The sequence below is a fragment of the Anastrepha ludens genome, chromosome 5 (assembly GCF_028408465.1).
Source record: "Anastrepha ludens isolate Willacy chromosome 5, idAnaLude1.1, whole genome shotgun sequence".
In the NCBI taxonomy this organism is placed as follows: domain Eukaryota; kingdom Metazoa; phylum Arthropoda; class Insecta; order Diptera; family Tephritidae; genus Anastrepha; species Anastrepha ludens.
In genome coordinates, this window is record NC_071501.1 from 77212666 (window position 1) to 77501023 (window position 288358).

The following is a 288358-nucleotide window of genomic DNA, read 5'->3' on the forward strand; positions in this document are numbered from 1 at the left end:
CTTTTCGATGTCAAAGCACGAATTTTATGAACTTTTAAGCTCATTTATTTAATTTGTTTTATTTATTTATTTTACTTTGGCACTCTGCAAATAATTTATGAAAATTTATAAAATCCATCATTTACTTGTTTCAGATGTTAGTTTCCTACGTCCACCGTGAAAGAGTGGCACCTATTAATTTTTACTTGAGTTTTATTTTATTTTTATTTCTTTGCCCTGAAAATAGCGTGGGGAAATGTTCTAGGTCTAGTAATTTTGCAAAACAAAGAAAAATATATTTTTCATGCCACCCGGTTAGTTTTAATCCTTAATTTCTACATTCATTAAATAAGAAAATAACAAACGAAATCGCTTACCACACTAACACCTCCTCCCTATCATTTGCTTTGTATGCTCTTAGTTGCTCTATCTAAATAGGCCTTTTCCGCTGCTAACGGTGTAAAAGGTTGTTTGCATTGAAAGTGGTGAACTTGAAAAACAATCGCCTTTACTGCCTTTTACTAAACTCATCTTCTATTGCTTAGGCTGCTAAACGGGCCACACAGAAAAATGAATCCATTTATTTACTGCAAAAGTACGCAGCTCTAAAGGAGTTTTTATACCTATAAGCAGAATTACCTATATCCCTTTTGTCTGGCACTAATTAAAGCAGCTTTATTGTAAACATCCACGGTGCGTGTAATTTGAAAGAATATTTTTTCGTGTGAAGTAACTGTGAATAATCTAAAATTGGTTTGAAAATATTATTATTGCTTTTTATGTGCTTTAAAGGCTTTTAAAAACGTTTGCTCTTGTGCCAAAAAAATTTCTATAAAAAAGTTGCCTAAACTCAACTGAGCTATAGGATTTATTTTTAATACAAAAATGTTAATGCAATTTTGGTAATAATAACTAAAACAAGAAATTGAAGCTTTTTTAAGTTGTCATGAAATTCATTTAACTAACAGTTTCAGCTATGTTGAGTAAATGTTGACTAAATTTCTAAATCGTGTAAAATAAAGTCCCAAAACATGTGTGAATATAAGCTACTAACTAAGCGTAGAATGTTTTGTGTTGCACAGCGCTTTATGTGTTTTGAACTTACTACTTTTATTTAAAAACTTTTTTTTATTTAAGTCAATGGAAACACCCTTACTGACTAGATTTACAGGATTACCTAACAAACAATTTCAGAACTAAAATTAAATAGATACTTTCTTTGACAAATAATAAGACTCAATATATGACTTAAATAGAGACTTTTGAATAGCAAAATCAACATCAAAACTTACAGAAAGCCGATTAAGCTCTTGAAGTCTTCCTGTAAGCGGAGCGAAAGTAACGTAATTGGATAAAATAAACGACTGGTGCACGAGACAAGGTCTTTCCGCCAATCCGTACAAAACTACCTTAGTCTTGTTCACGAGAAAATGGGAATTAGGTGAACTTAGTTTTCCAGTTCTGAAAGGTGTGACAATCTCTTTGAGCAATCTTGGATAATAAACTGACACATGTTTCGCTGAAGGTGGATCGCGCATTAAGAATTTTCCAACAATGGCGTAGAGCCTTGGCAAAACCTGGATATACACAGCACTCATCAGAGCAATCATCACTTATGCCCCTGTTCTCTGTCTACCTCTGATTGCTGGCGACGGACTATGATTAAGTTCACACTTCGGGAACTATACAGGCTGCAGGAGTAAAACCTCCAGCGGCTGCCATGAGTAAGACCTCCAGCGATGCCCTAATGATATGCTTGACTTCCTTCCCTTGGATCTCCATATGGCTCCATAAATATGGTTTCTAGCATACGGAACTTCGAGACGCAGAAAAACTTTTAAGATGAGCAGTTTCCACTGTTTTTGACACCTAAGGACGACTTTATACCCATAGTTTCATTTGGGAGGAAATTTGATGTCAAATGGAGTAATGCAGAGTGCATTCAAAGAGATTTGACGGATATTTTTTTTACCGATGAAAGAGCCGGATGATACTTAAACGATAGTAATGAGTATTATTACGCTACTGGAGGAATGGGAGCTTTTTTCCAAACGGAAATGTTTCCCATTCTGAAAAAAGCAGGATCGGTAACCGATTGTAGTCTTTAGTGACAGCCAGGCTGTGGAGAACGCAAAGCAGACCTCAAAGATTGTTCAAGAATGGTAGAAGAAAAAACGAGTTACGCTAAAATCATGAGTAAGGTCCAAATAACAGCTCTTTTATGCATCTCTCGTGCTTTAGGGACTACTATTTTTCACTACCTGAATAGTCACAGACAAGAAATAGACTACTCTATTCCTAGATTCACCTTCGACAGGCTCTTCAAGACGAGTATACCATCAAGAAGGAAGTGGCAGACACCAAGAGTATGGAGAAGGGGGGAATTAAATTTTTATACAGATGGTTCCAAGCTAGACGATAAAGATGGTTGTGGAGTATTTTCGAAAGAATTAGGACTGGAACTATCCGTTCGACTATCAGACTACTGCAGCGTATATCAGGCAGAGGTTCTAACTACAGGGTGGGCCATATAGCGTTTACTTTTTGACCCACCTATTTTTTTGAGAATGGTAACACAAATGACATGTCAAATGTGTTTATAATTTTCTTAAAGGTTTGACTTTAACGAAATGGGACGCTTTACGCTAGAGCAAAATTGGGAAATATTGAAAACCTATTTCCAAAGTGGTGAGTCTTCTACTCAAACTGTGAGAAATTTGAAAAAATAATTCCAAAAAAAAAGATATGCCAACAAGACAGTTTGTGGATCAATTTGGTAATCGTGTTCGTGAAAGTGGATCGTTAATGAATAAAACAACAAGTGAACGTGCTCGTACAGTGCGTACACCCGAAAACATTGCTGCTGTTGCCAAAAATGTGTAAATGGTAAATGGCGAGCGTTACCGTGACATGCTCAACGAGTTGTTTCCAAAAATTGAAGAGGATGACATGGACGACATTTGGTTTCAACAGGACGGTGCAACTTGTCACACTGCCAAAGTTACACTCGAACTTTTGGCTACCGTTTTTGAAAACCGAATAATCAGCCGAAATTCCAATATCAATTAGCCGCTTCGGAGCTGTGATTTAAGCCCGTTGGACTATTTTTTGTGGGGAGCCGTTAAGGACAAATGCTATGCGAACCATCCAGATACGATTGATGCTTTAATATTTATTCATGAATTTGGAGCCCAAACAATCGAAAATATGCTTAAAAATTGGATTGATCGAATGGCCTACTGTAAAGCCAGTCGTGGCAGTGATTTTAACGATATTATTTTTCATTCATAAATGACAATGTTGAATCATCAAAATAAAAAAAAAGTTTGAAATGATATTGATTAGCTTTTTTTATAGCCGATTCAGAAAGCAAATTTTACATGGCCCACCCGTTAGTACCTATTATTAAAAAGTTCATAAATATTCACAAATTTTCCGGAAAGTCTCTAGGGATTTAAGAACCAATGGGGGATCTATGGAAACTAATTTACTTTGAATTTTAAGCTGATTTTTAGCATCTTTTTCATTTCCAAAAATTAAATTTTTATTTTATTTTTCATAGGAACAATTTTTTTTAAATGCTTATGCAGCAAATATGTATGTGGCGTTCACCATCTTTCTAAGTGTGTTTGACTTTCAGCTGCGGCCACTTAGAGTTTAATGTGCAAACTGTATTAAGTGAAGTTCAGTTATATTTTCAATTGACCAAAAGCCACAAAAATCAAGCACATCCATGGCACTTCAAATTAATTGAATTACGCAACAAATTAAAAAAAGGCAGAGTTCAACAGCGAATCGGCGCACCTACACATAAATACATGCACACATACATAAATGGTTTTGAATTAGTTCACAAGTTGACCGCATCGACCCTTTGCGGGCTTGAGTTTAATCTAAAGTAATAAAAAATGAACGAAAGTAATAAAAAAACTTTAAATAATGAGCGAAAGCGGTTGATAAAATACTTTTTTAAAAAGTAGTTTTTTTTATTTCCTTCAATTGCTTAAGTATTTATGCATGTGTGTGTGGCGGTTTGTATATATGTGAGTGTGTGAGTAGGTAGACGTGTGTGTATACAATTATAATCCCAAATTTACAAACAAGCAACAGCGCTGAGCCAGGGTGATTAGAAAAGCATGTTGTTAGCAATTAAATTAATAATATACCAAATTGGTTATCAGTCGGTCCGTAACATTTGGATGCTCTAATCTAAATTAAGGTACAGAATCCCATAGCGGTGGTGGTGGTCTTTTGTTGATCACTGTAAGAAATTTTTATAATATGTCTGAAGCAATACCACTAAAATCTTATCAATCTGCTAATGTTAATGAAACTTTTCAGTCAACTCAGTGAGCGTTCTAAATCAAACATTCGATTTTCTTTTACAACACTGGGGTGTTTCAGTTCAGTTCGACGGCTAATAAAGCATAGTTTTTCTAGTAATATTGTACAATATAATAAAAGTAGAAAAACATTATAATAAATGAAATATCTTATTCAAATTTATTGTGTCCTTATACCTATTAAAGCTAAACATTTGAAAAATACTTTGTGAATGAATCTGCGTTTAAAATTTTTGATAATTCAGCCAATGCCATCTCATATCTTCCGACCCCATTTTGGGCTAATATGCAGAATGATTTTCAATGAAAATATTCATATGAATAATTGTCATTTGAAGTTGGTTTGAATTTACTAGGTGATAGACTGCCTTAGGATAGGTTGGATTAGCCAGGTTGCTTGTCTAAGGCAAGACACTCGGTGGCTATACCGCCATTTGATTTCCATCGACCAACTAAGTTGCTTAAATCACTTAGATCTTTTTAAAAATGTAAGCAGTTCCTCCATTGAGACATTTTGCAAATTTCCAAATCTTTAAAGAAATAATTGTAAAGGTATTTGGCACCGCTTCTTTGAAGTGCAAGACATTCACAGAGAAGGTCTTGTATCGACTCAATTTTTTCTTCATCTACACTACACCTGTCTTAGGTATGGTAAGAAATGTAAAGTGAAGGGTTTTCCAATAACAGGCGTTATTTTTAATAGTCCGCTATTTCAGTAGATGTTACTTTTGAAACTGTAATTTTTTGATATTTGACAAGTAGAAACCATTAATAAAAATGGAACGATACACGCATAAACAAGGCATTGAAATTATGAAAATTCACTATAAAAATGGTGAAAATTTGGCAGAGACGGTTCGTAAAACTCGAGCATTTTTGGGTCATCGTGAAGCACCTTGTCGGACCGAAATACAGAAATTGGTGAAAAATTTCGAGCTGTTGGAACGAGTTAGTGATGTGAAGAATATAGCCCGTGCACGTCGCTCAAGAACAGCCGAAAATATTGCCTTTGTAGCCGAAAGTGTTGAAGAAAACCTAGGTTTGTGCATTCCTTGTCGTTCTTTGGAATTAGGCGCTTGTGGAATGTCGTTACACCGTATTTTGCATAAAGATTTTGGTCCTAAGGCTTATAAAGTCCAGTTAACACAAGAACTCAAGCCGGCCAATCATCTGCAACTTCGTGTCTTTGCTGATTGGGTCGTTGAAATGCATGAAAATGATCCGGGATTCCATCGAAAAATCATCTTGATTATCACTCCATTTCCACCTCAGAGGCTTCGTCAACAAGCAAAATTGTCGGATCTGGGGCTCAGGAAATCCAAGAATTATTGTTGAAAAGCCTCTCTATTCTCAGCGTGTGACTGTTTGGTGCGGTTTATGGTCCGGCGGAGTAATTGGACCTTACCTTTTCGAAAATGAAGCTGGAGCAACACTTACGGTGAGTGGATTACGCTATCGAGAGATGATTAACGATTTTTTATGGCCGGAATTGGATGGTATTGATCTGGATAACCTTTATTTTCAACAAGTCGACGCTACGTGCCATTGAAGCAATGAAACCGTAGATCTTTTACGGGAATAACACCTCTTATTGGAAAACCCTTTAGTAGATTAAGGGGACAAATAAGTCCGAGTTAGTCTGAAGTAATTTTGATGAACTAATTATGTTTGGTTTCGAATACAGATTAATCCAGATTTTGAGTTGAATGACTTTGAGCGATGGGATTACGAACGAAAATAGAAAACAGCCGAACTGAGCAAATCTGCCGAATGATGAATGTTTTTGCATAATAGAAACCTTAAAAAGTTAAAAAATCAACGAAAAAAGTAATCAAATCAAAGAAAAGTCGAATAAAGTAGTAAAATCCAAAGGATGCAGTTATTATTACTGAGGATATTTAGTATTCCTAAAACCTAAAAAACCTTTGTGTCCACTTCAAACATTCAGAGCATTTCTCACTTTCTTCCTCAAAAAAAGTGTGTCCGTCCCTGGTGAAATATCTACCCCCAGGTGCTTGTCCGCTTAAGCATCAGTGTTGGGCACGATGTCAGCACATATTTGCAGAACCTTCTACTTCCATTGGGGTGGATTCCCAGATTATTAAGATAATAAATCAATATCCTCTTAGAATTTCTGTGAAGATTCTAAATTCTTTATTATTTAATTCCTTATAATCTTGAAATTGGGTTTGACTAAATAAACCTATCACTGATTTTATAGCAATAAACTCGGTAGATTGACCCAGTACACAGAATAAATGCAAATCAATGCGGATAATTCGTTATAAAGTGGTCCGAGCAATGCCCAACTGCTGAGAACGGCGATTTCGGGATGTCCTTGGCGACGTCTCAACACTGGCCCGTACAAGAGCAATATTCTCATCCGATCGCCTTGGTCGCATCACCAGTCGAAAACCTTTCATACAAACGTTTAATGGTGTTCTTAGAAGGCGCACTTTTCACATTATTTAATGTTTTATGCGCACGTTGAGGTTTCACAATTGATTTCTTTTGTCGAATGTAAATTTCAACAATTTGGGAGCGCTTGCGTGGCGTGTATTGTTCCTTGGTAAAAATCTGCTTGGACTGACGCTTCCAACGCGGTATGCCATTAAGCGATTTGAGGGCTCTGTCAAAAGATACACGGTTGCCAGATGGATCCGTCGAATAGTAACAACCCTTTACTCATCTTTGTCTTTTCTCTACTTTCTGAGTAAGATAATATAAGACTCCCTTTACTAGGGCATAAATTAGCTTTGAGCCTAATTTATCTGCCACTTCCTTCTCAGTAATTTCAATGCTCCCTGGACCCCTAGAATCTGTACCTGATTGTTCTGGCCAGTTTATTAAGATATTCCAGCACCAGATTTTATGTAACCTGGAAAGAGTTCACAGCCTTGATTGCTGCCTAGCTATCATCAAGGATATCTATGCTTTTGTTGTTATAGTTATGTCCAAGGTTAAAGTCGACGCACCTTTCCAGTCTTCCACTTCTATCTTTGCACCGATCCGCAGACACTTGGCCGTGCACTTTCCTCGATGTGGTATCCGTCCATGTACATTCTTATCATGTTCTGGTCATAGTCTTTGTATTGCTCAGTTCAGTCTTGGAGCGTTTGACTAAACTGACCATCAATAGCATCATGTCACCTTGCTTTGAGATTTCGTAGGGTTAGTTCAGCAAGAATATCAAACTCTTTGTGATTTCAATGAGCGTCTGAAGCATTGCTGGCATCGGTTGTTCTTACTATAGTCTTCCTCGCTTGGGATTGAATATGAATGTGAAGAGATGTGAGTGCTTGAAGAACTTCCATTGATGCCCGAAACAACATTGAGCTTCTAACAATATTAAATATAAAAGGCAATGAGGGCATAGATCTCCTGTCTTCTTAAGAAAATGGGCTCTCTGCCATTCCGCAGATTGTTAACACTCCCATTGCATACGAGTATATCGGGTGTTGTTTTAGCTATCATACATGAGAACTATCGGTATCGATAACTATGGTTTGACAGCTGAGAATGGCGCACTCTGTTGCCATTTTTGTTCAGTAATGTTTGGTAAGTTATTATAAATCGCTTAACGCCAGAATACCGCTTCCAAATTCTAAAATTGGGATGAACTGAACCAGATTTGTGGTATTTAGATCCGCTATATCCGCAGACGTAACGAAAAAATCAGAGCCCAGATATCTAAATATTTGCCAGACGAGAGCAGGGCAGCTGCGAAGAAGGTGTTGAGATGATTCCACCTCGTCCTCAAGACAGCTTCTGCAGAACGGACTTGAGGCAATCCCAAGTCTCACCACATGAACTCGGGCAATGTACGGTAAGGATACCCGCCAAATTCGAGAGCCGGGGCTTTGGTAGCCTTAGGAGTTCCCTCGAGCTCCCCCGATCTACTCGTGGCCAGAAGGATCTCGTGACCTTGCTCGTTTGCGCACTAGCCCGGCGCTCGTTGAGTTAACTCGAAGCCCATCTTTCCAGGAATAGGCCACAGGTTCTTGCGAATCGGCTCTGCACGAGTGCGTTAGCATAATCGAAAAAGGGCTGGAAACAAGAGAGCACACTCTTAGTGTGTTTGTGGACATTGAAGGAGATTTCGACAATGCTACCTTTGACTCTATGGGCTCATCTATCAGAAGCTATGGAGTAGAAGAAATCATTGTCAGATGGATCCACTCTATGCTATCCAAAAGACTTCTGGATAGAAAAAGCGATGAAGGAGTCAACGTTGAGGTTAAGAAGGGTTGCCCTCAAGGCGGTGTACTCTCTCCCCTACTTTGGTGCTTCATAGTGGACTCTCTTCTTAATGACCTGCAGGAAATTAGGCACATCCAAGCCTACGCAGGCGATGTGTAATCTCAGGACGATCACTTGAAGTTATATGCAATAAAATGCAGGTAGTTCTAAATAAGATTGAGTATTGGTGCGAATTGCATGGTCTTTCGGTGAATCCAACAAAAAGTGCCTTAGTGCTTTTCACTGGGAAACGCAATATGGACGGCCTGTTACTACTCACATTGAAAGGGGTAACACTGCAACTGTTTTCTGAGGTTAAATATCTAGGAGTAATTCTAGATAGTAAGCTTACCTGGAAGAAGCACGTCGAGCAGAAGGTCTCTCGAACACTAAAAGTCTTCTGGCAGTGTAAGAGAACCTTTGGCTGTACATCACCCTGATTAGACCCACTATTACATACGCCTCTGTAGTATGGTGCAAAGCCACAATGGTTAATTCCAGAGTAAAAGCCCTAAACAGGCTACAGAGAAGTGTGTGCATGTGGTGATGCCCTTAATGCCATTCTGAACTTACAACCTCTAGATCTTCAAATTCGAAAGGAAGCAATGAAGGCGGCGTATAGGCTCAAGTTGAACGGAGTCTGGGGAAATGGAGTAAGCAGTGGCCACTGTCAGATATACCACCAGTTGTCGGAGCGGTGCACAATGTTCTCGATTCCGGTGGACAATCGGGTGCTTGTCGTTAGCTTCGGTAGGATGTATGATGTTTTGATCTCAGATAGAGATCATTGGTTAAGTCTAGAGAACCTATTAACGGGCTATCAGCACATTTTCTACACCGACGGGTCCAAAACCAGTGATGGTAGCGGATCTGGATGGTACTTAGACGAAGGCACTAAGTGCTCCTATGCCGCAGGACAGATGGCCACGGTATTCCTTACGGAAGTCTATGCCATCTTGAATGTGGCGTACTGGCAAATTGAGAAAAAGTGCCGGGGCAGTCAAACTGCACTGAAAGCCCTTGCTAACCCACGCTGCTCTTCGAAGTTAGTCTGTGAATGTAAGAAAAAACTGAACAGTGTTGCAAAACACAACAGAGTTTGTCTTATTTGGGCGCCTGGACATTGTGGTATTACGAGTTAGCAGAAAAACTAGCTAATGAAGGCTCTGCAAGTATGCCACTAGCCCCTGAACCCTTTCTAGGTGAGAACGTTGGTCTGGGCTGAACTCGTCCAGAGTAGTCAAGCGCTTTGTAAAATAACTAAACAGGAGGATAGCGACCTTTCTCCTAAAACTCAACAGAAAGGACCTGCGAGTACTGGTGAGTGTAATAAAAGCGTACAACGTCTGTGGTCAGCATATGGTTGCCATGGAGGTCATCGACAACCCGATATGCTTCCTGTCTTGAGGATGACGACACTGCATAGCATTTTCTCTGTAGCTGTCCTGCATTTTCCAGAACCAAACTTAGGATATTGGGTTGCGATATACTGAGTATGGATAAAGTTCATACTCTTCCTTTTCCGGATGTCTTAAGATTCATCAATGAATCTAAGAGATTTGTGGAAGAGTGACCTCAAACTAAGTTATCCGTCTTACCACCCACTTTTTATCTTTCCTCTATTTTTTCTACTGAAATCTATCCGGGAGTAGTACAATGGTGTCCTGACGGAGTGCTTGGACTTGTCCAACCCCCCATAAATCTAATCTAATCTAATCTAAAGTTCCCTGTCTAGCCAGCTCATCAGCCCAGCAGTTTCCCTCTATGCCGCTGTGACCGGGAACCCAAAAGAGCCTGTTGTCGAAGTATTGGGATGCAATCGAGAGAGAAGCCGGACATTCCCCGACAAATCTCGAACGCACAAACATCGAGACCAAGGCCCTAATTTCCGTTGGCTATCAGAGTAAATATTTACTTCCTTAACGGTAATTACCGAAGTATGCAACCGATATACTGCTTTCTTAATTGCGGATACCTCCGCTTGGAAAACACTACAGTGGTCCGGAACAATGAATTTGAGTTTGATGGCGAGCTTCTTACAGAATACTTCCCCACCAACCCTTCCGTCCAACTTCGAGCCATCCGTGAACAAGTTTGCCATGCTTTGCCGCCAAATGTTACACCCCGCCCACTCATCCCTTGAGGGAATATGAGTGGGAAAAGGTCCGCTCGGACCTGGCGTGAGTGGACAATGATCCAGCACCATGGGGATGAACTCAAAATTTTTAAGAATGCTAAAGGGTCCGTAACTTCAATTTTACGTAAGGATCTTGGCTTGAGTGTCTATAAAATACAGCTCGTGTAAGAATTCAAGCCAAATTTAGATTTATTATTCAGATATTTGGAAAAAGTGGTCAACAATTGGTCTGGCGGAATGAACTGCCACGACTACAAGTTACAATGTTCATTCCAATAAAATAAAAAAAAAATCATCCATTAAAATAAAAAAAAAATCATTCCAACAATATTTTTGTTTTGTATTATCGTTTCAAGTTCTTAAGCTCTGAAAAAACAGACTTTACTATATAATATAATTGTCACATACTTTTTTTGCTGAGAATCCATCGCAACTTCTCCTTCAAATTCTCACGTGCGCCTTGATGTTGTCCTACTTCACACAAATACTATTTATTACAACCTTTTTCGTTTATTTGTAGCAGTTGCTTTACTGATGTGGATCAACAAAATCAGAAAAAAAGCGATTCATTTTTAATGCTACCACAAAAATTTAAAGTTTAACTTTTGCTCTATTTTAAAGCTCAAGGCCAGTAATTAATTTGTAAGTACATAAAAACATATCACATTTATTTTCTCCAGTTCACGTTTGGCTAACTCAAATTCAGTTCAACTGAAAACTTTCAAATATTCAGTGGCTTTCGAACACTTTAAATACGGAAGTTGGGTTTTTCTAGCGCTTAATCGACCTTCTGCTCCTGCCTACAGAAACTTTTCTTTTTTCCCGCTTTTCTCGTCTAACCTTTACTGTTTTGTATTACATACTATATTTTATTTTAGACATTTTTGTTTTTTTTGTTTTCTTTATTTATCTCGTTTCCTGTTCTCTGTTACTTTTTCTATGGTTGTCTAGTTTGTTAGTTGTTTGTGGCCATCTCACTTGTAACTAATTATTTTGTTCTGGACATAAGCATCATTAGCCGCAACTGCGACGTCCACAAAGTAAAAGTTGTATCCCTATTCAGGAATAACAACAACAACAACAACAACAACAGCAATAGCAACAGCATATTATCAGCAGCCATCAGCTATGCTTGTAGCGCGGCACATCTATCTCATCAGGCCTCATCTTGTGCTAAATTCTCGATTTTTTTGTTGTGTACTGGTTTTTGTTGTTGTTGCTTTTATTGCAGTAGTGGTATTGTGGGTATCTTAATTGTCTGGCAATGGTGACTTTAGTGTTTCCTTTTGCGGTTATTTATTTACACACTTGTTGTTGGTGTTGGTGTTGCTTTTGTTTCCTGTTGTGCTTTTTGTAGGCAGTAATTATGTTAAGTGCCTTGAAGCATGATATAATCAAAATGTTTAGAACCCTAATAATTTTTGCCAGCGTAATGAATATGAACAGTCAGTCAAAAAGGTTTTGGTACAGTGATTTGTTTTTTTTACAATATTCGCAGTGTTTATTATGGTAAACTTTTTTCGTTAATTTTATATGAAAATATAGTTTTTATTACAGAAAAAAGCCATGCAGAGTTTTTTCCAAAATTCGAAAAAAAAAATGCAGTCGATTCTGTTTTTAAGCGGTATATACGTTCCACAAGAAACAGCATAAAAAAGAAACAGCATAAAAAAAGCTACCAGTTCTATAGTTAAACTATAGATACGTTTCAAAAGTGCTAAGAACCGCATAAATCTGAAATAATGTAAGAAAATCGCATAAAAAAAGGGTACTAGTCCCATATTATAACTATAGATACGTTCCATAGACCGCATGAATCTGAAATAATTAAATAAAATCGCATAGACAAAAAATTGTATTTTTGAAAATTATTTCTTTATTAAAGAAACGTCAGAATCGAAAAATAAATTTAAATCGTCAGAAATAGAATCAGACAATACCCGCATGTTGCGCATTCGTTTAGGATTTGGCGTAAAATCACTTCCGTCACTTGAGGAAATGTACACGCCTGATCTGGATGGTGGTGCAGGCGGTTCCATATTTGTCGGGTTAGCATTTTTCATATAATCTGTGATGAGTTTTTGCTTAGCTGGTTTAGAATCTTGTTTATATGTACAATTCCCGATAGGTCGACATGCTTTTTTTAATTTAAAAAAAACCGCACTATTTCAAAACCGCGTAAAGAAAGCCGCATAAAAACAGAATCTATTGTATATTAAATTTTTATGAGTACTTCAAAATTTTTACTTGCAATATCAAGTTTCAGACTTTGAACAGTGTTAAAAAAATCCATATAAATCGAACATCCAGAGTTTTTTTTCCAAAATAATAAAAAAAAATATATTAAAAAACATTAAATTTCCATGAGAACTTTAAACTTCCAACTCGGAATTTCCAGTTTCGGACTTTAAACAGCGTTAAAAAAATCATAAAATTTTCAACAGCATTTCAAACTTTTTAACTACTAACTAAACTAAAAAAAAAAAAAAATATGCAGTTTTATAGTCCATTTGATTCTGGTGCAAAAAAGTGCAAGTTTAAAGTAGCTGGTAATTTCGCCGGCCACTGCATTCGAGCGTTGTATGGCAGAATATGTACGAGACCGTTACAAAAAAAAAAGAGTCTTAAAATTCAACAGAAATTTTGAGCCACTCTAAATTTGCACTTGGTTGGACTAGAATTAAACAGGCTAGAAAACTGCGTACCAGAAGAAAGAAGTTGAGTTCCTGGTAAAAAGTTTTAAATTGTGTTGATTTTGGTTTTATTTTTTTGCATAGTGACTGGTTAACTGACTAGATAAACTAACGAACAATTTTCTTTGGTTTTTGTATAATACAAATAATATGATGATGCTTTGCCCAAGACTTGCAAGTAAGTTGATAACTGCTTCAGGTAGTGCAGCATTTTGCGTTTTCCTATTTGTGTTGGTTGGTGAGGGCTGAGGTTTCGCTGTGATGAGATGGCCCATTCATATGAGATCGAGCATTTTTTCTAATCACGACGGCATCTGGTGCTATGCCGAGATCGCGTTCAAGGTCACTGATGTGTACATACCAGGGCGCATTAATAGTGCATCGCAAGCCTTTATTTTGGATTCTTTTGATTTGAAGCACTTTGCTGATGCTTGAGTGGCCCCATACGTCAAAATTAGTTTTAGCATATGGTTGTAGAGAAGTATTTTGTTGTAAGTGGATAAAGTGGATCGAATACTCATAAGCCAATATATGTTTCTGAATTTAATATCAAGTTCTTCGCCTTATTTGAGCACTCTATCTGAGTTTGGTGCCAACAGTCATACGCAGGTACTTAGCCGTGATATGATATAGGATTTGCACTCCATTTGTATAAGGTGAAAGATATCTCATGCGTACGTGAAGTCAATATTACCGATTTCTTTTTTCATTTAAATTTATGCGACAAGTAACTGCCTACTTATAGATTTTGTTTAAATGTGTTTAGAGATTTGCAATTGACTCAATTTGCGTATTTCCAATTGACTAGATCGGCAAACGTTGCTGTGACGCAGTACTGATAGGTAGGCAAATCACATGTGAAAGCTTTAATTTCCTTCAGGTTAGAATAGGTATCGAAAGAAGCGATCGAATAAATAGAATTATAAAATATCGCAATATTGAGTTGGTATTAACTCTTTTATTTTGTTAAGAAGGCCACGGTGACATACCTTATCGAATGCCTTGGATATATCTAGGAAGACACCAGAGCCTTCTTTTAGAATACATTTTCTGTAAATTGTGTTAGTCTGTGGGCTTGATCGATTGTTGAATGTTTTGGGTTAAAGCCAAATTGATGCGCTGGTATCAGGTTCCTCTGCTCAGTTATTTTGGTAAGGCGTTTGGCAAGCAATTTTTCTAATAGTTTTGATAAAATGGGTAGGATATAGGCAGATATGATGATACATCGTGTATTGGCTTTCCTGGCTTGTTGAACATGATCACTTCGGCACCTTTCAGTATTTAGGAGTGTGCATCAGTTTGAATATAGCATTCGTCATTTTGGTTAATTTAGTTAGAGTAGTTGGTGGGAATTTCGGTGGATCCCCAGTGTTATTGAAATTATATTGTAGTATTTATCATGTTTTTATAAAAAATTTACGAAAAAAAATCGGCATGAAAAATAAGCCGAATACCGTAAAATCCTTACAATTTTTTTGGCTTACGGTATGTACTCGTATTTGTATAGATATAGTATGCATAAGAACATGTTTATATATTAGGGTGATTAAATTTCTTTTTAAATCGTTTTTACTAAATTCTGAATCTATATAAAATTTTGGGAAAAAAAGTCTACCAAAGCATAGCTCTAAAGTCCATTTCGAGCCTCCCAAATTGACTCCGTACGGAAATGGTTTTAATGAGGAGCTTTTTCATGGCAGAAATACACCAGAGGTTTTCTATTTCCTGTCGAGGGGCGACCGTTATTAGAAACAACTTTCTTCTCTTCATTTTGCTGTTTCATGCAGAGAGATTCGAACCTACGCACTCCCGAATGGTAGTCATGCACGAAACCGTTCGGCTATGGGGACCGAACTGACTAATACAATTAGTTAAATTTTACAAAAAGATTAATTTTCAATTTCTTAATGTTAATCGTAATAGTTAGTTATTAATGTTACGCAATCAGGCAGATCGCATAGTAGGCGCATTCATTGATAACTGGTTTTGTTGGTTGAATGCACAAAAAAGCGATTATTTCTAAGACGATGAGGCGGGATATGAGCTGGGAAAGGACTGTCGAAATCACAGTTAAGAGAAGAAAACTAATGAGAGGTAGATTTTTCTACCAGACAATGACTGTAGGCCTAACAATTTCCGATCGCCGACATAATGAGGAGGACCATTTGGAAAATCGATCTTATTCAAAACGAAATTGGTAAATATTTTTTGTACTCTTCCGAGTTTTTTTAATGGACTTCGTAGTATGGATTCCAAATGACGAGAAATCTTCGGGACAACTTCTTACTAAGACAAATGAAGCGAGGCTCTTTGGAGTTACTAGTGTTTCTTTTAATGAATGTTTTGGAGACAATAAAAACAATTTGATTGGTGAATGATAACTTGGCACCAAAAATAGCACTTTGATCTTTCATTTCGTAATGGAGATTTAGTATACTGTGATTTAATTTGTAATTAAATTAATAAGCGTTAGATTTCCTGGTAAATGTAAATACAAAACATTTTACTCAAGATGGCATAACTTTTACAAATATCAAACAATGGCTACAAAATTTGGTAGGAATGCCAAACACGGATGTGGCAACCCTATGAAAAGAAAAACAGAAGTCAAATCTCTTGACGTAGAACGTCACATGGAGGTTGTTCCTCGAACTGTATGTGGAATTCCCTAAAAACGGCGAGACTATAAACTGTCCATGCTGGCTGCACGAAATTAGGTTTTTAGTGGCAAAGGTCATCGACAATGGTTTCAAAAGGTTTAGCGAGGTCGAGAGCTTAGAAATTAGAATAGCATCAAGACGCACACGGCAAATTGGATGAGTAGCTCGTTCAAATAATTGACAGAGATTTACGTATAGTATAATAGGCGGCCGCCGTAGCCGAATGGGTTGGTGCGTGACTACCATTCGGAATTCACAGAGAGAACGTAGGTTCGAATCTCGGTGAAACACCAAACTGAATAAAAAGTGTTTTTCTAATCGCGGTCGCCCCTCAGCAGGCAATGGCAAACCTCCGAGAGTATTTCTGCCATGAAAAAGCTCCTCATAAAAAATATCTGCCTTTCGGAATCGGCTTAAAAACTGTAGGTCCCTCCATTAAACTGTCAAGTTTTAAGGAACAACATCAAGACGCACACCACAAATAGGAGGAGGAGCTCGGCCAAACACCCAAAAAGGGTGTAAGGGCAAATTTTATATATATATATATATTATATATAATAGGAAAGGTGAGGGCAGGTAATTTTTTTATATGTAAATTAAACTAAAACTTTCAAAAAAGCCAAAAACAATCAAATTTTACAAAATTTTGAAAATTTATTTTTAATTTTTTTTTTAATCATTTATGATTAAGTTTTTTGCGTATATTAATTTTGGTTTTCCTCTTTTTTATGTGCCTGAGGAGATGTATTTTTTTCTAGTATCTATCTTTACTGCCATAACTTCCTCCCTCTTTTCGTATTAATGAATGATGGCTGCCTTTAAAATTTGACGGGCTCTTTTAATTGATTTACTTTAGAGCTATGCCTGAAAGCACTTTTTTTTTAAATTTTATGTAGAATCGGAATCTGCGGGGAACGATAGGAAAGAAAAATCACTCTATAAAAATTCACCCACCCTAATATATAGATATATATATTTATATAAATACTTTAGACACACAAATATAATAGTTTCCAGCCTGGAGAGTGTTCAAATTCACTTTGTGCGAAATCTCTACGCGCCTACACATGACATGCGATTTGCTTAAATGAGTTGTGTATTTAAGTTTTCCAATGGTCACGTTTCGTGAGTAAATTTTCAGCTTAGATCTATGGAAAACTTTTTCAGATGCTACCAAAGTTTGTGCATAGTTCTAATGTAATTTAAGATACACTTAAAGTTGACGCGATTTAAGTTCCGTACTTTTTGCCAGTCATCCTTTGAGTCATTAATTTCACTTTCCAACGACATAGCGCATTACATTACATGGCAACATCATACTTGAGATTGAAAATAATTATTTTGTATGCACGTATAATGAGTTCACCTCAGGAAGATGATGTTTATGTACTCATGTATGTATGTAAATGTATGTGTGCAAGTGTACACCGGCATGCATGAAGATATCAGAATATTTCAGCATTTCTCCACTCTGCTATGCACGAATGTCGATACGCTTCTTTTACCCTGGCAACCAACTTCAAGCCATCCTGTTGGCGGCTGGCGTAAAAAGAGTGTTATTTCAATTACGATGTGACAGTCATGTCACCTCAGCCTCAGCCTCAGTCGCAGTCTCAGTCTCGCAGCTGCTGTATCCTCTGGGCGTATAAACATGCATATGTAAGTATATGAGCAAACATAAGCATACACACATATTCGCATGTATTTGTTCTAACTCCTCTGCTGCATGCACTCTGGTTCGTTTGTGTCGGCGTGCGAGCGTGTGACATTTTAAATTTGCGAACGCCATACAGTTCAACTCCACTAACTACTAAGTGCCAACTCTGCGGATTTTTTTACACCATCACATTAATTTAATTTTTTTTCCTCCCACTGTTCGTAGCAAAAACTTCACTTTGTCGACTTTGATTTTTTGTTTTTTCATATCTTTAATTGTGTGTGCAAGGAAGTGTTAAGCCCATTAAGGGTGATAATTTAATTTTTTCCAAAGACAAAAAAAAAACATAAGTATATTCAGTGGAAGTGTGGGCGGAGATAGTCGGTATTTGTATTTTTGTGTGAAATTTCGAACAAACCTATTTAGGAAATAAAAACACTCATGAATGTTAAGAATAAATATAAAAATATTTCAACTTTAAATTTAAAAAAAATTTAAGGCCGTTGCCTCATTTGATGGTGGTTTTTGGGTGTTTCTTTAAAAGCGTGTAAAACGGAAATGGTAAAAGATTTTTTATTTTTGTTTTCAGTATTTTATTTTTTGATTCGTTGTAAAAATAATTGTTTTTTGGTCACACGAGGTTCGTTCAAAAAGTTGTCAGCATAATTTTCGAACCAGAAAAGTGACCAAATAATACTGAAAGTACATCATGAGTAGGCCATTTATTTAACAAAGTTATAGTTCCGCACGTTTCAGTTTGTTTTTGTCTTTCGAATGGGCTAAAAAGTTCGCATATTTTCATTATAGAAATCTACATACAGGGTGAAAACGGTAGTTAAAGACATACCTACATATGATACGTGGCTATAAATTCCCGAAATTATTAATTCCTTTTTTGCTCTTTTTCAGATAAGACGTACAACTGAGCCCAAGAAGTGAAGAGACATGCAGTTCTAGTCGTTAGATGTGCAAATCACAAAGGCTTAGAAATGACTAATTTTCTTAAGGACACTCGTTCATTTATGCATAAGGTTCGCCGTGAATTTGAAGCATCAGACGGCAATGCCGAATGTGTTGTAAATGCAAAAAACAAAAAAAAAAAAATACACGAGGAACGTTCTAAGACTGTTCGATTTGCAGAATTTATTCCATAAGCGATAATTGACGAAATCAAAATCAATGAGGGACCTTGCGAGCGAGCATAATGTTTCTGAGGGTCTTATCCATCGAGTTATCTATGAAGATCTCCATATAAATCCTACATCATACGCAGAAGATAGTTTATGTCGAAGCAAACCAGAAAACAGAGAGTTATTCCATCAAACCGCCTTCTAAACAAAATTAAACACTCTGAAGCCCTCGGGATGTTATGGTTTTCTTCTGACGAAACAAAATTTTATCAAGATCAAAAAAAGAATAACAGAAATTACCATAATGACAGATGACTATGTTCCAATCCTTCAGAGATTCGTGCCCACGAAGTTTCTAGCTTATGTGATGGTTTTACCTAAGGATTTCCAGTGAATTCTGCTGCGTATATCGAGCTTCCAGAGACAGTGCTGAAACCCTGGATTGATAGCGTCCGCTCTGACAGCCCAGACATCTTTCAGACAGGCTCTGCTCCTTCATCCGAAGCGATGGCGATACAAAAGTGGATGGCTGAAAATTTCCATGGCCATATATCACCGAACTTATGGCCGCGTAACTTCTGAAACCATAAATCCATGTACTACTACGTGTGGGGCGTAGTTGAGTGTGAGCGTAATTGGCGACCTCTTTTTATTTGTGCGATGAGTCTTGATGTTGTTTCACAAATGGAAGGACCTACTATTTTAAGTCGACTTCGAACGGCAAATGGTTTTCTATAAAGACTTTTTTTTCATGACAGAAATTTCGGAGGCTTGTCACTGTCTGCCGAGGTGCGACCGCTTTTAAAATAAGCTTTTTCTATCACTTGGTGTTTCATGCCTTGGTGACTAGCGAATGTCGCGCATTGACTCATTTGGCTACGGCGGCCGCCTGAAATCTTTACAGTACATGTAAAAAGTTTTATAATCCAATTTGGAATATAAATATTCTTGTGAATGTAGTTAGACAGAATTTCCGGAAGTGAATTTTTGTGGTACTTTCTAATTGCCTTACTTCCTTGTTTAGAAATTAATTTGATCCTTTTCTTAAGAAAGGTTCAAAAAAACCCTTTAAAGTTAGACATTTGATGACTAAAATTTTTAACAAAAGTATAAGCGTTTACTAATACATTCACAATTTATAGCGCGCATGAACAAAATATCATTTAATAATCGTGAATTTTAGAGCTTCGGGTATTTTTTTTTTTTAGTTTCAACTATGTATTTAATTTGAACTTAAATATAAACTCGAACTTGGTAAGATGAGTTGTAGTTCTTAACATTTGTTATCGAAAACAGTCCGCGCCAGAGTAGACACTCCGTTCCATGCGCTGGGTGAAATTAATTGTTTTGGTGGCCGTTTGAGGCTCATTCGTGCTTGAAAGGTTCCACAAACAAGCAAAAATACCGGAATTACTGCGACAATAATCCACAAGAGGTTTGTCAGGTGCGTATTTACTCTGAAAAAGGCACTGTTTCATGTGGGTTTTGGTCAGTCGATATCATGGGCCCTTATTTCATTGCAGACGAGCAAGGAGTCGCGGTGTCACCCAAAAGTGGTGTAGGAAAGTGCGTCATCTCCAAGACCATCGAAGCCTGCGCGATAAACACAAAAATTAACTTTTTCATTGTCCCATAAAAATTTCATTTGCATGAGAAATTATAGATTTAATATAGTAATGCGGCATACTCAGTTTTTCATTTTCATATCAAGTTAATTTTTCAAAGGACTTTAAGGTTTCAAAAGACTAAATTTTCAAAAAATGGCTTAAATGCTTATACTTACGTCATAATATTAGTGTGGATATAAATGAAAGAAGATATATCCAGCCATTCAAAAGCAAAATTTGGTTCAATATTCGTCAGAAAAAAAAATTGGTATAGTATTCATTCTATTGGAAGAAAGTCCAACCATTTTTCAAATTTTTTTTTATTCCTTTCAATCTTTAAATTAGTTTCGTAGGTTAAATGGAAAAACGGGGTATGCTATTTCACACCGCTAGATTTTCATAAATTTTAATTATTTATTTCTTGTTTTATTATTTAAAGTACTTACTTTTTTTTTTAAATAAACATTCTGAAAAAAACTCGCGAAGTGTTCATTTAAAAATTTTGTTTACACATACATATGTCTAAATTTTTTTTTCCTGGAATGTTGGTACAACTGTCCTCTATAGTGTCGCAGAGTTTCAGCGTAATCTGTCAATTAGCTTGTTTTTGGCATTTAATTGTATTAGTCAACCGCAGGTGTGCTCTGCGAATTTCACTATGGAAAAAAATATCGAACGAAGAATTTGTCTTAAATTTTGAGATTTGAACGGGATTTCGTGCGCTGAATCGTTGAGTGTTCTTTATCAAAAATTTGTCTTCAACGGATGAAAATGTCGACCAAGTCAAAGAATTTAAGATTGTGGGAGGTAGCTCGTGACGTTTGCGTGTCTCACAAATCAATTCGCAACATTTTAAACCATCAACTGGGGATGAGACGCGAGGCTGCTCGACTCGTTCCAAAAGAGCTGAGTTTCTTTCAAAGAATCTTCAGAAGAAGGACCCAACGTTTATCCAGCGCATCATAATAGGTGATGAAAGGTATATGAGTTTGACATGCAAACCAGTCAACAGCCGGCTGAATGGCGCTATCCACATGATCCGAAACCCAAAAAGCCACGTGAAAAGTGAAAGGCATGCTACTCGTTTTCGTTGATTATCATCGAGTTGTGCACTTGGAATTCGTTCCAAATGGTTCTACGGTAAATAAAGAATATTATTTGGAAGTTATGCGACGTTTGAGAGAGAATGTGCGTAGGAAACGGACCGATTTGTGGAAAGAAACTTATAATTCTTGCACCATGATAACGCCCCGTCTCACAAGGCTCATATTGTGAACACTTTTTTGACCGAAAACTCTAAAAATAGCGGAAATAGAAAACTCGAACCACCACCATCTTCACCGAAATTAGCCCCCTGTTACTTTATCCCTTTCTCAAAACTTAAATTGCCACTCCGCGGACGTCGCTTTGAGCCGATAGTGGCCATCAAGGAGAATTCGCTGAGGGATCTAAAGAAGATCTTTTCAAATACGTTTAAAAGGTGCTTTGGTGACTGGACTAATCGTAGGCATACGTGTATTGCTTCGAATGGAGACTATTTTGAAAGAAGACAAGGCACTAGCCCCCCCTAGAACTTGATGAAAATTTTCACTTCATTTGACTAATGCTCGTGAATAGGCATAATGGATTAATAATGAATTTTTTACAATATTCAAAATTGTCTTTTTCACGTCGATTCAATCGCATGTTAGCGAGATTGTAAATTTTGCGTAAACATATTCGAATATTTACAATTCATTTCGGTCCACCATTCGGATCTGTATACGAACTGAAAATTTTGCCCACCCCTGATCGACCCAAAATAAAATCCTGGCTACGCCCTAGAGCTAGTTGCATGCCACGCGGGAATTTAACAGAGAAGATGTCTGCAGGCTCTTCCTCCTTCTCATTCTTGCCACATCTGCTGTAGTCGAAATGAGGTACTTTGAATCTTTGAGCTTGTTGATCTCCGATACAGTGGCCAGTGATCAAATCAACTTCGAAATGTCTTTCCTTGACCGATTAAGTAGCGCCTTTGAGCAACTAGCGTCTCATTTTGGTTAAATTCTTTTCATAGCATTACATGTCAGACTCTCAACCCATCTCGTGGTGGCTAAAGTGACAATGCTACTGCACCACGCAGTTTGTAGGTTGAGAGGGGATTACCTTCAATTTCTATACCAAAAGGGAGGCAAGTGGTTGTACCGTCCCTCACTAATTTGTCTGCCTTACAATTTCCTGGTGTGTCACTATGAACTGGAACCCATATCAAATGGATGCGGAAATATTTCGCCATCTCCTTACCAGACGCCCGAAATTTGATCGCCCAAGAGATTTAATCGCCGGTTGGCTATTGGAGTAAATATAGATTTCGCTAAAGGAAGTCACATTTTTGCCCAGTCGGATAGGTACCTCATTTTTGGCTATAATTTCAGCCTGAAATACGGTGCAGTGATTAGGAAGACGAGCTGAAACGCTTACTTTTGGCTCCTTACTGTAGACACCAAAGTCAACTTTATCGTCAAGTTTTGAGCGAATAGTAAAGAACCGTAGGCAGTTCTTCCGAACAGGTTTATTGTCAACCCACTCACATCTAGTTGAAATTCTACAACTTAATAATCTCTTAAAGCATAGTTCATTTAAAGAATTATCACTAGGGTTGTTTGGACCCAGATCGTTTGGACCCAGACCGAGTGTTATGGCCGAATATCCAACCCCTAAGTTGCGCAATCGATTAGTTGTGGAAAGCCGAGCAGTTACCTGCATTCTGTTTATCAAATAAATCTAGGGGAGGTAAGAAGAAAACAGTATTCAAAGCATCAGAGGGTGTAGTTTTAAGGGCGCCGCTACTACATAGAAGCGCCATACGTTGAACCCTCTGAAATCAAACTGCGTTGCAATTTTGAAATTTTTATGAAAATTTTACGATTTTTTAGAAGTCTTGTACAAAGCTTTCATCCAAAGTGTGGAATTTATTATAGCAGGAACTGATATTTTATAAAAAAATAATTTACATAATTTAAAGAATAAATTGTCAAACTGGTCTAAATGTTGAAATGATACATTTTTCTTTTCCTATTTAAAGGGCTAACCTATGAAATTAGGCATGAAATATGATATCATTCAAATATTCTCCCCATTTTCGCACAGGGGCGTGGATCCGAGAAGTCCAATTTTCAATTACTCTATTGCACAGATACGGCTGATTTGAGCAACAGTTGCTTCATACCATCAGTTGGTGTTTACCTTAGAGATGCTATCGTTTCGTACTTAGTACTCAATAAACTCATGTAGCCTGAGGATAGCTATGAATTCCCAAATATATTTATATGTACCTATATTTGCGTATTGCATTATGTACAATGTATTGTCCCTATGTATTTACACTGTAATACAATTGCAGATTGATGCAAATATCAATTAGATCATACGCTCTTAGTCAATTTAATTACTTCTCGTTGATTTCTAAATGAGATACCACAAAACTGTGTAATTAAAACGCTGCTCAATGTACGACGCCAGCTAAGGCAAATAGCAAAGCTTCATGCTAGTGGAAATTAACTTGGATGAGTAGAATAAAACTTTTCATTTAACCACTGTATACTGTGAGTGCACTATTCATTTGTGTGTGCAATAATTTTACTTAATAGCTTATTACAGATGTGTACTTACTTATAATTAAATTCGCCTGATCATCTGATAATTTGGCTAACTTCAAAGAGTTTCAATATTTATGTTATTACTCATGCATTGTTCATGTCATATTACATTAATATAGAATAAAGACCTAGCAAGGACTCCTTTTCTTATAGTTCCAATATTACATGGTTGACGGAAGCGTATGTGACGTGATTCTGTACTTGTATATACATACGAGTACTTCCTAGGCCCTCGCCACATTTGAAATGGTGTATTTGGGTGTTTTTTTAAAAGCATGTAAAACTGAAACGATAAAAAGGTTTTTTTATTTTTGTTTTCTGTGTTTTATTTTATTATCCATTGTTAAAAAATGTAAATTTTTTTTTGGCCATACGAGGTTCGTTCAAAAAGTTGTCAGCCTTCAAAAAATACTCTTCCAAAAACAAAGTTTGTCGCTGGCGACACGGATTCCGGGATTCACAGGTGTCTGAATGCAAAACGACAAAAGGGTTCTTGTTCAGTATGAATGTCGTTATCGTGTGAATTATATATATATATATTTATATATATCTACATAATCAATATAATAAACTCTTGACCCGTTTATTGATTTTGAAGGCCCGAAAAAAATACAAAAATTTTGTTTCCAAATAGTCGTAATTCACACAATAATGAAATCAATTCTACGTCATTTAAATTTTATTTCATCAAAATCGGTTCGGTAGAACGCTGTACCTGTGTGGTCAACTCGAAAAATTTGGTTTCGAGAAAAACGCGTTTAAAATTTTTGGTTCATATTATGCATAAGTACAATACATACACTCAAATGTAAAAATGTCCATAGAATACTTATATATCGCTACTCAGATAATATTCGGAATTTCGAAAAGTCGGTTTGCGACGATATGTTTGAAAATTTAATTTTTTTTTTCAAATTAGGGCCTCATACATACAAAAAGCAGTGATGAACGGGTATTACTAATGAGCCTAACTAGCTATGGTCTCTATAACAAAAGTGTGACCGTCATAATTTAGAAACTATTAGACCAATTTGATTCAAATAAACTGCATTGAATTGGCTTATAATAGCTACTATATGGGGCGTTGGTGTGGAGGAAGATAACCTTTCAAATTACAGCTATGGCAAAATTGTGTAGACTTCCTAAGCATAACAGGGGCTATGAGAACTACCCCAACTTCCACGCCAGCAGTAGCGCAGGAAGCGCTTTTAAATCTACTACCGCGACACATAGCAACACAAAAGGAAGCTGCTATGCCAGCACTCTCCTTTCGTATGAAAGACAGGTTTAAACCAGGAGGTCTTACTGGACACCTCAATTTTCTAAACAGAGGGGAATAAGCAGTATGTATGACCCAGTGAATAACCACACGGAACCTGTACTGAATTTTACTAAGAGAAACAGGGTTATTTTCCCCATGGCTACATGATGACTCGCAAAAATGGTATACAGATGGATCTTAAGCGCTCCAAAGGATAGGAGCAGGAATAGTGGGACCTCGAGCACACAAATCTTTAACACTGAGTACAAATACCACAATTTTCCATGCGGAGTTTGTCGCTGTAATGGAAACAGTGGAAATCGCAACCAAAAGAAGGTTCGAAAAAGTAAATATTAAAATACTTGCGGACAGTCCTTAAATAGCTTTATGTTTAATTCACAAGTCCTTATAGAGTGTAACAATGAACTCAACTAACTGGCGACTCTTAATAAGGTTTTCGAGGATATGGGGGACACGAAGAAAACGAGAGGATGGACTTTTATGCCAAACTAAAGGGGTGGAAGGGCCATTTATTGGAAAACCCAATTTTTAGGCTTTAGCAAAAATAACCTCATACAGAAACCCAAAAAATTGATCCAAATGAATTCCAGGGGATACTGTAGCGGGACAAACGGCTTTAATCACTCCAAAAAGTTCCTGAAATTTAATATCAACCGCGCAAAACGGAACGTCAGATTACTATGTGGAGAACTTACCGGCCACTTTGTCTTCAATAAACATTTCGAAATAAGTGGACTATCTACCATTAGTTTATGCAGGCCCTGCTGGTACAAAGAGGATTCCATGGAACACTTAATCACCAATTCTGGAGCATTAGATCATAGACAGGAGAAACCTGTGCTCGTACCTAATAGAGGTTAAAAACTTACAAATACTCTCTGCTAAGGAGCTGATTCGATTCCTTACACTACCAAATAATTAATATTAAGCACTGAATCTAGACAATGAATCAATCTGGTCGAAATGCATGACGGCCTCAGCCTAACCTGTACAACTATTACCATTACCATGGGCTTATAATATAATATTAATAATACGCAATATACGAGGTGTGCTCAAAAGGCGGGTTACGTACATTGAACTTTCGATCTTTTTTTATGTTGCTACGCTCGTCTCGAAGATATGTTCACGATTTTAGCAATATGACATCTTTAGTTTGTTTGTGATAGACATAAATAAGACAAGTGTTTTGCGTGTTCGACGATTCTCTGCTATCGACTCTTGGTTCTCCTGAACTCTTCCATTGGGACAATTGGGCTTTGGTTTCGATGTCATTACCATGTGACCATGATTCGTCACCAATAATGACACTTTTAGGCAAATCTGGATCATCGTTAACGTCATTCAACAATTCCTGGGCGCTGCCCATGCGACGTCAAAATTCAGCCATTTTGGAACGAACTTCATGCTTAAAATTTCCAAAAATATTGCATGGCATGAGCCAACCGATATGCCGACATCCTCAGCAACTTCTCTAGTTTTGAGTCGACGATGCTCCATAATAATTTTCTTCACTTTGTGAATATTTTAATCGGTTGTTGATGTGCTGGGGCGCCCAGAGCGCGAATCGTCCTTCACATCCTCTCGACCTTCTTTGAAAAGCTTCTACAATTTGTAAACCTAAACCTCAGAGTACTCTCACCACTGTCAACATGTGAAGTGTTTTTGGCCACTTAATTCTATTTTTGATGGATCTTTTTTTCCAATTTTTTTCGAAAGAACCCAACCCAATCTCACCACAAAAAAAAAACACAACAGAAAAAGTGGCTAATACTGCTATAACTACTTCCACTACTACTACGAAAGCCAACTAAAAATCATTCAAATTTTTGCTACCAATAAATTGCGTTAAGCAACTACAATTAACTACGACTACGCAAAATATAACTATGAGTATAGCCCCAGGATTTATAGACAAGATTTACCATTTTATTTGCTTCTTACTTACTTTAATTTTTAGAATTTGATCCCAAACTCGATAATATTATACATTTATCATCAAAAAATGTCCTACTACGTTCTCGTAAGGATTTTACTTTACAGAATTACCGACAAAGTCATCCTAGATACTTAACGACATTATTATATAGGCTAAAGAATAGAGAAAGGATAGAACAACTTTCCTGGTCACCCTGTATATACCATATACAATTGCCGCGTACATCCTTCGTTATATGTTTCGCTGAGCTTCTCTACAAATTTCTGGTTTGCGTTTCAATTTCATGCCTCCTCGGAACGGCAGATTTTTTATGAGACAGAAATACACTCGGGTGTTTGCCTTTGCCTGCTGAGGAGCGACCGTTATTTAAAAAGAAAAATCTTTTCTATCATTTGTTGTTTCATGTCCACAGTGTGTTTCGAGCCCGAGTTTTCCCAAATGGTAATCACGCACTAAGCGTTTGGCTATGGCAGCCGCCTGCAAAGATCAATAATAAAATCAGTTAAAAATCACTTTGATCGGGTAAAATTTAGTATATTTCTAGTAGGTTCGTACCAAAAACAGAAAAAATAAAATTACCGGAAAAAGCAACTCCTTCGCCAATCGTAATTTACCACTTTTCATGGAATGCTCCATCGCAATCTTACTCTGCTTTAAAATTGTCACTAAATAAACTTGTTTTGAAGTGAGGAAGCACTTAATTAACCCACTCGGTGTTGGTAAAATGCCTGGGTGTAGAAATTCAACTGGGCGCTACTTGTCACTTCTCCACTTTAATGTAATGAAGTGAATGTGCCTGAAGTGGCTAAGTGCAATGAAGCGTATAAAAAAGGTGGGGTGCTAACAAAGTTCATAGGAAAAAGGTGTCTCATTTGAATAAATTGAAAGTGAAAGCTTTTTTATTTACACCCTGAATTAAAGCAAAGTTTTGAGTAAAAGTGTGTAGTAGCTGCTGAAGTGTGACACGTTGAAGTGTAATACTAAGAAATTACATTTTTTTTTTCTAGTGGATAATTTCTCCAAGCTAATAGAAGTTTGTTATGTGTTATTGATTAAGCTATTTAATTGTAAGCTATAGCCTGCCGTTTTTTCGGTAGTTTGTAGCTACAACTTCTGGCTTACTTTGGAATCTAATTGCATGTAGTTTTATTAGTAGCTGATAGATTGGTCTTATTGGTTTAGGGAGTAATACCATTACCCAATTTAAAAAATAGTAGTTTTTATATATTTATGTAAATATGCCTGTAAGAGTGCAGCAAATCGTGCTTTGTATTTATCACACCTCTTTACCTGCTGATTTAAAAGTTCGGGGCACTGGTTTGTTATTTTTGTGATCAGTTGCTTTAGAAGCTGGTAATTTACCATTTTCGCGGATTTTACTTGAGATTCTGTAAAAAGAGAAAATTTCATATCATTACCATCTGAGTCGTGGACGCCATGGATATATGTAGACCTCTTCATTACCAATGAAAAATCAGTTCACCTCATTTGCCATTATAGAAATTTCGTCGCCTAAAAACTTTATATGTTAGCTAATTATGAGTGTTTGAACACATTTTCTTTGCAAGTGGAATGCTTTAGTATTATTGTATTGGAGGTTGAATTAGTTTTAAAGGTTTTTTTCGAAGATTTGGGGCTTTATTGTGAAAAAACGGTACAAAATATTTTATTCGAAGTATTGGCCATCGCTAGCTACAACTTTCGCCCATCTTTCGGGCAATTTCCGGATGCCGTTTCTCCAAAATTCTGGCCGCTGCTTGGCTATCCATGACTCAATCCATATTTTGGTAGCCTCGTACGAGGAGAACCGCTGGTCCGCCAAATCGAGACTCATATGCCGGAACAAATGATAATCGGAGGGAGCTATGTGTGGACTATACGGCGGGTGGGGTAACACTTCCCAGCCAAGCGTTCCAAGGTATTTTTTGACAGGTTGAGCAACATGCGGCCGAGCGTTGTCATGTTGCAAAATAACCTTGTCGTGCCTTTTTACCGTTTCCGGCCGTTTTTCTTTCAATGCCCGGCTTAAACGCATCAATTGCAGTCGGTAACGATCCCCCGTGATTGTTTCGCCCGGTTGGAGCAGCTCAAAATATACGACGCCGACCTGATCCCACCAAATGCAGAGCATGATTTTCTTGCCGTGATTATTCTGCTTGACCGTCGACGTTGATGCGTGGCCGGGCAAACCCCATGATTTTTTGCGTTTTGGGTTATCGTAGTGGATCCATTTTTCGTCGCCAGTCACCACCCGATGCAAAAAACCCTTCCGATTTTGTCGCTCGATCAGCAATTCGCACGTAAAAAATCGCCGTTCGAAGTCGCGCAGCTTCAACTCGTACGGGACCCAATGTCCTTGCTTTTGGATCATTCCCATCGCTTTTAGACGCTTGCAAACGGTTGATTTATCAACGCCCAATGATTCAGCAAGCTCTTCTTGGGTTTGGCACAAGTCCTCGTTTACCAATTCCCCCAATTCCGCGTCCTCGAACTTTTTGGGCTTGCCAAGACGCTCCTTGTCTTCGGTGTGAAAATCACCACTTTTGAATCGTCGAAACCAGTACTCACATGTTGAAATCGACGGAGTATGGTCTGGGTAGGCCTCCTGCAGCAATTCACGGGCTTGGGCTGTATTTTTTTTCAAATTGAAGCAGAAAAGCAAAGCTTCCCGCAAATTGCGTTTCGACGGCACGAAAGTTGACAACTCGGTGCACGAAAACACTGCGTTGTTTATACTTCAGCGAAATGACAGATACTGATAAACAAAGCCTAGGGATGAGGCTTTGTCATGAATATATATTCAGTATTGCCAACGCGATAAAGTGATAAATAGCGCCATCTGTGTGCCACCTTTAAAACTAATTCAACCTCCCTAGTATTCTATCCCGACACACACTTGTGACTTAGCATCTAATTTCTGACATTTTTGTTTAGGTTTGTGTACCATTCATTGCCTTGCAGCCGATTATATGTAAGCGCATGAGATTTGGCTAAACATTTTTTCATTGCATGGCCTTATTGCTTGCTTCTCGCTTTTGAGTATTTTCCTATTATTTGTGATGTGGGAAGTGGTCCAAGAGTCAATTTACCAGACATTACTTCTTCATTTTAAAATCCTACTTAACGCGCAGATACTTTAGAATAAAGCAAGCAAATGTCTATTCAGAACTGAAAGATATTAATGCAGGTGTCCCGCAAGGCAGTGTACTCGGGCCAGCTTTGTATCTCTTGTATACTAATGATATACCCACATGCAGCAATACAACAACTGCAACATTTGCCGATGATACTGCAACTATTAGCAACTGATGAAAAACACTTAGAAGCAATTCAGAAGTTACAAGCATCAGTAAATGCAATTCAAAATTGAACCAAAAAATGGCGTGTCAAATTAAACGAAACCAAGTCTGTGCATGTTGACTTCACTAATAGAAATATAAATTATAAACCAATATTTATCAATAATACGGCAATACCGCATGCAAATACGGCAAAATATCTAGGAATGACCTTAGATGCTAAGCTGAGATGGAAAGCACATGTCAAGAAAAAACACGAGGAGTTAATTCTTAAATACAAGAAAATGTATTGGCTGTTAGGCCGACATTCTAAACTCTCTATTTATAACAAAATACTTTTATACAACCAAATACTGAAACTAGTGTGGTCATATGGCATACAGCTCTGGGACTGCACCAGTGAAAGCAACAAAAACATCATTCAACGATTCCAAAATGAAGTATTACGCGACATCGTTAGAGCGCCGTGGTACATTCGTAAGGATCTTAATATAGACACCATTACGGATATCATAAAAAATTTGCAAATAAACATAAGCAGCACATCAATGATGAAGCAGTCAAACTACCTGCAACTGATGACCTCACGAGAAGATTAAAAAGGACGAAACCGCATGATCTCTTTTCATAAAATTTTGTCTTTACTTGAGATTTTTCAATTTAATTAAATATATGTAAAATGAATTGCTTATTAGTTTGTTAACTAGATTGCAATAGTAATAAAATTAAAAAAAAAAAAAAAACAACTTCTGTGCTTGTTGTTCATCTTAGTAAGTAAGTAGTTTTAAGCAATAGTGCTCCTTCTGTAAAACTGAAATGTTTTGTCATTTAAATTAAAAATTACTTATATACTTCTGATGCTAGCTCGATTTCGCTCTCCGTATTTGCTTTCCTTTAGCTAAATAAAGTGCGTTTTTAGTCCCGTTGCTGTAGTTCAACTTTACATCCAGCAGCAACTTTTTTGTGTATTGTCTATTCTAAGCTTTGAGTTAGCGTTTATGCGGATATTATATTAGATTAGGTTAGGTTGAACTGGTTGATTTTCTATGTCTATAGCGATATCAGATGAAATTACCTTTCCAACTGGAACACATTTCAGTAATTTGCAAGCTTATGAAACTTAATTCGGTCTAACTCTGGTCAGTATATCCCAGCACTTACTCTACGCGCCATTTTAGAATCATCCGCATAAAAGTTGAGTGCATTGCGTTTGGAGCTAAAGTTCTTACGCCTTTCGGTGTGGTAGTGATCTTCAACCTTTTCCTTCCTTAAAATCCAGAACCATATAGTCCATATTGACTTTATTGTTGTGGCTTATTCAGCTTTGTCAAAAGGTCCTATGAGGATTTCGCTGATATTTTTAAAGGCTGATATTCGCTAGGCGAACCAGCAAACATTAACCCCGCAGTAATTTCATCGTCGGTGTTCAACCCAGCTGCTCTATCTCTTGTCGATATCATAACCAACTGCCGGGATAGAATTTACAGGCATGGCACATCATATGATAGAAAAAGGTTTTTCAAATAGGGGTCGCCCTTCAGAAGACAGTGGAAAACGTTCGAGAGTATTTATGTGATAAAAAAGCTCCTTATAGAAAACCATCTGCTGTTGTGGAGTCGGCTCAAAACTGCACGTTCCTCCACAGCACAAATTGGAGGAGAAGCTCAGCCAAACACCGAATAAAGGGTGAGAGCGCCATTTATATATTAGAATATATGAATGTGTAACCACCTCATTATCATATTCCTGAACTGATGTAAGCTGCTTCAGATTGAGTTGCAACAAATTCTTTAATACTATTGTATAATTCCATTTTACTGGTTGGTTTAGGGTCATCAGATGCAGTTAACAGCGCCTTCTATGCTTCTTTTGCTGTCTTGGCTATTGTAATATGCGCGCAGTCATGAAGCTCGATCATGAGTGTAAGCTCTATTATGGAATGCTGGTACATGTAAGTCGAACAGAAGTATCTTGTGTTTTATTGACCAATCTCGAGTACTTTTTTGACAGAGAGTATATTAAAGAAATTTCTTCCGTGACTCATGCCAAATTTTTAGAATTGAGGGACGAATACACTTTATACTTATATGTTGTTCTTTTTCCTTTTGTTCATGTGCATTGTCTACTCATAAATTATACTCATCTTCGTGGCAAATTTCACTGTGATTGCATTACAAGACTGTGGTAAAACTGCTAGTGAGATTTACGAATTGGTGAAAAAATTTAGTATTTCGAGAATGTTTGTTTACCGCACGCACGATCAATCGTTTCTCCCAAACGTCTGAAGTGACAGACAGAAAAAGATATGGTCGTCCGTGCTTGGTTCGTACCAGTGCAGCAATAAAAGCCGTTCGAGAAAGAATTCGCAGAAATCCCTTAGAAAGAAGAAGAACATGACCCGATTCAAGTCAATACTAATTAGAGATGATCTCCACATGAAAGCCTTCCGTCGCTCAACTGGCCATCTTATGAGAATTGCTTGAAGAAAATTAGATTCGACAGATGTAAGGAGCTTCTTCGGTTACACGCGGTCAATGGACATGCAAATATATTTTTCACAGACGAGAAAATTTTAACTGTTGAAGAAGGTTTTAATATGCCAAACGCCAAAATTTGTGCTAAAATTTCTAAAGATGCAAAAAATGTTGTTCCAATGGTTCAGCGTGGCCACCATCCAGCCTCCGTAATGGTTTGATGGGGAGTGTCTTGTAAAGGCGTTACATCTTTACATTTCTGCAAAAAAGAGGTTAAGATCGGTGCAAAAGCGTACCAGGAGGATATTTTAGAAGGCTTGGTGAAGCAGTTGAGGAGTATTCTCTTCAATGGAGAGCGTTTCAAGATTCTGCTCTAGCCACTCAGCAGCGGCTAAAAAACCATATTCCTGGATTCATAGCCAGAGAAGATTGACCGACTGAAAGTTTGGATCTGAACCCGTTGGACTCCAGTTTGTGAGGATAATTGAAGAGTTGGGCCTGTCGAAGCCCTAACAGAAACTTGTAGAGTCTCAAATAATCTTTGTTTCGTGCAGCGACGCCAATATGCATGGAGATCGTGCGTGCTGCAATAACTGAATGGCCTGACCGTTTGAGGGCTTGTGTAAAAGCGTTTTTTTAAGATTTCCATTAATAAATAAAACTAACTTCATTAAAAAAAGTATTATAATTTCATATCTATAACGGAGTTAATTTGAAGCAGAACTTAAGGACTAAGTAGACATATAATTGGCGCTTAAACTCTTTATTGGGTAGTTGGGCGAGCTCTTACTTCAATTTGTGGTGTGAATCTTGATGCTGTTGCGCAAATAGAGGGGCCTACAGTGTTTTACCGCTTTCGAGCTTCAAATGGTTTTTTATGAGGAGATCTTCGATGACTGAAATACACTCGGAGGTTTATCACTGTGTGCTGAGGGGTGACCGCTATTCGAAAACAATTTTTCTATCGTTTCCTGTTTCTTGCCCGAGGTTTCGAAGGTTGTCATAGTATTGGCTAAAATAAATATATCTATTTACATGCCGAGACCTATTTACACTTCGATGCAGCTCGTCGTTCTCACCGACTTGGTTTACTTATTGATAGGTTTATCTTATTTCATTCTTAACATTTTGATTAACTAAAGTTTTGATTTGAAATATCTGCGACCGCATATGCACATGTCTATCTTTCATGCGTAGAACACCATAATGCTATCTCTTAAATGACTTTGTTATTACGATATCAAAATTTTAAGCCAATATTATCACTACCTTTGCAAATATTTGCTTTCCATGATGTCAAACTACATAGGTACATACACATATGCATTCGTGTGTGTTTTAGAGGAAAGCAAATTGTTACTATGTATGTGTTATGCACTTTTTTCTCTTTATGAACATCACACATCCTTATTCATATAGAAACTTGTGGACTTTTGCATGATACAAGTATGCACAAGTGGAAATGTTTGCGACAATATTTACATTTATGTATACCTGGGCGTATACGTAACATTTCATGTCGCCTTCAGAACAATGTTAGACATGTAATTGTAGCAGTTTAATGCACCTACTTAAGTGCGTCCTTGTCGAAATGACTACCACAAGTGCAATACCTACAACTACTACATGTCTGCACAATGATGAATGCGCCAAAGACTTTACTATGCTCACTTTGCTCACTTCACGCTGCCGTTCAGTGTGTCTTAATCGCACTTTTGAAGTGGTCCAACCACTTGTCACTGCCATTGCCATGGCAACTTCCAACCTTGTGCATGCATACATACACACACACACATACATATATATGTACACACTTATGTCAACATAGCAAATCAGCACAGCAATGACTTAGCACAGCAATGACTTGGTAAGCATTCTGTCGCTGACACAAACTGGTTACAACAATAACAAAGTTTCTTGGAATATGTACATATGCCTGTATACGTCACTATACAATTGAGTTTGTAGGCTGGCTTGAGTTCACACCTACACGTACATGTTACGAAATATTACCGAACGCGAAAGTGTAAATGAAATCTTTCTGAATGTTTTGAGTTTGTGCCAAAGTACGGTTGGCGCCTAAGTAGGACCGTCATACTGCTTGTTAACTCATTATCTGCTTAAATATCGAAACAATAGCTTGCATTTATTATATTTACTTACACGTATACGCGTATGCATTTCAAAACATTTGCACAGTTGCTACAACTTTGTTGCTTTGAATAAATATTAGTTCGAACTACTCGAAACACAACGTGGGAATGTTCGAAAAGTTGTCATACACCACGGCGTCCATACTCGTAAGTATACATTTCTTGATATCTAAAATTAGTTTGCATCTTGAAGAAGCTAAATTAAATCAGTAAATATTAAGCCTTTATAGAACCACCGAAGTGAATCTGGAAACGATTTAAGAAGGCTTGAAGCAGTCGCATTATACACAGCCGTCGGTGCATTGAATTCCTGATTGACAGTAGAGTGCGTTGGTACGCAACGTACAATGATACTTTGCCTTGCGAGGTAGAAGAGCTTCTATACTGCGATCGGCTTACACCGGAAAACCCCTAAAGAAGTCAATTGATTGGTTTGGCTACATAAACACAGAAGTTTATTATACTGACAAACCTCTCAGGCAACCCTTCTCAAGTAGGATATACCCACTAATCAGTAAACTCACAGCAAAGTGATCATGAGCAGGGTTTCATGGTTGATACACAGTAATGTGGCTACCATAAACCATATAGTATATATTGTATTGAAGACGATGTAAAAAAAGCAGCCAACAGACATGACTTCGTCGATTTTAAAGCCATCCTTTGAATGCATAGTGAGAATTTAATTCTATTCCGCTATGTCTGAGTTTGGTATCTCCGCACAACTAATACGGCTGTGGAAGATAACTACCACAAACTCTTTTAGAAGTGGAAGGAACCTTTCCGAACCGATCGATACCCACCTAGGCTTCAGACAAGTTGAATCTTTATCTTGTTACTTTTCCAAAAAGTCTTTCGTATTGCCGAGGTTAACTGAACTGGTACTACCTTACACAAGAGTATCTTGGATGACAATATTCGATGAAGCGTCGCTTGGAGTGTTTGAGAGACAGATTCTGCGGAAGACTTTTGGACTTTTGCACGTTGGCGACGACGTATATTATATTCCAGGCGATGGAACGATAAGCTGTATGAGCTTTACGACGCCATAGATATAGCGCAGCGAAAAAAGATCCAGCGGTTAAGTTGGTTGGGTTATGTCGTTCGAATGGATACAAACGCTACGGCTCTGAAAGTGTTCCATACGGTACCAGTTGGTGGTAGCAGAGGAAGAGGAATGCCTCCTCTGCTTCAGAAAGATCAGGTGGAGAAGGGCGTGGTTTCACTTGTTGTGTCCAACTGGCGCCGGTTAAGACGAGAAAGAAACGACTGGCACGCTTTGTTAAACTCGGCCAAAATCGCATAAGCGGTTATCGCGCCAATTAAGAAGAAGATTCTGGTAGTAGCATATGTCCCTGACGTCAAAATAATCGGCGAAACCAACTTCGCCATATGCTCGGTATACTCCAATTTAAATTATGCGTCTTCGCACAAGTATGTTCGCGTCTTGGTTGACAACCAGCATTTTGAAGTTGCGAAGGACATTGACTACCTTGGGACCAACATGAACTAAAAAAGTGACGTCACCCTGGAGATCACACGGAGAGTAACTCTTACCAACACGTGTTACTTTGGGCTCAGCTGGTAAGTAGAGTTCTCTCGAGAAGGATCAAACTGGCACTCTACAAAATGCTCACAATCCCCGTCCTGCTCTATAGCGCAGAAGCATGGGCGATGCGAAAATTTTGAGAGCCTTCGAGAGAAATATTCTGCGTAAGATCTTTGGTTCACTCCGCCTTGGCGAGGAGTATCGTGTACGGCGGAACATCAAGCTGAATGAGCTATATAGGGGCATGGACATAGTTAAGCGGCTACGCTGGCTTGGACATATCACCCGTATGAGCGAAGCAGCTCCAGCAAAATGAATATAGAACACGGTTCCCAAAAAGGAAGACGAGCAAGAAGAAAACTACCATTTCCATTGGAAGGGCCAAGTGTTATAGGACCTGTAAGCTATAGAGATTTCTAACTGTCAGTATGAAGCGTAGGTCAGAAATAGCTGGCGTGCTATTTTGGATTCGGCCAAGACCAACACACGGTTGTAGTGCCACATAAGTAAGTAAATAAGAGCAGTGATATGGAAGGTTATTTCCTCAAAAATGAATGATTTCGTTTCCAAAAGTCATTTAATAGGAACAAGAGTTAACGTGTCTCAAAAATAAAAACTAAGGCATAAAATTAAGACGCACACTTTTTTGGAGTCTGAGAGTTTTTTTCATTAAATTTTCCCTTTTCTGTTTTGGTTGTAGATAGGTTATTACTTCTGTTGATATGGAATTAGTGATTTCTGCGAATTAATTTTAGTTTACGATAAGAAAGTGTTTCATATACCGCAAGTATATTTCTTCGCCTGTTCATCGTCAGTTTTTGATACATGTTCCAGAGGGCTAGCTAGTTCTTATTTGTCCATTGTGGTCATCATTTCCATATTGGTGCTGCTTAGAATGCCCTTAGAGTTGTGAGGCTTTACAAAAAGCTTTGCTTCAACTACTTCCCTCACATAATAATCACAGTGTTACAGCCGCGGTATGAAGGTGAGCGTCAATGTAGCTATCAGTCATAGGAATGTTATGAGCCTTTATTTCGTTTTGACCCATCCTACAATCAGATGGTATAATGTCAAAAAAAAAAAAAATCCTAATTCACACGCTAGTTCAAACTATTATCGCACGTATCTGTGCACACCAAGCTAATAATTTTCTTTGCGCAATGGAGCGGCAGTCTTCAAACTCTGCACTAAGAATACAAAATAGGAGTTTGCTATATTCCGCTAGAAAAAATTTTCGGTTGCTAGAAAAAAATTCAGATTTAGTGCGCATATGCTGAAAAGGGGCTAAGACCGTTTTCCTCGTAAAGTTGATGCCGGCCGTTAATCGATTGTCCCACGGATCGTCACATATTATATAATGGCCAGATATTAAAATTTAAATTATTTAGTTGTTATTGAATTTCATTAAAATTAGTTATTTATTGTAAATAGAATTCAAAATCAACAGAAACATCTAACTATGCATACGAAAATTTGAATATCTTGTCAAGGCCTTCCATGGAAAGGGCTGATTGCTATTCATTGACCTGATGCTAATTTATTATAATGAGTATTTTCTAATTGTATTGCCTTTTAGTTAAAACTGAATTTAGAAATAATGCATATCCTTAATATTAGGTGAATTAAAATGTTCTGAATGTCTCTAGTCAGCCATGTTTTACGCTGTTATATAATTCAGTAGTTCTAGGACGAAATTATGAACTAAAATTTCTTTTGCTATTTTATATTTGCTGATTTTAGATTTATTTCTATTTAGACAGATTTGTGTCAAAGCATTCCAAAATAAAGGTAAAATATGAATAAAATTATACTAATTTATCAGTTCCAATAAAATCATGGTGGAAAGTCTGAGCAGGCAGGCAACAAATCAAAAATGTTAACTATTAAGGAATCCTTAGATATTCAATGCAATAATAAATCAGTGGTTCCAAAGATTGCCCTCTGTCAATACGGGTGTTGAAGTCGATCCGGCTCTGGTGGGTCAATCGTCGAAAATATTCACAAAATTGTGGAAATCGTCGCGCAGTACGTCTTTTTCGAGTCTCGTCCTCCAAGGAAGAAAGTGTAGTTTGGAGTCTTCAGTACTACTTATAAATGATCTCAAGATAGAGTACGTTAGTTTAGTCTACTATTTGGAATTGATTGAATATTACTACAGACTTAAGTTGATAATTTTTGCTGCATCGCGCCGTGTTTCGACAATAATGAGGATGATGGAAAAAGGTCATCGTGACAGTTGACAGGCAAGATTCTCTAGCTTGAAGGCGGAAAGCAAAAGTCAAATATACTGGTATACAGTTTTACATAATTTAGTTGTCCGCTCTCTCAAAGAGTGGTACATTTCCCAGCCAGCAATAAAATCGACAGAGATCAACAGCTTAGTGTCGGGTAGTTGTTTTGTTTTTTGTGTTTTAAACTCTAACCAATTCCATAAGTATGATTTTTCTTCTTCTTCTTAGTTTTTTATTATTGGTGGTCCCATGGCCTTGCATGCATCTTTCTTGAACCTCTTTAATAATATCGCCATCACTCGGTTTATCTACTCTCAGATATTTAAATTTCATAACTTGCCCATTGCCCTCTCTATTTCAAGTTTACATCTGATCAGGTCCTTGCAAAATAGCAAACGTTTTGTTTGTTTTCACGAGACCTTCATATTGAATTGCTTTTTGAATTAGAGTATTCGTTTTTGGTGACTGTCTTCAGATTCCGCTCTCAAAATGACATCGTCTGTGTAACATAAAACTGGTATGCTCACGTTATCAATCCTTTATCCATCTAATTTTTTGACAGCCTTTATTACTTGGTCCATTACTGTATTAAAAAGCATTATACTGAGCGAATCTCTTAGTCGTATTTCGCTTACGCAAGAAGCTTCTTCAATATAATTTTCTACTCTTATTTATGTTTTACATCCGTCGTTAAGATTTTTAATGATGCGCTTGGCTATAAAAAACATCCTGCAGCTTGACTTGGTCAAATGCTTTTGTTAAGTTAACAAAACACATAAATTCAATCAACTTTTCAACAATTTGTTGAACGACATGTATTTCGGCCACAGTAGATCTATTCGCTCGGTAGCCCTGTTGCTCCTCTTGTATGTTCAAATATAGTTGCAGTTTGCCCAATGTAGATTTAAGGCACCTTTCTGGTTTAGAGGCGTGAAAATGGAAGGCGTTGAAAATTGAAGAAAAACAATCGGTAGCAACCGAAAATCGTGTTTATTGATTAAATCAATTCTTTATTTACAAAAAAAAATTTTTTTTTTTCATTGACAATAATAAAAAAATTGCTTCCCCTTACGTAACTCATGCCACTGGCGTAACTGATTGGGCTGCTCAGGTACGTCTGAAAAAACAAAAATTCGTTCGATTATCCATGAGGAGATATGTCGCCATGATAGGTAGCAGATTTAGAAGAAAAAAATTTTGTTTCTAAATATTTTATCTGTTTATTGGAAAAACCAAAAAAAAAATTTTTCACGTTTTAGCTCTTAAAAAGATAAAAAAATTAATTACAAAATTATAATTCTGCTACCCGCGAGAGCGGATCTAGTCTACTCAATAATATATTAAAAATTCAAATCAATCGGTTCAGTAATTTTTGAGAAATTACCAACGCCAACTCGGAAGAAATAGCTTCGACAAAAACACTGTTAACGCGCTTATACCTGGGCGTCGTACTCCAACCGGTCTCGTTTTAAAGGACTGTAACGTCTAAACTACAAAGAATTTCAAAATAAAAATTTGCAAGTCTACTTTTGAAAGTATAAACTATCATAACATGAAAAAAATCGATACCTGCTTTAGAATTATTAATAAAACAAAATGTGAGTACCAGTTCGTCAGATCCTGAGATTAAATGCTTGTTTTAGAGAATTCCATGCAGCTTCCGAATATACAGGGCCCGCCATCTATCGTTACGGATTTGAACTAGGTATTATTTGAAGAATGGTACCACTTAGCTGTTTGATTGATTTGACAGAAAATTAGTTTTATTCTTCCGCTGAACGAAAATGGTTGTGTACACGCTCAAAGAACGCTGGGAAATATTGCGACATTACTTTGAAAATCATGGTAATGTTGCAGAACGTGTACGAAAATTACGTACGGTAATGGGAAGAAGAAAAGCACCGAATGTGCGTTACTATGCGAAAAAAGTAAGAGAAACTGGGATGCTTATTGACAAACCAACGCGTGACCGACCAAAAACCGTGCGTACACCCGAAAATATTGCTGCTGTGGCCGAGAGTGTTCGTGAATCACCAGTAACATCAGTTCACCGTCGTTCTCAACAATTGGACATTTCGGAGACATCATTGAGACGAATTTTGCGCAAATACCTTGGTATGGTAGCCGAGGCAGCCATATAAATGAAGTTCTGTTCCATCATTAACCGGAAGGATTGTACTTCAAAATAAAAAAAACAGTTTGGAAAAATATTGAGTAGTTTCTTTTTTATAGCATTTTTCAATTCCCTAAAGTTATATGGCGGACCCTATATAATTGATTTTTTCGAGCGACTTTGCAAATATTTATAATTTTAGAATTTCCAATTTTCGGCTCCTTTTGCGTAATTTCGAAAGAAACTAATTTTTTTAACAAAAAAAAAGTCTTACACATTTCGAGATCAATACAACACAATATATTAGAAAGGAAGGAAAAGGCTATCAACGCACTATATGCATTTAAATGGATGCTGGGTGTTACAGACCCCATGTAACTACGGTGCTTTAGTGTGGTGGACCGCGCTAAGTAAAACGACATACAAAATACCTACGGACAGTATTCAGTGCCTTGGTGGGCTTTTCACTAAAGGGGCGATGAGAACTACTCCAACGGCAGCGCATGAAAGAATACTCAACCTGTCACCGGTTGGCATTGCGGCAGAATGTCTAGCAGCTAAATCTGCCGAAAGACTTACACAACGGGTGAATTTACCTGTAAAATATTCGGGCATAGCTAAATGATATGAATTATAGGGCCAGTACAGATTATATGACTCCGAAATGCAATTAGGTGAGGAAATTCCGAACAATAATAGGGAAAGAGGCGTGAAAAAGAGGAATGAATCCTAGCCACAATGCGTTCACTATGTTTACTGACGAAAGTATTAGACGGAGTAGGTAGAGCTAGGCATCAGGCAGCCATTTAAGCTGCAGCCGTTCAAGCAAGCAGAAGTATTTGCTATAGGAAAGGCTGCAGAATTAGCTATCGCATAAATATCGAGCCATTTCAAAATATATATGTATGTATATACGTTGACAGTGAAGCAGCGATAAAGGCATTAAACTCATATAAAATTTCAACTAAAAATATTCTTAAACGCAGAGAAGAAAATGACATGAACGGACGTGAAATTCATATGTAAAGAGAATGCAGATAAATCCACCAGATTCATAATAGCTTTATCTAGAAATGAAAAGAGAACTATCGTAGGCACACTGACAGGTCACAATTTGTAAGCGGCACTCGCTTACAAGCAATTACAAGCAATGATAACTCCAGATTTTGTAATGAACTGGAAGAGAGGGAAACACTAGAACACCTCCTATATTCGTGCCCTGCATTAGTTAGAACACGAATTAAATGCTTAAGAGCTCTACAATATGAGAAGTTGGAGTGCATCTCGGGGTTAGAGCTTCAGAGCTTACTTAGATTCGCAAAAGACGCAGACTTATTGCAAAATCTCTACCACAAAGAAACGTAAGGGTCTAGTTTCATTTTAGTCTACCACTAAAGACGAATAGATATACATGATGGCTTTCAGCCAGTGAGGTCAACCTTATCTGGCCCTGAGAAATGATAATATTTAAACCTATGTATTTTTTGATTATAACCTTCATATATTATATTTTATAGTGGAAAGCAGAAGCGGAAAAATAATATTAAATTTTTATATCCAACCATAACCAATACTCTACTCTATAGCGATCTCTATACTCTTAAGCTCGAATGGTTCGAAACCTTTTTCTTACTTGACACGTTCGCGAACGTGAATGCTATAGCATTCATTTTCATAGTGATGCAAAATGACGTGAATCCTATAGCATTCAAATTTTACAGCTAATTTTTATTCATTTAATTTTATACAAGCTTAAGTTTTTGTAATTTATGCCGACTCCGAACGGCAGATATTTTTATGAGGAGCTTTTTCATGGCAGAAATACACTCGGAGGTTTGCCATTGCCGGCCGAGGGGCGACCGCTATTAGAAAAATATTTTTCTTAATTTTGGTGTTTCACCGAGATTCGTCTCTACGTTGTCTTTGTGAATTCCGAATGGTAATCACGCACCAATCCATTCGGCTACGGCGGCCGCCTACATTAGTATACATTTCAAAATAATAACCAATTGATTCATTTTTATATTACAGTAGGTTCTGTTTTTATGCGGCTTTTTTTTATGCGGTTTTGAAATAGTGCGGTTTTTTTTAAATTACAAAATGCATGTCGACCTATTGCGTATTGTACATATAAACAAGATTCTAAACCAGCTAAGCAAAAACTCATCACAGATTACATCAAAAATGATAACCCTACAAGTATGGAACCGCCTGCATCACCATCCAGATCAGACGTGTACATTTCCTCAAGTGACGGAAGTGATTTTACGCCAAATCCTAAACGAATGCGCAACATGTGGGTATTGTCTGATTCTATTTCTGACGATGTAAATTTATTTTTCGATTCTGACGTTTCTTAAATAAAGATATAATTCTCAAAAATACAAGCTTACTCTATGATTGCACATTTTTCTCTAAAAATTTCAGTTACTTTCAGCAATGTACTTTATAACTGCTTAGACATTTCAGTTGTGCCTTAGTTATCCATTGAGTTTAAATCTAAAACATCAGTTTATTTAATTATTGTAAAACTTTCTTGAAGAAAATGAATTCACATAAGCGTACGCGAATTTAGAAATTATTTGAATCTATGATTTTGGAGAAGACAGGGCAACGTCTATTTTAGTAAATTGAAAGACAAGCGGAATGTGCTTTGTATCACAACGGAAAACCATCCGAAAATAATTGACGTGCAGAATAAATTACCATATTCCTCAAGGAAAAAGCCAATAGAGATTGTTAATTATAACGCAAATACATACGTCTGGCATAGACAGGTGTGATTAAAACTTATCCGTTGGTACAAGAAGGGTCTATTCTATCTATTAGATATTTCTGAATGGAATTCTTATTACATTTATAAGAAGATAAATTATCCAAATATTAGTTTCCTTGGTTTTAGAGACAATCTGATAAATACGCTTTTAAAAATACCACAGAATTCAAATTGTCGAGACTTTATGCTTATAATGGCAACACATTTGCAAGATGTACACTATCAGAAAAAAATGCCTACACCTTTGTTACAGGCAAAAATAAAGGAAATTCACATCGGACCGATGTCAGAACAGTATAAATAAACCCTCACTATGTCCTGGAGAACGCTTCGCACAATGGCACTTACCCCCTGAAGATCACAATACCTCAAATTCGGATATGGAATCCTAAAAATATTCAACCATAATGGTGGACATAAATATTTAGTTTTGTTTTCACATATACATGCTATGAAATTATGGATTTATTTATTAATTCATTTACATGTAGATAAATAAAGGTCTATTGTTAAATTAGAAATGAAATGAAACCAATATAAGCTAGTTTTTCTCATGTATTCTATGAAGGAATGCTATAGCATTCACGTCATTCTAGTTGAAACATATTATTTATATCGTCGTGGATGCTATAACATTCATTGTATATAACGGTTAAAATACGATATTCTCACTACCCTTTTAATACATGTCTAATCAGATTTCGGATATTACAACTAGTTTCAGAAATGATTGCCTGTATAATTTTGCAGCTGCCTGAAATTTTTAGCGTCCGCGAACGTGTTAATTATAACGAATATTCGCTATTAGAAGAAAATCAATATGTTTTCCGTTCGCTTTTATCTTTTTCCCCACATAACTTCATATAGTCGAAACACTGTGCCCAATAAGTGTTGGATTAGTCGAAACTGTTTGCAACTACGTGCTTAAGCATAACTATCACTCTTTTAATTTTATCTTAAAAAAAAAAAAAGTGAACAAACGTTGAGAACATTTCACTTCGCCTAATATATTACATAAAACCCATTTATGCATATTTGCTATTTTAACAGATCATCTCAGTATGGCAATTGAACTTCTATTGAGCGATTAAATTTAATTATTGTGCAAACTGAGAGCTCATTAAAATGAATTAATTGTATCATAAGTTCAATGCGCCTAAATGCAGAAATCAATGCTTAATAGGCATAAAGTGAACATACATGAATACTTTCGGCCATGTCAGCACATTAGGGATGTACTTTTTTTTGATTTTTATGATCCCAAAAAAAAAGGTATTTTTTCTCAATTTTTTTCGAGGCGAAAAAAGCGACACACAGGAATAATCTTTTGTATTTATTTGATGGCCTGATTTAAGAGTAATAAAAAATTGTTTAACATAAATAAAAAAACAAAATGGCGGACATATGAGGGATCTCGCACAGCTTCTCGTTGCGCGCTAGTAAAACGGCGTGTAAGATTGCGGTCGTAGTTTTCACAACTAATTATTGAAAAAATAGCTTTTTTTCGCTATTTTTTTTTTAACTGTTAAATAACATTAAAAACTTATTGTAATTTTTTTGTATTTTGTTAGTTGCGCATTTTATTATCTTTATTAGGATTACCGTTTTTAAACGATAACTTTCGTTTTTTTTTTTAATATTACACGCCATTTTCAAAAACAGGGTTTTGAGAAAACTTGTTTCAATGTTTTCAGAAGGTAGACAGTATACTCACACGAGGGACGGTGCACAGGCCTGTAACTCCGAAATCACTTTGAATTCCGCTATACAATTTTGAGGGCATATTCTCTTATGATATATCTATCGATTGCAGTAAAAAAAAATCGATTTTTTTAAGCCGACTGATAAGAGGCCCCCCTGAATTCAACATTATTTGATACAGCACTAATCTTAACCCTCTAGTACCCAAGACCGCCTGTAGACGGCCTAAGTTTATTTCACGCTTATTTGCTTTTAAAATACCATTTCGTTACTTTTTAAACTCTTTCTAATTCGGGGAAGTCCCAAAATTATTGCTGGAGCATTTGCAGCAATGTCTTGTTTTTTAATCAGCCGTCATAGTCATTTGAAGTCGGAAAATAGTGAAGTGCGGTCAAATTAATTATTCTGCAAAAGTGGTGTATTTTAAAAATTAAATAAATATATTAGAAGTGTATTTAGCTTATAATAAAAAATATCATAGTGTTGCTGGTTGTGTTCAAAATACGAAAGTTAAAAATAATAACAAAAAAAGAGTGTTTCCTGTATTTTGTAAACCTTTGAAGACAGTCCGTCTAGAGGCGGTCCTGGGATAACTCGGAATAAATAACACTATGCGGTTAGTTTGAAATTTTGATATTTTTAGAGGGGGGCTAAGCTTAAAGTTTTGGTTTTTTAGAAATGGATCAACGACAAAAGTGTAAATTATCATCCCTCAATGATGAAGATATTGCAACATTTTTGGATTTACTAGAAATCGACGATGATACAGACGTGGAAGAAGATTTCGAAGATCTTTTAGACGAAGATGTGGACGATGCAGAATTACCTATCGACACTGGAATTGACGAGGTGATTAACAGGGCGGTAAATTTGTCAGATTCTATGCTGAAATCAGAAGTGTGTGTCAATTTAAATGGAGGTCCCGCGTCGTTTGCACATGTATTATCCCCATCTACTTCGACTTCCTCAAATATTCCGCAATCACAGAATCGCAAACGCAAAGCTCCTGGTGAGCAGGGTGTCGGTCAACGTATTGAAACTATCATAACCGATCCAGGTGAGTTTGTTGGGTCAGTTAATGATATCCATCCTAAATCGCAGACCTTTAAGAAAATGTTGTGGCGAAAGAAGAACTTAGTGCTAGATAAATCAGCAATAGGTTTTTCTGAACCCGATTTGAGAGATGATATAAAAAGTCTTGACACTCCCTTTAAGTGCTTCGAGTACTTTTTGGGCGACAGTGTCATCGACCATATCGTGGAACAAGCCAATCTCTATAGCGTTCAAAAGAATATTAGCACTACCTTTTCAACAACCAACTCGGAAATACGAAAATATATTGGTATTTTATTTTATATGTCCGTGTTTCGCTACCCAAACGTCCGTTCATACTGGGGTGAATATGCGTTCCAAATAATTCAGGACATTTCACGAAATCGATTTGATCTAATGAGAAGCAACTCGCGTTTCAATGATAACGATAAGTTACCTGATAAAAATGCTCCAGATTACGACCGTTTGTATAAAATAGGTAAGACCTATCGTGGATCATTTCAATAACAGGTTTCAGTCCATTTCGATGACTCAACGTTTATGTGTCGATGAACAAATGTGCGCAAAGAAGATGAGGACTTTTCTTCGACAATATCTGCAAGATAAACCACATAAATGGGGTATAAAACTCTTCGTTTTGTGTGACTCCTTCGGATTTTGTTATAACTTCGAAATATATTGCGGCGCAGGAGACAATGCTGTTCTGACTGATACATCAGTTCTTGGGGCATCAGCGAATATGGTGGTCCGATTGTCCCGTAATATTCCAGATTTTAAAAACCATATAACATATTTCGACAACTATTACACGTCACTGCCACTTCTGGTTTATCTAAAATCACGCGGAATACATTCGCTGGGAACTATTCGTTCAAATCGAATTCCGAATTGCAAACTTTCGACAGATCTTGATCTCAGGAAACAACCCCGTGGGTATTCAACTGAATTTTGTGGATCTGCTTTAGGAGTTCACATTTATCCCTATATAATCGGATCAAGGAACAAAATTTCACTTTCTTGATAAAGAACCTATAATTTTACCATAATCCCCACCCAAAGCAATTCTTTTCATTCAAAAATAAAATTTGGGCGCTAGAGGGTTAATATTAGTTTGAGGAAAAATAAATACATTACTTTTGAGTACAATTTTTACGTAAATGGGTTAAAACTGTATTATGGTTGAACTATAGTACCTGGGCGATATTGCGACTGCAGACATGCTTGTCAATTTGGATTACTTCTGTGAGTTGATCCACATTTTTTTAAGCCGAAATTGCACGAAATTAGCTGCTGCAGTATCGCCACCATAAGCACCATTCACAATTCACTTGGCTTACATGTTCGCCTTTATCAAAGAAAAACGGTAAAATGTACCGAATTTCCTCTAACGCCCTGTAACTCACAACTGAATGGAACAAACAAAAAACAGCAAACGAATTTTTTTAGTGTAAAATGTCAACTTGACAACGAGCATACAGTTAAATTTTTTGATCGACACTTTAATATTAATAATTACAAAATAATACTTTTTTCCCCTGAAATTAATATTCCAGTAATTTGAAGAGTTAAACATTGAACACAAGAAACAACACAACCACCAAAGTGTTATAAACGCAAACTACTCCTAAATTTTGAAATGAAATTGAAATTAATTAAATAAAGTTAATTAAAAATGATTTTTCTATCTTCATTACATATTTTTCGTAGAAAACAACAAATCCCGAAAATTTCGCATTTACTTCCAAATAATCTCGGCATTTTCGAGGTTAAAAAAAATACGGAAATTGAGATCCCTAGTGCACACACATGCCCATATACCTACATTTGTATATGCATGCAAAGCTATTTATATGTAATTAAAGTCATATTAAGCCATAAAATAAATTGCAAATTGAAGCAATAATAAAATCGAACGGAAATATTACTATTTCATAAATTTTACACAAACTACTATTTAAGTTTTATGAACAACCAAACGAACTATTGTATAATTAATTTAGTGATTTTTTCATTTAATATTAATTTCCAAGAAAAAATATCACATTTTTAAATATTCATTACTTTGTCTGTCTATATTAATTGCAAATTGAATATTGATTGCCTTTTCATTTTATTATTTTCTCAAGCGAATTTGTTGGTCAAAAAATATTAAATCACAGTAATGCAAATAATCAATACGGAAATGCTTGCGGCAAGTTGGCAATATCAATTTGGGAATTCATAAATGAATTCACCTTTCAACATTTGCAATTGTTTACAAATGTTTCACAGATAATTTGTACAACCTCTGAACGCAGATACAAATCTCTGCAATTAGAGCAATCGCAACAATTACAAGAGAACTTGACTTGAAATTTGTTTTTGCTGGCTAGAAATCGTATTAGAAGTATACCTTTGGGCGTGCTGCCTGAACTTCGTTTATATTCAAATACCCACTGGGCGAGGTGCCAATAAGCGCAAATACAACTTTGCAGTAGTTACAATAAGAAGGGTGAATGTGAAAACTGTATGTAAGTTTTGGCCATGGCCAGAGGGAAATGCTGGAAATTAGCAGTTGCATTGACATGAATTATAGTAGTTTATAAGTACAAGTACACACTTTATAATGAATACTATGATTTCAGGTTTACGTGTATGGTTATTAGAACAGGTATTCGCACGAGTATTCGTTTACTGAGAACATAAAAACTCGTTCAAAACGACTCACATTTTTAATACATACTACATTTTCTACTTTTTTGTTGAGGTTTTAATGCTTGAAATGCTTGAAATTTTACCACAAAACGTTCGATATCAGTGTTTTTCTTATGGCAACACCATAAACACACTTTACTAATGAAACCTCCTCCTCCTTCATCTCTGTCAAAGATCGAAAAACAACACAAATTGCAAAGTTGTTTCAAATTTCAATATCTCTGTCGCACAGCTTTTGCTGGTTTAAACCCAATTTGCGTACTTTCGTATGCACATAAATATGTCTCTGTAATTATGAACTGTGCAGCATACCCACAGTGTTCGCCTACCCTGTAGTCAACGACGAGCTCTGAACGACATAACTCACTACCGGTTTGCTTTGCATTTTCTATTTTATTTTTTATCATGAGGGGATTTAGCATAGCGGCCTGAAAGATCTATTGTGCCCCCTTTATGGATTAAGTATTTCTCTGAGCCCAACTTCCCCAATAAATTTTAGTATTTGTTCATCTTCTATCTTAAATTTTCCAATGCTAGCAGCGGGTATGTAAATTAGCAGCGTTACCCCATTCAACAGCACTGGCCATTGCCAGATATACCACCAGTTGTCGACGCGGTGCACACTGTTCTCGATGACAGTGGACAATCGGGTGCCTGTCCTTAGCTTCGGTAGGAAATATGATGTTTTGATCCCACATAGAGATCAATGGTTAAGTCCAGAGAACCTATTAACGGGATATCAGCACTTTTTCTACACCGACGGGACTAAAACCAGTGATGGTAACGGATCTGGATGGTACTTAGACGAAGACGCTAAGTACTCCTATGTCACAGAATAGATGGCCCCGGTATTCCTTACGGAAGTCTATGCCATCTTGAATGTGGCGTACTGGCTAATTGAGAAAAAGCGGCGCGGCAACAGTATTGGAATTTGTAGTGACAGTCAAGCTGCTCTGAAAGCCCTTGCTAACCCACGCTGTTCTTCGAAGTTAGTCGGTGAATGTAAGAAAAAACTGAACAGTGTTGCAAAACACAACAAAGTTAGTCTTATTTAGGTGCCTGGGCATTGTGGTATTACAGGGAACGAGTTAGCAGATAAATTGGCTAATGAAGGCACTGCAAGTATGCCACTAGGCCCTGAAACCTTTCTAGGTGTCAATTTTGCATTGATTCAACCATGGATTGACGACTTCATGAGTTCTACCCATAGAGCACGTTGGTCTGGGAGCAGAGTAGCCAAGTGCTTTGTGAAAGAACCAAACAGAAAAATAGCGATCTTTCTCCCAAAACTCAACAGAAACGACCTGAGAGTACTGGTGGGTGTAATCACAGGGCACAACGCCTGTGGTCAGCATATGGCTGCCATGGGGTTCGTCAACAGCAATGACTATCCCGTCTTGAGGATGACGATACTAGAGAGCATTTTCACTGTAGCTGTCCGGCATTCTCCCGAATCAGTGTTATGATATTGGGTTGCGATATACTGAGTATAGATAAAGTTCATACTCTTCCCCTACCGGATCTCTTAAGACTATTCTTTCTACTGAAGCCACAAATCTAATCTAATGTAATGTACCCCATTCAAGCCGGTTGCAACATCTGCATCAGTGTTAAACCAGTCAACGAATTAGCCATGCAAATAACCGATGAAGCAATTGATTGACTCCCACAATAGTTATATTCATTCAGTTCTCATTGCGTGCATTTTCAACGTGTTAATTATTCTTATTCAATTCAATTATAATATAAGAGCATTTATTTTGCATACATCTCTAATGGGTAATCTTGCAACTGGTTAAATTCTAGTCCCCCTCGAACTAGTATGACTTCTACCACCAAACAACAGTTTATGTAGAGGAATGTTTGACCTTTCTCTGCTGAATACTTACGGTGTACATACCTATGCACACATTTTCCTGCTATTATTGATATGCTTACGCTTGAACATGTGGAAATCTGTTGTGTTCGTGTGAAGACGATGCCTTCGATCTGTATTAGGTCATGAAGTTTTGCAGTTTTTCATACAAAGCGTTGAAAATCGGTAAACAATTATGGATGTTGGCTGCAGGAGTGTGCAGTATTCGTACATGTGTATGAAAATTTGCATTGAAGTTGGTCCATTTTTTCACTGCTGCCCTTAAACAATTTCCAGCTGAAGCCATATCTCATGCATAGGATATTTCAAACTTGAATTTCTCTTTAACAGTGCATTGTTTGATGTTACGCACAGATGGCAGATTTTAAATAAAAAAAACCTATACTCAACTTAAATTAGTTCCATTTCACTTCGGACTCATATAAAAGTAATAAAAATCCACTACGAAAATTTTGAATGCATCTAATTTTGCAAAATAGTGAAAATTTTCCGTTCTTAATCACTTTTTTATATTGTATTTAAAACGTTTACATTGTTAAAAAATAAAAATAAAAAATGAGAAGTAGCAATTCGTTCATGTGTCGCTTGTAATGAAAGGTGGTTAAATTCCAAGGGCCGGTATTGATTTTGAATAAAATATTAATTTTTTAGGAAATTATTATCATTTCTCTTTATTATGATAATATTGGTATGGCTCAATTACGTACGGAATAAAATATCGGCCAAATGACCGCCGCGGCCTCGACGGCACACCTCCATCCGATGGCCCAAATATTCGATGACGCTGAGGCATAATTGAGGTTCTCATCCTTTAGCTCCTGAATTGTTGCTGGCTTATCGACGTACACCGTTTCTTTCAAATAACACAAAAGACACTATCGCGAACAGCAGCAAAATTTTCTGCTGTACGAGCTGTACGAGCTGTACGACTGGTGTTTTCATATCTCCTACAGACCCGGTTTGCTCAAATTTTTGCACAATTTTTCCGATTGTACGCACATTTGGACGATTAAATTGACCGAAAAAATCACGAAGTGAGCGATATGCATTTTGTTTTGAATGCGCGTTTTCATAATAAGCCTGAATAACTTTAACGCATTGCTCGATTGTGTATCTTTCCATGGTTCAAATTGAGTTAGTCTGAGATTAAAAAATGTTAAATGAAATGCAGAAAAACATCTGACGTTTAGGTGTGGTTTACATTCAACATCGGCCCGTAAAATTTAACACACACCTTCGAAGATATTCTATGAAGCCATAGCAAAGTTGGAGCTCAGATGAATAAGCCAGGAACATCGTTCAAATTTAACAATCAACGCGAAATTGCTACAATTTAGAGGCAATTACGCCTCAATGTCATTGAACATCTCTCCAAAGATTTTCCTGAAATATCCCTTTCTTTCCTAAATTTCTACACGCCCATACCTCCGTACAATTCCCGCCTCCTTTTGATTAACTTTGATTCTCTCGAAAGCAGCAGGACTTTTCTTTCCTTGTCTAATTTGCATGGCTTGGTAAGTGGTGTAATCGATTGCACTGCCTTACTGCTAGCTAACAAATTTCTTATTCATGCGAGAACACATCGTTTTAACACATTGCTGCCCGGTAATGTTTTGCTGAAGTTTACTAGATGACCGGTTATTTTAGACCTGCGAATTACTTTAGGAGACGTGTATTAAAACTTTGAAAACTTTTTGAAATAAACTATATATATATTAGTATTTGAAGAAATATTTTCTTATTTAGTCAGAGTAAGTCTAATAGTTTTTTACTGTACGATATTTTGTAAACAGTTACCTTTGTGTAACGGTACTTTACAAAAATTACAGATATATCGTGTTTCGCTTCTTTTATTGTGAGATTTGCAAACATGGCATACTCTTGTGGGAAATTGTTTCTTTGCTGTTGCTTTTATTTCTTGAAGGGTGTGCTGTTTCATGTTACCGGACAATCTACCGGGCTGGTCTATGGTTGCAACAGTTGCTCTTGAAGTGGTTAGTTGTCCTTCATCAATTTCTGCAGTTATCCATACCTTGCTACAGACAATAAATAGTCCTTGTAGTTTTTCTTTTTAGTTTGATTTACAGCATAATAAAAGGTTTTCCAATAACAGGTATTACAAGTGAATGGATTGCGGCATCGAGAGGTGATTAACAATTTTTTATGGCCGGAATTGGATGGTCTTTATCTGAACAACGTTTATTTTCAACAAAACGGCGCTAAGTGCCACACAAGCAACGAAACCATTAATCTTTTACGGGAAAAGTTTTCGGACCGTGTTATCTCTCGAAGATCTTGTGATTTGTGACTTTTTTCTTTGGGACCACATGAAAGAGAAGGTCTACGCCAACAGCCCAGGGTCGATTCAAGACCTCAAAGATAGAATTCGTGAGGCTATCGAGGACATAGGCAGCCACTTTGCAATTCGGTTATGAAAAATTTCATGAAAAGGATAGTGTCCTGTAAGCGTGGTCGGGATCGTCATTTGCCTGATGTTATTTTCTACTATTAACGGCATACCTTCCTCTTTATAACGAAATAAACATCCGATCATATAAATTTAAAAATAGCATTTTTCTTTGAATATCAAAATAGCGCCTCTTATTGGAAAACTCTTTACATAATAAAGTTGTTAAATAATCCAGTGTTTATGATAAACATTGCCGTTTTCTTTGTACATTTTATAGTAGTAGTAAGTAAAATGAACCCTACAAGACAGTGCTGAGCACTTTTGACAAAAATTCCAACACATTTACAAGTATTTTATTAGTCTCTAATACATGCTCATTATCAGAATAGCATATACAACATTTTTTAATGGGGAAATCAAATATTGCATTTGATATTCTTTTCCCCTGTTCGGTGTGACTTCTATCTCTCTTTTACCAATAGGAATTTTGTATAAGTGATAAATATATCTACTGTACTTTAAACGCCAAGGCAACTCATTTGTATGCTTATAATGTGGCTGCTCTGAAAACAGTTCTAACATAGTGTGAAATTTAGCTGTCTTTGTTTTATACTTGTTGTAGCCGAGCGAGTAGATGTTTGGCTAAGACTTGAAAATTTTTGAGTTCGAATCTCTGTGGATAAAACACCGAATTGGTGTGTACAAGTTTTTTAATGCAAACAAAAAAATATTGAAAATTCGTGTGTTCGAATCTCAATGAAAAATATAAATTTTATAATTTCTAAATAAAACAATTTATCGAAACTCCTCAGCCTGATTACTTTTTATTGAGGAGTTATTGAGGAGTTTGTGCTGATTACTTTTTGATGACAAAAATAAGTAGTTTAGAGCATAGTAGACGTATTTCTCAGTTGTAGGAAATTGCTATTGGTAAAAGAGAGATAGAATATCACACCGACAAGGGGAAACTATCAGAACTTTCCTATGGCTAGAACAAAAATGTGTAGTTGGATGAGGATAGTGATGATGATAATATGAGTGCTTATATGATAGTCAGCTGTCTTGTAGGGAAGTATTAGTAATATGAAAGGTATTGCTCTGTCCGATCAACACCTTTCATATGTTTGTTGTACTCTTTTATGCACAAATGTTTTTGATATATTCCTTAGTTTTTCTGTCTAGTTTAATAGTTGTTATAATATCTGCGCTTTGGATTGTACTTACCATTTTAACTTGCCGGATATGTTGATATATCAGTAGGAGGACGTCATCTTTTCGACGAAAACATATTTCATTTTTTTTCATTTTTCCTATACAATTTTTTAGCTCTGTAGGTAAACCTCTATTTAATGTTCCTGTTCCACTCTTATTTCCCTTCTTAACAACAATTCAGCAGTTTTAACACTATTGTAATAATTGTCTTGAGATAGATGGTGCCACTTATCAAAAACTGGACGTAAAACAGAAAGCATAGAGCCCTCTAATTTTTTGCCAATTCCAGAGTATATTTCAATTTTTATAACATAACCGGATTTGCTTTCGCAGACTGCTCGTACTAGTAATCCATATTCTATAATTTTTGCCGGGTTATACGGCCTGGAACATTGCCGTCCTTCTTGGTAAAACTCGCGAAACTTTGAGATAAAATGATTTAAAAGTGGTTGTATTTTTATTAGCCCATCTGCATCTAGTGTTATTTGAGTGTTGTCTTGAAAGTGCCAAAATGTAAAAATCTGGTCAAATTTTTATCAATTTTTTGTCATTCGTTTGTGTAACCGCTTACAGCTTTGTCCAATGTGTCTACACCACCTTTACATTTATTGTAGTCCAGTATTTTTCTGGCTTTTTATCCCGACGATTACTAATTTTTGTATCATGGTGTAGAGTGCTAAGTAGAATCACAGCTCTGTTCTTCTTAGGTATGTACGAAACGAGAGTTGTTTGTTCGGTAAAAGCGAAGATTGATGAATTTAGTGGTCTTCTTTTTATGTTCACTAAGTCTGGTGGTAGTTCGGGCTTGCTTTTGCGTATTGTTCCTACTATCGTAAGACGTTTCTCTAATAATTTTTGTGCCAATTGATAAGACGTGAAAAAATTGTCGGTTGTGAGGTTATGTCCTTTTAGCCCTTCAATCAAATCAAGAACAAAACGCATGCCTTGATTTTTTTTGGGGGTTCTTCCGATTGCCTTGTCAGTGTAAGGTTGGATGTTCCAAACATAGCTCGTTGTTGAATCACAAAGTACCCAAAATTTGATTCCATACTTTGCAAGCTTTGCTGGCATGTACTGGCGGAATGGACATCTTCCTCTGAAAGCTACTAATTGTTCATCGATGGTCACGTTTTCCGTTAGATTGTAAAGCTTAGGTAATATCTCAACCCATTGATTCCAGAAATCACGTATTCTTCACCGTATATTCGTTTTCCCTCAATGTTTGTGTAGGTCAATATCGTACGTATCAAAGGAAGTGGAAAAAATAGTTCAAAGCTAGAAATTTCTTTTTCGGTAATTTGTGAGCACGTGTAACGCGTTAGTCCAGGAATCAAGCTGATAATATTTTCTCTTGAAGCTCTTCCGGCACTTGTTACAAGAGGGGTTTTTGAAAAGTTTATTTGACCATTTTTTGACGACATCATTTCAGAAGGCACTAGAGAATTTTCGTCATCACTAAAATCACTGTAGGAAGAATCTGCAACCTCAACATGATCTTCGAATTCAGAACATGATTCCTCATCATCCGAAAACGCGGCCAAAGAGAATTCACTTTCACTATCACTCATCGTTACGAAATAAATAGTCGAATAACCAAACAAAGCACGGGCTTTTAAATTTATGTTTACTGTGAACTCAATAAAAACAGATTAAATAATTCAATGCAACCGCTAGCCGAAAATTTGCAATTAGCAAATAAATTTAATTCAAATAACGTCTGATTTATACGTTGGGTCAAATTTGACCTGAGGGTCGTAGATGTATTAAAATTTCTACGCGACAGAGCCTAATTAGTCACGAAACATCAAGTCCTGAAAAAATTTGGTTCTTGAAAAAACTTAATATTATCCTGAAATGGGTCAAAAATGACCCGAAGACCGTAGGAAGGTTAATCCACTTCAGTGTGTTTTTCTCAATTTAAACTTATGTTTTTGTTGATAATAGTACCTATTTGTTTCACGGCACAAATATGCAAACAAATTTTCATAAAAAGAACAAGTTAGTCAGTTCAGCAATGCTTTGCAAATTTCCAAGACTTTTAACCATTCCTTGTGTGCCCTTAATTGATTCTAGTTGCGGGGGTGCATCAACTTCATGCCACATAAAATTACTCACATTTTCACTTGTGTTACTAACGTTGTGCTTTATATCAGAATCGCTGTCTTCATAAGATGGAATACGAGTACATATTTTTCTAAAAGAAAACATATGACTATCTGAATTTTCTTCTATATTACTATCCGAATTACTGTTCTCACTTTCCCAATTACTCCGTACATCGGACAAATATTCATAAAAGTCCTCTGAAAAAACGTCTTCCTCATCCATAACGAAGGTATACAACTTCACCACAAAATTAATAATTACTATGATTATTTAAACATTTTACCGATCCCTCCAAAATAAAAACTGAACTGAAAACTTACTTAGAAACACAATGGATAACCTTCAACGGAAACAATCAATGAATTGTTATTGTTATTGAATTATGCGTATTACCAAAACGAGAAATCTCCTTCCCGGTCACCAATAAGAGAAATCACGTCCCCGAGCGTCAATGTGTTAAGATCCCTTTTTACCTCAAAACCCTTTTACGAATTAGACGAGAAGCGCCACATCAGTGCGTTGATTTCGACAATTCAACGAGATATCAAATTTTATTTTGCATGGTTTTTTCTCCAAGAATGTGTTTTCTAAATTATTGAATTCAATTTTATTTTAGTGCGTTCTGCACTTCAGTTCTCAGTTATCGTTTTACTCAGTGTCGTTTTGAAATAAATAAAAGCAATCAATCGATTTTAGGAAAAGAATATTTCTCATCATAAAATGACAACAATGCACTACATTTACTGTACTGAATTTCGTATATTTGAGTTTAACTTGAAGTTAAAAGAAAAATTCAAACTAAAAGTGCGCCTCCATAGATTCACTGTACAGAATTATCCTTTTCACTAAAACGAAAGTCTTTTGCACCTAATTAACTTTACCTCCTTCAAATGATTGCAGTACCGAGTTCGCCAGGCATTTGAAACAAACATCAACTAAGCTTAGCGTAAACTCTTTGAATTTTTAAATTTAAAACTAGGCTCAAATTTGACTTCCTTAAAATACCATCTCGACCAAAAAGTTCCTAGAACAACCTCCAGATGACGCCCCAAGTCAACCGATTTCAATTGTAATAAATATTGGTTTAAAAAAAATCAGTAGCGAGAAAATTTTACAAATATTGGAGAAACTGTTTCGGTAACGATACTCTAAAGGATACAGTCGCTTTCGAGGGGCATGAACGCCAAGAGAGCATGAATCTATCGAGAATGATGAACACAGTGGTAGGCCATCGACATCGACAACTGATGAAAGCATCAATAAAGTGAAAGAAAAGTTGACCAATAACCGCAAATTAGCCATCAGAGAGCTGGCAGAGAATTTAAGCACTGCTTATGGATCCGTTAAGGTTTTTTTTGGTAGTTAATGATTTGGGTTTGCGTCGTATAGCTGCCCCAAATAACCTGAATTTCATGCGCCTCGCCAACATTCATTAAACGTATCATTATTGAAGACGAGTCGTAGGTTTATGATTACGATACGCTATCGAGATACCAGACGAGTAAGTGGAGAGCTCAAAAATGAACCAAGACCAAAAGAACCACGTCGTTTTCAGTCTAAAAAGAAAGCGGAGCTCACGGTTTAAATGGGTATTGTTCATCTCGAATTTTTGTTAGAACGTCAGACAGTTAATATAGACTACTACGGCGGCCGCGGTGGCCGAATGGGTTGGTGCGAGACTACCATTCGTTATTCACAGAGAGAACGTCGATTCGAATATCGGTGAAATACCGAATTAAGAAAAACATTTTTCTAATAGCGGTCGCCCCTCGGCAGGCAATGGCAAACCTCCGAGTGTATTTCTGCCATGAAAAAGCGCCTCATAAAAATATCTGCCGTTCGGAGTCGGCTTAAAACTGTAGGTCCCTCCATTTGTAGAACAACATCAAGACGCACACCACAAATAGGAGGAGGAGCTCGTCCAAACACCCAAAAAGGGTGTACGCACCAATTATATGTACGAGACGGTTATGTGAAACAATTCGCCAAAGAAGAAAGGATTTTTAACAGTCGAAAAGAAGTTATGGAAAATTCGAATACGGCTGTCATAGTTATATAAAAAATAGAGGTGAATTAAATGCTGGTTAGTTGAGAAATGTCTTACAATTTTGTTAATTTATTGAGAACTCCCTAGGAGTGTGGGGAGTAATACTGATAGCGAATTTTTGGTTTTTAATGACTCCAGGAAAGTGAATGACTGACTTTAGATTACTCGTCTTGTGATTTAATTTTTGGCGAAAACCCATCAGAATTTTCCACGCAAAATGAAATCTGAATATTTCAGTACGACTCCAAGTGCGATGAGCAAAACCAGCAGTAAATCTAAATGGGTCGGGGGCGACCAACGATAGTGTCCATGAAAGAATGTTGTGATTGAAGACATTTTTTATACCCACTGAATATACATATAATCCGCTGTTCCTTCCGAATAGACAATGACTGGATTGGGGTTCTATGTTGACGTCCTGAGATCGTCTGGTGCTTGCAACGAGGTAGCTCTCCAGTCCAATTTTTATTCAATTTGAAATAGTTTTTGCCAAAAAAGGAATATCAACCTTGTTGCACAAATCCTTTGTATCTCCTCCGATATCTCTTCTTAGAAACTTTTATCTTACCTTAAGATGAAGTCGCAATTCATGGGATCTCATCAAATACTCATCAGCGCCATGAATTGGAAATCACAATGGTGTAACTGTGGTGCTGAATGAGCTACACTCGCTTGCGAAGGGTGCTTCCCATGTGAGACGGAAGCAACGCTGGGATCATAGTATAGAGTTATTGGCCGATAGAAAAATGTTTGCACATAACATCGTTTGTTAACTTTTTATTGCTAAACTCCCGACACTTAATTGGAGCACCTCGTATCCCATAAATGTAAAGATGACCAATCGATATCATATTTCATTTCACTCTATTTCCTTCAGTTCATGTTAAAGTTAAATTGAATAACTTTTTGACAAGGAAATAGTAAAGTATGTAAATCAATGCATGTAGTTGTCCCGTTATACCAAATAAATATTTACATATTTGCGCACATATTTGTATTTGTTTAGGGAAATTTGAAACAACATTCAATTGCAGTTTAATGGATTTACCGCTTAATAGACTTGCAGATAAAACTGTTGTACAAAACAATTCATATAACCAATCGAATTTTTTTACAATAATATAAAAAAAAATCAATTTATTCCTTACATCTAGCCATAATTTGCTTTATATTAAAAAACTGAGGGTATTTTGCCCAAAAATGCGTACATGGAATATAAGTACCAGACACGAATACACTATTATGCATAAAATCTGAAAAATCGCGAAGTATCATTTATCTATTTACTTATTTATTAACAATCTAGAAAACATTGCATCTCTTGAGGACTACAAATATATTTTAGTAACTACAGGCTGTGTCAGAAAAAAGTAACCGCGATTATTCGTGAAGTATAGAAGATACATATTTAAAATTCTTTTTACATGAAAGTTTCCGTGTAGTCTCCATCATTGTCAAGTATAGCCGGCCTCCTTCTCGGCATGCTTTGAACCAGCTTTTCTGCGTAGCTCGTCGACAAAGAGGACCAGACTTGGCGAACTTGACGCACGAGTTGCTTTTAATCGTGGAATGACTTTCTCGCAACTTGCGTTTTCATAACTCCCCAGACATTTTGATTAGGGTTGACGTCTGGGGACTGGGAAGGCCAGTCCATTATAGTGACCCCATTTTCTTGTCTTGTTTGTTTTCAATGTGTTTTTCTGAGAGCAGTGGTTTTGATGATGTGGCACGGTAGAATATGTTCGCCTCCTTCAGTCGACGTTCGATGGTGTTGATACTCACATCTATTCACTTTTTTGCAAAAACTTATCGTGCTTGGCTTAGTCACAAAGAAGGTTCTCGCTTAAAAAGTTGGACGATCACTTTATCCTTCTTGTTTGTCGTCACTCGCTTCAAGCCGCGCTGATTCTACATCACAACAAATCGCGTACTTCTCACTCATTTTTGTTTGGTTGTGTTTACGGGAAAGTTTCGAACGACACTAACCTTAGTTAGAGCTGGCGTCGTAGCCCTTGAGTGGGACTATTATGCAGCAAAAAGCAGAACGAAATATACCTTGAAGTTACAAGAAAAAACCGGTTATTTTCTTTTGAGGCAGACTGTATTAATTTTTGTAAAACCAAACTGAAGTTGTATTTAGTAAATGGTGTTACAAAAGTCAGATGTCAAGTGAAGAATTCCTAGACGATACCATTTTTTGTGATGCGCAACTCCAATCCTTTCCTTCTCAAATACCAACATCCCACAAACTGACACTTTCAAAATTGTAGGTGTAATTTTCAATGAAAAGCCTACATTTAAACAGCACTGCTCTTATGTTAGAATTAGCTTAGGAGATTACAAAATTAAATATTATTAAGTACTTATCGTCTAAATATTCATACAAATACTCTTACTAATGTAATCAAATCCAAATGAAATCAGGGAAAAACTACTTTGGACTCGCCATTTACGGATATTCCTCAAAAACGCATCTCAAATTTCTGCAATAACCTTATCACACTGCCGCCAAAAGAAGCATTCGTGCATTTCTCACCTATTAACCCATTAAATCCCAACCTTATATAAAACAATTTTTTTAAAATGCGTTTTTAAAACGTTTATTGAAATAGTGTAATTAAGCTCCTTAAAAAAGAAAAACATGAAAAAAAATTAAAGAAATGCATTTTTTGGGCTGTACCCAATCGAGTACAATGGGATAATATGTATATACATTGCCTGTATATGAAAATATGGAGTATTAAATAAAAAGACACTTTCAAAGACTTCCTTGGTTATTAGTTCGGTTAACAATATGGAAGTTTTTGGAACATTCTCTCTCCACGCAAAGGGCTACATTGCATAACTCGCAAATCTATCGAATTCTTTGGTGACTCTCCCTGCACCTCAGCTGATTCGATATCCTTTTGGAAAAATGGTTATATGAGGAACCAGCTATTAATGCCGTTGTCGATCGTTTTGAAGATATGTCCCGGATATTATAATTGCGTAAATAAAATCGCACAATTTCACGTTGGTTTTGCAACGAGTCGTATTGACTCTTACTTGCCATTTTATAAAGCTTCCTTGCGTTTACTACACACGAGCTTATCATTGTGGTGAAAAGAGGCCACCACCATTTCTTTCCTCTAAACTTTATATAGTAAGTATTTAAAGCTTGGTCGTGGAGGTCAACTCCTCCAATTCCTGAATTGTATTCCGCTATCAACTCTCACAACGCTATTGTCATTCCACTTCACAAAAAGTATTCCTGAGTCAGAATACCTACAAAATTTGATACAAAACAACTATTCAAATAAATCATTATGATAAATTTACATAAAATCAAACTCTCCCCGTTGCTTCTTTTGTAGTTCTTTGTTCGTTTTCAGAGGACATTTTTTGGACCGCCGTTCACGAACAGTCCCAGTAGCCTTAAATCCTTGTTCTTTCAAAATTCTAAGAAGGTCATATGACGTAAGGAACTTGTCGAAAAATACGATGTGATCGGTCGGATGTGGAATGTTTGCCAAAAGATCAAGGACGACCCTTGAACCTAATGGGAGACTTTCTTTCCGATCTTCTTAAGATCCTTCTCATTGAAACAAAAATCATGCTTGTTATGCTGCAAGGCATATATTTTCATTTGATCGATTATTAATTTTACCACCTCATCGTCAAAAATAGTTTCAAAAATTTTAACTGGGTTCTTAGTTACCAATAAAGAACACGCTTCAAGTTGGGATTGTTCGTAAAAATACGTTTCTGGAATTTCCGCACTTGTTACTCTCTTTCTCCATTTTGGATTTAGATCTTTTGACACCTTTTGCCTTTTTTGTAAGCTTGCAAGTGGAATATCATCATCACTGCTCAAAAATAAGTCAACTTCGCCCGGAACATTCCTTGGAATATTATCACGCAATATATTATCCTCTTCAATGTCCTCCTCTTCTGTGTCCCAGTAGGTATTTGGCGGTATAATAGCGAAGTCGAAGTGACTACGGTCGCTTGATTCAATATAGTCGGTGGCCGCAGAAAGGTTGTGAAACCTCTTTCCGTAAAATTTTTTTACATCCATTACCAAATCTACATGAAATATGCACACAAAATATATATTAATGTTCCCACTGTACCCATGCGAGTACACTAGAATTTAAACCTACCGAAATGCTCTTTTCCACAACTTTTTTCGTTTTTTTGGTATAAAGTATACAAATTATATGTATTATGAATATTTCAACACTGAACTTTTTCCGTGATAACTTAGATTTTGTCAAACAGAGAGCTTATTGCAAACTAAACCACGAAAAGAAGAAAAATAGCAAAGGTGCACGCAAAGGCAAGTGAATAACGGATAACGGGACTCAAAAAAAAGAAGGAGAAACATGTGTATTCCTTTTCGACATTGCTCTGTATTATAAAGTGGCGAGTACATTTAAAAATTTGTAAGCGTTGGCTTTTGACGTCGTTTCGAAAAAGATGCTTTTTCTGTACTCAAGCGAGTACAATGGGATCAAATGGGTTAAAGTCGTTCTTGTGCTGCCATGCTGCCATATACGACATCAACCATCACACGCATCTTGAACTATCTACATTACACATTTTATATATGATGTTTATATCTAAACCGATTTTCACTAAAAATCTATCCTAACCACAATGGTCTGTACCCTCTTGCTTATGCGTATGTGATCTATGATGCTTGAGCATCCGAAACTGTCCACCAGCTCAATCGAATAAAGACAATACTAATGACAAAGCAATCGAGCTGCTGAGCAATGACTTCGAATTAATTTTTACTGACGGTTCCAAACACGATGACACCACTTCTATCGCTATATCAAAAGATACCGGTGCAATTACTACCGTCGCAGCTCTGCCCAACTACTGTTCAGTTTTTATGGACGAACCAACTGCACTACTAAAAACAGTATTATTTGCCTCCAAAGAGCGTAGAATCTTCGTTATATGCAGTGATATCAAATCGACGATCGAAGCACGTTTTAACAGCTCAAACACGTCTTAAGTAATTTCGAAAACTCGTGACATTCTCTATCTACACAGGAAATCCATAAAAAGTATGTGGGTACCTGGATATGTTGGAATCTCAGGCAACGAATATGCAGATTAGACGGCTAAGCCTGGTGTTAAAGTGCCATTAAAGTTTTTAGTAATTTTAACGATCAAGATGTCAAGATACTTAGCCCAAGATTTTGGGATAATACTTCGTTATAAAAGCAGTGTATCTTGAAAGTGTTATTGGAAGTGAAAGCAAAGACCACGAAAACGAAAAGCTAGCCGTCGTTGGACCATGGTGAAAAAATTCAGAAGGGGTAGGGCCAATATCAGACCGATAACCGAATCTCAGCGAATTTGAAAGAATCAGCTGATTGGCTGCCGTGACCGGGGGCATTACAGTTTACGAGAAACTTAAGATTGAGTTGGTGATACACGAAAAAAACCCAGTCCTCAGTCATATTACCTCTTTGCCGTTTGAACAACGACTAATTGATCGAGTGTGTGAATACGTGAGAAATGAGCGGGCAGAACTCCAATAATGATAGAAACAAGATCGCGCTCATCAGAGAGTGCATAACGGCACATTGGTGCAGTTGTGCAGTGCTGTCAACCCTCTGCTCTTCGCAATAAATTCAGTGGTCCCAAAACGCGAAAATTGTTAAGTTTGGTGTTAGTTTCTTTTTTTAATTTTAGGCTACCAAAACTATAAGTTAAAAAAATGTTGCATAATTAAAGCAAAGGCTAAAAACTCACTATTATATTGTATTTTAAGCTCATACTGAGCAGATTTTGGTGTTTTTGCAAATTTATTGATTCTTAAATAGTTTGATGTTTTGAAAGTCCAAATCTTAATTTTTGCTCCTTTTGAGGCTTTGAAACTCAACTGTCCACAACATTACAACCTAATTGCTCAACCGATTTTGGTAATGTTTAACAAGACACCAGTAGTTTCTTTCTTTTGTTAATCGGCGCTAGTTGGACACACCAAGTGAAGCTACGTACCTTTCCGACGCAGAGGAGGCCTTCCTCGTCCACCAATTGGTACCTCATCGAATACTGTCAGAGCCGAAGCGTTTTTATCCATTCGGACGAAATGACCCAGCCAACGGAGCCGCTGGATCTTTATCGCTGCGCTATGTTTTTGTCGTCGTGAAGCTCAAACAGCTCATTGTTTCATCTTCTACGAAATTTGCTGTCGCTAGCGTGCAAAGCTCTAAAAATCTTCCACATAATCTTTCTCTCACACACTCAAAGGGACGGCTCATCGAATGTTCTCACCGTCCAATTTGCAATACTAACAAAATATAGTTTGAGTTGAATAAAAAATACAGGAAACAATGAGAGTCACACAAGGACTTGAAGCAGTGGATGTGTCCAAGCGAAGGGGATACAAGAAAAGCCAAATAAAGATAATCAGATTTGTTGAGTTATGCCGCAAGAAATAAGCATTTCAATCTCATAAGTCCGTTTATCGAAAAGCGACGAGGTCAATCAAAATTAAATTTTGCAGCTTTGCTAAATTTCGTGGGTGAGAAGCCAGGATCGCAGTGGAATAGACTATGAAGTTTATTTGCGATTTAAAGTGTAGCACTTCAACGTTTTGCCAAATTGTGACAATTTATTTACTTATTTCTAACTAAAATATTTTTGTTTATAAAAATATAGTTTATTCTATAATAAAGTTCATATTAATTAGTTAAGGTTTCAAACTTTGCACACGAATTGTAAACATTCGAGCAATTTTTAAATTAATTAATTTTTCACCAGATTTTTAAAAACTCTGATGAAAATTTGAACATTTTTAAATGAACTTTTAGCAAAATTTCATTTATGCAGTTTTATGACTCATTAAATTCTAGTTTAATAAAGGGCAAGTTAGAAGAGGCTCAAAATTCTCGCTGATTTTTGTTAATTTTTTACCTGTTGGTGTTACGTATTTTCGACATATAAAAAAATGTCGTGCACTTGAATCGGCTTTTGCTAATATTTGCTCGAATATAAAATTTCTCCTTTTTGTCCTGTTAAACCTATGAGCGCGCAACATCGCCAGGCTAGGCTTCTCACACAATCTATTGCGTAGGAAGAGCCTAGAAAAATCTTAGCAAAATGTATAAAAGGGTTTATTTTGAATATACATACACTTGCATATATTTAATATTTTCAAACAGAAAAACGCCAATATGCCAGTATTAAAATTAGTTTATCTTAAATTTGAAATTGTTTTATTTCATGGTGTGCACGCCGCTCCTTACTAATTAATCGTCGCCGCTCGTGTACTTCCAATTTGGCATCGCAATTATCGAATTCGCATTCACGCTCTCTCATCATTGCAGTGGTTGTCGTCGTCGCTAACGTTGCTATTGTCTTCGTTGGAGCTCCCGTTTACTTATCGCCACTATCTTCGCACTTTCCCTTATGCATTGTAAGCTGCCCAATAACAAACTAACATAAGCATAGTTGTTTTAGTCTCTTCTCGCTCATTGCATTTTTAGTTGCTATTTCAGAAAATCACACGATAGGCGACTTTAACATTGTAAAAGGTGAAATAGCAGGACATTTCCACTAAATCATAAGCGTCTTAGCTCAAATATTTTATTCGTTTTAGTGTTAAGTTTATTCTATTGCCAGACGTCAAATAAAGAAGAGCTTAAATTTATGTACAAGCGAGTACTTTAATATTTTAAAAATGTTACTCAAAATCATGGAAAAAGTTGCACGATTCACGACCACAGGGAAATGTATAAATGCTATCAGCTTTTGAATACCAAGCTGAATCCCGGGACGAGCCTCAAGATCCCGAAATTAATTCTAAGCTATACCGCAGTTCCGTGATAAAAATGTTTCTCACATTTTTGCATCCCTAGTACATATCGCATATAAATATGTACATATGTGTGTATGTATGTACTTATGTTATTCCGCACACACATTTATACATAACCAACGCACGCATGAATGCAGATAATTAATTTATAATGTTAATTAGCATTTGACTGCATTCTAACGAATGCATTTTTTTGTTATTTTATTCTATGCATTTTACGTGTGTATGTGTGTATGCGTGCCTTTTGCATAATTTTAATTTACCACTAACATGTTTATGTTTATATAGGAATTTTATGCGAAATACATATGTATATAACAAAGCAAGGCTAAAAAATCACAGCAATAAAAACAAATTCACTTACGCACGCACACACACTCCCACACCTATACATACAAACATATGCACATTATTTCACATATTAATTTGGATTGTATTTAATTTTTGACTATTTTAATTCAATATAATTTAATTTACCAACATCAAAAAGTAATTGAGTTTTATTTTTCATGTTTTTTTTACGTTATTATTTGAAATCGTGCCTTTGCAAAATTTTATATTTGTATTAAAGTTGATTTTGCATATTTACCGATTTTCTTCCGGACCAAATTACAGTCATTCAAACGTTAAAATAAACTATTTAGCTAAGTTTACGAATGGCTGTAAACATGTTTTGAAAGTCTTTACATATTTCCAAAGATATTTCGCAATCTTGTTAAAATATCTTATTTTTTACTTTGCAACCAAAATACCATTATTTGCTGCAAAAGTTTCACTTGAAAACTATGGGTATTTTATTCTTAGTGTGAGTGTCTCTTTGCATAAAAATAAAAACATAAATAAATTTCCAGCTTTAACCACTTACAGTTCATACGTACATATGAACCCTGCTGGGAAAAAGACTAGTTGTGCTCTAGGATACCCTAGTGGTTTTTCGCTTTCGGCTTTCTTTCTTTTTTCCGTGTTATCCAAGTTGGCTTTTTAACATAGGGCAGCCCTGACCAAATGACGGAATGCCAATTGTTCGGTCATGCATCTGCAAAATACCAGTTAATACTACCAGCTAATACTAGCCCAATATGTTTCCAAAGCAACCAGTTAGAGAGCAGTTAAAATATAAAAATAAACCTTGTATTCATTCCATAGCTCTAAAATATTCTATTCTATTCTATTCTATTCTATTCTATTCTATTCTATTCTATTCTATTCTATTCTATTCTATTCTATTCTATTCTATTCTATTCTATTCTATTCTATTCTATTCTATTCTATTCTATTCTATTCTATTCTATTCTATTCTATTCTATTCTATTCTATTCTATTCTATTCTATTCTATTCTATTCTATTCTATTCTATTCTATTCTATTCTATTCTATTCTATTCTATTCTATTCTATTCTATTCTATTCTATTCTATTCTATTCTATTCTATTCTATTCTATTCTATTCTATTCTATTCTATTCTATTCTATTCTATTCTATTCTATTCTATTCTATTCTATTCTATTCTATTCTATTCTATTCTATTCTATTCTATTCTATTCTATTCTATTCTATTCTATTCTATTCTATTCTATTCTATTCTATTCTATTCTATTCTATTCTATTCTATTCTATTCTATTCTATTCTATTCTATTCTATTCTATTCTATTCTATTCTATTCTATTCTATTCTATTCTATTCTATTCTATTCTATTCTATTCTATTCTATTCTATTCTATTCTATTCTATTCTATTCTATTCTATTCTATTCTATTCTATTCTATTCTATTCTATTCTATTCTATTCTATTCTATTCTATTCTATTCTATTCTATTCTATTCTATTCTATTCTATTCTATTCTATTCTATTCTATTCTATTCTATTCTATTCTCTTCTATTCTATTCTATTCTATTTCGCATTGAAAGTGTGTACAGAATTTGTTTTTTCATAAAATTATTTTGAAACTTTTTCCAGGTACAGTATTTATTTATCGTATTTATCCAATTATTTGTTTATTTATTTCATTCATTTATTTATTTATTTATTAATTTTATTTATTTTTATTTTTTTATTTATTAAATTATTTATTTAATTTATTTATTTTATTTATTTATTTTATTTACTTATTTTATTTAGTTATTTATTTTGTTTATATATTTATTTATTTAATTTATCTGTTTATTTTATTTATTTATTTCCTTATGTAGTAAAAAGTAAGACTATGGTATTTTTGAAGTACTTCCTTCTTCTTCTTCTTATTCTTTTATTATAGGTTTTCACCTGTTTCTCTTCACACAATTGCATAGTTATAAATTACAAATTATTATTAAAATTCGAAAAGACGAAATGTTATTGTCCTTCCGCTGATGTCGAAATCCAGCTTTCGCGCCATCTCTTTGGAGGTCTTCCAGGTCCGCGCTTTCCATATGGTGTATATTCCCTCGCTATTTGGATAATTCTTTCGTCACTAGCTCTAGAAACGTGATCATTCCAAGCTCGTCTTCTTCCATTTAAATAAATTTTAGGTAGTGAAGGTTAAAATGAGAATGAGTACGATAAGAAAGAAAGTGCAATTAATGCCTTGATATACTCTATACAAACTGTTTTGAAACATTTGTATATTTGTGTCTTGTAGTGGAATCTGTCTAGTTCAGTCTTTTTTGAGTCACGGATTGCATTCCATACTCAGACGGCGTTAGTGAAAAATTGCCCAGAGAAAGCGAAGTAATGGTATTTCGGCACAACAAGACTGTGGTGTCTCCGTGATCTTACAGATATCAGCCCCTCAAAAAAATAAGTAGATGTCTTCCACATTAGGAGTTTGTACCTGAAAATGCAATTACGGGCAGACAAATAATTTTCAAGTCAACTCCCAAGTATTTTAGCTCGCTATTACGCGACATGGTACAAAATGTGAAGAAGTGACTTGAGCGAAATCCCTGACGAAGTGCCAATCAAAGAGCGAAAGAACTGAATATATTTCACCGTAGCATGCACCGCATATTGAAAAAAGATCTCAAAGTGAAGACTTACAAGATCCAAAAGTCGCATGATCTCACACCAAAGTAGCAACAAGTCAGAATTGAGAGAGCGAAGGAGTTGCTCCCCTTGGCCGAAAACGGTCAATTCCCGAACATTGTGTTTTCTGACAAGAAAATTTTTGAATTTGAACAATTCGTAAACTCCCACCGTTCATACGAGAATTTGACTCATCGAATCACCACCAGCAGGCAGCACACGCCACAAGTAATGGTTTGGGCCGTTGTAACCGCAGATGGGCGCTCTGCAATCGTTTTCATCGAGCCTGTCGTCAAGGTAAATCCGAAATATTATCTGGAAAGTATTCTGGAGGTTGCTTTGAAGCCGTTGATAGACAAACATTTCGGTGGCAGACCATGGACGGCTCAACAGGACTCGGCACCGTCTCACAAAGCTCGAGTGAACCAAGAATGGCTAAGAAACAACGTACCGAACTTCATAACGTCCACACAATGGCTCTCAAATTCAACAGACGCGAATCCGATGGATTATTCCCTTTGGGCCATTCTGGGTAGCAAAAGTCTGAACTAAAAGATTCACCAGTCTTGAGGCGCTGAAAATACCGTTGTCCGCGAGTGGGCCAAAATAACTGCAAGTCACATTCGGGCAGCCTGCGATTCGTTTCTGAACCGTCTCAAGGCCATAGTCAAGGCAAAAGGTGGTCATATCGAGCAAAAGTAAATTGCATTAATTTTGTAATATATTATTTTCACAGATTTTTCACTTTGAGTTGAATAAAAGTAATTTGCCAAACTAATTTTATGGCCTTTTTAATTGGTTACACTTCGAGTGCCGTACCCTATAAATAAATCCTGAAAAACATGAAAACAATTTCTTTAAAAATCGAATCAAAAAACAAAATTTAAAACTTTCCCTTCAATTGCTTTTTGGATTTAACTGAGCTCTTCCCCCTATTGACGTTATGCGTTTTTGCGACAGTTTTTTGCCGCCTTCGAACGTTAAATGGTTTTTTTAAGGGGACTTTTTTCATGACAGAAATATAATACTATTGCTTGCCGAGGGGCGACAGCTATTAGAAAAAACTCTTTCCATCCTGGTTTTTCGAGCCTGGGCACTACCGAATGATAGTAATGCACCAACCCAGGCAACTACGGCGGCCGCCTGTATTTACTTTAGGAAGACAAAGGAAATTAATGCTAATTAAGTTTCAAAGTAGTATTTTATGTGTCCAGTTACTGCGAGTAGTTTCTGCGAACAAGTAAACGATAAAATTACTTCAAGTGCTTGCCAAACAATTCTTAGGTAAATAGTGTGAAATACTCGTAGTTATTTTCTTTTACATTTTAAAGGGTAAACTGAGGTACTGTAAGAATTTAAATCCAACACTCTAATCTTACTGAATCCCTCAAATCTTGCTAATCCAAGTAGAAAGCGAATCAATTTCACTAATTAAATACTATAATTAATTGTTGTCTTAGTGCTGTTTTTACTAAATGTATTCATCAGTACCTACTTACACTTAACCCCTTACTCATCGCGATGCATTGATGCGCCCATCGACGAATCTTGAGCTTTTTATCTAAAGAAAAATCTACTTATTCATAATTTTATAAATCGTATTGTTTTAGTCAATGCCGAGGGACTATTATTTTTTCTAAAGGGTGGTTAAGTTTCAAGTGCCGATGTTGAATGTGAACCACACCTAAGCGTCAAGTTTTTTCTGCATTTTATTTGACATTTTTCAACTTCAGACTAATTCAATTTGAACCATGGAAAGATACACAATCGAGCACCGCGTTAAAGTTATTCAGGCTTATTACGAAAATCATCAATCATCAATCAAAATCATCTTCAGTGATGAGGCACATTTTCACCTCAGCGGATTCGACAATAAGCAGAATTACCACATTTGGGCGAATGATAATCCAAGAGTGATTACCGAAAAACCAATGCACCTGCAAAGAGTGACTGTTTGGGGCGGTTTATGGGCCGGCGGCATCATTGCGCCGTATTTTTTCCAAAATGAGGCCGGTCAGGCAGTTACTGTGAATAGTGTTCGCTATCGTGAGATGATAACGAACTTTTTATGGCACGAATTGGAAGATATGGGTGTGGACGATATGTGGTTTCAACAGGATTGTGCCACTTGTCACACAGCTAACGAAACAATAGCTCTTTTGCGCGAAAAATTTGATGGCCGAATAATCTCACGTCGCGGCGATGTCAATTGGCCGCCAAGATCATATGATTTGACACCGTTGGCCTTCTTTCTTTGGGGTTATTTGAAAGAAAAAGTATACGTCGATAAGCCAGCAACAATTCAAGAGCTAAAGGATGAGATAATTCGGCACATTAACGGCATAGAACCTCAATTATGCCTCAGCGTCATCGAAAATTTGGACCATCGGATGGAGGTGTGCCGCTGAGGCCGCGGCGGTCATTTGGCCAATATTTTGTTCCATACGTAATTGAATTATATCAGTATTATCATAATAAAGAGAAATGACAATAATTTCTTAAAAAAATTGTATTTTATTCAAAATCAACACCGGCCTTTGAAACTTAACCACACTTTACTAAAGGCCACTAACTGAACAAAAATGTTTCTACGCTAGTTGGGCTTTTCCCTGCAGGGTACGCATAAACGTATATATATATGCATGTATTCATGTGTGTTCAACAGCAGTAAAATACATGTAAGTAGCCTATTTGTGGTCTCGTTATTGTGTTGGAATTGCAAAATAAACACTAAGCTTTATATGAGAATACAAATACAGTGTTCCATAAAAGTGAATGCATAGTAGTATAATTCAAATGTGAAAGATTATACTCTAAGAATTTCGGTGTTTTGAGTGAGTATATAAATGGATGTGTGCTGCTGTTATAGAAGAAGAAGAAGACGAAGAAGAAGAAGAAGAAAAAGAAGTAAGAAGAAAGAAGACAGAAGAAAGAAGAATACAAAGAAGCATAATTTTCGTTCACCCAAAACTCTCTTTCTTTACAGGTAGTCAAACTGCGTTCAAGGCTTTTAAGCCAGCAATGATTAACTCGATAAATGTTCAAGAATTACGAGCATCCTTACGAAAATTTCTTCGGTAATAAAGGGCTTTCCAATGAGAGGTGTTATTTACGTAAAAGATCAATGGTTTCGCTGCTTGTATGGCACGTAGCGCCGTCTTGTTGAAAATAAACGTTGTCCAGATCAATACCATCCAATTCCGGCCATAAAAATCATTAATCATCTCCCGATAGCGCAATCCACTCACCGTAACTGTTGCTCCAGCTTCATTTTCGCAAAAGCAAAGTCCAATGATTCCACCAGACCATAAACCGCACCAAACAGTCACACGTTGAGGATAGGGAGGCTTTTCAACAATAACTCTTGAATTTTCTGAGCCCCTGATTCGCCAATTTTGCTTGTTGACGAAGCCACTGAGGTGAAAATGGGCCTCATCACTCAAGATGATTTTTCGATGGAATTTCGGATAATTTTCATGCATTTCAACGACCCAATCAGCAAAGACACGACGTTGCAGATGATTGGCCGGCTTAAGTTCTTGTGTTAACTGGACTTTATAAGCCTTAAGACCAAACTCTTTATGCAAAATACGGTGTAACGACATTCCACAAGCGCCTAATTCCAAAGAACGACAAGGAATGGACAAACCTGGGTTTTCTTCAACACTTTCGGCTACAAAGGTAATATTTTCGGCTGTTCTTCGGCGACGTGCACGGGTTTTATTCTTCACATCACTAACTTGTCCCAACAGCTCGAATTTGTTCATCAATTTCTGTATTGCGGTCCGAAAAGGTGCTTCACGATGACCCAAAAATGTTCGAGTTTTACGAACCGTCTCTGCCATATTTTCACCATTTTTATAGTGAATTTTAATACGTTGTTTAGGCGTGTATCGTTCCATTTTTATTAATGGCGTAGTTTTTACATGTCAAATATCAAAAAATTACAGCTTCAAGGGTGACATCTGCCGAGATAGCGGGCTATTGCGAAAGCAGAAAAATGAGTGAAAAAGTAAAACTAAGTACTTGGGGAATTCAAGTCTACGCATAAAAATCTCTCTAAGACTACAGACCTCGCATATTTCAAAGCATAGCAGTGCAGTTACCAGCAGTAGGTGGACTAGTGTGAGTACTTATTTGCAGAGTATTGCTTTGATTTTGATCATCAGGTGAGGCACTTGCAGACGAATATAAGACATCTAAGGGAAATATTAAAGGGTTATCAATGGACTAATGTCCAAAAACATACGTGTTAGGTTCGAAGCGCAGCGTAATGATTTCTGTAGATATTGAAGGAATTAAGAAGGGGTGAAATCAGTTGAGCACTTCCTGTGCGAGTACCATGAATTTGAGGAATAGGCTTTGAAATTTCCGTGAGACTATTTCTTCAAGTACTTGGATAATTTACACACTGTTTTGCGGATTGAGCGGGCTGATTGGATTCGCCTAAGTGATCGGAATATCGGGATGGTTTACGAGCATGTAATGATAGTGCAGGGAGATCTTTCTATAGCCCAAAAGAATCTATGAAGAATCCGTCTCTAAGACTACCCAGTGAACTCTTGATGAGAGCGGCACGTCTAACTTAATTTTGGTCCGAGGTGAAAAAATATATTCTGAATCAAGCCTTATATACAGGACTACTGTGAAAGGCATCCTAGATAATTAATACTAGAAAGGCTGAAACTTACTAACTATATAACTTTATTGCACAAAAGCGGTCCAAATTTCAACATTGTGAAAAAATAGGTATACCACATGTATACCGCGAGGATAAAGTAAGGAGGGAGGGAGCGTACGTACAATTATTATTAAACTCATTTATACCATATGCTGTACAAAATGTTACAATATTCTAAGAAACTGTGTCATCATTCCATCCTTGCCTTCTAATTGAAATTAAAAAGCAGCAAAATGACTTTCTTGGGCAATCTAGTGTTAAAGAAAAGTTGGTTATTTATAATTGGCGTTTACACCCTTTTTGGGTGTTAACCGAGCTCTTCCTCTTCTTTGTGGTGTGCTTCTTGATGTTGTTCCACAAATGGAGAGGCCTACGATATTAAGCCGACTCCGAAGAGCAAATATTTTTTGTAAGGAGATTTTTCATTGCAGAAATACACTCAGAGTTCTTCCGTTGCCTGCCGCTATTAGAAAACACTTTTAGTCTCATTTTGTTATTTTATGTACGGATATTCGAACCCACGCACTTCTGAATGATAGTCATGAAGCAACCCATATGGCTACAATGGCCAGAAATAAGTTATTTTTGATTAATTTGGTTATTTGATGTGATGTCCAAAACTTAACCGTTTTCGAGATATTCGATTTTAAAGATAAAAACATTTTGTTTACCTGTTCCTTAAAAAAGTTTCCTAGTCCTCCGAAAAAAACGTTATGCTTAGAATATGATATAGCTAAAAGACGTAATAGTTTTTAAAATAATTTTCCGAATAGTTCAAATACAATTTTTATTAATGACGTGAAGTAGGAAACCCTTAGTGAAAAATCGTAAATTGAAATCTTTGTCAAGCAGCCAATTTTGACTTTTTAGAGATTGGTTCAAATTGTATTGACGATTTCTGTTGATTGATATACCCTTCATCGAAAAATAGACAGAAAATCATGCCCTTGAACTAACATTAAAAAAGTGGACGTGCGCAAAAAACAAAATATTTTTAAAATCGAATATCTCGAAAGCGGTTAATTTTGAGTATCCTTTCATGTAACTAAATTAATCAGGCATGACCTAAATTATAAAGTCCAGCACGTGTCTAGCACGATTTTCTTGGTAAACCTGTATACATACCCATGTATGAGCATTTGAAAACTTACCTACTTCCATACATTCCACTGCCTTACAAAATTGACAGACGAAGATATTGCGTTAAATGTAGAATGGCAGGCAAGCTGAAATAACCTGTGAATATATTATATTATTTTCTAAGTTTTACAGCATTTTGATTGTTTACATTCATTTCACTTTAAGGCTTATTTGTTTTGTTTTGTGTTACAGAGTTTTGCTTTTACTTTTTTGTTAAACAAGTTGTTGACAAGAAATGTTATTTCACACAGGCATGCGAATACGACAACAAATGAGATTGGTTAGCAACTCAAAATATTGTAATTGCTTATTTTGTTCTAAAAACGGCTCTGAACACATACATAAATTTACATGTGCGTACGTCTGTGTAGATGTATTTGTATTTACTTGTAGCAAGCAGGAAGAAGTTGAGAAGTCTTCTTAAGAACTAGTTACAGGCCATACACTTCGTGAACGTGAATGTATTAGTGTGCATAAGATGAAGACTGGGATAGTGGGAGCCTTCTACTACCTCGTATGAGGACTGCATAATAATAATTTGTCCTAAGTCGGCGATGGTGTTGCTAATGAGGGGCCTTTCAAAAGTGACGCCTAGATGTCAGTGGGGAATAATTCCTAGATGGTATCTTTTTTATATCATCTTTGACATTTGTCAGCGATCGAACAACGCGTTAAAATTATTCAAGCTTATTACGAAAACTATCGATCTTTAAGAACAACATATCGCGAAATTCGTGATTTGTTCGCTGGAAATAATCGTACGAATGGGTCGATAATTCAAAGATTGGTAAAAAATTTCAAGAAACCGGTTCTGTCGAGGATAGAAAGAGCACTGCCAGGCCAAAAATTTAACGCTCTGTAGGGAACGTTGCCGCTGTAGCGCAAAGTGTTGCTGAACAACTCAACAACCTTCAATCTTCAAAATCGATATCTCGACGTCAGCAAAAAGTAGATATTCATGAATCGACTGTTTGCAGAATTTTACGTGTAAAGAGGCTCAGGGTGAACAATTAATTATTTAATTATTTTAATACTTCCATCTCATTTTTTATATAACTGTTAAAAGCTGTTTCTAAAGAATATACGCGTCTTTTAAATGCCTTTTACAAAAAAAAGTTATTTTGTATTACGCTTTACAAAAAATGCTCGTAAAAGGCTGTATTTTTTCAACAAGTGAAGTGAACTTTTTGCTAGATTTAGTAGAATCGAATGAATTTATACCGGAGTGCAAAAAACCGTTCAAATTTCTTGCAAACACAGCTAACGATACGGCCTCAGCTGATAATTGAACACAGTTTAACTCAGCTCGACTGGTTAGATTTAAATTTTATCGGTAAATTGCATGCTGAGTTTGAACGACAAAAAAGTTTAACGCGTACTAAAAAACCAGCTCTAGGGGTGAGTTGATGTTAATGCTGGCATAAGACTGAAGAGTGCAGTACTATTTTAGTTTGATGGTGAAGTAAATCGAAGAAGAAGTGACAAGAAAGAGGAAATGCTGTTGCTGTCTTCAAGTACAATTTAGCATTTAATTAACAATTCTCAGGGACCCCCCCCAATTCTTTGCATACCCCGTTAATGAGAAAATACAGAAATTCGGCGAGTTTTATAATCTGCATGAAACTTTAAACTGCATCCAGCCAAATTCTCAGAATGGATACAAATGAATGTGACAAATTTTGATCAAAATTTACCAAAAATTTAGGCGAAACTGAAAAAATGGCAAGTTATTTGTTGGAAAGTACTTAATAAGCAGAAATTTGGGATTTTAAAAGTTACAAAAAATCAAAACTACAATAATGAAAAAGAAAGTGTGAACTTCTCATCTACATCCACGCTTGGTAAGTGAAATCGCTGAAGTACCAGACTGGCACTCTCCAAGTAGCACCACAGCGGCATTTTGATAACAATTTGAGACCTCCAACGTTCTCAACCAGAGCTGTTGATGTAATGGAGAAGCTTGATGAGATTAAGGTTGGAGTACTGCCCCAGACTATGGAAAAAAGAAGCGCCTAGTACTTTAATCTTCTGGCTGACAAAACCGAATATTTTCAGGGAAAATGCTTAATAGTCTCCTTCTCTGAAGGGTCCCAGCTTCTGCAATGAGTATTAAATAGAAGACCCAATTTTTTTCGTGAGTGTCGATCGTCTAAGTACAGCTACAAGCTTGGAAATTGTAGGGCATGTCGTCCACAGGCGGCCGCCGTAGTCGAATGGGTTGGTGCGTGACTACCATTCGGAATTCACAGAGAGATCGTTGGTTCGAATCTTGGTGAAAGCAAAATTAATAAAAACATTTTTCTAATAGCGGTCGCCCCTCGGCAGGCAATGGCAAACCTCCGAGTGTATTTCTGCCATGAAAAAGCTCTTCAAAAAAAATATTTGCAGTTCGGAGTCGTCTTGAAACTGTAGGTCCCTCCATTTGTGGAACAACATCAAGACGCACACCCCAAATAGGAGGAGGAGTTCGGCCAAACACCTAACAGAAGTGTACGCGCCAATTATTTATTTATTTATTAGTCCACAGGACTATCTGTGTCCTACGTCTCTTGTACTAAGGCTCCATCTGATCTGTGCTTTCGTGAGAAATAAGTTGGGCAAACCCCCTTTAACAACAGTCAGGGGGATGCCAATGACCGGGTTCAAGACCTCTGAAACCAATGCAGTCCCCTTCCTCGCAAGCTCATCAGCAATTTTATTTCCTTTTATGGTCCTATGTCCTGGAACCGTGATCAAATAAATGTTATCAGCACACCCAAGAGATTTTATCTCCTCCCTATAGGACCTTATCAATTTGGATCTGTACCGTGGCGTCGACAGAGTCTTGATCGCAACTTGACTATCGGAAAAAATGGTGATATCTCCCTCGCTTTCCTAAACATTCTGCATGCCTACAGGTCCCCAAAGACTTCTGCTTGAAAAACATTAGCTGCATTCGGCAGTTTTGAGGAAATAGATAAATTGGCTGATTTAGAGAGATTCCTTTTTTGGAGCCATCAGTGAAAGTTTTTTTTTAAGTTTTTTAAATTTTCTACATCAATGCTTAACAGTGATTTTTATCAGTATTCTCAATGTTTTTATGATATATTTTGCACAGATTTTAATGTGAATATATTTCTGAATAGGCCTTGAACAAAATTGAAAAAAAATTTACGCTACTTCTTGGCCACTTTAAACTTGTTATTCCGTATGCAAAAATTAAATGGGCAATGAAACTGCATTTATAATTTTCTGAAAATTCGGATTAGAGAATTTAAATATTAGTTAAAATGTGCGTTTGGGATTTTAGAAAAATATTGCACTTGTAGAGGCATCAGTATTTATGCTGACGAGAGCTGTGAACAAAAACTAATGATAAGAAAGAATAATACAGGATTTTCCTCACTCTTGTCATTAGGCTTAGTTCACAGCTCTGCTCCTATCTACACACAATTACTTCTGCAATTAACACAGCTTCAACATAAGTCTACCCTAAGGACTTGACGAAGTACTAGAGAAAATAGTCGAGAGGTGTTAAGTGGCCTGATCGTGGCGACCAGTGAATGAGTGTTTGTCGTGTAATCCCAGCCGTCAAATTTCTTCGTCGCTTCTGGGGGGCGCTGCGCCCCTTGTATGGCATCTAGCGCAATCGTGTGGAAACCATAGCTAGAAAATTGGGATGTTGTGTTTTAGATTTATGAAACCCATCGCACAGATTACTTCATGTACTGTAGATATTCGCGTTACTACCATGTTTCCAAAGAAACAAATGTAAACGGGCGGGCGTTCAGGATAAATTCTACTTCATTCAATGCACTTCGCAAGCTTTCATCGCTGAAACTTGTTGAAGGTAGTATTTCATAAAGCACAGTCTTCACTGATCTCACAAGCCTTTCCCATGCACCACCCATATGGGGGGCGCTTGGTGGATTAAATCTCCATTTTACTCGGTCGAAAGATGAGGCGATACCATTCAAATCGATATTTTTCAGACTCTCGCTAATTATTTTTTCAGATGCCTTGAAATTGGCGCCGTTGTCCGAGAATATCTCCCTGGGATAGCCGCGTCGTGATATAAAGTTGCGTATCGCCATGATACAGGAACTGGTATTTAAGCTGTGGGCAACTTCGATGTGTATAGCGCGAAGCGTTAGACATGTAAATAGAACGCCCCATCTCTTTTCTCGCCTTCTTCCCACGATGACAAGCAATGGGCCAAAATAGTCGATACCTACATACGTGAAGGGCCTCTCGAAAGCGGCAATCCTTGCAGCCGGCAGCGCTGCCATTTGTGGGGTCAATATTTTTGTTCATCGTTCGCAGATTTTGACTGTCTTTCTCGAGACTCCTTTTCCAAAGAAGAATGGCCAGTTCATATTCGTTCTTACTATTCGCAAGTGCTCTTCAGGAGTGATACGTTCGTTTTATATGCAGTTGGGAATTCGTTGAAAATTTCCATAGGCTTAACTCTTTCGGCCCTATTTCTTTTTTTTTTTACTTTGAATTGATTTTTTTACTTCCAATCCTGATACATTTAGGTATTCAAGAAGTATCTAGCACAAAATTTTAAGCTGGAACACCCCTTGCTTAGGTGGTCTAGAAAGCTATTTGTGCGAAAATTTCGACAATGATGGTATACAATTTTATCGATCCAGTATTTCCTTGAACAAGTATTTAATTCAGTATTTGCTGATAACTATTTCGCCTTATTTATCACTTTTTTATTATTAAAAAATATAAAAAAATCTGAACAAGTTGTAGAATTTGAAACAAAGCGTGGCATCCGACGTTGGCGCTTTCTTCGCAGAATAATTCGTCGGTGGTGTTGGCGTATAGGGAATTTCGGCACACATTTCCTGATCGTCTAACACCAAACGCGATGGCGCTTAGCCGCTCGCTTTGAATAGTATGAAGCAACCAAAGATGCTGCCAGCTCTGTTCGACCTCAGTTCTGCTGATAACTTCGAAACAGTAGCTGAGAGCACCGGAGTGCCGTACTGGCGACGTGCCACGTAACTAGGCATCAATTGGCGGTCGTAACAGAAACTTCAAAATGTTGGCTTGAAAAATACAGATAGTAGTGATCAGCAGGTAGCTGTTGGTCGCTAAATTACTACAATTTACGTTCAACCTATTTTAAAACTCCACTCCATGCGAGCAAGACAATTTTCTCATCGAAAATCATTATGAACGAAAATACCCCTCTCCATTTTTGTGGATAGGTAAATAAGCAAAATTATCGCTTCTGGGGCACCAAAAACCCACATATTATCTATCAACGAAAAGCTATGTACCTGCTTAAAATTACTACATGGCGTGCTGCAAACGCTGGAGGCTCTATCAGGCCTTATTTTTTCAAAAACGCCGCTGACCAAACGTCTGGTGGCTGGTGAGCACTACAGAACTATGCTCACCGACTTTTTCTTTCATCAATAGGATGAATAGGGGCTGGAGAGAGTGTGGTTGGCGTATGAAAGTCCTAAATTGAGATCCTAAAGGTTGTATATCTGGTTCGCCTAAAATTTCGTTATGGCGATTTGCATTGCTTGACAAGTTCGCCTAATTGAACTGTTCCAGACTACTTTTAATACGCTATTTGGGGTCACAACGCTAAGACAGCAAGGTCTTTATGATCTTGAATAAAATAACATCGAAGAATATCAGATGCTACTGTCGGAACTTCTGATAATAGTTCTGGAAAATGCCATAAATCGCGCTCGTATAGTCATCAATTCTGGCGGCGGCTTTTTCATGTCTTTATGAAAAAAAAAAATGCAGGCATCTAGTTAATATAAACCTACAACAGAACCAAAGTTTTTGATTTACAAGAAAAATTATATTCAAAGAACGTCGAGTAGCAAGTTTTGCGTCGAATGATGATAAATGCATATGGTTTGCTCTTGGACTATGGTGAAAAAGAAATTTTGAGGGGGACTTTAACTGACTCCTCACTTGGGGATTTGGCAGCCGATTTCTGCACGATCATTTTACGTATATTCACACACTCGTCCAATCAGCTGTTGTTCAGTCGGCAACGAAGTGTTATTGGTTGAATTTTTTCGTATGTCGCCAATACAATCTCAGTTTTTTTGCAAGCATGCCCCAAGGGACGTGAGTTCATCAGCTGATTCTGTCAAATTCTCTGAGAGCCGAATAACGGTCTGCTAAATAGCACACCTCCAAAAATCATTTCACCATGTGCTCTAGCCGCTATCAAATCGTACCCCTACAATTTCTATTGCTGAAAAATTATCAACGCACCACTATTTTTAATAAAAATAAAGCCCATACTACAGGGTGAACTTAGTTTTTATTGATTTCAAAGACAAAATTGTTCAAAAATGATTACAATTTTAACATATATTCACTTAAGCTTGATATGATCACCTTTTGCCTTGACTATAGCCTTCAAACGTTAAAAAAATGAGTTGCATGCTGCACAAATGTGATCTTGAGGTATTTTGCCCCATTCTCGTTTAATCGCTTTTTTGAGCGCATCCATACTGGTATATTTTTTAGTCCTCACCTTGCTCTCCACAATGGACCAGATGAAATAATCCATCGGATTTGCGTCTGGCGAATTCAAAAGCCTTTGTGTGAACGAAATGAAGTGTGGAACATGATTTTTTAACCATTCTTGGTTCACACGGGCTTTATGAGACGGTGCCGAGTCCTGTTGGAACGTTCATGGTCTATGACCGAAATGTTTGCGTGTCCATGGCTCTAAAGCAGCTTCTAAAACATTTACCCGATAATAAGTCGCACTCACTTTGACACCAGGCTCGATAAAAACGATTGGAGAGCGTCCATCAGCGGTCATTGCAGCCCAAACCATTACTTGCGAGGGGAAATTGCTTCGAGTGGCCATACGTAGGCTCAAATTCTCATATGAGCGTTCAGTCAAGTAAACACGATCATTTTGAGTGTTCATGAAGTGTTCAATTGGGAAATGTTTTTCTTCAGAATACACAATGTTAGGAAATTCGCCACGTTCGTGCAAGCGCAACAACTCCTTTGCTCTTTCGCATCGAACTTTTTTTTGCAGAGGTGAAAGATCGTGTGCTTTTTGGAACCTGTAAGCCTCGATCTTGAGCTCATTTTTCAATATGGGTCGAATGCTGTCTTCCGATATTTCCAGTTCTTTGGCCATTTTTCTTCCACTTCGACGTGGATTTCGTTCAAGGCGAGCCTACACTTTCCGAACCATTTCTGGCGTTGTTGCGGTTTTTTTTGGTCCACCTCCATAGCGTTTTGCAATGCTACCAGTATCATTGTAACGTTTTATGTTGCGATACACAAACATTTTATTCTTTTTGAGGAGACTGAGCTCACGAACAATGGCCGGTTGTGGTTTTCCAGCCAAATATAACGCAATCACACTATTACGTTTGAATTCCATCACAGAAAAAAAAATTAACAAAACTCAGACTCAAATGCTTTTGATGGCTTATAAACAATGTCATTAGAAACAACTGTCATTAGAACAATTTTGACGTTGATGTCATGAGCTGTTTTACAGATACAAGCAGTGTAAAGTTGGTAACCCTTCATATCGTTCACCCTGTAGAACAAAATCCATATAAGGCAAAGTTTCTGAATTTGTACAAAATCTTAAACAATTATTAATAATTCAGTAAGAGTTTTTAATTGGAGTTTTAGATTTTTTCTTGGTATGCAGTTTGATAAATTTGATAAAATTTGTTATTTGGATGAATTTCAATACAACAAAGTGCAAGTTGCCTGCAAAATATCGTTGATTTTTGTTAATTTTTTGCCGTGCTCAGCTTTTTCTTCTATGTGAAAAAAGTTCCCGCATGCACCCTGTGCGGTAGAAAAGGCATGACGCCTCAGCGTCTAATGTAATAAGCTGTTTAAGAGGGTACCTGCGCTGCACAGTGTGGGTGGAAAATGCACACTCCGCTGAACATCATCAGCGAACTTCAACTTAGCATCGTCACCCACAGAGTTGGTCCTGAGTTAGTGCTAAGCCACTACGATTGGCTGTAGGGTATTTAAACATGTCACAATGTTAATGTGACAGCAGTGTGAAAATGTTTTCCGCATCTTTTCTCTCCAATTTGCTGTGAACGTGAAATGCGAGTGTAATTCTCAACAAAAGAAGTGGAGCAAAAAAGTTGTAATACGTTGGATGTGAGCTTGTAAAGTGTACGTATGTACGTATGTACACACATACACATGCATAGCGGTAAAAATGAAATCTCTTTTTCCAAATCAGTAGGAATGTAAGCCAACTGTTGTGTGTGTGTTTGTGCGTTTGCTTATTTCGGCGTGTTGACTTGTCGCTGTTGTCGACATTATATTTGCCACTGTTTTCCGCGTGTATGGCTGTCAACAAAATGCCACTCTGAACTTTTTGCTTGACGATATAATAAAAACTACCTTGCCGAAATATACTATTTGAGAGACTTTTAAACATTCTTGTTAATTTTTTAAATGGATTACTATTAGCCTGATGATAAGTCACACCTATTAGCAGCATATTTTCACATTGTGGTAGTAAATATACAGAAATTGTATTTAAAAATTTTTATTCATAATAAAATTCACTGCCGACTATTGGGTTTTTTCTTTGCGTACACCTTACTTGCTGTTTTTTCTCAATTCTACGTGAGTTAAATACCAGCTTTTCACATTATTTATAAGCTATAATTAAGTGCGTGTGTATGTGAGCCTGAATTGAGCCCTTCACTGTTATTGTTTGTTTGTGAGTTGAGGCCACTCATCTCACAGCTAAACTTTGTGCAGTGCGCGTATTTTTATCATCTCTCTTTTGTTGACCTGAAAACGACTATAATCTCACGAGCAGTTTTTCATTTGTAATAGTCATGAATTTATTTGTAAAAGAGTCACAAAAAGCAAACCCACACGAACATATACACACACACACACACACACACGCGAATACACGTCTTTACGCTAATATAAACTCTGGCAAAAATCAGACACATGCATATGTATGCAAAAACATGTGCGCTCGCAATTTTTCATAAATTTTTAACTTTTCACTTCCATTTATTTAACCGGAAAAGTAAAACAAAATTGTAAAAACAGCGCTTTTAACACATACACACACATATTAGCATAAAAATAAATATTCGTATTCATGGTCGCATAGATTTGGTGCACAAAAAAGTTTGTGTAAATGTTTGCCTTTCAAGTCAACTAAGAAAAATGGAAAAACGTGCAAGAGCCATTTCATGGGAATAAATACAAAAATGATAAAGTGTACACATTTTGAATTATAGATTTGCGAATAACACTTTAAAATATATCGGTAGCCAGGCCAAGGCTAAAGTTTCGGTGAGAGTTGAGTCTGTTTGAAACAAATTTTTTAATATACAGCCCGCAAAAAACTGTAGTACCACAACATTTTGACCACTTTTGAGTACTTTTCATTCGATTTTTTAATTTTCATTAATTTCTCATAAAAGTATGGTTAATTCTACAACATAACATCAAATAAATCAGAGTTTAGAAATTTATAGAAATTACAACAAATTACAAACTTTTTCAGCAGAATCTAAAAAAAAAACACAAAAAAATAAGATACGCAGTTCTATAGCCCATTCAATCTTAATATAATTACTAACTGGCTGAGGGTTTTTGTTGATTTGCCATAAAAGCAGAGTTAAGTAGGTAGGTATGTAAGTAGGGTAAGTAGGGTGTCGCAAAGACATATTGCGAATTTTGAATTTTCGCAAGTTGCGTATATTTAAATTTCGATTTTTTGTGGCGATATGTTGGACTCATGTCTCTCACTCAAGCCGACGTTCAGTTCAGTTAATCGTTAACAGCTGTTTTGCTTCCACGTGTTTCGGCTAGTCTTCGATTTTTATCTATTCAAAAAGATGGATCAAAGAACCTGTGTCAAATTTTGTGTGAAAAACGAAATTGAGTGCGCGGATGCATTCCAAATGTTGACTGTGTTATACGGAGAAGCTACTTTGGATCAAAGCAACGTTTATCGGTGGTACAAAATGTTCTCAGATGGCCGAGAACATGTGAACGACGAAAAGCATGCCGGACGCCTGAGCACTTCAACAACAGACGAAAAAATTGATGAAGTGAAGAAAATGCTATTGACCAATCGTCGAATCACCGTTAGAGAAGTTGCTGAGGACATAGACATATCGGTTGGCTCGGGCCACTCAATTTTTTTCAATAATTTGGGCATGAGACGGGTCGCCGCAAAGTTCGTACCAAAACTGCTCACTTCGACCAGCGTATGAACATTGCTAATGGGATGTTGGACGCGGCGACCCAAATTTGCTCCAGAGGCTTATAACTGGTAACGAATCGGAGGTTTATGGTTATGACATTGAAACCAGAGCTCAATCATCGCAATGGAAGCTGCCGCACGAACCAAGACCGAAAAAAGCGCGACAAGTTCGGTCGAATGTAAAAGTTTTGCCTACTATTTCTTCGATTACAAGGGCGTTGCGCATCATGAGTTCTTCCGCAGGGTAAAACGGTCAATAAGGAATATTACCTGCAAGTTATGCCCAATTTGCGCGAAGCAATCCGCCAGAAACGCCCGGATTAGTCGGCTTTTCGAGCAACCGCTGTTCCATTTCGGCCATGTCTGTTTCCTTAGTTCGCTTGTAGTGAGGTTTTCCCAAATTGTATTTACCTGGTTGATGGCTTCCCTACCTCTTACAAGTGGCTATAGGCATAGGTACCATCCTCTTATTTAATCGGATATCAAGAGTTGTACCAATCCGAGCATGTTTATTTGCTTTGCAGTTTCCTGCTACATTCCTGTGACCTGGCACGCAAATAAGGTGTACTTTGTAGTATTCAGATGCGCCATTTAGAAGTTTATAGTATTCTCGGACTGTTTTTGACGGGTGCATTGTAGATTCTAGCGCTTTTATACCTGCTTGACTGACTGAGTAAATGAAGACTTCTTCAGAGTTGATTCTAAAGCAAATACAGATGTTGATGGTCTTTCGGCATATTACTCAAGAATTGTCCAGCGTTGGCAAATACTCTTGCGATTATTTTTAACAAATCTTTATCTACGGCGTCTTTCTTAAATGAATTGAAATTTGCTATTATTACTCCTTTTCTTAAAAGCTGAAAAAGATGAAGCTCGTAATTATAGTCGGATTATTCCTGGGCATCAAGCATCTCTAAGCTGTTTGAATGCATTGTAAAGGACAATATTTATTTTCCGGGCTAAGTCTTTAACTTAACCAAACCAACATGGTTTTGTAACCAACCGCCGCTCAACAGCTACTAATCTTGCTGTTTTTAGTGAATTCTGTCCAAAAGATCCCAAGTTGATTGCATTTACACCGACTTCTCTAAAATATTTGACGGATTCACATCACACCCACACATTCTGGGGTTTCACACCACTTTTCTGCAAAGACTTAAGTTATATTTGACGGACAGACGGTGCGTGGTAAAAATTGATACAGTCTTCTCGCACAACTTTGTTGCTACTTCAGGTATCCCCGAAGGGAGCATCTGAGGGCCACTTCTTTTTTCATTTTTATCAGTGACAAATTTCGTGCTCTTCGCGGATGATTTACAAATTTTCTCATCTGTTACGAACTCAGTGGATGCTCAGAAGCTTCAATTCGATATGAACAATCTTCATGTATGGTGCATGAGGTGGCGTCTGGCTTTGAATATTAAAAAATGTTATCGTTTAACATTTTCGTAGCGCCAGCACATTTTTCATACATCCCACACAATTTCTTATAATTTACTAAAAAGTATAACAGAGTATAGGATTATTCGATACGAAATTTTCATTCAGTGGTCACATTCATTTTATTCTTTCAAGATCCTGCTCGGTTCTAGGCTTCTTTCGTCTCACTGCGTCTGAGTTTTCTGATCTGTATACATGTAAAACGCTGTTTACGGCTCTTGTTCGTTCTCTCTCAGAGTATTATTTCTCATCATTTGGAGAGCTTACGACCAACTTTTGACAAATTGAATAGAGCGCGTTCAAAAAATATTTCTTAAGCAGACATTACTTTTTCTACGATTTGGATCCTCTGTTCGATCCTATAGTTCCCGGCTAAAGCTAATTAATTAAGAACCACTGACTTATTCACATATAATTTCACTTTCGTTTACTACATTCAATAGTGTTAATGGCATCGTCGATTTTCCAGATGTTGTTGTTGTTGTAGCAGCTACCTTTGCCCTGTCAGTGTATTGTAAATCACCGGCCGTCTTCGTCTAGCTCATCTAACAGCAGGCCCAGGAAACTTGCTTTTTCGACAGGTTGGGTCTAGAGAGAAGCGGATGTTAGATGGTTCGTTTGATGGGGCATGTGAAAAGGTGGTTAGTGTCGTGCAGGGTGCCTTCACATGCCGGACATATGTTTAGTATGTCGGGGACAATTCTGGATAGGTAGGAGTTTCACCTGCAATAGCAGCCATAACGTAATTGTGCCAAGGTTACGCGGGACTCTCGGAGAAGTTGGAGCTCTTCGTCTGCAATGGGGGGTGGTTGGACCCCGATAACGGCATTCGGGGGTCAGGAGCTTAAGAAGGTGGTAAGAATCTCCCGACGAATGTAGTTAATTGTGTGTCTGTACACTGTTTGATCCAGTGTTTGTCGGTCTGTTTTGTCCTGGATTTCGTCCGCGTAATTGAGGAGGCGCTTCCTGACGTACCTGGGAAGCGGCTCAGACTAAAGCAGGTGTTTGTATGGGTGGGACCTGCGGTAACACCCTAACAGGAACTGCTTGCTGAGCGAAATATTATGCTCCTTTACAGGGATCATATGGGCCTCGTCGTTTGATGTTGAAGTGGAGACATCAAAGGACATGCTGTCCCAGTCATAATGGCAGTGTTTTGACAAGTCTGTAGCTTTGTCCACTGCGAGTCACTGGCTACAGGCGACCAGACAGGCGCAGCTTAGTTTATTGTATTAAATGTCGATAGCAACATTTCTTTGTCTTTGCCCCAAGTGTGAGAAGAAGAGCAAACAAACTCCCAAGATTTTGGGGTTGCTAACAGTCGGTATTGGTGTGTCGTCGACTTTTACCTTGAGTTGCAGTTTGACCTCCTTTGTCCTGGTGGTGAAGAGGGTCGCCGTGGACTTCATCGAAGAAATTTGTAGGTCCCTCGCAGTGAATAAGCGAGAAAGACAGGCGAGGTAGTCGTTTACTTTGGCGCACAGGTCAGATCTACTTTAGGGGATAAGCATTTAATGTACAAATTTGTGTGCCTAATGGCCGACCTAAAAGATCTTTTGTGCCCCACTACATGTTTTAGAAGTCCTAGTGGCTGGCACTACGACCCTTAAATACACTACATAAGGTTCTATTTAACCAAGAAGTTCCCTGCCGCAGGTTAGGAATTGGTTGAGAGCCAAATTCTTTCAGTAAACCTGCGAACAAATTTCAGAATATCTTCAACAGGAGCATTCTTGATTTCTTTCGGATCCTTTTTTCTCCATGAAAGATGTGCAGTATTGTCTTTGCCAAGGCGGCACAGTTGCCCAAGATATAATATGTTCTGTGGTTTCATCATCCTCCAGACAGAATCTACACAAGTCTCATTCTCAATGTGAATTTTTGAGTGATGGTAATATAAATAATATAATAGTGACCTGTCAGAAAGGTTTTCGGTTTTTCATTTTGCCGAGCTCTATTTTACGTATGTTGTGCGTAACCTATTGTAGGTATGTTAAAAGGCCTTTTAAGCCTTGAAGTTCTTCTGTGTCTTCCCAATGAAAGAGTGACATTTCAAACATTTCAAAGTTGAAGTGATTTGTTTAATTGTGAAAGCTATTCGCTATTTTGAGTGGCATGGCTAGAAGAAGATATTCATATCCGCCATTGCAAGGATAGTAATGTAACAGTTGCCAACAAAAACATTTGTGACGTTTACCCAAGTGCCTGAGATGTTCGTAAATGCCAACGGTGGTTTTCTAAGTTCAGAAAATTCGGCAATTTCGATCTTTCAGATTCATATCGATCAGGAAGAAAAAAAAAAACTTTAGACAGTGACTTATTGAGGGCGGAAGTGTAAGCAAATGCGTATCAGATAACAAAGGAACTGTCGAATACTCTGAATCAAACTTGGAACCAAACCAAATATTTGCAGCAAATTGGTAAAACCAGCAGCGCAGGTGCTTAGGTTCCGCATAATCCGCTTGAAGAAAACAAAGCTACCGATCCACGACATGCAAATTATTGCTTTAACGCTACAATAAAGAACGTTTTTTGATTGCTCGATAACAGCGGAAGAAAAATGAGTCCTGTATGATAATCTGATATGCAAAAGGCATAGGTTTTTTCCGAATGAATTGCCACGAAGGACTACTAAGCCATTTTTTTCGAGTTCAACCGAAAAAGGCGTTTCTGTGTGTTTGGTGGGGTATTCCTTGAATCGTCTATTTCAAAATGCTTAAACCTGGAGAAATTGTTAATGCAGACGTTTACTGTGAACAATTAGATCAAGTAAATCAATCATTAATTGAAAAGTATTCAGCGAATATAAAAAGCTTGTGCACTGCTCAAGAAAAGCGCTGGAAAAGTTAATGGATTGGGGTGGCAGGTACTACATCACCCATCTCACTTGGCCAATATTGCGCCATCGAATTTCCATTTATTCCGTTCACTGTAATACTTCTTAAGAAATAAAAAAAATTTAAATTTGGTTGATATGAAAAATGCCATCCTCAGGTATTTTATTGAAAAACCATTTAATTTGTATCGATCTGGTATTGGAAATTTGCACACAACTTCAATAGTAAAAGGTTGTTGCCAACGGTGGTGACTGGATCACTGACTAAAAAGAACAACTTATAAGAAATTTATTTATTTGAATTTACCAAAAATACGACACTTTTTCCGGTCCTCCTAATACATTGATCAGAACAGCTGATGTAATGGAATAACTGCATTACTATCAGATATCACCTTCGCCAAGGAGACATCGGATATTAGCCCTTTATGCTCAATTGCTTGTCTTATATACCTGATGAGAAGTTTAGTGATCAGCACAGGCTTATGAAACGGTACCTACCAGTTATTCAATCAATCATTTGAGCTCCGTACCGCAGCTGTTCTTTCTCTGAAGCTATTGCACTGACGGAGCAAAATCTTCATTGAGAATTTCTGTACGGTATTGGTAAGAGTCTGCGCCTCAATAAGAACGTGCATTTTCAAGTAGTTATCCCCTAAGCCGGTTGTGAATCGCGGGCATGCGTGCAAGACGAATGAATTAATAAGCAGATGACGTAACTAGCATGAATCTTATTAGTAACAAAAAAAATCGTAAAATGTTTGTTGACAGCATTGCGACGTTATTGTGCTCGGTGAACTTTTTGGCTTATCGTTTCCATTTCATGCGTTTTTCAAGAGCTTTCCCTGCCGCGCCTCAACAAAAGCGTTGCGTCCCTGCTTGTTAACTTTAGTATAGAGATTTCATGCATACATACAATACATAAATTGTCTTACTTTCACAATCAAATTAATATTATTTCATAAATAACCTTCAAGACTATGAAATGCAGTTACATTTCGTTCAAACGAACCCAAACTATATTAGTGAACCACCGCTATGTTGCAGGCATTTCTGTTTTGAATGTGACAAAGGGTAGGTACACTTACGCAGGATGTCTCTATGCGCCAGTAAATCTAATGAATATGCCAACTCGATATTTCTTTTGAGTGCCATAAACAAAGACAACAGTACAATAGAACGCAGCTTAAAAGCATAGAAACAGCATAGAAACGACGCAGTTGGCGCATTTGTTATTGGTTCTTTCATATTCAAAGTTGAACTAAACGCGTAATGAAAGAAGCTATAAAATGTTGAAGGCGAGGCGAAGCAACGTAGAAGGATGGATGCATGGTATGCGAGTAAGGTGGCATAATTGAACAGTAGTGCAAAACTCTTGAATACACAAGCCTTCCCCAAACGCCGGCAGTCTGTTTTTTTTGCGTACCAACTATTGTTTGTGCAGACCGTTGAGATTCTCGCAAACAAAACGAAAAACAAAAAAAGTTATGAATTTCATGCAGTGTAGTCGAATCGCAGAAAAAGAATCTCACATTACTAACTTTGAGATACCGACAACAATGGCATATGCAGTGCATTGAAAACTTTTTGGCATTATGTGGGGCGAGAAAATGTGCCTCGGTTGGGCGAGTTGGGTGCTTTCTCATTTGCAGATGTGCATAATGAAATTCCCCTATGCTTATAATAGAAAATTTGGTGTTGACAGTTTTTGCTTTTAATAATCTAAAGCGAAACACGAAAACTCTGTGACGACCTTTAACTTGTTTGGTGCCGCATTTGCTATTTATGCACAAATTCAAAGCTGTCAGATAAACTGTTTTTATTTCGAAAGAAACATACGCGTAAATATTCGGAAAAGTTTGCAACGCCTTGGTCGCGTTTGAAATTTTATGAATTCTCATAAACCAATTGGGAGACGAAATGTCAAATCCATGCTAGCAATAAAGTGGAGGCCCATATAGGAGCCAGATGAAAGCTCGCCAGCACAGCATCACAACTGATAACATGCGGCACTTGCTACCCTGTAGGACCAAGAGGAAGCTGGCTTACGGCAATAATGGTCTGAGCCTAGCGTTGTAAAGATATGCAGAGAAAAAATTGATATTTACCAGGCAATAAAAAATTATGTCTAGTACTACAACATGCTGCACAAAAAAAAGTTCATAGATTTCCCAAAGCCTCGTTTACGTCTTGAGTAAGCCTTTCTCGAAAAATAAGCGATTGGCAAGTAATATTTCGTTTTTTTTTCGAAACTTTGTAAGGAAAGGTCTTATAATTATTTATTTATTTATTTGTTAACAATTTAGAAACACAAAGATTGGTATAGATTATTTTAATACAATTAAAATAACTACAAAGTGGCGCAAAATTAATCATCCGTTTTTGGTTTTGAATAACTTTTTTACTAAATAAATAAAAAGGAGATTTTGAGTGATAAAAATCTTTTTCAAATTGTTATATATGCAGGGTGCGCCATCTTTTATGGCGATATGAAAACATTGAATAACTTTGAAAAAAAAAAAACAACTGATATGTATAAGTGAGGTATTTTTATTTAGTTTGGTTATTTACAATTTATTAAATCTAATTTTTTAATACAATATCAATCAAGTGGCCACCTTTATAAGCAATCACAAACTGCGATCTTTTTTGCTACACTTGTCATCCCCTTGTGAAAGCATTTCGGCTTTTATAGCGTCGATTTCGGCACGAATGTTTGCCTTAAGCTGGTCAGTAGCCTGCGACTTGTGGGCGTAAATCTTACTTTTCAGATAACCCCACAAAAAGAAGTCTGGGGGGATTAAGTCAGTTTATTTGGGGGCCAGTTGATGTCGCCTCTTTTTGCCACTAGACGTTCCGGGCATTTTCGTGGCAGAAACTCAATTGTTGCATTCGCAGTGTGGCATGGCGCACCGTCTAGTTGAAACCAGTAACCGTCTAAACCTTTCTCTCGCGGGCAGACATAATTAGCCAACATCCATCGATATCGGTTTACATCGACCGTTTCGTGTTCTTGGTAAAAATATAGCCCAATGATGGTTTTGGGGCAAATGCTGGCCCAAACAGTTACTTTCCGGTCATGCATTTACGTTTCATAGATCTCATGTGGATTGTCAGTTCGCCAAATGCGGCAATTTTGTTTATTCACGCTGCCAGAGAGGTTAAAATGTGCCTCGTCAGCCATTAAAATTTGCTTCCAAAAATTGGGTTCAGTGTCAAACGTTCGAGCGATTGTTTGGCCGTATTCCAAGCGACGTGAATGGTTTGTCCGCAATATTATTTGTGTCAATTGCACCATATACGGAAACAAATTTAAATCGTCCTTTAAAACTTGCCGTATTGTGGTTTCACTGACGTCAAAATGCTGAGCGCGATGACGATACGACACTGTTGGCTTCTGGGTAACGCTCTCCCTCACTGCTTGGTCGTTGATGAACGGCATGTTGACGATCTTCTTCTGTCTCGTGCTAAAAAAAAATCGACGCCAAACGACAAATAGTGTTGTTAGACGGTGCCTGTTTGCCGCGATACTTTTTGCGATATGCGCGTTAAGTTAGAACAACAGAACGACTATTTTCGATGTATAGCGTCACTATTTCAGCGCGTTGTTTCGGTGTAAAGCGATCCATTGTTGAAATTGTACTGAATTGCCGTATCGAAAAAATGTATGTTGAAGTCGATCGGTTGATAAATGACAAAATTATTCAGCGTTTACATACCGACATGAAAGATGGCGCACCCTGTATGTATAAATATATACAAGGAGGAGCAGAATTAGTCACCCAATTTAGTTATTAAATAACATTTTTACAAAAAAAAAAAATGATTTTGAGTAATGGAAATCCTTTTCAAGTAGTTGCATATATTTATAAAAAGTGGCGCAAAATTAATCATCCATTTTTGTTATTACAAAAAAAATTTTTACAAAATAAAAAAAAAAATTGAGGGATGGAAGTCCTTTTCAAGTGGTTGTATCATCTAATTGGGTTTTTGAGTAACTTCCTTACTAAATAAAAAAATGTTTTTTAAGTAATGAAAATCTTTTTCGAACATATGCATGTACTAGGGGTGCCATTTATATGTCGGGATTAGAGAACAAAAACAAATTTTAATGATCGAAAATCACTTTATTGTTTTTCAAAATATTCTCCATGAAGACCTATACACTTTTGCATGCGTTTGAACCAATTGTCGAAGCACTTTTGCCACTCTGAATGAGGTACCTCCAAAACATGCATTCTGAATGCCGCAACCGCTTCCTCAGGTGTCGAAAAACGTTGACCTCTCAGTTTGTTTTTTACGTACGGGAATAAAAAGAAGTCATTCGGTGCTAAGTCAGGACTATACGGCGGATGACTCATTAATTCGATGTTTTGGGTACTTAAAAATGGAGTTGCTTGAACCGATGTGTGAGAGCTCGCATTGTCCTGGTGAAGAGTGATCCGTCTTTGACGATTGGTTTTCCTAATTTCTTGGAACACAACTGGCAAACAAATGGTTGTGTACCACTCAGAATTTACTGTTCTGCGTTGTTCTAGTGGTACGGTTGCGACATGTCCAGTTTTTCCGAAAAAACTGGCGTCCATTTGCTTGGAAGTGCTTCGTGCGCGAACAACTTTTGTTGGATTTGGCTCATCTTGAAAGACCCATACAGTCGACTGCTGTTTACTTTCGAGCTCATACGCGTAAATCCATGATTCATCACCTGTCACGATGTCATAGACGTGTTTCGAAGCCCCGCGATCGTATTTTTTGAGCATTTCCTTCGACCAATCGACACGAGCCTGTTTTTGAGCGATTGACAAATTGTGTGGGATCCAACGCGAACAAATTTTTTTGACAGTCAAATGTTTATGCAATATTGAATGTATGCTGGTCCCACTAATGCTTAGATTGTCTCAATCACATGACGATCTTGCAATATCAGTTCGCGCATAGCATCAATGGTTTTCGGAACAACAACTGATTTTGGACGGCCTTCACGAAATTCGTCTTGGAGTGAACTACGAGCACGATTGAATTCACCATACCATCGATAAACACTGGTCCTTGATGGAGCTTCATCGCCAAAAAACGAATTAAGTTCATCAATGCAATGTTGCTGAGTTAATTCACGTCGAAAGTTGTAAAAAATAATCGCACGAAAATATTCACGATTTAATTCTTTTGAGTTACTATAAACAACACAAATAGCGCTGGTATTTCAAAACGTTCTGAGTACGTAAAAGCCAAAAAAAATCAAACTTGCAATCAGATTGCAACACCAGGGTTGCCAAATCCCGAAATATAAAAGGCACCCCTCGTATCCCCCATTGCCTGTGGGATACGGTACGCTAGACAGGGCTAGTTTACTAGGCGGCAGCCCTTGGTTGGGGAAAACCCGAGTCATTCCGGTAACGTAGAACCGGCTGCCATGGGAATGCCCCATTGCCTGTCTGTTTGTTTACTCCAGCTGCCTAGTTCACAAGTGTCAAATATGATTGACGTACGACGCCATTTGAAAAAATTAAAAATTTCATAAACATTTCATTTAATGACAACTTAAAATTATATTTTGTTAAAAAAGTCAATCACATAAGAATTTGACAGGAAATTAAATTCTTTCATAGCTCTTAGAATTTGGAACTCCTACCTTCTTACTCCAATATCGTAACATTAAAGGCTCTTAATAAGGATGTTCTTATGATGTCAAACATAAATGTGAACCTGATAATAGTCAACCAGTGTTACTCGAACGAAACCGTGATCTCATACCCTTCCTTAGTTGCTGTCCGTATTATAATCAGCATTAATCACCTCCTGGTATTCTGCTCGAATCTTGAAGTCCAACGACAGCATTACTTTAACGATAAAAATCCTTTCGAATTGTTAAGGAACCCGACGGATTACAACATCAGCAGAATATATGTATCATTTCCTCTAAGAATCTGATCTTCTGCGACGAATTCGATCCCGCCTAATCAACATATCCGCTATAGGTAGCCATAAGTTCAGTGTTAGGTGGTCATGGAAATTTTCAGCCATCCAATCTTGTGTCCCCATCGGTTTGTGTAAATGAGCAGATTCTTGCTGAAAGATGTAGGTTCGGGCTATCATCGCCTACACTCAGAATCCATGTAGGACCTAAGAAAATTAAAGATTTCTAAAGCGGCGTGTTTTGCACATCTACAGACTATAACTGCATGCCTCTTCATTTCTTGCGTTAAGTTGTAGTTGTCTGAAAAAGAGCAAAAAGAAGAATTATGGTTTCGGGATGTTATAGCCACATATCGTCCCCTTAGTATAACAATAGCCTATGTGCTCATAGGCTATTATTTTTTTATTGAATTTTTGGATTCTCCATCGTCGATTTTATATGTGGTCATCATTTTGTCAAATTCTAGTTCCACAAAGTGGGTCAAAACGTCAGTAAAAAAATAGTAAATATTTACAGACATAACGAGATTTGAGTGAGAGCTATTTTCGACAAAAAGTTTGAAATTAATTTTCTCAAAACATCAAAAAATTTATAGGCTATTTTAATACTAAGGGGACGATATATGTACATATATGCAGGTCCTCAACTACCGTAAGTACCATGTATAACAGCTCTCCCCATTTACAGAACCCTAATGTGACAATTAACTTCAGACTTTTTCATGTTCCTACAGGGTAGAAACCACGTCGGTAAATCCCAAATAAACAAGCAAGAAATTTCAATTGGAAGCTATGCACAAGCCAACGCTAACTAGACTTGCTCGCCCTGTGGCATCCTTTGTGCATCGCGTTGCATGAATGCCGTAGCTCCAAACTGAGTAACGCAACAAATCACAATCATTCTTTCGCATAGCACAGGCACGTAAAATGCGAGCGGGTAAATAAACGTAAACTCAAAGACTAAAAAATTTTAAAACAAGAAACGGCATGAGTATTCATTTTTGTTTTGTATGTTTTTTTTTTCAGCGAAAAAAGTAATCCTCCCGTGCGCAACGAGTGGGAATGTGAGTGTCATGTGTCCAAAACTTAAAAAGTGGTCAATTCGAGCGCGGCCATAAACAAGTCTGTGTGCGAGTATGCGAATAAGCGCATGTTTTGGTATTTTGCGAATGCCTCGAAATATACAAGCACATGTACGTACCTGGCATTACACCCATTTACCAATTCACAAATACTTTTTTTCAGCGTTTTTCCAAATATAGTATACCAGCGTGGCTAGTGTGGAATGTTTTACGCTTTAAGTATTTGTGAAAACTTGCATGTGACCTGATATTGTTGGCATACATTTCCGCGTAGCACACTTTTAACTTTCTCTTAAAGAAAACTTAAGTAATATAAATAATTAAGAATACTCATGAAAAGTGTTCACGTGAAGCAGTCAATTCAAGTCTTATTCTTCTTCTTAATTGGCACTATTACCGCTTACGCGATTTTGGCCGAGTTTAACAAAGCGCGCCAGTCGTTTCTTTCTCGCGCTAACCGGCGCCAATGGGACACACCAAGCGAAGCCAAGTCCTTCTCCACCTGATCTTTCCAACGCAGAGGAGGCCTTCCTCTTCCTCTGCTACCACCAGCTGATACCGCATCGAATACTTTCAATGCCGTACGACATGACCCAGCCAACGTAGCCGCTGGATCTTTATTCGCTGCGCTATGTCTATGTCGTCGTAAAGCTCATACAGCTCATCGTTCCATCGTCTGCGATATTCGCCGTTGCCAACGTGCAAAGGTCCAAAAGATTACGCAGAATCTTTCTCTCAAACACTCCAAGCGTCGCTTCATCGGATGTTGTCATTGTCCACGCTTCTGCGCCATACGTTAGGACGGGCCTTGTAGAGTGTTAGTTTTGTTCGTCGAGTTGCCTACTTAGTCCAAAGTAGCACTTGTTGGCAAGAGAGATTCTGCGTTGGATTTCACGGCTGATATTTTTATCGGTGTTAATGCTGGTTCCTAAATACACGAAGTCTTTTACAACCTCGAAATTATAACTGTCTACAGTGACGTGGGTGCCGATACGCGAGTGCGCCGACTGTTTGTTTGAAGACAAGAGGTACTTCGTTTGGCCTCGTCACCACCAGACCCATTCGCTTTGCCTCTTTATCTAGTTTGGTGAAGGCAGAACTAACGGCGCGGTTGTTAAGGCCGATGATGCCAATATCATCGGCATAGGCCATCAATTATACGTTCTTATAAAATATTGTGCCTGAGCAATTAAGATCTGCGGCTCGTACAATGCTCTCCAGCATCAGGTAAAAGAAATCACACGACAGCGAGTCACCCTGTCTGAAACCTCGTTTGGTATCAAACGGCTCGGAGAGATCCTTCCTAATCCTGGTATTGAGCAACGTCATCTTGCACACCCGTATTAGTTTTGAGGATATACTAAATTCAGATATCGCGGCATACAAGTAACTCCTTCCCGTACTGTCGAATGCAGCTTTGAAATTGACGAAAAGATGGTGTATGTTGATTTTCCTTTCATGGGTTTTTTCGAAGATTTGGCTAATTGTGAATATTTGGACGATTCAAGTAGAATTTTTAAAAGCCAGTTGTAGCTGATTAACAAGTATCTAAGTTCATGTGGGATCAGAGCTAATAATTGCATAATATCCGATGGTTATTACAAGTGAAAGCATAGGAAAGGGTGCACGGAGGACTGGGTTAAACTTTGGCACATGTTTGTTGCTTTAGATGGGCCATATTTTGAAAGAGATAAAATAAATTTGCCTGAAATTTAACTCTGTTTTGTTTTATTTAAACATTCCCGAAACCTTCTAATGAATAGGGTATATATAATATTTGGAGCTTAGACCCTTTGTTGGAGGTTTAGTCGAGCTTCTCCTCATATTTGTATGTACAAGTTTAAGTATAAATACGCTGGGAGGTTCACCGAGGAGCTACAGCTATTAGAAAGAACTGTTTCCAATTGCATAAGATTTAAAATGGTTATTAGGTCACTAGAGTTTTCCAAAAACCAATTTGATGTTTTAAGTGACAAGTTTTTATAACTTTTGACAAACAAATTTTCAAAGAAGCGACGAATGCAACGCAATTCTATGAATAAGCGTGACACATAATTTTAGTTTTTTTTTTCTTTTTGAGTTCACGTACTTGAAAACATTTTTTCTGACTAATCCACTGCATGGACCATATATTGGGTTGGGGATAAGTTCATAGCGTATTCATATTTTCTTTTATTTTACAACGATTTGTTTGCTGTTTGGCAAAGCGTCAGCATTCATTCGATAGAACTCTTTCCACTCTACGAAACTATTATTTTATTTTACTTTACTTTATTTTTCAGTTATTTAATTTTGTATTAGTTTTGAGGCTTAGAAATGGAATACCCAGAAGGCAAAAATCAGCATTTTCGATACCATTTTCACCGAGGCCAAAAAGCTGCCGAAGCGACCCGGATATATGCCACTTGTATGGAGAAGGTGTAGGAAGAAATGGTTTTCAAAGTTCAAATAAGACGACTTTAACGTCGATGACACGTCTTGCAGCGGAAGGCCTTCTGAATTCGATGAAGAACGTTTCAAATCACTTTTAAAGGAAAACGGTCGCCAAAGCAGTAGTGAATTTTCGGAAAAAATGAACTGTGATCATAAAACGATTCTCAACCACATTCAATCAATGGGATTTACTGAAAAATTGGGAGCCTGGTGCCTCACGAGCTCAACGAAAAAACAAAGAAAGTCACCTTCAAATTGCTTCTCAGCACCTCGCCCGCCATCGAGCAACACGCAGTCATAAGCAACGTTTTTTGTACCGAATAGTCAAGGGAGATGGGAAATGCTGACTATACTCGTACATCAATATGAAGTAAGGAAAGGAGCAGGCGGTTGCAGGAGATACGCCAAAGCCTAGAGTTATGCCGGATATTCTTCCAAAAATATCATGAAATGTGTTTGGACTAGGATACCAAGGTGCTTTGCGAAATGCTCGAAAAGAATGCCACGCTCAATAAAGACCCAGCTGCACCGCGCGAATGAGGCAATTCGATCAAAAAGACCTAATCGACATGGTCAAACCATATTTCTTCCCGAAAGCACCAGGCCGCATGTTGCTCAAGTCGACTAAACCGCACTTCAAGAGCTCGAATGGGAGATTTGAATGCTCCACTTTGGGTAACGCTAATGCCGGTGATAATTCTTTTTCTTGCAGTTATTCATCGCCCTAAGTGAATTTCTGAATGAAAAGAATATTGTCAGTAAGCTGTTTTATCCTACAATGTTTCAGTACTGTATTTATGCCATTAATGTAAACAATAATGGAAGCCTAATTGTGATAACCGGGACTTGTCATACACCAATATCGACATTTGCCTTTTTTGATGTAGTTGAGTCCATCAAAGTCGGTTGGTTCTGATCTGAGAGAAAATTGCGAAACCAATCCAGTCCTTTAAACCATAAATACCAACATTTTATTTCCATGTTAATCGTTAATTTGAACACCGCTTGCAATAAAAATGCGGAAAATGTTGAGAAAGCCAGAGCAGAGAAGGCGGTCCTTTAATGTTTCAAAAAAATTCGATGAAATGAGAGATCTATTCGTAGGGCGAATGTGTAATATTTCATCTCTCTTACAAAGCGCAAAAGAAATAATTATAATTAAGTAAGAAAAGTAGAAAGTTTTAGCATTATCCGGTAAAAAAAGAACCGCGATTTAAAAGTAAAGAAAAGCGATTAACGCATAAAAAGCTCTTTGATTGTTTTGAGTTTGGTGTAGCCGGTTGCGAAGGTTTGATACATTCTCCTATGTGGTATCACTATGATTATATGGTCTAAAAATTAAAAAATAAAGCTGTGTTTCCAACGAATCTGTTCCAGCTAAATGCATGTCACAGACGAGGTACTTTCGCGTAAGCTGATCGCGAAAACTGTTGATAAAATCTCGGAAAAAGTGGAGTCGAACTAAAAAGCGTGCATTTGTTCCATTTTACGAGCGTCTGACCATGAGTCAGAAAACTTTTTAGAATGATTTCGATAGAGTGTATTAGCACAACGAAGCTTGGTACATTACTTCCACGGGAATTGGCGCGGAATAAGAATAAATATTTGTACCAAACTTTCACCTAAGTTTGTTTGCTGAAACGTAACGTAATCGATTAACTTTTATGGCGGATGCGAACTGGCTGGATGAAAACTGCCGTCTTAATGATTGTCAAACCCGGGTTAATGGCCCAGAAAGATTTATCACGCGTTCGGTTGTATTGGAATCTTAATATGTGCTGCTTGTATCAACAACTGACCATATTGAGGTGGGCGATAGAAAAAAGGTAAGCACATTACTGCGGCGATTTAGAAAAAAGTGCTGTGCAAGTATAATTAAGGTCATTTACCGTATGAGCCGATACCAGCAGATATTATCTACACTTCCACTGTCAGCCAGGCGGCGATAATATCTTGCAAAAAGCGGGTAACAACCTCTAAAATAGCAATGAATTACCGCACATCTCTTAACGAGATGGTTGAGTTATTTAGGAAAAATGCACCAATGGTTATTGCCCATTGCGACATCTGCGACATCGAGCGGAGTTGTAGCGAGACTCGGCACCAAACTTCCTACCGAGCATATAGGTAGGAAATGATACGGGCATGCTCTTAAAAGCATGCAAGGAATTATTTATTATTGAGAAATTTGTTAGAATAGCGAACGAAAGATGGCGTAAAGCTCCCACCTGCAGAATCGCTCAACAATTGTGGCCGCCTCTCAATGCTAAATACACATTTCCCCTGCAGACCTAAGATATAGTAGTCTAAGTACGCTAATTTCTGTTGTAACGGGACACTGTCTAATAGCTAGGCACACGCTGAGGCTAGGCGTATATTCACATGGAGAAGTGGAAGGACAATTTTAGACCTTATGTGCCACGATGATGCTGTATCTAAGATCTCCATACGCCATCATAATGTGCTATGAGTCTGCGTGTGTTCCTTAGTGGACAATCGCTGCAGCCTGCCCAGACTTTGTGCACTTGACTGTCCGCTTGAGTTTTTTTTGCTTGTTCTTATTCTTCGGCGACCACCGAATGGGTTGGTGCGTGTCCGTCATTCGAAAGTGCATAGGCCTGAAACCTCATGCACGAAACACCAGTTGGTAGAAAAAATTTATTCTAATAGCCCGCGCTCCTTGTCAGGTAATGGAAAACATATGAGTGTATTTCTGCCATGAAAAAGATTCTCATAAGAAATTATCTGTCCTTCGAAGGCGGCATAAAACTGCCCCTCCATTTGTGGAAAAACAGCAAGACGTACACCTAGGAGGAGGCGCTCGGCCTAACAATTACAAACGGTGTTTACGTTTCTTATAAGAAGTACCTCCTATCTTCAAACAAACAGTCGGCGCACTCGCGTATCGGCACCCAAATCACTGTTGACAGTTATAATTTCAAGGTTGTAAAATACTTCGTTTATTTAGGAACCAGCATTAGCACCGATAACAATGTCAGCCTTGAAATCCAACGTAGAATCTCTCTTGCCAACAAGTGCTACTTTGGACTAAGTAGGCAACTGAGCAGTAAATTCCTCTCTCGACGAACAAAACTAACACTCTACAAAACTCTCATCATGTCGTCCGAACGTATGGCGCAGAAGCTTGGACGATGACAACATCCGATGAAGCGACGCTTGGAATGTTCGAGAGAAAGATTCTGCGTAAGATTTTTGGACCTTTGCACGTTGGCAACGGCGAATATCGCAGACGATGGAACGATGAGCTGTATGAGCTTTACGACGACATAGACATAGCGCAGCGAATAAAGATCCAGCGGCTACGTTGGCTGGGTCATGTCGTCCGAATGGATACAAACGCTCCGGCTCTGAAAGTATTTGTTGCGGTACCAGTTGGTGGTAGTAGAGGAAGAGGAAGGTCTCCTCTGCCTTGGAAAGATCAGGTGGAGAAGGACTTGGCTTCACTTGGTGTGTCCAATTGGCGCCGGTTAGCACGAGAAAGAAACGACTGGCGCGCTTTGTTAAACTCAGCCAAAATCGCGTAAGCGCTTATCGCGCCAATTATGAAGAAGAAAAAGAAGTTTACGTTTCTTATTTTTACTTCGGTTAGAATGCACTCTCTTACAGAGCTTGAAATCGATTGGTGAGCTGAACATATTGCTAAAATATCATATATTCAAAAGTTTCAAAATTTTCTGTAGTACAAAATCAGTTTGTGTACCTTCAAAAATTAATATTATTTATAACTCAAACTTGAACTATACTACAAACTTCACAACCCCTAGACCATATTTTGAAATATTTACGTAGAAGTAAATAGTTAGTGAATAGGGTGGCATACTTGAATTGCACTTAAATTAAAATCAAAGCTGCCTTAGTCAACCACATACATACAAATGTAGCTTTAAGTCGCATCCAATACAAGACAGTCGACAAAATTCGTAACTCACTTCTAACTGAATTACCTTAAGTAGTAGAGTGCGAAGAAAAAAGTTGGGAAAATAAAAGTTCAAATGAAGAAAGGAAATGAGTGCTGCCAGTCAAAAGTGCACATTCGATGCTTTTAATCAAACTTACGACCGCATTTAATTGAGTTTACTTCGAATAGAATGGGCGCTGAGTGTGTTGAGTTGATTCTGTGGCAGCCCGGAAATCCTTTAATGCGCCATACTAATGCAACGAAAATGAGAAAGGACGAGCAGAACTTTTGCAAAAGAGCACGAAAGTAATAGCAATATGCCTGCGCTTGTGTTTGTGTGTGCGTAAGCGTGTAGGCGTGTGTGTGTGTGTGTGAATGCTATCCAACCAACAGCAGGCACGTTTGCAGCCGTAAAAGCAAAAGCCCTTGTTCAATGCAGCATAAACCGAAGTGAAGTAGAAGTTGCATTATCGAAGGATATGAGCAATTTCTATCTTGTTTGGTTTGTTTTTTTTTTTTTTTGGTTTCGTTTTTTTGGTGTTTTGCCTGTTTGTTGCTACATATTTTCCAATTTTTTCTTAACGCATTTGCTACAATCGAATTGAAGTTTTGGCGTTTATACTCGTGTAAGTGTGTGTCCTCTTTGTGGCGCTACCCCAATACATATTGGCTTATTCAGTCATTATGCGCGTAATATTGCTACTGTTGTGCTTTTCACTTTTCGTACCAGTTGTATCAGATTTCTCGTCTAGAAAAATTTTGCGAAAGAAAAACGGCAGAATTAAGCTGCACTAGATCAAGCAATACATACGTGTATGTACGTAGGTATGTGTGCATGTGTGTATGTATGTATGTATGTATGTATGTATGCACACATAGCAAACCATTTGGTATTAACGCGTTCAAAATAAGAAAAATAATGAAAATACAAAGTTTTAATGGGTTTACATTACGAGTGCGTTGCGCCAAGTGACCATCAAGTTTTGCAGTGGTGATTTCCAATGAAATTACACACAAAAAAAGCTTTTAAGATGCAGACATTTCATTGTGTTTGCTTAATACTGTGTGGATATACGTGGCGCTGTTGCAAACGGTTTCTCTTTGTATGTCGGTCAGCTTGTCAGCGAAAATTTTCTTGACGTATGCATACAGGGTGTTAAAGAACGAATATGTAACATTTAGGGAAGTGATTATTATTATTGTTATTATTATTAGGCTACTACGCACTGCGACCAAGACAGATCTATTGTGCAAAGTCTGCTGAGGTACCCTATATTTTAGGGTGTATTAAAAATTTTAGCACATTCTGGGGTTTATTGTTCCTAGTGAAGTGATAGAATTGGCCAAAAAGAAGCAGAAAAGTTTTGTTACCAACGGCCAGCATACCAATGGTGTTGGAGTTATGACCAGTTATATTTATTCTTTTTTTCGTTTTTTGCACGTTGTTGATATGTTTTTTTTTCTGTGGAATATTGCTGACCTACGCTGTGACGCTGGCAATATAGCCTTTTTTGGTATTTAGCCGAGCTCTTACTCTGATTTTTGGTGGTTGCAGTCTTCCAAACTTCAACTGTAATATTTGCAAAGCGAAAGTTGTAATTTTTACTAATTTTTTGTTTTTTAAACAATTTATTAAATTTTTCTTTTTGTAGAGTGCAATGATTGCTATGACATTCAGACGAAAAGCAACCACTCTGGTTCCAGTTTGATGATGCTGCAGCTCTGGTTTTTCATTTTTTGTTGAGATATTTGAAAATACTAGTCTATCGTAGTCCGGTAAAGAGCTTTGAAGAGCTTTTTGTTTATTTGGCTCATGCTATTCTTCTTCTTCTTCTTGATTGGCGCGATAAACGATTTTTGCTGAGAAGGTAAGTCCTTCTCCATCTGATATTTCCAACGCAGATGAGACCGTCCTCTTCCTCTGCCACCACCAGCCGGTACCGCATCGAATACTTTCAGGTCCAGAGCGCTTGCCTCCATTCGGACGACATGACCCAGCCAACGTAGCCGCTGGATCTTTATTCGTTGCGCTATGTACTATATATGTCATCGTAAATGGCATACAGCTCATTGTTCCATCGTTCACACTACTCGCCGACGCCAACTTGCAGAGGTGCAGTAATCTTCCGCAGAATCTTTCTCTGAAACACTCCAAGGGACCTCTCTTCGGATGTTATCATCGTCGAAGCGATAGGACGGGAATGATGAGATTCTTATAAAGTGTTTACTTTTTTTACCTCTTTAAATATTTTATTTTCTGTTTTCTAACACTCTGTTTGTATGCATGCATGTATGCAAGCAAATAAAGGGTGGTTCATGTTCGAGCTTCTTCTTTAGCTGCTGTATTTTTTAAGAGTTTTACCAGTACAATGAACTCTTCTTCCATACTCGTATATAGCAAGGCGAATATAATACTGAAAGTGGCGTTATTAAACAACAGTTACTTTACTCTGACGTCAGCTCCCTTCGCAATACAAAATAAACGAACAAAGCAGAAGTAGGAGAAATTGCATGTTTGTGAAAATTCAGTGAATGGCTTGGTATTATTGTGATTGGTGAGAATAAAACTAAACATACTAATGAAAAAGATGTGCCGCGTGTTAAATTGGTAAAGCTCAAATGAATATAAAGCCACCAAATGGAGCTTTTTGCATTTTTATGCGGAAGACGTCTGTGTGTGTGAGTGTAACTTCTTCTGTTTGGTTTTTTCCATTGCTTTCGGCTACTCCGCCTTCTTAAAATCAAATTTATTGACGGACTCTTACGACACGATGAATTGGGAAGGCGCAATCTTCCTCTCTAACATTCTTGCGTATATACTTAGTAAAACTACAAGTTACTAAAATTTACTAAATTTTGTAAAACTTAAATCCACTGGGACAATTTTGCATCCAAGGCGAATTCATACAAGCTGATGGCAGAGGTGCAAGAAAAAGGACAGGTGTTTTATTTTCTGCAATTTGGTACTTCCAATATCAAAATTTCGATCGGAATATTAACAAATAAAGAATGTTAACAACATATTATTTCTCAGAGCAAATGGGGTTCCATTCGTGTGCTATTTCGAAAACCCCTTGCCCCGAGTATAATAGACGCAGAAAGGTCTCCACTCCATTCAATTTCCAAATTGGGTTAGTGGTCATTGGACGATCATCACACCCGCAAAAAAGCTAGGTTTACCCCTTAATCCCCTTTGCAGAAGCTGCGGGGATCTTTCAGAGAAGGAGATTGTTGAGCAGTTTCTGTGTAAATGTCCGAGCTTTGCAGTTAGTCGATTACGGTCACTGGGTGCTCCTTTTTTCGACAGCCTGGGGCAGTGCGCCAACCTAAATCCCTTCAACCTTCTTCACTACATCAACAGCTCAGGCTGGCTGTACATATCTACAAGTTGAAGCTCTAAAAATGGTACTACTTGAGGAGTGCCAGACTGGTACTTAAACCGTTTCACTTACCTACCTAACAAACAAACAACACAACAACAAAGAACAATTCGTTTTGCCATTCAAACTACTAAATCGCAAGAAAATCAGCTGTTCTTCTTTCATCACTTTTTAAGCATTCGCCTTGTGTAAATTGTGCAAATTCGAAATTTCTCATTGTTAGAGTCGTCGAACAGAGGGTGAACCAATAAAGTTAATCGGCAATTCTGAGTTGGCTGATTCAGTGTAAAAACATTAGTTTATGTTGGTTCTTGCCCACAGTGCAAGTCTAAAGTGGTTGAATTTCACAATAAGAGTCTTCATATATTATTTTTGCTGAAGACGTCGAACAGTGTCAGGAGTCCAGCCAAAGTTGCAGAAACTCAACATTTACTACTTCTAAATATTTATTTGTGCATTGAGAACTAATAGATGTATTAAAAAATGCAATAAAATGTATTAATTATTTAATACATTCTCCGAAAAATCTGTAATACCACAACATTTTCACCAATTTTGACTATTTTTTATTTTTTTGTATCATATTTTTTTTATAAAAATATGTTTTATTCTAAAATAAATATCATAGAAATTTATGTGTAAAACTTTTTCTAAAAATTTAAAGAAATTCGAAGTATTTTTATTGTATAAAACTTTCTAACTTTTTAATCAAAAATAAAAGAAAAAATTAATTAAATTAAATTTTAATGCTCAAGTTTAAAGTGGCTCAGAATTCGCCTTCACCTTTGATAATTTTTTTCTGACTCTGTTGCGCATTTAAGATAGTGCAGAGGAGTCTAATGGTTTTTGTTAACTTATTTACTCTAACTCGCTTTGCATGCCTGGCGGACGTACAAGTATAAGTTGGCCAATCTTATATCAGATGTATATTTCTATAGGCAAGGCAAATACAGTAATTTTTCAGTAAAAACGGATAATATTAAGATTTCCGCCCTCATGAGGTGTAGGCGTGGTAATGAGGCGATATTTACTGCAATCCATTGTTTTTTCTCTTGGGTGAAATTACAGTAAATCTTAAGTTTCAATGAAATCGGGGCATGCTTATGCTATGTTCACATGGCACGTAAATCGCTCTCTAAGTAATTCGCGAATTACCCTATTTCTTCGGCGCATTCCCAATTCACTTTGGCAGCTCTCCATCTTGTGCTTGGTTCCTTATTTTTATTATTGTTATGTACAGTGATTATCAACGAAGAGGAATAAAAGTAAGTTAGAACTCTTTTTTTAGGGTTTGACAGCTGATTTCAATAAAAATCCGTTAAAATTAAGATAAGATTTGTCCACAATTCGCATGGTAATTGAGACTGAAATACTTAGAAATGAGGTAATTTAAAGGTAATCAACTCTCAAAATATTGTATGGCGAATCAATTGATAAGGGAGTGTAGTTGGGAAGTTAACTACGAACGGGAGAGCGAGTTACGTGGCGTGGGAACATATCATTTCTAACTCTGGCTACAGCTTATATGGGGATGTGCGACACGCCGATCAGGGTTTCAGTTCTGCTGTTAGGGAATGCATTGAAGTGGCTCAACATGTGTGATAATAACAAAATTATTTTATCCTATTGTCGATAGTATGAAGTTCAAGCCACATACAACAAATTATACCACATGCTACAAAACCAACGAAATAATCAGCTTTTGGGAAACCAGAAATACCTGAAGAAAGAATTCCACGGTATTTTTCAGCTATTTAGTCGCTAACCCAACCAAATTTAATACATTTGGAGAATATACTGTAAGGCTATCTCAAAAACATATTCTTAAAGTTTATAAGTGAAAAAATCAGACACAATATAAGCTTTAGATAGAGCTCCAATTATGCCTAAGCACCATTTCATGTTATCTTGCCATGCTCCCGGGAGACATTTGATAAATACCATTTATGTGAACCCTCTACTACATGTGACAATAATCAGTGGAGGAATTCTCATTCCAAATATGTGTTTAATATGAATTTAAGAAAGAAGCGCGAACTCGTAAGTCCCTGTACATTTACCCATGAAGATATATCTGTATAAATGTATGAATGCGTTGTTAAAGTTATACTTTCTTGTACATCACATTGTCCAGCTGATTTTTCTTTTGCCAATAAAGCTTATAAAACCCCGATTAGTTGCGTATGTCAAAGGGTTTAAAGGCTATTAAATTAGGAATACGAACTCTGACACAATTTTTCATCCACTTAGTCTCTCATCTAATTTTGTACACATAAAAGAAGTGTGGGCTGTGGGCAGCTCAGTGACATATGTATATCAAAGATGTGTTTTAAATTTAAGTTCTGCTGCTAATACGCTGGGTGCTTCTTGATGTTTTTATTTATTCATTTCATCTTAGGGATTACGTTCTAAGTACGAGTATCTAAAATAGTCCCAAATATATATCTCTATTATAACTAATATATCCGCCGTAGCCGAATGGTTTGGTGCGTGACTTCCATTCGGAATTCAGAGAGAAGAACGTAGTTTCGAATCTCGGGGAAACACCAAATCCATCGGCAGGCATTGGAAAATCTCCGAGTGTATTTCTGCTATGAAAAGCTCCCCATAAAAAATATTGGCGCGTACACCCTTTCTGGGTGTTTGGTTGAGCTCCGCCTCTTATTTGTGGTATGCGTTGTGATGTTGTTCCACAAATGGAGTGATCTAAAGTCTCAAGCCGACTCCGAGATATTATATATACCTATATATTGGGTTGGGGAAAAATAAATGCCGTATTTGTGATCGAAATTTGACGCTTTATTTAGCGTACTTAGAATTATCCGATTCAAGTCAAATATGCCCCGTTTTGTTCGCAAAGTTGTTGCCATTTAGAGGGCAACTTCATTATCCTCCCCTTCCTGGCGGTCAATCCGGGCTTGGCGAGGGTTTGGGCCGGCTCCCCGCTTCTCGACCACGATCTTTTTCGCTTGGCGTTGTCGTACGTGGTCCACTTTTCAGCGCCAGTCACCATCCGCTTCAAAAATAGGTCAAGTTCGTTCCGTTTTAGCAGAGAATCACAATAGTTGATTCGGTCTAAGAGATTTTTTTGCGTCAACACGTGTGGCACCCAAACATCCAGCTTTTTTTGGAATCCAATCTTCTGCAAATGGTTCCAAACGGTTTGTGGTCTACACCTAGTTACTGACTAATCGAGCGAATGCTCACATGCCGGTCTCTTTGAATAATTTCAACGATTTTATCAGTCTCTACGACGATTGGCCTACCAGTACGGGGTGCATCTTCGACATCTACAACACCAGAACGAATTCGATCGAACCAACGCTGTGCTGTGCGAATCGTTATAGTATCAGGCCCATAAGCCTCACAAATTTTTGCCGCCGCCTTCGTTGCATTTTTACCTCTGAGGTAGTAAAAAAGTAAAATGTGACGAATTTCTTGCTTGGTGGACTCCATCTTTGACGCGCTATAACTTAAGCCTGAAACGTACGATTACAACACTGTCAAAGAGACACTTGTAGTACAGATTATCGTTTTCAAATCGCCGTTTAGTATGACCCGATGCAATAAATATTGTACAACGCAAGAAATGTTTAAATGTTGCGCTCAATTGGCAAAATATGACATTACTTTTTCCCCAACCCAATATATAACTAAAACTGAGCAGCCGTAATTGGTTCTATGAACACTAATGTGGGAAAGAAAAAATTACATAAGCAATAATAGTTGAGTGCAATTAATTTTACAGTCAATAATATATTTAACGGCAAGTATGCTGTGTATCTTCCTTCTTTTAGCTAAGCTACTCATTCCAAATAACTTGCAGCCTAACTCGTAGTTAGCCGCATTCGCGAAGCAGTGCAACCTCCTCAAAAAACGCACAAGATCGCCAACAAAAAAATTGCCAAAAGTCAACTATTTTTGAGCTTCTGGAAACTTACACTTTATTGTACCAAAATTCAATGGTCTGTAAAAAGGCATATTCAATTTTTTTCAAATACTCTGATTAAAAATTAAGAAATTTTTTAAAAGTTCGTTGAATTGTTTTTAACTGGCATGAAAATTAGGTATTAAATGTATGTGCCTTTTGTAGAAGAATACGCCATAATTACCGAAAAAATCCAAACTTTATAATTATCTATAATTATTTAATATAGCATATATTAACGGTGAGGAACAAAAGATAACTTGGGGTAAAAACAAAACTTCCAAGCTGTTATTGAATCTATTACAACCGAACCATCGCTTTGTAAAAAGTTGCAAAGCACATGTAAAATTTAACAAGAAAATAATAGTCCGGGAGCCAGGGGTCATTTTGACATCATCATTTCATGCCGGCTGATTTTAGTACTGAAGGCAGACGCCATCCAGTGGATGACGAAACCAAACGTCAGCTGGCCCAGTAGCGGTGGGTACGGGCGTGGGATGCTGCGAAACATGTCGAAAAAAATTTTTAACAACTCATTTAATACCGGCTGACATTTTTTTTGTATCATTGCGTTCACACATCTCGGCGGCGCGGAATTTTCAATGCTTCGGCTGACGGTCTTCCCACCGCTATAAACGCAGATGACCGTCATTATTATATTTTCATATGTGCCAGAAATTATGTAAAAAAATTTCAATCGGCATAAAGTACAATAGTTTTACTTTTTAATTTATTTTACAAGTTCAGCTGACGTGCTTTCCCCCCTCTACCGCGCAGGTGACTATTTTTTTATTCTACTAAATATCAACAATACATGAAAAAAATTTCAGCCGGTATAAAATGAGTTGGTAGAATTTTTTTTTCGACACGTTTCGTACCCGCCCACAATCACACCCACCACAGATGCGCCAACTGACGTTCACTTTCGTTATTTATGAAAGCTAAATCACAAGTATAGTCAAGAATTTAACGGTATAAAACGCAGTCCAAAATCGACCGCTGGCTCCCGGACTATGATGTGAAACGGCATTAACCTTTAACTACTGAGGTGGTGGTAAATTTTACACCTCGTAGTTTGTTTTCTCTCTCACTCTCTGCAGTTGAGCGCTATCAATTTCATTCTCTTGGTATCTTCTCGTCATCCTATGATTATTATTCAGTTGTGTTTCTACAGTCGGGGGTATTGTATTAGCGGAGATATACCAGTGCTGGTGTCAAAATTACCACTCGTCCGGGGTTACGTATTTTTTTAATAGAAATTATTTTACCACCACATCAGACTAAGCGTAAGTATTTAATAGAAAATAAAATACCACTTCTCAGGCTTAGCGTTAGTTTTTCGTGGAATCATTTTGACTACTCCTACGATTTATTGCAACTTATTTTATTAGGTTATGTCAAATTCAAGCTAATTAAATGACTTAGCGATATCCAGATCGCTGGAAGACGATGACGAAATCAGTTACGTTGATGACGAAATTGCTGATCCTGATTTTTGCCTTCAAGATAGTGATACAGATGATATAATGAGCATTGAAGATGAAGAAGGAAGTGAATGTGATGTTTCCGAGGAAGATGTTGCTAAAGAAATTGACAATGCTAATGAACATGAAGATGGAGAAGACGCAATTGAGCCAATAGGAGTAACCAAATATTTTTATGGAAAAAATGGGTATAAGTGGTCAGCAAAAGAGCCAGCACGGTGCAGTAAAACTCCACTACATAACATCGTGTGCTTGCCAAAAGCATTGCAGCAAAACCTTGAAGATGGAATAATTGGGTTTTGGTCAAGATTTTTCGATAGAAATATAGAGAACCTAATTCTTCAACACACAAATATCAAAATAAAATAAAGTTCGATAAGTCTCAAAGAAGGGAAGCGAAATGTTTGGATATTATTGAGTTGCGAACATTTTTCGGTGTTTTGATATATTCGTCCGTTTTCAAATCGAATCACGAAGACACTAGCTTTATATTTGCAACATATGGAACAGGCAGACAAATTTTCAGGTCCACAATGTCGGAGGAACGATTCCTATGCATCCATAGCTGCTTACGATTTGATGACTCCACAGACAGAGAGGAACGATTATTAACGGATCCATTGGCTGCCATTTCAGAACTGTTCAATAAGTTTATAGAAAACTGCCTAAAAAATTATACAATTGGTACCCATGGATGCATCGATGAAGTGTTAGTGCCGTTTCGCGGTAGGTGCGGATTTAAAATGTATATGCCAAAAAAAGCGTGCAAAATATGGCATCAAAATAATGGCGTTAACAGATGCTCGCACACAGTACCTTGCAAATGCTTATATAAACCATGGCAAAAATTCTGACGGAAATGGTCTCACAACTGAAGAAAAAAGGCTATCAGTACCAACACAAGCCGTATTAAGGCTAACTAAAATTATAGAAGGAAGTAATAGAAATATTACTGCTAATAATTGGTTTTCCTCAATGCAGGTTATAGAAGAATTAAAAAAAAAGACTTACGTACTTGGGTACATTAAAGAAAAATAAAAGGGAAATACCTCCCGAATTTCAGCCCAATAAAAACACACCAATTGGATCTTGTTCGTACGGTTTTACCAAAGAAGTAACCATTTTATCATATGTGCCTCACAAAAACAAAGCTGTTCTTTTGTTATCTTCTATGCATCACAGGGAAGAAAGCGATATCCAAAGTCGAAAGCCGGCAATAATAGCAGACTATAATAACACAAAAGGGAGAGTTGATGAACTTGATAAGAAGTGCTCCATATATTCAACCACTCGACGTACGCGACGCTGGCCACTCGCAATTTTTTATAGACTACTGGATATAAGTGCTGCAAATGCTTACGTTATATATCAATCTTGTGCTGAGTTTGATGATAAATCGAGGGCAGACTTTTTGAAAAGTCTAGGCCGGCAATTGATTTTACCACATTTGCAAAGGCGACAGCATAATCCTCGACTACCCAGGTTAATTCGAGACAATATAAGTAGCATCTTAGGACCAGACTCCGTAGTTTCCCCTCTAGTAGAGCCGGCCACAACTGCGAAAAAGTTATGCTACATTTGCCCTAGTAGATTGAAGCGGAAGACTCCACATGTTTGTTTGTTTTGTACTAAGCCTATGTATATGGGATGCAGTAAACGCGTATGCGTGAAGTGTGCAAATAAGGAATTTGATGAGTAAAAATCCTCCAAAAAGATTGATCTGCAGTTTTTTTTTTTAACATAATTTTTGTTTGTTTTCTTTTTTGTGATTCTAATGTCATAAATTTGACTGTGAAAAGTGCCTTTATCTAGTTTTGAATTTTTTCTTACAATTTTTTTTAAGTTATGTTAGTGCTGTTTTTTTAGTTTTAAGAAAAGTGACCATGAAATAAAGTCCTTGTTTTGTTAAAGTAAAAGTTCGTTTTCTTTAAATTTATTACTCTATTCATTTAAAAATATGTTTTAGTATTCCAATAAAAAACAAATAGTTTAAAAAAAATTTTTCGTTCAGAAAAATTATTTATAGATTATAAAGGGGTAAAATTTACCCCCACCTCAGTAACTACGTCCAAATATTTCACCTCAGTAGTTAAAGGTTAAGAAAAATTGAGATATATTGCATTTCTAACACACCATTCATTAAACGAATCCGTATCTTTCTGATACTTTGTACGTTCGCTAACATTTTTAATAACCGAAAACTGTTTCAGGTCATCTGCATAAAGTAAAATTTTACAAAATTTAAAACATCGTTCAATATCGCCAATAAATAGAAAAAATAACAATAGAGGTAGGGGGGCTCTGTTTCGGCATCTCCTATAAAAGGGCAATAGAAACTTTTTTTTAGAACTTATTATACTCCAAAAATGCTCAGTTATAGGTGCATGAGAAAATTGTATACAAGAAAATTGTGGCTCCAGAGACTAAGAAAATCGTACCTATACACATATGTACCTATGTTGATGGTGAATCATGAAAATAGCATTTCGGTGTTAGCCATGACTTATGGCCCGACTTCTCACTGATGAGATGCAGGAGCGCTACCGGACAATATACAACGTGGCGCAAAATTAATCATCCAATTTCGTTTTTGTATAAATTTTTTACTAAATAAAAAAAAAATGATTTTCAGTGATGCAAACCTGTATTTTGATCTTTAAGCGCTTTTTTCTTTGTTTACTGCAGCTGTCTAGTTTATAAGTTTCAAATATGATTGTCATACGACGCTATTTGCAAAAATTACATATCTTCAGACAGGGTGATTAATTTTGTGCCACCTCGTACTTGATGAGTAACCTAGTGTGCCAACGCTCGTTAAAATTCAAAATGTACTTCATCATTAATGTCTTAGATCAAAAATTTAAAGCTGCAACCAGCTTATTGAAAATCTCCTTTGGACTCTGAAATCTTTTAAGCAAATGCTAATAGATATGCTCCTTACTGAGGCACAGTTTAAAAGCGGAAAGCTAGTGCTTTGTGTGCTAACACTCATGACTTTTGTCCACAATACTACATACACACGCACACACACATGCATACATTTTCGCTTTCTAAGCAAACCTTGGACTACATTTGTTTTTTGTTCAATTTTTCCGCAAATTATTTTCCACTAACTTTACTTGCCATATCTATAACTATGTACGTGTGCATATGTATGTATAGACTTGTGATATAAGCTGCAACGAGATTCGAGTGGAATGCATAATTTTCTCAGCAGAAAACTTGCAAGTTTTTATTGTAGCTTTTTGCTCGTCATTTAGAGCTCTGACTTTGGTTGAAATACTTAGAATTGCGTCACAGTTAGATGAACGCAGATTTACCTTAAGAAATTTTCTTTTACACACTTTACTCTGTTAATTTATGTCAAGGATGGATGAAAGTGGTAAAACCTTAGTAAAAGATATGTATGCAGATGAACCCAAATATTTGTATGTATAAGTAAGTGAGCATGTGCTTATATATAACAGTATGTGTGTTCGTGTGTACGTACAGATGAGAGTTTAATTATGTACCCTGGAGTAACGGACTACATTAATGGAAAACAATTTTTAAATAATTTTTCTGTAAGAAAATACTGTTGTGGCTATTTTTCGGCTAATTTATTTTTTAAAAATAAATTTTAATTTTTTTTAATTTTTATAAAAGATGGGCTATAAATATAAAAAGCAATGTCTCAATGTTATCATATAAATTTGCAAAATGCGTACTTATGTGCACTAATAACTGTGCACTGTATGCTCCGATTTGCAGGACTATGAATAAGTTCGTGCGGTTTTACAACAGATGGCGTAACTTGATTATTATTCCATCGATCCACATTTCCAAACATTCATTGGAGAGCTACTGTCGTAAGGCACAAACGTCAGTATAAGTTTTTTATTTGAAGCGTAAACAACAATATTTTTACCACACTTGAAAATGTCGAATTTCGTGCCAAATAATGTGTTTTTGCGGGGAATTCTTCTTCATTATTTTAATATGAAGAAAAAAGCAGCCGAAAGTCACCGTATCTTGGTGGAAGTTTATGGTGAGCATGCTCTATCTGAGCGAACGTGCCAGAAGTGGTTTGCACGCTTTAAAAGTGGTGATTTTGGCTTGGAAGACGAAGAACGCGAGGGTGCGCCGCCAAAGTTCATGGATACCGAATTGGAGGAATTGCTCGATCAAGATCCGGCTCAAACGCAAGAAGAGGTTGCAAAAACTTTGGGAGTTGATCAATCAACCATTTCCAAACGTTTAAAAGCCATGGGAATGATCCGAAAGGTAGGCCATTGGGTGCCGTATGAATTGAAGCCAAGAGACGTTGAACGCCGTTTTATGGCATGCGAACAACTGCTTCAACGGCACAAAAGAAAGGGTTTTTTGCATCGAATTGTGACTGGCGATGAAAAGTGGGTCCATTACGACAATCCAAAACGTCGGGCAACGTATGGATACCCTGGCCATGCTTCAACATCGACGTCGGCGCAGAATATGCACAAGTGGTCAAAACATACTTAGAAACGCTCAAATGGGATGTCCTACCCCACCCGCCGTATAGTCCAGACCTTGCGCCATCCGATTACTATCTCTTCCGATCGATGCAACATGGCCTGGCTGACCAGCACTTCCGTAATTACGATGAAGTCAAAAAATGGATCGATTCGTGGATTGCGGCAAAACCGACCGAATTTTTCACAAAGGGAATCCGTGAATTGCCAGAAAGATGGGAAAAAGTAGTAGTAAGCGATGGACAATATTTTGAATATTAAATTTGTAACCATTTTACGTCAATAAAGTTTCAAATTTCGAAAAAAAACCGCACGAACTTATTCATAGTCCATTATTTCATATCAAAGCTGGTCTCTAATGAAACGATTTTTTTCTTTATGAATTGCAAAAACTTACCGAAGTTGCTGATCTATAAAATAGAGGGAGTTAAAAAATTATAAAACTAATTTTCAATTTGCAGCAAATCCAAAATGGCAACCGATTGGACTACTACTTTGGCTATAAAACTTTAAAATGCTTACTTTCAACTTGCGCTAATCCAATCTGTCAACTATTTTTTATCCTATTAAAATTTTGAAGCCAAAAGGAAGATCGCTTCAAAAAATTGTGTCGAGGTGTCTTCTTGGACGTCTACTATATATTACATTAAATTACCACAACGGAGTTATTGAAAATTTTCTTCAAGATATGAGTCATTAAAAAATATCGCAGAAAACACTCAGAACTATTTTGCTTTATCTAATACAAAGTGGCGCAAAATTAATTATCCTATCAGTCGATTCATATTTTTTTCGAATGGCACCTCACGTCAATCATATCAATCAAAAAGGAAATTGGATGATTAATTTTGCGCCAATTATATCTCGTACAAATTCCCTAAAACTGCCTGCCTGGCATAGCTTCTGCATTTCGTCAGTGAGAAGTCGTGTCATAAATCATGGCTCACACCGCAATGTCATTCCCATGATTCGCCATCAACATTTGTGGTTATGATTTATTGAACCCTTGGTGAAATATGCGTAGATTGGTTCGCAGAAGGCATTACTATGTATGTTTTGATACGTCTTGATCTATCGAATTTAGGCAGTTGTGTTGTATTAACTTTAATCACCAACTTATTTCAGTAACCAATTTGGAGATGATGGAGTTTTGTTCAACAAACTTTAATTAAGTTCGCTAAACATACAATAAAGAATCGTATGCTATATCCTTCCAAAAGTTCACAGTAATCTAGCCTTTTTTGCGCCGCTACTAAGAAGTAAGAAAGTTATTCAAACAAAAAAAAAAAAAAAAAATTGCATGATTAATTTTAAAATTCCAACAAACCTAGTGATTTCGCTTGAAAAATTAAATTTTTTTTAACTCCAAAGTCACTTCGAAAGGGGATTCACTAAATTCATGGAAAATTATTTGAACACAGTTTTTACATGTTTTTAAAAATCGCCCTTACTTTTTGTATGAAAACTGGAAGGAAATGTAACTAGTCTTGGCCACGAAATTACTTGAGAAATAGTGGAACCTCTCCAGAATATATAGGTAAATATCTGAATGAAATATCTGAAGACGAAAATACTATGGAGAAAAAGTTAACACTTTAAGGTAAAATCATAACAGTCGTGACATCATGATTGCGTATGACAAATTATGAGACTTTTACTCGATAACAATAAAAATATGTGTAAAGTAAACTATGTGGCCCTTTGTTCCTCTCTGGAACCATAACAAAAAATAATAATATTAAAAAATGTGTGTAAAGAGTCAATTCGGATTGCTAGTTCCTGCGTTGCTTATCGACATTTAATCGGACAGAATATTCAACATTGATAGGCATATTTGTACATATAAATAATGGGTGATTTTTTAGCTATTATCTTTTTAAACAGTTGGTTTAAACAGTTGGCGCACGTTTCGTGTTTTGTTTCACTGTCAAACATCTTCAGTTTGGTCTATAATTTAACCATAAATCGTCTTACAAACGAACAACGCTTGCAAATCATTGAATTTTATTATAAAAATGTGTGTTCTGTTAAGAAAGTTTAAAGTCAAAAATTGTGTTTAGCGACGAAGCTCATTTTTGGTTCAACGGGTACGTAAATAAGCAGAATTGTCGATTTTGTAGTGAAGATCTGCCAGAAGAATTGCAAGAGCTACCAAAGTATCCAGAAAAGGTCACAGTTTCGTGCGGCTTAAGGGCTGGAGGTATCATTGAACCGTACTTCTTCAAAGATGCTGCGAATCGTAACATAACTATGAATGGTGAGCGCTACCGTGAAATGATATCCAACTTTTTTTAGCCCAAAATGCAAGAGCTTGACTTGCATGTAATTTGGTTTCAGGAAGACGATGCCACATGCCACACCGCACGCGTAACAATGGACTTGTTGAGAGGCGAGTTCGGTGAACATTTTATTTCACGTTTGGGACCTGTCAATTGGCCACCCAGATCGTGCGATATAACATCTTTAGATTATTTTTTGTGGGGCTATGTTAAAGCTCATGTTTGTTCAGACATGCCTGCTGCAATTACTGCATTGAAAGGCAACATTAAAGCAGTTATATGTGAGATACCGGCCGAAGCATTGGAAAAAGTATGCCAAAATTGGACCAAGCGGATGGACTATTTGAAGTGCAGTCGCGGTCAACATTTGCATGAAATAATCTTCAAACATTAAATTACATGGACTGTACTACCGATTTAAATAAAAATTACATGCATTTGGAGTTTTATGTGTGTTTTTTTGAAAAACTTTCCTATAGCTCTTAAAAAACCACCATATTATTTTAAGCAGTGCTCGACTTGTGCCGGTGTTGCTCATCACCACACGTTTTCCATCAGCAGGAAAAATGACCTTTAAGCAAAACTAGTTCTCTAGAAATGTTGTACTTTCTATCCAACTCAAATCTTGTTAGCTCTTTATTTCTCTCTAACCTATCTCGCACTAGTTTTGTTGGTTGGTTTGGATCAGTGGAAGTGTAGATCTATGCCCTCTTTAAAACCCCCAATTAGAATCATAGCAATTGGTTACTGAAGTTTGCGTAGTCATCTGTACACGATTAGGATGCGGTCCACTGGCTCTTGTGGTTTCTGCGACTAGTCCCTGCAGACTCCAATAGCGCGAAGAACGTTGAAAGGCACAAGCGCTCAGTCCAGCCCTGCTCTATCTTAGGTTTATTAAGGAAACTGGGCTTGGATGAGGTACTGTGATGAGTAGAGGTTACAAAAGACCATGAGGTCGAAGTACAAACCTCGGTTTGATTTATTCATTAATAGTAATTGGACATTTTTCAAAAAGAATGCTAGGGAATATATTTTTTATTCATGATAATGCGCACCACGAAATAATTCTGAAAAATGCCCTGCAAATCATTATAGACCCTCCATCAACACAGCGCGTGAAAAAACTTCAGCAAAGTGCAGTCTGATTCTTGATTTCAAGATTAAGATAGAATTCAACTGTACGTATGGGCGCTTACTCAATCAGGGACTGTACTAAAATAGAATGTGCAACCAATAAACGAGTGTACAATAGCGCCTTCCGCTAATGAATGGAAAATATTTTGTTGTCGTGATTTATTAATTCATTTACCTGCCTCCTTACATCCATGAAAACTAACACAAGTATCTGTGCATGATACAATTTAAAATTCTGACTCTGAAGCGTTCATCTCGGAGGAAGTGCTTAAATTCATTAGAAGCCTCTAAATTTATTAGGGTCGCGATCAAGCTCAATATACCACTCTGAAGGATTTTGAGGAAATCCGCTGATTTGCTGACGTAACCGAGGTTGTGATATTATTTTATTGGTGATATATGAAAAAATATCAACTTAGCCACCACTTATGCTACTTCCTTGCCACCTGAACAATATCTGATTGGATGTGAGAAATGAGCCAGCGGAGAGAGTTCTGCTGCCGATCCACCGATGGGTCATTGTCATTGTCTAATAAGAAACTATGTGAATTCGAACTTCAAGCTTTATAAAAGAATTACAAAAATTGAACAAATTCTCATCAAAATTTGAAACTTCGAAATCATAATTAAAACTAGTTGGCTTCTCAATTTGATAGTGCATAAAATTTTAAGTGCAAGTTTGAAGTTGCTAGAAAATCCTTCGGATTTCTTATAATTTTTTTTCCTTGGACTGCTTATATTTTTTTACTGTTTATAAGAAATCCACGAATTTGTTTTCAAACAGGGTTGGGCATGGTACACTAAATAATTAATGCAATAAGCAGATAGTTAAAAAACTGAAAAACTAAAGATTTTGCGGTAATGAAATTCTTATTTTTATTACCTCTAAACAATTTGTGGTAATCAAAAATCAACGAGAGTTTTGAGTTGCTTCAAATTTGATATTTATTTATTTATTTTATTTTTATTTTATTTTTTAAAAGCTTAAATAACAATAGAAATGCAAAATAAACAAAAAGACAACGCAGCGCCAGCAACGGAGGCTTTCAGCTGTATTGATATTTATTGTACTGGAACTTAATGGGAAAGTTTAAAATTGTGCTGAAAAGTTTTCGAAATTTTATAAATTTTGCTCAAAGTTTGAAACTTGTCTTCACATTGTATTGATTGTAGAATGAACTATAGTTTAAATAAAGCAATAAGTGTTCACAACTTGTCAATATGTTCAGGTTGTATATAATTTCCTGACGTTTTTAAAAAATTATTTAAAATTGAATAACATAAAAATTAATTTTAAAATCTTCCAAATATACCACACGTTCATTATACTATTATTTTACTAAAACGTGGTATATTGGTAACAAAGTGTTTTGTAGACTAATTTTGGGTCATTGAGCAGGAGTGTGTGAGTTTCATTTATTTTTCCAAAGGTGCGTTTTCGATGTATAGGTAAAAGATCTGTTTTGGCAGTACTCCAGAAAAGTGAATACAACTAACAATTTGTGGAAATTTTTCGAAAGGTATACTCGTATTCTCCTTTTTTTTAATTAAAGAAAAAACGAGTGATGCGATTTTCAGATATGGGCAGCATACGTTACTTTAGAAAAATAAATAAAATTCAGTTTCATATTCACCGATCCAAAATTACTTAAAAAAACACTTTTTAACGAACTAATTTCTTGTGTGTAAATTTCTGTTACTTTTAACACAGGCGTCTAGGTACATAGGTATGAGTGTATGAATGTATGCATGCATATTTGCCAGAAAAACTTTTGATCACTTCCCACTAAGTGCCATAAAAAATTTAAATATAAAAAGTGTAAAAGAATTTATAAACGAATAGTTTTCAAGTAAGTAAGAACTTAAGAAGAAGTGTTAATGTAAGTATGTAAGTTAAGCGTTCATACCAAACTGCATCTTAATAAAAGTTTAAGCATTGCACCTCAACTATCCTTTCGACGGTAAGCTAATTGGGATAATTTACTATGCAATGCGAAATGGAAAGGGATTTGTGGTTGCTGCTGCGTGCGAACATTTTCGGTAATTTATTACAACAAAAAAAAAAAAAAAAAAAAAAAAACATGGGCTTATCGAAGGTGGCGCAAAATTATTCATCCAATTATGGTTTTGAAAAATTTGTTTATCAAATACAAAAAAAAGATGATTTTGAGTGATGAACATCTTTATTCTGACCTTTGTGTGTTCCATTGCTTGGCTGCTGAAATTGAAATTTGAAAAGGTCGAGCCAAGGAGCACCAGGAGATTTGGTGGCTCCTAAAACACTCAGGCTATAAAGCCCATTGTATTTAAAAATCTAGAAAGGGGGTAGATAGTCAAGGGGGGAAGGAAAAAAGTATCAGAGAAAGAGATAGGTAAGAATAGAGACAGAGATAGAGAATTTTCCAGATTCCTTGACAAATCCGTAAATATACTTCAGTTTTAAAGAACGAATATTACTCGTTCTCATGACATAGGAACCCTCTAACAAAGGCAGGACACTCACAGAGAAAGTGCTCAATGCTATCCGCCTCCTCCAAGCATGACAGGCACACTGGGTCCTCAATGATTCCAATGGGGGTCATTTGCTGACCCCATGGGTTGTGTCCTGTAATGATACCGACCATCAACCGAACGTCTTTCCTTCTAAGTTTTAGTAGAAAGCTTGATAGTTTTCTGTTCGGATTTGTCACAAAACAATTTGTAGTTCTGCAGCGTTCTAGACCAGACCATCTCTCTTTATGTAGATTGCCTACATAATCGCTGATCCAATTCATGATTCCTGCGGAACTGATTCCGATTATTGGCTTTGGCCCTTATGGGGGAACTGCTGATCCACTATTGGCCAATTCATCGGCAATTTCGTTTCCTTGAACACCGGAGTGTCCTGGAACTCATATAAGAACAAGCCTGTTTTGTCTTGCGACAGAATTGAGCTTCTTCTTACATTCTTGAACAATCTTTGAGGTTTGCTTCGCGTTTTCCAGGGCCTTTAGTGCAGCCTAACTGTCACTGAAAACTACAATTTGTTTCCCGCTCCATCTCCTCTCGATTATCCATTCGGCTACTTTCAGGATGGCAAAAACTTCTGTTTGGAAAACAGTTGCCATTTCCCCAATAGCATAGTGATACTTATTACTATCGTTTAAGTACCATCCGGCTCCAGACCCTATTTCATTCTTGGACCAATCGGTAAAGAATATATCCGTCAAACCTCCCTGCATGCGTTCTGGATTGCTCCATTGCGTGACATCAAATTTCCTTGCAAATGAAACTGTGGGTATCAGGTCGTCTTTAGGTGCTAAAAACAGACTTGTGGACTTAACCAAGCTCTGTCGCCACCAGACCCCAGGTTTTACCAAAGACTCCGCGGCATTGCTGAAAAATCCTCAATGCGCGATTCACCTTCAGTGAAACGTGTGTCTCCCAACTCAGCTTCTTATCCAAGATCACTACTAGATATTTAACTTCATCGGAAATACCAAGTGTCACACCTTTCAGTGTTGGAAGACTGAGCCAATCCAATTTCCGTTTTCTCGTAAACAAGACTGTGGTTGTTTTATTCGGATTAACGGAAAGACCTTGTCTCATGCGCCAGTCATCGATTTTGTTCAGAATCTTCTGCACTTTTGTGCAAAGCCTCCTTAGAGATTTATCCGATATTAGCGCACAGACATCGTCCGCATATGCTTGAACATGAAAACCGAGTTCTTGCATCTCCGCTAGTAAAGAGTCTACGATGAAGCACCACAGCCGCGGAGAAAGAACACCCCCTTGGGCACATCCTTGCTTGGTCCTGATGGTGATTAGTTCGTCACTGTTCTCACCAGCGGTTAACAGCCTCTCAGAGAGCATGGAATATATCGATTTTTTAATGGCTTTATTAACTCCGTGTCGTTCGGCAGAAGAACATATCGAGCCGAAAGTGGCATTATCAAAAGCCCCTCAATGTCCACGAACACGCCCATTGTGTATTCGTCCGCGTCCAGCCCGGCTTCAATCTTTCTAACAAAATCGTGTAAGGCTGATTCACATGATTTTCCATTCTGGTAAGCGTGTTGGTTTCTACTAAAGGGACTTCTCGGCAATACGCCTACTCGGATATGTTTCTCCACCACTCGTTCTAGACTTTTCAACGCGAAAGATGTCAAGCTGATTGATCTAAACCTTTTTGCTAGGGAATAGTCGTCTTTTCCCCGTTTCAGAGTAAGTATCGACTTGGCTGTTTGTATGCTGCAGCTTTCTAGTTCCCAAGTGTCAAATACGCCATTTGCAAATATTGTAAATCTTCCGATAGAGTAATTAATTTTGCGCCAGAGAGTATATGGGTAAGCAAATATATATTCGGTGGTGATGTTCTTAGTATATTATACAATAAATAAGTCAAACTGTTGGCAGAAGTTACAAGTAGAGCGCACAAGTAACGCCAATGGTAATACTGAGTCCCATCTTTCAGACATAAAGTAATTATAAAACATACGAATATTCTATGAAGTAGTATTTGCACAAATTTCTGCCACAGGCTTTGCATAGAACTGATAAAAAGCAGCACGAAGTACAAACGCTATTACCCACTTAGAAGGTGGAGTACACAGAGAGCAGCATATAAATGGAAGAGATAAAAATTCGTTAGCTTAAACTCGATACCCTAAGGATATATGTGTGTATGTACATACGTAAGTGCATATGTATGTCTATGCCTCATAAAAAATGTAAGAAATTTGTGGTAATTAAATTACCATATACCCGCAGTAAAAATTGTACGATAATACTTAATTATTATTTCTACAACCAGCCAAGGGCGAAGCAACTGGCTTGGATTGCTGTGTGTGGGTGTACATATATGTGCGTGGATGTGGGTTTGCAAAAATAGGAGTATAAGAGTACGTCGACCAACTACGCAGCTTCTTTCAATAAATGTTAAAAAATGGCAAATATGTAGCAGCAAAGTGTACGAAGCAAAGCGTGGCCAAAGGCAAATTTTGCAGTCGAATTCTGTGGAAATTGGAATAATTTTTTGGCAAATTGTTCCTATCTTTTTGAGCGAAAAAAAATAAAGAAAGAAGAACTGTTCTAAATTTCCTTTCATCTGAATAAGATTGATTATTAAGCGCGCGTGTGATAATAAAATGATTACCTGACATTCAAATGGTTTACTGCGAATCGAAATTCAATTTTCCGTTTACACCAAAATTTAATATTTATTAAATTCAAAAGGAGCTTCAAAAGGAGGAAGAGACGTTGATTATAAAAAGCCTGTCAAAAGGCGCGCCAAGATGTGGCTATAAAATAAAAAAAACCTTTCAGGTTTCACTATTTGTATTTAAAATACGACTTTTAATAATTATAAGCGAAAAATTATGTTTTAACCGTCCACCATGAGCGCGTGTACGGGTAAAATCCGCCAAACAGTCGATTTATAATTGTTGAAAAAAAGTCGAGATATCGAAGTTGAACGCTAAAGGAACAATATTCTCATCAGTATTGTTCGCGCCCCTCTTTATAATTCATCGACGCCGCCCCTGTACTTCCAATTGTCGTTACAGCTATCAAATTTACATTCACACTCTCTCATCACTGCAGTTGTTGTTGTCGTCGCTAACGTCGCTATTGTCTTCGCTGGAGCTCCCATTTACTTACTTCCACTATCTTCGCACCTTTCGTTATGCATTGTTTTTGCCCAATAAATTACAGCATTAGCATAAGTTTGTCGAACTATTTTTGCTCATTGTATTTTTGTCCTGCTATTTCAGAAAATCATACGATATGTGACCTTCATATTGTAACAGGTAAAATAGCAGGACCTTTCCAATATAACATAAGCGTCTTGGCTTATGCATAGATTTAATTTAGTAATAAGAATCATTCTATTGTCATAGCTCAAGAAATAAAGGTCGGGAAATTTTTAAGCGCTTGTTTTTTTTGAACACTTAAAATCGTGAAAAAGGCTTCACGATTCACCAAGTATTTTATCTGTGAGTCCTTCTATTCTCGACAGAACCACCTTCTTCACAATTTTTTAAACAAGCGTTGAATTGTCGACTCATCTTCCGATTGATTTTCACCAAAAAATCTCGAATTTTGCGCTATGTTGTTCTTGAAGATCGAACATTTTCATTATTTACAATAAGTTTCAATAATTTATATTAACTCAAAAAATGTCAAAGATGGCATAAAATAAATTAAAAATGCAAAATTACGCGTACGCGTATTTGTTGGAAGATTTACTTTTTCCAGTGCTATACTAATCATTGATAAATATTGAACGTTTTTTAAATATTTTTATAAGCAAACCATTTCAACAGACTCACCCTCTACCCGCATTTTGAAAAATTTATTTTTGCCATGTAAAAATTATTCACTACTCACTTCTAGGCGTCATTATGGAAATACCCTTTATAAATATGTACAGTACTCTAAAGAAGAATGGCTTACACAGGTGTACCGAGGAATGAAATTTTACCCTCCACTAGTTGAGTGCGCAATCCGCTTACAAGTTTCCACTTAAGTACTACACTTTTTTAGGTAGCTACTGGTAGAATCACATACTAATTTTTAAAATAATTTGGAAAATATTTTCTATAAAAAGCATTTTTTTAATAATTTGATTTTGCCTCTTAATAAGAATCCACCTTTAGGTGCCAGGGTTTGGTTAAAATTTCATTGCTGATTTCTTTTTTTTTTTAATTAACATACCCATTAACTAAAAACAAAAACAAAAAATCCGATACTTGAACTAACAGTTAGGAAAAAGTTTACGAGCAAACAAAAAAAAAAAAAATATATTAATAACTCAAAAGCGCGTAGATTTTCGGTATCACGTTATAAAACCAAATTAATCCGAAATTACTTAAGTAATAATGCGCATAAGTATCTAGGATGGCTTTTCCGGTAAACTTGTACAATGAATATAGCGTTAGGTAATGGATTACGGGTCACCGCAGCCCAATGGGCTGGTGCATGACTACCATTTGGTAGTACCCTGCTTCGAAACCCGCTGTGAGCATCAAGCATCGAAAAGAAAGGAAATCTTTTTTCCAATAGTGGCCGCCCCTCGTCAGGCAGTTTCGAGCAAAAGAAAAAAAGGTTATTAAGCGAAAATGTTTAATATGGAATTAGAAAAACAAAAGAGTAACCCTTTTGAGCCTCCTGGTATACCATATGTACCACTAAATGTTTATAAAGTGTGTCTGAAAAATACATTTCGGAAATACCGACAGGATAGTTCTAGGCAGAGCATTGATGAATCAATGACGAAATTTAAAGCAAGATCGTCCTTAAAACAATCTATGCCACTCAAGCCAATAAAACGTGGTATAAAAATGTGGCTGCGATGCGACTCTGAGACCGGGTATACATATGGTTTTAATATTGTACAATATAATATATATAATGGAAGGCAACAAAATAAGTGCGATTGTACTTTGGGATAACGTGTGGTTAAAAGCTTATTAAGTACAATTAGAGAACGTGATGTGAGGGTATGTTTCGATAGATTTTTTACTTCTGTGAATCCACTTGAGACTCTAGAGTTCCCAGCTTTAGGAACATGCATGTGAAACAGAAAAAATCTACCGGTATTAGATGAGAAATTAAAAAGAAGCAAATCTTCATTCAGGGTCAGCACATCTGGCCTTCTTTGCGTTAAGTGGCAAGATACTAAGGAAGTTATGGTGCTAAGGAACTGTCATATGTCAACAATGACAACAGTTAATAAAACGTTGAAAGATGGAAAAAATATCAGTATCATGCCCTGAATCTATAAAGTTTTACCGAGAAGCAATGGGAGCAGTAGATCGCGCCGACCAAACGGCAGGAATTTACGAATACGATAGGAAGTCTTCAATATGTTGGAAACAGTTTCTCTACCGTCTACTAATGTTTTCTGCAGTAAATTCCTGGATAATTTACTGCGACCTTAGAAGAGAAAAACTTCCTTCCATCGAATTTCTAATAACATTAACTGAGTCATTAATAGCAGAAGGTAAGAAAACTGCAGCCGTCAGCAGATCCCAATCATCAGGTCGTTTATCTAAACGTCATAGACAGCTGGGAAACGTATCTTTGCATTTGCCGGTGCCAATTCAAACTCGCAGGCGTTGCTCCAAATGTGCGCTAGAAAAAAAAGCAAACCAGAACAAAACAAATTTGTCAGCAATGTAATATACGACTTTGCATGAATTGTTTTGCCATCCATCATACTGAAAATCAGTAGATTCCGTACATTTTTTATGAAGCTCAGATACTTTACGTTTATTTCGAATAAAAATCTGTTTGAATATGAATACTATTTTTGTATAACTAGAATTTTTCATCATTGGTTACTTTGGAGGTTGTCGACTGCTCTATGAGGGATTTTATCGCATCACAAATAAGGGTAACAATGTCACAGCTCTCATTATTGCCATCAGTTCAGCCTCAAAGACACTCAGTAGTCGGGAAGTCGAAAACTAAAGGAGATTCCCAGATTATCAGAATATACACATCTGCCCACCTTGCCCTCGCGCTTTGAGCTATCTGTGTGTACATGGATGGACTCGCCCTATCTTACCTCGTGTCGTTTCCACTCTTCCCACGAGGCTAGGAGGGTCGTGAACGTTGTAATGGTAAGTGTGGGCGGGGCTGCATAGTCCACCTATCCGGGCAGCGCCAACATGCCATCTAGGGTTTTACTGTGGCCATTGTCTGTTTTGACCACTTACTTAGAGTGTTCAGCCTTATTGCTGTGCTATGCGGGATATATTTTGCCTGCAGATCTACCGGCAGGAAGTTTAGTGTCGCATATAATGCTTTCGATGGTGTGTTTGACATCGCGCCAGTTATGAGAACAGATGCTAGTCTTTGAACCTTGTCAAGTTTTTTGATGTTCACCCTCTTCTCATGGGCATTCCACCATATTACAATACTATAGTAGATACCACTGCTGTGTACAGCCAGTGTATCATTCTGGGTTCCAATCCCCATCTCTTTCCAATTAGCCTTCCGCAGGAGTAAAACGCCATCATAGATTTGCGTACTCTAACTGCGACTGTGAGCCCCCAATTTAGCTTCCTATCCAGTACAAGTCCTAGATATTTCGCCTTTTCTGTTACTCTAAGTGGTTTCCTTCCTAGGAATATCTGTTTAAGAGCAAGTGCTTAATGTTTTCTGTTACATAGTATCAGATAGTATCAAAATAAATGTAACACATGAACGCATTAGATTTGCATTTTAATATATATTTTTTTATTTAAAACCATATCACTCGGGTATCCGTGTTCTTTATTGAGCCACTGTGTGTATATCGTCGCTTCGTTTTGCTTTTGTATCTCGTCACTTTGTGCGTTATATGAATAGTTTGATTCTAAGGTTTGAGGTGTAGTTTTTAATGCGATTATTGCAAGTCCGGCCTCAGCGAGAATTGTCTTGATTGTCTTTTCAAAGATAAATTGGTTTAATCAATCGAAGATTTGCTTCAGCGCAGTTTTCGTAGATGCTTAGTCTAGTACCGATTTTTCATGGAATTAGTGCTTCTCCTGTTTTGATACAAGTGTTGATGTGAACATGTGACCTTTTAATAGCGAGATAATTTAAAATGTTTGAAAATGTTGAAGTTATTTTTGATCACTAAAGGCACTACTCATTGGCAAAACATTTGATTTACTGTACGATATGCGGCTCTTTCTATTGTAAAAGTTACTTGAAACGCTAACTTCAAGTCGCTTATAAGCAAACAACGCATTGGCAGATAAAAAATATTTATTTTTATATGTTCAAATCAAAAAGGAAGTAATAAAATTGCGTTTTACTTCGTCTACTAGTTAGCAAATTTCGCTTACAATACTTTTCAACCAACCTATAACTTCGAGTTTGTAGTATGAAATAAATCTATTATTTCCAACACCTGGCCACTTATTGCATACAACTACAGTAAAATGTGTTTAAATACACCAAAACATTTTTGCACGTTCAAGATATATGTGGAAGATATTAATTGCAAGCAATTCAAGATTTTTATTGAATACCAGCTAATATCCGGCGTGCGTTGCTTAGTAATGTTTACAGTTTTTATTTGAGTGCTTAAGCCAAATTTAATTTTTAATTGCTTTGCATTCAACATAAACCGCCAATGAGTACCTACATTCGCACATTAAAATATCCCTCATTTAGCTGTTTTATTACTTTCCCAGCTGTACGATATCGCTTACCACTCGCTTTGCTGCTCCAATTTTTGAAGCACACGTAGAGCAGGTCTTACAGTTAGCGTAAAAAAGCTGCAGTGTGGTTTATCTGTCGAAAATTCTCATAAACATGCAATTTGCATGAAGTAAACAGGGGGGATTCGGCGGCAAGGCTGTGCGGTTGGAAAATACGATTTCGATAGCGCGCTGGGAAGCGGAGTTCGCATTCGAACGAAGTGAGCGCATCGCCATATTAGTCAAGTACCAGGATGCTGAAGTTTTGATCAGAAAAGATGGTCAGTTCTTTTTACGGCTATTCGACTTTATTCAACATTTTCAAAGAAGTTGCCCCTTTTTAGGTTTGTCTGTTAAGCAGTCCACCAATATCAATTGCGCTATTTGTGTAAAGATTATTGAAGTTCGTTGTCATTACCTCTGCGCCTTTAGTTGCTGCAGGCGCTAACCGCTAGATTCTCACACTCAAGTTTAGGAGGATGAAATGTAGAAGCGAGTGCAGAATTAGACGTCCAGTTTGGTTTTGAATATATTTTTTTCGTATTATATTTTTGATGAAAATTTTTATTTAGACCTTTATGCCCTTCATTGCCTGTCTGTTCGTATACTGCTGCTGTCTAGATCAGAAGTGTCAAATATGATTGTTGCACAACGCCATTAGCAAAAGCTGTAAATCTTCCGATGGGGTGATTAATTTTGTGTCTAATCTTTGCTTCTTGGGCCCCGGTATAACCTCTCACTTGCCAACCCGATACGACCATTCCCTTATCTTTTCAGTATTTGATTCAGCACTTTGGACTATTGGTCTAGCAAAATGAATTTTTGGGAATCACCGCTTTACTTTTCGATTTATTCCTCTATTGGCCTCATAAACGATACAGATTTTTTAGTCGCCTATTTTGACTTTTCACCCTGGCCGTAGTGGCATTGCTACCGAGAGCTAAAAAAATAAAACGAGACGCATTATCAGGAAGAAAAAATTAGAGGCTAAAATACGTGAGTGCGAGAAGCTTGAGATGCTGGCCAATAGGAACAACGCCCGAAAATTCTACCAGAAAGTTCGGCGGCTTACAGAAGGTTTCAAGACCGGGGTGTTTTCCTGTAAGAACAAAGACGGCGAGCGTACTTAAATTAAGGAGCGAACACTTCTCGAATCTGTTAAACAGTGGCAGCTGCGCGTGTCATAGAGAATGTGAAGATCCCGATACCCCAGTCGTTGACGACGGAATTGTCGTTCCGCTACCCGATCATTACGAGGTGAGAATAGCGATGACGCGGCTAAAGAACAACAAAGCCGCGGGTGCCGAGGGACTGCCGGCTGAGCTATTCAAACATGGCGGCGAGGAGCTGGTAAGGTGCATGCATCAGCTTCTATGCAAAATATGGTCGTATGAAAGCATGCCTGCCGATTGGAATTTAAGTGCGCTCTGCCCAATCCATAAGAAGGATTCACAAGATTAGCCTTCTAAATATCGCCTATAAGGTTCTAGCGAGCGTATTGTGAGAAAGACTGAAGCCCACCTTCAACCAATTGATTGAAACTTATCAGTGTGACTTTATACCTGGAAAGTCCACCATCGACCAAATATTTACAATACGCCAAATCTTGGAAAAGGCCCATGAAAGGAGAATCGACACCCACCATCTTTTCGTCGACTTCAAAGCTGCAGTGGACAGTACGAGTTGTCTGAATTTGGTATATCCGCAAAACTAATGCGGCTATGCAAGATGACGTAGCTCAATACCAGGATTAGGAACGATCTCTCCGAGCCGTTTGATACCAAACGAGGTTTCAGACAGAGTGACTCGCTGTCATGTGACTTCTTTAACCTAATGTTGGAGGAGATCGTGCAAGCTGCAGGACTTAATCGCTCAGGTAAAATATTTTATAAGAGCGTACAATTGTTGGCTTATGCCGATGATATCGACATCATCGCCCTCAACGACTACGCTGCTAGTTCTGTCTTCTTCAAACTGGATAAATAGGCAAAGTGAATGGGTCTGGTGATGAACGAGGTCAAAACGAAGTACGTCCTGTTTTCAGTTATGATTTCGAGGTTGTAAAAGACTTCATTTACTTAGGAGCCAGCATTAACATGGATTGCAATTTCAGCCTTGAAACCCAACGTAGAAGCTCTCTGGGCAACAAGAAGTACTTTAGACAAAGTAGGAAATTGTGTAGTAAAGTCCTCTCCCGACGAGCAAAACTTGCGCAGAAGCTTGGAAGATGACAACACCGGATGAGACGTCTCTTGGGGTGTATGAGCGAAAGATTCTGCGCAAGATTTTAAAACTTTTGCACTTCGGTGACGGCGAGTATCGCAGGCGATGGAACGATAAGCTGTATGAGCTTTACGACGGCTTAGAATAAAAATGCCGTGGCTACATTGGCTGGGTCATGTCATCCGAATGGATACAAACGCTCCGGCTCTGAAAGTATTCGATGCGGTACCTGCTGGTAGAGGAGGAAGATGAAGGTCTTCTCTGCATTGGAAAGATGAGCTGAAGAAGGACTTGGCTTGGTATGTCCAACTGGTGTCTATTAGTACGAGAAAGAAACGACTGGTGCGCTTTGTTAAATTCGGCCAGAATTGCGTAAGCGGTTAAGGAGAAGAAGAAGATAAGAACAAACATATGGTATTTTTTATTTGGCATAAATGGCGTAACACCTCAGCCGATCAACTCGATTATCGGACTTGCTGAACGTGCGATTTAAAGAAGATTGATCAATTTAGAGGTATCGGATTTTAGATTGAAATAAAACAAGAAAAATGATTTTAAGTCTATCGAAATTGGATCCGCAATATTGAAAGTGTGGGGAGGAAAGCGAACAAAACTTTGCAAATTCTCTCAAGCCGTTCCAACAACATATTCTAGTTTTGAGTTGAGAATAATAAAGTAATTTGATGGAATACAGATCAGTGAAATCTGAGCTAAGATGGTGAATAGAAGCAAGTAAACACTGCAGCTTATGTGGTTTTGATGCAGAAATTTCGGATCAACAACCACAACGAGATCAGAAATTTACTCTGGATTTTCATTTAAGAAATCCAGTAGCCAGTATAACAGGTGGTAGAAATAGGAGAAGTGGAGTAAGAAATATGGGAGCATTTTTTATATTTAAGTTAAGATGGTTTTTCATACATCATTGATCAACGTTAGTATGCAATTGAAGCAGCTCAGCTTTGTTTTTGTAGCGAACATTTTTAAGTCGTCTGCATATAAATGGAATTTAGGGAGTGCAAAGCAATTGTGGGTGGAACAGCATAAGGCCTAATATGCTTTACTGGGAAGCTTCTGAGTATTCAATAAAAGTTCTGCAAAGCAAAAGTTATGATTTTACCAAGTATAAGAAAACAGAAGGCTGGCTCACTGAGCAATTAAAATTTAATGACTGTCTTTCTCAAAAACCTATTCAAAATTTGGTGCTAGTAGCACCAAAGTGAACTCGTCTTGTAGAAGCTGACAGACAAAAATCGGGGGAAACACCAAGAGTAGTGATAGCCGACATAACTGACCAAAAATCGTTTTGACTGAATGAAACTAAGTTCTTGTTTGTTGTTGATGTAAAATTTTTGTTTTAATACATATTGAAATAATTTAGAGACTACTGACAACTTGAGAATTGGTCCATAGTCAACATTATCAGTTTTGCTTCCACATTGGAAAATATAGAGTGGGCCATGTAAAATTTGCTTTATGAATCGGCTATAAAAAAAACACTAATCAATATTTTTCCTAACTTTTTGTTTGTATTTTAAAGATTGAACACTGTCATTTATGAATAAAAAATAATATCGTTCAAATGACTGCCACGACTGGCTTTACAGTAGGCGATTCGATCAACCTATTTTTAAGCACATTTTCGATTGTTTGGGCTCCAATTTCATGAATGGCAACTTCAATTTCGTGTTTTAACGCACCAATTGTCTCTGGATGGTTCGCATAGCATTTGCCCTTAACGGCTCCCCACAAAAAATAGTCCAACGGGCTTAAATCACAGCTCCGAGGCGGCCAATTGATATCGGAAATTCGGCTGATTATTCGGTTGACAAAGTATGACAAATTGCACCGTCCTGTTGATCCTGTTGAAACCAAATGTCGTCCATGTCATCCTCTTCAATTTTTGGAAACAACTCGTTGAGCATGTCACGGTAACGCTCGCCATTTACTGTAACCGCGGCTCCTCGCTCATTTTCGAAAAAAATGGGCCGATGATGCCGCCAGACCAAAAACCGCACCAAACAGTGACTCGTTGTGGATGCATTTGCTTCTCTACAGTAACGTGTGGATTTTCTGAGCCCCAAATCCGACAATTTTGCTTTTGTCGTAGCCACCGATGTGAAAATCAGAAAAGAAGAAGACTCACCGCTTTGGAAATAAGTTTTCAATATTTCCCAATTTTGTTCAAGCGTATAGCGTCCGATTTCGTAAATGTCAAACCTTTAAGTAAATTATGAACACATTTGACATGTCATTTGTGTTACCATTCTCCAAAAAATAGGTGGTTCAAAAAGCAAACGCTATATGGCCCACCCTGTAGGTGTCACAGAGGTGTACTAGAAGTTAATCACAAGTTCGGAAAAAGGTGCCAACTAATCAATGAGCTTTGAAACATACTAAACTGGATTTAATTTAATCACAGTTGTATGATGCGAAAAGCGCAAGAACCATAGGAATTCGAAAGAGGTACGTGAAAGCTTTTTTAGAGTTATGCCACCACCGAAAGGCAGATGTTATTTTTTATGAACAGCTCTTTTTCATGGCACAAATACACTCAAAGTCTTGCCATTGGTGAGGAACAATGACGAGGGGCGACCGCTATTAAAAAGAGTTTTTGTTTCTATCATTCGGTGTTTCATGCTCGGGGCTTTGAACCTAGGTAATACCGAATGGTAGTCACGCACCAAGCCATTCGGCTACGGCGGCCACCAAATTAACTTTATTAACAGTTGTTGTATCTTTGCATTATTGTTTTAATTAGGGCGGCCAAACATGCGCCTCCACACAAACATACACACACAAACATACATACGCGCATCCATATTTAGGTATTATTCCGTCGCTTATGCAATTTACCCACCATTATTCCCTATTTATAAAATTTAATTTCCTGGTTCGTTTACGATTAAGTAAGCATTTTTTTTAACGATTTCTATAATTAAAACAGTCGGGCGCTCAAACAGTTTCCTAATTACATTTACTACCTTTGCTACTTCCTTTTGCACATTTTCGCTTTTCCATATAAAACTGCACTTTTTGATAAGTATGCACGACTACACATACAGAAACAGAATATTTAATGCGCGTACAATTACATTCCCTTCAAAACGGCCACTCACACACACACACTCATACACACGAGCGCGCGCAAACACACACATCTACGTAACTCGATACACCCGCGCAACTTAACCAGTTATTTGGCGTCACAAAAAAATGGATCGGCGAAAAAAAAAATATAGTAAGTGCCGACCAACATGCATTGCATACTTTTAGGTGAATGCACTTACTATACTCGTATAGCAACGAGTTTCGGTGGCGTTGCGAAAATAAACAAAAGTCCAGTCGCTGCTTGCACTCTGCAACTAAATGAGAGCCAAAGATAAACACGGCAACTGTAGTGGCAAACAGTGAGTCTCCAGGGCAAACATGGCCAGTCGCCACCTGCCATCCCAACAATCGTTCATGCAAATAGGCGACTGGAGGAAGGACTAGGCAGGCGGTAATAGCAATGACCACCGGCATGGCAGCAGCACAGAAGTGAATGGAGGATTGGCCATCCGCCTCCTCGCTTGGTTACTACCCACTAGCGATCAACGCGAAACATTACTACTCTGCATTACTGCATAATTTATAGCGCAATGCGTTGTTTTTGCATACAGCTGTTTGTAATAAGTAAAAGTTGCGCTTTTTACTCACATTTTCGCACAAAGGCAAATGTATAGCGATATAATCATGCACACACACCCACACACACACGCATGCAGTTAAGTAAACCTACACTGTCGAATTTGCATACTCCTTGATTTTTCGGTAAGCGCGTATGTCTGTTTTTGTTACTATACTCGTCCTTATACTTGCACCCCCCCAAACATTCCCGCATTCATGCACACACACACCTATGAATTTTCGTGGGCATTTCTTGTGTATGCGAAAGTTCATTTATTTTTGTGCGTGTATTTGTGTGCGCATATTTAAAACATTACAGTTACCTCATTTAGTAAAGCATACTTGAGTGGTGTTGCACGGACATTCATAAGTTCGCAAGCTGTTTTCACTTGAAGCACTCTTGTGGCGGCAACACGGCGTATGAGTAACGTCAAAAGTTTCGCCTCAAGAGTTCTACTGTCGGCAAACGCCGCGCGCTATTCACGCGAAGTAAGCGAATATTTCCAAATGGATTTGGATGTAAATATTGGTAGCTTTTCCAACAAAGAGAATACAAGAATAGTGCAACAACATATCCAATTGAAAATAAAATATCTTTATTTGGAGGTTAGTTGTAATATTCTGGCATCTCAATGCATAATTTAAATTTCTGATTCGTAGTAAAGTGCATAAAATACAATAGAAAACTATATTTCTCCGTTTAACAAAGTTTTTTTAAAAAATTACACGCGCCACATAAACTGATTTTAATTTGATTTCGTTGTCTACCTTTTTTCTTCATCTTTTATTTGAAATATGTGCTATTTAAAAACAACATTTAACAATAAAAATTTAACCGTAAATAAATCTTACAATACATACATTTAAAATGCATATAAATTTTATAATAAAGCCAGTATTATTATTCGGATCGTGAGGCTGATGTCCAACATTCATGCCTTCTTCTAGGAGGTCTTTCTGGCTTTTCACTCATGGTGGGTCTTTTTAACATGACTGATTTCACGAGTCGTTCTGTGGATATTTTTTTAAGGTGTTTGTTTCATTCTTTATGAGTCTAACGTTTATGTTAAAAGCGTTATTACTGAACTTTTCCGTTATTTCACCAATATAGTGGAATGGCGTTTGATTTTTAAGAGCAAATTTAACCAGAACAAAATCTCCTATATCTAATATATCTTCGTCGGTTAATTTCCATTTAGATAAGTCGTTATCTTCGATGTCATAATTTCCTTCGTCGTCGGAAATGGGACCAATAGAATTAATGGATTCATAGTAGTAAACGTTATCTTCATTTTCTTCAGTCGTATCAGACTCAACTACGTCATATTTTATGGATTTTTTCTTTAAAAGCGTTCGCTTTTTTTTTTATGAAAACACAATAGTTCGCTTTACGTAAAGAATATTTTTTTTTTGTTAGGTTCTATCATCTCCTGTTTCTCAGCTAGACTCGTTATGATAAGGGATGTTGAACCTCTGGCCGTTTTTTTAGAGGCACACAAACGTTTGATTGGCCGAACCATTTCAGGAGTTCGGTTTTGGGACGAATTGTTTTGTGGCCTTTCTTACACGCTTATTATATTTTGTCTGTTTTCTAGGTTTTCGCTAACATTAATAACTGGGCGAGATTCTTCTTCCGGCAAGTCTTCCAACGTAAACATGTCATCACTAAAAATTTGTGAGTTAAGGGGATAAATACCTGTATTTTTAAACCCTTGCAATATTTTTTCTGACAAGAATGACCCTTGGAAAGGATGATTCGTTAATTTTGCCACATCGTAAATAGTTATATGTTTTCCGATATTTCAAATAGTAAAATCATTGAAGCTCTTTCGGCAAAGTTGCTTAGAAAAATGCTTTTCTTAATTTTGGTGTTTCACAGAGATTCAAACCTATGTTCTCTCTGTGAGTTCCGAATAGTAGTCACGCACCAACCCATTCGGCTACGACGGCCGCCCGAAAATGTATAATTTTTGCAAATTACCGCGTCTGTCAATCATATTTGACACTTGTGAACAAAACAGCTGCAGTGTACAAACAGATGAGAAATGAAGCGTGCAAAGGTCGAAATAGAGATTTCTATCACTCAAAATAATTTTTTAGTTAGTAAAAAAGTTATTCCAAATCAAAATCCGATGATTAATTCTGCGCCACCCTGCATATGTAAGTATATATAAGTTAAAGTTTTATTTAGGTATATAATTTTATTTAAAAAAACTGGCGGACTTGCGCCCGCTTTAGTCTTTATTGGTTTGAATCAAACTTAAGATTAATTACAATAATTTCCTTAACTTAAAATTATACCTAGTATTGGCCACACGTCACGTTGCGCTTGCATGTGCCCTCTTAACTGATTATAGCTGATTTATATTTTGGCAATTGCTGCTGACTGTTGTTTACTTGGCTTTTGTCAACCGCTCATGAATCGTCAGCAATTCTTCGGTTGCTCGTGCGGAGTTATTGACCGTTGCTAATGGTCAACTTGTTGGGCTGTTGTAAGCGATTGTGTTAACTTATCGATCTATTTGAAAAATGTTTCTATCATTCAAAATCATTCTTTGTTTGTTTTTTTTTTTCAATTATATAAAAATTATTCAAAAACAAAACGGATGATTAATTTTGTGCCACATTTTATAATAATTAGGCTTTTCGAATTGAACGAGAATACACGAAATTGGTCTGTCTCGCTCTTATTGAGCTAAATTTTTCCGATCCGTTGCCATTTTTCTATTCTCGTTCTAGATTTATAGGACTACAGTCTTTTAAAAATAAAATTTGTATCAATTCGCTTATGCTTGTTCTTTTACTTTGTCTCTGGATTGATTGACTCTGCAAAACTTCTTGACAGATATGTTTTCGTTCAAATTTACCTCTTTGTGGGCCTCGTACTAGAGCCTCAACTTTTATTTGCTCCACTTTCTCGAGCATTATTGGAATTTAATATAATTTCAAAAAGGCTTAGATATATAAAAGTTGAGTTCTTGTCACGAGTGCCACCTATCGGAAATACAACTATATTCGACATCAAAAATAGCCTACAATTTGTTAAGAATAGTCACTAATGCTAAGAAGACTTCCTATCACGACCTGTCCGTCAATTTAAAAATGCTGCCTTAGTTTTTATATGTAGTTACATGCGATGAATCATAGAAATTTAAAAAGGTCTTAAAAATCATAGACATAAACTTCAATATTATTTGTGTATATGTACAGATATGAATATTTATAGCACAGTCGAAGCACCCTTAAACATGTTTACCATCACACTCTTTAGGGATTAAAGCTTGCCACAACTTCAATGGCAATTTTCGTATTAATTTCTTTTTCTGCTTTCATTTCAGCCTTTGTATAGCGGGTTTTCAGTTTTTTGTAATAGTTGGTTTCCATCCTTCGTCTCCAGAAAAAAAAAGTTGTCAACGGCCATGGTTACCATGACCGTTGACAGTTGTTTTGAGTTTTTTGCTGTTTTCAGATAGAGACAACAATTGGGTGCACAAAAAAGGACTACGCAAACAGTGAAGCTCTCACTTGCAAATAATTGATTTATTTTGCCCTTATCAAGTTGATAATACCGAATGCGATAAAATACAAAACCTACAATAAGCCACAGCGGTAAGAAGCAGCAGCGACGTTGTCTGTTGCCTGCTGTGTATTGAATAGAAGTTTCGATTAGGCATTGATTACAAATGGTCGAAACCGCAAAATTAGTAGCCTATAGGCTAAGTTATTACAATGCACACATATATAAAATCTTTCAAAAAATGCCCAGTTGTTTATGTACATCTGTAAGCGTGTAAATATAATACTTGCCTTGTGGCGAATAAAATCCGCTGAAATGGAAAATTAATATTGGCGTTGGATTCATGCGGTCAAGATTTGAGGCTTAATTTTTGGATAATCGAAAGCTATGTAGGGGTTTGTATCCAATTGAACATTTTTGTTGAGAGAAAGTGCAAAAAATTTAGCCTAAGGTGTCGCTCTTTAAGAAATCTGCTGATGTGAGTTGAGCTATAGAAATCACTTTAACCTCACAGTGTTGATTATGAACATTTCCGGACCTGAATCTTTTAATAGATTTTGAGTTCAAAGTCTACCACGAGCGTCAAGATTGGCAGAATTAAGGCAAGGAAAGTTATCAGAATCGAAAAATTTACTGACAAAGGCACAGGGAAAGTTTTTTTATTTTCTTAAACGTAAAATATAAATATGAAACAATTTTCATAACAATCATGGCATCCATAGCAGAAACAACTTGATTATAATTGTACAGAGTGGAACAAAGTAAGTCACTATATCGGAAGATTCACAGCTGTGGCATACAAGCAGACTAGCAATGGAGCGTGTAAAGGTCATCATGAAAATTTCCATTACCCTTAATCAATTTTTTTTATTAAAAAGGCTTTTTTAACGAAACTTAGTTTCTTAAATAAGCTGTCTTCATAACTCGAAAGCTATAAATTAAATTCATATCACACAAATTTATGTAATATAAATTTTTTTACTTATACAATTGATGCCTACACCCTTTTTTAGGGTCTTCCTACTAAATTTGCAAATAAAGCTTCAACTTTTAGTCAAAAATCAAATTTTCAGTATTCTTGAAAGGTTCCAACTCAACTTGTCAACCATGTTTTACTGACTAGTTGCGCGGTGTTTGAAAAGTAATCCGAAGAAAAAATTTTTTACAAAACTTTTTTATGTAATGAAGTCATTAAATTTTTTTTTTCAATTTTTATAGTCGAAGGCCAGCCACTATGGCATTTTTGGCTATGGTGCATTAGTTCTTTAAATGGAATAATTTTACATTTTTATTACTTTTTAAATTTATAAAACTAGGAAAAAAAAAATTAACAGTAATATTTTTGTTTTTCATAACTTAACTTTTTAATCCATTTTTTCTTTTTTTTTATTTAAAATTTTTTTTCAATAAAAATTTTTTTTATTGTTTTTTTTTTCTAGTTTTTTATTTTCTTAATTTTGTTTGATTTTTTTCTTTAAGTTTAACTTTTTAACTACAACTTTAAACATTTTTTTCCAATTTTCCACTTTTTAACTTTTAATTAAGTTTTTCCTTTAAATTATTTTTTTCATTTAAATTAATTTTTTCCTTGAAATAATTTTTTTCGTTTAAACCCCTTTTTATTTATTTTTTTTTATTATGTTTTTCTAATTTTTTATATTCTTAATTCTATTTGATTTTCTATTTTAATTTTACTTTTTTAACGACAATTTTTTTTTAATTTTTAACTTTCTACTTAATTTTTGTTTTAATTAAAAGTTTTTTTTTACTTTTTTTTATTGTGTTTTTCTAATTTTTTATTTTCTTATTTTATTAGCTTTTTATTTTTACTTTTAACTTTTTAGCTACAATTTTTCTTTGCGGACATTTGGTTTTTAATTTTGTTGTTTTAATTTAATATTTTTCTTATTTTTCATTTAAATTTTTTATTTCAACTTTTCATAAAACTTTTTTTTTTGGTTGTTTTTGTTTCTTGTAATTAAATTTTTTTTTTTGACATTTTTTTTTTTCTAATCGCTAATTTTGAATTTTGCAGGAGTCGTCATTAGTAAAGGTAGTTCTCATCCAAAGCTTTTTTAATATTTTCATTGGTGGGCTTTTTAAGTGGCTACCCAGAGGATATGTGGACTAATCCCGGAAGTTGTGAGCTGCTTGAACCATATGCAGAAAAATCGTCCTGGCCACTCCCAAGTGAATGGCGATCAGTAACTTTCCCCACTTGCGGGAATTTCTGCATATGGAACCAGCCTGAGAGAAAGATTCTGCGGAAGACTTTCGGAACTTGGCACGTTGGCAACGGGGAATATCGCAGGCAAAGAAGCAATGAGCTGTATGAGCTTTACAACGACATAGACAGAGCGCAGAGAATAAAGATCCAGGGCGCCGTTGGCTGGGTCATGTCGTCCGGCTCTGAAAGTATTCGATGCGGTACCAGCTGGTGGTAGCAAAGGAAGAGGAAGGCCTCCTCTGCTTTGGAAAGATCAGGTGGAGAAGGACTAGGCTTTACTTCGTGTGTCCAACTGGCGCCGGTTAGTACGAGAAAGAAACGCTTTGTTAAACGGCAAAAATCGCGTAAGTGCCAATTAAGAAGAAGAAGAATTTTGAATTTTTTGGGGTTTTATTAAATTTTAAATTATTATTTCAATTTTTTATTTTCTTTTAATTTAGAATAAGTTTTTCGTTTTATTTTATTTTTAATTTTTTAAATTTAATTTTTAATATTGTTTTTTTCTTGTTTTTGTGTTTTTTTTTTACTTTAACCCATTTGTCTTTAAAATTTAATAATAAATAAACGGACACGAATCAATTTTTGTATGCTGCTATTATTGAAATACATGAACCTTTTTCTAGCGCAGTTAGAATAGTTGATGGTTGGTAAATTCACTGGTGATTTAAAATTTTTGCAGAAAATAATTGAGGATGTAAGTATTTTTAGATTAAATGCTAAAAAGACTTGAAATACATATCGGAGAGAAATATGTTGTTAAGCCATATAAAGTATGATTTTACTAGGAATCTGTAAGTCCTATGTATTTTAATTTCTTTTTTTGCATTTTTTCTAAAAATATTATACCTATTGAGGCAAAATATTGCAAATTGAAAACGTCTGTAACAAAGAAATTTACCCAACTGAAGCAAAACAATTTTGAGGTTTAACTATATACCTATGTCTAGGCCTTTCATCCTGCGTTGGAATTATTGCGGCACAAATGTTGTTGCACGGTGATATGATCGATAATATATATTTTTTTCTTCATTTTAGGGCTCCTTAAATATGTAGATGAAAACATATTCAGTTCAAAGTAGTAAATAATTTTAGTACTGCAGAAAAAAGTATCAAAAAATTAGCACAGGATGGGGCCCTTTAAGAAGATCAAAAATTGCCTTAAATTTAATATGTGACATTAGTTTTTTTCCCCCAACTTAACTGAATAGAAAAGAGAGGTTAAAAAAATTAATATTAGTTACTACCACTACTGCCCTTCAGGTGAACTGCAACTCGTATTTGCTCAAAATTGCTATATAAAATGCGACTGACAAATACCTCTCACACAGGCAGCATCCGTTGTCCTTCGACAACTGATTTCCAGCTTCGGTTCTGAACCATTTTCATTGGATTATTTGAGGATGCTGCACAGTCTCGGCTGGTGCTTCGTTTGTTTACATTGCCTGCCTATGCTGAACTGTGCATGCGCACTATCGCACACCCACTTTCGCTCGCACAGTCTCTTCATTGAGCAAGCATTTCTCTTTAACAGCCTTTAACAGTAGGAAAGAGAAATTTTATTTTCACGCAAAATTCTAGATTTTGCACGATTTCGCACGACTCTGCAGTATTTTGCACTGTTGCCTTTGTTTTATATTGATTTACATATTTGCCTTTAACGCAGCCTTACCACAAATCGTCTTAATGATGCTGTAAAATTTACTGCTCGAGGGACTGTTGCAAGCGGGGCTAATTAATGTATGTATGTATATATGGGTGTGTGTGTGTGTGCCTGTGTAGATAGCCAAATGTGTATGCAAATATGAGTAAATGCAACGACAAGGAAACTCAACGCTAAATGAGGTCGATGCGGGCACAAAAGAAATTTAAGAATTCATGTAGTACTGAGTATTTAATGGAAATTTACTTTGTATGCCAATGATTGCAACATTCATTCACTAATAATGATTCCATATGGTCCACTGAGACATATGTACATTTAAATGGCGGATGTAATAAGTAGAACTAAATACAATATGTACGTAAATGCATGCGCACACACACACACACATACACAGCCATACATGCATATGTTTTGTTGTTATTGCTCTACTTGGCTTTGAGGGTAAATTGGTTTGGTTATTTGCATGTTACTGACATACAAGTTTAATTCCGGGCCATTTTATCTTCCGGTCTCCTTAAGAGATTGCAAATAAATATTTGCAATATGAGTATTGTCTTTATAGAAATAATTCAGTATGTGCGCCTGTATGTTCACACACATTTATGAGCATATTGTAGTTGTGTAGCTGTATGGGCACATACTCGTACAAACATATGCCGTTATGAGTTTATTTAGTTGCCATAAGATTGTATAAGTGCGAGTATTTACAGTTGTTCACATACTCATCACATTTTACAACATTCCAGGAGGCAAATATGTACATATTTAACAGTTATGTGAAGGTGTCATTATGTACGTTTCTACCTGCATGCATTGCATAATGATGAATTGATATGAATGCATAAAACACACAAGCGTGCACATGTTTATTCGTGTTTTCTCATTTAAATAATTGGTCACGTAATACATTAGTGTATTCATACAATTGAACCGTAATCAGGCATGAATTGTTGACTATTCGCATTGCAAGGTAACAGTTTTTTTTATGTTAATAATAAATAACAGCCACATACCTTAATTCTACCGTCTCTACATTGACGCCAGTTAGTAGTAAGAATAATGAAGATAGGAGTAGAGGCGATGTTTCTCATTGACTGTGATTAGTACTCTAAAATATAAAAAAATATACAATGATTGAAAAAAAGTTCACTTTACTATTACAGTTATTTTTAAAGTTACTAAAGTTTGAGCTGCAACACGAGCCGTACGCAAAAACTATCGGTAAAGAAGAAAACAAGATAGACAGACAGACCCATGATGGAAAGAATAATGAGATGGCGCCTATTGTGGTCCCGTTACTTTGCGCTCGGCGAATTTGACAACTAGTTACGTGATTTTAGCTCCAGTATGGCCAGATTACCATTTTCGTAACTTGATTTAGCATTTCTTTTTTGTTATTTTTATTATTTTTTGTCTCGGAGTTTTAGTTCTTTCTTCATGACATTTTTCTAGCTGTTCTAATTAAAATGTCATGTTTATAATTTTGTAAAATATACATTTTTTAATAATTATTTAAATAATTCAGTTTTATTTAGCTATACTTTTTTTTAACATCTGGTGGCATTGCCCGCGATTGCAGGTGTTGTTGCTGTTCTTCTCTTTCTCGCTACTGCAGTGTTGCCTACCTTTGGATATAAAAACGCACTAAAAATGCCCATTCAAAGAAAATAACCCAACAAATTTTTATTGAATCACTTAAAGAACTTTGTATGCGTGACAAATTGTCTTTAAAATGTGCGTTTTCTTAAATAAATGTGTTATGCTTATGTATAATTTAATTTATGAGTTTTTTTGTTAAGCGAGACTCTTTTGTTGAGGGAACGACTTATTTGCTAAATTTGAGGTTATGTAACTAGATAAGGTACTCTTTTTTTAAACATGTCGTTATGGTTTCTTTAGTGTTTTCTGGTATTTTGTTGTTTATTTTTACAATGAATATAACTCTTAATGTCCTATGTCTCACTAAGGATTGATGGCCAGAAGAAACGATTACACCGCTATGGTTTTAATAAGCATTCAGTAAATTCAAACGCCTTTTAAAATGTGTAACAAGTGTTCAATCTTATGAAGAGTTGAGAGAGGGACATTTAATATTCTTCCATAACCTTAAAAGGAGCAAAAAATTAAATTCACACTTTCAAAATATTAAATTTTATAAGAGTAAAAAAGTTTTGATTACCACTAAAATCTTCTCAGAGTGACCTTTTTTAACCTCTTTTGTTTAATAATATAGTTTGTTTTTTAACCTAAAGTTTCGGTAGCTTTAAATTAAAAAAAATAGAAACAAACACGAAACTTCAAAATTTTCGCATTTTCGGTATAAAAAAGCACTACATTTATTGCGAAGAGCAAATGGTTGGCAATACTGCACAACTCAGCAAAGGTGACATCACGTACACTCTGATGGGCGCAATCTTCTTTCTACCATTCTTGAGATAGACCCCTTTTCAGACAGAAAAAGCGCGAGCAAGAAAAACGTGAGCGAGAGCTACTCGAATGACACCAGGACAGGAAAGATGCCAAAACATTTTATCATCAGGTCAAGCGTCTGACCGAAGGTTACAAAAGCTCAGAATATCCTCTTGTAGAGATGACAATGGAAATCTGGTTACAGATACGAAGCTGGAACTGAGATTACGGAGTATGGAGATTACATATCTCTAAATTACTCGCTGGCGCTAATGCTAGTAATACTGTAGCTAGGGAAATGAGGTCGGTAACAACAATTGAAGACGACGTGGTGGATATTCCCCCACCTTGCTAGGATGAGGTCAGTGTCGCTTTTCTGCGACTGAAAAACAACAAAGCAGTCGGAGCAGATGGGCTCCCGGCAGAATAGTTTAGGGTCGGCGGCAATGAGCTGATTGGGTGCATGCATCAGCTTATGAGTAAAATATGGCTAGGAGAAAGCATGCCCAATGATTGCAATCTCAGTGCCCTTGTATTGAAGAAAGGCGACCTTATTATATTCGCCAACTACCGGGGTATCAGTCTCATCGCCATCTCATAGAAGGGTCTGTCGAGCGTATTGTGCGAATTATTAAAATATGCCAAATGCCAGCTCACTGATTGGACCTTATCAGTGTGCTTTTAGAACTGGAAATTCCACCGTCGATCAAATCTTCACATAACGCCAAATCCCTGCAAAAAAAAAAAACCCATGAAAAGGATAACGACATTATTCATCATCTCTTTGTCGATTATAAGGCTACTTTCGATACCTCGCTTAAGGATCGCCTATACGCCACAATGTCTGAGCTCGGTATTCCTGCAAAATGACATTGAGTAACACGTCCAGCTCTGTTAAGATAGAAAAATACCCCTTCGAACCTTTCAATACTGTGCAAGGTTTCGAACAAAGCGATCCGCTATCGCGTGACCTCTTCAATTCCCGCACGGAAAAGGTACTGCAGAGAGCCATGGTGTTCATCGAAAATTCCAAATTTTCACCAAAAGTGTCCAGCTCTTTGCATGTGCTGATGACATTGACCTTATAGGAAACTGCAAAGCGAGATGTTACCGCAGTCGAAAGAGAGTCAACTAGAGTGGGTCTGGCTGTTAAGGAGGGCAAAACGAAGTTTATGCTGTCCACTAGAAAAGATACACGGTGTTTTGGATCCTGCGTTTCAGCGGACAACTATACCTTTGAGATTGTCAAGGAATTTATACATCTTGGGGCCGCCGTCACAGTAACAAACGATATCAGCCTGGAAATCGAGTAATCACGCTTGCTAAACGGTATTACTAAGGCCTCAATAAGCAAATGTATAGCAGAGACCTCTCTTGGCCGACTAAACTAACACTCTACAAGACGCTCATCATACCCTATGGTTGCGTCGCAGACTGTTGCAGCAGCTCTTGGGGTATACGAGGCTCGGCCACGCCGTGCGTATGGATGCAGAAGCTCCAGCAAAGAAGGTCTTCGGATGTAAAATTGGAGGACAACGACGTAGGGGATGACCATTACTCCGATGGATGAAACAAGTCGAGGGAACCCCGTCATCGGTTGGTGTAACAAATTGGAGAAGCGCAGAGCAGATACCCCTGGCGTGACTTGTTGCATATAAATAAGTAATAAGTAAGTAAAGTAAGTAAAGACTGACTGACTGCCCCATGCTCCGACTAGAAGCTACTACTACTACTCCTTTTTTATAGTAGTTCTTTAGTTCTTCTTAAAAATATCACCTTAAAGTAAATATTATCAAGGAACAAAAACAAAACAAAAAAGTCTAATTGAGATTAGGTTAGGTTAGGTTACGATGACTGCATCATTCCATAAGCGTGTAAGTAAATCAATTACCGTTTTCTCTTTGTTTCCTTTGCTATGCAGTGGCAGCTGTTAATGCTGAGCGAGTTAACACAACTGATTGGATTGGTGTCTGCACTCGAATACCTGACTTCCTAACGGCCAACACCCCACTTGGACTGTCGTATGACTCTACTTAGCTGGATCAGCGATTCGCACGATTTTCGACTACTTGTGTTTGGCATTTCTGACACGCGCTTCCGTTGTTAGTCTGCGTTGCTTGAGTTTTTCATTTTTTGCTTTTGTTGTTTGCGCTGTGTGTTACTTGGTTTAGGTAGTCTTTGTTGCCTACTGCTGTGGTATGTTAACTTTTACAGGCGGCCACTTAGGCGTGAAGGTCCATTGTCTAATCGCTCTTTAATTCCAAATATTATAAATCCAGTTCATCGCTCGAATGAACGATAAAGTATTGTGAGTGGTTGCGACTCCTAAGCCAGGCCGACATCCAAAAAAGTAAAAGTTTAGACAGCAGATTCCCACGACTCTACGATGCTGGAAATACCCGGTTTTATATCCGGTTAAGGACTATCACTCCAGCAGCTTTCCCGGTAAATGTCTGCTACAACAATAACAAAAAAGCAGCAGTATAGAGCAGAGTGATCAACGGTCTTCACTTCCAGTGAAAGTCCAAACGCCTTTGATGTATTCCCACGAAACAGTAATCACTCATGCTGGAATTAGTATTATAGAAAGCTAGAATTTGTTACCAAACATATAAACAGATAATAATTGAGCAATAGGGTGGGAGACGAATCTTAGCAGTTTGTCGAGTGAAAGATAACGTAGCTCGACCATTCGTAATTTAACCGATCCAAAAATACGCTAGTCCAGAGTAGCCAAATCCGGCCAGTGGCTCAAAAAATGCTCTCTACTATCTTCATTCTCCAAATTGAAAGTTCACATTGGAGTTTTGTTTTACTACCATTCTGTCGCGTCTATTTAGGAAACACTTCGTTGTTATGGTGGTGTTAGTGCTGCATAGGTTCTCATGCCGCACTTATCAAAGCGTCACATCAAAAAGCTCTTCCAAATATGAGCGATTTTTTCAAAGAGCTTTGTTATTGAAAACCTTGATGCACCTGGCAGCCTGCAGCATTAGTGAAACTAACATAGATTCAATATTAAATGAAAAAGATTTTTTCTCGTTGAGTGCGCATAATTTGCTAATTGTCCAAAAGAGGACTCGCGTCGATTGGTGCAAAGAAATCTTGAAGAAATTCAGGGCGGTTTTTAAAACACGTCTGTGATGTCGTAGCAGGTGGCGCCAAAAATTCCTTCACCTGTGCTTGTGAGCCTCAAACAAAACAGCAATCGACAACATGGGTGTTCAAAGACGATCTTTTCCCAACAAAAATTGTTCGTTGAAGAAACAAATGGTCAAATGGTGGCATTTTTTTAGAAAATCTGGTCGTATCGCTACTGTTCTACCAGTCAACTCTGAAGAAAACACAGAAACATTTGCTTCTTAGAAGCTTTCGGAGACTTAAGGAAAACTAAAACGACTAGATATAGATGCATCATATAATCGAAGAAGCGAGTTGTGGAGTTGTGAAGTGGGAAAGAACCAGCTCATGCCGGATCGCGTAAATCTTTTCCCAAGAAGGAGTGTAGAGGGGATATTGTCTTTATCGTACGCGGTCAAACTGAAGCTAGTGCAGAACGCCACATGCACAATATTTTATTTTATTTATTTAGTTTTACGGTCTTAAAACATAATTTATACATTTATGTGCTTATATGCTAAGTAGTACAATAATAATATTCCTATGTGTAAAGTAAAACAAATTATAGGTTATAGTTATCAAGTCTTACAACGTAATTTATAGTTTAACATAACTAATGAAATACATATTCCTACTGCTTGAAAATGAAGGATCTAGTTTCTACCTAATCGGCAACTTTTTACAGTGATTAAATCGCAGCCTCTTGAAAGTGCTCATGTTAACAGAATTTTTTATTTGAGTTGGTAGCTCGTTAAAACATTTTAATCCTTTATAGAAAATATTTTTCTTTTCAACTTCTGTTCTAAACAGTGGTAGTCTAAAACTATTACTTTCCCTTAGTATATATGAATGGGTTTCATTTATGTATCTAAGATTATCGCTCAGATATGCAACGAAGCCAACTTGAGAGGATGACTACCCTGCCACTGCACTATACTTAGCAAGACACGAATAAACTGCTTAGATTCTGCATCATTTTCAATATTAGAAATGTGTCAGATCAGAAAATTAGCAACCTAATTTATTAATATAATATCTGTGTATTAAAGGCTAAATAAAAAAATTCTTAAAATCTCCATACAAACACTTGGTATCACTATGGATAAATTCTATGCGTGGTCTACAGGATGAACCAATTCTAACCTAAACTAACGTAAGGAAAACCAACCATCGCGGATGAATCATACTTCACCAAGACATTGTGAGCTCTCACCTAGAGAATTTTTGAGCACTTAAAAAATCAAATTAAGGATCAAGGCTCTAGTTTAGGTCCTACTGATTTCTTTTTTCGCCTGAAAGAGTTGAAAAAGCAGAAGCTCATCAAGCCTTTCAACAGCTCGTTTTAGATGTATTCAATTTTTAGTGATAAAAGTGGCTTGAAAATTGGTTTAGGCGAATGCAGATCTGGATTGACTTTCAAGCAGAATATTCTGAAAAACAGTAAAGCTAAAGAGTGTTTTTTTAGAGGTTAGGTTTTCAAGATGAAATAAAACGTATATAATTTAATGTTATGGCCAAGAACTTAGCTTTATTATAAATATAAGGGTTTGCCATTATGTTTTAAAAATGATTTCGGGCAAGTGGCCGCCGCGGCTGGCTCGAATAAATTCCAGCCGAGAGGCCCAATTTTCGACCACTTTTTGCAGCAATTGGGGCCGTATGTCAGCAATAACGCGCCGAATATTCTCTTCCAAGACGTCAATCGTCTCGGGCTTATCTGCGTAGACAAGCGACTTCACATAGCCCCACAAGAAATAGTCCAGCGGTGTTATATCGCACGATCTTGAAGGCCACGCCACAGGTCCACGGCGCGAGATAATGCGCTCACCAAAAGTTTCCTTCAATAAATCGATTGTTGCGTTGGCTGTATGGCATGTAGCGCCGTCTTGTTGGAACCAAAGGTCGTCCACATCAACATCGTCCAATTCAGGCACGAAAAAGTCATTAATCATGGCTCTATAGCGCTCTCCATTGACTGTAACATTATGGCCGGCTTCATTTTTAAAGAAATATGGACCAATGATTCCCTCTGCCCATAGAGCACACCAAACAGTGACTTTTTGAGGATGTAACGGCGTCTCAGCAATGGCTTGTGGATTATGTTCCCTCCAAATGCGACAATTTTGCTTATTGACATACCCATTCAACCAAAAGTGAGCTTCATCGCTGAACAAAAACCATTATTTTCGAACCGCGCGAACCGAACCATTATTTTCGTAATAAATTTGCACGATTTGCAAACGTTGCTCAGGTGTAAGTCTATTCATTATGAAATGGCAAACCAAACTGAGCATAAATCAAGTGACAGCTGTCAAAAAGACCATCTACGAAAAAAGTAGTGCCAACTTGAAAACCTAACCTCTAAAAAAAACACCCTTTATTTTCATTAAAATTTTACTGCGTTTTAATTATTGGGCGCAAAGTATCAAAGGCAACCCTCGTATTTTCCCATTAACAGAAACTGAAGATTTGAGATGCGGTTGGAAGGGTAAGGCTTACTCAAGGAAAGATATTCGAAATTCACAAGAAATTGCGATTCCTTATCTAATGCCAAAGCAGCGTCAAACAAGAAGAAGCTGTCATCGAAATGTCGTAACCGTTGATTTGGCTATCGCTACAGGTAAAATAATAAACTAACAAAATTATCAACATGCGAACAAAATATATCATAATCTTTCAGAAAACTAGTTAAAAATGAACTGTAACACTCTTCTGCTTGTGAAAAATTAAAACAGAAAAGATTATAAAACCAAATAACCGAGCAGAAAACTTGAAAACCTTTTTTTAACAGTGAATTTTTAAAAGCTGTACTCGCACAACAAGAGCGTCTAGTGATTGCTGTTGGTATTTTTGTATTTTTTAGAGATAATTCATATACACTGCAAGACACTAACCGCACTTTGCAACCGAGTTGAAAAGTCGTAAAGTTTCCGCACTTGAAAGCAGCAGCAACAGTAGCAACAGCAGCAGCAGCAGCAGCAGTGCTTTGATATTTTCGCATGCAAAAGTTATTTGGTCGCGAAAGCAGTCATGAAAAAACTTTGTGACTATAAAAAGTGATGTTTAACGCGAAGACAACTCACTGGAGATATTGCAGCTACGCTGCCATCAAACGCGTATACATAGAGCGTGTGGCAACAAGATGACAAATACGTGCCACGCTGCAACATAAAGTCACACGTCAGTCTCCGTTTCTGGAGGAGCATTTTGCATATTTAATTTTTGTCATCTTATATTTTTGCGCTTTCCATAATGCTACACACACACACATATATCCGCCGTACATAGACAGCTGCATTCACACGAATATGTCTAAGCTCTAATATTACATACATACAAATTTTCTTGATAGAAGGTTGATTTTTGTTTTTAATTTTATTTGGTTTTTTCACGTCACTACATTCAAAATCCGAGTTTTCACAACGGATTTAATTACTTCAAGTACTTTAAGTGCTTCCAAATTAAGAAATTTCGCCCACCAACTTCATTTCTCATTACGGCACCATGTGTAATCGCATATTTTTTACATACCTTCATATTCGAGAGCATAAATTTTACCGCGACACACCTTATTAAGACATTAAATTCAATTACATACTTCTTAAGAAACGCCAATAAATCCCTGTGCCAGAGTGCGAGAGAGCGTCTGCCATAACGGCAAACATGTGCGAGCACTTGGAAAAAAAATATGAAAAAAAGACAACAATGTTGGTGTTTTCACGACCTGCCGCCCTCGGGATGCATAAAACTTTAATACTTGCTTTACGTATTTTCTTGTTTCCCAGAGCACCGATTACTTTTAAGGACTATAAATTTTCGAGAGCCCGCAGTTTTTACAAAATTTGGCAAGTGGTTTTCAAGAGGGAATGAAAATCAAATACATAAATTTTTGACTTCAAGCAGCCAACACATTTAGAGTAAATTAGGGGGCTTGTGCTGAACTAGCGTTTGGTTGGCTCTGGGGGCGTTGCTCAGTGTGGGCATGCAACATCAGTGGTGATAGAAAGGGTTCCTTTTTTTAATATGAAAAATAAGTAAATTCTATCCTAGCTTCTATCCTAGCACGAAGAGTATACGTGATGAAGTTTACGTCATCATGGCCGGTTGGTTAATATTCGGTTAACATACAGGGATGTAAGTTTACAGCGGTATGTTGTCAGTTGCTGTTAAAGGCTTATGGCACTGTTAAGCACTTGTGAGCAAATTTTAACTAGATTAAAGCAACTGAGGTAAGTTTTATATTCAAATTTCAGCAACATCGTGTTTATTCACTGGCAGTTATGAAAATTTGCGAATTTTGTTACGAAATTTTTCTGTAAATTGAGATATACAGTCTGTGTCAGCAAAAAGGAAGCGCGATTATTCATGAAGTATAAAAGATATATATTTAACATTTTTTTACATGAAAGTATGTACAAAACTACGAGTTGCAATTACTCAATAAGCCGGGTAGTCTCCATCGTTTTTAATTCGTGAAAAAATGGGGTTTTTTGGTTTTTTTTTTGTTTTTTGACTCATTTCGAAGAAGATTGATGAAACAAATTTGATACAATGAAATTTATGGCAAAATATGAAATGAGATTAATTTAAGGATTCGATGTAAGGCAAGCAAAATATGTCATATAAAAGAGATTTCAAAGTGCGGTTGACATACAGGGTTCTTGTGTCCAATACAATACAAACGAGTGTTTCGATGAAGCTTTTCGCCTCCTTGTAGAGAAAGACGACAATATCCCTTCGCTGTGAGTGTATCGGCTCCGGTTGGTTGGTTGGCTACAATATTCCCAACTATAGTAATTGGTTTATTGACCGGACCAGCGGTGTCCAACCGAAGGTGCAATTTCTGAAATCGTTTTTGTCATCCTCTCTGAGGATTCTTTTTAAAAGATTATATCCATAAATCAATAGAAAATTAAATTTGAGGAAGCTACCTGGAAGCTCATGTCGTTAGCTATAATAGAAATATGTTAAGTTCATGTCCAAAAACGAAAAAGGTCTGGCCAGAGCCGAGTATCCAAAGAAGGGTTAACAACGTTTTTATAATTGTTTTGGTTTTAGACCCCTTTTTACTTTTGACTGGAATTTTATTATTCTACTTTCCATCTTCATTCCCAAAACTCCCTCTCGGTTTTCGTATCAATTAAAGATAACTTCTTTTAAAGTTTGAGGGATCGAAATTGACTTTAGAGCTTTGCTCTAATGGACTTTTTTTTTGAGAATAATATGTAGAATCCGAATCCGCTACGAATGACATCGAGAAAAGTCGTTCAATACAAATTGTCCCACCCTAATATGCATGCACTATGTACTCGTCGGTATATACGAGGGGTGCCTTTTATATGTCGGGATTAGAGAACAAAAACAAATTTTAATCATCGAAAATCACTTTATTCTTTTCAAATTATTCTCCATGAAGACCTATACACTTTTGCATGCGTTTGAACCAATTGTCGAAGCACTTTTGCCACTCTGAATGAGGTACCTCGAAAACATGCATTCTGAATGCCGCAACCGCTTCTTCAGGTGTCGAAAAACTTTGACCTCTCAGTTTGTTTTTTACGTACGGGAATAAAAAGAAGTCATTCGGTGCTAAGTCAGGACTATACGGCGGATGACTCATTAATTCGATGTTTTGGGTGCTTAAAAATGGAGTTGTTTGAACCGATGTGTGAGAGCTTGCATTGTCCTGGTGAAGAGTGATCCGTCTTTGGCGATTGGTTTTCCTAATTTCTTGGAAGACAACTGGCAAACAAATGGTTGTGTACCACTCAGAATTTACTGTTCTGCGTTGTTCTAGTGGTACGGTTGCGACATGTTCAGTTTTTGCGAAAAAACAGGCAACCATTTGCTTGGAAGTGCTTCGTGCGCGAACAACTTTTGTTGGATTTGGCTCATCTTGAAACACCCATACAGTCGACTGCTTTTTATTTTCGGGCTCATACGCGTAAATCCATGATTCATCACCTGTCACGATGTCATAGACGTGTTTCGAAGCCCCGCGATCGTATTTTTTGAGCATTTCCTTCGACCAATCGACACGAGCCTTTTTTTGAGCGATTGACAAATTGTGTGGGATCCAACGCGAACAAAATTTTTTGACAGTCAAATGTTTATGCAATATTGAATGTATGCTGGTCCCGCTAATGCCTAAGATTGTCTCAATCTCACGATAGGTCACATGACGATCTTGCAATATCAGTTTGCGCACAGCATCAATGGTTTTCGGAACAACAACCGATTTTGGACGACCTTCACGAAATTCGTCTTGGAGTGAACTACGGCCACGATTGAATTCACCATACCATCGATAAACACTGGTCCTTGATGGAGCTTCATCGCCAAAAAACGTATTTCAAAACGTTCTGAGTACGTAAAAGCCAGAAAATGTCAAACTTTGCAATACAGCTGCCAGTTGCCAAATTGCAATACCAGGGTTGCCAAAATCCCGACATATAAAAGGCACCCCTCGTATAAATATATCGGAGGATTACATTCATTATATTTTTTGCTCGCTATTTGTTATTTTATTCTTATACAAAGGTATTTGTTCATACGCACACATACATACATACATTAGTGTACGGAAGCAAAGGCCACTTTAGCGCTAGTCTACTTTACTAATCCTCTTACTTTAAAATTTGCATTCCTTTATATCGCATGGCTTTTTATTTATTTCTTATTGTGTATTTAGAATGAAAAACGCTCGATACGCTGGCGTTGTGCAACTAAAGTAAGAATAAATATGTAGGTATGTAATCTATTTACGAATATGTGTATGTGTGTGTGTCTGTAGGTATTTATTCAGTAAAGGCATTGGACTTGCAACTGAAATGCAAACGCAATGAGGTCAGGGCGGAATATTGAAATTTATTTGCATAAATTTTCAAGTTGTAGCGACAATAGCGACAAGGCAGCATCAATTGCTTGTAACCGCGAAAAAGAATTACAATGCAACAAAATATGCTGTAAGCATACAATACGAGTATGTATGTATGTCTGTATGTATGCACAAATTGTGTGTCGGTGTGTGAGTGCACACAATTTTTACAAATGTATCTCTGTAGAGGTATTTATGTATGCACATATTTATGTACATATGTTTGTATGTTTGTGTAAGGGGCGAGAGAAAAATAAGCAATAAAGTCACTATCGCCGCTTACCACCATTGCATGTCATTGCGTTCGGTGTATTGTATACCCGCATTGTGCGCATGTATGTATGTATGTATGTGCGTATACTACGTGCACAAATAGTATGCAGCATTCGTCCTTGTTAAAATTCGTATACGAAATTCATTCGCTTTAGAAGTCGCTGCAAGTGGTGATTGTGACTTCTGCAATTTTTGTTATTGTTTATCGTCGATCATTCGTTATGATGCACAAAGTGTGCTGCTATGGAAGACTCACGTACATACACACTTACATACGTATGCGTTTCGCGCTATACATACCCTGCAGGGAAATTCACAACACGAAGCACAGGAATGCAAAAGCGAAAGTGCTAAATCTTAGTGCTCGGGTGAGTGACAGAAATGAGAAATTTAATAACTAATTTATGTATAAGATAAATAATAGAACTTAGTTTTTTAAATTTAATTTTTAGGAAACAGTTGAGAGTAAAATTTTGAGGTCGAGTTTTAACACTTAAATTGTTAATATATTTTTATAAAAATTATTAAACAAGATGTTATTAAGAAGTACCATTTTTATTGAATGAATCAGAAAATCATTTCTTATTACGACTATGAGTATTTTATAAACCACCCTGATCAAAAAGTTTCCGGAATATATTCAGAAAATTCATAATGCAAGTTTATTCCTTCAACTTTTATTGAACGAATTTTCTTTCACTTCCTTTGATGGTTTCATCAGTTTTCGATATAGACGCCTTGTCATTCTCTTCTAAAAGCGTTCATATCGCTCGTAAATGGCTGTTTTCTTTAGAGTATCAGCACCGAAACAGTTTTCCAACGTTTCTGAGGTTTTTACACTCTTGAAGCCATTTTAAAGCGAAATGTAATACAAACTCGCTGTTGCAAACTTAAACCCATTTTTAAAACTGTAAAAAATCGGAAACACGGTAAAGGTAGATTTACTCAAGACGGCGTTACGTTTATAAAGTTCAAGCAATGGCGATCAAATTTTGGTAGGAATATTAATAACATATATGGCAACCTAACAAAAGAAAACAAGGGTCTGTTAGACTCACGCACGGTAGAAGTGAAACTTCTAAGTTGGTTGTTCCATGCATGGGTGCCCCGGTTTAGATCTCTCCCCTCTCTCGTGTTAAATTCAGGTTTTCATATTTTTTTTTCTATATCACTCCACATAAATTTGTACTATTTATTTTTGTCCTTATTAGCTTCAAATTTGACACTTGGGTGCAGTGTTGCACTTGACGCTGACATTTCTTTGCACTTCCAATGGTATTTTTTCAACTATCGTCACTCGTTTGGCAAACACACTCATTGTATCGCTTCGTCTCCTCCATACCTACCATCTAATATATTTCAATCGGCGCTTTATCTGATACTCACACACAGCACTCATTTGCACGGGCTATGGCTATCTATAATACCCGTTGTCGGTTGTCGATTGTCGGTTGCCTGCATGTCGCCAGTCTACTTCAATGCTTGCGATGCGAGAGAGCGACAGAGAGAGCGAATAGGAGAGAGTGGGAAGGAGCAGCTGCTCCTTGGCTCCGCCCATTTGACGGATTTCGGTAACGCTCCGAACTTACCGTTTCACTCGCCTATTTTCAATCTGCCTTGGGGCCCCTGACGCGCCTAAAGAACTTTCACTTCAAAAAATAGATCTCAAATCCGTTGGCATGGAACGTCACCTGGCAGTTAATCTGGGAACTTTTTGAACAAGGTGTACATACATACATATCACATATTTTTTGTTTCAACTTAACTAACGCTCCTATTGAGGTATAGGGCGGTAACGAGTCCCTCGAACTTCTACTTTCAGCATGCACTGAACGGCTTCAAGTTACGATAGATCTACTTCTTCTCCGAGTAACTTCTGGATTTGTTCAAAGGTTCAATGTCGTCTTCTGCTTTTCTCAAGGTACAATCAGCCCTATCATGCAATTCATCGTTGACTGTTTTTCGTAGAAACTAATAAATTGTAATCACACAATTCGAATAGTTCCGAACGTGCATGCGAATTCGTAGAGTAGCGTTCACCGAATGCACTCGTAACGTCAAATCTTAGAGTTTCATACAATTTTTCTACTAATTTTCTAGACTAACGGGTGAAAAAAAAAGAACTTTTTGAAGTATATGTACTTTTATGTGACTTCCACATATGCAACGTTGTAACAACACAGTTAATGGAGAAGTAAAGTGAGAGAAGCACCAGTATGCCACTTTGTTGGAGCTAATAAAGGAGAAATCAATCATGACATTGCCGTTTTTCATTGGCACTCATGTAGAGATTTACCCACTGAGGACACAATCGTGTTTGTAGTGACACCAATACGTCTTTTAGTACATAGCTAAATGTCGACTGCCCCATTGGCACGTCGACATCTTTTCCAACTTCGTGCTGATAGCCTCCCTTCGCAAGAAACCGTAAAACAGAGGATAGTCGGAGAACTGGAGTTATGGACGACGACCTCGTTGAGTTTGCGCTGTCTTCAATAAAACTCAAAATTTATGTTTTTGCAGCTTTATTTAACCGGTTATTTTTGATAAACCTGTTTTAAACCGTATTTAAGTAAACTGTTTATTTCACAAAAAGGCGAGCACTTCCATACGTTCGTCCCTAACGAGAGGGTTGCTTGCATCTCTTAAGGGGTTACATGGGTTTCGTTGGTTCAATGGTTCAGGATTATTATCTATAAAATAAATTTTAAATTTTCAAGTCGATCCGGATAATAGTTTCGGAGATACAGCCTTTGGAAGGTGTGCGCTCCAAGTCACGTTTTTTTCGGAACCGTGTTTTCAAAGTCGATTGTCAAATGTTCTCGAAAACTACTCAACCGATCTTGATGAAATTTTACACAGGCGTTCGAGATACGATTTACTCGTGCTTGGACGAAGGACATTGTTTTCTTTTTCAATTACAACTATTAAAAAAAACAAAAAATGTCAAGCAAATTTGACCGAAATTTTAATTTTTTTGAAAAAATGTCTGCCAAAATTCTAATTTTTACTTTTTTTCTTTCCTTCGTTTAAGCACGAGTTTATGGTCTAAACTAAAACACTTATTTTTGTTTTTTCATTTTTGATGAGCTTGTCAGGAGTTATGCTGACAACGCCGACGCACCTTTTTTTCGAGGGGTCACCGGAAATGACGTCATAATGGAGGAGTTTTAATTTTTTTTTTAATTTCAGAAATTATTCTTTAAATATCTATCTATAAGACAGAAAAAAGTTTGAATTAAATAAATAATTTTTTACATAGAAAAAAAATATTGAAAATACGCCTTTTTTTACCCGACGAAACCCATGTAACCCCTTAATATTTTTCGCTCTATTGGGAGACCCCATTTGCTGCTCTCACTTTACTTCTCCATTAACACAGCCACAGTTGTCAAGAAATACATTTGAATTTGAAATTTCAGCTAACTAGACAAAAAACTTAAAGATTATTTGCTAAATTGTCTTGTTTTCATTGAAGTGAGCTGCTGTCGAAATTTCAAAATTTTACATTTGAGTTTGGCAGCACTTTTTTCGTGTTCACATGGAACCCACGATTACAATTTTTTCGTATTCGTAGTCGAAGGTTTGCTAACGACGGATTGTGTGATAGGGCTGAATATGTCCAATCCAGTTCTATTTTCGGCGTATTATTTCCAAAGCAATCGGGCTATTGAAATTTTTGAAGATAACTTTATATTCGCAATGCGATTTTTTTTAAGCAACTAAATTCACAGAGCCAGCCGAAAGTACAAATTCTTTTTAAATTTATGTCCGGCATTTAAGTTCTGCAGTTTTGATTTTTTTTCCATTTCAACTTCAAATTCGTAATCAGATATTCTAAAAACTACTAGAAATGTGTTTTAATTTGATTGTATGTTCTTTTCCTAAGATTACAAAGTTTTGGCCACTCATTTGAGTCCTCTGATTGAACAAAATCGAAAATGTTCTAGGATGTTCTGTTTCGACAGTTCGGGATTCTCATTAAGTTCAAAGCACTTAACTTATTGATACCGATTTACAATATTTGGTTTTTCTTAGTTTGGAACTGCAATAAAATTCATTGAATTCAAAATAGTTACCTTTCGTCATATTTTTAGGCGGTGCTAAGGTACCTTTAAGTAAAAGGTTCCGAAGAAGATTAAACTTTTTAAAAGTGCTACATCCAAAAAAATTAAAAAATGTTTGTTGTTATATACGACGAGCAAAAAGTTGAAAAAATCCGACAGGTGGGGATGCCGTCGAGGTATTTATAAAAACTGTATTACCGCCCGATTTGTTTCACATTCAGCCTCATACTAAAGGGTGGCTAAGTTTCAAGGGCCGGTATTGATTTTGAATAAAATACAAGTTTTTTAAGAAATTATTAACATTTCTCTTTATTATGATAATACTGGTACGGCTCAATTACGTATGGAACAAAATATCGGCCAAGTGACCGGCGGCACACCTCCATCCGATGGTCTAAATTTTCGATGCCGCTGAGGCATAATTGAGGTGCTATGCTGTTCTACAGTTTAGCTCTTGAATTGTTGCTGGCTTATCGACGTACGCCTTTTCTTTCAAATAACTCGAAGGAAAGAAGTCCAACGGTGTCGTTGACGTTTAGGTGTGGTTCACATTCAACATCGTCCCTGGAAATGTAACCACCCTTTATATTTAGCTTAGACAAAAATAAATATGTTAGTCAAAAATTGGCTCGATGGATGGCGAGTGTTTGGAAAATTGTATTTACTCTTCGACTCGGTATAATATACAATAGGTTGTCCAAAAATTTTATTTGATTAGGGGCACTGGATTCGAGATATTTCTAAAAACTCTCATTGATAGTTAAAAGCTGGTACTTAAGCAATATTTTTAGATTGGGGAAAAATAAATCCATTATTTATACGTAAAAATTTAGCTCTTGGGCGATGTTACGACTACTAAGAAGCCGATCAAATTTTAATTATTTCTGTGATTGTATCGACATTTTCGATGTTATCAACACTTTCTTTTACATCAAAAATGACTGAACGAAGTCCACGAAACCAAAATTGCACGTAATAAGCTGCAACGGAACCATAAACACCATTCACAATTTCAGCGGCTTGGCTTTCATTTCCGCCCCTATCAAAGGGAAACTGTAAGATGTACCGCTATCTTCTTTGTTGACTTCCATTGTTCACAACATGTTTTTCACAACTGAATGGAGCAAACAAAAAAATAATTCTTTTAGCGTGAAATGTCACGTTTACAACGAGCGCAAACTTAAATTTTTTTTATTGATACTACGAGATATCGATCACTACAGCCATTTACCGAGAAAATAACGGATTTTTTTACGAAAACTAATATTTAATTTGTTGATATCAAGGCAAATCTATTAAAGGTGGTGTTGGTAAATCAGTGGAGTTGTTTTTTTCTTTCGCTGTGCCCCGTAGCTGTCAGCTTAGAATGAAACAAGGAACAAGGCGAATTGATTATTTGTTTTCTAGTTTCTCAATACTTTGCTTTGACAATCAAACATACAGAACAGTATTGTTGGTCGGTCTAGTACCACCACCTTTAATGAATGCGCCTTGACTGATATTCATGTGTTCAGATAAAAACATATCTTCCATCAGCATACTGGGTTTCCAGAGCGATAACATAGAACACACAGGTATACTTTATGATTCAAAGAAATCCGCTTGGAGGTGCTGTGATCGAGCTATTGTGAAAAATCGCTTTCATACCATATTTTTAACCAGCAAAAAGCTTGTTTTAATATAAAAAATTTGTGGGCTCCGGTTGTGTTATGCTAAAAAATAAACCCTTTACGACCAGAGCCACATACGCGAGGTAAGTACAAATTTTTTAAATCGGTTTTACAAAAACGACTCTTTTTTCGATTTCAAGCGATCTTTTCCTATTTCTTTCTGAGTTCTTATTACTACAATATATATATTATTTACCATTTTAAAATATTTTTATTTTATAATATTTTAGTATATTTTCACTATTTCACTATTTTTCTTTCATGGTTTTTATTTCTTTTTTTAAATAATATATATTTTTTTTAGTTCCTTTGTATTATTTTGGTTTTATGTTATTAAATTTTATATATTTTTATTCTATGATTAATTTACTTAAATTTTTTATTTTTATCTCATATTATTTTTTATTTTATAATATTTGACATTTTTTTAATTTTATTCTTATTTTATTTTTGTTTTATTAGGCGCGCATCTAAGTTCTCGCTGTTTGTCAAAAGATGCCGCCAGCAGTGTGTGCTAGTCGATTCTAACATAACCTAAACGTCAAAAACTAAGCTTAGACATATGGCAAAGAAACTGCTGCGACACATTAGTGATTTTGTTTTGGTATCATACGAGTATACTTTTGGTTTTGTGAAGATATCTGATTTTATGCCGAATAATTGTCATTTGCGGAAAGTGTTGATTTTCCTCTTTCATTCGAAAAAAACGGCGGCCGAAGCGCATCGAGAGCTACAAAAAGTTTATGGAAATGCTGCTTTCAGTGAAACAACGGTCCGAGATTGGTTCCGTCGCTTCAAAGACGGAGATTTTAATGTTGACGACCGTCCGCTTGAAGGAAGGCCAAAAACTTTCGGAGACGCTGATTTGGAGGTATTGCTCAATGAGGATCCGTGTCAAACGCAAGGAGAGCTTGCTTCAGTATTAGGAGTTACCCGCCAATCTATTTCCAAGCGATTGCATACTTTGGAAATGATTCAGAAACAGGGGACTTGGGTTCCTTATGAATTAAAACCAGGGGATGCTGAACGTCGTTTTTTCGCCTGTGAACAACTGCTCCAGCGGCAAAAAAAGGAAGGGTTTTCTTCATCGCATCGTGGCGGGTGATGAAAAATGGATTCATTACAGCAATCCAAATAAAAGAAAGTCATGGGGACTGCCCGGTCATGCTTCTAAGTCGTCGCATCGGTCGCATATTCACGCTGCGAAGGTTATGCTATGTATTTGGTGAGACCAACTTGATGTTATTTCTTATGAACTGTTAAAACCCAGCGAAACCAGCACTGGGGATCGGTATCGACTTCAATACGCGGAGAGGCATGAAAAAGTGATTCTACAGCATGACAACGCTCGGGCTCACCTTGCCAAATCGGTTAAAACCTACCTGGAAACACTGAAATGGGAAATCCTACCCCACCCGCCATATTCTCCAGATATTGCGCTATCCGATTATCACCTCTTCCGATCGATGGCACATGCTCTAGCTGACCAGCAGCTCTATTCATATGAAGACATAAAACAATGGCTTGATCCGTGAATACTAGGGCGGGTCGATTTAAAAATCGCTCATTGCTCTGTGAAAATCGTATTCTAGGGATCAAAATAAGAAACTTTGCCGGAGGAATCACACCTCCAAAACGAATTCTGATGTCCCCCAATTTGGGTCGAACGAAAAGTTCCACTTTGACCCATTTAGAGTGCTCCAATCGAGTCCAAATGTATGACCGACCCCCACTAACTTTGGACGGCCAATCCACCCATGACAGTGGCACACCCTCTGGAACTCCTCTGGGGGGTTCCCCATACAATCATTTCAAAATATCACCATTTTTGGCCTTTACATGAGAAAAGAAACTAAAAAGTTCGACCCAAATCGGGGAACATCAGAATTCGTTTTAGAGGTATGGTTCCTTTGGAAAAGTTTCTTATTTTGATCCCTAGAATATGATTTTCACAGAGCAATGGGCGATTTTTTTGCCTCCCCACAAATCGACCCGGCCTGGTGAATACTCTCAAAAGATAAACAGTTTTACCGCGACAGTATATCAGATCTAACAGAAAGATGGGAAAAAGTAGTAGCCAGCGATCGGCAATACCTTCAATGATTCACTTGTAACCATTTTTTCAGAATAAAATTGTATTTTCATCAAAAAAACAGCGAGAACTTAGAAGCACGCGGATAGAAGCACGTGTTGTTAAAAAATAAAATGGAATCTTCGAACGCGTATAAAAAGCATATTTTGTATTTTTTTATAAAAGTGGTAAAATGGAACAACTGCTGCTGCAGAAATAAACACTGTTCACGGAGAGGATACCGTGAGTGTAAGGACTGCGCAAAAGTGGTTTTCAAAATCCGAAGTGGTAACTGCGACGTGGAGGATGCCCCGCGCGCTGGTCGTCCTGAAGTCTTTAACTCCGACGCCTTGCTGGAACTCTTGGAAGCTGAGCCAAATTTGACAGTCGATATGACAGCTCAGAGGTTAAATTCATCGCATGGAATAGTTCACAGGCACCTGGTTCAGTTCGGAAAGGTTTCAAAGCTGGGAAAATGGGTTCCGCATAGACTTTCCGTCGCCAACCTTCAGCAAAGAGTGAATGTGTGTTCTCAGCTGCTGCAACGGCTTGAAAATGAAAGTTTTTTGAACCGTATCGTTACTGGTGATGAAAAATGGGTCCTTTACAATAATCCTGTTCGCAAACGCCAGTGGTTAGATAAAGATGAAACACCAGAACCGACCTCTAGAGATGGTCTTCACCCCAAGAAGATGGGGTATGGCCGGTATTGTTTATTATGAACATCTGGAACCAAACCAGACGATAACTACTGATTATCATTCCCATCAGCTATCAAACCTGAATGAGGAGGCACATAAAAAAAATCGACCGTCTTTAGTGAATAGACGCAAGACCTCATACCGCAAAGTAAACATTAGGCAAGCTGAACGAGCTCGGATGGGAGCTAATGCCGCATCCACCATACTCTCCGGATATTGCACCTTGTGATTATCACCTTATCACCTTTCAATCCCATATGAGTAATAAGAACTACTCCTCAAAAGAAGCTATAAAAAGGGATATCGAAGCGTATTTTGGCTCCAAGGACAAACAATTTTTTGAGCAGGGAGTTAAAAATTTGTCTAAACGTTGGGAAGACATTGCAAATAGACATATATATATAATTGGTGCGTACACCCTTTTTGGGTGTTAATCCAAGCTCCTCCTCTTATTTGTGGCGTGCGTCTTGATGTTGTTCCACAAATGGAGGGACCTACAGTTTCAAGCCGTCTCCGAACGGCAGATATTTTTATGAGGAGCTTTTTCATGGCATTGTTAATAATGACGGAAAATATATTATTGATTAATAAATAGTTTAAACATCTTTTTTATTAATTTTAAAACCACCTTTAAAAAACGCACGAACTTATAGACTGACCTGATATATATTTCATGCTATTTTATTTTTCTATTATATTTTATTTAATATTATTATAGTTTGTTTTATTTCATTTTGTTTTATATTATTACAGTCCATTTTATTTATATGGCGGCCGCCGTAGCCGAGTGGGTTGGTGCGTAACTACCATTTGGAATTCACATAGAAAACGTAGGTTCGAATCTCCATGAAACACCAAAATTGAGAAAAACGTTTTTCTAATAGCGGTCGCCCCTCGGCAAGCAATGGCAAACCTCTGAGTGTATTTCTGCCATGAAAAAGCTCCTCATAAAAATATCTCGGGTTGAAACTTTAGGGTCCTCCAATTGTGGAAAAACATCAAGACGCACACCACAAATAGGAGGAGGAGCACGGCCAAACACCCAAAAAGGGTGTACGCGCCAATTATATAATATATATATATGTATATATTATTTATTTTATTTTTTAATATTTTTGTTTCATATTTTTTTATCGTATTTTTTTTTAAATTTGTTTAGATCATATCTTCTTTGGTATTTTATTTTATTTTTGTTATTTTCGTTTTATTTTATTTTATTTGGATTAAATTTTTTCATAAAATTTGTTTATTATTATTTCATTTTGCATTACTTTACTTTTATTTTACTTTAATTTTAATTCTTTTTTTCAATTTTGTTTTTCATTATACAAATTTATTTTGCATTATTTGATTTTATTTTTATGTAACTTATTTTATTTTATTTATTTTACATTAGTATAATTTGTTTTATTTTTTTAATTTTTATATTTTTAATTTATATTACCCATTATTATTTTATTTTATTTCTTACTATATTTTATTTACTATTATTATAGTTTATTTTATATGGTTTCGTGTAATATTATTTTATGTTACTATGATTATGTTTGATTTTAATTTTAGTAACAAGAAAGACGCTACTGTTTGCACCAATTCGTTAATAGATATATCGCTTATAAGGGATAGTACTGTGTGAGAGGCTGAAGATCGTCGTTTATTCGTTTCGTAGTAAACGAGAAATCGTCAACTTTAAAGCTGTTATTAATCGAAGTCAGTAAGTATTTCCAAGTGGTATGACTGGAACCAGTGTGACCTCTTTAATTTCATGTTAGAAGGCCAGCAAATTTTAACAGCGGCATATAAACAAAAAAGTACGATAGTGCTGGCCCACGCGGAGAATATTGAAGCAAAAGAAGTTGCTCTGGCGACGGATGAGAACAAAACAAAGTACCTCTTGGCATTCCACAAATCCTCTCACTACATTTAAATATGCGTTAATGAGTGAGTTCGTTGTAACTTTGCAGTTCTTAAGTACTTTGTCTACTTAGGAGAAATCTACTATCGGTAAACAGATTTTTTCCTGCAGGGTAGCAGTGCATATGTATGTATGTATGTAAGCTTACATTAAAATATTCAAATGTACAAACCTTTCTGCACATTGTTGCAATTTCAGTAATTTTTATTTCGCCATATTGCAACTGTACTCGTAAATTTTGGTGTCCCCGAAAATGTTAAATTTGCTTGACATTTCTGTTAGAATTTATAGCCCAAATTTTGACATTGAAACTTAGTTTGTAAATAATGCAAAATTGTACGACTTTCACCTCCAAAGCAGGATGGCGAAACTAAAAAAAAAGATTTGCTTATGTACTAAAAGTGAAATTGAGGTTGACTTTGATTACTTTGTTTATGAGATCATAGACGCGCAAGATTTAGAGGAAATTAAATGAATGGTGAAACTGATATCTTTGGTACGAATGTAATGGTTATGTTGGCCGTGCATATGAAACTTACAGAAATACGAGTATATGACGCACTTTCCGAGATTTTAAAGCAGTTTAGCTCATTTACGGTTCTCGAAGAGTATTACGTTTGGCAATCCTAACGTAGCTTCTGCACAAAAAAAAGAACCGATTCACAATTACATTATTATATATATATTAGGCCGGGTCGATTTGTAGGGAGGCAAAAAAATAGCCCATTGCTCTGTGAAAATCATGTTCTAGGGATCAAAATAAGAAACTTTGTCGAAGGAACCATACCTCTAAAACGAATTCTGATGTCTCCCAATTTGGGTCGAACTTTTTAGTTTCTTTTCTCATGTAAAGGCCAAAAATGGTGATATTTTGTAATGATAGTATGGGGAATCCCCCAGAGGAGTTCCAGAGGGTGTGCCACTGGCATGGGTGGATCGGCCGTCCAAAATTTGGTGGGGGTCGGTCATAAATTTGGACTCGATTGGAACACTCTAAATGGGTTAAAGTGGGATTTTTCGTTCGACCCAAATTGGGGGACATTAGAATTCGTTTTAGAGGTATGGTTCCTTCGGCAAAGTTTCTTATTTTGATCCCTAGAATACGATTTTCACAGAGCAATGAGCGATTTTTAAATCGACCCGCCCTAATGCCCATAAATGCGTTGTTAACCTTTGTCGCATTCACACTAACAGCTTTAAGATGTTCTCTGAACGTTAGTCTGGCATCAATGTACATGCCCTGATATTTTAAAGCCTTCTAGGATTCTATATCGGGGCCACCAACTGATATTGACAGCTTTTCTTCCTGCTTGCTTCTGCTGATCAGCACCAGCTCTGATTTTTGGGCAGGCTGGCGTTATTCAACCACCTTTGTATTCTTGTTATGGCAACATTACATGCATGTTGCAATCTGTTTATGTGCTTATCAATCACTACCAGTGCGATATCGTCGGCGTATCCTACTATGGTTGTATTAGCGGGCATTTCGATGTTAACCTTCATGTGCCCGGCTTACTACATTTGTAGTAAATTGTGAAAAAAAGTGAGATAAAAAAAAATTTTCCGAAACAACAATGCCCGAATTTTTTAGTAGCTTCCTGATTATCAAATCAAAGTCAATTAAGAGTATAATAACACTCGAACTATTATTTGCCTGACCTCTAGACCCTACTTGAAAAAAACATCATCCTGCGGCCGGCTTACTACATTTGTAGTAACCATATAAAATGTATGCAAAATAGTATTTTATAGTTGACTTCAGCCATCAATGCTTCAACAAATTCTAGTAGATACGAATGGAAAAGCGCGAAAAACCTATGAGACTTGGAACGAGAAAAACTTCACTGGAGATAAAATAATCTGGGAGAAATTAACCTTAATTGAACTAAGAGCATTTATAGGTCTTGTGTTACTAGCAGGTTTAAATAAATCAAATGACGAAGATGTGGATGTGCTATAGAGCCAAGAATGCATTTGCTTTTATCGAGCAGTAATGCCTAAGTCACGCTTCAAAGAAATTGTTCGATTCATTAGATTTGACAGCGAGCGTGCAAGAGCAGTTAGGCTAGAAGTCGATAAGGCTGCTCCAATATCTGAATTGTGGACACAAATGAACTCAAATCTGCGCAAATATTACCAACCATCTGGAGAAATTACTGTGCATGAACAATTACTTGCTTATCTCTAAGCCTGCCAAGTATGGGATAAAGGTTTGGTTTGCGTGCGATGCTAAGTCGTTCTATCCACTCAAAAGTGAAATATATACTGGAAAAAACTCAAATGCTGGTCGAGCAAATAACGTAGTGAAGGTGTTGTGCAAAGGTTAGTATGCCATTGGGAGAACACCGGAAGGACTATTATTTGTGACAATTTTTTTACATCGCTAAACTTAGGCAAGTATTTAATGTCCAAAGGTCTTGCTATTCTTAGTACTGTTCGTCAAAATAAAACATTTGTACCATATGAAATGAAGGCTGACCACAATCGTGCTGAAGAATCTTCCATTTTCGGGTTTCTCGATGGAAAGTTTTCTTTGGGCAGATCAGTTATAATACTTGCCAGCACACCTTTGACCAATTCAATTGCAGCTGAAAAGAAAAACAAGCCGCAATACATCCTTGATTACAATGCAAACAAAGGAGGCGTCGACGCAATTCAACGAAACGCAAAACATTGCGTTGGCCCTTGGCCATGTTTTATAACATGCTGGACATAAGTGCACTTGCATCATTCATCATTTACTCGGAAAACAATTCATATAACCGTCGCACAGACGCGCGACGAAAGTTCTTGCGGAGCTTGTCTAAGGAGCTTTTTATGCCAGCAATTGAACAGCGCTCTCAAGTTCCCCGGGTGCTGGGATTCCATCAAACACGTAAAGCTATCGAAACGACACTGGATCGATCCCCTTCTGCTACATCTGATGTTGATTCATCTATTTTACCTGATATTTCCAACGATAAGCAACCAAAATATCCTGTACCTTGTCAATACTGTGAAATAGGAAGTCGTAACAACACACAAAAAATCTGTAGTTGGTGCAAAAAAGCAGTGTGTAATGCACATGCCTAAACATATATTTTGGGAAAATGCTGTTCAACTCCGGAGAATTAAAACATTTTTTTTATTAAAATTATCACCTGAATTCAATATTTTTAAATAAAAAGGTTATTACACACGTACAAGTAAAAAAAAACACCATACAAGTCTTTTTTTCTTAACATTACATTGGTTTTGCATGCAATTACGTAGTTACTACAAATGTAGTAAGCCGACCGGGTACGTAAGATTTATATCCCGGGCACATGAAGGTTAAGAATGCCATCATACATAGCGTTCCATAGGGTTGGTCCAAGAACAGATCCTTGCTGTACACCACCTGTCACGCTGTAGCTCTTTGGTCCCTCCTCTGTATCATACTGCAGTACTCTCTGGTTTAAGTAGCTGCGGATGATTCTAATAAGATACTTTGGTACCGAGAAGCTGTTGAATGCATTCAAAATACGTTAATTCATTTAAATCTCATATGTCCGTCAAATATTATAGACCTTTGCATTATACATACAAAAGTACGAAAACTATTATTTCATGCTTGGAAATGGAATGTGTGCTTTATTGTTCATGGTCTTTCAAGAACTGGTTTCTGTTTTGTCAGATGTTAATATAATTAAAATACATACAATTTTCTAAAATGGGTCCGTTTTCGCTAATTTCGACTAATTGTTTGGAAAACATCCTCCGCTTATAATTGTCTCGTAAAAATTAAAATCACTTACACGTATTTTAGAGTGCGTAAAATTAACTGTCATTTATTTAATCTGTTTTCCTTTTCAGAACACTAAAAATCTTACATAACTTATTAAAGCCAATAGTGGCTTGAAGTTTTTACCATACCACATGTATTTTTTTATTTTTATCATACAATTTTTAACCCTCCCTTCGAAGGTGTCGAAGCCTAGCATTTAATACCTTCGGTTGGGCACCCAAGTGTGGCCTTTTGCGTCCTGTTCGAATATTTTTTTTAAAACGATATATCCATAAATCGATAGAAAATAAAATTTTAGAAAGCTACCTGGAAACTCAAGTCGTTAGCTATAATAGAAATATGTTAAATTCACGTCCAACGGAGGATAAAGGTTGGAATGACAATTACTTTGATTATGCACTCATACCTCGGCCGCTATTTATGCGGTATTCCGCTATAACCGAATTTTTGAATTACGTCACTTTTTCGATTTATAGCCGATTTATAGCCAATATTTCATTATACGGCGATTAGTTTAAAAAAATCTGAAAGATTTGAAAGAAAACCTCTTGCAAACGGGGAGTTGTTATAGTTAGTAAGCGCGTGAATACTTGTTGAGATGCCAGAGCATTTTTTATGCAGGCAGTTAACAATAAAAAAAGTGCGAGATGCTCTTTCTTATTTAAAAAAGGGAATAAACATTCTTCTTCAAAGGGATTCCCATGAAGAACGCAACAATAAGGTATCCCGAGCAGTAAACTCAGCTATTCGCTGCTACAAAACGTTGCACAAAGTAGGAGAAAGGAGGGTAAGGTAAATAAGGTTGGATGATTCTTTTAAGTCCAATCAATCAACAGTTACATAAATTGACGACTATAACATTATATCTGATTAAAATAGCTCCGAAGCGTTTTATAAAATGTATTCAATTTTTGTTTTTTTGTTTTTTAACTGTGAAATGGCTAAATTTTTTCCTTTCTTGTTTGTTGTGTCCTCTAACTTATTTAATTTTTTTTTTTAATTTATATTTATTGAAGTCTATGATTACAAGAACCTTGGTTTTTTATTTTTAAATAAACATTCTTTTAGAAAATGAAAATGTCTGATGAACTTTACACTTGTTAATTTGCATTTATGGGGTTAGGGATAGTCAGAGGCCCGAAAAAATGATGATTTTCAATCATTTTTTTATTTGCTAGTCTATTTCTTTATTTTACAAAAATAAAAACACGGCATTAATGCATCATGTTTCGACTTGACTTTAGTAAAAAAAAAAAAAATAATTGTAAAAGTTATCGCTGTTTGTGTGGAGCCCGTTTGTAGAAAGTCAATTGCCGTGATCCTCGCAACTCCTTGCAGATTCATCTTAAATCAATGGGACAAAAGAAATAAGTTTTATTAATCGAAAATCTTGTGCCTGATCGAACCTTTTTTTTTGTTTTTTTCAAAATTAACAATATGGCGGCCTCAGGAAATATTTTTTAGATTTTCAAGCAAAAAACCGACAACTAACTGTTTAAAAAAATCGAAATTTAAAAAAAAATCCTTCGATCAGGCACTAATTTTTTTATGTTTCTCAAAAGTAGAGTAAATTTTATTAAAATCTACCAAGTGGTTTTTAAGTTACAGTGATCACCAGTTCAAAAAAACATAGTTTTGAGAAAAACGCATTTAAAGTTTTGCTATCGAGCTGCGGAGCGCCTGCGCGCCCTTTGTTAATTGTTGAATAACTCGAAAAGTATTTGTCGGATTCACTTCAAATTTTCACAGAATATTTTAAGATATACTTTAAGGAAATACAGAAACAAAATCAAATTTTTTGAAAATTCTGACTACCCCTAACCCCTTAGATCAAAACAGTTGATTCACTGCTACCAAAATTTTCCCGCCAGTTTTAACAATGGATTTGAGTTTATAACAACGAGTTTGTATTAAATTTTGCATTAAAAATGTATTCAATGGTGCGAAAATCTTAGAAATGTTGAACAACTTTTTTGCATAATGATACTTCAAAGAAAACAGCCGTTTACGGTTGCCATCAACGCTTCAAAAGATATCATCAGTCCATCGTAGATGGCGAACGGCAAGCGTAGTGGTAGCTCGACATCGAAAACTGAACTAAACATAAATAAAGTGAAGGAAAAGTTAATCAACAACTGCAAACTACTAATCAGTTAGCTGGTATAGGACTTGACCATTGATGGACTGCGTTGATATCGCCAAAGGCTGATTTCCATCAGGTGAGTGAGTCGTGAGCTCCGAAGGAACCAAGGCCAAAAAAACACGAAAGCGATGCTCACGGCTTTTATGAATTACAACCATGATGGGAAGAATAATGAGATGGTGCCTATCATGATACCGTAACTTTGCTCTCCGCAAATTTGACATTGAGCGACTGAGCACCAGTATGGCCAGATTTCCATTTTCGTAACTTGATTTAGCATATTTTTTTTGCTACTTTCTTTCTTTATGGAATTTTTCTAGCCTGCTCTTGTTAAAATGCAATGGTTATAATTTTGTAAAATATAAATTTTTTAAAAAGTAGTTCAATAATTCCTTAATTTGCCAAGCTTTGGATATAAAAACACACTAAAATGCCAATTTAAAGAAAATCAAATACCAAAATTAAATTTAATTTAAAGAACTTTGTATGCGTGACAAATTGCCTTTAAAATGTACGTTTTTTTTTAAATAAATGTGTTACGGTTATGGACAATTTAATTTATGAGTTTTTTATTAAGAAAACGACTTTTTTGCTATATTTGAGGTTATGTACTCTTTTTGTAAGTATGACGTTATGGGTTCTTCAGTATTTTCTGGTATTTTGTTGCTTATTTTTACTATGAATACACCTCTTGATGCCCTATGTCCCACTAAGGATTGAGAACCGGAAGAAACGATCACACCTCTATCGTTTTAAGTAACATTCAGTAAATTCAAACACTTTTTAAAATGTGTGAAAAGGTTTTAAATGTTAAGAAGAGTTGAGAGAAGAAGATTTAATATTCTAACTAACCTTAAAAGGAGCAAAAAATTAAATTTGCACTTTCAAAATATAAAATTTTAGAACAATCAAAAAATTTTCATTAACACAAAAATTTTCTCAAAGTGACCCTTTGTTTAAAAACACAGTTTTTTTAATTTACAGTTTCGGTAGCTTTAAATTTGAAAAAAGAAACTAACACCAAATTTAAAATTTTCCGTATTTTGGGTATAAAAAAACACTGAATTTATTGCGAAGAGCTAATCGTTGGCAACACTGCACAACTCAGCTAATGCGACGTCACGCACTCACTGATGGACGCAATCTTGTTTCTATCATTCTTGGATTACAACGGTTACAACGGTTTTGTCCACCACGAGTTTTTGTACACCACTAGAAGTTGAGACAGTTAATAAGCCTATTATTTGGGCGTAAGGAGACGTTTGATGGTTTACGTGAAGCAATTCTCCAAAAAAGAAATGATTTATGGGAAAACAACTCGTGGATTTTGCAATATGGTAACGCACCGTCGTCATCATTATCCTTGAATTTTTGACCAAGAATGAAACGAATACCATCTAAGAGCTATCGAACTCACCTGATATGGCTCACTGCTAATTTTTTCTATCTGATTTAGTCAAAAAACTACTACGGGCAACGCGTTTAACAGCCGAAAGGAAGTAGTGAAATAATCGCAATCGGCTCTGATGGATACACCGAAAAAACGTGTTCCAGAAATGTTTCGAGTTCTGCGCCAAACGCTAGCATACTTGTGTTGTAGTTGATGGAAAGTACTTAAAGGGCGATTATATCACTTTTGAGGAATAAACTTGTATTTTGAATTTTCTGAATGTATTCCGCGAACTTTTTGATCAAAGTATATATATATAATATATATATAGTTGGCGCGTACACCCTGTTTGGGTGTTCGGCCGAGCTCCTCCTCATATTTATGGTGTGCGCCTTGATGTTGTTCCACAAATGGAGGGACCTACAGTTTCAAGCCGACTCTGAACGGCAGATATTTTTATGAGGAGCTTTTTCATGGCAGAAATACAATCGGAGGTTTGCCATTGCCTGCCGAGGAGCGACCGCTATTAGAAAAACCCTTTTTCTTAAATTTGATCTTTCACCGAGATTCGAACCGACGTTCCTATCTGAATTCCGAAAAGGTAGTTACGCACGAACTCATTCGGCCACGACGGCCGCAAGTGGTATTATATTATTTTTGAAAATCATGCGTAGAAATTTCAGAATTTAACTATGGTAAACTAATGATTGAGGCAAATAATTTATCAAAAATTCAACAGATGCCAGTTTAATCCCACCTTTTTTTTGCAAACCTCTATCCTACTGCACACTAAATATTTCCCTGCTACTGGGTAGATTTGGCAGTCATCTTTCCCTTTTTCTGAACTAGTAAATACATCAGAATAGGTCAAATCCGATTAAAAACGAATTTAGTAATTTTTTGTATCGCTGCTGTTCTATAAATAAGTTAACAATGTAATAGCAATTTTGTGAAAACATTGCAACAACAATACATAAATATATTCGTATATAGTTACATTGGTCTATAGGCGTATTTTATTGGCAATAAAAATGTAGGTATAGGTGAAAGCCACACAAGTGCGACGATATAATTCGATACAGCCGATATTTTATTTTCTTAACATCAGCCGCAACCAATGGTAAATAATAATATACTATGGAGATTGTATTTTTGTTTAGCTTTCAATAAACGTGTATTTGTGTTATATGATACCGATTTTTGGAAATATGCTAGTGAATCGAAAATACAAATATGTACGAGCACAACTGCAATCGTTGGGAGTATAGAGTAGTTTCCCAAAAATATGCAAACATGGCAAATTAAAATTAAAATCAAATTCTTGTTAGTTGAGAGCTTCACTATTACATGCAGACGCACACGCACACGTACACACATATACATGTATATGCATACACGAATACTCCTATAGCCGCCCGCCTGCACAAAAGCGTGAGTGCATGCCTACAAGGCTTAACATTTTGTAATGCATGTGGAGATCTGTTGACTCATGTCGAAAGCTGACTAAACACTTCACTAACTACAACTGATTCCTTCCCTGCTGTAAAAACGGAGAGCTGGTTATTGAAGTGCTGGATCTCTACTATTGATTTTGTAACCACATGTTTCGAGAAATGGGCAAAAATCCGGCATATGGAATGAAAAATCATCGCTTAGTATGGGCCAGGCTTCATCAGAACTAAATTTACATAGGTGGATTGGAACAAGATAATCATAGAAAATTTAGAACGATACGCGAAACTCACCTATGCATAAACCCAACGAATGCTTCGCAATTTTTATATGGAGCAAATTTACAAGACAAAACAAAACCAAAAATCCAATATCAATGCGATACTTGAGTCTACTTCAATGGGCTTTAAGGCTGTACTTTAGACTTTCCCTTCAGATGATAAATAAATTTAAACTCCATTGGAAATTATACATTGAGAATCGGGTAAAAAAGGCCATCAAAGCTTTCTACTTCTGCAAATTTATGCTCGGGAACTCAAGCCACAGGTCGTTCTCTGGATCTACAACGTAGTGGCACTAATAATTTTAAAGTGTGGACGCTTGGTTTGGTGGGAAGCACTTCGAAAGGACTCTATTATCATTAAAATGCCCTTAATGTTGTTTTTCACTCACTTCCCATCTACCTTTACGTTAATTTTATCGCTGCTCAAAGTACAATCAGGTTAAAGGATGTTGGCCTCTGGTGGCAACACCGTATATATCTGAACTTCGTATGGAATTCTGTATCCGCAAACTGGTGTTAGAAGGTCGTGCCGGTAGACATGATTGGAAGTAAACAGGGGAAAATCTGTACCGATGCTTGTACTTCTGTCTTCACTGAGGGCTCCAAGATGATGTCAGGAGTCGGGTTTGCTCTAAATCAGCCAATTTATCTATTTCTTTGAAACTGTCTAATAGTGCTAGTATTTTCCAGGCAGAAGTATTTGTGATCCTGCAGGCATGCAGAATGCTTAGGGAGAGAGATATTAACATTCTTTCTGATAACCAAGCCGCGATCAAAGCTCTGACAACACCATGGTGCAAATCTAAACTGGTGAACTCCTGTAAGGAATTTCCAGGTAACATTTCTCTTACCTGGATACGAAAATAGAGGGAAATGAAATTGCTGATAAGCTTGCTAGGAAGGGGTCGACTAAATTAATCTCAGAATTTGCCTACCCGACCCTCGACACCCCCTGCTTTTTATTAAATGGCAATTGCGGAGCTTTCTCTGCAAATGTCCGGATTTGGCAGCTAGATGTTAAAGCCACTGGATGCTCCTTTCTTTGACAGCCTTTCATATGGAAAATATGTACAGTATGTCTGGGTCAGCCCTGGATAAGTGAGAGCTTAACTTGCTGCAATATTCAGAACGTAATTATGCTAGGATATCATGAGTCAGCTAAAGTTCTTTGTCTGCAATAGGTGGATTTTGGATATCAATGACCACATTTGGTCAGCGAGAGTTCATAGAGGTGGTGAGGCACTCTCAGTGAACGTCTTTGATAGCTTGTCTGAATCCTGCCACTCCCGTGACAGCCGGTTTTAAGGTAGAAAAATGTCACAGGTCGTTTTAATCCATGGGATACCAGACAAGTAAACTGAACCAACGTCTTATTCGCTTGCAGTAAAATGCGCGGTGAAACATGAAGCTAATGTTCTCGGCTATCATAAGGTCTATAATACTCCATAGTAGCGAAATAAGTCGACGACCACAGATAAAAGTTCATATGCCTAAACTCTGAAATATTTACTATCTTTCTACATGAATGATGTTGAAGAATAGTTTGCTATTACTATTTGAAATTTCGAAAACAAAAAGAGTGTTGTTTCAAAAAATTAGCTAGGAAAGAAAATACGAAAAATATATGCTTTCTGATTTCAACATTTGCTATATTGGTGCGCTCTTTAACAGGCCGTTAGTCGGCTCTGAGTGAATTTAACAGAATCAGCTGATGAGCTGACGTCACCTGAGGTGTGTTTACAAAAAAAGTGAGAACGGGAGAATGTGTTGGTGATATACGAAAAAAATCAGCCAATGACACTTCGTAGCCGTCTAAGCAACGACTGAATGGACGAGTGTGTGAATATGTGTGAAATTATCGTACAGAATTCGGCTGCCGAGTCCCTAAGTGACGAAGCTCTCCTCACAAATTTCTTTTTCACCATAGCCAACTCTTAAACCTGGTAGTCTATCATCCTTGGCTATATTCGTAGGTCCAAGGTCCATTCGATCAGTCCAATTTTTGACTATATTTTCCAATGAATCTCGATTCATGATAACTTACCAAACCCATGCAGCTAAAAAACACCCTATACATATTTTACCTTAATAGCAGCGCAGCGCATGCCGTATATTTTTTTACTAATTTCTTTGCAACTAAAAATTCGAACATTTTTGCAGGTTTCAGGTTTCTTTTTCTTCACTTGTACTCCGTATCTCGAAGGTGGAAGTACGAATCCAGTAAACAGATGTAACCCAAAGATTTACCATGTTTGCTCTTTAACTTATGAAAAAGAAAATTGTGAGGGAACTGCGGCTGTTACGTCGCTTGGGGGCTGTTACGTCGCTTGGGAGATTCACATGAATTCTACACGATTATTTTACATGGGTTCACACACTTGTCCAATCAGTCCAGTCGGACGGCAACAAAATGTCAATGGTTGATGTTTTTCGTATTTCACCAAGAAAATCTCAGTTTTTTTGTAAACACATCCTAAAGCGGTCGACGCAAACATAGTCATCGTTCGTAATCCGCACGCTCCTAACCATTCCAGCACCACCTCTACACCTCTGGGTAATCATACCAACCTAACCTAACCTAACCTAAAACACGCGAGCCCATCAGCTGATTCCTTCAAATTCGCTGACAGCCGAATAAAGGTCTGCTTAAGAGCAAACTTCTAAGAATCTTTCCACCATGGATGCAACCAAAGGCCAATAAATATTGAGATAAGAGGGAAGGCGAATGACGCTGTATAAGGCACACTCTGTACAAACCAGCGTACTAAGTCTGCAGAGCTACATTAGACTGGAATCCACAGGAAGCACGAATTGGAGGAAGTCCAAGGGGCTCATGGCGACAAGCAACAGAGATGAACTTGATCGTATGGACGAAAACCTGGCATGGGTACAGGTTAATGCAAAAGTTGAACATCAAAATCCATAGAAATCATTTGCTCTTGCGCTATGCGTCCAGAGATCGGCGCAAAGCAACTAATCATCATCAACATATTCATCGTCATGATTAAGAATAGCGACATCGAATTACATTACAAGAGGACGAGTCTTGCGCCAATTCTAAACTATTTCGATTTACTACCGGGCCCTAACACAGGGCATCTAAGTAAATATGAAAAAGAGTTAGTTGCCCGTATTTACATGCATGCTTGAATGGCATAAGTGTGCGTGTGTATGTGTGATGTGTGCACTCACTATGTGAATGCGAATTTGATAGTGTGCATGAAATACAATAATATAAAATATACATAGTAATGTGCGCACATCTACTTGTATGTATGGGTATTATATTTTTTTATCGCTCGCAATTGCATGAGCTCAAACACCCACATACACACACACACACATATGAACGGACTTCAAAATACGCTTACAATGTCATGTTCTGCATTTGAAATTCAAAAGGCGATGTGTCGCGCGTGAATAAATTTTCTCTGTCGGTTTGGTTGACATTTTGTTGAGTTGTTGAATGGACAAATACATATACAACTATCACACACACACACGCAAACACAAACACCCCCATATACAAATGCCACATTTGGCAATTTCAATGAAAATCGATTTTGCAGCATTTCTGGCATTTCATACCATGTCATGTTAATATTTTGAAAATTGATCACGACCACCAATACATAACCGGCACCAGCATTGTCATCATAGCCAACGCTATCAGTCATTCAGTTGCATTTTTCGCGTTACAAACGTGACTGGATTTTCACTGTTTGCTTTATGAAATAGCTGAGAAAACACAATCCTCATTTTGACATTTTTTAGTATTTGGTCTAAAGTTTTTGAAGTTTGATAGGGCTTCCATGCAGCAATGATTTGGCGTGTCAAACATTACAAATGCTTAAAAAAACAAAAAGGAAAAAAATTAAAATAAAAAAATAAAGAAACGAAACAAACATAAATCACTTAAAAAGTGAAAAAAAGCCGTTACCGTTTACGTTTTTTTTTTAATTTTTTCATTTGATATGTGAAGAAATTTCTGCGCATTCTCGCTTAGTTGGCACTTGACAACTGACTGCCATGTATCATGTTTTATAGACGAATACATGAAAATTGAGTAGAAGTATTGACAGATTTATGCGAAGGGCACTAGGCGGTGGCAGGATCCTATTTTTTCAATTGGGGACTACAAGGAATTTGACATACTAATAGTGGGTGCAGTAAAAAGTGCTGACCATTTAGCGCGAGACGTCTTCCTTCTCCTGGTTTACTTGCCCAACCCCCATGGGCTATTGTTCAGATCATTTCGTAGCTCTTCCCATTTGTCGTTTTTGCTTTGGCTTATAGCTTTCCTCAATGCTTTTCTCCTCTTTTTGTATTCTTATCGCCGTGCCCAATCTTCTGGCTCTAGTATACTTTCTACCCTTATGGATGCACATATCTCTAAGTTCTGCGATCTCCTGTGTCCACCAGTATACAGCATTTCTTTTTTTGTTCTTATCTATTTTAGGCATAGATGCGTTGCAATCTATCTTAATGCATTGCATTGTTGTCTTGACTAGTGTTTTTGCTATACTATTCGTACAGATCGTCGTTTTATTTTCGTCAATAGTTGCAAGGAGCGTCGCTGGGCTTAGCTTATTTATGTTCCATTGTTTCGATTTTCACGCACTCGTTGGTTTTCCATTTCAATGCAAAAGGTGATGTATTGATGGTCACTCCCATTGTAATCTTCCAGGACTCTCCAGTCTTTAGTAAAGGTGACTATGCTTTCCGATGCTAGGGTTATGTCAGGTGTTGTGCCTTTGCAACCTGGCTTTCGGTACGTAGTCGTTCCTGTGTTGAGCACCACTAAACCTAGTCTGGCTACCATGTCCAGCACTCGTCTACCTCTTGAGTTCGTTATCGCAGAACCTCATTCGGTTGCTTTTGAGTTGAAGTCTCCCGCTATTATTAATCGTCCCTCTAAACTAAGGGCTTTGACTTCAATTCTTTCCAGTTCCGGGGGAATTCATCTACATATATTGTCGTTCGGTGTAAGGTAACAGCTTATCATTGTGAATTGGCTGTTTTGAACGTAGACGAAACCATCGACTGATCCTTTCGCGGTTATTACGAAATGTGTACCCCTAGGCAGCCAGATGGCGGCAGTTTCCGACTCGTCTTCGATCCAAGCTTTCTCGCATTGAGCATATTGTTCACTTATCAATACTGCTTGAACTCCTTTTTCTAAGAGCATCTGCTCCATTATCAGGTCTGCATTTTTACTCCTGTGCATGTTTGCTTGAAGTATAATCATATCTTATCTTATTTTGGCATGTTCTTTTGTCATCGGGCATTTGCTCGAGCCTGGCATATGCTTTGTTTCGCTGCGAGTGGCGTCAGTACATAAACAGCATTTGGGCTCTTTGGTGCACTCTTTCATTTTGTCCCAGCTTCTCCACATCGGATGCATATACCTTTTCCGCTTCTGTCTGGTCCTTTGCAGTTTGATTGAAGGTGTCCAACACCGAATCACCAGTAGCACCGTTTCAGAGATGTGCTAGCTCTCATCCTTGCACTAACCCTTCCGATTTTGATGTTATTTTGTTTGAGCAGGTACCAAGTTACCTTGTGGCAGTCCCTATGCTTGAAGAGGGTGCCTCCAATGACCGTACTCCTTGCTTTGCAAAAATCGACAAATCGTTCACCATTATCGTTGCGAGTGCCTGGTCCCTGCTTACCCATAAAGTATTATCAGTGCCCCGAATTATGCGTTAAGGTCTCCCATTACAAAGATGATTGGGGAAGAGTGTCGTAAATCGAACTCAGCTGGCTGTAGAAGTCGTTTTTCTTTCATAAGTCGTGCCGTCTATTGGAATATGGCACTGAATGATGGAGATATTCCTCACATTAGATTTAAAATGCGCCTACATCTACGGAAATAATCCAAATTAGAGACCAGCCCTATTTTACTGGTTTTTTATCTCGAAGTCTGAGATATTGGCTATAATAAAGGCTTATCGAAAGAGCGAAGGCGTTCCCTAGCTAACCCTGGACATTCGCATAAGTAGTGGAAAAGACTTTCCTTCACCACTTCCATTTGACAGCTTCTGCAGATGGGATTGAAAGGCAGGTTAAGTCTGGCTGCATGATCCCCTACCTTCCAGTGACCTCTAAGGGTTGCGGTGATGCGTGAAATGTTTGGTCGAAAGCATGCTAATAGATAATTCGTCCATGTCCTTCCAAGGCATTGGTAAGTTAATCGTCGCCTTGGTTGTATGATATGCCTCCTTTAGACGACCAATGGTTTCTGCTACTAAACCAGCTATCAGCTTCTATTGAAAATTTGAAAACCACGAATTGAAACTAAATTTACGTACCTCTTAAATGGTTGTTAGTGAAGCAGAATAACAAACAAATGGTTGGGTAAATGAAGAACTCTCCTTTTTGTGTGCGAAGCTGGTAAATGATTTATTTTCATTTGCTTAGACTTTTTTCCACAAATACGCCAATTTGTCTCAGTAAAGTAAAGTAATGACAAAGTACTTTTACTTGTACATCTAAAATATTAGCTGTACAAAGGACAGAGCCATTTGCACACCTTTACTTAACCCTACTACCAGCTAATAATCATTAATATTACCCCGTGTAAGACTCCTTAATCACATCATTTTCACAGCCTTTGTTATCGTTATTTGCCATTTTAGCATTCGAAAGCAACGCAATGGAATATAAATTACATCTTATCTCCGCGGTCACATCATCTCACCGTTCAGTTGAGTTTAAGGCAGCATCCGACATTTAATTCACCAATTTGAATTTCAATTAAAATACCAACCACCATTTACTCACCAGCAGAAGTCTTTATTCAAATGATAATCCGAATTAAAACGACTGTGGAATAAAAAGTAGTGGCAGTAGCTGAATAGGTAAATTGTTGGTAATTACGAGTAGATACAAGTGAAACCGTGTGGCTACTGCCGGCTATAAAAGCAGAAGAGAACAAACTGAACCAAATAATTTGTGGCTTGATAAGAAAAGGAAAATTGGTATGTGATTTTATGGCAAATTTTTTATCAATAATTGTGTGCTACCATTATTTTATTTTTCGGTAATAGGACTATGAATAAGTTCGTGCGGTTTTTTTTCGAAATTTGAAACTTTATTGACGTAAAATGGTTACAAATTTAATATTCAAAATATTGTCCATCGCTTACTACTACTTTTTCCCATCTTTCTGGCAATTCACGGATTCCCTTTGTGAAAAATTCGGTCGGTTTTGCCGCAATCCACGAATCGATCCATTTTTTGACTTCATCGTAATTACGGAAGTGCTGGTCAGCCAGGCCATGTTGCATCGATCGGAAGAGATAGTAATCGGATGGCGCAAGGTCTGGACTATACGGCGGGTGGGGTAGGACATCCCATTTGAGCGTTTCTAAGTATGTTTTGACCACTTGTGCAACATGTGGCCGAGCATTGTCATGTTGCAAAATAACTTTGTCGTGTCTATCGGCGTATTGCGGCCGTTTTTCTCGCAGTGCTCGGCTCAAACGCATCAATTGTCGTCGGTAGACATCCCCCGTAATCGTTTCATTCGGTTTCAGTAGCTCATAATACACAACACCCAGCTGGTCCCACCAGATACACAGCATAACCTTCAGGCCATGAATATTCTGCGCCGACGTCGATGTTGAAGCATGGCCAGGGTATCCATACGTTGCCCGACGTTTTGGATTGTCGTAATGGACCCACTTTTCATCGCCAGTCACAATTCGATGCAAAAAACCCTTTCTTTTGTGCCGTTGAAGCAGTTGTTCGCATGCCATAAAACGGCGTTCAACGTCTCTTGGCTTCAATTCATACGGCACCCAATGGCCTACCTTTCGGATCATTCCCATGGCTTTTAAACGTTTGGAAATGGTTGATTGATCAACTCCCAAAGTTTTTGCAACCTCTTCTTGCGTTTGAGCCGGATCTTGATCGAGCAATTCCTCCAATTCGGTATCCATGAACTTTGGCGGCGCACCCTCGCGTTCTTCGTCTTCCAAGCCAAAATCACCACTTTTAAAGCGTGCAAACCACTTCTGGCACGTTCGCTCAGATAGAGCATGCTCACCATAAACTTCCACCAAGATACGATGACTTTCGGCTGCTTTTTTTTTCATATTAAAATAATGAAGAAGAATTCCCCGCAAAAACACATTATTTGGCACGAAATTCGACATTTTCAAGTGTGGTAAAAATATTGTTGTTTACGCTTCAAATAAAAAACTTATACTGACGTTTGTGCCTTACGACAGTAGCTCTCCAATGAATGTTTGGAAATGTGGATCGATGGAATAATAATCAAGTTACGCCATCTGTTGTAAAACCGAAACGAACTTATTCATAGTCCTATTATATGATTCCTTTAAACAAAATATAGTTGGAGAATTAATGGAAATGCATATAAAATATACGTATAATGACCATCAAATGTGCGTTAGAAGAATATAAGGTGCAGTAAAAAGTATTGGCCGCCGTAGCCGAATGGGTCGGTGCGCGACTAACATTCGCAATTCACAGAGAGAACGTCGGTTTGAATCTCGCTGAAACACCAAAATTAAGAAAAACATTTTTCTAATAGCGGTCGCCCCTCGGCAGGCAATGGCAAACCTCCGAGTGTATTTATGCCATGAAAAAGCTCCTCATAAAAAATATTTGCCGTTCGGAGTCAGCTTGAAACTGTAGGTCCCTCCATTTTTGGAACAACATCAAGACGCGCACACAACAAATAGGAGGAGGAGCTCGACCAAACACCCAAAAAGGGTGTACGCGCCAATTATATATATATAGGTATATATAAAGTATTGAATAATTTCCGCTAGGCGGCTTTAGTGAGTTATATCTCATGATGTATCTGGTACTTCGCAGTGCGTCACACAATACGACGCTTTAGAGGTAACATTATTGTCATTATTATTATGAGGGGACTTAGCGATGCGACCTGAAAGACTTATTGTGCTAACTTTATGGATTGAGAATATTTCAAAAATTGTAATATTTGTCCTATTTCATTGAGTTTTTGTCCTTTTCTGGTGAAACCTGTTTACCCAGGTGCTTGTGCCGCTTATGATTCAGGGCTAAGCACGATGCCAGCACATGCTTTGCGGTTTCATCTTCCTCCCTTCTCAGCCTCCAAGTTCTGTTGGAGTATATTCTCAGGTTATTAAAATGATAATTCAATCGATAGTGCCCTGTTGGAATTCCTGTGGAGATTCCGAGAATTTTCTTACTTAATTCCATACAAAATTTTTAAATTGGTTTTGATTACGAAAAAGCCGATAAATTCACCCAGTCTCCTTTGTCTTTCCTCTACCTACTGAATAAAACAGGATAACCTGTTTCTAAGCCAAAAATACGGCTCTGGGACATTTAAATGGAGAGACCGCCTGGTTGATCAGTCCTAAGATATTGGGCTTATCAAGACATTCCAGCTCCAGTTTTGTTGGAACCTGGAAAGAGTTGGTTGCTGCCTGGCTATGATTCTAGTGCCTACTTATCATATACTTTTGTTGTCATAGTTGCATTCAAAGTTAAAGTGAGCGCATAATTCCGTTGCGTAGACTTCCGTTTGAAATACTACATTTATATTCTTCCGATCATATTTTCCTCCGTCCTCATGCATTGAGATTTCTGTGGTTAGTTCAGCAAGAATATAAAACTTCCTGAGGTTTTATTGAACGCTTGAGCAAATGGTAGCTTTGGTTGTCCTTAAGATAGTCTTACGATTTGATATGAATGTGAATAGGTCTGAGTTCTTCTAAAAGAACTTTCATTGATGCTATTAACAACATTGAGCCACAACAACATTAAACATAAAGGAAAATGCTAGTACAGATCTCCTAATTTCCAAGGTCCTGAGGATTATTAGAAAAAAGCGAGAACTATAAGACTTTGCGGACTTAGAAAAATTCAACAATCTCAAAGAAAATTTAAAAAAATCATGTTGACATGCTCTAGCTTATATTGTTGGTTTCAGAATTCATCCCAGGTCTTTTTAGTATTCTGTTCACTCGATAACCGTTTGACTAAACCGAGAATCGATAGTATCATGTCGCATGGCACTGAAATTTCAGTGAGAAGTTCAGCAAGATAATCAGACTTCCTGCGGTTTTATTGAACGCTTGAGCCAGTGGTAGCTTTGGTTGTCATTAGAGCGAAAATTACTCTTCAAATCAATTCCTTGACAGTTTCGCGTTTGGTGAAGTCAATTGTGTCACACGACGTTCAAAAATGAAGCCTAAAAATTTAAATTTCTAGAAATTTTTTAGTAACTCTGTGGCCGAGATGACCAGATGGTTGGAGTGGAGGCCAAAAAAATGTATGCAGTCTCAAAAGTAAAAACAACAACATTGGAAGTGGTGCCAATGACTAGAATCTGGTAATAGGGGCGTCGGAGGGAAAGAACTCTCTTAAAACCATTATTCGGAGATATTGATCAAATAAAGGAAATCGTGAGGTCGGAGCAGCATATGAAACGTATTTCACTACCCAAGAATTGAAGATTAATTCAAGACCTGGTTGGAACCATTATTGAAATAAAGCGAATGAAGGTTGAGAAAATATTGTACGTTAATAAATAAAAAGTAGAAAATAATAAATAATAAACATTAAAATGAGTAATAAGTAGAAAATAGGCTCCCGATTTAAACATTTTTACACCGTTGGAAAGCCGATGAGTCAGTGGAATAAGATTACATTTCATGTTAATTTTAAAGTGGCTGCATAAAATATCGATATCCATAACTGTGATTTTACAGCTAATAATGGCAAACAGTGTTGAAATATCTGTTCGGTAAGGTATGGCGGCCGCCGTAGCCGAATGGGTTGGTGCGTGATTACCATTCGGAATTCACAGAGAGGTCGTTAGTTCGAATCTCGGTGAAAGCATAATTAATAAAAACATTTTTATAATAGCGGTCGCCCCTCGGCAGGCAATGGCAAACCTCCGAGTGTATTTCTGCCATGAAAAAGCTGCTCATAAAAATATCTGCCGTTCGGAGTCGGCTTGAAACTGTAGGTCCCTCCATTTGTGAAACAACATCAAGACGCACTCCACAAATAGGTGGAGGAGCTCGGCCAAACACCTAACAGAAGTGTACGCGCCAATTATTTATTTATTTATTTAAGGTATGGCACGATGACAAAATCCGATGAAGCGACGCTTGCAGTGTTTGAGAGAAAGATTCTGCGCAAGATTTTTGGACCTTTGCACGTTGGCAGCGGCGAATATCGCAGGAGATGAAACGATGACCTGTATGAGCTTTACGACGACATAGACATAGCGCAGCGAATAAAGATGCAGCGGCTACGTTAGCTGGGTCATGTCGTCCGAATGGATAGAAACGCTGCGGCTCTGAAATCGCGTAAGCGGTTATAGCGCCAATTAAGAAGAAGAAAAAGGTTTGAGGTTTTCTAAAGGAGACCCAGTGGTCTAGAAATTTCAAAAAATCGGTTTTTGTTTTTTTAATATTTCGAAAGTATAGTATTTTAAGAAATTATGAAATTTTTGTGTGGAAATTCCAAATACTGGTCATATCTACAGTCATACTGATTCATAATTTTTTTTGGTTTTTATGTTTGAAATAAATAGAAGAGCCAACATGGACAACACCGTCCAGGTCCAATTTTTTGGGACGGTGAACTGCAGCTCCATTTTTTCAATTATTAAAATTAAAAAAAAAAAGAATGTTTCATATTTGTATGTAAAACAAATTAAAGAAAAAGCCCACAAAATTTAAATATCGTTTTTCATATTTTTTTATTGTAAAAAAAAAATCCTGAAAATACCCTAAATTTTCGAGTTCTAGACCACCGGGACCCATTAAAAAGGGAATCTGATCGCGAAGTTCGTAGAGCACTGGCGGCATCATCAGCCGTGAAGCTGCGGTGGGCATAGCCCCGATATCATACTCTAAAAATAATTGGCATGACATTATCTACCAGCTTATAATACCATAAAATAAAATAAAAATTTGTGCTAACAATATTTCAGTTTTGTATTACAATTTTGAGTTTTCAAGCTCTTAAAAAAACACCTGCTATAATAAATTTTTGCGGTACGTATAATATAAAAGGAAAAAGTAAGCAAAAGTAAAAAGTGTTGTTGGGCCTACAGCTGTCTTCAGAGTTACATTTTTAGGTATTGGTTGCATGCTGCGGTAGAGCGGTATTTCTTAAGTGTGATGTACTCATACAACCTTCTGTGTCGGATATTGCATGCCACAACACCTTGACCTGAGTGTTGCCACCTATTTGTGTTGAAGCAATTTATTAAAAAATTTACATTATAAGGCAAATATTAAAAACTAACCTATTCTTTAAAAAATATTTTTGATAACGTTGCCACCTAAATTTATTGCAAATATAACAATTTATCAAACGGTTCAGTTTAAAATTTATGTAGAGGTATCCGATGGAAGTCGTTTAAAAAAGCTTTCGTAGAAAAATATCTTTGGTTTTTGTTGCCACCTATTTTTAATTTTGAAAACTGATTTTTAATTTTGCAAAAATTTAGTAAAAAAAAAGTCTTCAGGTATAAAATGTCAACTTCCAGCCCTGCAATGAACAAAAACATAAAAAAAACGAAAAAAAAACACCTAAGCAAAAAAATGAGATTGGCTTTCCCTTTTAAGTAACTAAAAAGAGTTAATTTCGATTAGTGTTTTAATTTAAATTAAATATCAATTTGTGCCTCTTTAATAAAAGTGCACAGATCTTTGAGAATTGCTTCATAATTTTTCTATAAAACTCTATAAACACAATCTATAAATTCCATAACTGCATCAAACCTACTTCTTAAGCTGCTGTATTTCCTTCAGGTAAAGATGCGAGTTTCTACTTATAATTATCAACTGGCATTCTTCTCAAAAATGTGAACTAAATATTTTTATTTTGTGCACATAAGTATTCTCTGTCATAAGTCCTGTAAGAAGGATTTTACTAGTACTAAGAGTTCCCACGGCCGCCGTAGCCGAATGGGTTGGTGCGTGATTACCATTCGGAATTCACGGAAAGAACGCTGGTTCGAATCTCGGTGAAACCAAAATTAATAAAAAGAAAAAAAAACATTTTTCTAATAGCGGTCGCCCTTCGGCAGGCAATGGCAAACCTCCGAGTGTATTTCTGCCATGAAAAAGCTCCTCATAAAAAAAAAAATATCTGCCGTTCGGAGTCGGCTTGAAACTGTAGGTCCCTCCATTTGTGAAACAACATCAAGACGCACACCACAAATAGGAGGAGGAGCTCGGCCAAACACCTAAAAAAGGGTATAAGCGCCAATTATATATATATATAAGAGTTCCCACTACTTAGAACTGATAGCGGCAGGCAAATTACCGACCCTGTCAGAAATCAAATAGATTAACAAAACCAACCCCCTCTCGAGGCCCAATTGGGAGCATTGAAGGAGTGAAGAAGAAAAAAAACAAGATTTACCAGTTTAATATCAAATTTTTAAAAAAGGTTCTGCCTTTCGCCTCAGATAGCACTTTGTATCTTGCCTTCCACTCCCCTATCAGAATGTCACTAATTTGTTTAAATGCTTCTTCCAAGATGAGTAGCCTATTTAAAGGAGGCTCTACTTCTATTGATCATTTTACTAAGTCATCCACCACCTCGTTTATCTCGTGGGGATCCAGATGACTTCAAATTCTAAACCTCTAGAATTAAGCTTCGTATGAATTTTTGCTGCGAAATAATTATTTTGGTCAACACAAGACAAACACGCAAACTTTTCTAGAAAATTACTATTTTTTTGAGCTTCTCTTCAACCTATGTCTATCGGTTTATATTAATAACAAAATTTAATTAGGGGTTAGGATATGGGTGCAAAAGAAAGAAAAGGCTTTAATGGGAATTATTTGTGCATGGTGCTGCCACCTAGCTCTTAAAATTGATTCTTCCCGGGTGAGTAGCTCAAACGAATTATACATTTGCGTTACCAATAATAATCTTGATTTTTAAGTACATAGATAGATGATGTCCTGAAACATTTGTGCTTTTGCATTTTTAATAAGCTACGCTTTTGAGTTCATAAAAAATATTGACACGTAAACTTTGAAAATTGTGCATGACAGATGTTTTTCCTTGGCCGTTTGTACCAAAAGCCGTTGTCAGTATGTTTTCTATTTTATTGAAGTCGTACAGTGGCACTTAGGGCCCTGGGCCTAATGATTGTGCGTTCAAAACAAGTTGAGGTATACCCGACTTCCGTTTCCATGGCATTCGAATAATTTGAAATTAAGCCCATACGTAAGGAAATACTAACAAGGAAATAGAAATAAATGCTGATGAGCTAGTAAGACAAGGGGTCGTGAAGTGGTTTCCGGCAATATGAGAGGATTCCATTTCATTTTCCATCTACTGTCTGCTATTAGAATGAGGGGCTTCGCGTCAAGTCAGCGGGTAAGTATATCAACTTGTAAGGTCGATAGTTCCTGCAGGCCTCGTATCGGTCTGGCATTCCAGAGAACTACCAAAGCTAACTAAGCCGACATTGTTGAATATTGAGGGTATTCTTTTCGCACATTGTCCACTAGGCTTTCATGCTGTGAGATTTGGCATTATCAGGTGTCATTTTTGCAGCACCTGTCTCGTAGACTGGAGGTTGAGGTGCAATCATACCAGCACTTTTTCATTAATTGTCCTGCTGTTGAGAGGTTTGTGCTAAGGCATCTAAGGACGCACTTTTTTGCAGTAGCCCCTAGCAGATTTAGATATTATTCGCTTGCTGATTTCAGTAGCAGTACGACGAAGCGGTTGACACAAGCATACTACGTCCTGCCACCTACTCCTCTTGTATTTTGCTGTTTCCCCCCTTTTCCGGTTGCAATAATATAACAATGAATGCATTTCATTTCTCGCTCAAATGTGCCCTCTCATTACCTATTCCAATGCCAACAAATGTTTTATCACACTTTTTAGTCTCGCATGTGTGAAATATCTCAAGCGACTTTAAACATTTTGATGCTACAAAACTAAATGGTTTTGTTATCAAATCACAATTTGAGTTCAGCCTTGTGATAGCACCAGTATACAATAAAGCAATATGTTCCTTGTTAGCGTAACCATTAACACACTGTCATCTATTTAAGCCCAGGGCTGGCTTCGTACGTTTTGCCAAAGCGCAAAAACCTTCTAATACAACATCGACTTGATTTAGATCGCATGTAACTTTTGCAGTGAATTCAAAACGAACATGAAATTGTAAATGTCAAACAACTGAAATACCCAGACAGATGTGAATACTTACAAATACTTATACCTGTCTATGCTTGCCGCTTATAGCATACATACATACATACATACATACATATATACATAGATACTAGTACAAATACATATGCATGTGACAAAACGTTTTTGGTGATTGGAAAGCTCTGAAAGAAGAGACGATTGAAGTGTGCGAGGATTGAATCTGAAAGTGTCACATCTGCATAAAACGATTGCACGTTCAATTTAATGGGAATTGACGCCTGTTTGCTCCACATCAACACAATCACAATCGCACACATGCATTGGTGTACACATACAGACAATGAGAAAACTCGATTACTCGAAAAGTCACTGTTGTACAGGTGCAAGAAAATCCCATCAGAGTTGAACATTTGGCACGCGTTTGGCTTCAGCTGGCGCTAAACATCGAAAACACCAATGCCAGGTCATATGGTCGATCTGGCAGCGAGAGCAAAAACCGTTGCCTCAAGAGAGGTGGAAAGAAAAAAGTGCAGGTGCTGTTGGGTAAAAGACGGTGCAAATTTAAACGTTAGAGTGCCGGTATATGCTGTATGTTTTACTCATATCGTTGGTATTTGCCATCTGACTGTCTGGTGTTCCAGTTCAGTAGAATTAGACAGTTTGATATGCGAAGAAACGCAAGAAGAGATGAAGGACGCGCGATAAGCTTAGATACGTAGAACACAATACGATAGTGGTAGCACACACACTCTGGCATGTATGTATGTATGTGGATATTATTTGTGTGTGTGTACGTGATGTGGGTAAAGCAGAATCCTACAAGCAAATTGCACGTAGAACATGTCAAAGGTGAAAGATGTTTAAAACAGCGACATCGATGATTTGAGTGAAATCAACGCTAATTGCATTTAGACAGCTGCGAACTGATAGGAATTGGATGAACGCCAGCTGAGGTGGCAAGGTACGTATTTCGTATTGAAATATTTGCACGAAAGAGTGTAGGAGCTAAGATTTTTTTCTACTCTGGATTAGTACATCGAGTTTTATTTATCCTTTTCGGTCATTATGCAAATACAATAAACAGGGTGTCCGAAGGCAGAATTAGTAATCAAAAGCAAAGTTAAAAAATAAATTACTAATGATAAAAGTTTATTTTAATAATTATTACAATCCATTTGTGGAACAACATTAAGATGCACACCACAAAGGAGCAGGAACTCGGCCAAACGCCTAACAAAGGCGTACGCGACAATTATTTACTTATTTTATTACAAAGAATGCGGGTGTGAATTTTATAATTTTCAAATTTCCTCTAACGTGTTGAACGTTACGTCGGATACACCATCGGAACTTGCCCTCCCTACACCGTGCCACTCACCGGAAAAGTGTTGTCGGGATGCCCATGTATATTTTCTTTTCGTGCTGAGATGGTCGCTAAGTTTGTTTCATAGTTTTAACTTTTGAGGTAGCTCCATAGAAAAAAGTACATAGGGGTAAGATCGGGTGACCGAAACGGCTTATCAGTGTGTTAGTGAAGATATCACACAGTGCATGGCGATACTAATTGGCCGTGTGCGTCGTGGCGCCATCTTGCTGAAACCATGTGTGAGTACTGAATGAAGCATGTTCCCTAATTATTAGTAGAAAATAATCGTTTAGGATGCTTTTACAGTCTACAGACACCATCTACAGAAATTGCTTGCTCTCGAGGATTAAAAAAAAAAATTATATGGTCCCATTATTCCACTGCTTGACAATACCCACCAAACCGTTACTTCGAGAAAGTGAAGTGGCTGTTGAAGGTCTTAATATTGGATTCTGTCTTTTAGGTGACCCATAGCGGCGATTGTGCTTATTTAAACTCCCTTTTAAATGAAAATGGACTTAATCACTACCGTACGAAATCGATCCAACATTGCCAGTATAATTTTTTACGAAAATTGTAATTGTTAAGCTTAAAAGCTTGCGCGATTTGAATTTTAAAGTGTGAAGTCTAATATCCTTCCTCAATATTTTATGCACAATAGTTTTTTAGAGGTCCCAGGGCAGCCGATCACTTCTGCTCAGACTGACGAGGATTATTGTGTACCCTTGTAGCGACAAGTTCAATATTTTCATCTGTCCTCGTTATTCGGCTGAGCTCCGGCCGTAGGCTATGCACCAACGAACTTGTTGCCCGGAATCTGCGCACGCATGAACGAGTCAAATCCCTGCTTGGGGCATCTCATAAACGCCCAATACTATAACGCGCACAAAATCTACCTATGCGCCTATCTAGCTATCAAAATAGTATTAGGAAACTTGTAACCTCCCTTAGGATAAACTGAAAATGATCAAGGCATTGTGCGTTGCACAGCCATCCACACAGAATTGGGATATGGCCGACTGTCTCTTATCGTTTCTGCGATCAATTCCCGGAGATCCCAAAGCACCTCCTCCTTGCATGGGGAGCTTTAGTGGGGAGAAGGCTGAGACATGTCGGTCAATTGCAGTCAGAAGAAAGGCATATTTTCTCATACCAAACATAGCTCTATCTTAAGTTCAATGAGGGATCTGGGTTTGAATGTGGTACTGTGAGGAGTAGAGGCAAAAATAAGATGACATCGAAGTGCAACCTTCAAATCAAATCTATTTATCTATCTAATATTAGCAATTAGGCAAGATGACAGGCTGAGTTCAACATTATTTAACATTATAATGGAGGAAATAATATTTGTTTTTTCAAACGACTCATTTCTGAAGTGTACAAAATGCAAATATCTGCTGAAAAAGCCAAATGCTCGGTTGCATCAAAAAAACCCATAATATGTAACTTGGCAATCAGCAACAAGTTGATAGGTATTGAACTTACCTATCTCGGATGAAGAATCACCAAGAATAGAGATCTAAGAATAGAAGTAAAGTAGGCGGCGAGCAAACCAGGATCGCCATCTCGCTGTCTGAGAACTGTTGTGTGGAGAAACAAGCACATGAGGACCAAAAGCAAAGTAAGAATATATTGTATAAAACATGCTTTCGACCATATGCTGCGGAAACAAGGGCGGACACAGGTGTAACACAAAAATATGCGCAATAGCTGGATACGCTATATACGACGGAAAGGCAAACGAAGAAATAAAAAACATTTGCAACAAAGCAGAAATAACGAAATGGATTCGAACACAAAGAAAGGCCACGTCCGAAGAAAATGAGCTATGAAGAAGTGTACAGAAACAAAATCTACGCCGAGCAGTTGCCAATGAATTATCTTGAAATGCTTCGATTGCGAATGCACGGCGTTGCGGTTATATAAAGGGTGGTTAAGTTTCAAGGGCCGGTGTTGATTTTGACTAAAATACAATTTTTTTAGGAAATTATTCTCATTTTTCTTTATTATGATAATATAAGTATGACTGAATTACGTATAGAACAAAATATTGGCCAATTGGCCGGCCTCGGCGGAACCCCTCCATCCGAGTCCAAATTTTCGATGACGCTAAGGCTTAATTGAGGTTCTATGCCGTTAATGTGCCGAATTATCTCATCCTTTAGCTTTTGAATTGTTGCTGGCTTATTGACGTACACCTTTTCTTTCAAATAACCTCAAAGAAAGAAGGCCAACGTTGTCAAATCACATGATCTTGGCGGCCAATTGGCATCGCCGCGACGTGAGATTATTAGGCCATCAAATTTTTCGCGCAAAAGAGCTACTGCTTCGTTAGCTGTGTGACAAGTGGCACCGTCCTGTTGAAACCATATATCCTCCACATACATATCTTCCAATTCGGGCCATAAAAGGTTCGTTATCATCTCACGATAGCGAACACTATTCACAGTAACTGCCTGACCGGCATCATTTTGGAAAAAATACGGCCCAATGATGCCGCCGGCCCATAAACCGCACCAAACAGACACTCTTTGTGGGTGCATTGGTTTCTCGGCAATCACTCTTGGATTATCATTCGCTCAAATGAGGCAGTTCTGCTTGTTTACGAATCCACTGAGGTGAAAATATGCCTCACCAATGAAGATGATTTTCTTCGAAAATTGGTCATTCACTGTTGCCATTTTCTGCCACCATTCTGACCATTGACGACGCTTGAAATGGTCAATAGGCTTTAGTTCTTGAGTCAATTGCACCTTGTAACCGTGTAAATGCAAGTCTTTATGCATAATGTTCATCAACGACGAGCGTGAGAGGTGCAAATGTTGGACACGAGGACGAGTTGAGGTGGACGGCTCTTCAACCACACCATCGCGAACAGCAGTAATATTTTCTGCAGTACGAGCTGTGCGAGCATGCACTGGTGTTTTCACATCTCCTACAGACCCGGTTGGCTCAAACTTTTGCACAATTTTTCCGATTGTACGCACATTTGGACGATTAAATTGGCCGGAAAATCACGAAGTGCGATATACATTTTGATTTGAACGCCCGTTTTCATAATAAGGCTGAATAACTTTAACGCATTGCTCGATTGTGTATCTTTCTAAGGTTCAAATTGAGTTGATCTGAAATTCAAAAATATCAAATAAAATGTAGAAAAGAACTTGAGGTTTAGATGTGGTTTACGTTCAACATCGGCCCTTAAAATTTAACCACCGCGATTACAACAAAGAGCAACAACAATCTTCCTTTACTTGACTATATCAGAAGCAATCTACCTCAGCTCGTTCCAGCTTTTTTTGGTTTTCTTCATCTCTGTTTCTAAACTCCTCCACCAGGTCAGCGAAGGTCTGCGTCTTCGTCCGGTTTCTTGTGGATTTCATTCAATCACAATTCGTGTGATGCCACTTGATTATCTTCTAAGAATATGCCTAAGTCAGCCCTTCAATTTATATTGGAATTTGTTCGGTGCTACTCCTGAGGTTGCTGTTTGGTATGGTGTTTGGTTAGAAAATGCGAAGCACTGTCCGCAGTCAGCGATTTACAAAATATTGTGTTTCATGTCTCTAACTGTAAAGTTCCCAGTTTCACAGCCGTACAGTAGAACTGGCTTTCTGTTCAAATTGAAAATTTGCATCTGGGTATTTCGTGTGATTATAGATGAGCACCAAATGTTTTTAAGCGAGCCGACCTTTTTTATGCGATTCGTAAAATGAGTTATCATTTGGGGAAACTATGCTGCAAGGTAAAAAAAAAAATTAACTTCTTCAAGCCCAGTGTCAATGGAATTTGGGCGGGTTACTTTGGTTTTATCGATGTTTAAGGGGGGGAGCCTGGTTTATAAGGTCAAAAAAATCAATTTTTTTTTCGTTTTAAGCGATTCCTAATATATTTCAGAATATTCACACAAAGCTACAGAGCCTAATTCTCAATATTTCCGCAGATACAAAGCCAAAGGTAGGCGAGCGTTAGGTAGTTACGCTGTGACCGGACAGCTATAGTACAAACTTTATCCTCTTTTCTTGACTTTTCATTTTTATGATTTCTTTGAATTGGCGTACATGAATGAAAAAAAACTAATGAACCTTTTGAAATGAATCATAGCTTGACCCCTTCAGTATTAAATTTTCTTCTATTTGAACTAACAAAATAGATAAAAAAATAATTTTTCAAGATTTTTATACCAAGTTGAAGTGAATTTTTTTTTTTTATAGAAAGGCATTTTTTTCTTCAAAACCTCCAAAAAGCTGAAGTTTTGGAATTTCTCCCAGTTTTCTTAGTTTATCTAGAATAAAAATCATGATAATTAAAAATCCATTTGAATTTTTTGCTTTTGATAATAATTACGAGCTGTATCTTGTACGCCAGTTGGAAACTCCAGCGTTGCAGCGTTCTACTAATTTCTATGTTAAACATCAACTTATTTTAACCAGTACAAACATTTTTTATACTTTTTAAATGTTCATTAAAAGATAGAAACAACTTTACAGTGCTAAATTAATTTTTTCCTTATAAAAAAAATCGCAAAGAGATGCAATTTTTAGACCTCATAAACCAGGCTCCCCCCTTAACTCAAACCTATCTTCACCGCTGTTACTTGTACTAGCAGTAATTTTTTGACATGTCATTGAAGGTGTGCGCCATTAGGCAGATATCATCGGCATAGTCCAGATCTTTGAGCCTTCGATATGTGCCCATATCATTCCATTTGACATGTGCGTCACTTTGTTCATAACTCTGCCTCCAGGATAATTCTGGATAGTAGCGGCGAAAGTATACAGATGGGAGCACGGACAACTGCTGTGATCTTCACATGTCGGCTCAGCTCTTTTTTGTGACTGATGAGGTGCAGTTAAACTGCGTAATGGGAAATTAAGTTGCGATTATGGAGAAGCTTTAAATTTAAAACTTAATTCTTCCACCGGATACCCCGTAAGTACTTAAGTTGCATATCCATCATGGCTATATACTTCAATACGTGTGTTAAATTGTGTGCTCACTGTTCTATCTGCATATGTAATTATTTCAAGCCATATTCCCTCAAACTCTTAATTGTGTTAATGGGTCATTTTAACGACGTTAAGCGTCATTGCCTCCTTTTTTAATTTTATTTTTGCGGTATATGCTGCATTTTCGTTTTAATTACTTCAGTTAATTGTCTAGGGAAATGTCTTCGACTTATTATTTTTACGTTGCTTATTTACATGAGCTTAATTAACTGTCAATATTTATGCATTCTTATTCTTACACATTCAAAGGAAAGCACAGAAAATATGTACTGGCCAAAAAAATAAAAAATAAAACAAAATAAAAATGTAGTGAAATATAAAACTGACAGCGCGGCATGGCAATATTAATGAGCTATATCCTCATAGGAGATGGGTGGAAAATGAAATGTGGCAGCCATTAAGCCAACGAAGGTTAACCTCAGTAAAATTTTATATTTTTTTTTCCTTTTTCACTTTTCACAGCAATAATACCGTGAAGTTATACCAAATTCACAAAGTATGAATATATTACAAATGTATGTATGTATATACCAGTACTCATGAACTCCTACCGGACAGTGCTGTTAGTGGGCCACCGATAGTTGGGATTTTTTTTTTTTGGCTTTTTTTCTTGAAGGAGCTTTAATTCAAAATGACAGAAACATTTCAAAGGTGAAAGGTGGTATGCGGGGCACGTTCCTACTAATACTATAGCAATTCTCCCACCTCGGCTAATTCTACCCTGGGACCACAAAAGTATAGCATCTGGATAGAGCCGTGTTTATGTCCAAAGACACAACAGGTACCTGGGTCCAGGTTCCTCTCCTGCTCCAATTACTCTCACTGTGTTCCTAAGTGGTTCTAAAGTAAAGAAGACATCGAAAAGGTTGCAATAGTGTTATATTATCCGCTACCGTCATGCCTTCTGTGAGATATTGTAATGAGTATTTCATTCAAAATAAGTGGTGAGCAACCCTTCTTCATACACCGTCCAATTCCGCCTTTGGCCGGATGCTTCACCTTCAGAACTGCATCGTACGAGTACATGAAGTTCCACAAAGTTGGCACCAGCATTGGTTCTTGGGGAACACCGCCGGAGAGCTTCTTTGTTTTTTTGCCCATTTTCTGTGTCATAGCGCAGGATTTGGTCACTAAAATAATTGCTGATAATGCGCACAAAGTACCTGGAGCGTTAAATTCTTCAAAGGCAGTGCTGATGCTTGGCTTGATTATAATTGGCCACCGAAATCTTGTGATTTAACACCTTGTGACTTTTTTTTTCTTTGGGGCCACGTGAAAGAGAAGGTCTACGCCAACAGCCCAGGGTCGATTAAAAGATGGAATTCGTGAGGCTATCGAGGACATAGAGCAGCCACTTTGCAACTCGGTTATGGAAATTTCATCAAAATTATTGTCCTTTAAGCGTGGTCGTCAATTGTCTGATGTTCTTTTCCACTTTTAACGGCATACCTTCCTCTTTATAATGAAATAAACATCCGATTATTTCCATTAAAAAATAGCCTTTTTCTTTGAATATCAAAATAACACCTCTGTTTGGAAAACTCTATATTTGTATAACAAATTTAATAATAATAATAATAATAATATCTCTCGGCACATATTATCCCTCCAAGTCGGTGCATAGGGCGGAAAAAAAGAAATTTTATAGAAATTGGAAAAAATATTAAAGAAAAAATATTTAAAAAATACGAGTTTCTTTTTTCTATATTCTTTAATATTCGTGCTGCCCGGAAGTTTTTTGTTTGTTTTTTCTTTTTTTTTTCTTGTGTTTCGATTCACCTAATAATTTGCCAATATTCGTCAGCATTGATTTTGGAAATCTTAATTGTAAACATTTTCTTCAATAAAACGATAAATTTTGTAATTTTTGTTTCCTTCGAACATTTCCATCCGCTCCATCAATCATTACAGAAACATATTTTAAATGGATTTCTTACTTACGAAATAGAAAAGGTGTTTTACATCTTTTTTATTTGTATTTTTCTAGTTATCATATTTACAAGCATTTTGTTTACTGGCTATTAAACTTTTTTATTGCTCATGTCGTCAATAAAAAATTCATCCACTCTATTGACATGCAGAATTGACAACAATAAGCAATTAGATACAAATTGATCGATTAGGAACCTCATTGCAGTAGCAGCTAAACAAATGAATTTATGTACTTGCATATGTCCATATAAATGCCCGCATAGCCATAAATATACTCTCTTGCTACTGTACTATGGCATCTAACAACAATTAGTCAACAACAGCAGAGGCCGTTTATATAAGTGAGTACTCGTACAAGTAGGCGCTCGTGCACTCAAAAACGACGGATGGCGAAATTTGAATGTGGAGCAAATGTAATAAAAAAATGCCGAGATCATTCAAATGCAAACGCGAACATTTGTTTATATTTGATGTTGATCTATTCCGCGTTTTATTGTTCCAGATGAAGATGCATACATCAATTTGTATGCAATTATAAACACTCTTACATATGTACATACATCCGACTTATTACATGCACATATGTACGTAGGCATGTGCATGCCACTTAAGAAAGTGTTGGCGCCAGACTTTTGTGCCCCTGCAGCCTACTTTTCCATATTCGTAGATTACATAAATATATACAACGTTCACAGAAAATACTTAAACATTTCAATCAACTTCTGTGAATATGTAGCTATGTAAATTTCTGTTGCTCATCAAGCTATTGGTACATACTCGTATGCACACATACATATGTATATATACAATATGTAAGTACAACACAACGATGTGCTTAATCTGTATAAATAGTGATATCTCCTTCCAGCATCGGTTAGGTTCTAAGACACATACATACATATCCATGTATATGTATGTACCATATATGTATGTACCGCCCAATCACAAATATTCCCGGTGAGTTGTATTCTCGCAGAATTGTTTCTTCTCGAGAAAAAAAACCTCCAATTCTAAACTTCCGTGGGGATGCCTATTTCCCAAACTTTTCGGAGTAGGAAATTCCAATTTCGAAACAGTTGAATTCCGCTTTTTTTTGCAATTCCAAGTGTTGTGAATTGTGTGAAAATTTAGGTTATTTTTCATAAAGTTCATAAAGAAGTGCCAAAAAGTAAATACAATTATTTAACAATGCGTAAAATAAGTTTCCAAATTGTAGAAGACGAAGAAACAGCCAAGTGGGAGCGTCAGTAACAGACGCAAAACGCTTTAAGAAGGTAAATTCGTGATAAGGCAATCCCAATGGATTTATCGCAATCTTCGTGGCTAAACAGGGTGACAAACCCTGTTTCTACTTCTTCGGTTAGAATTGAGAACGCATTAAAATGGATCCAAAGGGTCTAACCCGTCTCTGGAGAGAAGAAAAATCTCGAACAATTTCATTCTTTAAAATATACTGTTTGGTGTGGTTTTAGGGCTGTTGGTATAATTGGCCCATTTTTCTGACAATGATTCCAGAGCTGAAACACAACATTCGGATCGAGATTGATGAACTCAATGCGATAATGTGTGAGCGAGTCCTTGAAAACCTTAATTCTCGTATGACAGCCTGTTGACGGACATTTAAATTATGGTATGTTTTTTTCGCAAATAACTTTTAACAACCGTATTTTGAATAAAAATAGCGAATCCTCAAAAAATCTAAATTTTTACATCATCATATTTTATTTTGAAACAACCTCTAAGCGCGTCTTTTAAAATACCCATATAACGGGTGATTTTTTAGCTATTATACTTTTGAACAGTTGGTTTAAACAGCTGACGCACGTTTCGTGTTTTGTTTCACTGTTAAACATCTTCAGTTTGGTCTATAATGTAACCATGAATCGTTTTACAAACGAACAACGCTTGCAAATAATTGAATTTTATTATAAAAATGCGTGTTCTGTTAAGAAAGTTTATCGCGCGCTTCTTCCATTTTATGGTCAGTTTAATCGACTCACTGAAGCGGCTATTCGAGCTATTGTGACTAAATTTAGAACCAAATTTACATTATTGGACATCAAACCACCAACACGCTTAAGTAGATCACGAACTGAAGAAAATATCGCAGCTGTATCGGCCAGTGTTAATGATGGCCATCAATTATCGATTCGTCACTGTTTGCAGCAATAGGGCCTCTGTTACTCAACAACGAAAATTTTGCGAAAGGATTTAGGTGTGAAGCCTTTCAAAATACAGCTGGTGCAAGAATTGAAGCGGATCGACCTACCGCAACGCAGAATTTTTGGTGAATGGGCTCATGGAAAGTTGGCCGAAGATCCACTTTTTTATCCAAAAATTGTGTTCAGCGACGAAGCTCATTTTTGGATCAATGGGTACGTAAATAAGCAGAATTGTCGATTTTGGAGTGCAGATCAGCCAGAAGAATTGCAGGAGCTACCAATGTATCCAAACAAAGGTCACAGTTTCGACCGTACTTCTTCAAAGATGCTGGGAATCGTAACGTAACTGTGAATGGTGAGCGCTACCGTGAAATAATATCCAACTTTGTTTTGCCCAAATATGGTTTCAGCAAGACGGTGCCACATGCCACACAGCACGCGTAACAATGGACTTGTTGAGAGGCGAGTTCGATGAACACTTTATTTCACGTTCGGGACCCGTCAGTTGGCCACCCAGATCGTGCGAAATAACGCCTTTAGATTATTTTTGTGTGAGTCTTTGTTAAAGCTCATGTCTATTCAGACAAGCCTGCATCAATTAACGCATTGGAAGACAACATTAAAGCCTTTATATGTGAGATACCGGCCGAAACATTGGAAAGAGTGTGCCGAAATTGGACTCAGCGGAGCAATTAACAGATGATATTCCGAAGGTGTAATGTCTGGGGAATACTGGGGGCAAGATTTTCCAATTCAGTCCCTCTAAATATTTCTGGACCGATTTGCAACGTGTGGCCTGGCATTGTTATGCAGCAAAATCAGTTTGTCCGGTCGCTTTTCTTTGGGAGCTCGGTTCACACGCATTAGCTGCAGTCGGTAATGATCGCCAGTGATGGTTTAAGTAGTTTATAATAGATGACACCCTTCTGATCACACCAGATGCAAATATTTATCTACTTTGGACATAAGTGTGTTTAAAAAATCTGATTCTCAATCTCAGGGCACCATTCCGATTAGATTCAACAAAAGATATCCGCTTGTTTTTCACTTTCTGCAAACATGCGCAAAGTTCACTAAACTTTACAATTAACGAAGCATCCAATTGTTTTATATTCGGCTATATATACACAAATACTAGAAAATAGCTTTATTTAGTCTATCTTTTCCATGTTCACTCCTCGCGGAAGAATACGGACTCGACAAGACTCTTCCATTGTACGCGGTTCTGTGCTGTTTTTTTTTGCACCGCCCCATGAGATGCTGGCATCTGCTAGTTCGCGCAGTATCAACCTTCTCCAAGTGTTTTTTGGTCGACCGCGACTGCTGCTCCCTTGCGGGTTCCAGTCCAGTGCTATTCGCGTGATGTTATCTGGTGGTTTTCTCAACATTAGGTACCAGCCATGTTACGCTTTCGTACAACAATACGGCCTTTACGCTTGAGCTGAATATTCGTAGTTCAGTGCGCCTGGGGATTTGCAAACTTCCGCATACAGTATGCTTTCGTCCGAATGCCGCCCTTGCTTTGTTTAGCCTGCAGTTGACATTTTCATCTGCTCCACCATCTGCCGTGATAACGCATCCGAGGTAACACAAGCATTCGACAAATTCCACCGGGCATCCGTCAACTAATAACTGCCTTGCGTTATTGCGTGGTTAACTCTCATTGCCTTGGTACTGGTGACGTTGACCTCCAGTCGGACAGTGCGACCAGTCTGTCCGCCTTCGCTTGCATATCAGTGAGTTTGTGAGAAAGGAGGCAGATGTCATCGGCAAAGCCCTGGTCTTCAAGATGTCTGGTGAAACTCCATACGATACCTCTTTTGTGCAGGGTCAGTTGGCTCATGACGTCCTCAAGGGCAATGGCGAAGAGAAGGGCGACAGGGGACAACCTTGCTTAACGCCTGCATTGGTAGTGAATGGATCATTTATATTGCCTTTGTGAAGCACTGCCAGTTCGGAGTTCTCGTAGAGGGCTTAGATGAGGCAGATTATCTTGGCGTGAACTCCCTTTCTACTGAGTGCCAGCCATATTGCGTCTCGTTTGATAGTGTCGAACACCTTCTTAACGTCTACGAACAATACGTAGAGTGAGGAGCGCCACTCAACTGATTGTTCTACTATAATCCGAAGTGTGTTGGCTTGGTTAGAAGAGAAAAAGAAATTCGTTTAACAAAGCTGATTGCCTAATCTGAATAACCTCTGTCAGTGGGAGGAGATAACCAATCTAACTAGGATTATTTCGGGTACTGCCATGTTGAATCGCTTGTTTGCCCAGATGGTAGTGACGAAATTCTCTGTAAAGCTAAAAAAGAATTGTGAACGCAAATTTGTCAGTTATTTTGACTGTAGTCCTGCCTGTGGACAAAGAAAACGAAAAACGATTCTGCTGCTTCTTTAGCTTAACCATTTCAGTACAGGTGGCCTGTGTTCATAGAAATATAATTTATGCAGTAATATACAATATTTCCACCAGTATAAAATAGTTATTATCTTTTCTTTGGAACTCGCCTAATTTATTAATTTTTTTGTTTTGCTATTAAAATTTTGAAAACAAAATCAAACTTAAAAAAAAAATTCTCGGCTTACATATATCAATAATCTTATAACACTGCTATAGTCGCCACCAACCATTGCCCGCTTTGCTTATCATACCAGGTGGCGCAAAATTAATCAACTTATCGGAAGATTTATAATTTTTGCAAATGGCGTCGTACGCAAATCATATTTGACATTTGAGAACTAGAGAACTGCAGTACAGACAAGCAAAGGTCAAAATAGAGATTTCCATCACTCAAAATTATTTTTTTAGTTAGCAAAAATGTAATTAAAATAAAATCGGATGACTAATTTTGCACCACCTTGTATATGTAAATATATTTCCATTTATTTGAGAAATATTTCCAGCATTCAAATTCTTTTTTAGTTAGTAAAAAATGTATGCAAAAACAAAATCGGATGATTAATTTTGCACCATTTGGTATAAGCACCCCAGATTAACAATTTTTCGCTTTTAGCTACTTCTTCTACACAATTTTTTCAAAATAATATATTTTTCTCACAAAAGAATTGAAAGTAAATATATTAGGAAAATTATTTCTGTGTGCGATTTTACACTGACTCATTGATTGTTAGCAGCCGTATGATGTAATGCGATTTTTTTTTTTTTTATTGTTTTACCAAGAAATCCCATTTGTAGTAGAAGGTTATTCGCTAGAAATTCTGCGTTTGTTTGTTTGAAAGCATAATTTGTCTGACATTAGTGAGTGAACTTCAAACTTTGGCGGCAATCACACCAACCAAAGAGATGAAATTACACAAAGTCAAAGGCCAGCACACGAGGCGGATATTGAATTTCCTCTTTAATCATTATTCGTTGCAGCATCAAATTGCAACTGGGGCGTAGAGTCGCGACCCAGCAATTCAGCGTGGCAAACTCAGTAGCACGCAATGGAAAATCTGCGCTCAAACAGTTTTATTCTTTTTGTGCTGGAATTTCAAATTCTGTGCTACTCTTATTTTTGTTTAGTGATTTTGTTCTTCGTTTTCTTAGTTAATATGTGGAGCTGCCACTAAAAGCCTGCGCAATCATTTTCTTTGTTTGTGTTGTTAAAACGAAAATATTTGATTTGCTAGTCGACTATTCGTTCAACGTTATATGGTTACCATATTTTCGCCAGGTTTAGAACATATTTTTGGCATAATTAATGCAGTTTGATACATCGTCCATTCTAATAAGTTGACACGCGCTCACAATCATTTAAATAATATTAAACGATAACCATGTTTTAGCGTTTGATTTCACGTAGGTCATTCTTCTTCTTCTTAGTTTGCGTGATAACCGCTTACGCGATTTTGGCCGAGTTTAACTAAGCGCACCAGTCGTTTCGTTCTCGTGCTAACCGGCGCCAATTGGACACACCAAGTGAAACCAAGATCTTCTCTACCTCATCTTTCCAACGCAGAGGAGGCCGCCTTCTTCCTCTGCTACCACCAGCTGGTACCGCATCGATTACATAGAGCAGACATGACCCAGCCAACGCAGCCGCTAGATCTTTATTCGCTGCGGTATGTCTATGGCGTCGTAAAGCTATACAGCTCATCATTCCATCGTCTGCGATATTCGCCGTTGACAACGTGCAAAGGTCCAAAAGATTACGCAGAATCTTTCTCTTAAACACTCCAAGCGACGCTTCATATGATGTTGTCATCGTCCAAGCTTCTGCGCCATACGTTAGGACGGGCTTGATGAGAGCCTTGTAGAGTCTTAGTCCAAAGTAGCACTTGTTGGCAAGAGAGATTCTGCGTTGGATCTCAAGGCTGACACTGTTATTGGTGTTAATGGTGGTTCCTAAATAAACGAAGTCTTATACAACCTCGAAATTATAACTGTCAACAGTGACGTGGATACCGGTACGCGAGTGCGCCGACTGTTTGTTTGAAGACAGGAGGTGTGATACTTCGTTTTGTCCTTCAATTTTTGTAAATGACGGCGTCGTGCATCAATAATATTTGACTCTTGTAAACTAGACAGCTGCAGTAAACAAAGAGACAAGTAATTGAGTGGATAAAGGGCAACATAAAGACTTTCAACATTCGACATCATTTTTTTATTTATTAAAAAAGTTATTCAAAAACAAAATTGGATGAATATTTTTGTACCATATTGTATTGGCGCTTATGCCCTTTGTTGGGTGTTAGACTGAGCTCCACCTTCAAACTCCCACTCGCTCGGGACCATCGCCCACCTTGAAACCGCTTTCGTATTACATCAGAGTCGCGTTTCATCTTCTTCGTTCCATCCTCTATGCCTGCTTCCAGGACCCGCTTTTTCCTCCCAAAAATTTTATGCGCAAAACCACTGATGATTTCCCACATTTCCGCGCTGCTTAGCATCTTGTCGATAATATTTTCAGTAGCTATGTGACCGACTGCATTCTCCAGTATTCGACGTTCTTGATCCCAGCGCATGCATTGGACAAAGTTGCTTCCAGCATCATCTTCGGCTACATCAGCGTAAAAGAATATGGAGTGTTCGCACTTATTTTGAACAAGTATTTCTGGAAATACCTGTGTCCCAGAAGCAAGTGGTTAGATAAAAATTTACTTCACCGAAGTTCCTGCTGCTCCATGTGGCCTCTCATAAGCCTAGCCGTCCATCTGCCGCGTGCTTCGCTAATCCAACTGACTTACCATAGTCTTAGAGCTTCGTCGTACTTTAGTAGCCACAACTTTTTCCTCTCAAACGCTAGTAAATCTATCATTGTTGAGCCACTTATCACTTGAACAGCTGACACTGATTCTTTGCGACACAACCTTGCGGACATAACCCTCATAGGTGTCATTCGTTGTAACGATGCTCTTCTAGCATTACTGGTGATTCGCCTTTAGCCCAGTTTAGCTCCGTATAAGAGAACAGAGCGCGGCTACCACGCTCATTTTTTCTCTTTTCCTTTGTGTTGGTCCGCCTATATTTACTATCAGTCTACTGAGTAGGGAAGCCTTCTTAGCAGCTGTCTCTGCTAAAATCACGAAAATCGGTTGTCAAACAACAAAACTGTCAAATCTCATCGGAAAAAGTGCTATAACTCCCTGAGCTTCGCTCTGATTGGCATGAAACTTTCACACATAACCTTTCAGTAAAAATGCTATAACTCGCTCAGCTTTGCTCTTATTGGCTTGAAATTTTTCCACGTAGTTGCTGAAGCGTCAGCCTTTTTAGATATGCCAGGATTTTTTCTGTTGGCAATCAGTGCATTTTCTTCATTTAACTCGACATTTATTTTCCAAAACACCCAACAGTCAGAGGGAAAAAATTGTCAAAAATCAACGTGAATTTTGAGCTACTTGAAACTTGCACTTTATTAAACCAAACTTCAATTGGCTATAAAACTGTGTACTTCAAACTTATCTATAAATTTCGAGTAATACTACTGTGGGCAAAAAGTAAGGTGAATTTATTTGTCAAACTTCGCGGGATTAAAATTTCGCTCTAGTTATTTTTTTCATGAGTTGGCAGCACTGTTAATAACATCTGGGCCAACTTTCATGTGAATGTCATTATCAGTAATATATTTAGGCTTGTGTTTACCAAACGACCAAGAGTGCATTTTTCGATTTTTACAATGTCTGATTTGATTGAGCAGAGACGTGCCATCAAATTTTGTTTGCGGAATGAAATTTCGGCTGCGGAAACCATTAGCATGTTGCAGAAGGCATTTGGTGATTCGACCATGTCGCAGAAAAATGTTTATAAGTGGTACAAAGACTTCCAAGACAATAAAGTGAAGGAGTTAGTGCTCAAAAATCGTCGGTTGACTGTTAAAGACCTTACTGATATGATCGGAATATCAGAAGGATCTGTGGAAACCATTTTGAAAGACCATTTGGGCCTACGAAAAGTCAAATCTCGTTTGGTACCGAAAACTCTCAATTGTGTGAAACAATGCTTTCAGACTATCAGGACAGGCTCAAATGCATCATTACGGGAGATGACACTTGGATTTATGCTTACGACCCTGAAACAACCGACCAATCAAGCGAATATCGTGCTAAAGGCGAGGCCAGACCGAAAAGAGCACGTCAAAGTCATTCAAAAATAAAGGTCACGATGACAGTTTTTTTCGATTTTCGTGGTGTGGTGCACTATGAATTCCTTCCACCTGGCCAAACTGTTTCTAATGAATATTATTTGAGCGTTATGCAATTCGTCTAAAAAGACCAGAATTATGGGCCAACAACTCTTGGTTTTTGCATCACGATAATGCACTGTCTCCCACTGCACTCGTTCTCCGTGACCATTTCGCCAAAAATTCCACGCATATCATTTCGCAACCACCATATTCGCCTGATTTGGCTTCGTGTGACTTCTGGCTATTCCCAAAACTCAAGAGAACACTCCGAGGAACGCGTTTCGAGTCGATTGAGGAGATAAAAGCTGAACCGAAGAAGGTGCTGATGGCTATACCGCAAATGGACTATTTGGCATGTTTCGGGGATTGGAAAAATCGTTGGCATAAGTGTATTTCATCGAGAGGGGATTATGAAGGGGATGAAATTGATTTACAAGATTTTTTATTTTACATCCGAATTCACCTTACTTTTTGCCCCCAGTAGTAAGTTTGAAATTTTGTTGAAAATTTTACGAATTTTTATAAATTTTGTACATAGTTTGAAACTTTCCGCTATATAGTTTTTGTTGCGGATGAACTACGTTTTTATGAAAAATAATTCTAACTAAAAAATGAATAATTAAACAGTCAAACCTTGTCAATATGTGCATTGACGGTGTCCGCATATGTACATAAGTACATTAAATCTTGCAAAATATTTCGTCTGAATTGCAGTTTTCTTATATGTACATATGTACATATTTTTTGTTTATTAACAGGCAAAGTAAAGTTGTGGCATTTATCAACTGCGTTTTGAGTATTTACTTCAATGGCCTGGTTTTGTTTTATAAACAAATACCAAAAGTTCAGAAACAAGTAATCTCAATGCACTGGAAATTTTTTCTCTTATCATAGTTTCTTACAAAGAGCTTATACAATGTAGGTACGTAAATATGTATACATGTTTGTAAAATATCTACAAGTATATAAATAAGTAAAAATGCCAAAGTGATTCAAGCGGCAAATTGGCTAAAGCGGCATCACAGTGTGGCTAAAGGCGCAAGCGAGTAAACACAAAAACACCAACATCCATTGCAATAACGACAGCAGGATGAACAGCAAAAATATTGCAGCAGTTGCAACCAAACGAACTGTAAAAGATATGAGTCTTCTCGCATTTTTGACTACTTTGTAGACAACAAAGTTTTGCAACTTACTGGCTTGTTCGCCAAATTGTGCAAAAGCGCAGGCAGAAGTACACATCTACATAGCAGCAGAAGCGGCTACAGTTTGTAAATAAATGTCAAGTATGTATGAGTGTAAATATGTAAGTATGTATGTGTGTGTATGTTTATATTAGCGTTTACAACCGGAGACTATTTTACATCTTTATGCCATCAACAACACCAATAGTTATAGTAGCGACAGTGGCAGTAGCAGCAGCAATAACAGCGGTAAAAATAACACAAACAACACAAACAACTACGTACGTACTTCTGCACACAAGTATTCAATGCAATTCACTGAGCTGAAAAAGTTTTCACAAACTTCTTCTATCGCTTTTGTGGTGAGACTATTACAACACAATTCTAGCAGCGATCTTGTTGTTATTTTCTACATTCCATTTTCTCTTGAAAATACGTTGAAAAAAGTCAAAAGAAAACAACAGCTTGTTAAGCAATTCTGTCCATAAATCAAGAAAATATGCAAAAGTGCATACAAATGCATAAATATGTTTGTATGTATGTATGTATGTTTGCATATTTGAAGAACTTTTCTCTTTTATATTCGTATATATACGTTCGTATGGACGTATAAATATGTATGAAAGTGTACAAATACTTGTACATACATATATGCAAGTGAAATGAACTCGCTTGAGCTTCTTCTCAATGTATGTACATACATACTAATATACAGTCACTCACACCTCATCTGATACCATTAAAAAAAAAAGGTCTTCCTGCTTCAAAGAACTGTGTGCCAAAGTCGACAAGTCATTTTGGAAACACTAAAGGTCCAGTATTAGGTGGAATATCTAACGGAGCTGTTAAACTTGATCTCTGACTCTTTAGCCACAATGGGCTCTGAGGCCAACTTTCTTGATCACATTTCTTCGGAGGTCGAGTAGATTTAAAGAAAATTGAAAAGGGAATCCGAGTGCAGTACAAGGGATTTAATTGTGTCTGAGTGCTGTACTTGCTAGTCTCTCCCGACAAACAAAAAAAAAATTTGTACTGAAAGAAGAACCAAAACCCTTAACGGAGACGTATCAAAAGTGTTTTCGAGGTAGTGTTTTCACAAAAATTTGGAAACAACAACGACTTGTCCTTTTGCCAAAACCTTATAAGATGCGGGACTCACATGAATCACTTTGGATGATTGATATGATGCGCACAATTTTAGAACGGGTAATTGCTAATCGTGGATGATGGGTCCATGTGCAGAAGTCCACGTTCACTTGGGAGTGGCCACCACGCTTCTTCTGAATATGGTTCAAGCAGCTCACAACGTCCGGGATTAGCCCTCGCTCTGAGTAGCTTCCGAACACCCGTTCGGGAGTGAGCTAAAGTGAGAAGGCGAAGCATTCCAGGATAGCTGGTTTAGCGCTGGGTTTGGGACCCGCCACTTAAAAATCCCCTCAATGAATAGACTTACAAAGCCTCGGATGAGAACTACCTTTACTGATGAAGACCCCTGCAAACGAAATAAGGATTACGATTTGAGGGCATGCACCTGGAATGTCCGGTCCCTTAATGAGGAAGGTGCCTCTGCTCGGCAGGTTGATGTCCTCGTGAGATTAAAGGCTGACATCACTGCCATTCAAGAAATGCAATGGACGGGGCAAGGGAAGAAAAACATAGGACCTTGCGACGTCTACTACAGCTGTCATGTGAAGGACCGCAATTTCGGTGCCGGATTTATTGTGGGAGAGAAACTTCTTTGCCAAGTACTGTCGTTCACTCCGGTAGACGAGCGTCTCGCAATATTTCTGATCAAAGCGCGATTTTTTAACATCTCGCTAATTTGCGCCCACGCCCCGACGGAAGAGAAGGACGATGCGACCAAAGATTCCTTCTCTGAGCGCTTGGAACGTTCCTATGAGCGCTGCCCCCGCCACGACATAAAAATCGTGCTTGGCGACTTCAACGCCAGGGTGGACAAGGAGGAAATTTTTGATCCCACAGTCGGAAAACTCAGACTGCACAACCAAACATCCAGTAACAGACATAGGCTGATCAACTTCGCCACGCTGCGATCGGGCGTAACGCCAGCCATGTGGGATCGCTACAGAGAGCTAAAATAGGAAGGCAGACGTATTATCCGAAAGAAGAAACGAGAGGCCGAAATACGTGAGTGCGAGGAGCTTGAGATGCTGGCCAACAGGAATAACGCCCGAAAATTCTACCAGAAAGTTCGATGGCTTACAGAAGGATTTAAGACCGGGGCATTTTCCTGTAAGAACAAAGACGGCGAACTAGTGACTGACATCCATAGCAATCTTAAATTATGGACGGAACACTTCACGAACCTGCTAAGCAGTAATAGCTGCGCATGTCACAGAGAATGTGATGATTCCGATACCCCAATCGTCGACGACGGAATTAACGTTCCGCTAACCGACCATGACGAGGGGAGAACAGCGATAACGCAGCTAAAGAACAACAAAGCCGCGGGCGCCGACGGACTGCCGGCTGAGCTATTCAAACATGGCGGCGAGGAGCTGGTAAGGTGCATGCATCAGCTTCTATGCAAAATAAGGTCGGATGAAAGCATGCCTGGCGATTGGAACTTAAGTGTGCTCTGCCCAATCCATAAGAAGGGCGATCCTGCAATATGTGCCAATTACCGCGGGATTAGTCTTCTAAATATCGCCTATAAGGTTCTAGTGAGCGTATTGTGTGAAAGGCTGAAGCCCACCGTCAACCAACTGATTGGACCTTATCAGTGTGGCTTCAGACCTGGAAAGTCTACCATCGACCAAGTATTTACAATACGCCAAATCTTGAAAACTACCCACGAAAGGAGAATCGACACACACCATCTTTTCGTCGATTTCAAAGCTGGATTCGATAGTACGAACAGGAGTTATCTGTATGCAACGAGTATTTACTTCTAGTTTTTAAATTTTGTGGTATTTAGTACTTTGTTGGGTATCCTTTATTATCAACTACTGCTTGAAGTCTACGTGGCACGGAGACAACCTATTCTTTTGTGTATTCCGAACTAATTTAATTTCTTTTAAAATCGAAAACAAAATGGTATATACTAAATGATAATATCGATCGAAACCTTAAAGCAAAAACTATCCATGAAGAAATATTGGGTATGGGATGCTTCATTATTACATTTCAAAGAAAAGTGCAGTTGAAACGTGTCGTATATTGATCAATATTTACGATAATCCCGATCCATCAAATACAACTTGTAAAGAGTGGCTTCGATGCTTCCAAAGTGGTAGGTTCGACGTGAATGATGAAGATCGCGAAGGGGCACCGAAAAAATTCGAAGATACTCAATTACAACAATTATTGGGATGAAGACCCATGTCGAACCCTTGATGATGTGTCTAAAGAGTTGGATGTTGACAAATCAACCGCCGGTAAACATTTGTACGCGATGGGAATGGTCCAGAAAGCAGATAAGCAGGTAACTGGGTGCCACATCAATTGAAGGAGAGGGATATCGAGAGACGTCCGGTGACGTGTGAGATGTTTATTGAACGGCAGGAAGAAAAGAACGGCATCGCTTCGTAACTGGCGATGAAAAATTTATCTATTATGGTAACCCTAAAAAATTTTCAACTACTTTTTTGCAATTTTTTCTACATGAAGTCGCTCGTGCAAGTAATGACGATCATTTTGAACCCAGAATCATTAAAATCGGTTCATTTTTGACTAAGTTATGAGCATTTAAAAAAAATTTCTTATATAATTAAAAAAAAACCGATTTTGAGCCGAAAAACAAAATTGCCGATAAATCTTGAAAAAAATTTTTTTCGGGCGAACAAAAAAATACGTGTCTCATTATTTTGACCAGAGAACAACATATATATAATATTTGAATTACATCGAAATCGAAGAACATGACCCGAATAGCCCGGGTGAATTAAAATGGAAAGCATCCTATATAAATATATTATATAATTAAGTAACGAGCAAGTTTTTAAAACATTGTATATGGTTCTGTTGGCTTCTAAATATTATTGAAACCCAAAAAGAGAGAAAATTTGTAAATATTTTAAGTTTAAATAGAAACAATAATAAAAGGATAAACAAAAAAAAAATTGTTGACATGAATGCCCAAAACATTGCGTTGCCACCGCCGTGTTTTATAATAGCTCGGAAATTTTGTTGTTTAAGCTCCGTATTGGCCTCGCGCCATATAAAAGGTCTGCCATCTGGTTCAAATTTACTTCGCTCAGTACTCTCGGAACAGTTTCGGGATGGCAAGCCTTACCTTCAGCCATATCAGTTAACTCTGGAGAGCTTTTGCTTGCTTTCTCTTCGCTTGGTGCACTAACCACCGACACTCTTTCTCTGTGAAAGTTTTATTTGGATCCTATCTTCCCTTATTTACCACACGATTTTCATGCATACGGCGTTCAATAACATACTGAACTGTTGACGAATATAAATGTGCAATTTCAGCTATTTTACGATGCGACATTCCTTTTTTGAAATATTCCAAAACTAACTCACGCGTTTCTATCAAAGCCCGCGGTCCCATGGTTAAACCAATTGGCGTACATAAAATTTAATATTGCTTTATGGGGCTACGGGTAGTCAGAGGCCCAAAAAAAATGATGATTTTCAATAATTTGTTTTTGCTAGTCTATTGCTTTATTTTATATAAATAAAAGCATAGCATTAATACATTAGCAAAAAAAAAAAAAATTGTAAAAGTTATCGCTGTTTGTGCGGAGCCCATTTCCCCAGAAGTCCCTTGCGGTGACGATCACAAATCCCTAGAGATTCATCTAAAATCGATCGGGCAAGAGAAATTAATTTTATTAATAGATAAACTTGTGCCTGATCGAACTTTTTTTTCAAAATTAACAATACGGCGTCCTCAGCAAATATTTTTCAGATTTTCGAGAAAAAACCGACAATTTATTGTTTAAAAAAATCGAAATTAAAAAAAAAATACTTAGATCAGGCACGAGTTTTTTATGTTTTTCAAAGCAGTATACAGGGTTTGATTAAAAAGTAATGAGCCTTGTTTTTTTAAGCAGTTTTATTAAACCTTTTGGCTAATACAACTATTATTCCTCAAAATAGGGCCCTTGAGCGTCAATACACCTCTGGTAGCGGTCCTTCCAATGCAGGAAACAATTTTTATACTCATCCGCCGGAGTCGCGTTCAATTCGGCTGTCACAGTTTTTTGGATCGCCTCGATGGAGTCGAAACGCTTCCCCTTCAGCTTTCTTTTCAGGCGCGGGAACAAGAAGAAGTCCGAAAGGGACAGGTCTGGGCTGTAGGGAGGGTAGGGAAGCACCGGAACCTCCATCCTGGCGAATGCAGAGGTGCAGAGGAAGGCGGTGTGCGCCGGGGCATTGTCGTGATGAAGGGTCCAATTGTTGACGAGGTCGGGCCGAACCCGGGCCACGCGGTTTTTTAGCCGAAGGAGCACTTCTTTGTAAAATGCCGCGTTTACAGTGCTTCCTGGAGGTACAAACTCCTTGTGGACGATGCCACGAGAGTAACGATGCTCCAACGATCGCTGCATTTTCGCCACTGCAAAATCCTAGCACACTTTTAAAACAGCTTTCACGCGCGGAGCGATGTTGACTGCACCAAAAATTACAAAAAAAAATTAAAAATTACAAAAATTACAAAAAAAAAAATTGGGATACTAAATCGTACTATGAGTACAGCTAATTCTAGACGTATTTTCATTGTTCTAAACCCCTAGATTCTGAGTTTGAAGCAAAAATACGGATTTTTTAAAATTCATGTCCGCCATTTTGAATTTTTTAATTTTGACTTCAGATTCGCATTCATAGAGTTAAAAAACTATAATAAACGTGGTTTTAATCGGTTTTATGGCCTTTTCCTAAAAAAAAAGAGTTTTGGCCACTCACTCGGGTCTTCTGGCCCAGTGTGCGCTGTTACCATCGAACTGGGACCGTTTTCTAGTGGAAGGGGAAGGTCCAACGATCATTTTCCCCCACCAGCCGATTCGGTTGATCGCTTGGCAGACGCTCCGCGCGGGAAGGCTTATTACTTTTCAATCAAACCCTGTAAATTTTATTGAAATCAACCAAGCGGCTTTTAAATTACAGTGATGACCAGTTCAAAAACATAGTTTCGAGAAAAACGCATTTAAAGTGTTGCTATCGATTCCGGAGCACTTCATTTTCACACAATATTTTTAAAATATTATACTTGGAGAAAATGCAAGAAAAATTAAATTTTTTGAAAATTCTGCCCACTCCTTATGTCAATATCACTTTAAAAACTTTTGCATACTAAAAACTCAATTTCGTTTGTTGCAACTAGCGCCGTGAATAGCTCTACTTTTAACTGTATCATTTAAGTTGCGGCGTGCATTTGCTGTACGTTTTTTTTTGTTGTTTTGCATTACAATGAAATGGCATCTGAACACATTTCGTATTTTATCTTGAGAAATGAGATAAAGCAAAATAAATGAGATATCTGCCTATTCTGTTTTTCCATTTTCGCAGAATATTGTGAAATATAGAACATCTTACAAAGAAGTCACATCTGTATCAAATAAGGTGTGAGTGACTGTGCGTACATCCATAGATTTTGGCTGGGAAATGTGTGTATCTTTATCGCGTTTAACATTATTTATTTGTTTTTGTTTTTTTCCCCCATTGCTTTTTTTCTCCTTCAGTTAGCCAAGTTGTTTGAGCTGCTTCCGATTGCAGATTTCTGAGATTTAACAATTTCACTACTCTAAAATTAAATTGTACCTTCAACATATTGTTCGTAGTCAGTGGAGATTTATTGCTAAGCGGGCGCTGACTTGAAACTTTCATCTTCCCGTGTGTAGGTAGTTGAAATGCAATAAAATGCATTTTTTGCTTGTGAGCAGTGCCTTCGTAGTCTGTGAGATTTATAGCCTACATGCATTAGTGCGATACCAGTTGCAGTGCAAACTGATTTCAATGGTCTAAGTAGACTGGGGTATGGGTCAACACTTATCTAAGTATCCCATGGGTACAATTTTTGCATGTCGGGCATTTTTTATTTAAATTATATTCAACTTATTTTACTTTTATTACTACACTTACTATTTTACTTCTAAATCTGGTGAACAAATACTTTATAAATACAAAGTTAAAGAAGCATTGGAATTCTGTGGACGAAACTAAGCCAATCCCTCTAATGGAGAACAAAAATTAATGTTAGTCATTTCAGCTAACAAATAACCCTGCATTACTGTGGTGTATTACGATATCTTCATTACACAAATGAAAAATAACACTCACCCAGCTTTGCTATTATCTTATCTTACCTATTCGCTAAAGTGGAATAGGTAGGTAAGGTAAGTGAAATGGTTGAAGTGCCAGTCTGTCATTCCTCGAGTAGCACTGAAGTGCCGTTTTGATAAGATTATGAGACCTCCAACAGGCAGATATCTGTTGATATAATGGAGGAGATTGATTGGATTTAGGTTGGCGCACTGCCCCAGGCTGTCGGAGAAAGTACCACCCAGTGACCTTAGTCGTCTATCAGCCAAACACGGACATTTACAGAGAAAGTGCTCAAGAGTCTCCTTCTCTGAAGGGTCCCACAGCTTCTGCAATGGGGGTTTAATGGTAACCCTATCGTTTCCGTGTGTGTGCCGATCGTCCAGTGACCGATAAACACAGCTACGAGTATGCAAATTGAATGGCGTGGAGTCCAAATTGAGATAAATAAATTACAAATTTTTAGTGGACTCAAAATTAGAAAACGAAAAATCATTATACAAGGTGTGTTGAAAAAGTATCGCGAATTTTGTGGTTTTTCAAAAATTATTTATTTATTCATTAACATCTATTTTGTTCCCTTCAAAGTAGTCCACATGAGATATTATGCACTTGTGCCAACGTTTTTTCCTATCTTCGAAGCACTTAAAAAAATCATTTTTTTTTTTACCCTGTTCAGCTCCTCCTTCGATGCCGTTTTAATCTCGTCAATCGTGGCGTAGCATCGTCCTTTCATGAGCCTCTTCAGTTTCGGGAACAAGAAAAAGACACAGGGGGCCAGATCTAGGGAATACGGTGGCTGTGGCATCATTAGTGTGTTGTTTTGTGGCCAAAAAGTCGCGCACAAGCAACGATGTGTGAGCAGGGGAGTTATCGTAATGTAAGAGCCAATTTTTGTTCTTCTACAGATCCCGGTGTTTATGTCGGATTGCTTCGCGCAAATTGCGTATAACTTGAAGGTAATATTCCTTTTTGGCCGTTTTACACTGTGGTATGAACTCACGATGCACAACGCCCCTGCAATCGAAGAAAACGGTAAGCAAAACTTTTACATTCGACCGAACTTGGCTCTCTTTTTTCGGTCTTGGTTCGTGCGGCAGCTTCTATTGCGATGATTGTGCTTTGGTTTCCACGTTATAACCATAAACCCACGATCCGTCACAAGTTATGACCCTCTGGAGCAAATTTGGGTCGTCGCGGACAGAGTCCAACATCTCATTTGCAATTTTCATGCGATGTTGCATGTTTTTTGTTACTTACTTACTTAGGTGGCCATAACAACCCGTTACCGAGTTACGGCCGACCTCACTAGCTCTCTCCAGGCGCCTCTGCTCCGCGCGTGCCTTCTCCAATTCTGTATACCAAGCGGGCATAGGGTTTCCTCCACTTGGTCTTTCCACCGGAGCAATGGTCTTCCTCTTCGTCGGCTCCCTTGGACTTCGCCCTCGAACACCTTCTTTGCTGGAGCTTCTTCATCCATACGCACGACATGCCCTGGCCAACGCAGGCGTTGGATGGCGATGCGTTGAACTACGTCAATGTCGGCGTAGAGCTCATACAGCTCGTGGTTCTTCGCCAACGCGCACAGGACCGAAGATCTTACGAAGAACTTTTCTCTCGAACACCCCAAGAGCGGCTGCATCGCTTTGTGACACTACCCATGCCTCTGCGCCATAAAGCAACACGGGTATGATGAGCGTCTTGTAAAGTGTCAGTTTGGTCATGCGAGAGAGGGCTCGACTACTCAATTGCTTACTTAGCCCATAGTAACACCTATTAGCAAGAGTGATTCTCCGTTTGATCTCCAGGCTGATATCGTTGTTGCTGTTAACGGCGGTGCCAAGATAAACAAACTCTGGCACAACTTCGAAAGTATAGTTGTCCGCAATGACGTGCGTTCCCACATGCCGTGTGTTCCGCGTAGTAGACAGCATATACTTCGTTTTACCCTCGTTAACCGCCAGACCCACTCGTGATGATTCCTTCTCGATAGCAGAAAACGCAGCCGTGACATCTCGCTTGCAGCGGCCGATAATGTCAATGTCATCGGCGCACGCAAGGAGCTGGACACATTTGTAGAAAATAGTGCCATTACGATGCACACCTGCTTTTCGGAGCACCCCTTCCATCACGAAGTTGAAGAGGTTGCATGACAGTGGATCGCCTTGTCTGAAACCTCGAACGGTACTGAATGGCTCGGAGAGGTTATTTCCTACCTTGACGGAGCTGGTTGTGTTACTCAACGTCATTCTGCAAAGCCGTATGAGCTTCGCTGGTATACCGAACTCAGACATGGTAGCGTACAGGCAATCCCTTATCGGGCTATCGAACGCAGCTTTATAGTCGACAAAGAGATGATGGGTGTCGACTTGCTTTTCATGGGTCTTTTCCAGGATTTGGCGTAATGTGAAAATCTGGTCGATGGTGGACTTACCACTTCTGAAGCCGCACTGATAAGGCCCGATCAGTGAGTTGGCAAACGGCTTAAGTCTTCCACATAGGACGCCAGACAGGACCTTGTAGGCGATGGTTAGAAGACTGATGCCCCGGTAGTTGGTGCAGATCGTCGGGTCACCCTTCTTCAGTACAGGACAAAGGACACTGAGATTCCAATCGTCGGGCATGCTTTCTGCTAGCCATATTTTGCAGATGAGCTGATGCATGCTCCCTATCAGCACATCGCCGCCAGTCTTGAACAATTCAGCGGGCAAGCCGTCAGCGCCAGCCGCTTTGTTATTCTTGAGCCGCTGAATGACAACTCTGACTTCGTCATGACTAGTTGGTGGAACGTCCAAATTATCGTCGATTGGCGGTATCGAGTCATCTTCTACTGGGTCGGAATTGTGTGCGTCATCGCCAGCAAGTAAATTGCAGAAGTGTTCCCTCCATATGCCCAGTGTGGACTGTGTATCCATAACCAGATTTCCTTTTTTATCTTTGCAGGCTGATGCTGCGGTCTTGAAACCTTGTGTCAGACGCTTGACTTGTTGATATAATTTTCGAGCATCATTCCTGCCCCAGCACTCCTCTAGCAGCTCACGCTCACGCTTCTCCTGTTCTCGTTTCTTGCGTCTGAAGAGGCGCCTCTCTTCCGATCTCTTTTCCCTGTAGTTATCTCGCACGGCCCACGTTGCAGCTGACTGCAGAGTTCTTTTGTAAGCTGCATTCTTCGCTGCAGTAGCTTCGCGACACTCTTCGTCGTACCATTGGTTTCGTTTAGGTGGGCGTTGAAACCCAATGGTTTTTTCAGCGGCAGCTCGCATAGAGCGGGATATATGTGCCCAAAGTCCGCCTGCCTCTGCAGGTAGAGAATCTCGTGGAGGAGCAATTCCGAGAGGTGAGCGGAATAAGTTTCGGCAGTCCGTTGTGATAGCAGCTTAGCGACGTCTAGCTTTCGTTGCGTAGTGGGGTGCACGTTCTTCGCATTGCATAACCGCATGCGTATCTTGGCTGCGACAAGATAGTGGTCAGAGCCGATGTTCACTCCACGGAACGTTCGCACATCCTGCACACATGAAGCATGCCTTCCGTCGATCACAACATGATCAATTTGGTTGCACGTTCTTTGATCAGGGGACAGCCAGGTGGCCTTATGGGCACTTACGACTTCGAATTTTAATTGCAACTAAATGGAGGTCCATTCTTTCTAGACATAGTGGCTCAATATTGCCAGCTCCAGAGTTTTAAATACTTGCAAATTCAAGCAACTTATTTGCTACGCCGAGCTCCTAATTTTTCAAAATTCCCCCGTTTGAGGCACAAATTTCGATTTGTGATTGAAGCACACTAGACTTTTGCTTGAAAGGTATCCTAAAGATCTAAAGACCGAAGAGTATGCGGACTAAAAAGTCACTTAAAAATTATTGATACCCATGAAGCAAGTACTGATCGTTAGAATTACTAGTTAGACCAAAAAATGGCCAACAAAATCTTCCAAAGTCAAAATAGTTAAACCTAGAAAATATTTTTCTTTTCATTTGCCCGACTTTTGAAAGCAATCCTCAAAGCAAAGCATTCGCTTATTTGACACAAATAAAAATCAATCAAATAGAAGTGGAGTATTTAGCAAAATTTTAATTTTCTTTAAGTATTCCACAAACGTTTGCGAACTTAAGCGTACATTTACTAAATCAACATTTCAATTAATTTAGTTTTCGCCAAAAACTTTCGAAAACGAACCAAATAAATGTTATAACAATGAACGCAACCATAAGAATGTTAGTAATATCAACATTCATCTAAAATTAACTGCCACCAAAGACCATTTAAAGAGCTGAATGCAGTGCAAATTTATTATCAATGGTCAATGCGTCCCTCTTAACCCTATGCTGTAGTGATTGTGATCAGTATGTACAGGGTGATTGTATGAAGTTGCGGGTCTTCTTTTACAAATACAACGTAATATGCACTAAGCGCCCACCACCACACCTCTGGCAACACAGGGCTGAACCATACATCATTTACAACGCGTACGATGTCCTTCTTTAGCTCTGGAATCACATTGGGATTATTGGCATAAACTTTACTTTTTAGAAAGAACTTCAATGGTCTCATATCGTAAGATTTTGGCATCCATTTGACTTCGTTGCTTCATGAGATAAAGCATCCTGGGAATTCTGTTCGCAATAGCGCCATTGTTTCATGAATTGTGTGGCAAGCAGCAACATTCTGCTGAAACCACGTACGTATTTTCCAAGCCCATACCAACTAATTAAGCTCATAAAAAGTGTGCCATCATGACTCAATAACATCCACCGTTCACCGTAACAACGCTACCGACATAATTTCGAAAAAGTACAGCCCGATAGCCCCCCAATCCAAAAATTTTTTAAGCCACAAAGGCTCGTTGTGAGTACAGAGTTTTTCTTGAACTATGGGTGGATTTTCAGAACCCAAACGCGTCAGTTTTGTTTGCGGAACGTGGCTTCTTTCAGAGCGACCATCTTCGTAACACGTTTGGCTCGCTTTGTTCAACTGAGTATCGATTTGATTTGATTTGATTTGAAGTTTGCAATTCGACCTCATGGTCTTTTGTGCCCTCTACTCACCACATTACCTCATCCAAGCCCAGTTCCCTTATTGAACTTAAGATAGAGTTGGGTTGGGCTGAGCGCGTATATCAATGTACCTTCTGCTGCAATTGGCCGAGATGTCTCAATATTCCCTGTGCTGTAGCTCCGCATTCAAGGGGAATGTGCATTTCAGTCTCCGGAGACTGCTCACAAAAACGGCAAGAGCCCAGGACCATATCACAGCGCAATCTGCAGAGGCCTTTGAGCATTCTCGGTTTATCCTTAGGGAGAGTTATGAGTTTCCTCAACCTCTTTTTTCTCCCGACGTGTCCCCATAATTTGGTGCCACCTAACCACCCTTAGCCTTAGCTCTTCACTTCTAAGCTTGATAATGTGTTGTCCCATAGCAAGCAATGACTTGGATCCTGTTGCCAACGAGGCCGTATCCTCTCCACCCTATGCATCCACTACTTTGTTAATAGTTATACCCCTATGCTCTGGGACTCAAATGAACCGGCTATGATAGACACAAGAATCAGTGTGGACTCACAGGATGACACTGCCCTGAGTGCCGTCTGGCTGTCGCTCAACGGAGTTTCGCTCCATGACTAAGTTTGTCAGAGCTTATCAAAAATCTGGATCACTTTTGAAGCACCCTATATGTATGTAAGTATGTACAAGCTCAACCAGCAGGCGGTGCAACATCAGTAGTTTATTGCGCCAACCTTAATTAGAATTGGAATCAAGCGAACGGAAAGCGGGTGGAAGCCATAGCCGTGGCGGAATGGTGAGAATGAACAACTGCAAAAATTCACGGACAGTTTTTGTGCAGCACCACGCCATGCCACGCCACGCCACGTTGCCACTCCAGCCGCGATACGTCAGGAGGCAATTATTAAAATACGGAATTGAAATTTAAAATACGAAATGAATGCGCGTGCAACAGCATAAATTGCTGACGGACACAATGGACAAAGCGAACAAACAATGAATGTGGTGAACAGTTGGTGGTGTTGGCGTTGGCGTTGAAGCGCCGGTAAGAGTGTGTTTGGCGGTTACCGTGGCGGCCGCAGTGGAAAGTGGTTGCGGTGCCGCTGGTATTACTGATGTCACTTTGGCGCTTACTATAGTCCAGCTGCCATGCCACTGATATTGTTCCTTTTGCACTTTCCACTGTTATTGTTGTTGTTATATGTTTTAGTTTTTAGCGCTTATTTGTTGCTTGCATTGTTTCAGGCATGAAAATAAACACAAAATGCACGTAATGTGCGCTTAAGTGGCAATTTAGCGCTCACAAATGCCGTTTTGCACTTGACCACATTGAACGCGCACCCAGCGCCACCACACCATCTGCAATTCGCCTCTTCACTCGCTCTCCGCACAGTGTCTTGCATTTATTCACTCTCACAGTTTGGTCCGCTTTTTCCTCCTCGATACGTTGCACTAATTTACGAACTAACGCAGCCGCAACATGGGAGGTGTTCATTGGCTGCAGAGGTTTTGCATTTAAATTGCAGATGCTGTGAGTATTATTATTAGTATTTTTTTTTTAATTTAGGCTTTGGAAGCCATTAGCAGTGTCACCAGTACAAACACCAACAGTATATTGAAATTCCCGCGGCACACATTTGAATGCTTCGTTGGTGTGTTGCAAAAATAATTTTATATATAAAAAATATTTAATATAAACATTTTGTACAGTTATGCGCAGAAGCTTAAGACCACTCTGGTTCATATAAATCTTCTGGGGGGGGGGTTAATCTATAACCAATTTTTTCGACATTGTTCTATAACCGGGGTACCCGGGTACCCACCTTATATAAAATGCGTATATACGTATTTAGTTGTACCCACGGTTTTTTTTATTGTTAATATATGCATAATTGAATGATCTGTAGCTGTTTGAACAAATACAGTATTTTTCAGATATTTTTTCTTTGCATTTTCCCAGGCCTATTCTTATAACGTATCGGCTGTTCAGGTAGTAGCACGCTCCCCTACAAATGGTAGGCAGATGTGCGACTATCCGAGCGCTATGACGTCAAGAACTGACGTCATATGGTACCTGGGTTGTAATGTAACTGCGTCCTTGGCGTGTATTTCATTTAGTATTCGCTGAGTAGTTGAGAAGTGTAGACGATTTCAGTGTGATTAAAAAAAACCTAATTGAGAAGAAAATGGAAGAATTACCTGAGCAAGAATTCGCAAGGTAAACTTATATAAAATTAGTATTTCAGTATAAATTTACGACCTTGATGAAAGTAAAAAAAAATTATCTATTATGTATTTCATTATTAGGTTGACTGCTACAGAGAGGTCAGCGTACTTGGCCCCGTTACTGGGACACCCTGAGTCAGACCCTGAGAGTTCCACGTCAGATAGTGAGGATGAAGAGTAGTTTCCGTTAGCGAGAGAACAGTCACAATGTCAGACTGAAATTTTTGACAGTGAAGAGACCGTGATACTGAAGTCGAGCAAGAGGAAGATGACGACGAGCCTACTGAAGTGGACACATCACATGAATCGGAGCCTGATTTTCTTGTGGCCAAGGACAGTACAAGATGGAATAAAACACCAACTTTCAGTCAACGTCAAACTGCAGCTTGAAATATAATTCGCCAGAGAATGAAATGGTTGATATCATTATACGACACACTAACAGGAAAGCAAACATGGAGTACCAGAAGTATAATGAAGCAAATCCTGAAAAAACAGAACGTGTGGAAAGATTTGACTCCTACAGAGATGACGCATTCTTAGGAGATCTCCTCACGAGTGGTGCAAATAATTCAAACGTAGATCATGCCCCGGACATGTGGAAAGTAAGTGCTTATCCACTATATAGAGCAACAATGGAAATCAATCGGTTTTGGAATATTTTACGATTCATTCGTTTTGATGACGCTAACACTAGAGAAGCCCGGATAAGTCATGACAAAGTTGCACCAATACGTGATATTTGGACGATGCTAAACACATATTTATCACAACTCTGCAGACCATCTGAGTGTTTGACGATCGACGAGCAATTATATCCATACCGAGGAAGGAAAAGATTCACGCAATACCTTCCATCGAAACCCACCAAATATGGAATAAAGGTTTAGTGGATTTGCTACTCCGATACTTCATATCCACTTCATGGACAGATTTGTACGGGGAAATCAGCAGAGGGTCGTGAGACGAATCGAGACGAACGAATAGTGAAGGACTTATCCGTCGCTTACAAAGGGTCCAATAGGAACATCAGGAAAGAGGAAAGAGGAGGAAAACACGAAAATCATGCTCGGAATGTAATAAGCCTATTTGTGACGAGCATTCAAAATCTATTTGTTAATGTCTTGAATGTTTTAATGTTCAATAAATATTTTTCATAAATTTTTTTTATCAATAATAATGATTTGTATGTAAATCCAGATACCTTTTCTCCAATTTAACACTTTCAATATTGATTTTATCACAATTACAGCACGAACAATACATTGGAATCAAGTGGGTACCCGGGTACCCTGGTTATTGAACAAACGCGTTAATTAGTTTGACCCACAGGAATCAAATGATATTTTCATGAAAAAAAAACTGAAAGCATAGATCGTTGTAGAATTGACCAAATAACGAGGACCCGGGTGGAAGAAAATTTCTATCAAGCAGTGTTTGAATTGTACTATCTCATAGATGGAAAAGGGTACCCGGTTATTGACATAAGGGTTAAAGTTATGACAGTAATCTTCTAAACTTGGTCGTGTCCTAAGTTTTGTGAGCACTCGATTGAATACTTAAAAATTCTGTTAACGCAAATGTTAGTTTAAATAATTAACACATGGGCTGAAAAGTCCCGGGCCTAAAAAAGAAAACACTTTTTTGTTCAAAATTAGCTTTATTCATCGTCGTAATTTTCATCAAAAACAACGCTATCATTCCAGCGCCGCTCTAACTTTTCAACACCTCTTTTGTAGAACGATGTATCTTTTTGCCTCAAAATAGGTCTCAGTTTCAGCGATACCATCTTCTTCTTCTTCTTCTTCTTTATTTGAAAATTAATAATACAGAATGTAAGCGACCACAGTAATAAATTGTTCATTAATTTTAATAGAAATGTGATAAATAATTATTTCTTCTTTACATTTAACAAAGCTATAAAATATTAGATGATGGTAATTATCTCTGCTTCGGGCTGCTTCAACTAACTGCCCTATAGTCCTTAATCCTATCCACTCTTTTATGTTACGTAGCCGAGATATTTGCTTCCTTCCAATTCCTCGTTTGCCTTCGATTTTAGCTTGCACAATCAATTCAACAATTCATATTTAGGAACACGCATTATGTGATCAAAATATGCGGCGCTTTATCGTTAATAACAGCTCTCTATATTTTCTAAGTTTCGTTAAGACTTCTTTGTCTGTCCACGATATTTTCATTATCCGCCGATAGCACCACATCTCAAACGCCTCATTGTTATTCATACTCGTAACCTTTAGTGTCCATGCCTCCCTACAACAAAACAGACCAAACGTCACATTTAAGGTACCGAAGACCTATTAGGTGCACAAGTAAGTTCTCGCTGTTTTTTTGATTAAAATTCAACTTTACTCTGAAAAATTGGTTAGAAGAGAATCACTGAAAGTATTGCCCATCACTGGCTACTACTTTTTCCCATCTTACTGGTAGATCTCGTATACAGTCGCGGTAAAACTGTTCATCTTTTTGATGTCTTCATATGAATGGAACTGCTGGTCAGCTAGACCATGTGCCATCGATCGGAACAAGTGATAATCGGACGGCGCAATATCTGGAGAATATGGCTGGTGGGATAGGATTTCCCATTTCAGTGTTTCCAGGTAGGTCATGCTGTATAATCCCTTTTTCATGCCTCTTCACGTATTGTGGCCGCTTCTCGCGCAGTGCTCGGCTCAATCGCATCAATTGAAGTTGATCATCCCCAGTGATGGTTTCGCTTGGTTTTAACAGTTCATAATAAATAACACCAAATTAGTCCCACCAAATATATAGCATAACCTTCGCAGCTGAATATTCGGCCGAGGCGACGACGTAGAAGTATGACCCGGTAGTCCCCATGACTTTCTTTTCTTTGGATTGCTGTAGTGGATCCATTTTTCATCACCCGTCGCGATGCGATGAAGAAGACCTTTCATTTTTTGCCGCTGGAGCAGTTGTTCACAGGCGAAAAAACGAGCTTCCAGGTAGCTTCCTAAAATTTAATTTTCTATCGGCATATTGGTAAAATCTTTTAAAAAGGACGAAAAAGAGGATTTAAAAAGTTATACTTCCTCTAATATTTTATGTGAAACTTTCGGTTGGGTACGTGGATCTGGCCAGACCCTTATGTATTTAATGCATTTATATGAAATTTATATGCCACAGTGTTCACGATGCCAAAACTATGGCCATACAAAATCTGGTTGTCGAAGACAGGCCAAATGCGTTAAGTGCGCAGGAGATCATTTAACATCTGAATGCGAACGAAAGACGAGATCCAAAGACGTCAAATGTGCACTGTGTGAGGGTAATCACCCGGCGAACTATAAAGGATGCACCGTCTATAAAAAGCTGCAAGCAACCTCCTTTCCTGCACTAAGAAAGAAGATAATGCCATCTCAGAGCGCCCAAAATGATCCAAGCCACCAACAAGTACAACTAAATTTTAACCAACAGAAGCTATCGTATGCACAAGTTGCTAGTAATGAAATAAACCAAAACACCAACGAAAACAACGCCTTGATCAGCGAAATCCGAGAAATGATGAAGCTATTAAGAGATGTAATGAGCCAAATGACTGCCATGACAAACCTTTTAATAAGTCTTGTCCAAAAGCCCCATATTCCATGCCCTTAAACCTTGCTTTGTGGAATGCAAATGGGCTGTCACAACACTCAAATGAGTTAAAAATTTTCTTGCAAAAACACGATATAGATATCCTCTTAGTATCAGAAACCCATTTCACCAAAAAGAGTTTTTTCAATATTCCCTTCTACTGCTTCTATCACACAATGCATCCTGACGGATCTGCCCACGGAGGCTCTGCTATTCTTATAAAGAAATCAATCAAGCACTATGAATCTACACATTATAGAACAGAAGAAATTCAAGCAACAAATGTCATAGTACAAGACTCAATCGGTGCATTACTTATTTCTGCAATATACAGTCCACCTAAACACAAAATTAAAAATAAAGAATATGCTAAGTTTTTTAAAACCCTGGGAGCACGCTTTATAGCAGGAGGTGACTATAATGCAAAAAATACACTATGGGGTTCTCGGCTTACGACAACAAAGGGACGCGAATTGTACAACGCAACGACATCAATGAACTTGAAAGTTTTCTCAACGGGAGAGCCAACTTATTGGCCTTCAGACCCAAAAAAGATTCCAGACCTTGTTGATTTTTGTGTCATCAAAGGTCTATCGTACCTGCAGATAACCTGTAAATCCTGCCTGGATCTTTCTTCTGACCATTCGCCAGTGATAATCACAATAAATGATAAACTCGAAAATAGGCCCCAAAACTGTCAACTTACCAACAGCCGTACAAATTGGACTCAATTTAAAACCATTTTGACGTCGACACTTGGCATAAAAGTTGCTCTAAAAAACGAGGAAGATATAATCGAGGCTACCGAATATCTTACAAAATGCATCCAGGATGCAGCGTGGTCATCCACCACTCATGTGAGTCCTCATACTCGTACACAAAGAAATTCAAGCATCGGTATCTTCCTAAGAAACAAACTGAAAGAGAAACGCCAGGCAAGAAAAATATGGCAACAAACAAGATTTCCTGAATATAAAAGCCGTTTTAATACATTATCAAAAGAAATAAAATTATTATTGAAAGAGCAACACGACAAAGAAATGAGGCAGTTTCTATGGGGTTTGGAACCAACACACCTCACCAATTATTCCCTGTGGAAAGTCAGCAAAAAAGTAAGTTCCACGAAAGAGTACCGTCCACCACTTCGTAAAAAAGATGGTTCATGGGCGAAAACCGCAATCGAGAAATCTGAGCTTTTTTCTAAACATCTAAAAGATATTTTTACACCAAACGATATTGAAGCTGATCTTTGTTTTGACAGCACTGTTGCTGCCTTTTTAAACGAACCCTACCAAATGGAGCTACCGATGAAGAAGTTCACCAAAAGTGAAATAGTTAGCACTATTAAAAAGCTAAAAGATCACAAGGCACCAGGATATGACCGCATCACGGCCGAAATTCTCAAAAAACTACCTCCTGAACCCTATAATTTCATTACCCATTTGTTTAATGCGTGCTTAACCAGAAACATTTTCCTAGCTCAATGGAAAGTAACAGAAATTAAAATGGTGCTCAAGGCAGGAAAACCAGGCGATGAAGTGAAATCCTATCGCCCTATCAGTCTTCTACCAATACTGTCAAAAGTTTTTGAAAAGATCTTCCTTACACGTTTAATGGTTTTTATCGAACGCGAACAAATAATTCCGAAACATCAGTTTGGTTTCAGGAATGAGCATTCGACAATTGAGCAAGTCCATAGACTTGTCGAAAAAATACAAGCAGCGCTCGACCGAAAACAAATCTGTTAAGCAGTTTTCCTAGACATATCACAAGCCTTCGACCGAGTGTGGCACCAAGGCCTACTCTTTAAAATAAAAAAGAAATTACCACTAAATGCCTATTTGCTCATTAAATCATATCTAAACCAACGAATGTTCTACGTAAATTACGAAAATGAAATTTCCAATTTCCAACAAATTAAAGCTGGGGTCCCACAAGGCAGTATATTAGGTCCAATCCTGTACTTAATTTTTACACACGATCTGCCAACCACAAAAGGTGTACTAACTGGCACTTTTGCCGATGACACCGCTATTATGGCGACAGCAGTGGATCCCGTGGAAGCCTCTTATATGCTCCAAATAAGCATAAATAAAATCTCCAAATGGCTCCGGAGCTGGCGGTTGAAAGTAAACGAACATAAATCTCAACACGTAACCTTTACCACAAAAAGAACCACCTGCTCACAAATCAACTTAAACCGTATTCCAATTCCGCAATGTGATAGTGCAAAATATCTAGGCATTCATTTGGATAAACGGCTTACGTGGAAAACGCATATCTTTACAAAAAGGAAAGCTCTAGGTTTAATATTTCGTAATATGTACTGGCTGCTAAACCGCAAATCCACCCTCTCAATGGACAACAAACTTATCCTCTACAAAGCTGTGATAAAACCAGTCTGGACTTACGGAATCCAACTGTGGGGTACTGCGACAAATTCAAACTTGGAAATCCTGCAGCGTTTCCAGTCCAAGACTCTACGCACCCTAGTCAACGCTCCGTGGTACGTGACAAATGCCCAAATTCATCGGGACTTAGACATCCCTTCAATAAAAGAGGAAATTCAAAATGTAGCCAGTAAATACCGAAATCGACTTCAATCGCACCCAAATGAGCTGGCCTCTACCCTCATGTCACCATCATGCGTCTTTTTAAGGTTGAAAAGAAAAACACCAATCCAGCTCGTCCAAGAGCCATCTATAAAATATTGAATTTATTTATTTATTATTATATTTATTAGAAAGGATATTTCACTGGAAATATTCCTTTAATACTAAAATCAAAGCCACTCTTAAATGTAACCAAATATTTGTAAAATGTCTTCTAAGAATTGAAAGTATAGACAGAATACAAAATAAAGTTTTAAATAAAAAAAAAAAATAAAATAAAAAAAATATGAAAATATGTGGCAAATGCGCCATATTTTTAATTCATTGTTAAGTATCGCAGATATGCATTTTTAAGTTTTTACCTACCTACTTAAGCAAAAATAATCCCTGAAAATATTTTGCTTTGTGTAGAAATGATTTTTCTGTTTTGTTCTTTATTTTGACTCATTTCGAAGAAGGCTGAAGAAAGAAATTTGATTACAATGAAATTTATGGCAAAATATGGAATGTTGATTTAAAGATTTTGTGGAAGGCAAGCAAAACATGTCACACATAAAAGGGTTTTTCGACGAAGCTTTTCGCCTCCATTTAGACAAAGACGACAATCTCTCTTCGCTGTAAGTGTATCAACTCCGGTGGGTTGATTGACTACAATACTCCCAGGCATAATAATTGGTTTGTTGAAAAATGATTCCATAGCCAAGCGAGTAGTAAATTGAGAAACAACGCCTGGATTATTCATACGATTTTCGATGTTTGCAAGGGCATCATTTTTCTGAGCCCATCAACTTCCTTGCAAATACAAAACGTTACAAATGCCGTGATATGCAACATGTTGCAAAAGAAAGCAAAGGTCCATCGACTAGTTGGCCGTTTTGAGGTGAAATGTGCGAGCATGAAAAGCAGATCATTGACGGCTAGGTTCTGCAGAAGAGCAGAAAAACATCTCCTTGAGGAGTTCCTCTAAAATAAGTGCGAGCGGTGCAAGATGCACCTAATTTGGACATTATTTTCTGACTAATTAGTAGATTATGTATTAGTAGTCTAATTGACATATCAACTCGAACCTTAAACAGGTTGAGTAGTATTTTCTCTGGTGAGATATTATTAAATGCATCCTCAGTGTCTAGGAATGACATTCTTTAAAGATTTCAAAGATTTCTCAATAGCACCCAGAAGTGAGTGCGAAGCAGTATCGGTGAGTGAGGTAGGGTTCCAAATGCCTTCGCAATTATAGCGGCCATTGTTTACTGCGTTGAGTGGGGTGGATACTAAAAAAATCCCTCCTCCTCTTCTGGGGAGACTCACTTCCCGGAACTACTTTCTGCATTATTTTGGAAGGGCCCATAACGGCGTCCCTGAAGTGGACCAGTTCTATTCCCCACGTCTGGGTCCACCATATTTGTAGTCAGCTTCCTGTTGTAGCCTCGTCCTCTTATGTCGCTATCTGTGACGCGCTTGTGTCTATTGACCCCTATTGGTTCCTGCGTTCTCTACTTTGGACAAATGGGGGCTTTAAGTGATCTATAGTCTCAATTGTTCCGATTTTTGAAACAAAAGGAACATCGGAAGAATGCGATATCAAATTGGTTAGTACCGTTTTGTTCCCGTCTGGTATCGTCTTGAGTTGGCACAGTTAGTGTCTGGTTACTCAAGAGTTCCTACTCTTTAGCCGCCCACTCCCCATATCGGAGGGACTGCATTATTTCTGTCTTAACAGCATTTCAGTTGTTGATTGATGCACACATGGCTGGTATCAGATTGTTCACCTGCAACGATAGTCCAAGTAGCACCTCCAGTGCTTGACGCTTATCAGCTTGGATCGTATTGGAGCAGTGTGGGTAGTAGGGGTTGTCCGCCAGCTTAAAGCGGTGGAGATACGACCGAGAGCATCCGTGTCCACTGATGAGCTGCGTTAGATAAAAATGAACGTATCCGTGTTTCCTGGTCACCCATGGTGCAATTTCAGTTATTCAATAAGTCGATGGATCCAACCCCCGTTGTCTGATAGATCCCATCTACGTTGCCATCCTTCTATGGAACGAAGACGTTCTGTAACTATTTTCTCCTTTGAATAGTGGTTGATCTACCCCTAGTGTAGGCATGTTGAGCTGCCGAAAAGTTACCAAAATTTTAGGTGTATACTGATATAAATGCATTGAAGGTAATAAATAAACGAAATATTTTTTGTTTTAATTTTAAAACTTAGTTTAAGTGAACATATCTCCAATCCAGCTAATTAAAAACTATACTTTATCTCTTAAAAAGCTCTCACTTATTTTCATTCAACTTGTAATTCCATAGTTTATACGAATGACATAAAAAATCGTGTTACCCTTAAATGGCTTTATCCAGTAAATAGCAGTCCAATAAAAGACTCATATGAAAAAGATCCATTTAACTACAGATTTTTGGAATCATTCCCACTAGCAAAATAGGCATTGAGCAATTGCATATGTGTGTGTGTGTACGTGCCAATCAGTGCACACTCCATTCTGTTTTGTGTTATATGTACACATTTGCGTAAGTGGCCATGTGTGAGTGCTGCTAGTATTGCCCCACTGTTGCATGTTTTAATATCGCAATGAAACGGTAAAAACATGCCACAACAACAGCAAATCCGCAATGAACAAGTTGCAATGTATGTACATAGGTACATAAAAAGGCGTAAATGGCTCAATTTTCGGTGCTTCAATGTTCTTCTTTTAACAACTGCGAGGGCGCTGATGTTACCCAACGGCCACTGGACCAATGAGTCAGATCTAGCAGGCAGCGCCAGCGCACCATATGTGGTTCACACACTTAGTGCATACATAACTACGTACAGACGTAGGTACATACATATGTATGCGCTCGTATGGCTGTGTAATTGTCTGTGCAGATAAATAAATTTTTTTATGTGTTTAAGTATTTACGAGGATATGGGCTTTTTTCCGCTTTTTTTTCTTCATTGGCTGAAATCATAACAAAGAAACGGTTTATGTACGTACATATAGGGAAATATATGTATGTATGCGAGTATGGCGAGACGTTGGCACACTAACCACTGCTTCATCTCTTTATACAGCCTTCAAATGCAACAACAACAAAACAAAAATACACACATATCACAATGCTGATTGGAGAAGCATTATTGTACAAGTTTTAATGCCGAATAGCTTGTTTTATCTGTCATTTGGCCATGCAACATTTGCCATCATATGTTGCCTTAACAGCTGCTACATATCGCCGTTGCAAATTTCATGTGGCCTGCAACTACGCACATGAAAAATCTATAAATACACACACACACTGGCCCAATTAAGTGTTAAACTCGAAGGTGTGGGTTGACACTCATAAAATGATTGTTGAAAAAAGTGAAGTCATTATTTTAATATATATTTTTATGTTGCCCAACTATGGATTTGCAAATATTTTTTTATATGCCCAAAATTGTCGTAGGGATATTTACATTGTTAATCAGTTTAACGAAATATTGTAGTTATAGCAGCGTGTTAACCTCCTGATAATATCTTGTGCGTGTAAATAAATTTCAAAAGTTTCTGATTTCTTTTACAAATATTTTTAGCATAAAATAGACAATTTTTTAATGAGTTAGAAGATCTCAGTTCTACAGAAATCAAAGATATTTTAAAACATTTGAAAAGCACACACTGGTTTTAGGAGAGATAGGGACAAGCTCCCCACGCGGCATCACAATGGGCTATGAGACTGAGTGTGTCCCACAGGACAAACGCTTCAACCCAACCTAACCTAGCATAAAATGAGTTCTGAAGGTGCAATATTGCTGTAAAACTAATTAAGGGTCAAAGTTGGCTGAAGTTGCTTAGATTAAGGACCGATCTCAGATGCATAATTTAAAGGCTGACTGTAAATTACACTAAAAATATAAAAACAAAAAATTACAAAGCACAGACAATAGTTCTGGTAGAGAGGACAAACAAATTTAGGTGTATCGGCGATTTGAGATTAACTTAGCAGCAACGCGGCGAAAATTTGTCTCTCTGACAATGATGTATACCATTTCTTCACTGATTATCTTTTTAAAGATTTTTACACGATAAGTGTATGCTAGACTTTCGATTGGCCACCCTGTTGACGAACGATGTTCATTAAAAAGCGCGCGTTATACATACAGGGTTTGGTTGAAAAGTAATGACCCTTCCCGCGCGGAGCGTCTGCCAAGCGATCAACCGAATCGGCTGGTGGGGGAAAATGATCGTTGGACCTTCCCCTTCCACTAGAAACCGGTCCAGGTTCGCTGGTAACAGCGGTGCAGTCAACATCGCTCCGCGCGTGAAAGCTGTTTTAGAGGTATGTTAGGATTTTGCGATCGTTGGAGCAACGTTACTCGATCAGATAAAAACCAGATAAAACGGTGGCACAAGTCGCTCAAGGAAGGCCGGGAGGATGTCGATCTGGAAGGCTTTCGACGACGCAAACAGACGAAGATGAACACCGCCTTCCTCTGCACCTCTGCATTGGCCAAGAGGGGGGTTCTGGTGCTTCCCCACCCTCCCTACAGCCCAGACCTGTCCCCTCCGGACTTCTTCTTGTTCCCGTGCCTGAAAAGAAAGCTGAAGGGGAGACGTTCCGACTCCATCGATTTTAAAAAATGTTTCCTGCAATGGAAGGACCGCTACCAGCGGTGTATTGACGCTCAAGGGTCCTATCATCCTACTCGTTTTCTTTGATTATCATGGAGTTGTGCACTCGGTTTGAGAGAGAATGTGCGTATGTGCGTAGGAAACGGCCCAATTTGTGAAAAGAAAACTCATGGATCTTGCACCATGATAACGCACTGTCTCATAAGGTTCACATTGTCAACACTTTTTGACCAAAAACTCGACAAATATCATCGAACAATCATCGTATTCACCTTGTTTAGCCCTCTGTGGCTTTTTCCTTTTCCCAAAACTTAAATTGCCACTACGTGGACGCCGCTTTGAGTACATTGAGGCCATTAAGGAGAATTCGCTGAAGGAGCTGAAGAAGATCTCTTAAAAGGTGCTTGATGACTTGACTAGAGGCCCCAAGGTAAACTTTCATGATTGAACAATTATTTTGCGTTTTACTTAACAATTCCCAGTACTTTTTTGACAGAATGTATGCCCGTATCAGTCGTATTTCCGCACATCACATTTTTGCACATTCTCCTCGATATCATATTCCACGTGTGCGTCCGCGTCATAATGAAACTGAAGCTTCTTCCTCAGAAAATTTATGCTTCTGCTGTTCTCGCTGCGCTAGTCGTAAAGACGCTCGTGAAGTTATCATATCGAGCACATCTCCAGCCTCTGCTGCTCGGTGTGGCCACGGGTTTTTCACTTTCCTTCACTAATATCCCGGCTTCGGTGTGTCGTCTTTGCCGATTTTTTTAATCTCGTGGTGCACATTTGGACGACCTTTGTAATACGTCGAAACTGAAGCCATTGCTTCTCTAAGTGCCTTCATCGTACTTTGAAGCTTCTTGTAGCCTGTTGTATCGCTTGTACTTCTTTTGATTAATTTTTTTCGGTGCGAGTAACTGTTGGGGATTGAAGGCTTTGCTGCTGTTCTCCATTTGAGTCGTAGTTGAAGTGTGTAGTTGGCGTATTTCCCAGACATTTTTGGCTTGTTTCAGCTCTGATGCATTGCTTGGTAACATAAACGTGTTATAGAGTTCTGGGTTCTTTTATTTATGCTAGCTAAGTTTTACTAGAGAGTATAAAAGTCAACTCTTCTGTAAATCGTTTCGGCTACATTTCACTCCACTTATTAAGATTACTGAGATTTACTGCACCAACTCAATTGCAATCTGCTTCCAAACCAGTATACCGTAATCAGGATCTTTCTCGAATCAATACTAATCACCCGAAGGCCACGCCATATTTTCATTTTCAGCTGCTCCTAACATAAAGAACAGACGCTGACCAAGTAACCGCTTACTATGAGTTAGTCATTGCTGGTTTTTTGTTATTCTTTTATTAAAGGTGGTGTCTGCTCACTTTTCACATAGACATCTTATAGGACATGCTCGCTTTTATACCGCACCCTCTGATTCGGCCGCTCTTTGGTGGGGGTTGATTATTTGTTAAAAATTTATTCGCAACAAACCTGCTACTACATGCCGTCCGGCTATCCGCAACCTGCCGTCCCCCACGGTAGCTTAGAGCCCAGCTTAGTATATAGTTCGCTGCTGAAGGAGCGAAGACCTCCGTTGAAGGTTCTCGGGGCATGTGAGGCTTTTCGAGTCGAGTCGCCTTCTGTTTCTACCAGATGTAAGTAGTCTCTTACGACAGGCATGCGTTACCGCGAATGTATTCTTTTCCCCGACACGCTGGTAAAACCCATGCCTAGGCTGCATAGAAGACCGGACAGGAGGCCAGTCCACTGATGGAAAGAGAAAATCGTGACTGCAACTATGGTCGAAGAAAGCTCATTATCTCTTTTGTCCCCTTCAAAGTAATCTCCATCAGATATAGTATAAAGGTCTTTAGTATGGTCTGAGTTCTTCTAACCATGCGGACTTTATCTACATATTTGGCGCAAATCTCCCTCTTTATCGCAAGTATTTTCTGTTTTGGGAACAAGAAAAAGTCACATGCGCCAAGTCTGAGTACAGTGGTTGAGGCAAGATGTGGCGTTATTTTTGTGCTAAAAATTTAAATTTTTTAATCCTCTTTTTTCAACATCCCTTTTTTTCCGAACACATCTGTCAAATACAAATTTAATATGTCAAAACAAAAAAATTCAAATTAAAAGCAAAAAATTAAAAAAAATAAATTCAAAGGTAGTTTGTCCGTGAGATTTAAGAAATCAGCATACTTTTTGAACACACCTGGTGGTACACATGCATAATCATTTTATTTTATTTTTTGGAATTTTTTCCATTGTTTTCCCTCTCACCGGAAAACGCGCAACTATTCATACTTTAATATTTAATAAATAAATAAATTGTTTTGCGAATTCTCATTTGTAACAAAAGTAATTAAGCTTCTCCCACCCCTTTGCACTGCTACTCCTACGAGTACCTCTCATTTTATAGGATTCATTTAAGCTCGTAACAAATTTCATAGAACTTTCGCAATTCCGATTGGTGAGCCAGTGACCGTTCGTATTTACGGAATTTTACAATTTTTCATCAAAATGTAGTAGTTCAGCTGGTACAGCAGCGCCACCAACACAGCTAAATATTATTCATGAGTGAGTTGTTGATAAAAGTGCTGAAAATGAAAAGAAAAAAATCTGCAAAATATTAATACAAACATTTACAGGAATGTATGCGAAAAGAACAAAGACAAACGCTTAAGGCTAATAAATTAAAAGTGAGTGGCGCAGAGTGTCGTACGGATTAAGGAATGAAAAAATAAATAAATAAAAAAAATTAGCGACTAAAGTAAAAACCACAACAAAATAATCACAACGCACACCATACAGCCAGCAGAGGAGAAAATAAAATGCAAGCGAAAGCAAAATGACTGGCTGGCTGGCTGGGCATCTAGCTGAGCTCACCCCGATCAAAGTAGCACTTTGGCAGCGCCCGAACAGTGATGTTGTTCAACAACAGCAAGGGCACACCAACGCAGCAGCGATTGTAACAACAAAAATGACATGAACGGCAAAGATACACAAAGCATTACCACAACCTCCGCAGCCGCACACAACATTCACTCCTACTCTGCGCCACCACTTCTGACCGACCGCCGTCGGCAGCTGAGTTGATATACCCGCCCACACTGATAATGACAGTCACTACAGTTTAGTGTTTGCACTAAAGACGATGAAGGATACACACCACTCTATGCACAGCAATGGACAAAAGTACGAGTATTTAGGTGCACACTGAGTTGAAAGTGAATTGCAGAATGAAAAGGAAAAGGCAGCAGATAGAAAAAACCAACTTGCACTAAAGAAACTTAAACTCACCACTCTCACAAGTCACAGTGACATAGAACTACCAATCCATAGACGTACATACATACACACGCACATACATATATACTTAAACACTCTCTAGTATCGCCTCCTTTGGCGCAGTGGTGGGCTAAAAGTCATCCAGAATGATTTACGACTTCGGTTGACTCAAGTAGGCACAACCGAAAATAAGTCAACGAGCGAAAAAAAAATCAGAGAAAAAGCAAGAAAAAAAAATAAAAAAAATAAAAAAAATAAAAACGCAGGCTGAAGTATAGTTTTTTGCCAGCGGTTTTTATTGCCTTTTTAACCAAGCGTCTCGGGATTAAGAAACGGGAAAGATGTCTACGACTGCAGTCACAAATACTTGTGTGTACGTAAATATATATGTAGGTATGTATGTTTTTATGTGTGTATATATGAATGTATGAATATGTCCTTGTTGTTCGAACTTTTAATGCCAGTTGATTAACTCGTACATTGAGCTGAGTGAGTTATATTAATATTCCGTAAAGATCTGTAACCAGCAGTTTAGGAGTTTTTAATGGAAGCATATAAATCAATAGCATCTAAGAAATAGTGCACTAATTCAAATAGGGAGCTATTCATTACCGAGTCTCTCACAAAATGCCTAGGGGGCGTCAGGAAATAAAGAGTAGCTCGTCAAAAATTTACGATTTCTATATCAACCTGATAATTTAGGCTGCGAATATCCCCTGATAATCTTTGAATGCTCTTAGGCGATCAATTTTAAAAGCACAACCCCGAACACATTCCGTAAGTAGATCCTCAATTTCATACACCAAGTTTTTTTTTGGATTATCTGATTTGGGTCAGATATGCAACATTTTGTTGCATAATTTTTCGCTATTTTAAAGGTAGCTTCATAATGCCTCTCTCATAGAAGCATTGGTCCTTATTGGCGAAAAAATCCAGTAATAGATCTTCAAAATCTTCTCTTGATACAAATTTCTCACCACTAAGGAAGTTTTGAAATGAGAGAAAAAGGTGGTAATCGCCTGGAAGCAGGTTCGGATTATATGGTGGATGCATTCAAACTTCCTAACCAAGCCCCCAAAGTTTTTTGCTTGGCCTTGCGTTGTTCTGATGGAACACAACACCTCATCTGTTGTTCGATTATGGCCGTTTCTGATCAATCGCTAGGTTGAATCGGCTCAGTTGTTGACAGTAGAGATCGAAATTAGTATTTGGACTTACGGAAGCATCTCATAATAAAAGATTCCTTTCAAGTCCCACCAAATACACAGTAGAACCTTCCTTAGCGTTAGTCCTGGTTTGGCCACCGTATGAGCTGCTTCATCACGCTTTGAACAAGAGCGTTTTCGCACGAAATGGGTCGTATGTGACCCGTTCCTCATATACTCTCACCATTCGTTTAAGAAATGGGCCGATTTCATATCATTTGGTCAAGACTTCGCGGAGTGAAATTGGTGTGGCATCCAAACATAAAGCTTCTTTTTGAATCCAGCTTTACGCAAATGGTCGATCTTTAGCTCCAAGGCCATGTTACGACTTCTAACCAGCCGATTAATTATTTTATTTCTGATTTTTTTAATCATAAACTTGTTTGATCGATACTTTACGCGATATCGATCAATATAGCCATCTACCTAGAAAATAATGGCTTTAGTTTTTACCAAACTAATATCTGTTGGTTGATAGCACCATAGCCTCAGTATAAAGCTCAAAATTCAATTTCTGCTGGAAGTCGTATTTTCCTACCATATCTCTTTAATTCACTGATATTGTCTGTTGACCCAATTTACTGTTATATTCAAATCACTTATCGTATACTTATGATAGTCATGGAACACTTCGATATCTCTTTTCAAGTGTAAGATTCATATAAAGGGGCTGAGGAAAAAACCTAGGTAAAAGTAAGTATTGTAAGATTTCTTTTCATGCGGATTATTTTCATGCGATTTTGAAGTTCTGCTGTTTGTATTTCATCCAAAAATTTCTTGGACAAAGAATATACAAGTATAGGCTTGTTTAGAAAGCCCGCATTAGGCAGTCTCCAAAAACCGTGAAACGCTCAAAGATCAGACCATTTCTTCCGTTGAATACAAGCAATGCAACAAATCAAACATCGACACTATCATATGAAAAAATTACTTTAGCACGTATGGTTTTAATACCCTCGACCATGAAGATATATGTAGATGAATTACTTGTGGATGATGTCTTAAGTGACAATGATATTATTAATCTAACTTTGGATGTCGTTGTAGGTCTAAAAGGTGATAATGATGAGGAAGAAAAACCAACCCCACTGTAAAATTAATTCCAGAAGGTCTTCTACTTTGCAGTAAATTATAAAATCATTTTCTTATTAAGGACCCCAATTCTGTATGAGCCTTCAAATTACAGCGTTGGCTGCAGAACTGCATATCTGGATATCGTGAGCTATATAAAAATAAAAAAACTCATCATGGCAAAGTTTAATTACATTGTCAGAAAAGAAAGACCTACACAGAACGATGATGAAGTTTGTGAAAATTCATCGCCTTTACCGCAAATATCTATTGCAGAGACAGTCTCTTCTGTCAAACGGTGCAAACCATTATGAGACAGCGATAATGATTAGAAAACCTAAAATTAAAAGTGTTAAAATAAAATGAATTGAGTTTGAATGCAAGTTTATTTTAAGCTTTCATATGAATTTCTCTCAGACATTCGAAGTAATTTATTAAGCAGCCTATTTCTTTTAATTTCTCAAAAAAACCAAAAGAAGAAAAATAATAAAAATAGGTCCGCAAATTAACTGTTTTAGCGATTTCGCCTAGAGACCTGTCGCCTGCAATACCGAATCAAATGATTAAGGAAAAACTGTCTGATATCCGTATTGAGAAAACTGTGAACTCGGTGTGAACCAGCCTCGTCATTAAAAAAGAAGACGCATTATTGCGCAGAAACCCGTGGAAAAAATTGAATGTACTTGATGAACAAATTTATTTAAGACCTGTACTCGTTGTGGTTTTCAAGATGAAATAAAACGTATATAATTTAATGTTATGGCCAAGAATTTAGCTTTATTACAACTCCAAATGCGACAATTTTGCTTATTGACATACCCATTCAACCAAAAGTGAGCTTCATCGCTGAACAAAATTTTCTTGTGAAAATCATGATCGGTGGCCATCTCGTTTTGGGCCCATTCACCGAACGTGCGACGCGCTTGATGGTCGTTCGGCTTCAATTCTTGCACGAGTTGGATTTTGTAAGCCCGCAAACCAAGATCCTTCCGCAAAATCTTCCATAAAGTGGATTGGCACATCTGCTCCACAGCAGCAATAGCGTCTTCGGTGCGCACTGTACGACGTCTCTGAGGATGCGTATTATCCACTAGAGCAAACGTGGTGCGAAACCGATCCATGGTTAATCGAATTAGTGACTCTGATGGACGATTATGTCGACCGAATATTGGACGCAGCGCGCGATGCGTCGCGCGAACCGAACCATTATTTTCGTAATAAATTTGCACGATTTGCAAACGTTGTTCAGGTGTAAGTCTATTCATTATGAAATGGCAAACCAAACTGAGCATAAATCAAGTGACAGCTGTCAAAAAGACCATCTACGAAAAAAGTAGTGCCAACTTGAAAACCTAACCTCTAAAAAAAACACCCTTTACATCTAACGTATAAAATTCCGTGAAGGAATGATGATCACTAATTCCTACCTAGGTTGATATTCTTTGCATATCGGTACCCGTATTATGCTCTATTCATGAAATAGTTTAACCTTCTGATCTAGGAGGAGATACGAGCCTTGGTCTTCCGGATAAATAGCACTGATTGGTACATGTACCGGTACCACGCATCTTTTGATGAATTCTTGCAAACATACGATGAGAAGGAATCCAGCGATTTGGATATGCTTCAGCATAAAACCGTTGCGACTTGGTGGCAATCGCATTTGTAAGACCACATCTTATTTTATTTCGGTTAATTCTGAATTAGAAATAGAAGCCATAGCGAATAAAACTTGTCAAATTATTGAATTTGAAATTATTTTTTGGGATGATGAATAAAAGGCTTGAGGAAGACTTAAAACTCTCATTGATGGTTGGTACACATATTTCTCTCGATGGCTCGTGAGAGCCTCTCTGTCCAAAGTTGACAACGGGTAATTTCCTTCCTTCAATTTATACAAAGGGTTTCACACTAAATGAGCCAACTATGATAAGAATATTATGGCACTTTTAAACCAGATTATCTCGAAGACTTGACTTGACTTGAGGTCAGATTCTAAAACGTCAAAAACCTTCGAAAATTGTAGGCTGGCTCTTGGTGTTTCGATGATCTGTGGTCGAAAGTAAAGCAGAACTTATTAACGTTTATTCAGTTATTTGCTAATACCCACTAATATAATTTAGAATTACTTTTAAGAACTTATCAACCACAAGAAATTGAAAAAGGCGAACTAAACTTTTGCTTAATAGATACAAAGAAGCTGGTGCTTCAGGCTTCGTCATCTCAAGAATCGTCAAGGAATAAAATAATTTGTGCACAGCATAATTAATTCTGACTTTGGACCATCATAGTCGAATGGTTTGGCGCGATACTACCATTCAGTAGGCCTCGAGTTCGAAATCCATTGTGGGCATGAAACAACAAACGATGAAAAAGATTTTTTTTTCTAATACTGGTGTTCCTTCGACAGGCAATGGCAAACTTTGTAGTGTATTTATGGCACGAAAAATCAGCCGCCGTTCAGTGACAGCATAAGATTGTAGGTCGCTCCATTAGTGGAAGAACATCAGACGCACACCACAAATTGGGGGCGCAGCTTGACCACACACTTAGCAAAGAGTATACGTGACAATTATATGTAAATATATGCATATAATTAATTCGGCGGAAAAATATCTATAAACAGCAGGCTGGTTCGTGATGAGACTCGGCAAAGCGACCATTAAACAAGTCCTTCATCCAAAATGAAATATTACGGTGCAAAAAAATCAACTCTGCTGAATAGGAACTGTTACTTCAGCAGGAATTCTAAACATTTGAGTGGAATATATTTGCTTTGTTTTCATCATTCTTTATTCTTTAGGCTTATCTCTTAAGGAGCTTCGAACACAACATCAATGTTTCGGAATTCGGAGGTAGCAGTTGAATCTTTTTCACGATTTTTAGTGAATAAATCATGGGTCTTCCATTTTGTTTATCAGATCATTGGAAAAATAAGATCGCTGTAAAATAACATTAATAATAACATCAAATAAATATCTTAATGCTCCTTCAACGAGGTAGTAGTGAATGAAATTGAAAGACCAATAATAAGTTACAAATATAATCGAATATATTTGGCCGAAAAAATGCTTTTCCAATCATATTTCATAGCTTTCAATGCAATTACAACTTTAGAAGAATCACTTTTAGAAACATGTGAGTATGTCCATATAGCCGAGTATTCCACTTCATGTAGATTTTCTATATTGCAATAACCCTGCAGGGAAAAATACAAGTTGTTATTTGAATACTTTCAGTTCACCTTTCGGCTCAACCAGTTCGTGTTTTATCTATTTTACATATAAGTAAGTGTTTTTTTGAAATGGCAATCTGTCTGGCCAAGCACCATACCAAATATCAATCTAACTACCTGTTCATACTAGCAAATAAAAGTTCTATATTAGTCCAATATGCTCCTAAAATATCCTGTTTGAGACCAGAGAAAATATAAAGAAAACCTTCATTCCATTCAATTCCAACGTCTTAAAATATTATTTTCATATTAAAAGTGTATTGTTTTAAATGTGTATTGTTTTTTTTCTTTAAATTTAATGAAGTTTCTTTACATTTAAAAATTTATGCTAATTCACATTTTTTTTGAATAAATTAAAATAAATTCTTTAAAAAATTAATAAAAAATAAGGTTTAAGCTTTTCATCGCAAAATTGATAACACTATCGGAAGATGTTATCATTTTTCCAAATGCCAGTCACATTTGACACATACAACCAGGCAATAGAGCCCTATACTCCGTAAGAGCTTGGAATAACTGTGTTGATTTTCTTGACCAATAATTGGTTGATAGTATTGGTGCAGCGTGAACATCGACTTCGATTTCTTAAACCAGTCGCGCCAATTGGGCAAACATTCCGGCGCTTAGCTGCTCAACGCGATTAGACTGAAATCACACGACCCCTAGCAGGGCATGATCGGCACCTGACTGGTAGTTCGGCCGATAATATCGTGACTGGCAATCGCTGAGAATGAAGAAACATCAACCAGACGACAGCCCACGCAGTTGGGCATCAACGGATGGATCCTACAGCAAATTCTAGTAACACACTTACACAAGTACCCGCACAGAGTGTAAACAGTGCATTAGTTAATGCCTGCTGGCAATCAGTCGTGAATTACTGACAAGTGAACCTCCATCTCTACAACGAAAAGGACGATTTTGCTACGAAAATCATCATGAGCGATGAAGAAGATTCTCACTTAAGCGGTTACGTCAATGAGCAAAATGTTCGGTTTTGCGGCATTGAAAATCCGAGTGTGATGCATGAAGAGTTCTTATATCCACTCAAAGCCATTGTGGGGTGCGGCGTTAACGCGGAAAGTCTTATTGGGCCGTTTCTTTTTTTTTTTGTTTCTTTTGAGGGAATCACCAATAAGGTCCCTATTACTAGCGAACAGGGTCATTGACAGCAAATGATGAGCGGGGCTTGATGAATATGAAGCGCAACCGTCCACTTAACTGAAATAAAATTGTAAAAGTCCAAATAAAGATTTCCAGCGCTAAAAGCACTTTTTTGAATTAGTAAAAAGTTATATAAAAAACAAATTTCATTATTAATTTTGCGCATATTATTAAAGCTTACACCTGTTGCTTTTGGATCTGACCGAGCTCTTCCTCCTATTTGTAGTGTGATTATTTGTAAGTACATTTCGTCACAAACGGAGGGGCCGACAGTTTTATGCTACCTCCGAACTCGGAGACTTCGCATTGCCTGTCGAGAGGGATTTCGAACCCGTGCACTATTGAATGGTGATCACGCACCAACCCATCCGGCAACGGCAGCCGCTTGTATTCATTGCAGGAGCATAAAGAAAATCAATGGATTAAAATTAAAATTTTATGTTGTTGTTGTTGTTGTTGTTGTAGCAGCATAATCTATCCGGTAATGCTGCTGAAGTGACAGTCCTTGGCCGGATATAAATCCGGGTCGTTCCTGTAACGTAGAATCGACTGTCGTGGGAACGTAAATTTTATGGGTTGGGTTGCTGCGAGTAGTTTTCTACTAATGAGTAGAGGGTAATATTGCTTCGATTTTTGGCAAAACAAATTTAGGTGGGGGAAAACCAGTGAGCATTAAGTCTTTAAGTAAGTATACGGAAACAGCTAACACGATAATGATGTGAAATATTTATTTCATTAATATAGTGAAACTTAACTTTAGTAATTGTAACAATATGAATCCATCTCTACGGCTAAATATAAAGCGCATAAATTTCTTTAATTAAATAATAGAACTTAAAATGATAATAGAAAACAGAAATATCATTGGAAGGATTTTTTTTATTATAATCTGGTAGATGATTTAATGGCATTCATTTTTTTAATTTGATGTCCGTCATATGTTCGCTACGAGTAACATAGTCGATGAGTCCTGTTCTTCACTACTTTTTCAAATAAATCTGAATAATAAATCTAAATGAGCCCAATCAGCGAAGATGCGACGCAAACTATGGTAATTTGACTTCAATTCTTCCCGAGCTGTATTTTATAGGTTTGTAAGCCAATATCCCGAGGTAAAATTTTCCACGTAGTCGAATGACAAAGTTGAGAAAGACTACGAATCGAAATTTCGGCGTCTTCTTGAACACTCCCAGATTTATTTTCTTCCAAGTAAATTTCCAAAATTTGGAATTGTTTTTCTGGTGTTAAACGATTCATGATGAATTGCTAAATCTTACTGAACAGAAATGTACGCAGAATTAGCCATTCTCAGCTGTCAAACCATAGTTATCGATATCGATAGTTCTTATGTAGCTGAAAAGCATACCCGATATATTAGGTCAGTCCATAAGTTCGTACGTTTTTGGTGGTTTTAAAATTAATAAAAAAGATGTTTAAAGTATTTATTAATCAACAATATATTTTCCTTCATTATTTACAATGTCTTCCCAACGTTTAGGCAAATTTTTAATTCCCTGCTCAACAAATTGTTTGTCCTTGGAGCCAAAATACGCTTCGATATCCCTTTTTATAGCTTCTTTTGAGGAGTAGTTCTTGTACCTCATATGGGATTGAAGTCCACGGAAAAGGTGATAATCACAAAGTGCAATATCCGGAGAGTATGGAGGATGCGGCATTAGCTTCCCCCGAGCTCGTTCAGCTTGCCTAATGTTTGCCTTGCTCGAACTGTTCCATGCGATGAATTTAACCTCTGAGCTATCATATCGACTGTCAAATTTGGCTCAGCTTGCACGAGTTCGAGCAAGGCGTCGGAGTTAAAGACTTCAGGACGACTAGCGCGCGGGGCATCCTCTACGTCGCAGTTACCACTTCGGAATTTTGAGAACCACTTTTGCGCAGTCCTTACACTCACGGTATCCTCTCCGTGAAAAGTGTTTATTTCTGCAGTAGCAGTTGTTGCATTTTACCACTTTTATAAAAAAATACAAAATATGCCTCTTATACGCGTTCGAAGACTCCATTTTATTTTTTAACAACACGTGCCTCTATCCGCGATTAAAATCACTTGTTGAATGCACAATATATGAAAGAAAATATAAATAGTTCCGTTATATTCCGTGAATAATTTTTTGTATGCAAAAATCGTACAAAAGTGAAATTATGGGTAAAATACACACGAACTTATGGACTGACCTGATATATTCACATAATTATCGCGGTACATTGGTCCATCCATCGACGTATCATAAATTTCATATCTAAAAAAACTCGGCTAATTGGCCGATCAATTTATAATTTTACTACCGACATTATTCTAATCAACGACGAACTAGTATGATTTCTTCTATTAAATACCAGCATCTGAACTAGAATAGAATATTTCTGTACTAGTTCACTTTTCCCTGCAGGGAATTCCTTCATACCTACGCATATATGCATGAGAATCCTCTCAGTTTGCGCTCAACAGCTGATGGCTCGCGTCTTATGCGAAAGTGTCAACTTTAAGAATTCCTTCTAATTACTTAGCACTTTTCAACATCTGACATTTATCTTAATTTTGTCTTTCAACGATACTGCCATTGGTTGAGCGACAAACAAGAAATTTGTTGTTGTCATGTTTATGTATGACATTGGCGCGACTTGGTGTGGTGTTTTATTCATCAAAAACACCACAAAGAAGTACAAGTGAACGACAGTGAACGGGCATCGAGTTTCTGCAGAGCATAGTTAAGGGCTTTTACATACATACATACATTTTCTTTATACTCGTACTTGTAGATATGTGCGTCGGGAGGGCCGAATGTGAAACTAATGTCACTTGTTTGCCTTCGCTTGTTAATTACACTCTGCGTCTATATGGATATGTACTTGTATAAAGGTGTGTATGTATGTATGTATGGCTGCGTACTGTATTTATATGGGATATTCAATGCCAAGCGCTGCTACAAGTGGCCTTAAAATTAAGCTGCTTTACGTTTAAAGTATTTGAAATGTCTATCAGAAGGAAGAAAATTTGGATGTACTACAGGTCGGTTGAGAAATGTTGGAGAGTACGGAATACCACATAATTTTTATGATATTTCAGAGGTTCAGCTTCAACGCTGAAGCAAAATCTTGAAATGTGCTCGCTGAAGCACCTATCGTACCATCCGTGCCTGATATGCCTTTTAAAGCAAATGTAAATACCATAAGCTGCATGTCTCCTTCAGTTTTCTGAAGAAAAATCGGAAATCGTTATTTTTGAATTTTTTTCAGAATGATCTACTCCCAGCAAATACGCTATATGAAAGGGTTTTCCAAGAAGAGGTGTGATGAATGAATGGATTGCGCTATCGAGAGATGATTAACGATTTTTTATGGCCGGAATTGGATGGTATTGACCTTTATTCTCAACAAGACGGTGCTACGTGCCACACAAGCAACGAAACCATTGATCTTTTACGGGAAAAGTTTCCGGACCGTGTTATCTCTGGAAGCGGTGATCACAATTGGCCACCGAGAACTTGCGATTTAACACCTTGTGACTTTTATCTTTGAGGCCACGTGAAAGAGAAGGTCTACGCCAACAGCCCAGGGTCGATTAAAAGATGGAATTCGTGAGGCTATCGCGGACATAGGGTAGCCACTTTGCCACTCAGTTATGGAAGATTTCTTATAAGCGTGGTCGTGGTGGTCATTTGCCTGATGTTCTTTTCTACTCCATCCTCTTTATAATGAAATAAATATCCGATCATTTATATTAAAAAATAGCATTTTTCTTTGAATATCAAAATAACACCTCTGCTTGCGAAACCCTATATGTGTGCAAACTAATAATTTCATAGTCATAATTTCATTTCGGCATAGAGCAACATTTTTTTACGAGTAGGAAGCATCGAAAGCCTTTACCCCGTCAGTGTAGGACTTTAACCCAACCGTTAAGTAAATTATCGGAAGGCGGTTGAGCACTAGGCTCTGCGTCAATTACTCTTCACATGCAGTCCGTCAAAAGTTGCATATAGTTTAATCCTCCTTTAGTTTTGTTTATTCCCGAAGGACGCCCTGTTTAGCCTGTCCACCCCCTCCCACCATACTTGTCACACCTCGACTTAAGAGTCCGTTTCTTTGTCAAGTATCGTCTGTTTAGCTGCCGCTTACCTCGTATATGGCTGCGTGCTTTAATGCATGTTGCATATTGCACGAATACCGACGAAATTTTATCCCACACATTCTTTGAACACATCTTGATGTCGACTATGTTTGCTGGTACTATCGGATCTTCTGATAGTGTAGCTAGATTGCCTCTGATAGTCGCAAATCGAGGGCATACAAAAAACACATGCCTTGTATCTTCCTCTTCATGGCATACAGGACGTAAGGCCGAATCACGGATCCTAAGACGATGTAGGTACTTCTGATAGTTACAATGACCTGTCAAGAATTGTGTTAGGTGAAAGTTAAACTCACCATAGCTTCGATTTAGCCATTTTTTCATGTTTGGGATTAGCGAATAAGTCCACCTTCCCTTCCGCCTTCTCTGTTTCATTATCGTTGCTATGTTACTTTGACCCTCTTCCTTTAGCGCGTACACTCTTGCTCGCTCTTCTGCCAATATATCGATGGGCGTTATGCTTGCGATCACCATTGCACCTGCTTAATGGAGTTTGGCAGACTGCGAGCTTAAACACAAGCAGCAGTTTGTTGGACAAAGTTTCCGTTTTTTAATCAAAATTTTAACATCTTAACACTTAAATTATGGAAAAGTTTGGCGGATACAAAGTGATAATGAAAATTTTAAAATTTGTATAACAAAAATCAGTACTCTAATCGGTTAAGTTGATTTTGATTTGTTGCAGTTTGAAAGTTAATTTTATGATTTTTTAATACATTTGCCATCGTTGTAGTTAGAGAAAACTTGGAATCCCGTGATAATGTTTTACATCGTCGAAATTATCAAACGGTTATTAACCCTATGTTAATAATAATAAATAATTAATTATCTCTATGTTTTGTCATTGAAGCACCCACTTTATAAATATGTGTCACCTTTAGGTTCCCACTATCCCTTAGGATATTTTTTAATCAGGTTTGAACCTTAAGTTCCCCTCTTAATTTGAAGCCCTCTGGCAGACATCCCAGTCGGGGTTTTTAGTGGGTCCCAAAAGGGTGCCAAAGTTCGTGGAAGCGAAGATACTTAGGTCACCCGAGCTAACCCTTTTCTTTTATTCTCTTGAACAGAACCGTCACCATGATGATAGGGCGGTGTGTGAGGGTCAGCAGAGTAAAAACGTCTTACGGTCGAAGTATAAACTGTCACATTCAAAATCTATTTCACAGAACGAAGTCTGGCGGGTCCGCTAGTTTATAATAAAATATGTAGCAAAATAAATATGTATTCCTCATAAAGCTGCAAACATTAAACAGCTTTGCGAACATACGTTTTTATGAAATATATTATTTATTTTATAAGAATACATAACTCTCGTTTTCTGGAAGAAAGTCATAACTCAAATCATCAAAGATTCGAAAAACACTGCTTTGAAACTTCCACTTTGCTCCCTAACTAAGAGTAGAAACAAATTTCCCTGTAACGAGACGGTGTAAATGGATAAAGATCATTTTTTGCCCAAAATAATGCAAGTGCGGCTGTCATTTCGGCATATTTAACTAAAATATTATTTTTTAATTATGACGTTCTTCCTGCAAATGAGCGATATTATATTTTTTGTTAGTTCAACAGAACTTAAACTGTAAAACTGTTGCTTTTCACTTTTTTATTGGATTTTTGTCTCATCCGAACCATTTATGTAAAAGGGGGAGGAGAAGTGAGCACATCAACAACAAACTGATTGATGATATGCAATAAAATGTGTCGTTTGTTGGACCCGTAACGCATCATAAATTTGCTAAAATGCTCATATGGCAATCTAAAAATAATTGAATGATACAAAGCATTCGAGTGAGTAGTAGGTGCATAAAAAGCTTTGTAACATAACTGAAATATCTGTTCCTGGCGTCAGACAGTTTCATCTTTCAGAAATACATACAAACAGATGTTTATTAATAAATATATATGTTACGTAACGCAATAAATATATGTGTTCATAGTCCGTTATTTGCATACATGTATGTACACACACTCACATACACATGTCGCATAAGCCTGCTATTTAGGGCGACCCATTGGTTTTGTATAGTCTCGAAAAGTGAAAATTGCTAATGCAAAATATCCAACAGGTGAGAATCTGGGCACAAAATTAATCTTTAAATGGATTGCATCTCTGTAAGTACATCTCTAGGTATATACATATGCACATGAGGAGGCCACCTCTATACTTACATGCACATCAGGCTATATGAGCAATGATGATAGCAGAAGGTATTCGTCTTTAGCTAGTTTGAAGATTATTTCAATATTGCACCAATTTTACCTTAAAAATATTGAATCGACTGGAGAAAATTTTTAAAAACTTGTAATGCTACTTTTTTACTAGGTAATTTGATAATTTCCTCTTCGTGCCGAATACACCTGGGCGATTTTGATAAAATGAGTTAGCCAGCTGTAGACGACTGGTTTCTACAATGCTGATGGGGCATTTTCTTTCTCTGCCACCACAAACAGATTGGGGAATAAGTTCGTGGCGTCTTTACCGAAGACTTTTATTTAAACCAAAAACAAAAATCACCTGGTCTGATGTGAAAGAAGTGGTTGAGTTTAGAGGACCTCTTCGTTATCGAAGGTAACGAACTTCATATGGTTCGACAAAGAGTGGAAAAGATGGCAATCGGTCGGTGGAAGGTCCGGAGAATACGGCGAATGCTGAAGAACCTCCCATTTGGGCTCTTGGAGTGCGACTTTGACGACTTGCGCAACATGGGGCCTGGCGTTGTCATGAAGGAGTATGGTTTGACCATGTTGATAAAGTGTTTTCAGTCGAATAGCCTCATTCACACGGTCTTGCCGCGCAATGTAGAGTTCCTTGTTGACATTGTGGCATTCTTTTCGAGCATTTCCCGTTGCATTGTGCCCTCCCAGTCCCACCAAACACATATCATCATAATCTTCTTTGGATGAAGATTCGGCTTGACTCTCGCTTTGGCGTATCTCCTGGAGCCATCCACTCCTTACTTTGCTTCATATTGTTGTATAGGCACCATTTCTCATCTCCCTTGACGATTCGGTGCAAAAAGCATTGTTTATGACCGCGTGTTGTTCGATGGCGGCCGAGATGCTGAGAAACAAGTTGAAGGCGACTTTCTCTGTTTTTTGCGTTGAGCTCGTGAGGCACACAGGCTCCCAATTTTTCGGTAAATCCCATTGAGTGGAGGTATTTGAGAATCATTTTATAACCGCAGCTAATTTTTTCGGCCATTTCACGACTGGTTTGGCGCCGGTTCTCCTTCGAAAGTGATTTGAGATGTTCTTCATTGAATTTAAAGGTCTTTCCACTGCGTGACGTTTCATCGACGTCAAAGTCGCGATGTTTGAACTTTGCAAACCATTTCCGGCCTGTAGACTCGCCTATGACACCTTCTCCATACACATCGCATATGTCCCGGGCTGCTTCGATAGCTTTTTGACCACGTTGAAAAGCAAAGAAGAGCAGTTGTCGAAAATATTGATTCTTGTCTCCAGAGTACTCCATTTCTAAGCCTCAAAACTAATAAGAAAATAAAATAACATAAAAATACAATTAAAATATTATAGTTTTGTGAAGCAGAAAGAGTTCTATAGCATGAATACTTATCTTTGCCAAATAGCAAGCAAATCAGTGTAAAATAAAAAAAAAAACTATAAAAACGCTACCAACTTAATCCCCAACTCAATGTTTCCATTGGAAGTAAATGCACTTCTACATTCGTTCAAATCAATTTTCAAACTATTTTTACTACTCGGAAGTGGACATTTCCCAATCGAGTTGTATACAAGCTTCAGCGGAGGAAGGTTGGCATCGAATTTCTTTTTTTTTTGTGATATTCGGAAACAAAAAGAAATCATTACGCGCCAAATAAAATCCATAAAGCGGATGAGCTATTAATTCGATCTTTTGAGTGCTCAAAACCTCTCTTGTGTGAACCGATACGTGAGAGGTCGCGTTGCCTTGGTAAAGGATGATTCCTCTTCAGCGATTGGTTTTTCTTAATTCTCTGAAAACTTCTGGAAAAAAATGTGTGCGTACCACTCAAGATTGACTCTTTGAAGTTCTCTATTGGACGAGTTGTAACATTACTAGATTTTCGTAAAAACGGCGACCATATGCTTTGAGGAGATTCTTTGGGGAATTGTTTTTTTTTTTACAGTCATATATTATATTCTGAGAGATTTTATTTTATTCCTTTTTGGCTGTGAAGATATATTCTCGACACTTCCACCGTTTTTGTTCAACTGAAATTTGCATTGCTATCGAAAACAGGGTTATTAGGAAATGGAGATCTGTTCCACTTAGAAATTTATTCGTTAAATATATTAGAAAGCCTTGTACGAAAATTTCCTCTTGATCATTGTAATTGCAGCTTCTGGAAGCCAAGCTCGCCTTCATTACCGCTCAGAAGCGCAGAGAGCGTGAACTGCCACCAAGTAATAATTCAAGTCGAAGTTGATATGCGGCACTGGAAAATGATGAGCTTAGTTTTTCATATTGCGAAATCGATTTGCCGTTTTCTGTTGAAGAAATATATTTACGTTAGGTTAGGTTAGCCAGGATGCTTGTCTAAGACAAGACACCCGGTGGCCCCAAGGCCGATTGTGATACCAGCATTTGAATTTCATCACCTACTTTTGTTTGCACTTAGATCTTTTTGAGAAGATAATTAGTCCCACCAGTGAGATATTTTGCAAATTTCCCATGACTTCGAAGAAATAATCGCCAAGATATTTGGCACGGTTTCCTTCAAGTGCAGGAGGAGAGGTGTTGTACCAAATCAATTTCTTCTTCCTCTCCACAACTTCTGCACATGTCATTGTGAGGTACACTTATTCGACTGGGTAGGGCGTCAATAGTGCAGTGACCCGTTATAACACCTGTGAGGACGCTGGTATTTGATCTGTTGAATTCAAGCAGACATTTTGTTCTTCAAAGATTCAGTTTTGAGACCCTGCAGTTAGCAGTCAGATACTATTTTCTATGGGTTTCCACGATTACACTCAAGTCAATTGCAGTTTAGAATTTGTTTAGAGAAATGTTTATGTCCTTAACCACTCGTTGAAGGTTAAACCCAGAACCTTTCCTTGCACACTCATCCGCTCTTTCATTTCCCCCCTACTCCAGAGTGGACGGGGCCCCAACAAAGTGTGGTGTTGTGTTGCTGGATAAGCGCTAGCAACCTCCTGCATTCTTTGATACATCTTGAACTGATGCGCGCTTAGGCCAGTGCCTTAATCACTACTTGACAATAAACAAAAGGAACGATTTTTAGTGAAAGCTGAATTTCCTGTCCCTTTGCCTAAGTACGCCCATTTCAAAATGGTATGACTCTACCACAGTAAAGTGACCAACATATCGGTCGCATGCTGTCTTTAATTAGAGTCCTGTTAAACGTGGTTCTTATATAAATTCCGCGAGTAAAGAACAGCTGAACAAATAGCTTTACCATTTCTAATAAAAAAAAATTATGTTCATATGAAAATTTATCAATTTTTGATATCTCAGTTACGTACCCCATCTTGACTTGTTCGATCGAACTGAATTGCCTTTTTTACACTTCGGAATCCCGCTCTATAACCATTACTTTAAATAAACGGAAATAAAGGAAAATAAAAGAATTATCCGAAATTGTCTTATGATGGTTTAACGCTGTATTGATAGGTAGCGACTCAATAAAAATGCTTGTAAGTTGTTTCAATACCATTTAGAAAAAACAATGAACCTTTCGATATTAAATCGAATGGATGGCAATACCTTGTTTCGATTTCAAAGACACATTTCCACTTAAACTAAACTAAATTACCTTTTGCTGTTTATATGAGCCTGAGTAAAAAAGGAAAACCTGATCAATTTTAGTTAATCCCAATTCATGTCCTTGCTTCTACCGCATAAAACAATACACACACATTTTAACTCTAAAAGGAGACCACGTGCTGCACCTACACCGGAGCAAGAAAATTTATGCGCAAGGAGATTAAAATACAAGGTAAAGCGTTCCATACTCGCTTGCTGAAAGACTAACATAACTCCACCTTTTCACAAGTATGACACGACACGTTTATTTTATATTTTTTTTTTATTATTTTTACTTATCATTCAAAAGTGGAACTGGTTAACGCATTCGCTCTCAGCTACTAAAATTAATACTCGAATTAATCGCTGATCGCCACTTTCAGTCTCGACTTTCATGATAATCTGATTTTTTGAGATAAGACAATATTGCCGGCAATAAACAATTTGCATACAGTGGCATAAAAATATCTAAGTGAGTTTATACCTACTTGGCAGTGGTAGCAAAGTGTAAGAGGAAATATGAGATGCAGGATTGCATAATGCAAAATGCATTTGGATTGTAAGGGCACCTGTTGCCTAGCACAGCGGTTAAAATAACTGCGCGCAACAATTACCAGCAGCTCTCAAGGTAAGAGGATGTTTTTTATAGATTGGGCTTTCACGAATTTGCGAAAATATAGTCTTGTGTAAGAATTTGTGACAGCTCGAGGTCAAAAAGTTAAATTTATTGGCTATGCCGAAGTTTTTATGTTCTTGCAGTTGTTTTAAAGAAGTATTTAATGCTGAGGAATACAACTAAAGGGTGATTTTTTAAGAGCTATAGGAAAGTTTTTCAAAAAAATACACGTAAAATTCAGAAAAATGCATGAAACTTTTATTTAAATCGATAGTACAGTCCATATAATTTAATGTTTGAATATTATTTCTTACAAATGTTGACCGCCACTGCGCTTCAAATGGTCCATCCGCTTAGTCCAATTTCGGCATATTCTTTCCAGTGTTTCGGCCGGTATCTCACATATAAATGCTTTAATGTTGTCTTCCAATGCGTTAATTGAAGCAGGCTTGTCTGAATAGACATGCGCTTTAACATAGCCCCACAAAAATTAATCTAAAGGCGTTATATCGCACGATCTGTGTGGCCAATTGACAGGTCCCGAACGTGAAATAAATGTTCACCGAACTCGCCTCTCAACAAGTCCATTGTTACGCGTGCTGTGTGGCATGTGGCACCGTCTTGCTGAAACCACGTGTCGTGCAAGTCAAGCTCTTGCATTTTGGGCCAAAAAAAAGTTCGATACCATTTTACGGTAGCGCTCACCATTCACAGTTACGTTACGATTCGCAGCATCTTTAAAGAAGTACGGTCCAATGATACCTCCAGCCCTTAAACCGCACCAAACTGTGACCTTTTCTGGATACATTGGTAACTCTTGCAGTTCTACTGGCTGAACTTCACTCCAAAATTGACAATTCTGCTTATTTACGTACCCATTGATCCACAAATGAGCTTCGTCGCTGAACACAATTTTTCGATAAAAAAGTGGATCTTCGGCCAACTTTCCAAGAGCACATTCACCAAAAATTTTGCGTTGCGGTAGGTCGTTCGTCTTCAATTCTTGCACCAGCTGTATTTTGAAAGGCTTCACACCTAAATCCTTTCGCAAAATTTTCAACGTTGTTGAGTAACAGAGGCCCAATCGCTGCGAACGGCGACGAATCGATAATTGATGGTCACCATTAACACTGGCCGATACAGCTGCGATATTTTCTTCAGTTCGCACTCTACATAAGCGTAGTAATAATAGCTCGAATCGCCGCTTCAGTGGGTCCATTAAACTGACCATAAAATGGAAGAAGCGCGCGATAAACTTTCTTAACAGAACACGCATTTTTATAATATAATAAAATTCAATGATTTGCAAGCGTTGTTCGTTTGTAAGATGATTCATGGTTAAATTATAGGCCAAACTGAAGATGTTGGCAGGGAAAGAAAACACGAAACGTGTGTCAGCTGTTTAAACCAACTGTCTAAAGAGATAATAGCTAAAAAAACACCCTATATTTACAATTCCTGTTCACTTATGAAAGATTCCATATGTTGCGCCTGCTCGCAAATCGATAGTTGTGTGCTACTGTTTAGCTGGAGCAGTATTTTCACTGATTGACCGTATGTATGTATTTGAAAATAACTGCAAAAATCATGGAAAAACTTTATGAAACTTAAAGGGACTACTGAGCTTAGCTTTAACTTAAAAACAAATTTTAACAACAAAAGTTTAGTAGGAGTGTTTCTTGAAAATTACGGAAAAACCGAAGATATTTCACTTAAAAAGTTCTATAACATTTTTTTCTACATTGAATAAATTTCAAAATAACAAATGTTTTACAAAAATCACCAACAAACAGCTTTTTTCAAATACCTTTTTTTTTATTTTTTTTATATTTAAGGGAGAATGGGGAGTTGTGAGACGGGTTTTGTTTTTGGACCCGTATTACTCAAAATCTTTATATTCTGCATATGTCAACGATGGAATCTTTAGTCAATGAATACTGGAAGCTATTGGTATGGCCTATTTAACAAAACTACAATTTTCCTTAAAATTGTATATAATAATATAAAATATAATACAAAATACAAAAATGTGGGGAGTTGTGAGACACCATGATTTAAATCAATAAAAATGACTTATTTTAGTTGTTAGTTCTTTATTAAGATGAAAAATAGAAAAGAAAAGACAACTGTTATAAAAAAGTGTATACAAAATGCAATGCCATCAATCTGATGATTCGCAGTGAGAACATGTATAATAACCAGTTCGTAAATTGGCACACTTTAGGTGCACAGCTCGATCGCATACATTGCAATGAATGGAGTTGTTTCTGCTTAACTTAAAACAATAAAAACTCAAATTTAACGAAAAATTTCATGATATATATACAAACAATGCATGAATATTGCGAGGTACTTATGAAAGATGCGTTAAAACGTCGAAAAAACCGGGGTCTCACAACTCCCCACATTTGTTGTCTTACAACTCCCCAAATCGTTTTTTTTATAAATGGCCGCGTAGTCATAAACACATCGAACGTTCATGCCCAAGTGAATGTGTAAATTCAAAGCTAATAGGACAATTAATAACTTGTATATATTAACATTTGCAATTTGCTTCAACAACTGATCGAATGTATCGCAAAACAAATGATTAAAAAAACTTACCGAGAAATTCCAAACACAGTAACTGGAGAGACACGTCGAATGCGTGTAAATACGACCAATGCTAGCTGAAAAGTGAGATCGCATCGAGAACACTTGTTGGCACTTAAAATCGAATGTAAACAAATGAATAATGCCGAACGGTAACAATGTCTCACAACTCCCTATGTCTCACAACTCCCCATTCTCCCCTTCTTCTTCTCTTCTTAATTGGCGCGATAACCGCTTACGCGATTTTGGCCGAGATTAACAAAGCGCGCCAGTCGTTTCTCTCTCGTGCTAACCGGCGCCAATTGGACACACCAAGTGAAGCCAAGTCCTTCTCCACCTGATCTTTCCAACGCAGAGGAGGCCTTCCTCTTCCTCTGCTACCACCAGCTGGTACCGCATCGAATACTTTCAAAGCCGGAGCGTTTGTATCCATTCGGACGACATGGCCCAGCCAACGAAGCCGCTGGATCTTTATTCGCTGCGCTATGTCTATGTCGTCGTAAAGCTCATACAGCTCATCGTTCCATCGTCTACGATATTCGCCATTGCCAACGTGCAAAGGTCCAAAAATCTTACGCAGAATCTTTCTCTCGAACACTCCAAGCGTCGCTTCATCGGATGTTGTCATCGTCCAAGCTTCTGCGCCATACGTTAGGACGGGCATGATGAGAGTCTTGTAGAGAGTTAGTTTTGTTCGTCGAGAGAGGACTTTACTGCTCAATTGCCTACTTAGTCCAAAGTAGCACTTGTTGGCAAGAGAGATTCTACGTTGGATTTCAAGGCTGACATTGTTATCGGTGTTAATGCTGGTTCCTAAATACACGAAGTCTTTTACAACCTCAAAATTATAACTGTCAACAGTGACGTGGGTGCCGATACGCGAGTGCGCCGACTGTTTGTTTGAAGACAGGAGGTACTTCGTTTTGTCCTCGTTCACCACCAAACCCATTCGCTTTGCCTCTTTATCCAGTTTGGAGAAGGCAGAACTAACAGCGCGGTTGTTAAGGCCGATGATGTCAATATCATCGGCATACGCCAGCAATTGTACGCTCTTATAAAAAATTGTGCCTGAGCGATTAAGTTCTGCGGCTCGTACGATGCTCTCCAACATCAGGTTAAAGAAGTCACACGACGGCGAGTCACCCTGTCTGAAACCTCGTTTGGTATCAAACGGCTCGGAGAGGTCCTTCCCAATTCTGACGGCGCTGCTGGTGTTGAGCAACGTCATCTTACATAGCCGTATTAGTTTTGCGGGGATACCAAATTCAGACATCGCGGCATACAGGTAACTCCTTTCCGTACTGTCGAATGCAGCTTTGAAGTCGACGAAAAGGTGGTGTGTGTCGATTCTCCTTTCATGGGTCTTTTCCAAGATTTGGCGTAATGAGAATATTTGGTCAATGGTGGACTTTCCAGGTCTGAAGCCACACTGATAAGGTCCAATCAGTTGGTTGACGGTGGGCTTCAGCCTTTCACACAATACGCTCGCTAGAACCTTATAGGCGATATTTAGAAGACTAATCCCGCGGTAATTGGCACAAATTGCAGGATCGCCCTTCTTATGGATTGGGCAGAGCACACTTAAATTCCAATCGGCAGGCATGCTTTCAGCCGACCATATTTTGCATAGGAGCTGATGCATGCACCTTACCAGCTCCTCGCCGCCATGTTTGAATAGCTCAGCCGGCAGTCCGTCGGCGCCCGCGGCTTTGTTGTTTTTTAGCCGTGATATTGCTATTCTCACCTCGTCATGGTCGGGTAACGGAACGACAATTCCGTCGTCAACGATTGGGGTATCGGGATCTTCACATTCTCTATGACATGCGCAGCTGTCACCGTTTAACAGGTTCGAGAAGTGTTCCCTCCATAATTTAAGATTGCTCTGTACGTCAGTCACCAGATCGCCGTCTTTGTTCTTACAGGAAAACGCCCCGGTCTTGAAACCTTCTGTAAGCCGCCGAACTTTCTGGTAAAATTTTCGGGCGTTGTTCCTGTTGGCCAGCATCTCAAGCTCCTCGCACTCACGTATTTCGGCCTCTCGTTTCTTCTGTCGGATAATACGTCTCTCTTCCTTTTTCAGCTCTCTGTAGCGATCCCACATGGCTCGCGTTGCGCCCGATCGCAGCGTGGCTCTATAGGCGGCATCCTTTCTTTCTGCGGCAGCATGACATTCCTCGTCGTACCAATTGTTTTTTCGGGCTCGCCGGAATCCGATTTCTTCTTCGGCGGCGGTACGTAGTGAACGAGAAATGTTGCTCCATCGCTCGCGCATGCCGGTTTGTTGGGCAGTGCTCTCCGAGAGCAGGAGTGAGAGTCGAGTGGCGAATCTTCTGGCTGTCTGTTGTGATTGCAGCTTTTCGATGTCGAACATTCTTTGCGTAGGTGCGCAGCTTGGCTGCAACAAGGTAATGATCCGAGTCGATGTTGGGCCCTCGGATCGTACGTACATCTAATACACTAGAAGCGTGTCTTCCATCTATCACAACATGATCGATCTGGTTTCGCGTTTTTCGATCAGGAGACAGCCAGGTAGCTTGGTGTATCTTTTTATGCTGGAATCTGGTGCTGCAGACTACCATGTTTCGGGCCCCGGCGAAGTCGATCAGCCTCTGTCCGTTACCGGATGTTTCGTTGTGCAGGCTGAATTTTCCGACTGTGGGACCAAAAATTCCCTCCTTGCCCACCCTGGCGTTGAAGTCGCCAAGCACGATTTTTATGTCGTGGCGGGGGCAGCGCTCATAGGAACGTTCCAAGCGCTCATAGAAGGAATCTTTGGTCGCATCGTCCTTCTCTTCCGTCGGGGCGTGGGCGCAAATTAGCGAGATGTTAAAAAATCGCGCTTTGATGCGGATTATTGCGAGACGCTCGTCCACCGGAGTGAACGACAGTACTTGGCGACGAAGTCTCTCTCCCACAACAAATCCGACACCGAATTTGCGCTCCTTTACATGGCAGCTGTAGTAGACGTCGCAAGGCCCTATGGTTTTCTTACCTTGCCCCGTCCATCGCATCTCTTGGATGGCAGTGATGTCAGCCTTTACTCTCACGAGGACATCAACCAGCCGGGCAGAGGCACCTTCCCCATTAAGGGACCGGACATTCCAGGTGCATGCCCTCAAATCATATTCCTTATTTCGTTTGCAGGGGTCGTCATCAGTAAAGGCAGTTCTCATCCGAGGCTTTGTAATTCTTTTCATTGGGGGGGATTTTTAAGTGGCGGGTCCCAAACCCAACGCACAACCAGCTATGCTGGAATGCTTCGCCTTCTCCATTCCCCCCCCATTCTCCCCTACATTATTCTAAATTAATAAAATTTCTTTTCTAGAACATACTTGGCAACATTGAATAAATTTCGGAATCGCAAATGCGTTTCCCACATTTCCCAGATAATTCTTTTTATTAAAAATTTTTAACAAACAAAAATAAATTTTTATAGAAAACATATCTCTTTGGTATTATGGTAACATCCTGCCCCAGCCGAGCGAAAATTAAGGATCCAATTAAGAAGCTGAAGCTCATCCCCACATTACCGCCGTCTGGAGCAATAAAAATTTGCCTGCGTCAACTGCAAAGGCATCATAGTAAAGCTGCCCAAGAAAGGCCACCTGCGTGACTGGGGTAACTGGCGAGAAATAACCCTACTTAACACCATCTACAAAATTGTAGCAGTGATCATACAAAGCAGGGTCAAAGACATCGAACGCTCCTTAAGAGACGAGCAAGTTGGTTTTCGACCTCACCGAAGTTGTGTTCACCAAGACAACACACTTCGGGTTATAGTAGAACAATCAGTTGAATGGCGCTCCCCTCTCTATATCTTATTCGTAGACTTTAAGAAGGCGTTCAACAATATCAAACGAGACGCAATATGGCAGGGACTGAGTAGAGTCCAGCCAAGATAATCCACCTCATCAAAGCCCTCTACGAGAACTCCGAACTGGCAGTGCTTCACAAAGGCGATATCAGCGATCCATTCATTACCAATGCAGGCGTAAGGTAAGGTTGTTCCCTAACGCCCTTCCTCTTCGCCATCGTCCTTGATAGCGTCCTGAGCCAACTGACCTTGCACAAACGAGGTATCGTATGGAGTTTCACCAGACATCTGGAGGGCCCGGACGTTGCCGATGACATCTGCCTCCTCTCTCACAAACTCTCTGTCAAGCAAGCGAAGGTGGTCAGACTAGTCGCGCTGGCACGCACTGTCGGACAGGAGGTCAACATCGCCGATACCAAGGCTATGAGAGTTAACCATAATAACGCAAGGCAGATATCGGTTGACGGATGCCCGGTTGAATTGGTCGACAGCTTCTGCTACCTCGGCTGCATCATCACGGCAGATGGTGGAGCAGATGAAGATGTCAACTGCAGGCTAAACAAAGCAAGGGCGGCGTTCGGGCGAAGGCATACAGTATGGGGGAGTTTGCAGATATCCAGGCGCACTAAACTACGAATATTCAGCTCATGTATGAAGTCAGTATTGTTGTACGGCAATGAAACACGGCTGCCCTTCAACACCCTTACACAGAGGCTACAATCTTTCGTCAAGAAACGCCTCCGCATCATCTGCAGAATATTCTGGCAAAACACCATCAGTAATGACTCACTGTGGAAATTAATGAACGAGGAGCCCATCCTTAGGCAAATCAAATGCAGAAAGTGGTGATGAATAGGTCACACATTGAGAAAACCACCAGATAGCATCACGAGAATGGCACTGGACTGTAACCCGCAAGGGAGCAGAGCTCGCGGTCGACCAAAAACCACCTGGAGAAAGTCGATACTGCGCGAACTGCAGATGCCGACATCTCATGAGATGGTACGAAAACAACTGCACAGAACCTTGTAATATGGAAGAGTCTTGCCGAGGCCCTATGCTCTCGAAAGGAGTGTTCAAGGAAAAAATAAAAAAATGTTTAAGGACGAAAGGACGAAGAAGAGCCGAAAGTAATTGATTTCGAAAACCCATTCATCAAATATTTGGGCATTGGATAAATCTCGTAATAAAAATAGGAAGAAAATCTAGATCGGGTGTTTTCCAAACATTGCCAGCACAACTTTTTTAACTAAAAATTTTAAGCAAAAAAGTATAATTTCAAATTTATGTTTTTCTTAATGTATTGCATCTATAAAGTCTTTACCAAATTTTCCAACATTGAATTATTCTCGGAATTTGAAATATTTCTTTTTAATACAGAAAATAATGTAATGCTAGTTTTTACAATACAATAAAATAATTTCCAAACTTGTTTTTATACAAAATTATTTTTTCTTATGACGGTAATTAATTCAAAACTTTTTGATGGAGGCATTTTCTTCTATCAGTGCTTGTCTAAATTGTGATTGATGATTTTTATTAATTGACGCGATCTTTAACTAAATATATCAAAAGAAAGGTGCTTTTGAACTAACATTAAAAACAAGGTGAACCTACAGTAAATAAAATTTTTTTTTAAAGTTAATTTTTAAAATTGAAAAGCTCCAAAAGCTCTTACTTCGCACGTCATGACAGCCAAACTAATCAGAAATCGCATAAATAGTAATGTCCTTATGTATCTAGGACAACTTTCCCGGTAACCCTGTGTAATAAAATGTATACGCATCTAATTTTCTTTAGGCAATCGATTTGTGAATTTAAAACGTATTGAAAATTTGCGGAATAACTCAACAAATGAAAATTTCACTTCCCCAGCTGTACTTTGAAAATAAAATAAATTAACTTCAAACAGTCAAGCACAAAAAATAAAAAAAAGCAAATGCCACCCATAAATTTCAGTTTACATGTATCTGTGCTTTCCTTTTTGGTTCTTTAACTAAGCGCAATATCTTACAATTAAATTGTCGTTAAAGTTAACAAACACAAAAATAGTTGACAAAAACTTAACTAAGCTGAGCAAATACATAAATATGTATGTGTGTCTATATACAAAAGAAAAAAGAAACACCAACATCATAGCTTGCAAATGAATCCACCCGCCATAGCGAGGCGTTAAAATGCCCATAAAACTGCATGCAAATGGCCATGAAATCCTTGCTTAGTCTAGTGTACGGCAGTAAAATGTTGCTGCTGGCAAACAAATGCGCCAAACTGCAGATGCAATGCTAAACGGCGTGAAAATATTTAGTTGGTCCAACAGGGGCAACAAAAAGTATCACCACTTGCACACGTATATACGTACACACACACACACACACACACATGTATGTGTGGCAGCAACAAGCAATAAGAATAACAACGTCAGTCCAACAACCGCAACGGTTACCATTTGTTGGCAACAAAAGTCCGTTCGTATGCTTGTACATCTGTCTGTCCATCTATCCGCTCGTCCGTCCGGTTAAAAGCTGAACAAAACAAAACAAAATGAAAAAAAAAAACACTATAACCAACACCGAAACAACGGAACTGACTAAAATTGTTTCGCTACTCCTACTGAATGTGGGCATTGGTGCGCTTGGAAGAAGGAAGAAAAAATTCCAGCGCAAAAATCAAAGCTCACCACAAACGCAGCAGAGGAAAACTAAGCAAAGCGTATTGGTTGGTGCGCATGAATTAAAAGAGTTTTTTTGTTGAAACATTTTTTTATGGGCAGTTACCGATAGCTAAAGGTTTAGATAAATTTTTGGAACTTTGTGCGGCGGTGTGGCAGCAGCTAGAATTATGATTTAACGTTGGCGAAAAAAGTCTGTGCGGTTAGAAGAAATCATTGCTTTTTATTTGCAATCCTAAATGCCATAGATGATTTTATTTTTTAATTAAAAAGCTACATTTTTGAGAGTTTTGCACTAGGAATTATTTTAATTTCAGTGATCAATAATTTTGTTTTTCGTATTTATTTATTAAACAAAAAACAAAAAAGAAAAGGTTCGTTTTAAAAAAATTGTAAGTTGACTTTAACTCAAAGTATTACCCATTATTGGCCACTACTTTTTTATCTTTCTGGTAGCATTCGGTTAGGGCGTTGAAGGAACTCTTCATTTCGTGAAGCAATCCACACCCAATTTTTTATATCTTCATAAGCTGTCGCCATAAACGAATGGGAAGTGCATAAACTCGAAACCCCGGGCGCGAAACACCAAATGATAGAAAGTTTTCCCTAATAGGGGACACCTCTAGCCAAGTTATAGCAAATGGCTTAGTGTATTTCCATGAAAAAAGCTCCCCATAAAAAATCATTTGCCATTCAGAGGCGGCTTAAAACTGTAGGCTCCTTCACTTAAGGGGGTAGTATGGTTAATTCGGTGTAAAACAAGCATATTTTTCGAAATTTTTTTTGTCGACACAGTTGATTTATTCAAAATTTTAAAATTACTTCATTATAAAGTCATATTTAAAGAATATTGTGTGAAATTTTCATTGATTTTTAAGAAGAAATGAGTTGGTGGCAGCGAATCTTCGCGGACGTCTCATAAAAAAGTTTTATTGCAGAACTCATTACTGGATCAACTAAAATCAAAAAACCAAATTGATTTCATCAGCTAATAAAGTTTCGCAGGTAACAACGTCGATTTTTTTTTTTTTTTTTTTTTAATTTTTTAAAGCGCTTTGAAGTCAAAACACCGATTTTTCATAAAAAAAAACTTGAAAACTTTGTTGTTTTAAAATATGACAAAATTTAAAAAAAAAAAAAACTCGACGTCATTACCTCGTGAATAAAGTAAAGAAACAAAAATACCAAATTTGAAAAGAATCGGTGCAGTAGATATGAATCTACAGTGGACACCGACCGTAAAAAAGGCAAGTGTGAGAAAAACGCGTTTAAAGATTAGGTAGCTATTTTCGGCAGCGTGAAATCCGGTTGGAGAGGTAGATACTTAATCCTTTGTGTCTTTGTCAATTTTACTCTAATGCACTTCAAACTTTCACACAATAATCTTAAGATGTTATAGAATAATTTAAAAAAAAAAAAAAAAAAAAAAATTAAAAAAAAAAAAATACCATACTACCCCCTTAAAAAACAAAACACTTAAGACGCACACCACAAATAGAAGGAGGAGGTCGGCCAAACATCCAATAGCAGGTATTTATACTTATATACATATAGTATATTTGATGTAAAGTGCTGCTCCAACTGGTTATGTGCCATTGACTGGAACAATCGATATCCGGAAGAGAAATGTCTAGTGAATAAGGGGGGGTGAATCAGAGCTTCCCAATTTAGTGTTTCGAAATAGATTGGCCGAGTATTGGCATGTAAGCGAATGATTTTAGGTCTTATCAACATTTCCTTCATTCTTTGTGCAGATTGGGCAGTTTGTGGAACAGTTGCAGCCAAATATATGGCGATATTTTCGAAATACTTCCTGAAAGGAATTAAATTAGGCTGAAGGTTCAGTTAGGGTAGGTATATCTCGCAGATCTGAATGGATCACACATAAAACACAATGGTATATAGTGTTACTAGTGTTACCAGTGTTTTTAGAGTCATGTTAGACATAGTTCGAGATAAATATTTAGGCAAGCGGGTGCCTGCCTAGCAAGCTCGTCCACTCCTTCATTTCCCCCCTATTATGACCTGGTATCCAGTAAATTGTTACCTGAGCTCGTCTTTTTTCGATCTACATTCTTGCACGCATTCCGAGTTAGTCCTTTCAGCCATTATTGCTTTAATAGCGGCTTGACTGTCGATGAAAATGTTTGTGCGAGTGTCGAGGGGAGTAAATTGCAACGCTAATCCAGCTGCTTTGGTTGCAGCATAGATCTCAACTTGAAATATGTATGCTGCAGTGATTAGGAAGTCTGAAAGACTTTTGAAGATCAAACTCCGTGCGTCATTTTGGATCCATCTGTAAAGAAATTGTAGTAGTATTCATAGCGCCGGTTACACATATTCCTGCCATCCTTTGCACGCTTTTCAATCTTTTAACGTACGCCATTTTATCACACTCCATTTACCATACTGGAAAACCATAGAGCATTACTGGTCTGATAAACGCCATGTAAATATATCCAATGTGTGAGTCGAGGAGATAAGCCCCAAGTCTTATCGAGCATTTTTCTGCATTAGAAACTTTCTTTGTTTTTTCTTCCACATTAAATCTCCATAATGTTTCAAGTGTTAATTCAACTCCTCCAAGTATCGGTGGTTACCAGTTGCGAATCTTATATGTACTTTTAGGTGAATAGTGCTAAGTCCGTCTGGATTTATTTTCAGTCCGACTAATTCCGTCCACTTGTAGATTTATCTGAGAACACTTCCGCAATGTGCGGATCATCATCTTAAGTGTCAGCTGGACTGCATTCAAGTTAAATAAGTCTGGAGTGCATAAAGAGACTATTTAGAGACACATTACAGGCATTCAGCTTACCTGGACACAGATAGGTTAAGTACCTGAGTTATTTTCTAAAAGGGCTGCAGCGTCAAAACTAAAAAGATCTGTGCCTCTGCGGGCGATGGAACACCATGAACGAAGAGCACAACCTACAGGACTTATCCCGCTCGGGAGGTGCGCTACTCAAAGTCCTTGCTGGGAGGACGTAATCTTGAAAGATTGAAACAACTCTCAAACCTCCTTAAGAATAAGTTTCTAATGCTCACAGGCATTTTTACGGCCACTACAGGCTGCGAAGTCAACTACACAAGCATGCCATATTTTTTTCTCCGGGATGACGTCCGTGAAGAGGAAACTCTCATTAGTACTACTATACCGGCACGACTTGTAGCCTTACAGCTACACGTACGTACTAAACACCTCTCCGCAATCTACCACTCTCTCCGCTGAACTGCCAAGAATGCATTACCTCACGGGGCTGGTTAGCTCATAGGCTGCTAGTTATTACGTCTACGAAGCTTCGAGCGTTTTGTTCTGTATGCGCGCAGATTCGTTTCCAGTTCTCACTCGATTTTACCATAAAATCTATAACATTTTCTCCGTTTAATATGCTACAGATATCGGGTGCAAGCGTGGGCATTGAAACAAGACGTGGTCAGTGTATTCTTCCCTCTCCATGCAGATTGGGCAGTTTGAGGAACTGCCATGGCCGCATCTATGGAGGTATTTTCGAAATACTCCGTGCCTTGATAGGAATTTTCTTAGTTGGAAGTTCCATCCACCTCTTGGTGATTTGTTTCACCGGTCTTGCCAGTGGAACGACGCCTCTCTTCTGCTACAATACTGTCACGCCTTGCTCTGCCGTCGTGTCCGAATAGCCTTATATACTCGAACACTCTCTACATTTCTTTCGCCAAATTGTTTACGGGAACTAGACCTGCAATAACAAAGGAAGCGTCGTTCGAAATTGTACCAAGGATAGACTGTACATCGGCAGAATCTCTCTTGAGAACAAGTGCTACTTTGGACTAAGTAGGCAACTGAGCAGTAAAGTCCTCTCGAGACGAAGAAAACTAACACTCTACAAGGCTCTCATCATTCATGTATGGCACAGAAGCGTGGACGATGACAACATCCGATGAGCGACGCATGGAGTCTTTGAGAGAAAGATTCTGCTCAAGATTTTTGTACCTTTGCACATTGGCAACGGTGAATATCGCATGTGATGGAACGATAAGCTGTGTGAGCTTTACGACGACATAGAAATAGCGCAGCGAATAAAAATTCAGCGCCTACGTTGCCTGAAACGTTCCGGCTCTGAAAGTATTTGATGCGGTACCAGCTGGTGGTATCAGAGGAAGAGGCCTCTGCGTTGGCCTCCTCCTCTGCGTTGAAAAGATCAGGTGGAGAAGGACTTGGTCTCACTTGGTGTGTCCAATTGGCGCCGGTTAGTACGAGAAAGAAACGATTGGCGCGCTTTATTAAACTCGGCCAAAATCGCGTAAGCGGTTATCGCGCTAATTAAGAAGAAGAAGCATCAGCCCAGGTCGGTGCGGTATACAAAAGAAACGAGCTGACTACCCTGCTATATATTATTCTTTTGTATGTCATTATTCGCGACAGACAAGACTGCACACTCGATGCCTTCTTCAAAGCATATTCCAGGTGCGTTTTGAATTTTAAACGACTGTCAATCATTACTCCAAGGTGTTTAATAGCGGGTTTTGAACTAATAGGTACAGTCCCAATATTTACATTCATAGTTTCTACTGCCTTTTTGCTGCTTATTAGGACTACATCAGTCTTATGCTCAGCTAATTTCAGCTTCATAGACCTCAACCAAGCTTACTGATTCGGTAGTGATCCTGTTTTGCCACCAATACCGCCGTGGTATATGGTTCAATGGCTTTTGTTGATTCTACGACTTGTCCCCAGAGACATACATACTCTCGATTTTCGAATGCCATGCCATATTAAGAAGAAGTAGTAAGCATCGTGGCTCGGTACGGCTGGAAGAGAAGCTCATTTGCTCAACCCAGTGCAGTACTGTCTTTATTTTCTTAAGAGAACCATACGCACAGATGCATCAATTTTAATAAATCCTTTGTCACAGTATTTCCTTCCAAAGAGGAATGGGATAACGGGCTCATTGTTAAGATAAATGACATAAACATCTACACTGATGGCTCAAAACTGGACAACAAAGTAGGTGGAGGGGTCTACTACGACAAACTCGGAGTATGCCAATCATTTCGCTTACCTGATCATTGCAGTGTATTTCAGGCGAAAGTCACTGCCATAAAAGAGGGACTGAAAGAAATAAAAACGAGAGTATTATCCACAAATGAAGTCTTCATTTACTCGAACAGTCAAGCAGCAATAAAAGCACTGGAATCAAAAACGCACTCGTCAAAAACAGTTCTACAATGTTTTAAACTACTAGATGACGTATCTAAGTGCTACAAGGTGCACCTTATCTGGGTACCAGCCCACAGGAACATTGCAGGAAACTGTTAGGCGGATGAACTTGCAAGAACCGGTACAACGCTCGATCTCGAACCGGATAAAGCGCTGATACCCATGCCCATAGTCACTTGTAAATTACTTATAGACAGGGAAACCATCAGAAAGGTAAATACAAGCTGGCAAAACCTCACAACATGCGAACTCAGCAGACAGACATGGCCGAACTGGAACAGCGGTCGATCGAAGATCTTGCTAAGATTCAACAGAGAATCTATAAGAAAAATGATAGGTGCATTAACTGGTCACTGGCCACGCTAGAAGGTTAGGACTCCCGTACTTTGATTTCTGTAGAAGCTGTCTTAATACAGAAGAAGAGGAATTTACTTTATGTGAGTGTGAGAGCCTAGCTATGAGAAGGCTGCGCACTCTTGATACAGCATTTCTAACCGATGTAGCGGATATAGCCCATCTAAAACTAACGGAGCTCTGCTCGTTTATTAAAGCAACCGGGTGGTTTGAAAAGGAACACGTAGAGTAAGGATAAGCTCGAGTGGTATCACAATGGACCTGCGCAAGGTCTAAGTTTGTCTTATGACAACCACCCTACCTACCTACCTACCTACATTTAAATTGGTTTTTTGCGTGCCAAAATGATATAGTTTTCTTATTTAAATAAATGTCAACCTTCTTTCAAGGAGAGTTTCAGAACAATTTTTCAAAACTTTTTCTTTCCAAAATTTGGAAATTACAATATATCTGGGACTTTTTTGATTTGCATATCTAGGAATGGGTATCCCTAATATGTGTGCAAGTTGATTTCTTTCTGATTTCAATTTAAATTATTTTATTCTTTCATTTACTCGTATCCGCTTATCAAATATCCACTTTATTTGTGATTTTTGATATCGCTTTGTTTTCAAATTAAAAACACTGTATTGAATTTACTAAACAAATAACTATGCGCACACACACACACACACCTATATGTATATGCTCGTATAGTGTGTATCTAATATTTCATATTTTTTGTTTAAATTGCCCTGGCTCCGATTGCAGTTTAGAGGAAAAATGGCTAGAAAAAAATTAATAAATATTTCCATCATCCCTTGGTGGGATTTCTACCCTAAGGTGACGGTTGTGGTTAGTTGCCACAGCAACTCCATTAGGCTAACTACGTGTGCACAAGCGAGCGAGTAAGCCAAAGTTTGCGCAAATGAATACGGGAATGGGTCGTAGGAGCGTTCAACGTTGCAAAATTCGGTCTACAACAAACAACGCCACGTAAATTGAAATGTAAACAGAATGTTAGCGAAAAATGCAGTAAATATGCATAAATATTGACTTTGGCTGCTGTGGTGCGTTAGTGTGGTAAAGTGGCGACTAACTCGGGCCGTGTGTGCATATGTATGTATGTTGGCACATACATGCGAGTATTCAGGAAACGAAGGGAAACAAAAAAGGATAAGCAGCAATATAGCAGAGTGTCGAAAATGCAATTTGATATTAGTTTTTCACTTTGTGAAGAGTAGCATTTTATAATAATTTATTGTTGTTGTTGTTTGTTTTTGCTTTTTTTTTTGTTTTGGAAATTGCGCTGGAGTGAGTTGTTGTTTTGTTTTGTTTTAACAGAGTTAATGTATGCCAAATATTATATTGCTTTGGAGGCAAGGCAACGAAGGTAACGAAGCAACCGATGAGAGTCTCATTATATGCACATGCATACCTACACACATGCATACATATATGTGTCTATTAAAGTAAACACGTTACAAGAGAATGCTCGAGGAACTAGTATGTTTTCGTGAGTGTACCGGTTTGCAGAAAATCTGAAAATACCTCAATTTAGAAGCAAATGAATCCTTTCAACGTAATAACAATCACGTTCTATGAAATGCAGCAAGAACAAGCCAAAATATGTTGATCCAAATTAATTAATGATCGCTTTGAAAAAGTGTTAAAAATCAAGCAAGAACACCACTGCAAGGAACACCAATTGTAAAGAGCAGAGAAGTCCTCTTCTTCTTCTTAAGTTGCGGTTTTGATTTTTCTGCTTCTGAGAGGAATTATCTCACTGCTCAATTGCCTGCTCAATGTAAGATAGCAGTTGTGGGTAAAAGTGATTTTCTTTTCTACTGGATTTCGAAGTATAGTACAGGATCAAAGACCTGCATGGCTCACTGTTTTCTTGAGTTGTTCATACGCTAAATTTCTTGCTCACATTCAGTCAATTGAAACAAAATATTTGGTCAAGTGCAGTCAGCTCATGCAGGCGAACGCGTAGTTCAGCTCAGTCAACACGTATGATCTAATGCCTTCGTCTCAAATCTAATCATTGAACAAAAAGCAGCATTGAATGAAATTAGCATCGGCCTTTGCGTTCAAACGATCAAACTTGTTCAAAGAAGTAATTGTCATTATTGTAAATAGCACATGTTCGAGCAAACGAGCGTTCGCGTACAATGTACGCTGTAAATTGCGTTTCGTATTTGAAAGGATTAGTTGGTTTCAGCCGTTGTAAAATACACTGCGCTCGGGAAAACGTCAACTAATTAAAACCACGAGTGTTGACGTTTAACAAATTGTTGACGTTTATGAATGTAGAAACTTTTAATAAAAAAACATATTGATAGTGTGCTTTAAACGTTTTTATTGACTATAAACTTAAACTAAACATAAACAAATACAAAAAAAAGAACGAAAAAGGCTTTCAGCCTAACTAATATAAAACTAAAGGAACGCATTTCAAAAGAGATCACATTTCACATACATACTTATGCATCTAAAAAAAATCGGTTATTTTTTTCTGTTGTTTTTTCCTTTCCAATTTTTTTCTATTCTACATACATAAATATGTATGTACTTAAATATAAGGGGAATACCCGAAATCTGAACTAATTTCATGAAATAAATGTGTGTGTGTGATCAAAACTGTATATTTTAACTGTTGCTTAATTCAAAATTTTGATTTATTGAAAGTTGATGTTTTAGAGCTTTGTGCTTTGGTTGACGTTTTAGAGTAGACAATGTAAAAAATTAAGGGTTGACGTTTTGGGATGTTGACGTAAACTAGTGTTGACGTTTTCCCGAGTGCACTGTAATGTCAAACGATTATTATAAGTTTTAAGAAAAAAAAAAACAAATATGAAAATATAGTGGTTTTGCTTTAAAATTTTACTTTTACTTTGCTATCGTTACATGCAAAAACTCATGCGGGATCATACGTGTTCAAACCGCCTCATTTCGCTCTTAGCCCTTTTATTCTTGCTCAAAAAAATGAATGTACAGCCGAACGAGCAAATACCCGAAACGGCTGCTATGAAGACGATTGGTGATAACATCGGAGAGCTAAAACGCAGCACATGATTTGATTGAGCTGAAATAAATAATGACAATAACTTATTTGAACAAGTTCGATCGTTTGAACGCAAAGGCCTGTTTTTTTGTTCAAGCGAAGCGTATGAATGTTTTACACTCAACCGGTGCAGTTCTCTGGTAAGGATACAAAGTGGCGCAAAATTAATCGTTCAATTTGGGTTTTGGAAAAAAAAGAAATTATTTAGAAATATTTTTGAAATAGGTGTAGATATATTATATACATACCCAAGGTGGCGCAAAATTAATCATCCAATTTAGTTTTGAATAACTTTTTTACTAAATAAACAAAAAGAATGTTTGAGTGATGGAAATTCTTTTCAAATAGATGTATGTATATATGTATATAAATATTCAAGGTGGCGCAAAATTAATCATTCTATTTGGTTTTGATTTATTTATTAACTAAACACAAAAAAACAAAAAAACTTCGTAATGGAAATTTGTAATTTGACCATTACGCGCTCCATTGCTTTTGCAAAAATTATAAATTTTCCGGTAGGATGATTAATTTTGCGCCATCGTATAAAAGAAGTCCCTTCTAACTAACTAAGTCCGCTCTGAGAGTGTAACTGTCAAACTGTAAAAGCCAGAACTGACCACACAGTTATAGAAATAAAAGCCCAGTATTATTGTCCCGCTTCGCCTCCAGCTCTTTCCAGTTTGTACATTTGGTGGATTAAGAACAAAGTTGACAGTTTCACCTTTATCAATATTATTAGCGCATACTACAAATCTTCTATTCTTAGAGAAAACCAACGAATTTTAGAGAGAGAATTAGAGAAAAGTTTAGTAAAATTCTGTCGAAAATCTATTTTTTGGAATGTTTATTAGAATTTTTGACAAGGCTTATAGTCCACTAGTCCTGTATAGTCCAAGCAGTTGATAGTGTGCTTTAGTCCACTGTCAGTGGCTATTGAAAAATATTAATCAATCGCAACTTGAATCCCTATGTTCCATACTGGAATAAAAGAATAAAATGTTAAAATAAATAAATAATACAAAAAAAAAATAAAATAATATACATATAATAGCAATTTGGTCATCATCGCTTTTGTATTTTATTTCCCACCCTTACTCCGTGTCGCACTAAAATGTCCTGCTTGGGTTTCAGTGACTATGTGGCTCATCCAATCTCTGTCGTTGGGAAATTTTACTAAAAGCTGGGTTGTTTGCAATGATGATGCCACTAAGAAGAGCCACAGTCGAACACGTGTAAAATACACACCAAATGTGCCCGTGACTTTAAATTTGTCACTGAAGACAAATGTACGACGTAGTGTTGTCGGTTTCCGAGTTAAAACTGAGTTTTCGGAATTCGTGAGCTCGATAGAACTGTTAACTCACGGCAATAAACCAGCGAATCCTTTTACCTATAAGCAATGCTTTTTACTCTTATTTCCCCACTAATCTGTAAGAAGACATCGATATAATCGTCTTGAACTGCTTCGTGGCTGTCAAATAAAGAATGTAGGGCGTATCTGGCCAATGTCGAATTCAGCTGTGGTTTTGCACTAACGGTAAAGAAGTAAAGCGGAACAAAATTTAACCTATCTACAATAGTACCATGAAAATGCACCAGTATCTTATATGAAAATAAGAAGAAATAAAATTTAGTCATGACTCCAAATTCCTTAGTAGCACACCCATCCCAAACTCCTGAATTTTTGCTACACGGACAAGAAACAAAGTCATTTGCAGCGGCTGTATAAATTACTTGAACTAAACTTCCTAAGACAGAAACTCTTTAATGCAAGGCTCATCCGGATACCTGGTCACAGTGACATTACAGGTAACTGTGAGGCGAAAGAGCTCTCTAGACAGAATATTGGGAACCCCTTAAATACCACTGGTCTGCTTCTGGAAGACTTCGCGGCAACACAGCGAGCGCTGGACAAGTACACAAACTTGTAAGATCGTTAAATCATTATGGCTAAGTGTGGATCGAAGGCGCTCAAGGGATCTGCTAGCTCTCGAATTTCGTCGGTACTCATGAGGTATGCATGCTACGAGACAAGCCGCTGGTTCCAGTACTTTTTGCGTCAGCTGTATAGGGAAGATGAGGTGGAATCATATCAGTACCTTCTTCTTAGCTATCCTGCTTTCGTCAGGCTAAGACTCAGGCATTTCGGCTCTCATTTCTATACCTGCTGATATGGCAGGCCTCGATGTAAGCGACCTCATGAACTTCATCAGCAGCGTGAAGCGGTTAACACAACCGTAATTTAGTTATATTTTGGCCGTCATCTACAAACCCACCATTTTCTTCTGTCCTATTTGTTCCTCCACCACGAAATTTTAATCTGAATGGTAACAAACAAGCAAAACAATAGCAAAAAATTAAATAATTTTAAATTCAAGCCACTAAATGTGAGAAAAAAATAATTCAGCTGCTCTAGCAAAATCACCTTATATAGAAACACTTTGAGTAAAACCGAAAAAGTGGCATATCAGTCTTATTTTATCTAAAATTGCTTGTCGTTTGAATGTGACTTAGTCACTTTGAGATTAGTTGATAGTTTAAAGTAAATCAAAATTATACTTTTAAAGATCGGCAGCGTGCGTTGTAAGGGTGGAGGTGCTGTGTGCCACTAGAAATTTGTGTTTCCAGATTAAGATTAGAATTCTTATAAATCAGATTTTATTACTAGACTTTGAGAAGTTTTTGAAATGAAGCATAAGAAGTCTAATATTTCTTAAAACTCGATATGTACTACAAATTCCGTCCAGACTTTGCATTCCTACTTCAAATGATATGTTGAGCACATCGTTCGTTTCATTTACCAAAGTGAATTATCACTACTTTGAAATCCTCTTGCACCAGAAGAAGCATTCATTGTAATCTGTTCGCTCTTCATATGTACACACACATGTAAAATTACAAGTTCACGTACATTTGAGGACCTACAAGGAAACTTTTCTCTATTCAGTGGTAGTGAGTGTAGTTTTATTTTTGTTGGTCATATTGTGTTTGTACTGCCACCTCTAATGTTGTCTATGTGCTTGATTTATCGGTTAACTTGAATAGAGGCACTCAGGTTACCTACATTATTTGCGGATTAAAGCTGTGAAAAGGGATCGTTTTTGTAATCGTTCATTGGTCGAAAACTTCTTAATTCTAATAAAAGGATGAACAGATTACGAAAAAGGGCAATTTGTATTTTTGACTTCAGAGAGACTTTCAAATCGCCAGATTGCTAAAAATATTGGTCGAAGTCCAAATGTTGTAGATCTTTACGTCAAACAAGGCGCCTCCTATAATAAGAATGACTTTAACATCAAAGGACAACCCAACCAAAATCCTTAGGATTGCATCGAATGCCGCGCTTTCAACTGCAAAAATCAAACAAATGGCAAATGTTGTCGCCAGCAAAGGACCATGTTCGAAGGGATATTCTAAAATCGCCAAATCTGAGGAATAAAAAATTAGAAAAACAAAAACAACTTTGCATAAATTTCGCATAGAATGCCGCCACGATTTTGCAAGGGACCACATGGCCTGGAGTTCTGTTACATATAACACTAATAACACAAAAGTAATCTTTAGGGAGGAAAAGAACTTCAATGTGAATACAATTACTATTCTCATGACTTAAGAAAGAAGAAAAGGTACTTGACATCACAGCCGTGAAGGTTGTGTTACGGTATGGGGAGCAATATCACACTATGGCGCGTACGAATTGAAAATTGTGGACTACAAAATGATGGGAAACAGCTATAAAGCTCTATTGGAATCATCCTTTCCCGAGATTCGTTAAACATTTGGACCTATTACTGGATCTTTCAGCAGGATAATGCACCTGTACACACAACAAGTGTGGTCCAAACTTGGATTGCGACCTGAAACGTTGAGCCTTTAGCGTGGCCACCGTATTCCTCAGATCTGAATATTTTTGAAAATCTATACATCCCCGGCTTGCTCGTAAGGTTTATGAGAATGGGCAACAATTTGAAGACAAAATGCTTTGATTCCAATGATTAAAATGGCCTGGTGTGAAATTTCATTAGGCTAGCTGAGAATTTGTACAAGTCCCTTCATCAACATATTTACGAAGGGAGGGACCTACAGTTTCAAGCTGACTCCGAACGGCAGATATTTTTATGAAGAGCTTTTTCATGGCAGAAATACACTCGGAGGTTTGCCATTGCCTGCCGAGGGGCGACCGCTATTAGAAAAATGTTTTTATTAATTTTGCTTTCACTGTGAATTCCGAATGGTAATCACGCACCAACCCATTCGTCTACGGAGGCCGCCACTGCTGCGAAATACCGTTAGGCGGAATAATATTTTAATGCATGTTTATTTTCGAGCAAAGTACAGTCTTCACTTGAATGATCAGAAACCCTTGTGCCACTAGATCAAAAATGGTTGCTGTAATAATATTTTTATGGAATAAAACAGCCTCTAATTATATGAATCGCCCTATGCATATCCTGCGTTGTCAGGGGAGTTGTGAAAAATATTGTGTTTCATACATAAATGCCATAGAGTGGTAAGCATCATCATCATCATCAAGTAGCGATTACAGCTAAGGGTGAGCTTTAGCTTCATCCACAATCCTCTTCCAGGGTAGTAAGCACGATGATATAAAAAATCGTCTGAACAAAATTTGGTTGTGTTTCATTTATAAAAGAAACTCGACGGTCTTCTTGAATCACCCTGTATTCGCAGACCCTTTTCTCAAGGCAGTTAATACTTCCCAGATCACCGCTTTGTGAAATTCACTAATCAATTATAGCAAACAGCGATGAAGAAGCAGCAAACCAGTCATAGTTCCTAATTCGCTGGTAGTGCACCAGTCCGAAACTAGTGGATTTCCCTGCAGGGACAGCATACAAAAGCATGCACAGTGGTTACAAAAACTTTGACTTAATCATTGAAACTATGTTCTGAATAGTTTTTACCGTTTCGCCTTTGTCCATTAGTTCATTTGTAGCCCTGAAAGCGTTGCTGCTTGTTTATCTAGCTGTTCACTACAAGCGCCGCAAATTGATTTTCAACAACTTTTTTGTCAACTATCCAAACCCAAAAGCAACGGATTTTCGGCAATTTCACTACGAAATGCTGTTGGCATTTTAGGCGCTCTCTCTTTCGGTTTTTGCTTAGCTGAAAGTGTTGTTGCACACTTGATGTTGTTTTTTTTTTTTTGTGTTTTTAGAAATACGTTCTATGGATGTGTAGATTCTATTCTTTTTTTTTTTGTTTTTGTTGACACCAATTTGAGAACACACATTTTCGTTGTTGCAGCATTCGATGAAAGTCTTTAAATAACATTTAATAGCTGATATCCATTCAAAGTATCTTAAACTTTAAAGAGAGCGCATTAAATAGTCAAAGTTACCGGAATTGATGTGCGCTGATGAACTTTTGCCTAATTTTATGAGGTGTCAACTTTTCTATATTGCAGAGGACAAGTCTATGTATGAGTATACCTTTATACTTATACATACTCACTCTTTTGTGTGTATTTGAAAAATTAGACAATTTCCTTACAAAAAAATTGTCGCATTAACCCGATTTCCGATAGTTATCCTTGTTGCCCAGGGGCATTAGTTGTGAATGCTTTGCACAATGCAAAGACAAATTTCTACTTCACACATTTAAACGCTTTATCTGACAGCGTTTTGATGCTTTGTTTTGCACAAATACATACATGCACTATGACTTGTTCATCACACCCACACTCAAGCGCACGTATGTATTTTGCATGCATGTGAGCACTCGTTCGATCCCCGGTGTCCTCATAGCCGCGCGTTAACCCGTTGCTAGCTCGTTACGCCTATACTTAAAATGCCGGCACTTGGGCACCCTCTTTGGCACTCTTCGTTTAGCTGGCAGCGACAGCAGCACTCATTCTCCTACGTAGTTCTTCTCGAGCGCTATAAGTGCCTTTTTCTCTTTCTCTAAGGATATCCCTTTTCATAGTTGAGTGCCTGGGTGTATGCATGTCAAGTGTTGTGTGCTCATTTCCTGTTTCAGTTGTGTTCTCGTCCAACTGGTCTGGGAGGCGTGTATGCGCGTGTGTGTGTGTGTCTGCCGAGTGGGCAGTTGGCTAGGTTAGAGGAGATTTACACAATTTGTTAGAACATTGTAGTGATTGTCTTATTACATTTAATTTAGAATGACCCAAACACGTACTTCAAATGTGTGTATGTATGTGGATATGTTCACATATTTATTTGATATTTACGCTAGAATGTAATGAGACAATTTTACTAGCAATTTATATGAAGGAAACAAAATAACGAGGTTTTCGAAATTTAATTTTGTCGCTATAGAAAGTCATAATTCCTTTGTGCTTTATTTAAAGCTTAGTCAAAGATTTGAAGTTATAGGAGAAGTCAAAGTACTTTCATATAGAGTAGTTGCGCAAAAATGCGGCAGAGATATCATAGCTTTATATTTTGTTAAATAATATATATAAATGCTTTCCTTTAACTCCTTGTGGAGCATAGGGCGTCAAACGATTTGTCAGCAATTAAGATTCGAATACGAGGGGTGCCTTTTATATGTCGGAATTAGAGAACAAAAACAAATTTTAATCATCGGAAATCACTTTAGTGTTTTTTAAAATATTCTCCATGAAGATCTATACACTTTTGCATGCGTTTGAACCAATTGTCGAAGCACTTTTGCCACTCTAAATGAGGTACCTCCAAAACATGCATTCTGAATGCCGCAACCGCTTCTTCAGGTGTCGAAAAGCGTTGACCTCTCAGTTTGTTTTTTACGTACGGGAATAAAAAGAAGTAATTCGGTGCCAAGTCTGGACTATACGGCAGATGACCCATTAATTCGATGTTTTGGGTGCTCAAAAATGCAGTTGTTTAAGCCGATGTGTGAGAGCTCGCATTGCCCTGGTGAAGAGTGATCCGTCTTAGGCGCTTGGTTTTCCTAATTTCTTGGAAGACAACTGGCAAACAAAGTGTTGTGTCACTCAGAATTTACTGTTCTGCGTTGTTCTAGTGGTACGGTTGCGACATGCCCAGTTTTTCCGAAAAAACAGACGTCCATTTGCTTGGAAGTGCTTCGTGCGCGAACCACTTTTGTTGGATTTGGCTCATCTTGAAGCATCCATACAGTCGACTGCTGTTTACTTTCGGGCTCATACGCGTAAATCCATGATTCATCACCTGTGACGATGTCATGGACGTGTTTCGAAGCCCCGCGATCGTATTTTTTGAGCATTTCCTTCGACCAATCGACACGAGCCTTTTTTTGAGCGATTGACAAATTGTGTGGGATCCAACGCGAACAAATTTTTTTGACAGTCGAATGTTTATGCAATATTGAATGTATGCTGGTCCCACTAATGCCTAAGATTGTCTCAATCTCACGATAGGTCACATGACGATCTTGCAATATCAGTTTGCGCACAGCATCAATGGTTTTCGGAACAACAACTGATTTTGGACGACCTTCACGAAATTCGTCTTGGAGTGAACTACGACCACGATTGAATTCACCATACCATCGATGAACACTGGTCCTTGATGGAGCTTCATCGCCAAGAAATGAATTAAGTTCATCCATGCAATGTTGCTGAGTTAATCCACGTCGAAAGTTGTAAGAACTAATCGCACGAAAATGTTCACGATTTAATTCCATTTTTGGACCGAGATGAATCTTTTAAGTTACTGTAAACAACACAAATAGCGCTGGTATTTCAAAATGTTCTGAGTACGTAAAATCCAAAAAATGTCAAACTTTGCGATACAGCTGTCAGTTGCCAGATTGCAACACCAGGGTTGTCAAAATCCCGACATATAAAAGGCACCCTTCGTAAGTAGATTGCTAGCCTGCCTATCCTAGCTCGGTGATAGTTAAACAATCCACCTACACCTCCAAGCAGGTGTTGCTAGTGTTGATCCGCGAGTGATATTTTATTTCCCACCTACCCTGCATACCTGCCAAGCGTTCCCCTATCAGCCTCCTGGGGACGCGACGATGAGAGACAGGTAACTCCACACTGTACCAAAATATGTTTGTATGTAAGGTAATAACTAAGCACAGAATGCTTCGATTTCAAAGAACTTTTTCGTATTTTGAAACTAGTCCCTGCTGGAAGGTTTTTCTCGGCAAAAATTGCGTAAACTTGCAGAGAAAGCGTGTCTATTAGCCAAAATGTGTTAAAAAACTGATTGTCAAAACAAAATAGTATTAAGAAACTAGAAAACAAATAATGAATTCGCTTTGTTTCATTCTCAGCTGAAGGCTATGTGGAGACAGCGAAAGAAAAAAAAAACTCAGCTGACTTACCAACACCACCTTTAATAGATTTCGCTTAAATATGCCAGGTCTTCGGAGTATTCAAACTGAGGCACTTCACTCGCAAAAGAACTATCAGTTTTCGCCCAATTTTAAATGACATTTGCATTTTATAGAAAACAAATGAGAAAAAATGTTGCTTGTCGTGAGATGCACATGAAATTTCAATGCAATTTGTGTGGATTTTGGCAGCCATTTCACGTGAAACGCAAACTTAGTACTATAGTTTAAGGACAGAGCAACGTATGCCGGACAATTGTTAGTATATGTATTAATATATAAAAGTGTATTAATATCCAAAACTTGTGCTATCCCTCGACATTACTAACCACCGTCGACTTTCATGAAATTTATATCCTCTTTATACTCTTTATTAACGATATTGGTTCTTGCTTTTCATTTGCAGAACACTTGTTGTATGCTGATGATCTTAAAATATTTGCGGTGATTAACAGTGTTAGGGACTCTGAAAAGTTGCAAACCGACTTGCACAATGTCCGGAACTGGTGCTATTTAAACCATCTGCCACTAAATATTAGCAAATGCTTTCACGTAAAATATGCTAAATCAAACAACACTTTGCATACTTCGTATAATATTGCTGGCTTACCTTTGCAATCCGTTGAGGAAATTAAAGACTTAGGCGTTATTTTCGACTCTAAGCTGAATTTCACCAGCCATGTTAACCACGTCATAAGACGATCATATGCGATGCTAGCATTCGTTCGCCGAAATTGTTCTGCATTTACCAACCCACACACTCTCAAAACATTGTATTGTGCTTTTGTTAGATCAAGATTAGAGTATGCCGCTATTATTTGGAGACCGTACCAAATAGGTCTGTCTAATCGGATTGAGAGAGTGCAGAAAGTCTTTCTTCGTTTTGCGCTCCGATCTTTAAACTTTTCTGAACCTGTACCATCGTACCGCTCTCGATGTTTACTAATTGACTTAAAACCACTTGATAGCAGACGGTCTATTCTATCGTGCTCATTTATTATTCGTATTATTTCTGGATCTATTGATTGTCCTTCCCTCTTAAGTAAAATTCAATTTAATATACCCAATATGAGGCTCCGACAGTACGAAACCTTTAAAATTGGCTTCTCGAGAACCAACTATGGGATGAATGCTCCGATTCCTAGGGCATGTTCAGATTTAAATATGTTTTTCAATTCTTCTGGTGCTGATTTTACATGGCCGTATGGCATCTTAGTCAATCATCTTAAATCGTTCTTTTCTTAGTAACTAATAAACTATTGTACATTAGCTTAATATAGTCTGTAAGAATGTATCCATTCAAAGACAATAAATAAATAAATAAATAAAAAAAAAAAATAAGAGATGTAAAGTTTACGGATAGGTGGTGATATGATTGATATACCTATTTCAAAAAAAAGTATTAAGGACCGACTTGTTTCGTACAGAATGAAGACTAGATACCACAGAATAAGTACATCTCCAGAAAATTTACTCAATAGGTGGCGCTTTGATCGGATTTAAGTCGGAAAGGCGTATTTATGGTCAAATATATTGCACTTTTTGTAAAATTTTGGTTGGTTTTACGTCACTAATAGAGGGGGAAATTATTTGTTGGTCAAATACTGCTTTTGTAGAAACCATAGCAATTTTCCAAAAAGCTTAGTGGCGATGAAAGACCGAACCGTTGATTACCACCAGATGTGGTTTTTCGCTATTTTTATATCTGAATGGGAATAGTGGATTTCCGTGATTATTTCGCTTTGCAGTTGCAAAGTTCGTGCAAAGATGGTACTACTGACGGGTATCGAGGTTATGTTTAGTTAGTAGCATATCTTAAAAGAAAGAAACACACACCAAGTTTTAATCAGATCGTTTATTTCTGGATTTCTTGATTCTGGCAGATTTGTTTTTGAAATTCGTTTGATTCAAGGAAGTCGACAACAATGCACTAGCTCACGTCTTAGCAGTTGTGGTCGCAAAATTAATGGAAAGAGGCTTCGCATTCATTTCACATCTTCCTTTTATCCAGACTTGGCCTCCATGGATCCCTCGGACTACTATTTGTTCCGCAATTTGAGAAATGGCTGGCGGGAAAAAGATTTTATTTAAAGGACGAGGTGAAGGCAGGAAAAAATAGTATTTTTGTAGTCTTTAAAAAGTGATTAACAAACTAGAAAAGCGTTGGACAAAGTGTGTGAGCACAAAAGGTTACTATGTGGAAAAATGAAAAAAGTTTAGTCATTCGGGCAAGAGTTGGCAAGTTGTTTCAAAGAAAAGGCATGAATTTCAATTTGAAAAGGTCGAGCCAAGGAGCACCAAGAGATTTGGTGGCTCCTAAAACACTCAGGCTAAAGAGCCCATTGTATTTAAAGCTCTGGAAGGGGCTAGTCAAGGAGGGAGGGAAAAAAGTATCAGAGAAAGAGATAGGAAAGAATAGAGACAGAGATAGAGATAGTTAGTCCTGTGAGAATTTTCCAGATTCTTTGTCAAATCTCTAAATATCCTCCAGTTTTAGAGAACGAATATTACTTATTCTCATGACATCGGAACCCAATACTCGTAGCCTTGCTCTAGCAAAGGCAGGACACTCACAGAGAAAGTGCTCAGTGCTTTCCGCTTCCTCCAAGCATGACAGGCATACCGGGTTCTCGATGATTCCAATGGTGGTCATATGCTGACCCCATGGGTTGTGTCCTGTAATGATGCCGACCATCAACCGAATATCTTTCCTTCTAAGTTTTAGTAGAAAGTTTGACAGTTTTCTGTTCGGACTTGTCACAAAACACTTTGTAGTTCTGCAGCGTTCCAGACCGGACCATCGCTCTTTATGTAGATTGCCTACCTAACCGCTGATCTAATTCTTGATTCCTGCGGGACTGATTCCGATTATTGGCTCTGGCCCCTGTGGGGGCACCGCTGATCCACGGTTGGCCAATTCGTCGGCAATTTCTTTTTCTTGAACACCGGAGTGTCCCGGAATCCATATAAGTACAAGCCTGTTTTGTCTTGCGACAGAATTAAGCTTCTTCTTACATTCTTGAACAATCTTTGAGGTTTGCTTCGCGTTCTCCAGGGCCTTCAATACAGCCTGACTGTCACTGAAGACTCCAATCTGTTTCCCGCTCCATCTCCTCTCGATTATCCATTCGGCTACTTTCAGGATGACAAAAACTTCTGTTTGGAAAACAGTTGCCATTCCCCCCTATTTCAGTCTTGGACCCATCGGTAAAGAAAATATCCGTCAAACCTCCCTGCATGCATTCTGGATTGCTCCATTGCTCACGCAAATTTCTTTCCAAATGAAACAGTGGGTATCAGGTCATCTTCAGGTGCCAAAAACAGTGGATACTGCTCCGACAGCAACTTAAAGATTTCTCTGTGTCCCGAAGTTCCGTCTTCGTGCCAGAAACCATATTTATGGAGCCTACACATTGCTCTTATTGCTTCCTGTTGTATCTTAAGATCCAGGGAGAGCAAATCAAGCATAGCATTTAGGGCATCACCAGAGGTTGTACTCATGTCACCCCTGATGCATAAACCTACACTTCTTTGCAGCCTGTATAGTTCCCGGGTTGTGGACTTAACCATGCTCCGTCGCCACCAGACCACAGAAGCGTGAGTGATGATTGGTTTGATAAGTGCTGTGTATATCCATAGTACATCAGCAGGTTTCAGACCCCAGGTTTTGCCAAAGAAAAGGCATTATAGATTGAAGCTTTTCCAGCTTGTGACACCACCATCCTAAGCAACATTCCTAAAAAACACAAAGTTAACTTAAGTTTTTTTTCATTAACGAAGTATTTTAATGCCACCTTATATATGTATGCAAATGGAAACTGATTAGCGATTCTTATTTTATAACTTAATATGTTTTAAGAAGCAGTTTACAATATAAATAATACCCGGACTCCATCAAGCTCTGCTACCTTTGTGCGTGCAATCGACCTAAGAGCATTCACTCGAAGTAAGTTGGAAGCTTCACCGTTCAGAGCTCAGTTGATCACTTATTAAAGCACGCAAAATTGCATACCAAAGATTAAGGTGAGTTGATTAACTAACAACGAATGTTTATCACAAAAACAAAAGTAATTGTTCTTATTTGTAAAAAATTCAATTCAATATCTAGTCAATTGAGAAAATCAATGTTGTTTTTTTCATTATATACCTTATCCTTTCACCAGTCTGTTGCATCATCCACAGTTCTTTAGACACTTCCTACGGTCGGTTGGGAATGAGGTGAATTCAGTAGAAATGGAGCTGAAAATTTCTAAGTCAAAGGTTTAATGAATCTTGCATCAATTATACATCTTACAATTGTTATGAACGTTCTTTGTTATCAGCAACCTTACAGAAACACAATATAATATATGCATGTCGGCTTAATTGTTCCGCAGGTTACCTTATCGCGTAATTATTTCACAAACCCACACACAGGTAGGGTACATGCAATAAAAATAAAAGTATATTGATTGGAAAGATTTGTCTGTGCTCTTTTAAGTGAACATGCCCGCTGGAAAATTCATAACGGATTCACTGCTACTGAGTTCAGAACCATGACTAGTTCGTGATGCTTCTCTTTTTCTTCTATTTTTCAGGTTAAGTTTACACGGCGATGCGCAAGGAAGTGTCAATTAATTGTATTGCATGCCTTCTGTTATAGTTAGGAACTAGTATTTGACAGAAGGAGACCTACACAGTATGTTCACTTTTATTTTTCGTTAGTTCTGCACGAAATACGATAAACTACAATATATCTACGAGTATCAAAAGAACAAACTTCGATTGAAACATTCGTTTCATGTTTCAGTTCGGCTCAAGCCAGCAACAAGAGCCAAAGCTATGCATGGAAATGACGGAAACTTCAAAATGTGCCTTCTTGGATATAGAAAGTGCCTTTGCTAACAGCTCACACGAAGCCATAGAAATGGCTCTAGTTGGAGAGCCCATAACGGATGCGCAATGTGCTAATTATGAGAAAGGTATCAATGAACACCAACTCGGGTAGTATAATGTCAACTTTCTCCACAGTGTGCGCGTAAGGTGATGTACTATCACCACAAATGTGGAGTTTAGTACTAGAAGAACTCTTGATGAAATTGGACAGCAACAGTTCATCATTCCAAGATTACACTGACGACGTAGTGATAATATGTAGAGGAAATTTCGAAGAGACTGGAACTAACCAATTAGTGTTAAACCAACAAGAAGGTGATGTGTTAAAGTCCAGTGTGTGTTAAATTCAGTAAAAACTATCATCATAACATTCAAATATTTAAACCAATTAGCTTAGGTGGAATTGAGGTAGAAATGGGAAGTAAAATATAATTCTTGGGTATAACATTTGGCCAAAATTTACTATAGAAGACACGCATAGAAGATATGGCGAGTATCTGACAATGGAGTATACACAGCGCCTTAATCGGTTATAGGAAACAATTGGCACTTAATAACAAAATTACTGCTATGGATCTATGATTTCCTACCGGGCAGTAGTTTGAAAGAAGTGAATGATGAAGAAATTAGTAGCAACGTTAGAAATCATGGGTGCAGCATGCATACATATCACACGGCGTCAATGGGGGATCTTATAGAACTCACACCTCATCACATTCATATCCCAATCTCAAACGGAGAGGGTTATCCTAATAACAACCAAAGCTACTAGTAGATCACGGGTTTATCAAAATTGCAGGAAGTTTGATATTCTTGTTGAACGAACGCTTGAGATCTCAATGTCATGGGCAATGATGCTATCGATTTTAGTTTTATCAAACGCTTCAAGACTAAACAGGGTAATAAAAATACTTGAGACGGGTTTTTCAAAATCAGCAAAATAAATCAGAATATGATAACGTGTACACAGACGGATCCCTCATCGAGAAAATGCACCAGCTCATCGATCAACTCTCGTGACTGATTTTTTGACTAGAAATCGCATTTTAACCATCAATTATTTACCGCATTCGTCTGATATGGGTGCCTGTGACCTCCACCTATTCAGATAATTGTGGTTGGCCATGAAAGGAAAACGTTTTGCGCCCGTAGAAGCCATCTAAAAGGCTTATACCGATATTCTGAAGGGCATTCCGGTCAATGACCTGAAACACTCTTTCGAAAAGCTTTTAGATCGCGCACACTGTTTTTGCGGCCAAAGGGGACTATTTTGAATAAATAAACTAGAAGTTATCAGTACAAAGCTTCTGTCGTCTCTATTTTGGCTCAGCCTTGTTTATTTTGTACTTAACCTAAAGCTGAGAAACTTTTTAAATAAACTGGTCCAATAGGCAATACAATTTTTTGCAACTTACGAAGGACGTCAACCGTGATTAAATCAAATCCAGGGAACTCTCTAATCAATATTTTGTTATAAACTTATTTTACGGATTCAGTTTTTCCTACAGGGTATTTAGAAATGTTAGCATATTGAATATAATTCATTCTTGTTAATCAAAGGAATTTGTTTTCGATATGACATAAACTGCTGCTTATGAGATTAATCAAGTGCATACCTATACATAAGTGCAGACAAGTCTAAGTGTAAGAATAATTACTTACATAGATGCGTGCAGTGCACATACATACATGCAGTCATTGTGCAGAAATATCTTTATAAGTAGTCACACATCCTTCTACGTTGTTGTAGTAAGTATTCCTACATATAATATTCATATTATTGCTCACTTGATGTTGACTTGAGCAAATATTTTCGTGGCAACAAACACATTTACAGACATACATATTTATCCACGGTAGCAATAGTTTGCTCATAAATAAATTCGTATGAATGTAAGTACATATTTCAGTGCAAATAAGTGTCTACGTAAATATCAGGCCACAAGGAAAAACGGCCTAAGTCGAGTATAGACAACATTAGTTATAAATACTTGTATACCCATACATGCAATACTTATGTATTATTCATCTCGGTTAGGTTGGGTAAAGCCATGAAAGAGGCATATTTAGGTCCAACCAATCCATTGTAAGGATACTACTTTTCAAGCTTAATTTATGCCGTAATGCTATCCTACCCGCAGATTCAGTATAATAAATTGGCGAAGCCCATAAATGTTGCCAAACAATCGCTAAGCGGAGCAGTGTTAAAAATAGTGTTTGACGTTTCCGAATTTCTTGTCAAAAGAGTTGTTACGGCAAAAAGCGTTTATCACGAGATCCATTCTACAGGTATGTGACCTCGTTAAGCAATCACCAGTGGTGGTCGCGCACACAGAGCATAGGAAGAATTTTTGGTAATATTTTCTCAAATCTAGGGGCCCATCTTTTGTTCGCCTGTGTTTGGAATATATTGCATACAAGGTCGTGGCGAGCGTATTGTGTGAGAGAATGAAGCCCCCATCGTCAACAAACT